General features: G+C 38.1%; 1 protein-coding gene across 1 annotated transcript; it reads right to left on the bottom strand.

The window, feature by feature from the left end:
* Positions 1-72,785: 72,785 nt before the first annotated feature.
* LOC104029296 (leucine zipper protein 2) lies at positions 72,786-189,929 on the bottom strand. Its single transcript, XM_075712385.1, has 12 exons — positions 189,768-189,929; positions 187,005-187,118; positions 185,425-185,495; positions 184,491-184,572; positions 177,755-177,817; positions 143,773-143,835; positions 139,312-139,374; positions 118,586-118,660; positions 114,379-114,543; positions 85,584-85,670; positions 73,569-73,646; positions 72,786-72,890 (listed from the first exon to the last, which is right to left on the bottom strand). Exons 1-12 carry the CDS (start codon positions 189,927-189,929, stop codon positions 72,786-72,788), a joined length of 1,128 nt encoding a protein of 375 aa, XP_075568500.1.
* Between the last annotated feature and the right edge of the window lie 98,429 nt (positions 189,930-288,358).

The following is a 288,358-nucleotide window of genomic DNA, read 5'->3' as shown; positions in this document are numbered from 1 at the left end:
AAGTCATGAGCCACCAGCTTCCTTAGGAGAATGCTGTGGGAGACGGTGTCAAAGGGTTTACTGAAGTCCAGGTAAATGACATCCACAGCCTTTCCATCATCCACCAGGCAGGTCACCAGGTCATAGAAGGAGATCAGGTTGGTCAAGCAGGACCTGCCCTTCATAAACCCATGCTGGCTGGGCCTGATCCCCTGGTTGTCCTGCACACGCCTGTTGAGTGTACTCAAGATGAACTGCTCCATAATCTTCCCTGGCACTGAGGTCAGGCTGACAGGCCTGTAGTTCCCCAGATCCTCCTTCCGGCCCTTCTTGTAGATGGGCGTCACATTGGCAAGCCTCCAGTCATCAGGGACCTCCCCTGTTAACCAGGACTGCTGATAGATGATGGTGAGTGGCTTGGCAAGCTCCTCTGCCAGCTCCCTCAGTACTCTTGGGCGGATCCCATCCAGCCCCATAGACTTGTGAGTGTCCAGGTGGCATACCAGGTCATTAACTGCTTCCTCCTGGATTATGGGGGCTTCATTCTGCTCCCCATCCCTGTCTTCCAGCTCAGGGGGCTAAATACCCTGGGGATAATTGGTCTGGCTATTAAAGACAGAGGCAAAGAAGGCATTAAGTACCTCAGCCTTTTCCTCAACCTTGCCATTCTCGAATCTTTAACTAAGTTGCTATCTTGATTGTGACAAATTCCATCAAATCACTGTTTCAAATTGGCTGATGCTTAAGTGCTGTTAAGAATTACACAACCTAATACTGTGATCCATCTCAAAAATAATAAATCTTAAACCAAAGCTGTGTAAAAAATCATATTCGTGACAAATTGGCATAGTCGGCAGGATCCACAAATCTGTATTTGCAACACTATTCCAGTCATTCCCTAACCATCCAACAAGAAGATTTTTGAACTTTATGGCATGTTACGACACCTTTCTCCATATACTACTGTATTTTGTAGTCACCCTTACTTAGAGATAAAGAAGTGAACCAGATTAACGCCAAGGAAACCAGTGGCAAAGTCCAAGACCAAAATTCATCTTAGTTACGAGGCAGTTACTTGTCTCAAATTTCCTCTACAATGCTTGACAGACTAAGTCCTTAGAGACTTACGCATGTGCATTTTTTTCCGGTAATGAGCTACTTCAACATAGATTCTAGTAAAACCAAGTTTAAACTCAATGCATTATTATAATTATTAATTTTACCTAAAAATTTGTAAATGTAGATTTGGAAATTTAAGTACCGTTAAAGATATTGATGTGTACAATGAGTTGCTTTAGAGTTTGAAGATACCTTTGTGATAGTTCAGACCTCACCCACACTAGTGTCAGACTAATGCACGCATAATCCAACCCAACCTCTCTAGTGATTTAATCAATCCAGAGCAACTCAGTTATTTACAGACAGAAATGTAGATGAGCAGCAGGTTCACCAAGACTAGTCTGTCATTTTTAAAATCATACTGTCAATGAAACTGAGACTTGATTAAATTTAATATGGAAAAGTTCTACTTGTTTGCATTTCATAGAAATTCCAAGATAGAAGGATCAAATCAGTCATCCGGATTCACATTTATTCATGTGTACAAGCCTGGCAAGAGCTCCAAGGATAAACAATAGGGTTTTCATGAATTGCAAGTCTTCTACCAGTCTGGCATTTTAACAGTTCTGGGCAAGAGATGTTTTGTTAGGATACCTATACATGCACCTCAAAAAACTAGAAGCTCAGACAGTATAAAAAAGCTCCAATGAAACATGATAAAGCAAACTTTTACCTGAAGCCTTTTTCTTTCATGAAAAGAAGTATCATAATAAAACCATGTAAGAACTTCACCTGAATTTTTTTGAGATTATACACAAGAATTTTCTTTTGATTCAGTAAATGACCTCCTCACAAGCAAAGCAAAGCATCAGGAATAATTTTATTTTTATAATCTCATTTATAATAGAAAAATACTTCCTCATTATAATTCTTATTTTATGTATGCAAGATGTTATATTTGAGAAAATATACAGCTGCCTAGATTCATTAAAAAAATTCTAGAAAGACCAGCTGTTAAGGAATTTGACATGTAGAAATATACTAAGTACTCCCTAGGCAACAGGAAATTGAGCAAAATCCTCAAATCATTTATCCGTTACTTCTAAAAAGCAAGATATCATGCTTTGTAAGATGCAATACTTTTTTCTTATGGACAATTACAGTAAATATTACTCAAAACACTAACAGTCATGCAACTTTTATTGTAAATCAGGATATTCTTGCAAGATTCAGACTTGTATTTACTGTCAGATTACTAGAAGTCACTTTTAATCTTTTAAAAATTCACGTTAAATCTTCTAGATGCACAGTATTTCCTCAGTGCCAAACAACTATGAGCATGTTTAGTGTATGAATTATAGACTCAGTGAATTAATTTGAACTAGACACTAGGTGTCTGACTCGCTTCATGATAGGATATGCTTGTTACTAAACAGAAAGGAAATCGGAATGATCAGAGAGCAATCTACCCCAAAAGAAAACTTTTTTTTTTCATATATATATAAACATACAAAATGTGGCTTTATCTCTTAGTAACAGCAAAGCCTGCAGTACATGTGTCTGAATCCTTTTGGACAACACAAAGGAGATGGGGAAAGAAACCACGTAATTTTGTGGCTCAGCTCTTTACAACACTAGTCACAGCTGCCCCTCTACAGAGAGCTTAGTGCTAGCCAAAAGTAAATGTCAGTCAGGCCTGGCATTTCAGGGATGTTCTCACAAGTCCTAAAGCATAGGAATAGCTTTAGGAATAGGTTTGTAACCCTTACAGACCCGCGAGTCCACATGTGTTGCTTGCCCGCAGCCCCCTCCTGTGAGTACTGGTACCTGGCCCTGGGAAGCAGGCACAGGCAGGGGCTGGGGAACATCACCGGAGCGTGCATGGACACAGGAGACAGGTCTAGGCAGCACCTCCCGGAGCTCACAGCAGAGCTGTAGCTGTAGAACAAAGTTCTATCTTGAAAAGAGACGGCAGGACCTGCGTGTCCCAGGGTTTCCCTGGGCCTGGTGCTGCTTCACCTTTCTCTCAGCTTGAAAGGATGCTGTAGCAGCCACTTTGGACAGGCAGCTAGAGCTCAATAGTTTCATGTAAAGGTGTGAGGGAAAGATCAAAAGCCTCAGAACAACTGCCAGATCACATTTATTTCCTCCTCCCCACACATACTTTTTTTTTTTTTTCTTTTTAAATACTAACCTCAAGAATTACAATAATGGTAAAATTCTTTTGAAGTTGAAAAGTGAAAGTGATTAGAGTAACACATTTTCAACACTGCCTTTAGGTATCAGACACTGATTTTCTGAAGTCTGGTCAAAACCCCCTCACTTTGCCCTTATACTCTATAGTCCCTATGGTTTTGACGAACAACCCTTTGACTGCAGGCACAGATCCCACGCTGAAAAAAAATAAGGCCAGATTCCTTCATTCTCACTCATATTCAACAGAATATTAGGGGATATTAAAAATTAATTACAGAAGAAAATCAAGCTAACAATTGAGGGTGTGGTCTTATCGGGAAATCACCATCTTGATTGCTCCCTATCATACAATACTTTTTGCTCTCATAAGGGAGATAAATTCTCTTATCTTAGAAGAAAAAAAGATGCCTTGAATACAAGCAAAATCAAACAGCAAGACACACAGATGTAGAAGTTCAGTGTACCCGAGATCTTTATTAAGCAAAGGAGATACAAGATAAATTTTAATGATGTACAAGTCTTCAGAAAATAAGAGAAAAAGGTAAGCTTTTCAGAAAGCACAAAGATGCCTACAAATGCATCAACCCTCATTGTCAAAGTTAGTGAAGGTAACAACATTTTTCATGAAGGAGAGCTATAGAGGAAGAGAAGGTTATAAAGCAAAAAAAGGTATTATGTGCTGAAGTTAGGGTTATTCATTTGCCTGAGAAAGGAAAAAGCTTTCAGGAACACAAAACTGAATAGCTTAGGAGGGAAAGAATCAAAACAAACCTAACTGCTATGAATCATGTCATATTTATTGAAAACTGCCCAAGGCATTCCATATATGCCTAGGTAACCTAGCTGACTCCCATTCAGTGATAACAGCCTCCAAGGCAATCACAGACTTGAAATAGACTTCAAAAGCCTGTCCAATGCCTAAGGAACTTAAGTTTCAGTTTTTGAGACTTAGATGCCTAAGTTGCCTCCCAAGAGAATCATTGCTACTGTTGAAAACTGTGTTTCAGAGCTACATCTTTATCTCTGCAGCCAAGGGAACAGAAAGTGGAGTTTGACAGGTTAGCGTTGGCAAACGGGGATGTTACAAACCACCCAGGTCATCAACGCTAGTCCCCTGTGGTCACGGGCAGACATTCAATTCCCAGTTTTCAAAGAAAAGCAGGGTAAAATAATAATTAAGGAACCATATATTATAACACATATCAAAGGATAATAAGCCCTTCTTGACACCTATGAGGCAAAAGATAGTCATAGGATTACCTGGTGCAAGCAAGCGTAGCCTGACCCTTTCATATTTGAAGATATCAGGGAATCATATTAAAATTTTATTTTCTCCAGAAATTCACCTATTCTGTTTTTTTCCATGAAGTTACCTAGCTCTTTCTCTACATAACTTGTACTCTGCTTCCGGTCCCACCTGAAATGTATTATTCAGCTACTTGTAAATTTAGAAGAGTTCCAGATGGTATGATGACCAACTTCAGAGTATTTACTTTTACGGCACTAGTCTTCCTTAGCATAAGAAGAATTACTTATAGTATACATATTCTTAATTAGCTTGCAAAACAATCTTCAAGACAAATAGTCAACTACTTTCCTTTTATGTTTTTTCCAATCCCTTACACCGGTAGTTTCACTTTGTATACAATTATCTTGAAAAATTAAAACCAGGCTGTACACCATGTTTCAAACCAAATCCTGCATATTCTCAAACAGCAGCACTAACACTTCCCTCTTTTTGACAGAAATGCCTTGCCCGATGTCCTCTAAAATCACATTAGTGTTTTTTCACAGCTCCATCATATTAACAGCTGAAACTTATCCTTCAATTAGCTTCATTCCAATTCCTATTAGTCTGGTGACAAAGTCACACAATGTGAGATGATTAGTTCCTCCTCAGCACTATAAATATTCCCAACATGTATTTTGTCTACAGACTTCATGTGCACATACCTGTTTCCTTCTCTCAGGTCACTAATGAACATTGCCATTCCCAACATTAAGTAATGAAGAATATCACTGATGATTTCTCTCATGGTTTTAGTGTAACCTGCTGTAGTTTCTTGCCCAACCGTATCTTTACTCTATATTAATCCCCATTATCTCCACTTTGAACGATAATTTCATATATGGAATGGCATCAAATTTTCTTGAATTGCAACACTGCATTTCTTGCATATGAGAATGGAGATATAAAAAACCCCAAGGTAGTCACTGTTTTCCTTTTATTAAAACTGGGCTATAATTTAATCCCACTTTCTGTTCATTTCCACACGTGTAACAACTCTTTGCTTCAAAACGCATTCTGATTTTCATACAGCATTAAATAGGATTGCTTCTCCCTTCTCTTCCCCCATTCGTGGAACGTGGTTACAAGGTTATATATTATCTAGCCAGAGTACAGAGTCCAATTCTACAGATTAACTAGAAATCTTTTCTTTTAGATTTGTGACACTATGAATTTTTGTTCTATGAGAATAAATAAGACCTCCCGATATCATCACAGTATGGTGACTACGCCCCATACTGCCAAGCTGTAGACCTGCATTGTGTTTGTGTTAGCAAGAATTACCTTGCCAAAAACCAAATTACCTGCTTCTGCTGGGCCAGGTAGGCGGTGAAGCCAGGCTACCCTGTAGCTGTTGCCCTGGGAGGTCTGGACCCTCCTCTAACCCTCTGCCCTGGGGTGAGCATCCTCCCAGGGGATAGGGAGCAGAAGGAGGAGCAGCAGCACAACCACTGCTAAGTAATGGATTATTGCGGAACCGCAGACACATACCTCTGCTTGCTTATGGTAACCTTTAGTCTGATGCTAGCTGTGGACTCACTTAAGCATACTGCCACAATAAGCACAGAAGATACAAGTAAGGTTTTGGGGGGACAGAGCTGCAGGCCACCAAGCCCTCACCATTTTCTTCCCCTCTCTGTAGGAAGAGTGTTTTCCTCCAAGGCAGAACAGGACAGAGAAGGACTAGGCATGTGTGCTGGAAAACTGGAAACAATACTTTAACTGCTTATTTAAATAGCAAGTGACCTGGGGAACAATCTACTGAATGACAGAGTTTTTAAATTTATTTTTTTTTTTTGAGACTCTACAAAAAACCCACAGATTTGCTTTTTCCAGAGCTGAGTTTAATATGAGGAATATCACAATATTGGATCAAGAGGGAGAAATACAGAAGAAAAGAAAAATTTGAAACCAAAAGCAGTTATATGGGTAGATCTACCCCAACTATATTTACTGAAAGTTTTGCATTACTTTTTGATGACTAGCAAATCGGCAAAATCCCATTTGTTCAATCTGCTGAAGTTCATATAGTTGCCGCAATACAAGAGTTAACATTCAAACTCTTTTGCCTTCCTTAATAAACAACAAAAAGAACCTTGATAGGAAAGAATCTTCTACCGCTGTCTTGCCCCTTCCACCCACCCAAGAAAAGTAATTATTAACAATGAAAAGTTGTAGAAAGTGTTGTTTTGGGGAAGGGGGGGTGGAGTTTTGGGGGTTTTTGTTTGGTTTTGGTTTTTTTTTGTTTTTTGGTTGTTTTTTTTTTTTGTTTTTTTTTTTTTTTTTACACAGTAAGGTAGAAGTCTAGCTTTTAGTGAAAGAACCCTAAGATAATCATCATTTATAAAGTATCTGCATTTTTCAGGCGTTACTTCATTATCTATACCAATACATTCAATTTTGGCAGTTTCTGGGACTTCATAAATTTTGAACATATTGTCAAAAATGACAGGCATGATTTCCCTCTGAAAGGAAAAAAATCCAATACTAAAGAATTTGAGGAATTTTACTTATTCTTGATCTGTAAAATCTTTAAATGGATGGTTGTATTCAAATATGCATTTGTGTTAAACACGTGCTTAAGCATTGTTCTAGTTTCCCTCTAACAGTAATAAAAGGAAAAAAAAAATCAGCAAGATTTGTACATTTGAAGGCAGAAAAGAGAACAACTTCTTGAACATGTTTGTGAATCAAGAATACTCCTCTTTACTGTATTTTTCTAAAAAAATTCTACAAGACAATATGTTGGTTTATGGTGTCTATTTTTGCTCTAGAATATGCTACATTCTTGTTTAAGGAGGCTGTGGAGCATATCAGTGACTATCAGCTTAGGTAGCAACTTCCAGTGCAAAGAAACACAGTGAAGCATCTTCAAAGAAATTTGATAATTCCATTCTGTTTAGTCCTTAAAAAAAATGAACGATAAAGTCAGCCTGCAAATTTTTCACAAGCAGCCATCGTTGCTGGAGATATACAAACCACATGGAAAATTAATAAGGTAGGTCTTAGTCCAAAGTTAGCCTTGTTGTTTTATCTGGTCATTTAAGCAATCAAAACAGATTGTCATGCTGCCAGCTTCTCCCCCCCCACCCCCCCTTTTTTTTTTATTTTCCACTTTGTAGATATTTTTTGTTTAATTATTTTTTTCCCCTCTTTTAGAAGAAGTTAAATTGTTCATCTTTAACCAATTGCTTCACAAATATCTTTTACTATCTGTCACCATTATTTACCATTTTCAGTAAGTCTGAGATGTTTCACATAGAAAACAGAGGGCAGAACAACTCCATTTTCTAAATTTGAACTTAAAAATAGTTAATACTTCAAAAACATTTTGAATAGCTTGTCACTTGTGACTCATCTGAATCTATAAAACTGCCATGATTTTATGCTAAAATTATAAGTGTGGTGTTTCTAATACCAGTGCGGGGTGGGGGGAGTGGGGAAAATCATCCTGATTCATCCAAATCATCCTGACTCATCCTAATGGACAATGACTACTTGTATGAAAATAGTAGGAGTTATTGCCTATGCAGCCATTAACATTTACTACTACTGATCACTGTGTTAACATACTGATTATATACCCAGAAGTTTTTGTGTATATATATGTTGTGTATATACATATATTTTGTATATATATATGTGTATATATATACACTCTAGTATTTGACCACTACATTTTTTTCCTAAAACTAATCCTTAGGTTACTTAGCTCATAGCATACAAAAGCTTTGTTGTTATTTCCTCATTAACAATTAGAGTACTTTTTTTTTTTTAAGCTGCAGAGTTAATTTTTTACACTGAAGAAAGGTATATACCAAAAGGGACAGAAAGAATGCATACATAAACATACTACACTCTTTCTACAAGAGCGGTAGAAAAAAATAAATATTAATATTAAAGATTTTTCAAATCCTTTATGTCACTTTAGTAGTTTAATTTGCTCTGAATTCTGGTCATAACTGAATATACTGATTATTCTGACTCTTAAAATTCAAGAGTAAGAAACATCGAGGACTAAGACATGGGGTTTTTTAATAATCAAAATTATTTGTACATTGTGCAAGCTAATAAGCAAAGGTAGAAAATCCATTTCACTTTTCCTTATTTTATTTATGAGCAACACCAATCACAACGAAGTCTAAGTATATGATTGCATTCTGTTCCCCTTCCTACTATATCTTCTGTTTCCTTCAAAGCTTGATAAAGTCAATCCACTGCTACTAGTATGTGCTACATACTCAGGATCAGAAGATTCTGCAAACTTCCTCTGCAGTTAATTGTCATCGTGTAAATCTGCATTTCATTCAAATCTTATCTTTCCTGAAAAGTGATTTAAATTAAGGCATTTGATCATATAACAGCAAATTAGAAACCTAAAAAAAATGAATCAAAGCCAGAGGAATGTCCAATTTCTGGCTCCCTATGATGGCTGCATCACTGAAACAGGCTGCCACATTTTGACTGGGAAGTACACAGGAGGGAACTGGAGATGACCTTGGTTACAATTTTAGAAAGTTAAGTAAAAGTGATAAGCAAATGTCTCAAGTTGTTTCAGTTCACCGATATCTATACTCAAAGTATACTCAGATGAAGATATTTCTTGGAAAGAAAACTGAAACTAGTTTCCACTGGTTTCCATTTCTCTACAGATGGGATGATTCTTTCACCTAAACAATTTCATTTTGCCTGCATCATTTCCCAGTACAATATAAGCACAGAAAGTCACAGAAGAAAAGCATCTTTTAATTTATATTACACATTCTTTAATTTGTTCTTGTTTGAAGTGTACCAAGAGGGTATATTTAGCATACCGATATGCCTAGATTTCATGCCTCTCATTCCACACACCAGTTTACACAATTTAACATATTCTATTTTTCCTCAGTAGTATCCACCTCAGCATAATTACCTCGGACTACAGATTTTTCTTAGGCAGTGCAATCGCTTCATTAAGAGTCTGACAACCATCTTTAGTAATATTCAAGGAATATTCTCCTTCCCAACATCTCTTAAAGTAACATTAAACACCCCAGCAGGATATCGTCTTCATTTGAACAGGCTTGCTGCTACTTTGGTCTCCACTCTGACTGACATACTTCAGTTCTTTCTCATCTTAACTGCTGTCACAAATATTCAGTGAAGACTTTTAACAAGGTTCTCGCCCCCACCTCTCTTACTCACTCTGACTTTGGTTTTTTCATAGCCTCTCCCTTGTTATTCCTTTATCATTATCATCATGGTCTTGTCATAAAATCTTATTCACATTTCTTTTATTAACAAGTAACTTTACAGTTTTATTTTAGAATTCTTTTTCTTCATTAGTCATTCAATGAAAATAAATCTGATACATTTACAAGTATTTCTGGAGGTTCTGTTAGCTCAGAACAATGCACAAGACAACCCTTGCTTTAGCGAGCCTGTCAATCATTTTGTATTACACTCATCACCATGGTATCTAAAGGCTTCCTTTTACACACCAACTGTAAACATTATGGATGTACCAAGAGACAAAGAGGTATCACTGAAATTGTTTTGACAGAAAAATGAATACTGAAGCTCAACATTTTTTTACCACAAAGACTTTATTTTGTGAAAACACTCCATCAATATTTTCTGAAAATGGAAAATTTTTTTGCAAGTGCTATTTATCAGTCTTAGTTCAGTGTATTAAGGTCCCTATCATCCTCTTAGGGACAGATTCCCCATGCAAAATATTTACTTTTTGTGTAGCAGGGCTTGACAGTCCCATGCAAAGATAATAGTGCACTCCAAGACAAAATAAATACTTGATTCTTACTAGAAAAAAATAGTAGTTTCAGCAAGAACATAGATACCTACTTTTTAGAGAGTACTGAGCAAAATGGTAGCTCTTAATTATATTTAAAGTTATAATTATACTCCAAGTCCTAATAGACCTCTCACAAGTTTTGATGACAGATTCCACTGGGAGAATCCAGAGTACAATTCTCAGTAAACTCACTAAGACGAGAAAAAACTGTTTCATAATTCTCATAGACAGGTTATCTTGTATACTATTGATTAGCCTATATCACATTTTTCAAGTTATTAAAATGATGGATTCATCAAGAAATCACTATGATTTTTGTTACAGAAGTCATCATCTGGTGGCATGCTTTTCTCTCCTAAGATGGTCACACAACTGTGTCTCAGGGGACATCTAAACCCTTAGAAGAGTAAGCCCATGTCAAAGGGAGATCTCTTGGAAGACATATATACATAAGAATCAAAGTACCTATCTTTCAGGTACCTTTAACCCTCTCTGTTGCCTCAAAGCCTATATAGTCCTTCTCCTACTTAATTATTTTAGAAAATAATGACAACAGACAATAAAAAAAAATCCCAGGAACCCTGATTTAGACTTCTCACTCTAGATTCAATACACAAAAGCAATTAACTGTCTCAGATTCAATATCCTAGAGCCAATTTGATGCCCTAGTGCTAAATATTCCTCATGAAGTTATATGCCTACATCTTCTTTCAATAACCTTTTTTGGGGGAGGGGTGGTGGTGGGTGGGTATCAAACTAAGAACTGGATAAAGGTTATACCATTTTTCCTCTTTTAATAACCTTGCCTAGAGGAAGGACACATGTCACCAAGCAGTTAGACATAACCAGGCAGCTCTACCTTTTCTATTACAACAGTTTATGGTGGCACACAGGAGTGGCTGTAGTCTTGCAATAGGGTATAGGATGCTGGTGCCGCACTGAATGCCCAAGCCCCACATCCTGCTCATTCTCCTTATCCCCATCAATCAGCTGGGAGAGGGTCTGTAGCAGAGTCCTGTGCCCTCCTCCCAGCACATCCCACTTCTCCCAGGTCCTGTCCAGTGCCAAGGCACAGCTGCAGCACTGGTGTTACCTTGCCCCCATTTTGCACTTGGGGGACAAAGTGGCTCTGAGAAGTCTCCTCCCTACCCCAGACTGCCAGTCTTCAGCTGTCAGTTTGGGATAACTTGCTTTCACTGAATCAGAATGGTTGATGCTGGAAGGTACCTCTGGAGGTTGTCCAGTCCAACCTCCCCACTCAGGCAGGGCCACCTAGAGCCCGTTGCCCAGCACAATGTCCAGGCAGCTCTTAAATATCTCCAAAGATGGAGAATCCACAACCTCTCTGGGTAAATCTGTTTAATTCCCTTTGTGCTCCCATTTCAACCATGCCACAGTGATGCAGCCATACACAAAACAATATCAACTATTCATTAATTGAGTAAATAAGCTAGGGATTTGTGAGTAACAGCACCACCTTTTTATGGTGTGGTCAAAAATATGTGATACAAAAACCCCATACTACCTTAGCAAGTACTCTATGCATGGGACTGCTAGACTGCAACAAAACAAAGCTATTTTAGCTGTGAGAGCAATTTGTTGCTTTATACACTCAAAGCTGAATATAATTATCTCATAAATAACTAAAATGAACCAAGCAGCAGTGACAGGCTGGAGAGCAAGATTTGTGTTTTTCAAAATGTTGGTATTGAATGCAGAACTTAAAGACATTTACTTTCTTTTGGCACATTAGTTTATCCTGCTGGCATTTTGCACACTTCACTGCAGACCTCCTGCCCAGGCACACTCTCCTTTCAAAGAATTCTGTTCTGTAACCAGAGGTGATTTCTGGCTTATGGAACTGATGACTTCTTTTGGGTTTGCTTTAGAAGTGCTCATGTATGCTTTTTTAGCTCTAATGTGTTTCACATGAGATAGCGTTCATAGTGTTCTCAAGTGTGTATATTTGCTACACTATTTATAATTCTTCATAAGACAGAGTCTCTACATTTTAATTTCTTTACAAAAGGAAAAATGTTTTTGACTTATGGAATTAATTTCTTCCTTACAATAGTAAAAAAGCAGTATCCTAACAACTACACAAAACCATGGCTTTGTTTTTGCAGTAAATTCTTTTTAATCTGTCCTAAACCAGGCATCTCTGGAGGAAAACATTCAAGTAAATACGCAAAGACCCTCTCCCGGCTGATTGATGGGGATAAGGAGAATGAGCAGGATGTGGGGCTTGGGCATGCAGTGCAGCACCAGCATCCTATACCCTATTGCAAGACTACAACCACTCCTGCGTGCCACCGTAAACTGTTGTGATAGAAAAGGCACAGCTGCCTGGTTATGTCATATTGCAAATTCATCTTACTTCTTTCTGTTCTTAACTATTACTGAATTCACATAACTACCTCCAGGTGCAAGATGCTTACTGTGTTTTTATACAGATACACCAGATATTAAAGTTGAGAATTTGCTTAGACAAACTCACAAAACAAGAAAATTAAAATGAATTCACAGGGACAGATGATATTGATTCTACCACAACAGCAATGTCTGACTGCTTTTCCAGGTATGGTCTGTAACATAGGAGCAGAAAACCTGTCAGGACAGAATCGCTGCAACTGAACTACAGCTTTGCTTTTGAATTTCAGAGAACTAAAATCCCCCAAACCATGCAAAAGTAACATGTGAATTATGAGCATTTTTCTCATTTTGCTCCATCTTAAATTAAGGAGCAAATTTTCACAAATTTAAGATGTGCAGCAGCTGTCACTAGACCGTGGTTGCCAGATAAGCATCTAAGTGAAGAGGTTAGGTCCCCAGATGGGAGACAGGAGCAGTTTTGAAAATCTGGTTCAAATATTGGATGGTGACTCCTATCAAATACCTGTGCAACAAGTAGAGATTTAGATGACAGTATACAGATTTTAATTCCATGCAATTATTTGCTGGTACCAGTGGGAGAAGAGTCTTGCAAGTAACAGTTAACAAGATCAAGATGAAAAGTGTTCAAAGGGGTAAGGAAAAGGGTGGAAAAAATAAAGCATTTAGGAGTTGAATGGAGAGAAGGGAGACTACTGCGGCAGATAATATCAGTCTTCATTTGAATGAAAACATTGGGGTGAAATCAGTACTGGCAGTGGTTGTAATAGCTTGTCCCATCATGCACTTTCAGTATAAGCACTCATTTACAACCAGTTTAAGATATTATCTCATTATCTAGAATATCTTTGTATCATTCTGTCAGATTAATCCTCCTTGAAAATATTAAAAAAAATGAGAAAAGCCAAGTGTTAGCAATAGTAATAAAAGCCAGATATAAATGCAGCAGTTTCCTATTTTTCAGAAGTTTCTTTAATGTCAGGATTCTCTGGATTTTGCCCATTGCACAGATGGAGAGAACGCCGCGCTCACTTTTCATACAATTGCTTAGTATTGTCGCCAGTGGGCTCAGCATCCTGGCCTGTACCTTTCTCCTCTGAGGTACAGTACTCAGCTACACCAGCATAAGAGAAAACATTTCTCTTTTTCTTCTCCATTATCAACAAGAAAAATAAACTGCTAAGTAGTAATTCAATAAAGTTTGTTGAACTGTTTCTCTTCAAAACATTTAAGAAATTTATAAACCCACCAACAACTTAAAACTTCCATTATATAAAACCAATATTGAAGGTGATTTTAGTTATATTGTTACCTCTGTAGGCAAGCATTCATTTGTGCATTACTCAATTTCTATACTTAGTGCAACAGTCAACATGGAATCAAGAATTCATTTGTGCCGCCTTTTTTATGCGCTAAACAAGCTAGGAGATGCTATTACAGTCCAAATGTTAAATCACTTCTGCTGTTTAAACACCTATCCAATATTCTCAGAAGCCTGTTGAAAATCTTCCCTTTAAAACTTCAATTACTGTAGCAAACTCGGAATAGTAATTCTGCTTGAGTAAGGGCTGGGCAGATAATTAGGAATAACATCCAAAGACCCATATACAAAACTGTTACATCTATTTTCTTAGAGAACAAAACATGAATTTCATGGCAGAATTATGTAACATAGGCTTAAACTCCCTCCCCCCCCCCCCCAGTAAAATTGCGTAAGACTCAATCTTATTTCTAGTAAAAAAAGTGTAGCTCCCACCATTTTAAGTGATTTCAGAATTAGTCTTACAGTGATTTCACACTTCCACCAGCATTTTTTAGAATGAGTTTATAATTTTCTTCCCAAGCAAGCTGTCATCCCACTTATCCATAGCCAGTATATGCTTGGAGTTTCTTGATAGCTTTCTTACAGTTTTGGTAAATGGTGTTTAGTTTTTGTTTAGTTTGGTTTTTAAAATGCCCTTAGAAGGCATAGTACTTGAGACAGGAAGGCAGGGAAGACAGCTACACCTGGCAGAGTCAGCAGCTGTGTGGGTCAGTGGGTCTGACCATGCATTCTGCACTGCAGCTCTCCCTCTCCACTGAGTGGATGGATGTTAGCATGCCATTTGTTTAAAAAAAAAAAAGGAACATTGGTACTTTACTTCAGGTTATTCTTTGATCTGCAACTCTTTTCTGAAGCATAACCAATTGCTCTTTACACCTGTTCTGCACAGAGGAATGAAATTTTAATTTGAGTCAAAGACTTTTAGATACAGGTTCTAGTGAGAAACTGGGACTGCAGTCAGATTTCTGTGGCTTCCCTCAGTACCAGCACAAGCATCCAGAAAAGATAATCTTGTGACAACAGTTTTTAAAGAAAATTTTAGCGCTTGACATCCTGCAGTAAATTATAAAAGTGAAGGGAGCTATTTTTTCCACTAAATCTTCAACACTTCCATTATATACTTTCCTCCCTGTGCACTATTACGCAAGAAGAGATGAAATCTTGGAGGCAAAAAAGTTGCATAGGCTGAATACTACTTTTTCAAACTCCCATAGACTTGATCCTACAGAGGCTTTCTCTTCTTGCTTGTTTCACTGTTTTTCTGCAAGTTATTTGACACAAAATATTTGTGGTCTGACTCTTCCTCAACACCTGAGCAGCACCAAATTCCTGACCAGCATTCACTCATAGTTTGGTCTGAAACTTCATAAAGAATCAGTGATGCAAACTCCCTACCACGTCTGACCTGTAGGTATTTGGGCTAAAAGTAAAATAGAAGTAATTTCAGACATGTTTCTTTTGGTATATATTTGGGAAAAAATACAGCAAGATGTGTATCTGTAACACCAGTTGACATACAAGAACAACGTGTCAGGTCATTTCCACTTACCATAAACAATTTCCTGTGCCCCTCTCATGCCCTCCTTTCTTTTATTGCTGGTACTGAAAAAAATCAGATCGTGCATACTCTGTTTTTGCTGTAGTACTTTATTCTTAAAATTAATAAAATATCAGAAGTACAACTGGGATAAATATTTGGCAAATTATTTATTCATTGGAAGTAAAAAAGACATTTCTTAAACAGCCAAAGATACTAGTGGATTTGTGTTGCGTTTGCCAAGTAGTTTTACCTTGGGAAAAAGACAACAACATTTTAAAGTTTTATTTGCTTTTAAAAAAGAAAAAAAAAAAATCTGTGACAGTGATTCAAGCATGATGATAAGAAATCATCTTGTCCAGATTTGTCATCGTCTTGTCCAGATACCTATAAAACCCTGCATCCATAGCCAGAGAAAAAGCAAAGACAGAGTCGGCACATGCTGCTAGTTTGCCCAGAGAGTCAGAATCCAAATTCCCTGGTTATTACAGGTAGGAAGTTCTGGAGCCTCAGACCAACAAAGAAGGGACCAATAAAACCCCATTCCCAGATTCCCATGTTTAAGAAGGCTGATAGCTCTTGGGTGCAATGCTATTCAGTTTCTGGTTTGAGTTGGATACATGCCTTAACAGCCACTGTGGCTTTTTGACTTGAAGGCAGAATTAAGACACTTCTCACATCTCAACCATGTGTCTGAATAAGTTGGATTCTGCCCAGGTACTTCCCTGAGCACTTGAACGTGTAGGTCCAAACCTCAATAAATAGTTGGGTATTCTGAAGGAAGACTGTTCTGAGACCTACAGAGAAGGCAAATATGCTAAGTCCTTTCATGTGTTCCATTGGTATAATAAAAACAAATTTACTGAAGAAAAACATTCAAATCTCCAACAGAACAACTTCAAGAGTGAAAGAAGGAATAAACATAATATTGTTTTGCTAATTGAAGTTAAATATTTACACAGGCCTTATGTCTCAAATTAAAATTTTGAGAGCCTGAACTTGCCAAGGGCTTGGACAATACAGGTGGATATCTTCCAGAAAATACAGGGATAATACAACAAATACTTCAGGATGCTATGAGCATAGAGCTCTGTGCATAGAGCCAAATCCAGGTTTGAGCGCAACCCTTTAGGGATGCTGAGAGGCCATCCCTCATACTGCCTCAAACGCCAAATCCCCTCTGCTTTAGGGAGAGGTATAGCTGAACATGCATGATTAATATGTTAATTTTGCTAAAACTTTGCCAGCTTTGAGGAAGTCCACAAAGTCTTAACTAAAAAAAGAAGCCAGGGAAAAAAGAGACAACTCGCCCACAACATCAAGCAATTTATTACATGAGCACAAACAGGAACAACCTAATGACAGGTGACAGATCCTATCAGTAGGAAGTGTATATATCACTGCCATCCTCTGATGTGAACAGCAGCATTGGAAAACAGAGGTTCAAGATCACAAGGTAGGCTTTTCTTGTTCTCAAAAAAAAAAAAAAGTATTTCACCATTTCCCATAGGTCATTCACATATGAGAAGTGTTTGTGCACATCTATTGTGGGAAGGAAGTTTAAAGGAAGTTGTAGAAAGCAAGTTCATGCAAAACTCTAGAGATCTGGAAAAGCATCAACTGTTTTGTGAATGTTTATACTAAGTTTGAAATTTGATGTTAAGTCATTTGAATGTGCTTGACAAAAATCAATTTACCATGACTAATACTGATATTACATCTTGGCTGAAATTACTTTATAGCCAAACACAATGAAAGCTAAAGGTGCTTAGCAATATAAAATATTCAAACTTCATTGTAAGTGTTCAACTCCTAGAGCATAAATGTGCCTTTAATGCCAGTAAATTATAGTCCAAACAAATGCTTAAGTTTTTTTCAAGCTCATGGGCCGCTATTGTATTAAGACACAGAAGGATGAAATCTTCAGATTTACAGTTCTTGCAGAAAGAGTAGACCAGGATCTTATAGAAAAGGTCTAGAGGGTACACACCACCAGTTCAGCAGCTCATGGATCCCACTCCCAAAGGAATGCACATTATTGGTGTGCTGGTGACACGTCTCAACCAGGTAATGACCAGGAACCATTTCCCATTTCAAGAGGAATGACCATTTCAGAAGGCCCATCTGAGGACCAGCATGCCTCCAGGTGCACTGTGTCTCAGCTCAACCAAACTCCCCAAAGCTGTCTGGGGAGGAACTGGACTGAAGAGAAGCAGGCACAGGGGGAAAAGAAAAAAACCCAAAGATCATAATACTTCTGAACCCCTGTTGAATTTTAAATACCTTTGGGAAGCAATTGATCTGAAATATCTGCCCAGACTCACTGCTGCATATACACAGTGTTATTACACATTGCCCTTAGAAATGAAATCTTCAAGTCCTCCCTTATAAAAAGCTTCAGCTAGCTTCAAAAATGCTGAGGAGTTACACCCCTCAACACTAACAACACTTGTGTTAGACCTCCTGGCTAGAAGAGAAATCCTGTTTTGAAGCCGTCTAAAAAAAGCAAGCTAGGAATGTCAAAAGTCCTGAAGGCTTTGAATACATCCATGTTTAAATACTTGTTTTCATCCTGTATGGTATGGTTATGGGAATTAGGTGCTGGAACATTCATTTTCAAAAGAGTTGTATTGACGTTGTTGTCACTGTTTATAAGCCCTCACATGAGTTTATGCATTAAAGCAAAGGTCTAATTGATTAGGTGAATAGCTGCTAATTACAGGGTGGTATTATGAGCTGTATGTGCAACTCAGAGAAGCCAAGGGAAGGCAAAATAACAACATTTAAGGAAACTGAGAAAGGCCATCACACATAGTATAAGAGGAAGAAAGCATCCCTCCAGCAGTAGAGGGGTGAGCAGAGAATCCATCTGGCTGCAGACTGCCATCTCAGGCTGCTCGTTTCACCCCATCAGTTATTGCCACGTTGACAAGGGAGGCCATTAGCTGTGTATCAGCTTGTCCATCTCCCATTTTACCTGAGGTAGGATCACCAGCTCAGAACTGCAGGCAGAGATTGGGAGCTCATTGTGAAAAATCAAAGTGAGCAGACCGGAGAGCACAAGGCTCTGTCGTCAAGATCTAACTTGGAGATGAAGAGAAAGAAGAGCGGGGAGGAAAGGGTAGGAAAAGCAAAAGGTAGATGGGGCAATAATGGGCAGAAATCAGCTGGGTAACAAGTATCTGGATTATAAGATTAACATTAAGAAATAATTCATAGGCATCAGAAGGAAGAAGCATTACATAAAGGCTACAAGAATCTGCTAAAGCCACCTGCCTACCACATTTTTTCAACTGCCAGTATTCTAGAGCTCAAATCACCTTAACAATCGTTTTACCCTGCTGAGAACCACTGTTTCCATTTTGTGGTTTTGTTTTTAATGATGGTGGAATCAATGGGATCGAATTTAACAACAGAAATTACCTTGAGATACCTAATATAGGTCAATATCATAGGTTATCATTTACCTAACAATTGACTAATGAGAACGTTTTTAATCAGTTTATAATTCTTCAAATACAGCACTGTCTGACAATGGAAAAAAAAAATAATGAAAGAAGGATAAATTGCCTTCCTCTAAGACAAATAAAACATAGTAGTGTTCCTTCTGTTACAATAGCAAGTAACATAGGCAGTTTAATTGTTTGGACATAGCTTTATAATTTGAATATTAACATTTGATATTTCTGCTCCCTCCAGAAAGTGGGCTTCCTTGTTTTATTTAAGATTTGGAAAAGGGAGCAGAACAGGGGATAAAGATTAAAAAGGAGAAAGAAACAGACTAGGAAAAGAGAGGGAACAAGAGCAAGACAAGTCTGCCAAAAGGGATGTGTAGCACACAGTGTCTTTATACAACCAGCACTTACGGAAAGCAACTCTTCTCACTCACTCTCACTGCGGGTGTATCTGCAGTTGTATTGCTCATACCTCATTAGCCCCCAAGCAATTGAGTGCAATTCCTCCAAAACACATTGGGCCAGACTAAGATTGTTCTCAAAAGCTTTTACTATGCTTTTTACCTAATTGGACCACAACTGCTGTAAAGCCCATAACACTGGAAGTACAATGTCAATTCAGCCAAGGCCCCAGTGCTGACATTAACCATTTTATGCATAAGAGTTGACTGTGAGAAGAATAATGATTTCAAAAATAACTTTCCAGTATGAAACATGGAGTCATTACTGCAAGAGTCATTTGGCAGTCTGCATCTTCGTTATCTACAACCACCCCACACAATACACTTATCCTTGGAAGACAGCTAGATCTTTTGAGAAGCATTTGTCAAGAATTTTTCTCAATTCTATCAACTGACAAAAAAGTGGTCACTGAGCAGTAAACAAGATATGAGTGTTAATATTTAGTATTTCATCCTGGCATTAATATACCTGGGAAGTATAGATACAATCATAATTAACAAAAATAAAAAACCTCTCCTGCCTTTGCAACAGTAAGGAAGAGAAGAATTTGAATCTTGAATTGTCCTTAGCCCTCACAGACTATTTTATGTTTTTTCTCCTCCACTGTAGCATCAATACTTTATGGAAGAGATGCTATATTTTTTCATTGATCTTAACTGTTTCTCCAGACTCTGTAGCACTCTTATCAGTGTGCACTACAATACATACAGAATATTGAAATACAGTTTGCCTGATGTTTTAATAAAACTTTCAAATTCATATCTAAACATCACAGATTCAATTTGACATAATTTAATTTTCTTTACAGAGATTTGAAAACATTGTGTTAATTATTCTAACCCTTAAAGATACTGCAGATAGGGCTGACAAGTCAAGCTTTTAAGTCAATGACCATATTGCAGGCAGACTTTTTGCTCCTCCTTCCCTCCCTGCAGAAGCAGCTGTAAAATTATTGCGTTTAAAACCATCAAGCTCAGCTCTTGTTCCAAGTGAAACATCTAATTTTTCACCTTTCTTATATCATGACCAAAACAGAGAATGGTATATCCTAAAACACCCAGTTGTGAGTAATAACCATGAGTAGCCTGTGCATCAGTACAAAAGGAAGCAACAAAAATGCTTGGAGAACAAAACACTTTCAGTTTGTGGAAGAGATGCTTAACTACACACTGCTCGTTCAGTCTGATATTCACAGCCTTGAACGTGCACTTAAGTGTTTGAATCAATCTTTCACTCAAGACCTAAGGTCCTGTCTTCCTTTTCAGATGTGGTTAGAGGATGAAAGGCTGGTCATCTCTTACCTGCTCATTCAGTATTTAAAGTGCCTGTCAAGAGAGCAGCTGTTTTAGGATTTGTGTGTTTTCAACCTGAAAAAAAGAAATTAGAACTACCCAGACTGAAAGCAAAATAAGAAACTCTGCTTCTTCCAGTGCAGCCAGGCAAAAAACAAACCGTGAACAATTAAATTAAGCTGAACTCAGAGAAAGCACAACTGTGGCCATGATACTAAAGAACTCGTTTAGGGTGAAGTGAGGCTTAGGTCTCAACACACACACACCCCAAAAATGTACAAATACTCCTAAAATCCTTAAGTCTTTGAGTGTCAGGACTTACAGAGGGTTAAGGACAGAGTGAGTGAAAAAGAGCTAGCGAAGCTCATCAGTCTAAACACAAGCTGGTTTTTTTGCCTTTTCTACATTCTATTGGCAAGCACAGCAATAAAAAAAAAAAAACACACACACATTTCAGGAATAAATGGATGACCATCTGTCAGTAAGAACTAGATGACATGGTAGCACCTGGAACCAGACACTAGCCATACAGCATGATTCAAAAACAGCCTGGTGAACACAGAGGTGGCTTTCTTGGACATAATAATTAGTTTGTGTTGTTTTGAACAAGTACTGTTGTTTTTCATTCTTGTGCATTTAAGAGATGATGCTGAGGTTTATATAAAGCATGTGTACAACTACAAAATTTTCACTGGGGAAAAAGGCTCAAAAGTGCTGAAAGCTCAAGATGTCCAATGGAAAAAAAAAAGCTTAAATCACTTAATGTTGAGTTTTTGACCAATGGTGTTTCAGTTTGACTTTATGTTGATTTGACCATAAATATTACTCATACTGCTCCAAATTGAATTTGAAATTGGGAGTGCTCTGTTAACAGATCCTGTATGTCACAGGCATATAACCTTACTGCATGAACTACAGAAAATTAATACATCACATATGAATTTGACTATACTGTTACAGTTAACACAACATGACAGCCAAGGCAGTACCCCACAAGCCAAAACCCCAGGGCAGTGCTCTGTAGATACTAATAAACAAGACCAATATAAGACAAAGTGAGGGGAATTTGTACCATTGACAGTAGAGAAAGCCCCATTGATCTTCATCCCTATATATAACATGAAAAGGATTACTACAGTGCATGCCGTTTCAGTGAGAGTTAGCATAAGACATTTCTGTGTTTCACCTGCAAAGTGCAAGTGTTCATCTGAACAGAATTTAAAGGAAAGATAATTGGTTTTGTTATCACCAGTTTACTAGCTGAGTTCATTATTGTCATTGTTAGGCAGAACTCTCTTCAGAGTCCTACTTATAACAACAGAAACCATAAGACAAATAGACTCATTTCACTTTTAAAGATGAAAACTGAGAAAAGAAAGAATTCTAGAGTAATCAGCCTACATTCCCAAGTGAACTAGTACAGATTTCCCCAGCTTGCAGATACAACTGAAGGTTCTTCAAATGAATTATGATCTCTCAAAATAAAGAGCTAGGATCAAGCAGAACTGCTATCTCAATACATCTACTACAAGTATAAAACATGCATTGTAGAAAAGGAAACCATTTCTTATTTACATCAGTGGCTGCTGTAGTTCCAACTCACCAGTTAGACCCATCTCCCCTCTGTTACTCAAAACATTCTAATCTTCTGTACTGCTACATCAATATTGACACAACGGGTAATGCCCCTAGAACAATGCCTTCCACCATTTGTATTGGACTTTTCCCTTCCATCATGTTTTACTGTACATTGGTTACCTCCCACTGAAGCCTGTTTTCTTGTTTTCTCCAGGAGGATTTACTTTACCCACTCAGAGTATTCTCCCCCACAATTATCATTGCCTCATGCTGGCTTGACATTCAGACTTTCAGCAATTGCTCTTAATGAGAGAGATTAAATTGCAGTTCATTAAATAAGTTCATTTTATCCTAGTTGCACATGTCTAATCAGCTTGCATCTTGATGAGACTTATGCATATGTGTGTACACAAAAGCCATCACACCTATATAGAAAGTGTTTTCTTTCACATATTCCTTAAATCCTCAAGAACCTAAGCCACTCTGTTAGAAAAGTATTTAAATATTTTAAAAGTCTGTCATTTCTAAGGTTATTTTTAGTTTCTTTTTTTCCTGTTAAGACCACAGTGACTTCTTGTTCAGGTTTCTTTTTTTAAAAAAAACTTAGTAGTTATATGCAAAAGAAGAATACGTGGTTCCCTTTCCTGAACAGCATCAATTCTGATAATACAAGACAGGTTTCCTTAATATAGCTGCTCACAGGGCAGCAAGAAAAACTATTTTAGGCAGAAATGAGTCGCATTTCAATTGTACAGCTTTTTATGCCTGAAAAATATACCAATTAGAATACAGATAATTATTGTGGCACAGAAATTTTTTTTTCCCAGAAGACAGATGGTAAGAAATCAGTGAAAAATATTGGATGCTTAGCTAGAATTACAATGTTTTGTGAGAATGCACTATGATATCTTTCCTATTTATTTTCCAAAGATCTAAATAGTTTTGGTGTATCCTATGTTAGCTCCTATGGATAGGAAGTAATGTTGTGCAGGTTGCATCAAGACGATAGAGGGCTTGTTCTTTTAAATGCTTAATTAAAAATAGGTTTCTTTAGTATAAGGCAGCACAGGAAGTAGTAAGAAGTTCAAAACTTGAACTTTATTATCTCACTATCTAAAAGGAAAAAAATCAGAAAGTTTAAGAGTAAAACGTGGTTTATTGCACTCCATTTCTTTCTCCCTGATCTGACTGTTACCCATATGCCCCTGTGAACTCTAACTCATATCATACACCTTTTGAGATTTTTCCCTTTAATCTGTCCAACAATTACCATTTGGCATTGTGAGTGAGGAACACCTAGGGAATACATTTTTATTCTCAATATCCCCAAATGCCTGGAAATAGGAAGCAGCCAAAACCTGTTCAGGTTACAGTCTGTACTTTGATTACACATATCCAATTTTTATCTCTAGATTAAGAGGAAAATTTCATTATTGCTTGTTTTGGGTGAGCCCTCATCTTACAGGGGAAGAACATACCACAAAAAAATTAAATTTAACATATAGATAGTGATGCCATAAAGTAACATCAAAATAACCAGGGTAAATTAATCACTAAAGTAAACAACAACTTGATGCTTTCCAGATATATAGGTCTTATCTGTGACCTGAAGAAACACTGTCAAAAGAAATATAAAGCTTTATAGTCTCAAAAATCTGTAGTCTTCAAATAAAATCTGCAATTAGTATAGAGAGTTAGGGGTGCTCCCCCCTCCCCCTTTTTTACATTATGTTAATCAATGTCCCAAATACAAGCTCAATACTGTTTCCTGACTGGGAACTGGACTCTGACCTCAGCTTGTTTTGTGTGTTACACTAATGTCATTTGACCGAAATCATGGTAGCTGTATTTTAGGAGGTGCTTTATTGTACTGATGAAAAGCTGAAAATATTTTAATTATATATATCTTGCACAATTTTTTAGTACTATTAAGGTTCTAATATAATGAATGTAATGAGTTCTGGGTTTAGATACTAGACTAATGAGAAGCAAGAGGAGCAACTGGGTTGCTATTCAAACTTTAGCCCATTTATTTAAACTCTAGGTTGTTTTCAAGCAAGATAATGCCTCAGAAGATGATTAAGTGTTACTCCTACTGAATTGTTCTCTACCCTTACAGTCTACAGTGCTTACGAACTCCATTATTGTCATAAATATCTCAGGTATACAAATCTAGTCATTTGCATTTAAGAATACAATTTACTTGGTTAGTTATTTTCTGCTCATTCAACCCAAAGACACTGGGATGAACAAAGTTCTTAAAATGCCTGCTAAGCATTTAACCTCACTTCTTTCCTTCTCATGCCAGTGAGCAGAATTGCTTTCATTTATTACAAATATTTTATAAAACATGTTAGTACACTGTTTTTCTGCAAGACTTCAGCCTGAGAAAACATGTTGTTGCAGTGCCAGTGTTGCAGTAACTTCTCCATATTAAAAAATGGACCTTCTTTCAGTTCATTATTAAAAACTCATTCCTTGTAGCTTAAAGCATTCACCGCTTCCAACCTGCACTTGCTTTTCAGATGGTTTTACAGGTACTATTGGAACCTGTTCTCAGTATGAAATGAGTAGTATCTTGCAGTTCTCCATTTTAAATGGCATTATAGATAATTTTAAGGCCACGCCCCCCATTTTTAAGATGGTACTGAATTTTGTGTGGCTTCTCATTTTGTGTTGCCTGTGCGCTTCACAGGCAAACCCCTGGTCCTTCACCCATTTCATCCATTAACAATAACATTCAATGGAAGCAGATCCAGGACAGACCCCTGCAGAACACCACTCTTGCTTGAAGGTGACCCACTTCACAAATACTCTGCACCACAAAGCCAGCTGTTTTGTCAGTCATGCTGCAATAGTTTCATTAGCACCACGCTATCCCCCCGTTGTTGAGGCTTAGCTTAGAAGAATCATCACAGAAATAACAGCTTCTCTGAAGGGAAAGCTTAAGATCCACTGTCCTGTGGGGGTAAACTTTACATATTTTTGTAAAGCTAGTCCTCATCTTTCTGGTGAAGAATAATATGGATAAATATTTGTAGCAAAGGGCAGAGGAAGAGCTTCAAGAAACTGGTACAGCCACAACCTTCTCCAATTACTTGTTCACAGCAGGGTCTTATTTTTGGTTTTGCCACCACACATAACTATTTTAATGAATTGAGAAAGTTTCTTTTAAGTAGTCAGAGCTTATATACTTAGCTTTTTACCCTCCACCTCTGGTACTGGTTTAAAAATACAGTAATGTGATTAAAGCACTTATGTAGGAAAACAATCTAGTAAGTGCTCTACAAGTCGTCTTTGGAAAACTGAATGTCAGTCACATCTGACTAATTTGCCAAAACCAGCATTAGAGAAGAGGAAAGCTTACGTGAACCTTTGTCTATGAAAATTGCTGCTGCACAAAAATATTTCTCACACAGGATTTTAAAGACGTTTCCAGATTTAGAAGAAACAAACCACAACACAGATCATCTAATTTATGGAGTGCTTGATCTCCTGCTGAGAAAAAGCAAAAAACATTTTGCCAAATATTCATTTAGCAGCTACCTGCAGGAGAAGAAAGTGAACCAAATTGTTAACACCAAGACAGTCACCTTGACACAGTTCCTGTGAAATCAGAGTAATAGGGCTGATTTTGGGGAGGGAAGGAGAGGGTATTAAAAAATTGAGAGAAGCAAAATAATTCAGACCCCCATATTCCTCAAAAGTCTGCTTTGTCTTTGCAAGGGAACTATGCCACAGGGTTCTGACAATCAGGTACATTTTAGGCAGATTACTCAGACTTAACATTCACAGTCCTCACTTCTTTCAAATGTTTTAAGGGGGAAGAATAAAAGCATGTCATAACCCTAGTCCAGAGCATGTGATATTTATGATGCGCTTAGGATAACGAAATGGATTGAATGGACCTTCTGAATGCATATATAAAGCAAGGTCTGTGTTGAGGCAGGCAGAAGCTTTCACACGTCAGCTTGGTCACCAGACTATCACTAGTGTGGTCCTCCCTTTCCGGAATAAATGAAGAAATGGCAAGATAGTTCACTCTGCTTTTCTTCCCCCCACTAAGGTGGGACAGCAAAGTTCCTTTTTTCTACTCCAAGAAGCTTCTTCACTCCTAAATACTTATGCCTTGTCCTCTGCATCTACTGGTTAAGAGTGAAAGCAAATCAAATATGCTTATAGGAAATCATCTCACCCAGGTATTCTTTAAAAACATAAAAAACTCACATAGTTATATAGCCAGAGAACAGCTCCAAGTAAAATATTGCTTCAGTATGAACTTTTTCCGGGAGCAGAATAACACAATAATTTTTTCTTTTTTTTTTTTTTAACATTTTTCATAAAACTGGATCAGTCAACATTACTGCCACCTCTCAGACACCTCATTCTTGGAGTATTCATGACTTGAATTGCTAAATCCAAGTTCCCCATTCATAATGAATAATACCATACTGCAGTACAATAAGATTTATCCTAAACATACTTACACTTTTTTTAGTGATGTTTTGTTGAAGAAACTGGTGTATCAGAAGAGATTCTCCTCTCAGACTGATGATTAACACTAAATGTTCACAGCAGCTCTACAGCTGTTTAATGACTTGTCAAAACATCAACTTTATATATACTTTCAGACAATTAAAACAAGCTTTTCAGTTGCTGCCCATTTACAAAGCCAGGTTGAAAAGAGCAAGGAACGTACCAGGTACCAAGTCACTCAGTTGTATCTTGCAAAATTAGGCTTTTTTAAGAACTATTTTTTCAGTAAGTGACACAAAACAATGAATAACCACATAGTTCAATATCAGGAAGTTTTCCTTAAATCATGTTGGCTGTCATACTAAGATAATGATGAAACACCATAACTGACTGAGGAAATTTTAAGATTTTTTTTTTTTTTCAGGTCTTTCAGGGTACTTCATTCTGTGGATGAATATAAAACCAAGGAAAAAGCAGCTTTTAGGAGGTAGGCCACATGAAAATGTATTTAAATCCAGTCTTTTCAAGTGTTCATCTGGTTGCAAAGAATCTACTATGAATAGCCGTAGATCTTTTTTTAAAATTATTTTAAAAAAAAAAAGGATTTTTCAATTTCCAAGGAACAAAAATCAAGTTTTAGAAAGAAAATACTAAATCTAGTGAAGTGTGAGGTTTTGTTGTTTTTTCTTTCAAACTGCTTAGAACATAATGAAATAATTCCCCAAAAAGTCTAATTCTCAGGATCTACATTATAATGAACCCTAAATTGGTGCTTCAAAGCACTGCACTTTGTGTCAGCATTGTAATTTTCCACTGCAAACCAAAATCCAATTTCTAGAAACAGCTACTCATTAAGTTGCAGAGATCAGTTAAAGCTCTCTGAAATTCATTTTGACAAATACAAACAGGATTTCCCCAAGACACTTTAGCAACTATATACTTCTCCATGCCATAATTGCAAAGCAGACATGCATTTTATAAACCCATTTGAGGAGAAAGGAGGATATGTTCTACATCTCAGTCCCACATCAAAAATAAAAAGGAATATAAACGGCTTTCACTTTTATAGTTGGTCCAAACTTTGTGGATACAAAATAAAGAATTAGCCCAGAGGCCTTTCAGAATTCAAGGGTATTTTTCCTCCCACACAGTTCCAGCTACAAAACAGAATCTCAAGTTTGAAATAAAATCCAAACTAGAGATTGTTTTTTCTTTACTGCAGAGTATTGATTTGAGAAAGAAAAGTGACTGTCAAGTAACATTTTTTTCCCCCTCAAATTTAGTGTTTGAATTTTAAAAGTCAGTATGAAAAATACAGCCTGAGCGTTGGGGATAGTAATGCTCATGTCTCTGTAGGCAAATAACAGTTTCCTATTAACTCCCCCCTTAAAAAAAGAAGGAACAAAATCAGTATTCATAGGCCTTAGGGATCATCTCTGATTTTTTCCAGTTATTCTAGACTACAGGATAATTTATGTTGGAAAGCATCCTAAGGTGTCACTTCTGGTGTGACATCCAGCGCTTGTTCAAGCAGTTGCCTAAGTTTTGAATAACTCCAAGGACGGTGTTATTCAGCCTCTCTGGGCAGCCTGTTCTGGCATTTCATCACCCTCATAGTTACGAGAGCCTTATATACCTCACAGCAATTTCCCATTTTCTAAATCATATCCTTGTCCCTCATGACAGTACAGTGCATTAGACAATGCTAAGGTCACTCCTTACACTTCTCTTTCTGAGGCTGAAGCTGCCTGGCTTTCTCAGCCTCTCCTCATGTGTAACTTGCTCCAGTCCCCTGAGTATCTTGATGGCCCACCATCGGACTTGCTCCAATATGTCAATCACTCACTGGGGAGCCCAAAACTGGGCACAGTATTCCTGGTGCTGTTTCAGAACTGCTGAACATACAAGAAGAATTGCACCCCTGCCATCTACCCTGGCTAACATAGCGCAATAGGCGACCAGCCTTCCTCCCTGCAACGGTGTGTTGTTGACTCCTGTTTCACTTGTTCACCATGACTCCCAACCCCTTTTCTACAGCTAAACTGCTTCCTACCCAGACAGTACATTGCTTATCATTACATGGGGTTATATCACTCCACATGGACTGACCTTTGTTGAACTTTATGAGGTTCATGTCAGCCCATTTCTCCAACCTGCCAGGGTTCCTCTGACCAGCAGACCTCATTTTGACTAGCGGACCTGAACTTTGACCACCCTCCCTCCGTTCACTGTCTCCAAACTTGCTGGTTTTAAGGTTACTGAGCAACACTGACCCCAGTACAGGTACCAGAAAAGCGGCACTAGTAACTAGCTACTACTTGGACTTTCCACCACTGAGGACCACCTGTTGGAGCCTGACAGTCAAGCCAACTTACTACCCATCCTGTAGTCTGCCTATCCAGCCTGCGTCTCACCACTCTGGCTATTAGGATTCTGTAGGAGACCCTGTCAAAGGCATTGCAAAGGCAAGGTGAACAACATCCACAGGTCTCATATCAGACTGGGCATGTACAATTTGCCCTCAGTAAATCCAAGGGCAACCGTCCAACTGTCCTGTTCCCAGTTAACATTCCTGCCATGCATGGGCTTGAAATGGCTTCCAGTAGCATTTTCCAGCTAGAGACAGTATGAAACCTAAGCCCCAAGAAATGCAAAAGAGTCATCTCGGTCCTTTCTGTGTAGCATGAGAGGAAACTAATGTTAAATAAAACTGACACTTTAGGAAAATTAAGTTAACAGATAGCTTTAATACCCCTTCACAAGGTAAGGAGAATAATCATTGAATAAACTGGTACAAAACAAATGAATACTTCTCCTAATATTTTTAAGGAGTTCCTTTCCTGAATGTAAAGTAGGATAAGAAAAACTACAGATGACAACAGTGAAAGATAAGGAAAGATAGAAAGAAAAATTGAAGCTACAGACACAATTAAAACTCATATGTTAAACAGACAAGAACAAGATCCCCACAGAAGTAATATACTATTTCCAATCTTACAGTAAAAGTGTTTACCTCTAATAAATTAGAATTTTAGAGATTTGAACCTTGAATACCTTAAACAATCTTTATCCTTGGAAGTGGGACAACACATCACAGTTGCTTTATTTAATAGTTTAGTTCATTATACATTGCTGCAGATTCTGTTCTATTAAAAGGATAACAAGGAAACAACAAAGGAAAACAAAGGCAGATGTAAAATGTTTTCAGTCTGTCATCTAGTGTTAACTAAAGCCACCTGGAGGAAAACTGAGCAGTACACCACTCCATCTGTGAGAACTACTGAGAATTCAGGTAGTGAAAAACCTCTTCTAAAAACAATGTGGCAGGGAACCTGTATCACAACTGCATATTAAATAGCTAAAACTACAGTAATTTTGTACTTTTACATCAGAAAAAGCATAAAAATTAAGAGCAGAATTGGTCAGATGTTTTCCACATGAATTATTACACAACCAAAATAAAGATTTTTTTTTTTCACTGTCACTGTAGATGAATAAAATCACAATCCATCATTTGGCTGAGGCTTATTTAGAATGATTCATTTAGTTCGACTTGCAAAACATTTCATTTTATAAACTTTTATTATAGTATTAACCTGCTGTCTTGCACAAGATGTAATCCAGTCCCTATGCACCTCCTGTGAGACAGGCTATTCCACTCTCTCTCCTGAGCAAATTGCAGATTTCCATCTTCCCAAGAAGTACACTTCATTGTAGGCTTATCAGGAAGACAATCTAACCCTACAGAAGAATGAAAAGTGCTGGATTCTCTAACTCCACCCTAACGAAGGACACTTGAACACTTAAGTGGCTTGATGTCTTGTGTCCATTCAATGAAACATTGTTTGGCTTTCAATCCAAAGTTATGAAGAGGCTTTTACTCTTTTGAATTAAATTTATTGGTGGAAGACCACCTGAGACCAGGCTTAACCTTAGTTTAGATAGTAATGCTACCTTCAATGTGATTGGTACACAACTTAATTCATTAATTCTCACCCACTCCCTAATTAACCTGTCTGGGTAAGCTGATTTGTCTATCTCTGATATAAAAACAGGGATTTGAAAAATACGAAGATAAAAATGTTATCTCAAGACATCCACTAATTCCTGTTTCTAGTTGGGATGCAAGTCTGAAATAGCTTTTCCCCTCTGTGTGCAGGCCCAGACTGATAATATGTCTGAGACGTATGAAATAAATTTTTACATTTATAAAAGTATAGTGAATTTTTAATACTGATCGGAGACTTCTGAACACGCAGTGGTTTTACTTATTGCCAGTATGAACCAAATAAAATTCAGAAGGTATGCCTCTGCTTTTGGAATTTAGTAGTATATTGTCAATAAAACTAACAAGGTGAAAAGTGGAGGTATAGAAAAGAGGATAATCAGCCAGCTAGTTTAGTTCACCTAAACAGACAGCAACATGAATGAAGACTGGCATACTCTTTAACACAAAATAAAGTGCGCGACACCTTCTGAAAAGTAGCACTAATGCCACTCATGAATGGAAAACCACTGACCCCCTCCAAAACTCAGACCCACACTGACAGAGCCTGACATTGCTACTTGACAGAGCAGTCACATACCCCAGTAAGAGTGAGCACAAAGTATTACATGATGAGAAACAAGCTCCATGACAAATCAGAAATAAATCAACTTTAAAAAAGGTAATGAGATTCATCCACAGTTTCTGCTCCAGACGCCCTGCAAATTTTAGTGAAAATGCACTCTAAGATCTATAATGCAAATTCTCTTATCTTCTCCCTCTGAACATTAAAAAAAATGGAAATACTGTTTATTTGGTGATTTCAGATAGTCAATTTATAAGGAATAAGGGAAATACTCCAATAGCACAAGAGCGGCATCAAAATTTGCTAACAGGTGTGTTTAAAGCTTCTGGGTGCTATAATGACAAAGACCTGGCACCTGGAACAGTCAAGGCTATAAAATTAAGATTTTGCACAGAAACATTTGCATTTGCCAGCAAAGGCAAATACTCCTCTCGAGTAAGAGGAAAATTGGAGCTGATCAAAGCATGGTTTGGATTTGGGGGGCAGGGGGGGTGTTGCATTTTGAGGGGTTTTTTTTTTGTTTGGTTTGGTTGGGGTTTTTTTTAATAGAACAAAGGAATTATTCTGATGTTTGCTAGATAGGACTCATAACTGCTAAGAATTCACTCTGGACTAGGAGAGTGTGCTTGTAGCCTGAAAACACAGACTTCTTTAGATGAATATCACACTTTTCCACCTGCTGTTTGGATACACTCTGTCAGTCACATACCCAGGCCTGCAGTAGAACATCCCAGGCCACCTGCCTGGGATGATACTCATTCTAATTCAGTATAGACAGCATTTCCTATCCCAAAAGCATTTCATGCTATTACAATTTTAATTGCAACACTTAATAAATGTAAAAACACTCTTCTAGATTCTGTTATTGTATATATAAATGCTGCTGCCCATCAGAAGACAGTAGCTGATGTATTTTTAAATGTAATATCTTGATTGACAGGCACTAGCAGAGACGCACAGCAAAATTTATGCAGCAATCATTAATAGAAATCCACACAAATTTTCAAGATAACACAGGATGAGGCAAAATGATTTTAAAGAGGAAACCAAACAGAAAACATTAATTCACTTAACGCAATGAAATACCACTGCTTTCTATTCTTGGAAGATAATGAACGTGAAAGGCTATCCATACAAAGTTTTGAAGGGTAAGGCAAATATATATTTTTGCATGACATCTTGTATTGGGTTTGCATGGCAAGGTTTTGGGAGCGGGGCGGCTACAGGGGTGGCTTCTGTGAGGAGCTGCTGGCAGCTTCCCCCGTGTCCCACAGAGCCAGTGCCAGCCGGCTCCAAGATGGACCCGGCGCTGGCCAAGGCCGAGCCCAGCAGCGACGGTGGCAGCGCCTCTGGGCTAGCAGATTGAAGAAGGGGAAACAGAAACAAGCAGGGCCCCAAAGTGCAGCCGGAGAGAGGAGTGAGAAGATGCGAGAGGAAGGGCTCTGCAGCCGCCCAGGTCCGTGCGGGAGGAGGGCAGGAGGGGCTCCAGGCACGGAGCAGAGATTCCCCTGCAGCCCCTGGTGCAGCCCCTGCTGAGGCAGCTGTGCCCCTGCAGCCATGCAGGCCCCCGGGGGAGCAGAGATCCCCCTGCCCCCGGGGAGGAGCCCACGCCGGAGCAGGGGGATGTGCCCCAAGGAGGCTGGGAGCCCGGGGGAAGCCCGCGCTGGAGCAGGCTCCTGGCAGGGCCTGTGGAGCCGTGGGGAGAGAGGAGCCCAGGCTGGAGCAGGTTTGCTGGCAGGAGCTGTGACCCCGCGGGGGACCCACGCTGGAGCAGGCTGCTCCTGAAGGGCTGCACCCCGTGGAGGGGACCCACGCTGGAGCAGTTGGGGAAGAGCTGCAGCCCGTGGGAAGGAGCCACGCTGGAGCAGTGCCTGGAGGACTGTCTGCCGTGGGAGGGACCCCACGCTGGAGCAGGGGCAGAGGGTGAGGAGTCCTGCCCTGAGGAGGAAGGAGCGGCAGAGACAGCGTGGGATGAGCTGACCCCGACCCCCATGCCCCGTCCCCCTGCGCTGCTCGGGGGAGCAGGGGGAGAAAATCGGGAGTGAAGTTGAGCCCGGGAAGAAGGGAGGGGTGGGGGGAAGGTGGTCTTTGTTAAGATTTGGTTTTATTTCTTATTACCCTACTCATTTTTGATTGGTAATAAATAAAACTGATTTTCCCCAAGTTGAGCCTGTTTTGCCCATGATGGTAGTTGCCGAGTGGTGTCTCCATGCTCTTACCTCAACCCACCAGCCTTTTATTATATTCCTCTCTCCCCTGTCCAGTTGAGTAATAGAGCTGCTTTGGTGGGCACCTGGCATCCACCTATATAGTGTCTTGCTTCAAAATACAACTTCGTTGCACAAGCTACGCGTCTGTAATGTTCATGCATGGTTTGCTTTTCATGTTAATCAAATTTCACTATCTTTACTATCACAGCTACCAGTTAAAAAGCAGAGGAAAAAAATGGTGTTTAGGAAAGGTGTTGCAGCACAGCCTGGTGATAGATTGTGATCAGTTTTATTACTATTTCCTCATCTGCATTTTGAATGCTATTGAGAACAAGATCCACCTCGATTAATTTAGACATAGAACACCCTAATTTTCCAGCCTCTGTGGTGTAAGTCTTTTTTTCCTCTAGCGGTTTTTACTACCTACCTATCTCCTAACTTGAAGGCTTTTTTTAAACAAGAAGGGGGGGGGGAGTGGGGGAAGAAAGAAAGGTGTCTCCCTCCCTTCCTTTGTCCCTTCTTTGTACAAGAAAAGCAATTTATTCACTACAAGATTTTCCTGAAACAAGTGAAGCTCACATATCAACAGCAAGGAGATCTGGGGGAAGGCAGCAGAGGAACATAGCAAAGAAAACATGTAAAGCCAAGCACCAGGGACATTAAGGAGAACAAGGCAAGCCAGGCTCTGTGGAATGAGCAGACAGGAATTGGACACAACTGAACTAACAGAAAGCAGCAAAGGCCCCCAGGAAACAGGAGAGCCAACTTCTTTCCAGGACCAGGGGAACACAACACATTTTTACAACAGGAGAAATGCTAGAAACAACTCCCATTACCATCACCAGGCTTAGTTTGGTGTACCTGTTTGCAGATGAGCAGCCAAAATGAGCCTTTGCAGAAGCACGCTCCTCATCAGTCCAGGACAAAGAAAACCTGAAACACTGAACCGAAGAAGCTATTTCTGAAAGCAGAGCCAAAACTCCAGACTCCCAACAGAGGCTCAGCTGCCTGCCACTCCCCAGCCAAACTGGAGCTGTGCCCCAGCCTCTGGCTTTCACGGGCAGAGGGCAACACAGGTGGTGGCACTTTGCATCGGGGGTGGTGGCAGGGAGCATTGCACCCACCTGGATAGCACAGCTCCAGGTGATAATCAGCATGCACTCAGCCTGGTTTCATGCTGCTGAAGAGGATGAAAATGTAAAAATATAAGATGCTCCCATCTAGGCTTGTGCTTTGTCCCCAGCACAGGAGATATCTGGCGGTGCTCAGGTGTTTGTGCAGCACAGGTGGATGTGGCCCCTCTGCCATCCCTTTTCCCCCTGTGCCTTCACGATCACTGTACAGGGACATGGGAGAGCGCACCCCGATGTCCCTTTTCAGTATCTCTCAATAACCTCTTTTTTTGACCCTGCTGACACTGCCTACCTCCACAGCAGCCTCCCAGGGCAAACAACTACTGAAGTTTGTTAAACACCGTATACTTCCTTTCACTTGTTTTAAACCGAGCCACTGTGATTTGGTGAATATCAGTGCCACATTCACCATCTCCACTGCCACCAGGGCTTCGTGAACTCGCCCCCCCCGCCCCGACCCCAGCCTTCCCCGCTGCTCACCAGGAATCCTGAGCTTTCAGGCTCTCTTCCCCAGGCAGCTGCTCTGTCCCTGAAATCACATCACCGACCCTTTTCTGGCTCCGTGGGGACCTTCCTGAGGTGAGAAGACCCAAGCTCCTTGCTGCATCCAAGTCATGAGCACATCAAGGCTTTATATAGCAGCAAAATGATAACTTCTCTCTCATTTTTCATAGCCTTTCTGCCGGCATCCAACATCTTGATAAGGAAAATATCTAATAAAATATTGTCTTCTAGATGTGGGACAGTTAATATTTCTTGGGTTTTGACTGAAAATGTGTTGTTTGCATGTCATTCTGCTCTGCTCCCTCACATGCAGTGTGACTGGCTTGTGTTTAGAGCTGTGTAGCACAGGTATTCAGGTGCTGCTTTATTGATTTATAAGATAAATTTCTGGTACCCCAAATGATTAGAAATATTTTTATTTCCCCATATGTTAACCTGTTAACATCAATATTGTAATTTTTAATATTAACCTAAATTCTAACTACTTTCCAAGACTACGCATGATGGAAACGTCTAACCTTTTGAAGAGCAAAACTGAAGACACAGCTGGAGATCCAGTTCAGCCTGGCCTAGTATACAAAGTATTCCTCTGAAGTGGGAGAGAAAGGATTCAAGGCAACATTCTGTGCTGGCCAGAATGGGAGGCTGAATCCAGATCCTCCTATGTCAATCCCAGAGCTCTCATATCTTTGGGCCATAACACACACCTTTCTTTAAATCAGGGGTCACATATGCCAGCAGAAGGGACAGAAAAAATAAGTACAATTTGCACAGCAAGCCTGCTTATGTCATACTTCCACAACCAGTGAGACTGGTACAGTACAATCCAAGTGCCTCAACCTTCTCAGAAAAATCCAGGTTGTCATAAAGAATTTATTGTCAGGATGTGGTATGGAGCCTTGGATGCACGTGACTCCAAGCAATAAACCTGTTAAACCAAAACACTGGAAAGGAAAGGAAGGACTTTGCTAACTAGTAACAGGTACATGCTGTTTACCTGCAGAGAAATGAATAAGAATACGTTGATTTAAATTCCCACGTTGTTTGTGGGAGCGGGCACTCGCAGAATGCCTTTTCCCAGGCTGTGTGCCAGAACACACAAACCATATAGAAATTTTGCTCACTTGTGATCACAAACAAGCAAAAAAACCTAGCCCCACTACAATGTGTGCCTCCTGATGCATTTACATTGTGTATTAATTCATTTGATGCAATGGCAAGAAGTCTTCTCTTTCTCACCTGTCATGTAAGACCAGTGCGTGGTGTAATTAAAATTAAAGAGAACACGTGGCTCTTCTCTTTTTTCTTTTTTTCTTTTTTTTTCCCATTTGACTTGCACTCATATGTTTAGTTTCCAATATTTTTCTACATTTCAACAAGCCAGTAGTTTTAATAAGATTTTAAAGTCTGCTATCAGCAGGAAAAATATCAGAAAGATGTAGTGAGTCCATTTTCATGAGCTAGTCACTTACGACAAAATTACATGTATGATGCCACATGTGAGGTCGACGTCCCCAGGTAAATATCAATCAGCTGACTGTACTGGGCCCAATACAGGATGTGTTGCTTTTACACGTACTGAGACTAAGCAAAAAACCCACTGTGGTTAAGGTTTCCTGGCAGTCTTTCAGGATGTCAGTATTTTAGCTTTCTACGAGCTGAAAATCTCACAGTCTATACACCAAGTCATTACTTGGCTCCTTCAGATTTTCCCAGAGCTTGTATTTCGTAGCCCCTAGGAACTGCGAGCCTTCGTATCATGATAGCGTATATATTTTTAAAACAATCTATCCCATTTGATCTTAGCTATACCTTTGAACTTCCTACTCCTAAAAGAGAGTTTTCACATCCTGAAGTTGCTATGAAATCTTTTAATAAATTAACCGCACCGAAGTGGGGTGGGTTTTTTTAGTCTTTTAAATAACAGTTACAAGTCAAAGTTAATAATTTAATTTTAACCTACAAAGCTGATAGAAGAACTGTGTTACTTTTCAGGGATTTTTTGGTCTGAGAAGTGCTATATTATGCTGTGTTTTATTTCTTCCCTCCCTTCTCAAGAGTTTATTCTAATTCACCAAGTGGTGAAGATAATTAAAATGTATTTGCAGAACAGGCTTTAGAGAGGAGATCTATGATGAATTTTTCATAGTAGAACTTTGCTTGGGCCTTGATGCCTTCTCAGCTGCTTATGGCTAAAAATAGGAAAGCACGGTTCAGTTTCTTTTGTGATGTTAAGATGTCACTGTTTTAAAATTATGTGATTATCAGTCGTGAAAGTCTGGAATCAGCATCACTAAGGCCTGAAGAGACAGGTTCTGAACAAAACTACAAATGGCAATGAAATCACAATTAAGCTTAATGATAGATGGTGTAAAATTGTATCTTAAACCAGCTTGGCTTTTTCACTGAAAAGTGGGGTTTTTTTTGGTCAAGTATTGTGAAATAAAGGAGAAAAAAGATACAGATCTGTTCTTCCTGCTGAGAGCAGGCTTCTCAGTCTGATAAATCTTTTCTTAGGATGTTTTTGTTCAGCATCTCTCTTGCTTAAGAGTTAATGCTGTAGAAATACAGATAACAACACTCAAATGTAACTGGATTTTTTGACAAATTTAAAGTTGTAAGTGAAAAGTGGAAGTATTATAAAACAGTTTGAGAGTAATATTTGTCCTTTCTGGGATGGCCACAGTGGACAAGAATTAGGGCAGTGCTCTGCTCTAAATGGAGAAGGTAGTCCCCCAAATCCCCAGGGATATCCATATATGTATAACTGCCTTCAAAAATTGAGACAATTACACTTCTCTAATTGGTCCACACTAATCTCACATTACAGTAAACCAGGTGTTTTCTATTCCAATTCTTTTCTATACATATAATTTCTTTACCTAAAATATTCTTGAAGGAATACCTGTCCTTGTGTAATGGATGTATAACAATTCCTGCAGTTTTAATGTAATTAAATAATTACTCATTCTGTGGAATCACTGGTTTTTTAGTCACTGGAGATGCAGATTCTAAAAGAAGATACTTTCCAAGAAAAAATAGTGGATAAACTAGCATGGTTATAGAAGAGATTGCTGATAAAAACATCACTATATGCATTTGACAGAGGTAAGTAGATTTTGACAGCACTACCCGATTCACCACTAAAGGAAATTTAAATAAACTTCCCCTAGGTTCAGATGTCACTCACTGGAAGGACACATTCATAAATAAACAGAAATTTATTACGCTTTTCTATCTTGTGGTCTGTTTTTAGGATGTGTCAAAAACACAATTTGGAAGAGGAATATTATTATGAGAGAGTCCTTCACCAAGAAAAAATATATTGCTTGTCAAAACTCTTGTTAAAGCTTAAAAAAACAACCCTTAAAATTTTTAAACAGAGAGTGAAAAATATGTATATAAAGTTCTCCTATAATTTTGAAATCACAATCTCAGGAAAAGAATCTATGAAAAGAAAAATTAAACAATAACCTTAAGACATCCATTGTTTAAGTGTTCTGGTTCTTAAATTATTCAGTTTACAACACATATGATTTGTAGAAATTGATGCTGCATTGTTAAATTAGACCATAAATGTGGTAAGGCAGATATATTAAATCATAATAAACTCTCAGACAGAAGTGCTGAAATTTATTAGGTTAGTAAAATAACCAGATGGATACACAGATTTTCACTTTAATAGCTTTCCATCCACTGTTATTGTGGGTATTTTCTAGCCTAGGCTAAGTTACATTTCAGTTCTACCTCCTTTTTAACCTGGTTCTTAAACTTTATTTTGCTCTTCCCTTTGGATCACAGTTTTATATTTTTTTTATATCAATTAAGTGTGGTTTCATAAGCATCCATGATTTTTTAAATAAAACAAGTTCATGTAAATTTAGCATACATTCTTCCAGTTTTTCTAAAGGACACGTGTAAGTAAACAGCTTAAAAGAAGTAGCTGCAACCATTTTTGACTGTGTATCAAGCATGGCTTATTTTACACAACTGTGGCATCTAAGCCATTTGGAGGATTAAGATACAAAGACTGTCAAGACAAAAAAATACAATTTTCATTTTGCTGTGTTCCATGGGTAATGAGCTGCCGCCTTCTTCAGAAGTAATTTCTTCTCTGAAATGCAACAGGCTTGCAAACAACATCAACTGTAGTGACAAAGTGTATGGCTAAACAAAAAGCAAAATACTGTAGTCACACCGCAAGACAAAAAGAACTACCAACGCAATTTTTATTAGCTAATGTTACAATAATGCTCTACAGTAGAGTATGTGGGTTCTCATTAGAGCGATAAAAGCTTGTCTGCAGAATATAAATTCACAGGTACGTCTGTAACTTAGCCATAACTGTAAATCTAGCTGCACCCCACCATCAGCTATAACTTCCTGCCAGCTGTTCCCTCTCACAGAATACAATTTTATTTTCCAAGAAAAAGCAAGACTTCTTTACTTCTTCACCTGCTCACTTTTCTCCATCCTTAGCAGCTGCCCTGAATGCAGGCTGGTAGTACGCAAAGGAGTTGCTCTCTGCAACTACCTGAAAGGAGGTTGTAGTGAGGGGGGTGTTGGTCTCTTCTCCCAAGTAGTTAGTGATAGGACGAGAGGAAATGGGCTCAAGGTGTGCCAGGGCAGGTTTAGGTTGGATATTGGGAAAAATTTCTTCACAGAATGGGTAGTCAAGCATTGGAAGAGGCTGCCCAGAGAGGTGGTGGAGTCACCATCCCTGGAAGTGTTCAAAAAACGGGTAGATGTGGCACTTTGGGACATGGTTTAGTCTAGTCTACCCTTGATTGGTTTAGTGTGGACTTGGTAGTGTAGGTTACTGGTTGGACTGGATGATCTTAAAGGTCTTTTCCAACCTAAACGATTCTATGATTCTATGAAAATATGTTGGGCTACTGCTCACATATTTAAAACGAAGGTCACAATTGCCTGTATATGCAATTCCTAGAATTCTTATAAAAACTATCTACATATATTGGATCCAGCATGAATTGCCAAAGAAGATAATGTAGATAATTAAAAGGTATATTTTTTCAGTTTAAACTGCATCCACAGCTGCTTGCAATTTGATTATTATAGATGAGTTTTATGGCTCACACCAGATCAGTTGCCTTCATAGCACTGCCTTGCAATATCAATAAATAAAAAGAAAATACTACATATTCTCAAGTGGCGCTTCAAGGTAAAATTAATGACAAATATATGCATTTCCTTTGTTATGAATAACTTAATCAGCATATCAAATCACTGTAAAACTTATTTATGTGTCAGGAACAAAATTGCTTTCCATCTCCTGTTGACTGCAACCTTAATTGAGACTGGAGATGGAATAGAAATATTTTATTAAATAGCCTATCATATAGAAAATTACAGTTTAGCGTTGTATTTGATGTGTAAAGCCCTGGTTGATGTGTCTTGTTTAAGCACTAGTGACTTATAAACACATTGAAGACTGCAGCTGGTATTACTTCTTCATTTAAAGAACCACTGATGTAAACATTTTGTTCTCAGCTTGTTCTTTCTGTGTTCTGTTGGCACTTGCTGAGCCAGTGCCAATCACAAGTTTTAGAAGCCAACACTGCTCTATACTTCCCAGGAAAAACAATCTTCATATTTTATTTCTTAATTTAATAAATAAGCCACTACACTTTCTTGCTGGTTTGGTTACTTTTGTGTGCATTTTGCCCCTTCAGTGCGTGCTTAGTGTGATGGATACCACAGGAAAACCCCTGCAGATGGAAATCGTGTGTTTATACACAGAGCAGTTAGAACACAATCCATCTCCTTTATATCCTTATTTTTATTATGTCCAGGAGAAATAAAAGCCGTAAGAGTGAGGAAATATTGTAAGTGCTTTTGTTCTGTACAACTCGAGGGAGCAGGGGAGTCGTGGGCACCCCAAACTGTGAGCTGGCCAGGCTTGTGTCGCTCAAGGGAGATGTCCTACGACAAGGAATCAAGAATCTCACTCTCTCCACATAAAATAAGGTATCAGTAAACCAAATTACTTCTATGCCTAATTTCTGATCACTTTGCCCACTTGTACTGCAGCGTAGAGATGTCAGGTAGTTGTGACTGCTTTGAAGTCTTGGCTGTTTTGGATATTTAAGATGAACGCTCATCTTGGATATTTTGGAAATTAGACTTACAGTTGCTTGTTCTTTGAAATGTGACTTTGGAGGTTGCTACCAGACTATTTTCTTAGAGCCAGTGGCTTTTTGCTCCAGAATTATTCAGCCACCTGAAGCTGGGGCCCTGGCTGGAGGCTGCTGCCAGCATGGCCCAGCGCAGGAGGGCAATGCACGAGAACACAAGGCTGTGTGCACCCTGACCCTTGTCCTGTGCCCTCAGCAGCACTTGGGGCCAGGGTGCTGTGGAAAATGGCAGGTTTCAGGACAGAGGTTTTGCTTATGAGACATCAGTCTCGTTGGCCTGTGTACAGCCCCAAGGCTATCTTTCATGAACGTGTATGCAGCATGCTCAGCCTGTGCTGGCAGGAGAAAAATTCTCAGGGCTGGAGTTCAGCAAGCAATTTTGTTCATTAAGAAATGATTTTTTTTTTTTTTTCCTCCACTGTTCCTCAAGGACCAAGGATTCATTTACAGGAGCGTATTTTCCATGGCTAGTATGAAAATTTCTTTTCAATCCCCATATTGAAATGTAAATTCTTTACACACAAAATGAATCTGTGGGAGGTTTGACTGGTAAAAGAAATGGTCCCAGATGACCTGTGAGACACATGACAATTACATCTACTGTGATTTAAGGAGATTTGGGGGATTATATTCTGAAACCTGAGACCTTTAGAAAGGAGTTTTTGTATTCATCTGCTCTTGCAGTACCTGATCTTACTGTCCCTGTTTCTTCTCCAGTTTAGTAGAGGTTTCACCCTCCAGAATTGATCACATTCTGCTGGTGGCTTATTGTTTTGCCTGTTACTTGTGTGTCTAGACTCCATCTTGAATAGCTTGAATTCATCCTGTCCAAACCCATGTTGTGGGGCAGATGACCTCTGAAGGCAAGTGGGCTCTGTCCCCCTCCCACCATCCATTGGGAGCGTGTGACCAAGTGCTTTTACCAAAAGCAGCTCCTCAAAGATTTTCTTCTTCAGCCAATGGAGGAGTTGTTCTTGACTGCATTAGCTTTAGCTGTTTGCAGAGGAGAAGGAGGGGAAGACAAGCAGAGACATCTCACAGCCTCAACTGCAAAACACTGTACCTGTCGCTCCTGACCAGGACACAAAGCTGCTGAATCCCAGAAGTCCCAAATGTTTCCTATCACCTGTGGAGGGGGCTAGTTCCCTAGCAGCAAAATCAGGTGTGTCAACCGCCCTCTATTAGCTACCTCACTCAAGAATTGTCTCTTTCCCCTACCTTGAGTATAGAAACTACCTCCGTCCCCCTTCTGGGAGTTTCTGCTTTTTCTTTTTTTCCTGCCCCCCACTCCATCACTGGAAAAGATATTGCTAAGCAAACATTTCTGCTGCTTTTCTGCCTAATCATTTCCAGCTTTTCTAAGTAAGTATCAAACAAATAGCGCTAACTCATTCTTTAATGTACTTTCTCCAGTCCCAAGCAGCCATCTCAGCAAAGCCCCAAGTAATTTTTGTTTTGCTTCAAAGCAGGACTTCCAGTGATTTGCTTCCAATTCATATCAAGCACTGATGAGAAGCCTCCCCGATGATATTAGCTCTTTTTTAGTCTCTACTGGCACCTTCCCTCCTCCTAATCAGGTCACTTGGGACAAACATGGTTCTTTATGGGCTGGTTGGCTCAGGTAGTAAATAAATGCAGATCTGATGTAAACTGTGAAACCAATTAAAACTGTAGTGATTTACAGCATTCAGGTTTCCGATGCAGTAAGCCCAAGCATAAGTCTGGATGATGATTTCCAAATGCAATAAAAGTCTCTGCTAGAGAAAAGTATTTGCCAAAGAACAGCAGTGTTGATAGCAGAAGGAGGTCACGCTTCACCACCCTGATTAACTTGTAAAACCTGTCTCTGGCCTTTCGCTTATTGACTGTTTGCATTATCTCAATTAGAGCTAAGCTTTCTGGGTCAAGAGGACGGGTCCTAATTCCAAACATATAAATGTCACTATAGCACCAGGTGCAGTATAATATGAAAAGTACCAACAGTGCTAGGAGAAATATCAGAGAAAAAGATTCCCTCTCCAAGGGTATTCCTCCTTTGATCCTGTGTCCCCAAACACTCATCAGTTGCCACACTTTTATATATTTAACACCACATACTGAAAATCTGGCGGAGGTTGCTGTGCTCTTTTTAATATTAGCTTTTTTTGCACAGCTTTCAGGGTAGGATCCGCAAGGTTTAGACATGTACACAGTGTGTCTCTCAGGTCTGATGCTTGCTCATGTCTGGCATCCCAGACAATTTTGCTTAAATCAACTGAGCATCCTGTGGACACAATTTTCACACCCAACCTAGCAAAAGCTGGCACTTAGGTGAGAGAGTATCAGTCATGGTGTGCATAGTGCCAGGCTAAGCACAGCCAGAAAGAAACAGAAAACATAAATGATGCTAAAATAAAGACAGAAACAGTGACTTTAACATTTTTGGGATGATTCTGAGGCAATCATGTCTCTGCAGGCAAGCTCCTCCTGCTGTTATTTCACTTCTGTACGCAGACGTGCTCACCGGGGCAAAAACTACTCCATCATGTCACAGGCACAGCTCTTCCTCAGGAAGAGTATGCAGAAAATTATTTATACTCATGCACAGGGCAAGATACTGTCAAGAGAACAATATCTGTTTCCTCTGAAAAACGTTCTGTCCATGTTGGTACTGTCAGAGATGTTGAATGAGGAACATGGTTCATATGCTTATCAATAACAGATGTTAAAGCCACACTTTTGGAGTCTAATCCCAATTCCAGTAAAATCCATGAGGGTTTCAGTGGATGTAAATCAAGAAAAATAAGCTGAGAGTATATATATATATATATCTCACAGTTGTTTTGGAGCATTAAACTAACAATGCAAATCTTTTATGCAGATCCGTTCATGTATTTAAGCATGCACATAAACAGACATAAAGGACATGCAACAACTCCTTGGTTAAGCAGCATATTTTTATTTTAAGTCTGTTAAATGCTTTTTATTCATTAATGAGATGTAAGAATACAAAAGTTAGATAAAAATTTACAACCTTCTATTCCACCCTAATAAATCGCCTTCTTTTTTAGTCTGTCATCCCTTTGATGACATCATTGACTTCTTAAACACATAAATATGCTGTAAGAACACCTGGGATTTGGACAACACATTGCCTCAGATGTTTTTTTTATTACCACTGTCACCTATGAAAGAGTAAAAAGAAAAAAAAGAGATAAACTGGTAGTGAGGACAATGTGACATCGCTTTATCATGTTTATAGACTTTGTCTCTGATGGATTCACAGTGTCTCCACTGTGATTATAGTAATTGATATTGGGTGTACACTGCAGGATAAACAACAGGGACTCATAAAAAGTAACCTGACCATGAAACACAATTCTGTTACCTCTTCTCTTTTTCCTGCTTTGCAGTTTCCACTCTCAAGGAGAAAAATTTGCAGTAGTGATACATAAACTTTATACCTTAAGGCCTAAGCAACTGCCCAAGACTGCAAAATGATTCTGAAAAGCAGAAAAAATAGCACGGATCACACAAATCTTTTATCTGTGGTATCTTTCTGCTGCTCAGCCCTAACTGTCCATTTACACAGAGGATGAATTGCCATCTGTTATTCTTGTCCTTTTGACATCAGTGAAATACAAAGCAGACTAGACCATATATTCAGACTGCCAATAGCACTTGTTAGAGAGCATGCGATTACACATTTACATGACGTGCTTCTTAACATTACAGAGGTACACGTGGACACATGACACAGGGAGAAAGCCCTCATTTTGTGTTGTGCTGCACAGAGCTGGGACGTGGCCACAAGCACCTTCTGACGCTGCCATCCTTTCTTGGCCGGTACAGCTGCCTGGATGGTGATTGCTGGTGATGGGCAGCCAAGAGCAGTCACCTCCTGCACGGTCACAGGCTGCTGTGGAGGAGGGCATCCGTCCACCCCCTCGACAGCAGCATGCTCAGTTAAGCTGTGATAGTGATAATGGAGGAGGAAGAGAATTGGATACTTATATTGAACATGGGGAACAACAGACTAGTTTGACGTGTAGAGTGGTTCCCTTCAACACAAAATCACTGAGAAATATCAGAAAGACCTTTCTCAATTGCATTTTTCCCTATTTGCAGGTACTTGCACCAGTCAAAAGCCCATCTTTGTCAAGGAAAAGACTTCTGCTTTCATCTGTTGCCTTCAGAAATAATTTGCTCTAGTATGAATAAATGATGTGTTTTCCAGGAGCTGAAACATTTTGTGGTCCGTTTAGCACACAGAGAACAGTGCTCTGCTGTGGGATATGTGCTGACAAGACACTCAGTTACCTGACCCATCCGTAAATGGAGGACCTTCATTATGCATCGTATCAACAGCTCTGTGCAAAAGCAAGACCTTTACACTAGATATAAGGATGATTAAGTCATATTCAGGAATAGTAATACATAAAAGTGATGTACCAACGTTCACTGTTTGAGCATCATTTAGAGAGAAAAATAATAGGTGTGATATCGGGGAAAGGTCAAGAAGCAGTTTAGGTTTAAGATTTAATGAAAACCCATTCACATTCCACAGAAGGCTATAAGCTGTATTATTTTCTGGAACTCAAAAGTAATATCAGTCAGTTGGCCTTTTGCAAATCAGGGGTTATAAAGTACTATATAAACCAGCTGAGACCTCCTTTTAAATGTCATACTGAAATCCGCATGTGATCAGCATGGTAGGAGTAAAATTAAGAGTACAGTAGGTGAAATTAGATGCTTTGTCTTGTTAACAGCTGCTTGCATAATGGTCTGCTGATTTAAAGGCATCTGTTCTTCTGCAGCCCGTCATCTACCACTAATACCCACTGTATTAGAAATCAAGCCTCCTTTGTATACACAGTTTGTGTCCCCCTCATTTTTGTTGCTTATTTCAGTGTTGCTATCTGATGTACTAGAGAAAACACATTGAAATTCTGATCACATACACTGGAACAACATGAAGCAACAACCATTTTTCACTTTCCGATCAGTGGAGTCTAATGTGTCTTTGCATCTAAATAAACTATTTGCATGATAAGCAGACATCTGTATGAAATTGTTAGCATCCACTTAGCTAATATCCTTCTTCTATGGTATTTCAAATGCTGAATCTTCTGTTTCATTTTATAAAGACCAAGCTGGTGCAATAGATCTGTTAAAAATGGATTTTTATGAATATTCATCCTATTTGGACAAAGAAAACCCAAAAACCCAAACCCAAACAAACCCTGAATGGAAAAGTGCTTAGTTTGTATTTAAAAGATTATGTAAATGCTCTCAGTTCATACTGCATATTTTTATCCGACTTTCAATTCCCTTCTCATTGCTGTATATCTTAGAATTGTTAAACAGTTTATTGTTATGTTTTTGTTTGATCATGTTCTGCTAGCTGACAGCTCCTGGTTAATTTATTTGGTGTCAGCCAGAGTTAGGGTCCCAGCTCACCAAGAGTCCGTCCTGAGCCCTTCAGGTCTTATTCTGGTGAGTAGAAATCACCTGGACAAAGACTTGAATTAACAGGGAGCTCAAAAGAGCTCCAGCCACTGACTTGTATTTAATCCTTAGAGGAAATGTGCTCCTCTCTAGCACGTCTGCATTTCAAATCTTTGCATTCAAAACTTTAATTAACCTTGATAGGAGCTTAATGGCTGAATCTCTACATGCTGAGATTAGAGGGTAACAACAGGCAGTTGCTCCAGTTTTCTGAGGAGAGCAAACACCGTAGCTTTCACTTGAAATGCAGCCCTTGAAAGCAGTGACAGCACACACTGCAGACTGCATATGCTGCAGGCCCAATTTTCCATAATTTCATCTCTGAGATAACTGACATAAAAGTCAGGACATATCACAGATAAAAAAAAAGTACAATAGCCATTATCAACAATGAAAATGCTTTTCTGCTTGTTATTCAGAAGGAGACATACTAAAATGAATAAACATATTTTCCCATTGGTGACATGGTAAAAAATAACAAACGTGAGGTATGGAGGCATCTCTTTTTTCCCATCAACTGTGTTATTGCTGAAGCGTCACTTGGCTCCAGGACTTTCCCCGCTGACATTTGAAAAGCTGCCTTTCAGTGGGCAAGTGTTGGGTAGGTAAGAGGAAGGCAGCGACGTACCCTGCCGCTGGGAATTTCCAACCTCCACGGCAGTGCACAGGCATCGAATTTTGAAAAGGGTAAATTCACTAAAACCAGCATGAGCATCATTTTCTTGCTTGTTTGAAGCAGTTTGCAATTGATTCTCTAACAGGTTTACACTATATATCAAATTTTCACATTTTCTCTTTCTGATGTAATGACCTTCCTTTTTTTTCTGATTTTAACCTCACTGCTGCACTGTGTTCTCCAACATGATTTAAATAAAGTGGATATCTGTACATTACCTTTGAGATGAAGGCCAGAGTCTGACACTGACTTCCCTTCTCTAGGACGGGCTGATTCAACATGAAAAAGGGTGGTGAGATGTCATTGTTCCACTGAAAGCTAATCTTCCTCATGTCCCTTGCCTTGTACACGACCCAGTTAAAATACAAAACCAATTTACTTCTTGACAAAAGCAGAGCAAATATCTGAAACATTTGATTTAAAGTTTTCCTAAGGCCAGGATCAGACATTCAGCATCACAGATTTTATCTCCTGCTGGACCTGTGGTTCTGCATGCAAATGTCAGAAAGCAATTTCCTTTCATTCATAAACCAAGAGTTGTTGTATTCTACAGAAGTTAGAGTCCAGCAGCTTATGAGGGAGGATAATTCAATTTTCCTGTTTACCGCACATTCATCAGCAATGTCCAGTGCCTCCCCTACTCCAACACAACTTCACCAGAGAATTGTGTTTTCATATATGTAAATCCAAGTTTTCTACCAAAAAAAATCTGGACAGTGTTTTGGTGAATTTGGATGGTCTTCCTCTGATCACCATAAAGGGCAGGCCGATGTTCAGTCAGGATGTGAGACGATTTTTTTTTTTAACATATTGAACAGCTCATTCTTCCCCCCACCTTCCTTCAAGCTCTAATTAGTTTCACTTCAGCTTCAAAAAGAAATAGTAATTCAAGAATGTTCTTGTTGTCCACCTTAGTACGCTCAGTGGTACTTGCTAACAATTTCTTACACAGGCATGCAAATCAAAATTTATGAAACGGTGTCTTGTAACTCAAACATGAAAGACTGATGTGTGGATTTACATCACAGGTAAAATCTGCTCAGTTTCTGTAGTTTAAACTAGGTCAATATTGAAGCAGTTTATTAATGACATAATTAACCACTAAATATTTGCAATCCATATCAGCAACACGATAGATAATCCACAACGCTAGACGTTTATAGAAAATTTATATGCACCTGCCAGTTTCTCAGTGCCCCTCAGCACCTCATCTGAGAGGCTGTGCTGGCACATGTGCCCCAGAACCTGGGGGGTTACCAGCAAACCCTGGCAGCAACACCGGGTCCCTTGGGCTGCAGATGGGGGATGTGGCATTGCACGTGCCCGCCCTGCTGCCAACAGCCCCCCGACCCACACCCACACCTCTCCTTTCTGTCAAACTCAGCAAACTGCAATTCCCTTATGCCCATTTAACCTGGCTGACATTCATCATCTTCTTTTTAAAGGATGACTTTTGGGCAAATGCTTTCCCAGCCAGCTGGCTGTCCCGTTCATGGTCCTCTCTTAGCAGCAGTTGGAACCCAGGAATATTTGCTGGGGAGGGGTGGTGTGAGAACTCCTGCAGATTTACCAGGTTAGTTTTATAATATAGTTTATTTTTTATAATCTAGTTTATTTTTTAGGCTAGTTTTACAATTTTCTGTAAATAAAGTTTGAATTAAAATGTTCTTCAGCTCCTGAGCGATGCTGTGTAAAGATTGTAGGGCAGACTCTAATAGGGAAAGACTGAATCTACTCAACCAAAAAAAATTCATGAGCAATTCCACAAGCTGTTCTCCAGAGGAAGAACACATGAGCAAAATGCACTGGACAGTGCTGCAAAGCAGAGTACAATACATAGAGTCAAGTGCCACATCTGCAGTTAGGGTGTCTTCCAGAACAATTTTGCCTCGAGAGCCTCCAGCTAGTGACACAATTTATCACCAACCGTCTACTGAAAAGGACAGCTGTACGTATTTCCTGGTTTTAAGTATTCTCTGCTCTACCAAGACCTGATAGAAGTTTATGCCCTGGATCAGGCACCAAAACGAATAGCAGTGTGGGGGGGGTTCTTTTCTTCTCTTTCCTTGTATTTCAAGGAAAGGGTCTACCTGGATCTGCATAAATCTGCTTTCAAGGCATGTCTGTACGACCTTGTTCTGGTCACATCTGAGTATTTTGTCTATTCACATGGTATAGTCTTTGAAAAAGAGAGCCGCTTCTCCTTTCCTTTCTTTCCTATTTTCAGTTTGCACTTATTTAATGAGACAGAACAAGGTGGACCATAAGGCGCTACATCTTTATGTCATGCATCTCTGGGCAGTGCTGGAGGCCCTACACATGAAACATCATTTTGGGGTTTGTGCATTCATTGGAAAAGCCAAGAGGTACACATATGATAAACAGTTTAGATTTACACAGAATTTATACGTGAGTTTTCATCCCATGGGCAGAGGGAACAGCACATGGCAGGCAGTGGAAATTGTTAGACAGTCACTAGGGGAAAAGAAATCTCCTCCTTGCTTTCATAAACATATTGTGAATATCCTTTTACCTCAATTATCTTTTACGCCTCCTCCAAATACATATTTTTTTCCCCAATATCCTCTATATCCATTTTCTGCCTCTTCTCAAGCTCCTTTCTATTTCTTCCTCTTTTTCTGTTGCCTTTCCTCCCTGGTCCGAAATTTTAGTCTCACTCTATCTGCCTTTGAAGTCAGCAGCTCACAGCTCTGAACTCCTTAGACTAGCTTAGCCTAGCTGACTTTTAAAAAGTGCCCAGAAATAAAAGTCTGAGAATCATAAGAGGTCATATAATTGACTGTTTCAAACCTTTGCCTGACTCTAGTAACACAAGGCATCTTTGAAGTCTTGCAAATAACCCATCTCACCCCTTCTCTTTCTAGAACGAACATACATGGCAAATATCCAGTTACTTTTAGGTCTTCAGAAACCTGCTCCCTCCTCTCCCCTCTCTCTTTTTTCAGTGAAGTAGCAGTTTCCCAGGCAAAATCTTCAAAATGACAGTCAGCATCTCCGTACACCAAGAGGAGCGCCGATGTGTCCCTGCCAAGGAGCTCTGCTCTGCCCCTGGGAACCCACACACTTCTGGCTCCCCGGGGCCAGAATCATCCCCTCACATTGATCATTTACGATTTTCCACCAGGATCAAAAAATTCAGTTTTGGATAGAAATTAAATAAGCGTAAAGCACTGGCATCGTCAGAAATGGGAAACAGGGAAAAATATGCGACTTTGACGGTGGGAAAGAGTCAGCTTGCCTGCAGTTCTGAGCAGTGACGTGAGATGGTTTGTTTTCCTCTGCTCTTCCTCCTCCACCTCTGTCTCGGGCACACCCCTGAAGGCAGCAATACTTACGCTCCTGGGGGAACCTGCCATTAACAATTACTCTTACCTCTGGCAAATGATCCAGCTTGACATAGCTTGACCACCTCTGCAGTAGGAAATACAGCACTGCACGTACACTCTTTAAATGCTGGATTAGGTTTAAACTGTTAAAAAACTTCAGTTATTTCAGTGAAATTTGGTGGGGCATTACAGTCAATAAGCAAAGGGATATTTTTCATTTCTATGTTATGGAAGAAGCACACACAGTTTTGGTGATATTTACCTCTTATGTTAAGGCTGAAGATTAGCCCATGGAGCATGTTGATCGCTGCAGCGACAGCTAGTACCTTCAAAATACTGGTACAGTAAACTGGTATGGCCCAGCCCAGGTCAGCTGTTGAAAATAAACGTTTAAAACATACCTGGCATGATATAATTAGTTTGCATATTTAAATAGTCAAATAGAACTGTAACGTAGTATAAACTACGATGGAAATTGTCTCATTCACAAATAAAACTCTTGCTAAAAAACATGACTTTCCTCCTTTCAAAGAAGATGCATACAAATTCCTGAGCAAGACACTTATGTTTTTCCATAGCAACTTGTTTCTTGCCACAGTTGTAAGTGATGTGCTTACGAGTGTTGAATGTTCATTACAGACCATAACATGATTAAAATTAGAGCTTCTAGTTTATCAAAAGCAAATAAAATAAACCCCAAGTTTCCAAAAATGAATCAATATTTAATTAATCAGTTTTAAACTGGAATTTAATCTGAACTATATGCAACTATTTTGAAAAGAAACAGTGTCTATGCAGATTTAAGTTCAGAGAAGCCTCATGGCTGCATATGTTGAACGAGCACACTTTTCTATCATTAGGTCTTTGTATATCTCCATGCTGTCCACATACACATTTTGAAAGCACTCCATATGTTTTCCAATTTGTTTTTAAGACTTTCCAGTGAGATATAATTCTAAATGAAACCACTAAAAAACTAGTAATTACTAAGTTTGTTTCACAAGGTTTTCACACTCTAACAAACATAGCACACTTTTCATATTAACTTTGCAGTCCGAAATCAGTTTGTAATTTGCTGTATATAATCATATTCAATGTTTGACTGCAGAAGAACTTTGTACAACAGTTCCTGCAATTTATATAAAGTTTTGCTAATTCCCATCTAAAGATAGAACCATCAAAACCAATTTCTGCCTTGCACCAGGGTGAGATACAAATTACACTGAAATCAGTGGGGAGGGATAGGAACATGAGTATAATGAAACAGAAGAGTTTCGCTACATGTGGAGAATATGAGAAATATCTGTGATGAAAGCAGATGACTTGACACAGGTGGTCTGTTTGTATTAATGACATTCCAGAGACTGATGTCCTAGTAAGGAACTAGGACATTTAATGTAGGTTACTAGAGATTTCTGGATTGATTTCTAGGACAAATTAACTGTCAAAAGTTGTTTCTGTTTGTTGTCTCAGATTATTTGGAGAGAGTACACCAAGAAAAAAAAAAATCAGACAAACAATGACCTTTAGGTTTGCAGAGCATTCAGAACCTGAGTTTGAAACAGGGATGTTCAGACCTAAGGAACTGCGATGAGAGACCTGCCGGGGTATGGAGAGGTGGGGGCACCCAGGACGGGGAGCAGGGCTGGACTGCCAGCAGGTACCTGCACCTAAAAGCTGCTGATGCTGGCTGGCTGGATTTAGATATCACATCATGTCTCACATTAAAAAAGGATGTTCTGCAAGCTTGAAAACATATATTGGCTGCTGAAAGGGTAACTCCAATTAGAATGCAACCTCCCTTTAGGTGGAGGATTCCCTTTATAAAAAATGAGCTTTGTGCCAGGCTTCTAGAGTTTCACCACAGCTCCCCTCTGCCTCACGCCCATCTTTTCCTATGAAAAGACACTGTTTTTCAGCACTTAGCACCTCACGTCCACACAGTCCCTTCCACCACCCCATCTGAAGGCACCTTCCAGCTTCTTAATACTTATTGTGGGTCATGAGTGTGCAATACAGCTAAGAAAGGGGGAACAGTGCACACAGCAATAGTTTGGGTTTTGGTCACTACCCCACAGTGAGCCCTATACTATATACACACCTCTCTCTATATAGTTGATCGACCTCTCTCTCTATAGTTGATCCTTTCATACTGATTTGTGCATCTACATCATGTGCTCACAAAAGGCTGGGCTGCCTTGGGGAACAAATCCCTCTGAAAACCCCTTTTCCTGTTCTTCATTTAGCAGATGCCTTGCAGTTTAATATGTCTTTCACAACATTTCTGGTCTGTTACAGTGCTCTGCAAGTCACACAGAAGACAATAATCCTTAGTCACATACAGCTCATCAGGCCCAGAGCTGCTAGTATGCTGCTTGTAGCTTTGCACAGAGGCTGCACAGACCATTTGAATTTCTGGCTCACTCCACCTCTCTCCTTTCACTCGAGTCCAACTGTACAAAGGTTGATGTGAGCTTACCTCAGGTGTTTGTGAAGGCATGCAGAATATATTTGGGTTTGCTCTGAGGAATAATTTAATTCCATGAAGTTACTTCTGATCATGATCAATCATATCAAAATTGGTCCATTGTGTTTTGGGTCAGCTTTTCTCACCTGTGGTATTTTCTGCTTCTCTGAATCATTTTCAGTTGCATAATTCTCACCCACTTTCATGCATGGGGATACAAGTTACTCTAGTGGATACTGTCCGTTAGTTTAGCTATGTGCATCTTAAGTTAAAATACCAGTCCTGACTTAACAGAATCTTTACTTTGTATGCTACTCAGCAGCAACAGAAGGTAGGTTATTTATTTCAGATTCTCATTGAAACAGCTGCAGCCGTTTCAGTGGAAACCTCTACTGAATAAGACCTGAAGCTGGATCATTTCTTTATTACTCAAGTTAGACTACTTGTTCTGCACCATTGTTTGTCAGATCAAAAGACCTCTTTTGAAGGCAGAGAGAACAATAGTGCATTTTACAGTCAAACTGTGTGTTGCTTTATAAAACGTGTAAGTTAAAAGGAAATAGTTCCATAATAAAAAAAAATTTGATCACCTTTACCAAAGCCTTTGTAATACTATGAAAGTAGAAGTACTTTAGATGTCTTAAAATGAGGGTTCAACCAAAATAACCTAACGCTACCTGTCTTCATTCCTTCCCTTTTGTTAGGTTGCAAAATCATTTTCACTAAGCACATTTTGCAAATTAAAGTTCTTCCAGAAGGTGATAAGAGGCAGGCCTATGCTAATAATTTTAATACATCATAAACCTTCATGTAACTGGATGAAGAATTTGCAGAATATGAAAATGTACAGAGTGTTAAAAAGCAAGCAGCTATGAAATATAAACAATAGCTGTGCATGCAGCCCCATGCAGCCCTTAAATTTTGCACAATGGTTTTCATACAACTCACACTCCCCTTTATGTTATTCCTAAAGACAACATTTGAACGAAAAATAGCTCTTGTTCAACACCGGTTCATTCCATTTCAAAATAAGAAATGTTATTTCACGTCTCTTTAAAGCTCTAAAGCAGGCTATTATAATGCTGATGGCATGCCAAATTTGACAGGATCGAACCTACTCATAAACTAATTTAATTGGCTGGCAAAGATAAGTCAAGGACATAAAAATATTTCTTTTTTAATGACCACAAATATTGCTTAATTGTAGATGCAAATCTTAAAAACATAACCTACATCCAGCTGACAACATTCACAGCTTAACTCTCTCATTAAACAGAAAGATTTACTTCACTGGATGGAGGAAAGATCCTTGGAATCCCAGAGAATTTTCAGAAGTCTGATTTAAGTTTCACCATTTACGTTTTTGTCCTCTATTACTTTCTGAAGAACATAGCAAGACTCCTACTGCAGGAGCCAACTGATATGTCTCATTAGGTACATCTACATCAGCATTTCAGTTCACATCAAGACTACGCTGTTAATGAGTATCTCTGAATCACCTGCCCTCATGCTGCGTAGTTTACATAGCAGTGACATCTCCAAACACAACAGCTGGATTCATTTTGGATTAAACTAAATCATGATATTTCTCCAAAGAAGGCACCTACTGTGCCCCAACTGCTGATGGGAATTCACTCCATAGGATCAAGTAAAGATAATTCAAAATACGGTCCCTGAAATCCATTGAGAGTGGGTGAAGTCATGCCAATGTTGGCATAGTAATCTGTACTCTTGCCTTTGACAGGTGCTTGTACCAGGGCTTCAGAGGGTGTGTAAGGAATTTCACACTGGAATTTCACAGGAATGATCCACACAAAGTCTCTCATTGTAGATATGGACCCGCCTGTGACTGTGACATTCCCTAACATCAACTTCTACACCCAAGTGCACTGCACCCATTAATGGACAGGGCAGGGAGAGGAGAGGGTGCCACTACGTGCCTTTTTCCAGCATTACTATACCCCACAATTTTGGGTGAAATTGGTAAAATTTTTGCATGGAAAAAGAAGGAGGAATAGTAATTCCAAGTTTTACCAACTCTCTGACCCAAGAAAAGTGCCCGTAGGAGCTCATGGTTACAGAGGATAAGCAATGAATGAGCTGTATGTTTCCTAGCTGAAGGTACTGGAATCCATAACGCACAGAGCATAAGACAAGAGCTGGCCGTGGGAGGTATATTTAGACAAGTTTGAAGCAAAGAATTTAGTGTATAATTTAGAACAAGACAATTAGAAAGTACAACAAAGCTTGGAAATTGGGAAGAATTTGTAAGGTAATGTAAATATTCATTATTTTCCTTTGATGATTAACTTCTTGCAAAAGCTGACTGTGAATACCAAGGCATCTGCACAAATGTGAAAAATATAGTGCGGTTTCCCCACCTCCCCCCGAAACACTGAGTCATTAATAGACCATAACAATTTGATAATAAGCCAGTGAAATGTAAGATAAAAAAAATTCCTCCTCTTCCTTTGCTCATTGATGACTATAAATTTTCTCAGACAAAAAAAAAATTACGTAGTGAATAAAAATCTGTAATAACATGGTAGCTGACAAGTAAATGTACATCCTCTAGTTTTAAAATGCAATTTAATAAAAAGAAAAAAAATGCTCGGAGAGACTTAATTGCCATTTGAACTACACTATTAACATTTAACATGTAATTGATTTGACAGTATAGTGTATAGGCCATTCTCTGAAATTCTTTCCTTAGGACTCTCCCATGGTTATGAATTTTGATCTGCAGATCATACTCCAAACTGCTTGATGTCCATGTTTACATTACCAAAGAAAAGACTCTGTAAAAGGTGGCAGAATGATTAGGGCCGAGATGGTAAGGACAGCAGGGTGAGAGATGAGGGGTTTGAACTAAAACATCTGACTTTCCGGGCCACTGAAGTAAAAACAATCCATGATGCAACTGATCCCCAGCTCTCACCTTCTTTGCTCTTGTTAGAAATATCAAATGGAAGCAAAATATTGCCTTCATATTTCCAACTTGATTTCATCCTGGCAAGAGAAACCCAAAAACTTTTATTTCAGGTCAACTGACATAAAGAAATATTCAAACAAATTATGGCAATGTTGCCAGCCAAAAACTTTATTTCAGGTCAAAACCAAACTGATATAAAGAAATACTAAATTATGGCAAAGTTACCAGAATATTCAAAGGTGCCTAACTGTAGTGGAAGCATCCAAACAACAGATGTATTTTTGAAATAATGTACAAATATTTTTCCCCCATGTAAGAAATCACTTTCTACTGCAAGCTTTCAAGTCTGTCTATTTGGTTTTGGATTATCAAAAGAAAAACATTTCTGCTTCTTATGTGTATATTTTAGACCTCCACATGCCTTCTCTCCTCTTCTCTGTATGTTCCTTTCCCTTTCCACCCCTAGAACTCAGCTCAAAAGAACGAACAAATTATTCATTATAACATCAAACCCAAGAAAGCCTGGTTGCCTTGGGGTCTGAATTTGAAAGGTGGTTGACCTTTGAGTACAAAAAGGTGCAAACTCCCATTTAACCTCTTCTTCTTTTGGGGCACTTAGAAGAATTCTGCAGACATTTTGGGGGAAAGAGGCACATCAAGGCCCTCTGAACAGTTTTAGACTTTCTCTTTTGTATCAGCTAATTATTTTCTAACACTTACAGAAGCTTGGAATATCTGAGTCCTTGACTCCTCCAGCAGATTTGGCTGAAATGGGCCAAAAGGACCAAAAATGTCTTCAGCAGATATATATACAGAGACAAAAAAGCATACTTCACAAGAACCAGCTAAACGGAACCTGGCAACTGAATACTTCTTGCCTATCTTACTTAAACTTTTTTAGAAAAGTAAGAAAAATAAATGCTTTCATGTTTTTAAGTGCTTTAGCTGAAAAGTAAAAATGTTGAAAAAACCCTCTAATTTCTTCACTTCCCCTTTTTTTTAATCTTAAGAAATTACCAAGTAACAAAGGTAAACTCAAAGCAAGCAGCTTTGCACTACCTATGATCTCATAAAACAGAAGAACAAATGTTTAATGAAATGCAAACACAGACACTTTAAAATTTAAAACTTAAACAAATAAATTAAATATGCTTAAAGTCTATATGTGAGGTACAAATGTTTAGTGGAATTGAACCAAGATTTATTCTGGTATTTACAAACAGATATTCTTTTGCATTCAATTAAACTGCTAAGTAAAATCAAAATACTCATAGTTATAATAGAAAATCCTCTTTCCCCCTAAGAATTTAGTTCAAATTTTTGTTGATTTCTGTTGATACTAGGCAACCAAGAGCTTAGGAAATAGTATTAACTCTTATTTCAACGTTCAAGCAAATCTTTGACAACTGGTACCAGAGGATTATCTAAAAATGTAGGAATTCCAACAGAGAAATACTATCTAAAAATCTGTTGCCCTGTTCTTTGAAGCATCTGATTGTGATCTTTTGTCAGCAACAGTAGTTGGGGATAATAAAGGATGCTGAAAAGATAATCCATAATAGCTCTCTGTTCCTTCAAATTTCATTTCCCTCCCTGCAGTGGGTCCATAACCTTACAAAAATCGAAGGTATCTTTACAGAATTCCTTGCCCTGCCAGTCTGGCCAAGACATTAATTGTTGCGAAATGTTTGATACGTGCATTGGGAAATCATATAGAATATCTCCACAGCTGTGCATGTTCTCTCTGACAACATGCTGTCGTCCTTTTGTTAATATTTGTACTATAGAAATACAGCTATTTTTAGATCTAGAGCTTGGAGGAAAACAGGGATAAATACAACAATGTAACGCTTATTTCCCAATATATAATCAAGATGGGCTGTTATTATAATTGTCACAGATTCTCTTTAAAAACATTTCACGTTCAGTCCCAAGCACTATAGACTCTGAAGTACTGACAGGATAAAACTTCATTATTAACGTTGCATAAATCCCATGTAAACCAAGACAAGTTCAGCCCTCCTAACATGCCATTTGAGGAATAGAAAAAACAAATTCCAGGTCCTTTAGCTGCCACAAAACATAAAAGTTGTCGTATCAGAAGGGGAAGAGTGCATGAATTACCACTTAGCCTGTATACTCCTCAACTGCATGACTTCCTCCTCGCTGGTATGTGCAATACATGGCAATTTCCCATTCTTTCCCCATTCCTTTGCTTAATTAACATGAAAAAGATGTTCCTTTCCATTATTTAAGAATATTCTTTGCTTCTATAGATGAGACTGTAATTAACGAGCCTGCAAGAAAGGAGAAAAACAAGAAACACGAGTCCTAAATTAATGACATATCACAGATATTATGGATTAGAGCTGTTCAACCTTGCCAGCCAGAACAATAGCAGGGAGACAATGTCTGCTTTCTTCTGCTCTGCATTAAAACCATTTTTAATTAAAAGAAACAGACTGAGTGGAGAGAAAGGCTTTATTATTCCCTCTCCAGTAACCTATGATTTTGGGTTTTTTTTCCTTTTTCTGCTCAAGATGACACGAAGGATGCTTGCCTAGCAATGCAATCAGAGGTGACAGGAGAAAGTTGGCACTCAAAATTACCAGGTTTGACTTATTAATACATTTTATTGTAACAACAGTCACAAGCTGCCTTTCACACCGTTGTCTTAACCCCCCAAAAACACATGGCTGGTTTCACAGGTACTCTATCCTCTTCCCCAGTGCGGGGCTGGTGAAAAGCAGAAGAAAGCCGGCACCCCGTGCGTGCTGGGCGTCAGCATCCCACCAGCTGAGCCATCCTTTAATTCAGAGAGATACATGCTAGGACAGCAACCAATTTAAAACAGCTCTTCCCAACTACAACACACGATGAACGTTAAAGAGAGAAGCAGGGTGTGCCTAAAACCACTTTGAAAAATGACAGTGGAGCTGCTTCTGATGTACGTATGTACTGGCAAGTGACAGTGTGAATCAGCTTGTGGTTCTTCTGCGGATTCAGAAACATGAAAAAAGAATAAAATAGGTTCTTCAAAGATGCAGAATGAATATGAAGAGATACATTGCCCGTACTTCGACACCTGGTTTTAATGTCTTATTGAACAGTAAGTATCAGACTAGAAAACTGGGGCATTCTTTTTACCATGCAGAGATTTTTTTTTTTTGCTTTGACTTTTTTCTTGTCTTGTCTATATTCTGCCCTTGTGCAGCATGCTCCCTGAGACTTACGTCTTTACTGTACAACTGAGAAGAGTCTATTACTTTAACAAAGCTGGTGAAGGGTCTGGAGCACAGGTCTCATGACGAGCAGCTGAGGGAACTGGGATTGTTTAGCCTGGAGAAGAGGAGGCTGAGGGGAGACCTTATCGCTCTCTACAACTACCTGAAAGGAGGGTGTAGTGAGGTGGGTGTTGGTCTCTTCTCCCAAGTAGTTAGCAATAGGATGAGAGGAAATGGGCTCAAGTTGCATCAGGGAAGGTTTAGATTGGATATTAGGAAAAATTTCTTCACGGAAAGGGTGGTCAAGCATTGGAACAGGCTGCCCAGAGAGGTGGTGGAGTCACCATCCCTGGAAGTGTTCAAAAAATGGGTAGACGTGGTACTTTGGGATGTGGTTTAGTGGACATGGTGGTGTTGGGTTGATGGTTGGACTGACGGTCTTAGAGGTCCCTTCCAACCTTAATGTTTCCTAGTTTTACTTTCATTAAAAAATAATCCAGCCACCAAGCCAGGAAACACAAAATTAATTATTACTCTATGCTTAATTGCTTTAGTGGTGGGCTTGGTAGTGTTAGGTTAATGGTTGGACTTGATGATCTTAATGAAAGGTCTTTTCCAACCTAAAAAATTCTATGATTCTGTGATACTACGGCAGGTCAAATCTATTGCTTTCTGACCAACATATCCCAAGCGCAACCTGCTCAGGACATTTTGTAAGGCTTCCAACTCTCATAGCTGAAGACAGTTACATTCCCTGGAAAAAAAACCCCAAACCACACAAGGGGATTCCTCTCTCAAACCCACCATACTGTGGGGTTTTTGGTTTTCTCCTCCCCCCGCCCCCTTCTTTAAATACTTAAGAAAAAAGGATCAGGAAAAAAAAACCCAAGTGTCCTCCTTTTTCCTTTTTATTTGGACTTCACAAGACTGCTGAGAGGTCTAATTTTGTCTATAGACATTGCAACACACATGCAATGTCTATAAACATGCAATCTTGCAAAACATATTTCACAGATTCTGTTTGGGACAGCCATTTTGTATTTTGCTTTGGTACTACCCCCAGCAAAATAAATCTCCAGTATATGACTAAGGCTCGTGCATCCTACAGTGGGAAATCAGAAATATTGGCTATGGAAGTGCACTGGCTGTCCATTAGCATCTCTCTATATATGCACACCCATAGCAACATGCTCCCAGCCTTGCATGAGTAGCATTTTACGTGTTTTGAAGCTTGGTTCTCTTGATTTCAGCTAAGCTCTCACAAAAAGGAGGCAGAGTAACACACGTCACGTAAGTTTTGGTGCATTTGAGCTTTACCCTTTTGGAAGAAGAAAATATTTTAATTTTGAAGTGAATCCAAGACCTCTTACTGATAAGGGTGTAGCCAACAGGAGAGGTCCAAGCCTGCAAAACTGGAAGACCAGGATACTTCTGATGAGTATCAGAGCACAGCATAGGGATGTTTTCACAGATTAAAGGTTGGGTCTGAATATTTCACTGCATGAGAACCTAGGAAAGGGAATAATAGTGTCAGCAAAAAAATTATTACTAGAGAAAAGCCTTCAAGTGCTCCTGTAATAGTTGTTGATTGAATTCACAGCCTGGCAAGACCATTTTCTACTGTGGTTGTCTGGCTGGTTGGCTGTTTTCATCTGAGATCACTAAGATATGCTTATCATGTAAAATATTTCCCATCCCACTTTAAAAGCTGATTTTTGAGAGATAACAATCTTATCAGTTGGCCTATGATCCCCTGTTTAAGTCTGTGTCATTACACTGCTTGCAGCCTCTCTACTGTATGAAGCATGGAAGGGTTGGTGGGTGAGCGTGTGCACTCGACTTAATGTACTTATGAATTAAAAATAGACTGCTAAGTATAAAAGAAATATTTATTAACTTGTATGTATCTATACTTATGTTTCAAAGTTCTTTTCCATAGTCCTTCTAACTTCATGGAATATGGTAAATAGATTAACACTGGAAGATGTAATATACAAAACCCCCTTCTTTGGCACCATGAATTAATCTGTCCTTGCAGGTGTCTAATTATAGGAGTAGTTAAAACTTTCATGCTTTTTTGCTTGCTATAAAAACTATGTCCTATCTGACTCCCAAGTGAAAAAACCACTTCACAAATTTAAAAGAAAGTGTTCTTGTTACATTAAGAACTGCATATTCTGAAAAGTGTTGAACTGCCACCGACACCATTACCAACTGCTACGAAGAGAGCAACACACATGCGTTTACCTCGTTGCCATGATGTAGCATTCTCCTTTCCTGGCTGCATGCTACAAGGACTAGACCCATATCAATTGACAAAACAAATACTTTTTCTCTAAAGTCACTGTCAGAATTATTTTTCTTCCTTTCAGTTGTGAAAATAAAAGGCAAAACAACTCCATAAAATGAATCCAAACTCATTATTTTGCAATTCAGTCATTAAAAAAGAATAGGATCACTGAGTCATTGCCTACATCTTCTCTCCTTTGCTGTTCTTCATCCAGCATTTACAATTTGGATCTGTGAGAGTTTTGCAAACCCAGGGAAATAAAAAGATTTTCTCAGCCATTTTTTTGGTTTTGCTCTGGCAGGCTTTTCTGAGTTGGTGAATTATTTTTCTCTACATAATAATTCAAACCAGTATGTTTCCCGGAGGATGTTCATTCCTTTTTTTAAGCACATTTTTTCCTAGTTAAAATGGTATTTGAAAGAAGGAGAAGAAAATGAGGAAAGGAATGAGACAGATGTATCAATCACTGAATAGTTTTAAAGAGCACTGACTGCATTATTTCTAACAAATACATTATGTCCTGATTCAGAAATAATAAGAAATTAGATCTCACATATTATGTATGAAATAAATCCAGCTTCAACCTCCTTTTTGATCACCCAGGTCCATCAGGAGATGAGGAGGATGGAAAGGCGTAAGAAAGCACCTTCAGAGTACTGCAGGATGCAAATGCAGAGCAACACACAAGCTAAAAAAATCAGGCTTATTTCAACAGACTGTATAATACAGAGCTGTCATATGTGCACCAAGGACTGGCAATGAAAAATTCATTTCTGATGCAGTATCATTCACTCCATCAAAGCCAGTCCTATGATATCAAGGTTATTATACCCTGGGAACAAGACCCAGCTGGCACCACTAAATTTAGCTGAACATTGGGCCATGTGGGAATTTCTTACAGATGGCAGTCATCTCATCTGCACTGCAAAAGGTAAAAGCAATGTAATTTCATTACTTGCAGTGAGCCTTTGCCTGTCACATCTGTAGAGCAATGACACCACAAGAAGATTTTTTTTAAAGTGTTAGATTTTGCTCAAATAACATGTAATGGCTTCACCCTGCATGTGAATAACCTAAGAAATGGGCCAGTTTATCAGCAGCTAAAGCCCATATAGTTGAGTGTGATAACCCTGTAGAAGTAATGGATGTTTTATTATTAGCAATCACAAATGTTATCAGAACTCTAAAGCCATTATTTAGCTTAGCGCTGTTCATCGATTAAGAAGCACTTTTAATTAAAACTACCAAAATTCTAGTCTCCTTCATTAGTGACATAATGGAATGAAGATGAAAAGGGGTCAGTTTGGGGATTATTTTGTGAGTATTAATTAATTCTATTAATCAACATTACTTAACAAATTCTGTCTTGGAAATGATAGTTAATAGAGAAATATAGCCAAAGTGGGAATCTCATGTTTGTTTGCTTTTAAATTTAGAAGCCTAAATTAAACACCTGGTAAACAGGACACCAATTCTACCTGCCAAATTCACATTGAATTTTTGAGTTAGTTGGTGTTCAGATTTTAAATTCTGCCGCTCGCATTAGTAAGACATGGAAAAATACCCACCCAGGAAATCCTGCTCTGCCTTCGATGACCCACAATGAAGAGAAACAGAGAAATGAGGAAGGGTTCCAAGTATGTACAGATCTCCAAAATCAAAGACCTCTCTTACTCAGGGATATAAACATCTAAGATGTTTAAATGTTTTTTTTTTTTTTAATTCTGTAAGCCCATACATATTAATCTGTAACAGTAAACCCCCATTTTTTTAATGTTAGATTAATATGCATTGTATGGTTTTAAAATAGTTTGAAATTGCATTTATATGATCTAGTTTTGTTCAGTTTCACCCACATGTAATGTAGGAGCAGAGCTAACATGAATGTTTGTGAGGTGAGATACTTCTTTTTGAAATGAAGTGTATACATATGTATATATGTGTGGGCATATATAAACACACACACACAAGGCAGAGGAATTTCCCTTCTGTTTTCTAAAGGTTTTTGAAAAATGCCAGCTTTCTTGAGGGCTCCTCTCCAAAGTGACAGAGGAGCGTGCTCTTCCAAATTATCCAAATCTTCCCGAAGTTTGTACTGAAATCAGAGAATTGGGAATCTTTTTCTTTGGGGAAAAAAGTATCATACCACCAAATCCATGATAACTGGCATTATGAACACTATTTGCTTTAAAGGTACTGCTTGCTCTTAAAAAGTAAGTTTTCTTCATTTTCATTACAACTCTGAAAAACTGTAAGACTGTAAACTGCTACCAACTTATTCTGGGCATGACTAAAAACATGCAAAAATCTGCAAACTATCTTTCAGTTTGAAAAACTACCACTCTGCCTAGTAGCTATCTTAATTAGTAACCATTAGATGAATCTTAATTCATTTTTCTGTACATAAAATCAAAATCTCAGTGGTGAATTTCAAAGCAGTGGAAACACTGTTCTTCATTTCTTCCCTGGGGCTCTGCAATAGCTACAACAGTGATCCTACATTTAAAATTCTTTTTCATAGTGGAAGTATTATTTCAGAGGATGCTTGCAGATCAATTCCTGGTTTGTGTTCTGTACTGTTTACTCTGACCAAGCAGAGTTTAAATGTAATGTGCAAGAAAGAGATGTATTTACTCATTCACTCATGTAAATGAAAGAAATTATGAAACAAGCTGACATGCCAAATGTTGGGCTTTACTTGTCCTCACAGTTAGCAGCTTTGAAATAGTTCTGAACCAGTCTTAGCATTAGTTTTCTCAAATAATAAGGGATAAATAGCCCATGTATATGTTTTTTGCTGTTTTATTTAACAGCTGCATTTAAACTCATTTTTTATATCTCTATCTACGTATCTATATAATATACATATCATTAGATACATACAGATACAAATATATAAAGAATTCTTTATGCTACACACTATATAAGAATACATTATGTATACTGTAATAGAATATACTGCCTATAATATAAATTATGGGTGGGCATGTTATGTATTATTATAAATATGTAACTTTTATATATAATCTAAATTATGGATGTTATAGAAATAGTATGTATTATAGTATATATGATTACTATATACTAATATATAATGTATAATATAATTTTTTCTTGGGTATATAGTATGTATATGTTAATGCTAATTCTAATGTTTGTACTTCCCTTCAGATCATCACAGAACATTTGTTCCCAGAAGCTTCATTGAAATTATATGGTTAAGAAGGGCCCAGGGATCCTAAAACAATCTTGAATTTTAAACCCTACTTTATGTGGGTCCTATTTCAATCAGTAATCAACTCTTTCCTTGACATCAGTAAGTCTAGATTTTGTTGGCAGGGGGGTTGCTTTGTTTAATTTCAGTGTATTTTTAATTTTTTATTCTTTTAGATGATCTATTCCACTTCATTTCTCAAAAATTCACTAGCTTGAACGTCAACCGAGTCTGTGAAGAATTGTGAATCTGTAAAACCAAGAGTAAGTCAATAATACTGTTTAAACAGCATGTTTTCCCATATCACAGGGAAGATGTAAATAAGTTCTCCTTGTTTAATAAGCACTAAAGAAAGTGCAGTGAACGCTTTTTGTTAGCTTTGCCAAGGCTTACAATTCTGAAACAGGCAGTTACGCTTGGTGTAATTTTAAAGGCTTTTATAGAAAAGAACAACAGGGAAACTACCGCTTACCACATCCAATTCTGTTTAACGTCTTTAATTACAAAACAAGTGCCATAGCAGTATTTGCTCAGAAGTGTGCCTGCCACGGCACCCAAGATAACACTGGGGTTCAACAACAGCTCGACGCAATACCTCAGCCAGGACGTCAGATGCTCCTCCAGCACCATCTGTGCCAAATCAGCTGTCCAAGTTCAGTGGCCTGAGGAATAGGAATAAACGTACCTACAGAAAATGTCTCTTGTCAATGGGACGTGACCGCTGTATTGTGTTAGCACCTACTGTAGCAGGATTTAATAGGAACATAATCCTTGAAACCAACACTTCAGCCGACAGGTTGGCAGTAGAAAAGACAGAAAGATGGGAAGAAGAAAATGAGAGGATATTATCTGATGCATAAAATGAAATCCTTCTGAACGTTACATCACGTTATGCTACAGGTCAATATTTGACAAAGACAGATGTTTAGCCAAGTGTTTCTTGATACGCCAAAATATCAGCACAGTAATCAACAGTATTCCTATTAAGTTACAGCTACAAAGCGAGACATATACGTGACAAATATCCGGGTTTCCATGTGTTTGCTAACTATTACACAGTTTTAGTTAAATACTCTCTAATTGAGCATTGTATAGAGCAAGGCAGTGTGTTTGCAACATGCATGCATATACACCTATGTGCAACATTATAGCTAGGACATTGCTCACCTGCTTCCAGGTGCACCGGTGACCTGGCGGGACTGCGGGACTGAAACAGCAGACCGGATATTAACTTAACCTCCAGTCCTTCAGAGTGGAAGAACTGCCTGGTTTAGGAGCATTCAATGCTTCCAATTATAAGGCCCTGTTCTTAGAAGCTCCCACCTTTAATTATTTGAATTGTTATTTCCATTTTGGACTTCCACCCCAGGTACAACGTTTCCTTTAATTTGAGCCAAAACAATTTAACTCATGTGCAATGTAAGCTCAGGGAAAACAGACTTTCCCCCCCGCCCCCGCCCCGGAATTAAAAATAATAAAAAAAATTCTAATGACCTTTCAGTTCTATACCTTAGTAATGACTGGAAACATATCAAGGATATACGTTTTGTCACAGGAATGTTGTTGGGGTTTTTTTCTTGCCGTATCTGCAAGACTGGAAAATTTATACTTTGAAATCCGTGGCTGGTGGGATCAAAGTCTGCCAAAGTGGATTTTGTCTGTGTTCACCTTTTGTGATGCCACCGTAGATTACGCAGAGTTAAAACAATTTACTGAAATAAAGGCTGCCCTGGTTTTCCTAGAGGAGAAAGGAGCTTGGCGACGCTTCAGCAGTGCCAGCTGGGGGAAAGCAAGAGAAGAAAGAGAGAGCTAGTGAGCTTGCAGTCGATCTGCAGGGCAGCCAAGGAAAAGCCTCTGCAACTCACAGGCAGCAGCCCACAGCATGGCTCCTGGATGACAGAAGACTTTTCTGGGGGAGCTGCAGAGGACGGCTGTCCAGATTTCCACGTTGCCCACATACCAATGGAACAGTGATGGGCTGAGGACAAGTGCAAGGAGAAGACACAGCAGCAGCAAACCTACTTGTTTTCAAACTCTTTCTCGTTGTGTCTTATTCAGGGGATAGGATTTTCTGTATTTTCTGTATGTTTTGCTAATTTTGGTCAATGGTTTCTTCTGACCACCTGTGAAGTGTCCCACATGTGTACATAATCGGCAGGCTTTCCCCCCCACCCCACCCAACCACCACGCACATTTTTTGACAATGATTTCAAATGAACAGTCACTTCTGTTCACTTCCATTTAGTTCAACATAGTTTGGTCACTACGTACCAATACATAATTCTATTCTCTTGCAATTAGCGCTAATTACAATACACAAATGTATAAAATTGAAATATTAATCATGATAAAGTACAAAGAGATCACTACTTCATTGCTGTAGTACAAAGCTGAATGTGCTGTGGAAAAATAAAATTCTCATCTTTCTGACTTCTCTGAATCAGTGTATCAAGAATTTTGGGGCACTTGTTTACTCTGCAAATAAGGTGAAAACATTGAAGTAACTCTCTAATATTACTGTACTTGAAAATAACCTAGGGAAATTTAAGGAAAAATATTTTCAGTTAGAGAACACAGTTAATGACTGTCAGGAAAGTTTTGTTGGTCTGATAATTTACACACGTGATTTACTTTAGGCATGAGTTGTTTCCTGAATTAAGGCAAAAAATTATGAAGTTAAAATATTACAGTAAAATCAAGTTAGTGTTTTATAGATCATTAATTTGTATCGTCTTGACTCACAGCACCATTAAGAATATTTCGGAAGAACAAGTTAGTGGTCTCTGGGTATGTCTAATATTTAAGGTTTGTTTGGAGTTTTTTTAACTGTTCATTTAAATAAATCAATAATTCTTGCATAGCAGTGTATTTTAATATATATTTAATCACAAGTGTGCTAACTGCAGTTGACTGCTTTGTCAACTTTCAAAAGAAACACTAAATGTAAAATAAAATGGCAACTACCAAGTAGGATTGCAAATGCAGGTTTTGCTATCTATTTTCATCATGAAATGGTTTTCTTCTGCATTTTTAAGTGGAGCCAAAATGGGAATTTTTCTTATAGACACCTTGTCAACATACATAGAAAAATGAATGCTCAAAATACATAAAATAGAAGACAGACAAATAAAATAGGTATTTCTAGCTATTACTAACTGGTTTTGAGATTTTTCCAGAAATCCACCCATTTCTGGAGCTTCCCTTTAAGAAATCAAGTTTGAATTTTTTTTCAACAAGCAAAGAAAATGTCCTAATATTTCATATGCTTCTATAACACTTTTCAATCTGAGGATCTGACTTTAAAAAAATTTAAGTAAACTATCTTATCCCATATTGATATATTCACATTATAGAAAGTAGCATATTATATCATCTGTACTGAAGTACTTAGGGAAGTGAGAAACAGCTTTCTCAAAGCCACAAGGTCAGGCAGAGACCCAGAACTCAATGTATCTTAAGTTTAATGTCCTAAGACTCAGTGAGAGTATCCTCTGTTCTTATTGAAAGAAATTGTTTAAATGGAAAAGTCAGTCCTTCTGACCACTTTGTAACATATGCACTTGAACTGGACTGCCATTGTAATTTTTGGCTTTTCATAACCCATTGTTTCTGAAAAAAATATTACAAACTTCACAGGTTATTGGGTAACTGAATGAAAAACACCCTATCTATACAAAATGCAGTATGAAAGGTCAACAATGGGCTGGATTTCACTATCTTAATGCTTAAGCAGGGAAGGACAAAGACTTATTTTTATGAATCGTGATGGTTAAAACAGAAATCAAACCTAATGAAATTAACTCAAGCAAAATGATCTACCATGTTCTACTGCAGAAAATGATCCATTTTAAAGACAAATAGGCTTAAACAGTTTTACAGTTTTTCAACAAGAAAATTAGAGGAATTTAATGCTCTATTTTTGTAAATGGGCATTGCCTTGATCTTTGTCATTTTGGTAAAGTGAACACCTCTTAGTTACAAATTTTATAATGCAAAGTAAGATCTCACCACGGATGAAATTTCACTCCAGAATTTTTAATTTACATACTCACTCATACATGTATATGCATAGTTACATGTAAATTTATGTATAGACGTATATGCACGTATGCTTACAAATACATATGCATATAGATATGGACGGAGAGAAAGAGATTAATTCAGAGAAGCCTGTTATGCAAAAGGAGAATTGGAGTGGAGGTTTAAAGTTTGAAACAATCTAAAATCCATCTCATTCTCTTACAAAAGAGAGTATGTCTGGCCTGCCCTTAAACTGGAAATTAAACTGCTTTTAACTGCTAACTTCGGAATGTCAAATAGAAAAGCACTTTGTCTCCTTATGTGTAATCTTTATTTGCAAAGAGAAGGATGTGGTCCATGACCTGGTTGCCAGGCAACTGCAAGGAATTACAAAACATTTTCTTAAGATGTGCTGCCCTGTGGTATGATGAGTCCGCACAGGGAAACAGACCCAGTGACATGGTTCTCTCTGAACCTGATCATAAAAGAGTCTTAGAGTATTCTAGAGAGATGAAGTAAGAGTGACTGTGACTTAAATTTTATAAACTCAAGTTCCTTTATGACCATGTTCTTTATAATGTTGAGTAATTACAAATCGGAGGAAATAGCAAGGTCTGTTTAGCTTCATCCTAGCACTGGGATGTGAAACTACTCACTCTCATGGCTGAAATGAAAGAATGGTTACTGAGCCGCTGAGGGAAAGTATACACACCTTCGCTAGTGACAAGCAATGTTAATGCTTGGAAGCATTATTGTGAGGTGTTTTTTTCTTTCTTTTCAAAATCTTCGACTTTTACCACACAAACTCATACATTCCAATGACGTCTCTAAAACATTTTTGTCCCTTTTTTCCATGTATAAATTGAAAAGAAGTTTCCTCTCAAACTGAAAAGATATTAATGTTTTTGAACTGTGGTTCTCTGAGATACAGCCATCAAGGATAGATTTCAATTTAGATGTGTACCAACCTCTCGATACAAGACTAGAATCTTCAGAATAGCAGTATTTGTTAAGCCATACCTACAAAATATATCAGATATACCTACACCATACACAGATAGAAGATTAATTTATCTATCAATATTTTTCTTAATTCTGTATCTTTATGTGGATTACTCTAAAAATAGTAGGTATGAAGATAAGCAGGGATTCCCCCAGCCATCACCTTCAAGAAGTGAAATTGCTAATCACACTGAGAATGAGTGGCAATCAATGTCCCATCTGAAGGTAGTCAAGTAATCCTTAGACCAGACATAATTGATTTCTACAGCTTTAATCAAAGCAAGAGGATTAATTCTCCCCACCAACATGGCTTTATTCAGTTCTGTCTCACCTGATCTTCACTGTCACCTAGGAAAAGGGACATACAAAAGTGAAAGCATACATGCATGCAAACATACCCCAGATCACGGTCCCATGGCTAGAGGAAATCTTCTAACAACAAACCCTTTGGAAATAAACAAACAAACAAAAAAAAAAACCTCACACCACCACACCCGCCCCAATATTTTGTGTTGTTTTTCTGATGGTAAACAGGTTTATTACATTAATTATCTGGTGGTGAAATACCAATTAAATGATGCACATTCCCAGAAAGCAGAGGGCTGCTCAACCATTCACTGGTTTCATGTATGTTAAAAAAAAATTTAAAAAAGCAAGCTAGATTGTTGCTGACTTATAAGGTACAGTTTTTTCGTGTTGTGGACACCAACCCCAAGCCATCCCTTGACAGAGCGGTAATAAGCAGTTGTAACAACAGTAGATATGCTGTCAGCATTGCTGAATTCTTTAGAAAGGTGAAACGAATGCCAGGTAGGACAGCTTACCTCATTCCTCTGGGACACGTACATGAAGATCCATGTCCTTTCTAGACAGATGATTGAAAGTGTTTCAGTGACCTTTTCAGCCCATACCTCAGATATTTCAGTTAAGGTGTGTCATATGCAAAGAAATGTTGGTTTTGATGTAACTAGAAATTAGCGCCAGCTGTAGATATGACAGGATCACAAGACTCTTGCTCACTGAAAATTCTGAAATACAGCAGACTGTCTTCAGCGAGGTTTGTTGTGGCTATGACTGAAATGCAGTAAGTGCCTGCTATGTAGCCCACATTTGCCTGAAACAAATTCATATTGTATTTGATAGGTATGATTTGACGATGATTGATTTTAGGATCAGATGTGAAAAGCCACATCTCTTTCCTGATTAGTTTTGTGGCCAGGATTTCACTTCTTTTGACACTTAACATAGATCATCTTTTCTTTGATAATAGTGTGACTTTGTTGAGCAGTACTTTGCCATCATTTGGTCAGCTCATGAGTTTCTTTTCTTTTCAAAATTGTTGTAATTTCTCCAGACAGAGAAACCTATCATTCTTCAATATCTACCTGTGAGTAGAGGACCATATACAAGGCAGCAGGGTGAAATATTATTCACACCAGCAAGGAACAGACAGCTTTGTATGAAACTGTTGAAGGACAGATGAAATCTTAAAAGCTAAAACTGAAGCAGAGCATGCCACTAAATGAAATAAAAGATTTTTTAAACTGATTCAAAAGCAAGGAAAAGCAAACTAATATAAGTAAACTAGTGAAAGTTGTAATGTTCTGCTGTGCGTAGTAAGAGGAAGGTGGGAGTTTGCAAGTTACAACTGCTTAAAACGCTTCATGCAAGAGGAAAGCATAAAAGCATTGCATCAGGCAATTAACTGTTCCTAAGGCACTAGTTCTTGAAAGAGCTGCATCTCAACAAGATGAGGCATATGAATTCCTAAATTAGACCAATAATGACATACACAGAAAGAAGCAAAAGCATTCTCTCTTCCTTCTCCTCCTTTCCTTTCTACTTTCTTGTCATAGAGTATGTGACCCATGAGAAACTGGAAGAGCCCTAGGAGTCACAGAGCTTACCCCAACCAAAATGGTCCTCTCTGCTGTAGTGACCAAGGGCCACCTGGAGTGAACAAAGTGGGGTTTTACCATTTCAAGTATATTTATTCTGTTGAGATCAGCACAAATATAAGGGATGGAACTGACTTCCCATGACCGGTACCCAAGCTATAGAATTTTAACTCAGTTCCACCTGCAAAAATTTTTGCTTGAATCCTAAAAGCCACGACCCTATCTCTATCCCTTTAACTCTGCATTTTTGTCAATGCTTCAGTGCTCAAAAATGGACTAGTTGTGATAGCAGTTAGAAAAAAAACCCAACCAACCAAACACCTTTTATTGTTTAAGTAAGCACATTTTAAATGGTATTACTGAAAGGTAATGGACCCCTATTGTTCCGTTTTTACAGTTGCTCTTATGAGTTGGATTGTACTTCAACTATGTTTACACAGATTTTTTTTTTCTGCACATTAACTGCCCCTTAATTCTTAGCTTGATTTAAAACCTAATCTGCCATAAAGATACACGAGATAGAACAGACTGAGAAAATACTTGAGAATAGCTGTTGTTTACAAAGAAACTAATTTATAGTATGCAGTTACTGATCAGGTAGAACAAGAGTTCGAAAACCAGACTGTATTACAAAGCATTTCTTCAACCATCCATTTTGGATTATTGCTGAAAGGTACTAATTGGTCTATTCTAGACTAATTTACAAACATTCATAAAATAGTGAAAAATGCATGCTTTAGAAACCTGGTACATTTCATGCCTCTGGACTAAAAAGAATATGAAGACGGAAGCAAGTGATGGGCATTTTAAATGTAGATTAGCAGTGCTTAGAGTTTTTTTTCTTTTGTACTAACAGACTCTTCAAATTTTTTCTCGTTTCTTTCAGGTGATTTGTTATCTTCAGGTTTAGTCCACGGAGGGCTGTGCAACTTCTGTTGAAGGTGAAAATAGCATCAGTGTAAGCACTGCATACATGATATGCACGTACATAAGCAAATAAAAAATTATGTTAAAAATCCATGGCAATAGTGCACACAGAGCTGTACTTCTGTTAAACTGATATATCAGTCTTAAACTACTATAAGAGAATATAATATTCATCAACTATGTCTAGAAAAGGATTCTGATCTCTACTAAAGGAACAACCTCTGACAGTGCAAAACCATGCAAGTCTGATGCTGCTTTATAATCATAGTGATTTTCATCTTTTTCTCTTCGTCTATCAAATGAAGAGCTCAAGTGTACAAGTTGCTTAAGACTTTTCCATTGGTAACATGGCTGAATACAGCTTCACATAATCGCAGATATATAATTATATTGGAAATCTCTCCCTTCTCCTGTTGCCAGTGCCGTGGACATCATGTTATCAAATTAAGTCATTTGACTACTAGGATGTCCAGTTCTTCAAGTATTAAATAGTTTTGCAAATTGTTACCAACCAGAAGCCATTTTGAACAGATGAACTGCAACGAGGTACAGTCAAAATCTGAACTGAGTAAGCAGTTCTGTTTCAAAGGCATTACTGTAGAGTGCGTAAATACACTTCAAGTAATTGCATGCTTTACAAGACCTTTTAATAAAAACCCAAGAATTCCTCAGAAATAGAATACCTGAAAGCTTGTCTCTGTTTCTGCTGTCTTCAAATGAGATGTTGAATTATTGCGATTCCCCAAACACGTCTTGCCAACCTGTCAATACAGATGTCAGAGATAATGACTTTGTATTTTTTCCTAAAATAGTCGTGGTTTTCCTAAAAAAAACCCAAATCCCATAGTGGTTTTTTTTTAGCCTAGTTGATGAAATGGAACAAACCGAAGTTATCACAGCTAAGTGAATCCCATACTCCCATCAGCCCTGTAATAGTCTAATGTGCCTGTAAATTTAACAACTTAACACTTACCAAGCTTTTTTTTTTTTCCCTCATCACAAATAGTGAAGTTTATTCCTACAGTGGTCCCATGGAACAGATAAGTAATTATAATTGTCTGTTACGGGTGAGGAAATACTAAGAAACAGATGAAAACTAGCATTACAGTTAGGACTTCTCTATTACAATTTCCTTGTCTAAACTGCTAGATCTCTTATGTATAATAATCCCTGAGTGGGGATAATAATAATTCCCTGAATGGGGAATTCAAATGACTCTAAAGGTACGGAAAAGCTTGTTAGATTCATCGCTGTCATTTTATTCCAGCAATAATGTCATTTTCTTTGCCAATATGCTTTTTAATATGAGGGAAAACAGAGTTGAACAGCATAAATAAAATTAATTACACAGTAGACTTTCGAACCAAAGAGATCTCGTGTTACGAGTCTTAAGGAGAGATTTACCCAGCACTGCAATTTCTGCTGTAATTAAATTAAAGTCCCTTCAGGAGTGGGATTAATGATGCCATAGGTGAAGAAATAAAATGTGGAATACAGGAAAATATTGATAATCTTTGGTCATTACTTTAAAATGTGTTCACATTGGAATTTCTCTACTTGTTTTGCTATTAAAACTGATACATTTAAATGGAGTGAAAATAAATGAGGGATTTTTTCAAGTTTTAAGTCATCCAGACTCTTTCCAAAATAACAGTAATTTTGTTTATTTTAAACTTTAACATAACTCTTCCTCTGAAATGTTTCCTGCTTAGCATAAGCCCTTTTAGATTTTTGAAACTAAGTCAAGCCTAGATAGAATATTTTTTACACATCAGACATAATCCAAAATATTAATGAAAAAGGTAAAAAAATCATTAGTATATGGATATGAGCTTTGCTCATAGGAATATGAATGTACACATGCCTTGTAGAAGAAACTCCCAATAATACCCACTACAAGGGTTGCTAGCATTTCTGCAATTTTTTTTTTTTTATATTATGGTTGATAACATTGGCCTAGGATACAATAAGCTATTTGCGTCTAGGAGAGCAAAGGAATCATGAACAAAAAGAGGAAAAAAAAATCTCTAAATGGTATGTTTTGAGGTACTTTTTAGACAGATTTTCTTAAGAAAATGGAAAGTAAATCTGAATTCATCATATAGCCACATAAATTGCAACACGATAAAAATTACCTCACTCAGCAGAGAAAACTGAAAATAAACACCCTAACATGCAAAGTAAGTATCAAGAAATTTTATACAAATCCTTTCAGTAGAAATGACATTAGACTGGAATTAATTAAAAAGCAGAGATTGACAAGGGGGAAGAAAATTAATTAAGTTTTTGCACTTGAGAAATTCTGACAGTCCCTTGCCTGTAACTAAGTTGATCAATGAACAGGTGTGAGTACGAAAATGAAACATGTTACTAAGAAAACTACTTGGAGAGGAGACGGCTGCCTCCCTCCTGAAAGCTTCTGGAGAGACAGTGGTACTGCCAGGGATTTTATAGTACTTCAGGGGGGTCTGAGTCATGTTTAAGCTACTGAAGGGAGCCTCTGAGATGGTGCAATTGAAGTGACTGATGGTGGGGACTCTTTTGCAAATTTTTCCCACTATACACAATAGCTAATAAAAGTCGGATTAATATTGCATTATAGGGAATAATCAGGGTACTACTGATTAAAAAAAAAAATCTATTGATAAAGCACCTGCTCCTCCTTTTATGAAAAAAAAAATGAAATAACAACAGATGGTTAATGTTCTAGATAAAGACTAAAGAGTGAGATGACAATGAGTAGAAACTTTTAACAGACTTTTAATACTTCAGAAGCTTAAAAGTGTGGTCCTGGCAGAACTTGTATTTAATATATTTACTAGTGAGCTAGACCAAAAAAGTGTTTTCAGTTTAGTCGTATTCAGAAAAATTTGAGGGTTTCAGAGACTTCTAGGTGAGAAGCTTGAGGACAGAAGATGTTACAGGTCAAAACAAAAGAACAGCATTGCAGGTTGTGTAATGAAGAGGGTAGAAATAATGCTAATGAAATATAAAATCATTTACAAATCCATAATTTACTCTAACTGTATATACCAAAAAATTTCAGGTAACTTATTTCACTAAGACAATACATACAAGATAGGAATCCAAAAATATTAATTGAAATTAACAAAAATATAGGTCCACCATTTAAGACATATACACAAGAAGAAAAAAAAAAATTGCTTTAGAGAAAATAAAAACTAATGATAAAAACAATGCTTTGTAAGTGACTAATCTTTCATACTCTTTTCATAGACCTGATAACAAAGGCCATCCTTGTAGGAGAACAGAAGTGAAGATTTATGTCTGCAGTATTTCATATTTGCTCACTCACAGCTATTCTCCTTTTTAGGAACACACCATATGGATTACTGCTGGACAAAGATAGTAGAATAGGACATTTTTCTAAACAAAGCAACCCCTATGTCTTTACGTTGTTAAAGCATAAAGCATTCATTATTGATTCCTTGTCACAGTGAAACCTTGTATATCATTAACAAATAAATTACAGATCGAACAACGGCAATGACTTTCAACATGCCATCAGTCAACAGCAATTCAATAGCCAGAATTGTAACCAGTCACTGTGGATGAGCTATGCATGTCCACTGCCTCGCGGCTTTAAGCCAGTTCAGTTCCGAAACCTGAGACAGATGGATAAAACAGCATCTGCTGCTATAAAACTGGGTTTAACACAACCTAAACTGAATCCCTGACATATACACCCTCACAAATATATACCAACACATACACCTGTGCGTATATTCATGTGCTTATATACATACATACTCACACAGGTGTGCGTGTGTATATGTGCAGTATATGTATATATAAACACATAAATATACAAACATACACACATCGCCTTTCCCTCAGCTAAAGACCACCTCAGACAAATGGGGAAATATAAAACCAATGCACCAGAACACCTTTCACAGATGTGAGTGACATACAGACCAAAAAAAGCCAAATATTAAACTTTTTGGGTTTTTTGCTAATTCCCTCTACACCAAGTGGTGGAAAGATTGTTTTGTTTGCTCTTCTGTGCAAGTCCGTCTGTCTGTCAAATTAATTCCTGCGAGAGGTACACTAATTACAAAAATACAGAATAATAGCTTGACATGGTGGAAACTAGCAAAAAGCATAAATAATTGTTTCGGAAAATAAAGGGGTTGAAATGTTGTCAGCATGCTTTTTCTATTTTATGAAGATGAGATTTTAGAAGTGCCTGTGGGAAAAGATACTGGCATTTTGCCAAGATTTGAATCAAGATTTCAGCACATCAGGGGCGCGAGGGTGAACTCGTACCTGTGCGTTTCTCCCCCAAGAGTGGGCATTCCTGCTGCCCTGTTTGGAGCCGTGAGGATGAGGAAGGGGAGAGGAATGGGAAGATGCCAGCTGTGAAAGCCTCTATGCAGGACACTTATGTTTCCAGCTCACGCACAAACCCTCTAATGCCACGGAATGGAGCAGAGCACACTCCTGCCCCTCGTAACCCATCATCTTCACTCCTTGCACCACCAACATATGCCTGTGCAGAGACACATATACCTGCGCAAAAAGCAGCTTTCCCCATTTCTCTCAGAGATCAATTGCTTTTCTTCCAATGAACGAACATTTTTTGGAAAGATTATCACAAGAAAAGCTAATAAAATGCTAAGACTATAAAAAAGACTAAAAACATCCAAGTAGAAACAACATCCAGAAGGTAAAAAAAAAAAAGGCAGCAAGTCCCAGAAAAAAGGTCTCAAGTGAGTCCTGTTAGTTTAGTGCAACTCCATTGGCTCCTCTTGTACCATCATAACAAAGCAGGTTGTAATTTAAAATCTTGTCAGCAATACTTCAAGGATGCTCTGGTTTTCATGCCAAGTGCAACACGACATTTCACAATATGGACTGTTCCCCACTTTCTGTTGTGCAGAAAGCTGTATGGAGAAGAGTGGGAACATCGCACAGAGGATGAGAGTTTTGTCTGCACATAATCACTATTGGTCACAGGTAAGTTTTAAATCTGTGCTGGCTTCATGGCAGGGCAGGGAACAGGCACTACTGCTCTGTCACCATCTAAACAAGTCCCAGGTAACAGCAGGCAATGCAGTCTCATAACTCAATCTGTTTACTGATTTAAAGTTTGGAATAAATATGAAATATTTTTTTGCCTGTCCCCCTCTTCTTAGTGCTTCCAGAGAAGTTCAGCCAGGTTTTTAAGCTACATACCAAAAATTTTTTAAAAAAAGAAAAATTTCTAATACCCAGGGGACAATGAAGGCACCATATCTAGATGACTACCCTTTGTCCCTCAGCTAATGTCCTTCCTGGGATCCAGAAGTGTAGTATGTGGCTCTAGGGTCAACATAATAATACTACTTAATAATGTTGGTTATTTTCTTGTTTGTGCCTGAAGCGACAGGTGGATAAAGAATACAAATCAAAAGGCAGAGGACATGGCAGAGGTGGGCAAGACTAAATACCTAGGAAGCTATAAAGTAAGAAGATAACACACATACTTTGATCTAGCTGAAAAATACTGGGTGACCAAGATCTTGCAATAGTTTAAAAGTGCAAATTATTGTTAGTGTGGTGAAAAGATGTCTTACAGCAAACTTTTCATACAAGATTATAAAAAAAATCAGCATACTGTTTTGCATTTATGAAACCGACAGCAAAAAAGCTAATAGTATTCTCAAATTCCAGCTTCATTACCTAAGCTTATTCCCTGCCATTGGCATTCAGAACAAAATGGGTAGTTTATCCTTAACTACGTTGTGTGATTTCTTCTGCCTTCCTTTATGGAGCCTGAGGTCGGCAGTTTCAAGGAGAACGGGGATGGCAGATTAACTCCTGGTCTCATTCAGAAGCACAATTCCCATGTTCCCTGTATCAATATACTACTGCAATTCCAAATATTTCACAAAAAGTGGTGTACGGGAGTTTGAAACACAATGCAAGCTAAATGCATTTTTACACTAAATTCTCAATTCTCCAATTTCTCATTATACTTTAAACTGATGTTTTAGAGATTCAATTAGTATTTGCTCTATTCATTAGCCACAAACAATGCTTACCTCACCAGGCTGGAAGGAGGATTTGGACTATTTGACTGTTTTCCTCACCCAGAAAAGCTTAACATTTATTAAAGCTTTAACCGCAACCATTACATTTTTAAGTTCATCAAAGATGAAGAGGGATTCTGCTATGGATATTTTCTTCAGTTCCTAAAGACTTCTCAAGCAAGTACATTTTATCCTAGCTTCATTAGCATGTGCCCACACAAGCACCCCCCTTTTTCTAGATTCAGGAAGCAAACCTTCAATATTTATAACCACAGCCAGCATTTAACCAAGTACACGGTTATTAAGTAAATGATGACTAGTCCTTGAAGTAGTTTTATGACTCAGAGCAGTGAAACAAGACAGAAAGATGGATTTCTCTGAAGCTTAGAGTCCTGCCTTCTCTCTTTTTTCCCCCTTCCCTAATATTTCCTTATTTTAATAAAAACTATAATAATTTAATGTATTGTATCTAACCATTAGTGACAGATCCCAGAATTTCACCCATGAATGAATTAATTTTACAGAATAATCTCTATATTTTATGTGTGGAAGCATTCTTTATCTTGCCATTAAGTTGCTCTCACTGATATTTCCACTATGTCTGCCATGTGTTTTGTAATTATGGGCATTATCTGTAAGACCAACATCGTATTCATTAAATTACATACACTGTATTTTTATCATAAAACATCAAGAAGGATCTAATGTTTGAATACTCAACTTCAAAAGCCCTAGCACAGAGCAGTCAGAATTCCAAGTAGTGAAAGCTCAACCCTTCCCAAAGAAAAGACTTCAGGAAAAAGAAATTCTGGAAACTTTTATTCAAGTGTGTTTGACAGTTGGCCATGCCATTTCACTGTTTTCACTGTTACTAACTCTTTTCAAATTGCATAGTTTCTTCTTAACATCTCCTTAAAATTCAGTTTGGCCAACATTTACAATTTTTATGACTAAGCACAACAGAAATCTTATTATGATATTCTCCTACAGGGTAGAGAAACAGATACACCAAATTTAGTGATGCTGAATGCTTGTTACTTGCTCTACATAAACTTTAAGAAACACATTAACGATCTATTTGTATGATTTGCGAAGATCTACTGTGTTTGTAAAATAAAATTTTCATAGAACAAGTGCATTTTGCCTTAAGCGATACATTTTGTGCATACAAGAGGAAAAAAAATATCTAGAACAGTGAGAAATTCAACAAGATAGGAAAATTGAGGTGGGGCATATGTCTTGAAGTACTGTGCCGCCTTTATCAGTTTAGTGTGCAGTTTGATTAACAAAGTAGCTTTGTGTGAAATTCTGGTTAGAAAACATGCAGCTTGATCAGTAAAGTACACAACATTTCAGAAGTTACAGTATTCACTTCACCTAGTGAATTATACAGCAGAGCTGGAGAGATTCACAGCTGGATGCATAAATTACAAAGGTGGATCAGCCAAGTGTGCATCTTCATTTAAAAAGCATTTTCAAAAAGCCAGTTAAAACCCAGCATGTCTCTTGGCTATCAAACGATGCAATTTGATCTGCAAACTGTTGAACAATGTAACTAGAAGGGTATTCCACTGCATCAACACAGCGAATAAGAACTGGCTTTATTACTCAAATAATCATCCAACATATCACAAATGGACAGGAAATCAAGAAGTTTAAATGAGTGATATTATATCCAGCATTTACAGTAAGAAAATAATTCCACCGCTGCTAAAGGGTCTCATACAGATTTAGTAGACCAAATATTGCAGCTTCTGCATTCCTTCGCATCCCTGCAGACTTCCTTTTGGCTTCAGTGGGCACTAAAGCACATATGCAGGGTGTTTGTAGAGTACAATGGAGGAGAAAGTACTGAGCTAGTTCTGAAGAAACTAAACCAGGTATGGGAGAAAAGGATGGTACGGTTAGGTCAACTGACAAGCTAGATATCTTAGTTGTCGTTAGCCAAATTAGGCCCACAGTTTATTCAAGGACATGTTTTATCAGATTTTCTCATGATTTTGTTACAGATCTGTGTTTCAATCTCCTTTGACCCTCACTGTTTAGAAGAAAGATATGGAGCAAGATGTACAGTACAGTGTGCGTATACGTTTTCATAAGACACCTCTGCAGTTTTTCATATCCTTCTCTTATTTTAGAGCACAGTGTACTGACTGGATGGTTAAACTGAGATGGTGTATCTTCTTACGACCTTCATAGTCCACATTTAGGGAACAGAATTACTGAATTCACTTTAAGAATTTTATCAGGTGGAAGTTTTGTTATAACGATGATTTCTTTTTTCTCTCATTACTCCCTTGGGAAAGCAATGGGAGAGTACAATGCGATCAAAGCTCTACAATTGAAACTGATAGAGAAAAATGAAGCAAAATGATGTTGTTGCTTAGGAACATGTACAAGTTTTGCTCCAATACTCAGTGTCCTTTGTCACTGAATGATTAATGAACATGCAGCATTTGTTTACTGCAGGAAATTAAGGCAGTAAATAAAAGCACTATCACTTTTATTTATCAGAGAAGACTCTACAAGGACAAAGAGCAAGAAATCTAAGATGAGAACACAGAACAAAGAACCACTTCATAAGTTGTTTGATGTTTTAGCACTACCAAACAGGTTGTTTTAAATGACATGTTAAATGGCCATAACAATTATTTGATATGAAAAAGGGACAAAGTACATTCTGGTGTAAAAGCCAAAAAAAGCTCCCAAAAGCTTTTGGGAAGAGGGAAAAGGGAAATGGCAGATGGAAAAGAGCTCTGCAGAACTCTAGTTCTGCACAGAGACTTTCAGGAATCAGTCATAGGGAAAACATCTCCGAACAAGACTAAGAAAAAATAGTATTGACAAGATTCCTCTAATAAAATAATAATAATGGAAACTTTTAAAAGAAAAATGAAGTTATGATTGTTTTGGTCTTTGAGAAATTTCAGATGATTTCAAGTAATAAAGACGTTGTGTTACAGGATATCCTACTTCCTTCTGGCTGCTACAGGTCCCACGTCAAATTTCATGACATCAAAGGTGTTAGCAGTATCTAATTTCAAAATCAGCTAATATAATTTGGCCCGCCTGTATCCCATTTGTAAACAATATTTCATTTGTATTCATTCCAATGTAAACTAATTTAATTGTTATGAACACGCATAAAGCCATAAAGAAAACAAATTTAAGAGAGAAAGAGATGCTTAGCTATACAGACTACAAAATATTGATTGAGACCAGCAACTAGCAATTTCCCTTTATTTCTTGCCTTAAAAACTGAAACATTGCCTGTTCTTCTCTAGTCAGTCTTTACTACAGTAATTCTTCCAAAACATAAATCACATTTTATTTATCAGAGAGACAATCAGAGGATCTTTGCAAAGCTCTGTGAAAGCGTTGCTGAAATATTAGGTTTCTAAGCACCATCTTAGTTTTAAGCATATCCATTAAGGTCCTGGTCTTTTATCTTGGCATCAACCTTCATTTGTTTTTTCTTAAACAAATGGCACATGAGAACCTGTCATCCAGCCTATACTTCCCTCATTTGGAGTTTAGGAGCTGTAAAAACTTCCGATAAAAACACACACAAACACACACAAATAAATGATGATAAAAGTATGAGAAAAACACGAGTATATTCCCAAGTCTGGAATTTTCTCAAAGTGATAGTGTTCACAGGTACAAATCACGCCTTTGTACTATTGAAGTAATATGAACCTTTAGGAAAATAAATTGCTTCTAGTTCTTTCAGGATTTAAGGTTGTATCTCTAAAGTCATCATATAAGGGTTAATTGTGGAAAGAGACATTTTTATTTTGTTTCTCAAAACTAATTTGAATTCTTCCTTGTCTCTAAAAAAATATCTGTTAACATAAGATATAAAAAAAAAATAATAAAAGGTAGGAAGAGGTTGCTAGCCCAATGTCATCATCTGCACTGTTATTATGCCCCATGCAGTCCACGTTCAGATGGACAGTGCGTGTAAGAGAAAGAAAGAAAAAGTTTCAGCTTAAACAAGAACAAGGAAAATTACTTCATTCATCACTGTGAGCAACCCACAGGACAAAAAGTGGTCAAGGTAGGTCCTGAGACTTGTAAAATAGTTGGAACAGTTTGTGAAAAATGTATTTCAATGCTTTAGTTCTCTTTGAAAATTTTACTGCCTTTCTTTAATAAATCTTTGGGTTTACAAGAAAACTTTCCTATTTTCATAATTGAAGTTTGTGTGGTATTTAAAGTGAAATCACGGGTTTTGACAAACTGGGATGTTTTATTCTCCCATGATGGGCTCCAAATGAGCTTTTATATTAACAAAAAGCAAACCGAGCAATTTTTATTTCCAAGTGAACTTGGAAATAAATAATAAAAAAACCCAACCTTAAAAGTCCCACTTAATGTAAAGAGAACATGTCTTCCTGTTTCTACGTTTTTTAATTACATTGGAGATTCTGTTTCTGACTGGGATAAATACCACAATATTTACGGCTTCCTTGCTTGGAGGGGTGGCTGTCCTGACAATCTTTGTTGTAACTTGGCTCCCAAAGCCATTTCTTCAACAGACACTCCAAGTGTTCACGGTGCAGTGAAATCTTTGTGTGTTGATTTTTTAAAAAAGTGAACAGAATGGAACTATGAATATTACATAATACCCATTTTTCAGTTGGAAAATGAATTTCTAGCAGCAACATGTTTAAAAGCAACATAAGACTGATAAAACTGTTGCCTGCTTAATTTTCCAGTAAGGAACATTATCTAGCAAGGCACAGTGAATCGGAACACCCCCTGTGGTATGCTTTCTCTAATTTTACTACTTTTTCCTCCATACAGGAGGTTTTGTCAAATACAGACTTAACAAACCTTAAAGATTTAAAATTTAAAGGAAATGAGAGTCTTATAGAATATAGAATTGGTCTTAAAATATGATAATTGAGAGATTAAATGATATAAAACTTAATCCTATTACTCAAATTTATAGATATATAGCCTAATTTCTTTTTCTTTGAATTATAATGCTACTTAGACAAAGGCAGGGAACAGGGTTAGATTTTAATTTAACTTGAATCATGAAAAATAGTTTGACTCCTCAAGACTTCTAACTCCAAAAAGAGTAGTCTTCTGCTTTCTCAGACAAATTTTTCATACCAAGCAGCATACCATGCTGACTAAATGGCTAAATATACTAGTTGCTAGAAGCACAAAAAGCCACCACCCCCCCCAATCAAAACAACTAAATCCTTGATTTTATGGAAAAGTGCATCTTTTAGGTGTCTTTCACCGCATTACTTGATACAGAAATCAAATACTCTCTTGATTTGTGAAATGTATTAAGAACTTTTTTTTCCTCTCTGCTTTAATATATTCACTTCTGTAAAAAATAGCTGCTTGAACCTCTTTCCACAAATATTCAGCCTAAATAAATTCAGCCTCTACCTAAAGTAACCTGTATTCCATCAAACTCTCCATAACTTTCAGCGGTGATAACCAACCTTTAGTCATAATCTAAACGGAGTTCACTCCGACTTCAGAATTTTACATCTTATTCTTTCTTCTCCTTCTTCAATTTTTATTAATAAGAAATGAACTTTCCTTCATCTTTAGACGTTAAGAAAGGTGCAACGGCAAATTATCCACTCTTGTCCCGGATACACAATTTCTCCTTGTCTCTGTGCCCCTCCAGAGAATGCGGCAGAGGGGAAGTCACTTACAATTGAATAAATTTGAAACGTATTTGTAACACATGGATAGCACATACAGCATTTTACAATTTGTTGGACACTGAGTTATCTCAGATTTGTTTTCCAAACTTTTCTTCACATTGCTATGATCGCTAGCAGCAAGCTACCCAGTTACCTCCATAGGAGTTTGTTATATTTGGAGGTAGGTAATGGGTTTAGTAGTTCATTCAAGAGCCGCTGTATATAGGCTTTTTCCTGCCATCTTCTATATTTCATCTGTGAATTAGTCAAGGTAACACTATACTTTTTTTTTTTTTTTTTAATACTATACTCAACAAATTTTGTGTGTCTCATTCTTTCTGGTTTTTCCTGTTTCACTTGTATTATAATTGAGCCACAATACACGCATCTGGGATTTCTGTTAATAGCTCCCACCATGCTGTTTGAATGAGAGTTTCGCCTCAGTAAAAGCAACAGATTTAGCTTTCTGTCAGACGTGTCATAAGAAAAACACAGCTTGCGGCTCTCCTAGACTGGCAGTGGACGAGATTACATACTTTCAGCTATTACACTGTCACCTCTTAGATCTTCCCGAAGGTTTTGTTTTATCAAATGAAGCATCTGTGACAGCTGTGCCTGATTATTAGTGGAAATGTTATGTAAACAAGGTTCTGCATCTCGCTGTAATGCAGCAGGTCTTCAACCAGGAACAAACTAATTCTTGAAACGATTAAACATCAAATCATATCTTTTCCACTGCTCTTCTTCCCAGAACAGCTCTACAAGTTCTAGTAAGTAGTCTCTAAAAGAAACCCAGAGAGTATACCTGCATAGATTGACAGTGAAGAGCATTTGCTCCTCAGCACTTTAATGCAGAATATAGCTGGCTTATAAAATATATGTACCAGCTTGACTAGGAAAAGTAAGTCACATCGATAATTGCCTAAGGCATTACTGTTTTCATATAATCTAGATTAGACCTGATTTCTAGGTGGGCTAGGCTTACATCTTGAGAATCGCAATCCTGGATGCTCTGATTTTCTTCCTTTCTTGAGGCCATGTGAAGATTCTCTTTCTCTGATGAGGCATTTCGCTGGACATGGGAAATAAAAAAAAGAAAGGAAAATAAACAGTTAATATAGATAACATTTCAGAAAAGTCACATTTGAAAAATCAGGATAATGACAAGAAACCAAGAGGTCAGATATTGCAAACTGTTAACTAATATAGACACTGCATTTTCAGCAAATTTTGTAAAGGGGATGTTTTGATATTCATTCTCATTAAAGCACTCCCTTGTAAAGGATTACTTCCATAGAAGTAATCAAGACTTTCTACCTGAAAACTGACCACACAAAAGTGACTTGATGGTATATTTTTTTGTACGTTACGCAAAATCAAATGAAGCACAAATGACGCTACATTTTCTTTTGGAAAAAAAAAACATTTGGATGTGGGGGTAAAGGAGGAAAAAAAGCATTTTTAAAACTCCTATTTCTCTGACTCTTGTGGATTCTGGGAAAGATTTAGGCCCTGAGCTGAAGTCATTTATGAACTGCTTTAGCTTCCTTCAGCTCTCTGCAGTCTCTCTCTGCTGGGACCTCACGTCACTGCGAGCTGGCAAAACGTGTTCCATTTCATGCCTCTCACTTAGCTCCTTACACTCAAAATGGACTGCTAGACGGAGCAGTTACTCTACAATCCAGGCTGTCACTTTATATAAGCAGTGAATATAATCCTTCCGCTAAGATATCAGCTGGTTTAGGCATGTTTTTCCATATTTCCTGCAACTTTTAAGATTCAAAGGGACATGAACAGGAAGAATATGCACCGCTTTTTTATATAGAGCTTGCACTGTATTTACACCTCAGTATTTTTTAATTTAGCTTGATAACTTCACAATTTTGCGGCCTTAAATACTAGACCATGGCATAACGTGACAAGGAATTATTTCAAAAAGAAATGATCCATAAAATCTGGAAAATGTATTAAATAAACTAATAATAAATAAGTTAACTGGATATCCCGATGCATGTGTCATTGCCTGCACACCACCACTGCATACTCTGCTGAGACATGAAGTAACTAAAACAGCTGGATGCACCATAATTTGCTGATATTCATGAGATGATCATTATGATCACCTTGTTATTCTTAGTTCTGCAGAATTATTTGTTTAAAAAACATCCATCTTCCAGTGTCCAATTCAAAGTCCACTGAAATTCATCGAAGGAATGTAAATTATCTAAGATTTGTTAAGTGTTTCCAAAATATACCTTTGCGGGAAAAAAAAACCCAAAACAAACCAACAACCCCCCAACCCAAATCAAAACGTAATGACCTATTCTTACTCTGATACAATATATTCCCAGAAAATAATCAAATTAAAAAAACCAGCATTGATGACCCTCTCTTTTTGTTATGTTTCAGATCATGAAGCGTTTGTAACTGTCCTCAGGTATTTGGCTTCCATCAAATTGTCTGCAAGACATCCTGAAACTCTTCAGGGGGATGGGGACAGGGAGCAAATGAAACTAATTTCTCTGCAAAGAAAAGTTAGAACTTCAGACACCAGTTTTGAAAGCTTGAACCATCCTTTCCTCATGCCACTTACAGTGCACTGAATTACTAACGAATACAAAGTTTTCAAAAATGACGGAGAACAAGAGAAAACAAACCTGGCTGGTTACTATTTGCAATATAGTCTCTGTTTAACAGCTCTTGAGTGAGGAACTGGTAATTTTATTGAGCGATTGACTACCAGAAGAAGCGATGAGGAGGTGAACAGATTAAAAAGACCAATATAAATAATTGTTTTGTTAAATAATGAATGCCATTTCATACTTGTATTGAGTGATTTGCCTGTTTGGACTGAAAGAATTATTACAGTTCTGCAAACTTAAATTTCTTCCCATTGAATAAGAGAGGCATATGTACAGTGAATGACAGTACACACATTCACCTGATTTCTTCACAACTTGAACCAGTAAATCCGCATGGGATGCTAGGGAAATCAGCCAGCTTGAAGCCCTATTAACTCAGGAGAATAAATGTCTGTGCATAGTGCCTCCAGTTTCAGAATTTGATTCATGCTCAAGAGGGTACCTTAGCAAATTATACACAGAGCATATACACCCAATTTCTTGGCATGTTGTACTCATTTCTACACAACAAGGGGAAGTTTGGGATATTTAGGTGAGGCTGTCATCAAGAAAACACCTTCCCAGTGTCACGTTTTCAAAGGCTTACAGCATTTCCTTCCTCTAGGAAAATGGAAAGCAGGAAAATTTCCAATTCTCATCCTCTTCAATATTCAAAACAGTGAAATGCAGTATTCTATCCTAGAAGTCTTCCCCTTTTTTCTCTCCCAAAACAAAATACAACATTTTTCGAGGTGTTTCAGTTTTCATATGATTGCCTTAACCAGTAGGACCAGATTCTGTAACAGCCTTTAAAAATCACTTGCCACAGCTGCACTGCTCGGACTCCAGCCAAGGTAGGGAGCAGCGACGGGTCTGCTTCATTCCCTCTCTGGTTTCCAATTGACAAACATCGCATCACTTCAGCTGTTGCACAACCATCATCTCCAATAATTTTTCATATTGTTACCCTAAGCTGACATTGATGTGCATGTCTTGGGTTCTAGTTTAAAATGCCACCGCACTTCTTGGAGCGGCCAAAAGAGGACAGCAGAACAGAGTGCAAGAAGGTGTCTTGCCAGGCCCTGGCTGGGTCCTGTAGATTCAAGTTCTGCCCTTCAGCCAGAATGCCACAGGGCTTTCTTGCATCTTATGTAGGTACTTTTATTTTATAACATTTTGGTACTAAGACTGACTTATTACATGGGGAAAAAAAAAATCAAAATAAAAATATTTTTGAAGGCTTATCTGTTTGCTGATGATGTAGGAGTCTTTGAGATAGACTCTGCAAACAAGATCCTTTGTTATTAAATTAATCTCTCCTAATAAAAATGAATATGCTACTATTTGTCTGAATGAAGCATATTTACTAGACTGACAGCTTACCTAATAAAAATGCCAACAAGTGTTCCAGAGTGAATCAGTTTGAAAGCAGTTTCTGAACTACTTCCCAATTTGCTTAAAGCTTTCTGAACCCCCCTCCAAGCTTTTCAATACAGGAGCTCGCATGCAAACATTTTTTCAAAGATCATCACTACTTTCATGTTTTTTTCTTTGAAATAATTTAGAAATTACAGCATCTTCCTGGTGATACCTTACAAGCTTGACTGAAAACCAAGCTTCGCATTTCAGATAGTTGAAATAAGCAAAATTGTTTACAATGCATTTAACATATATGCTTGCAGATGAAACTAAACTCCGTTGGTGCACGCTTTGCTTGCAGCAAAACTTCCAGAATACTTATGACAGAGAAGCAAGCCAAATTCATTATTTCTTTGAGTTCTCTTCCAAAGTCTACAATGGAATAAATAACAAGAAACCAATTCTACTTCATGCCTTTGAAATTTCCTTCAGTTATGCTTTATATATTTTTCATTTCTAACATCATACAAATTTTCTTCGCAAAGCGTGCATTGTTATTCTAATATACTCAACTGCTAAATAAAATTGCAAAGCTAGGGCAACTGAATTCCATCTTTCATAATGTCTCTGACTTCGAGTAGTTCAATTTTTTGAACAAGTTTATGCAGTTCAATTCTTTCCTATATTAGAAATAGTCTTATCAGATCTTTCTTCTTCCCACATGGCTTTTTGGCATGACTGCACAACTCTTACTCTCTCTGGTCAGCATTTGTTCACGTGAGATGCCAGAGTGCTACTGTCAGGATGTCTTGCCAGATGACCTGCCAAGACAAATATGGGTTCCATCAACGCATTTATTTCCTGTTACTTACGCTCTCACAGATTACTCTTTGCTACACTAAGGGTTTCTAGTGATATTCAATTTCCATGTTAAAAAAAAAAATATTTAAGGATACTCGTACCAATCTAACAAGAAGATTGTTTCTGTCAGAGTGCAAGTTCATGATACCCAAGGACCAAAAGAACCCCACAGTTCTACGACAGCCATGATGATTTTTCTCTAATGATGGGCAATGTCCTGATATGCATATTCATAGCCTCTTTTGATAAACTATAAATGCAGAAATCGTTGGAGTTTGCTCAGAAACACATCTTTTGCTATTGAAGGCTTCACTGGCCCAATCTACCAACACTGAAAAACTACCTACAGCAAAGGCTCGCTAGCCTGACTTTGGCGTGCCTGCTGCGCCTGGCGGCACTTTGTGACATTTGCCTGGCCAATCTCAGAGACCCCCCTGGGCTGGGGATTGCTTCTATTCACCTCCCTCCAGTCAGGTTACTAAACAGATGGTCTGCAAAGCAGGTACAAACAAGAAACAACCAAGGCTTGAGTCATCCCCGCTTCTCAGCACACTCAAACAGTTTGTGTTCTTCTGGGAGATGTCTTATTCCTTTGGGATGGAAATTGCTTATTGTCGTGTCTAGGAAATCCAAAATTGCTCAAGGATTTGTAGCACTTACTGTGAAAAACTAGAGCAGTTTTGTCTGTAGCAGCTGGATGAAGTTGTCAGAGCTTTTCTGGGCAAGGTGCATAGCACAAGAGCCAGAAATATTTCCTTTCCAAAGCCAGTTCTGTCTGACTGCTCCTGGAAACCAGGGAATTTGTCTGCATATCACAAGTGCACACAGGCCAACTGCCACATAACGCCTCACATATTTATTTCTGTCAAGAAAAAGGTGTCAATCCCATCACCTTTTCCTTCCCCCGGCTCTTTTTTGAGTAGCACCATTTGCAATTAGAGAAGTTCACAGTTGCTTTTTGGATTGTATGATAAACTTTTGACTCGCTCTCCTAGCCCTACAAATTTCAGACATTTTAAAGTAATTGAGTATTTATTACAACTTTCCTCAACAGAAATCACAGATAAATATGTATTAATATCCACATATAGTATAAAGGAAATCATTGTATCGCATTTCATTATATACTGACTTTAAGATCTTCCACAGCTTAACTCACATGCAGAAATAAATGAGAAGCCCAATTCTACTAACAGTAATCACCCTATATATTTCTGTGACAGTGATGGTCATTGTACACGTATATATATATTTTTGTCTGTGTATACAGTAGAGGTAACCAGTTTTTTTCTATTGCACAGTCAATATTATTCAACAGTAAGTGGGAGAGATATAGTTCAGTTTTTATTTCTATTTAATGCACATCTACAGAGTTACATTCATACAGGGCAACTCTTCTCAAAGGACTGCAAATCCTACAATTTATCATATCTTTAAACTTCTAGATGCTGTTTCTTAAGTAAACAGAATTGCCCTTGATTATTTTTTTTTTTATTTGCACTATATTCAAGTATCTTTAAGGTGGAAAATAGCTGCTTACTGGTATACATTATGCCAACACTGAGCACTGAGCACAACAGTCAGTTTTGCAAGGAATCTAGGACAACCTCACTCCCATTAACAGTGAAAATTTTTAGGACATCTTTAACATGGATAACAAAAGACCACATTTTCTTTTCTTCACATTTCACATTCATTTGTGTTGGTTGTAACGGAATTTCTCTGAGATGAACATTCACAATAACCTCAAATGGCTGAACATCCATCAGAGGGAAAGGACTTGTTCTTTCAAATTGATCATTTGGGATGATAGATGATATATTTAGATGTTAATTTCCTGAATAATCCTTTTCATAACATACTATGAGTGCAGAATTTTCCCTCACACATGCAGCCGCCTCCCAGCAGTATATTATGCTGGACATAATATGGACATTAATGTTTTTAAATTTTTTTGTTAAGTGTTCTGGGGTCCCTCTTCTCTTGAAAAAAACCTACTCTAAAAGGAAAAAAAAAAAATCAAAAAAGTGTCATTTGTCAAGAGCTAGGGAAGATATCTTAAAGTTTTCAAGTGCTGTTGGTAGTATTTCCTAATACATAATTCTTCCAGTTAAAGTCAATCTCCTTGGGAAAAAACTAGTACTAACCACCTCAGACCAGTGGAGATCATCTCTAACTGGAATATCCTTCCTCCATGAGAGCCAGTACAGTGTTCCTGAACTCCAGAGAGCTGGAGGATGATAGTCTACTGTCAGAGGCCAGAACAAAGCACCCTTTCCACGGGAGTCCAGCACGATGTGTAGCAAACTCACAAACGTGCCTGAAGATAAGAAAGAAGCACAGAAACAGAAGATGAAAATAATAATAGCTCACCTTCCTCTGGCAATATACAAAATGTATTTGCATTTACAGTATGGAGTGGAACTCCATGAACTATGCTCAGGCATTTAGCATTTAAGTTGTTACCCAGATGCCTCCAAGACAGCTTCAAGGGGCTGGTAAACGAGGCAGGACTTGCGGGAGAGCAGTGCCCTTTACAGAAACAGCTGGAGAACTATTCTAGAGCATCTATAAACAGGGAGTGGATGCCAATTCAAAGCAATTGCCAAAATACCTGGCTATGCACAAACAAAAAGAAGCCACATCTGTTTATCATTGTGCTCTGAATTCTGCTGGTTTTTTCTAATACAGCTTATTCTGAAAGTGTTGCATATTGCAGATAATTTAAATGCATGTTTTCTAGTAGAACCTTAAACTAACATTTTCAGTTGCCTCACTTCTTTCTAACAACTGTAGTTCCTTATTTATATTTCCACACAGTTGGGGGGGGGAACCCTCATGAGAATGTATATAATCAGTTTTCTCAGGATCAATAAGACGACCTCTGTAATGATTCATTCTACCTCAGTTTTCAACACAGAGTCAAAATGATGTATTTACTTATATTTAACTGCAAAAAAGATAGAGGATATCTAAGTCACCTGCTTCGAGAATATTAAGCAAAAGTAAACAAAACAAAATTCTGATAAGATTATATGAGGGAACATGCTAAAATTATCTAAATTAATTAAACCCAAAACTTAGAAATACTTTTTCCTTGTACTGACCTAGTGAAACCGATAAATAATAATCTACATTAAGCTGAGGACAAAACATCACCATCTCCTTGTCACATAGCAGAAGTGTATGTTTATATGAAACATATGAGACAATGAAAAACTAGAATTATTGGAGACAGCAGTTAGGTAGGCTGTTCAGGAAAATTAAACATTAAAGAGAACCCCATATGTCACACAATTTTGGAACCTAGTGAGGCTAAACATTTACAGTCCAAATTATATTTTAATCAATAATGACCACCATAAAAGAATTAAGTAGTTCTGAGTAGTGCTTAGTGCACATATACCCCACATGCGTGCATATATAATTATATATAATTTATAATATCTAATATATAGCATGATATATAATCTGATATAAATATTAATTTAGATATGATTGTGTGTGTGTGTATGTGTGTGCACAAGTGTGGGAGAAGAAAGAGATAGCACAAGATTGAGATTAAATATCACCAGTCTAATTACAAAATTCATTTTTTAATCAGGTCATGCTAATGTCCTGGTTCCTATTCTTCCTAACTGACAAGATAACAAGAAAATTCAATAAATTATGATATTAAAAGTATGTTTCCAGTATTTAAGGAAAAAAAAAATCCGATTTTTTTAAGTCCCACAAGGTGACAATTTCACGAGAGTTAGTTATGGGTTTGTTCTTTTTTTAATGTATTTTCCCATTTTCTTCCAGAAGACACAGTTAACGTTGAACAAACTGTTATTACGCTTGCCAGTGTTTAGATCTGAATGTCACTGCAAGGTCTCTAGAGCATGCATTAGTCTTCTGTGTTGGGTTTGGGGTTTTTTTGACAGTGCCCATTTTATATTTTCAAATACTCTGTGGTTAACAGAGCAGACGTTCACTTGCACAGAGGACAGTAAGGAAGCAAACTCCTGGTGGGTTTTTTTTTTTATTTTTAACAGGATTTGAATGGCCTTTATGACTTAGAATATTTCCTAATAATAATAATACCAGTAGCGAGGAAAAAACTACTTGTAGATGGCTCATGATGCCTTACAGGAAAAAACAGAAAAATTAATCAAATAAACTATTCACTGTGAAGTACCTGTTCCGTTCTACAGCTGTACATGTCTTGAATAGCCTATGCAGTAGTTTCCAAAGTAAATGTTTATAATGCCCAGGCTGTCAAGTGCTCTAAATAGAAACAGAGAAAAGAATGATAATTCTACTCCTGTCTTTGCAAAGGGTGGAATGATAGGACTGAGGCCAATACTTTTTCAGTTTGTATAAATGTGTAATAATCTGAGAGCGGAGCGTTAAAAGCTACTTGATTACCCACAAGGTTTTTAGTCTTTACTGGTTCACTGTAGCAATTCTATGTTCTCTTGTTTTATGCTTCACTCTTCTATTACTAGAATCTTTTGTATGAAAAAAAGTTAGAAAGTTAAACCAATAAAGGTATTTTAACCATCAATAAAATGGTGTATTGCAGTTTACATCTCTAAAGCTGTGAATACCTCCATATACCACCTTCCCCCAAAACATTGTTGGTTCTAAACAGCTTATGCCTAGACTAATTTTACTTCTCTTTCACATTAATAGGGTGGAGAAAATCACAACCAGCCGAAGAACAGCCCGAAGTCTAGAATTAATCAGACAGCATTTCCTTAAGGCTTTTACAGCTATGGAAATCTTTAATCACTCCCATTAGATCTACATAAGACCTAATAATAACCCAGCAAAATTTCAGTTTGGGTACATTCTGACAAGCTAAATTTGTTCTATAAGATCATCCTGGATGCCGCATTTTTCTAGCTTGCATTTTTTCAGTGTGTCTCCCTATGACTTAAAACCAAACTAAACAAACAAACAAACAAAATCACTTAAAGTGCAGCTTGATTGCAGTGATAAAAGAACTAACCTGTATTAGTCTGAAATGTATTAATAGTTTACTATGGAGGATATTCAAGCACATTCTGTGTACACAGCAGTTCTTCTACTGCCATACACTTTTGGGTGATGAGAACTTGTGCAGTTACAAGAAAGATTCTTAATAAAAAGACATTTGTAATTTTCTGCAGATAACAGGACTGAGATCTGCAACTAAATGCATGCAGAAGTCTTCTGTAATGTAAGAAAAACTATTGAATTGTGAGGACAGATGGCATTCCAACATTACTTGAAATGGCACTGCATTGTACTAACACCACAAAAACCAGCTATTCAACTTCGAGGGTCACTGAACACTAACATTTTCCAAATGAGTCCCAATTACAAAAGCACCTGTGCCCAGTAATTTTATGCTAATCCAATGAAAAGTGCAACATATTTAGCATCATGAGTCTACATAATTTCTCATTTATTACCTGTAGTAATTTAGCCTATTGTTTATCCGCTCTGTTTTAGTAGACGACATCATTGCAAAGTGAATTTAAAGGACACTTGGCTTACATTCTGCCAAAACCAAACCAGTCTGTCTGCTAAAAATATCCAAACTTGTTATTCGTATAGCAAACTTGAACAAAGTACGCTAACATAAATAGCAGGCTAAAATTTGTACAAATGTAAGAATCTGTAAAATGAGCCCGTGAAAATGGAAATTACATCTTGTCAGTGAAAAGCAATACAAGATTTCAGTATTATCATCAGCAAGGGACACTGCATTCCGTAAGAGAAACCAGTGAAATTGGTAAAATATTTTCTTTATATGATTATCTGTTGGGATTTTATTTGTAACTGGGTAGGTGTTCCCACAGCTGCCTACAGCTTCTGTCTCACTTTAATCATTTGGCTGATATGTAAAGAGGAGAAAAATACCTTTTGAAAAACATCTCCTATTTTATGAGTGCATACCAATGTATGAAAGTTTGCACCTTAAAGAACAAAAACTAAATTCCACTTCATATAATCCAGTTAGGAAATTTAACAAGTCCTATTAGACCTCCTCTACTCCATCTGTAGGTGTAGCTTTTGTTAATCCTGACTTTTATAGGTGAGAGAAATGCTCTATACAATTTGCTCTCTTTGAAGTCAACTGGGCTAATGATACAAACATTTTCTGAAGCCTAGTGCTGCCTCTAATGATGTAGTGAAGTGTGAGCTGCATACATATTACATATTTTGAGGACAGCTGACTGCTGTGGGAGAGCGGTTGAGAACACGCTGGGGGTATGGTCCTGCAAACCCCTCGGCACCACCACAGCAATTTCAGTGCAAGCTGAGCAGGCTCAGTGCCTTACAAAACAGGGTGGATTCCTATAAGACACCCCTTGCCTCCACTCTTTTTAATCCCCAAATGCAGCCTGTTTTTATGACCCTTCTGTTCTGAGATTTCCCTTAGATTTATTCCCTATCCTGTCACAGATTTTCAAGAGAACGTTTGTGTAGTACTACAGGATTTCAGTCCTCAGTTCAGATCTCATGCCACTACAGTTAGGTCACTGGGTTACCATAAAGTTATGCTGCAGACATTTTTAAAATTCATCTGATAGTGTGTTGTTAAGGTCCACAGGCAGCCTTTGCATAAATATCTCAAGAGAAGTGGACCCTAAAACCTTTATTTATATCATGTAGGCATGTATATGTCATTGAATATATTTAAGAGCATAAAAATATCATTGCTAAACTGCTTTCAAGGCACTTTATTGCACCCAGTACACCTAAACCTGTATTTCCTAGATAAAAGGAAAGTAGAATAACTTCCAAAATGGCCAAGGAAAGAATTATGTTTATTACTGAAGGCTCTGTGTAGTTGGCCTAGAAATATGACTGCATTTGCCACGTAGCACATCAAGTCTTTCTTGAATTATTGTGCTGTTAGAGGACTTAGTAATAGACTTCTGACATCTGTATCATTAATTATTTGTATTTCAATTATAAAGTTTTAATTTATTGTTTCTCTAAGTCAAGCAAAAAATTTGGGGGCAATGTGAGAAATAACTGGGTTTGGACATAGTTAAAGCTATGTTGACTTTTTATACCCTGTAATTATTCAAAGGGATTCCACAGTTCTGTGGAATATTATCTATGCTACAGACCTGATACAAAGCACTTGGATATCAAAATTTTTCTAACAATTTTTTAAAAGGCAGGATTAGCTTTACTATGTTTTGCTGCCTTACACTAACAAAAGTGTCCTTCAAGTCTTATTTCTGAGTACATTTTTGAAATCCAAGAAAGAGAGAGTAAACTGCAGCATGACTGTCTGGCAACGTATTACATGAAATTTTTTTCCAGGAGATCTTTCTACGTATAAACAACAGATTTTAAAATATTTTTCCCCAGCGCACCTTGAAGACAATAGTCCTGAGTATGTAACTTGAGACTGCAGAATCCCCTACAGCTCCTCTCAGTACGGCCAGAACACTCACTCCATTTCTGGATATTATACTTGCCACCTACTTGTACAGTCACCTGCAAAGACCAACCCAGATTCATAAGCAGTTTAGCAGTCAGAGTAGCTGAAGGATGACAGAGAGATACAGAGCACTATCTGACTGACCTATGCAAATCAGAGCCTTAGAGTAGCTGAAAATTCATCACCTAGATAGTGCTGCTCATTAAAAAACAAAACCAAACAAACCCCACCCCCCCAAAAACCCAAACCACCCCCCTCAACCCCAGAAATTAAGGACAAGATGTTAGAAAGCATATAAGGAAAAAGGCAACCAGTATAATATTAAAAAAAGGAAAGAGGCATTAGAGACAAATGATAAGTAAAAAAGAGCAAATATAGTATATTTTGATAATGTGTCTGCATGTCGCTAACAACAACCAATAGAGTTATTCACATGAGGTTGTCTTCATCTCATCTGCCTATTTTTAATTCTTGCTTGTCACATCATAAATTGAAAGTTATTTGGAACAACAAAAAAGTGTGGACCTGATAACACACAGCACGCTCAAAATAGCTCTCCTACCATGTTTTGCAGTAGACAGTGCCCCTTATTTCATAGATGAGAAAACAGAAGTACCGCATGGCAAACTGCAGGATCACTTAATTAGTGGAAATAATAGGAGTAGAACTTCCATTCAGTTGCCCGTGCTGCATTTTGCACAGCTTACCCACGCAGGGACAATAAGTGAAATAACAGTCCATCAAAATTAAGAATATTGTGGTAAAATACAGAAATAATTCCATCTCCGAACAAATACAATTATTCTTTTAGGCCCTAAACATGTGAAGTGAGTGAATACATTTTAGGCTTCCTGAGACTTCACATGCATTTAAAATCTAAAGATGGGAACACATATAAATCAGGATGGCAAGTAAACTGCAGTTTACGTTCTGCATAGGAATACCAAAACTTTAGAAATATGCAGTATTTAAAAGTTGAAAAATTTAAAATATCCAACTGCAGAGCAGAGGTTGCATATCGTTTGTACAAGTACCATACTGCACAGCAGGGTGGGTCTGGACTTTCATTTGTATTATGTGCTAAGATATCTACTGCATCAGTATTCCACATTTCTCTAGAGCTCCTAGCACTTTGAGAAAAAAAACCAACCACCAAAACTTCATCAATAAATAATACATACATTTTAATCTCTAAACGATGTATCTGGAGACAAGCTGGTTTTTTAATGTCTTCCTAATAGAGATTTATGCTTGCTTGCTGCGACTGGAGATCTCAGATCAGCCTGTGTGATATAGTACGCTGAATATACTGTAAATATCTAGGCACAATGTTATTGTTTGAGGATGAAGGGTCACCCTGACCAAGTTTAATTGCTTTTGGCACTTATGTAACCACTTGACTGCCTTTCAACAGAATTTTTATGCAAGTCAGTAACTTTTTTTTGTAGATTACTTCAGACAAAAGCTAGCTGATGTGCTTCTGCTATTTTTGGCTCTAAATTCACCTTGAAACAATTTTAAGCAATCTTAAAATCATGCATTTGAGATTTTGGGTTTTCACTTTTTCCTCCCACTTGATTTGCAGTGGGAGTTAGACATTAACCTTTTCTTTCTGTCTTTGCAGTTCTCTAGGCCAGTGCTCTGCCACATCATGACAGAACCACGAAGGAAGATGAACCATGGAATCACCAATTCGCATGTATTTTTTTCAAACGTCCCATAATTTGGAACTACAGCTGTGCTAAACTTCATGATGATCCAAACTAGGATATTACATTCACAACTGGAAATTGAGAGGAAGGCAGTTGGTGCCCTCAAGGTTAACATCTGCACAACTGAGCTCAAGTTCTAGCCCAAGTACTGAGCTAGACATACTCCAGCTCAGAGTACTGCTCCGTACTCTGGTGTCTGTAACTTACCGGACAGCAGATGATGCCAAGATGTAATTAATTAATTTGTAAGGTACTCTATAGTCACTGTATCATCCTGCATGCCTTTGGTATTCATTCAATAGTACAGCAATTTAAAATGAATAAACAACAGAAAACAATTGGCTAAACTCTGCAAAAACTGATGAGTGTGACATGCTACCAAAGATACTAAATATCTCCTTTCCAACTTTCAAAAGGAAACAACAGCAATGATGAAGTCATCTTGCGTACAGACAAATCAAGTGTTGCTTCTTCTGTACCCACACTTTCAGCTGATCAGTGTCAGAAGTGTAACAGTTCTTCCACTCTGCTCCCAGTGAGACCTAAACCTGCACAATGACTTGAGAGTTGGTAGAATCATGTGGTATTTCGACTCAGATCCTTAGTATTAATAAAGAAATAACCAGAGAAAGACTGATATGAATCAGCATAGATATAGAAACAAATCAGCTGAGAATCTGGACTATGTTTCTGTAATATGTGCTATCAAGAAAGGACTATGTTCAAGGACTGTGCAGTTCTAATGCATCTTCAGAATGAGTCTAAAATCAGAAAATTATCCAAAACCACAATATAAGACCCAATCAATTGTAGCTATTCTAAAACAACTGGAAATCTCACTGAATTTTTAAAATAAAGGAATAAAATGTCAGAAAGGGAAAAATTCCGAGTGGATAGAACACACCTGTAGTTTTGATTGCATACAAGATGCTTCCACATGCTGTCAGACTACTTCTGGTTTTAGTGTAAATTATTCAAAGAATCCCTTACATTCAAAGGGCTGTGGAGTACACGGAAAAGGAACATCGCAAATTGTGTTCTCAACAAGAAAAAAAATCATGAGGGCTGTAATCAATTTTCAACACGTTTCCTTAGTAAATAATGAGCACAAGGACCAAGACTTGGACTTCTAAAAACATGTAATAGTCATATATACCCATCCTCCATGGGAAAACTTGTGAGTGAAGAGTAGCATTCTCAAAGCTTAAGAATAGGTATGGTGGATTTTGGTTACACTTCTTTTAGTAGGGACAGCATTTACAGATGTGTATGGATATGGTGCAAAACATCAGAATCCTGTGTTGTGAAACTAGATTTAATCCAAAAGGTTTTCTTATTTCTTCATACTGGTGCCATACACTCTAAGACACAAAAAACAGAGGGACACTGGTTGAAGAAACCGCATTGGAAAGGTATGCGATACACCTGCAAGTGTCTACTTCAGCACTTCACGAATATTCTGCCAGTATTTTGCAGAATAAAACTGCTAAATATAAGAAAGGACTACCTTCAATTTTTATTTTCCTACCCTTGTAAGAACAGGGGGGCAGGTTTCCTTTGGTTATTGGCCCTCCCTTAGAAGCCCTGAATGGCAGGAGCAAGGACACAACGTACAGCACAAAGCAGGAGAGAACAGCTCTTTCTCTCTACAGATAATACACCCATGCTGGATCAGTGACAACTTAGGCCAAGTTGTCAGCCAGTACAAGTGCGCTGCCTGACAGTCATGAAGGATTTACTCCTTATCCTATTCACATTGCTTCAGTGATGAGTTATTCTATAGCTCCACATTGATTGTTTCATATGCAAAAGAGTTTACAATAAACCCAAGCTTTCATATAAGCTTTCTTCCGAATTATGCAATTCTTAGCCATCTGAATTCAAAGGCACCCTTAAAGCTAAAAGGTTTCTCTCCCAGCGTTACATTATCAAGATTATTTCACTTCTTTCCACACTTCTACATGGGCTTTTTTTTTTTTCTTCCCCATAATTCCCTGAATCACCCATCCTTTTTTCATTCAACGCAGGCTCTCACAGTAAGCCAAGATCAAGCAAATTTTATATTTGGAGATGTGTCAGATGAAATACAATCTGTTCATCTGTTTGTATTTAGCACTTTTTTGTTGTGACTAGACTATCTGCTAAATATGAATGTAGATTTTCTTCAGGTAACTGAATAAATTTGAGCAACTGCCTGTATAAGCAATGACAATCCCATCAGAAAATACATTTTGTTGCTCTTCTGTGCTGGATTCAATGAGCAGCTAAGAGAATTCTGACCCAGAGATGAGGCATCTCATTGACATTCGTTGATTAAAACAGTTTCACAATATGAGTATTAGTAACAATGACCAAATAAATTTTCCTCTTATTAACTTTTTCTGCCAGATAAACTATGAACAAAAACTCATGACAAGTTTGTTGTTGGCCGTGGGACAGATTTTCTTTGGTCTCTGCGTGAATCACTGATGTTGCTTACTGTAGAGGCACAGAAGAACCCGCTTGTATACAAGCACAGCAGAATGGATTGTGAACCTTCAGTGGTTATTGGAAGGCAGACTATTTGATCAGAAAAGAGAAAATAATATAAAATCACTATAGGTGCATATAGTAATAAACTTATCTCTGTATAAACACATGTGTAAATGTTGGCATTTTCATTCTAATTGTACTTGATTGGTGACAGATCTGGGTAACTCCAACAGACAATCTTTACTTTGGACCAAGAATATGACCTTGCAATACAAAAATAAAGAATCAGCAGTCTGTTCAAAGCCCAAATAATTTCAGTTTAACCTAGTGTTTGATATTTCAATTACAGACATTCCTTCATGGCAGAATTTGTGACAAGAAGTTGTAGTAGAAATCCTGTATTTTCAAGAATAAACAGGAAAGAAATATAGTAAGTACTTCTGGACTTCATATCACGAGATACAGTTTAGCACAGGTGATAAATAAAAAGTTCAAATCATTAAATGAGCCCATGCTTCATGCACTTAAAGTATTGTCACCGTAAAATGGAGTCAAGCAACTAAAGAATTTAGGCAAAAATCTTTTAAGTATTCCACAGATGTTTAGAGATGGGGATGAGTGTTGAGGTTGTAGATGCACTTTGCAGCTACGTTTTAATTTGAGTTCTTTAAAGAGAGTAGAAGCACTAACAACAATGTCGGCAATACCAGGGGCAGAGGAGGCAATGGCAACAGGGGAAACAGGGAAAAGATGTTATACTGTTGTTTTTTGCGTTATAACTCCCAGGTCTGCTTGACACGTATGCTTCTATCAAAGAATGTGCATTTTAGAAATACATTGAGTTTTTTATTGCACTGTTTAATTAAAATATAGGGAAGCTTTCCTATGTAGAAAGGAATTCATCCCTTTATTGCCTGTGAGCTATTTAGTTGTACTTACAGGCATCGTTTATTACCTGTTCCTGGCACATGGGGCCGTATGTCCCTCACGGGTCTGCTGATATTACAAACATTCATCTACATTCTTGTTGAGAGCTTTTCTAATCAAGTAGCTAACTACTGGAAAAATCCTTAAAAAACCCAAACAAGCCAAGAATGAGCAAAGGCTGCAGAATCTGCCTACAAAGCAAGGAGAATCAGAAAATACTGAGTGCCATGTCGCTGGGGGTAGGCAGTTTGCTTTAAACCAGCGAGGCTGCTAGCTCTTCTTCAGCTGTTTCTGCTGTCTGTTCTATGAGCTGAAGCTGGACTGTGCTGGATGCTCAGGACAGCTAAATTAAAGACAGCTGGGGTTATTGTTTGTACTTTATTACTGTAATGGGAACAAATTTATGAAAAGAAAAACAAAAATTGTAAGCTCCTTCCTGTTCTCTACAGTTATGCCAGTATACTAAGAATTACATACTTCGGCCCCCTTCTACTCAATATTTGAAGGGTACTAAAACTGCAGAAAATTCATTCCTGCTAGAATGCCATCACGTATTTCCAAACTGACTGTTACACGGTCATGTTAGTATTAGGATGCCTAAATAAACAGCGTAGCAGTACTTGTACGTAAATTCAGCCATGACAAATGCCATTATCTGTACCTTATAGCACTTCTGTTCTGGAGGGTAAGAAAGTGTATTTTCTGACTAATTATAAATATCCAAGATGTATATTTGTATTCCCATAAATACAAAGTGTTTATAAAACCATTCTACAAAATACACATAATCACCTAGGACTCCTAGGAACCTCTGCATAAAGTGATTGGTGAAATATTAAGCAGGTAGTTGTCATTATAAAATCTGAAATGAAAAAAGAAAATTAAAAAAGGACTATAATTAGAAGAGCTTAAGTTTTGACATCCCTACTTTTCAAAGCTTTCCATAATTTTTGATGCTTTGCCTAATGATTCCTATAGCAAATAATTTAGAATAATGAAAGGTAGCCTAAATCCAAATTTCATCAAGATGGTGGCCATCTTCATAGTAGAGACCAAGCAGGATTTACAAGGGAAAGAGGCAGCTGCTGGATATACCGTTTAATAATGCATGGATTTGTTTCCACATCGTTTCTTTAATCGCATTTTTTCCTAGTAACTTTTGTCTAAGTAGTATGTCATGTGCTTAGCTGTGTCCTTTTTCTTCACCATTTTGGGCTGCTGCCTAGATTACATGCCAGTATGTAATTTGCCAGGGCTGCACTGGAGTCGCTCATGATATATTGGCTTGACAGGGAAAGACGTTTTCATGCAGGCTCTTAAAACTACAAAATGCATCATTCCATGTATTTGGAAAAAGCTTAACTCACATTAGTCCAATTTAAATAATAAATAATAATGGACTGGACAGCAAAGTCCTAGAGCCTCCAGTGGCATTTTCCTCAGAGCAGCAGAATGCTTCTAGGAGCATTCAGCAATGATGATACAATATGTCAGATGCTGAATTATTGAGTAATGAAATTTACTGTCCTGCTCTAGATTTTGTCTGTTCAGCTCTTTTATCTAATATCTAAAAACCAAAATACACTTAAGGGTAATAGAGAATAAGGGGCAATTATAATTCTTCCTAGCTGAACTATGGATTACAGAAGGAGCGGGAGAGTTACCTAGGTTTTTTCTTCTAATGAATGTCCATGTAAGAACAGGCAGAATCTGGACTTCAGTTACACTGGATCACAATAAGACAGGAAAGAAGGTCTGAGTTGTGTTTATAACTCCTTTTTGCTGAATTTCTGGTATTGAAGACATGGATGAAAGCATTATTAGGGAGTTTTTATACAATCGGTAAACTGGTAGAATAAAATCTTCAAGCTATACATCAACATTTTTATAGAAAACCATTGTGGCAAATATTATGCCAGGTGAGACCAGATGTCCCCAAGGGTTTCTTCTGTCCTTAGTGTGTATGACAATACAATAAATTCACAGTGTAAAGAAACTTTCACTGATGCCAAAATATTACTCCAACATGGTATCAGAGACTGGGGGTAGACAGCAGAAGTCTATTTTTTGAGTGGCCTAGTTACTCATGAACACTTATGTCTAATGCTGGAATGCAACTAGCTCACTTGATACAGATCATTTTACTTCAAATTTCTTCTAATAAGCATTTGTTTAGCAGTAACTCTATATGTCTATTGTAAATGTCTTTGTAGCTAAAACAACAAGAAAAGGAAATAGAATTAAGTTTGATAAATAGAAGGTTTTGTTGGATCATCACACATATAGTGTTATTAGAGAAAAAACTTGTTAATATGTTTATACAAGTCAAGTACCTATATTACATTATATCTAAACCTACAATCTCACATTCACTTAATAATAGCTAAATTTTACCATCATTTTTTCTTATAGAGCAGGCAAGTTCAAATACCTATGATTTTGTAGTATGCAAAGTTCAAGGATGGCCAGAGAGATGGGTATATACTCAAGGGTACACCTACATATAAATATACTTTCTACCTCTCTTCATTCTTCCACCATTTCTAAAGTTTTAAAACAGGCTATCCTTCACTACAGAGGAGAAAATAAAAAACCTTTCTTTTATGAAACTGTTAAGATACTTAAGCAGATTAAGGTGGGTTTTTTTTGATGTTATAATACTTAAGAAACTGAAACAACCAAATAAACACATTCCTTCAATAACAGTCTTGATTTTCTTACAGCCATCACAAAGGAAAAAGCAATTAGCTGTGGGATAATGAACATTGTATAACACTTCTTACACTTCAGAGCAGCAATAATACACACTTTCAGAATATGTTTTATAGGCAATTACAGTCTTCCCAGATGAACAAAAAGCAGCTACTGAAGTTACAGTCACAGACATGAACATCTGTATTTTCAGGAAGACAAAGCCAAAGATGCCCAACCCGGGAAGAGTTACAGACCCCAGGAGGATGAACTCGGTGAAGCTGGAACCCTTCTGAACCATGAGCTGAGTTTCATAAATGAGGTCACTTGGAGAAATGCTTTTCCTTTTGAGACTTTGACTTTTCTCCCCAAGCGTGCCTTAAAAGACGTTTTCTTACTGATTTAAGAAAAAGTAGGAATCCTGGTAGAGGAAGCTGTTCCAAAATAAACTGTTTGCTTCCAGTTATCTGTTTAAGTCCCTTCTTATAAATACAGTTGTTCTTACTAAAAAATACGTGACAATACGATTATTATCATAACCACAGTTCCATCAACAGAGATGAGGACTATTATTTTTCAAAAGATACGAGAAATAGGATTCCATAAATAATCTGTAAACTACCTCAAAATATTTAGCAATAAAAAAGATTTGATAGCCATTTATTATTTGACTCCATTTTTCATGCCTTCAAACACTGAATTTAAGCACCATGTATTTAACTTTGGGATTATATTTAAGGATTTGAACAAATATAGGCTTGATACTAAAATTGTTTTTGTTTTAACTGAATGTCTGCTTTTCCATCATATGAGACCACATTGCTTCAGACTATGTTTTCTCATTGACAATAAAATACCATTTTATTTTTTATTTTACATTTTATTTATTATTATTTTAACATAAACTAATAAATGTAGAATAAAGGGGAGCTTAACAGTTCTGGAAGATGATGAGACTACAGGTGTAGGCCAGTAGGTGATTTCCGAAATTACTCAAGACTAAATGGAACTTGAATGCCTTGGGTTTATCACTAGTCCATTATGCATTTCTTACGCTTTATGATTCCACACAATGTTTTTAATCAAATTGCTAGAAAATTCCTACTAATGGCCAAAATGTGCAGTCAATCAGTATTTTCTTTGTGAATAATTTCCAAATCACGTCTTTGCTCAAATCAAAGAAAAAGATCACTTATCTCTAAGGTTTCCCTTCTGGCTCCAAAAGTGATATCTATATCCACTATATACATATCAAGTGAAACTTTGTAACAGTACATTAATAATACATATTGTACGCAGGATACCTGCATTAATAATTTTCAAATGAATCTTTAGTATATCTTTGGGTAGCAACATTCCCTTAGGAGTACTTGCACAATTATATTCAAGTTTGTAAGCCACTTAAAATGATGAATTAGATTCTCCACACATTTCGTGTCTTCTTTTACATGTAACATCAGTAGAAAAAAAGTGCTAATACTAACAAATCTTAAAATAGGTTTACTAATGTGCAACTGCAAAGGCACATAAATTCAGTTTCGTTTTCATTGCTCACATCCGCATATTTTTTAACAGAACATGTAACAAACATGTCAGCTAGGAAAGTCACAAGATAAAACAATGTGTTACTATTTTTCTGCTAAACACAACTTTAACTAAAATTAGAAATACTGTACATTTCCCCGATCATCTCCACTGTCACGGGGGGAGTGGGAGGTGGGGGTGAAGAAACATTTAAAAAAACCATCACTTGATATGAGATATCAGTAGGTGAGGAAAGATATCTCTAAAATAATAACATCTGACAAGTAATTAAGGGGATCTTCTCTTTCAGACAAGTAAGCTTGTCCAGAAAGCTGCTGAATATCACAGCAAGCCTGAGGCTGCTCCAGCATGGGGGCCTGGTTTTAGGCTGAAGGAGACTTTCAGAAGATGGATGTAAGCTGCGATGTGCTAATCCCCAGGTCCATGCAAGCCCATTAGCCATACCTAACAATAGGGTTTTTTGACGTGATTTAAAACATCCCTTAAGACATTTAAATTTGATATACTCATATCCCTTTTCAACCACTGTAACCCACAGTATTTTTGAGACATATTATGCACTAGGTTGTGGGAGACTTTATAGAAACATCTGGTAAGTAAAGACACTAATTAAAAAAGAGAGTATTTGGAGTGAGACTTTGGAGTATTTTTCATACACAGGCACACTGACCTGCAGTTAACAGCCAAAAAAAGTGCAGTAATAAATGGTTACCAGTTACCTCTTCAGCCCATTAGCCCATTGCTAATGTCAGAGTTGAACCCTACGGTAATGGGCCAGTCCAGCTACTTACACTCTGTAACAAAGAGGAGTGAGGTCAAATAGTTAATGAAATGAAGATAATTATAAAGATAGTGTCACTAAAACTTGAAGGAGAATGATATTGTTTTCAGGTTATGGACTAAATAAGAGATGCCAGGTGCTTTTTTTCCAATTTCCCTTGATGATACTCAGTTGAAAAAACCTCTGAAACTGATTTACTATCAAGATAATGTGCTAATAATGAAGACCTCTTTAAAGTAAGTAATAAAAGCAAAGAGCTTCAGCTTTCAATTTAATGATCTCTGGTGTTAAATGTTTTCCAGCATGTAATAAAATTTTATTAAAAATTAGTCACTGAAGAAAAAGGGGCAGAAAAAGTTCTGTGGAAGCCTTCTGAGGCAACAGCAAAACCAGACTCGATCTGAAGGAAATTCTGGAAATAAAAGATATGAGGAAGAGTTGGCATAATCTTATGAATCATCATTAACAATAATACAAAACTATGGTTGGCTTCTAGTTGATCTTAATGAGAGTAAAAGTCTGTAAGCCCAAAGAGAGCTACAAAAAGCAGAACAGGAGAGACTTACATGAAGAAATAAGTCATGCTAGTCATGCTTCTGCAATTAAATTACCTTTTATCTTTTTAAAAACAAATTTCTTACTACATTAGCCTTACAGGTACTCATAGTACCTGAGATTTCTATGGTAAGTACCTTAGAAGCAGACACATGTTCCTTACTCTCTTTGAAATTAAACTCTAAAACAATGGATACTGTCATTTTTCAATGCTATTTTATTCCCATAATGTTTATGCATTAGGAAAGGGTTATATGATTGTATGTCATTACTGTGTATTACAAAATGTGGCTGAGTCTGCATTTAGTAATTGCCTTTTTCTTTTCTTAATTACGGTTTTCCAATCCCTGTGCTGAATGCAATGATCTACAGGTCACTGAAACTGCAGGTGTCAGTGAGATCTCATTAACTCTGGCAGAAGCAAAGTTTGAGGCAACAAAAGTAGAAAAGCACTGAGGTACCACAGAGGCAGACTTCCTAAGGCTTTAATGGAGCACAAATCTATTCACTGCCCTCAATGCTCTTGCTGTCTACTTAGACCTGACCACAGTTATTGTGTTTTTTGCCCTCAGGGTCAATCTCGGTTTCCTCTGATAAAGTTGTGAGGATACACACCTTTCCCCCCCCCTCCCCCCCCAATTGTGAGCACACAATTAATTTCCAAATAACTCCAAGCACACCATGCTGTATCTGTTTGGGTTTGTATTCTCCTGGAGTTCAATTAAATGAAAAGTTCTGCTCTATGTGTTTTTCACAACTACATAGAATTTTCATTTACCATCACAGGGAACAAAACAGACTTAATTTTTTGTTTAAAACCCATCATTGTTTCAAGTCTAACCTTATATTTTACCATCTTCCAGAAACAGACCCTTTCACAAAGCTGCCTCAGACAACACTGAACGCACTGCTCTCTGAGATCTGAATGCTTATTTTATAGGAAAAGAAACAGCTTAGTGAAATTTATTATTGTTAAGTTTAAGGAAGGAATAGATGTCAGAAGGGAATACTTAGCTAGACAGAATGATGCTGAAAAGTTGTAAGGTAGGAGAAATGAGGAGTAGTTAGCAACAAAGAACAGGAGAATGAGAGAAAGAAGGGAAATAGAGGAAAAAATCTGACTAGTAGAGCCTTCCTCTGCCCTCATGGTCTGAAATACCAGACAGATGAAGAGAATGATTCAGGCAACAACGAGGAATTACGTAGCAATGGAAAACTGGAAAAGAAGAGTCACAAATATTTTACATTTTAAAGCTTTGTTCTTTTCAAGTCCACAAAACAGAGACTGTGTTACCAAAAGGCGTATACATATTGTGAATTTCAGATATCCAATTCATTTCACTAACATCTTTTTAAATTCAGCCTAGCATCTTCTATTTTTCAGAAGTCCATTTGCCCATCTTCCAGTCTCTGGGGCGGGGTTATTACACACAAGATTTGGGGTGCTTACTGACATAATGCCGTATCAGTTTGAAATATAATGCCTAAAGAGAAATAACTTCTAAGTTGTGTTTTCATCATGTTATGCAGAGGTCACCCTGAGTAAAGATAATCAGACACATTAGAAAAGCTTTCACCATCTTAATCTTTCCTATAAGGAAAAAAAATAAGTCCATAATCATACTTGTGTTGTTTCATAGGTTCTTGAGCAAAGGATTTGCAATTACTTTGTTCAAAGCATCAGAACCTTCATTTATACTGGAATATTATGATAAAGTATATGAACAGTAATAGATCTGATTTTAGAAAACAGAAATTATTTCCTTAAGTAATTTATCCTGATTTAGGTTTCTTTCTTGACCTACAAAGGGAAAGAGATGAGATGATATATTGCTACATTCACCTAGTTAATTTTTCATTAATCTGAAGCTATTCTGTTAGTTTTCTAGGATCTACAAAAACACTCTTAAAAGACAGTTAAAAAAAAAAAAAACTTTGTTCAGTCTTCATGAATATGGATTGGGTCCAGCCTACACATCCTAAACATTTCTTCATTCCTTCAAGGTGTGTATGTATAATTTGAAGAAATGTACACATATAACTATAATGGTTTTCAAATTTCTAGTCAATTCTATAATTACAATATCCTACAGTATTATCAGTAATATGATAATAATTGTATAACCAATATTTAGTACAAATCATTATTATATTATTATTTTACATAAATATTTATGTCAATTATTTCTACTTTTGTAGAATGAAATGGATAAGGTTTAGAGCCTAAGATATATTCTGGCTTCCCAGGTAAATCATAGATCCTTTATAAATAGGTTTTTAAAAAAATTTCAAAACCCCTGATTAGTGAAGAAGCTAAGACTCTTGACACAACGACCATTGTATTTTTTCAGCAGCCTTGCTCTGTGTCTGTAGGAGATGCTCAGAATAACTGTGAGCTTAAATGTAACCTAAATACATTATTTCTGTACCAACAGAGAAAACTCAGCCTCTTAATTTCCTATATGGCCATTTCAAAATGCTTTTCAGAGTCTGCTTTGTTTCTTGACCAACTTTCCAGACTTGTATCTTCTTTGAACAGTCTCACAAGCTCTCCTCATTCCTGCTCCAACAAGAACACTTCCTTAGGGTTAACAAAGATACAAAGTTCCCCAAGCTTACTTTGATGGGGAATGAATGAAGTACTTACTTCCAAATAGGAAGGAGATAAAAAGGAGAGGAGGATGGCCCACAGTACTTTAACTTTTCTGAATTTTTACACTGATCAATGTACGCTGGAGTCCACAATACTCACAATATACGCGAGGCAGAGGCAATGGCTCCTTGCAGCAGTTTTTACCACAAAAGCGATGCATTTTTCTTGTGAGATCTTTAAATCTTTTAAAAATGGAGCGGCAGTTCCCCTTTCAGTCTGCACTATACATTTCTACAAAAGGATAGTTCTCATTCTTATTCAGCCTGTATTTCCTCCACCAAGACGAGGACACTGAAGTGGCATTCATAGGTGGTCTTTCCACCTACGCTACATACAATATGGGAGGGAGCGTTGTTCTTCACAGTTTGAAATTCATGTGTATTTCCACTCTTAAAATAGTGCAGTTCACAAAATACACAAACCACAGGGCATTTATAATGAAGGAATTCATTTGGGAAATGCATGAGACAATGCTTTTGCATTAGGCAAAAACGCTATGGAGCAAACTAGTCACTATTATTCTGGTATCTGTATCACCATATTCCCCATCATTTGTGTACTCAACCTCGCTACTGGCAACAGACTTTTCCTCTGTTTCACTTCTGATTTTGATTTGCCATTAATTTTCCACAGTGTTACTAAAACTTATTTTGTTGCATTTGGAGCACAGGTATCTTTACACTGCATACCCAAAGACATTGGAATGATAGCTATTATTACATATATATTTTTTTAAATAGGGTATAATGTTAATCTTTTTCAGAAAGAGGAATTAAAACAAATGGAGTAAGAATGCATTCCATCTACTAACTCCATAGAAATTCACAGATTTTTCTGTTATGCTGAGATACAGTAAGTGCAGAAAATGCCTCAATAGGAAGTCAGTACTAGTGCTCTGATTCACGGCTTATACCAGCCCACACTTCCCACAGCAAGTAGCCTAGTAAATGTTACAGTTTCCATCCATTAACAATACTCTTTAAGTACCCAGGTCCTTAGGCACTCATCTGGAGATTAAAAAAAGAAAGTGGCGTTTCAGTCCTTCTCCTTTCTCTTCATTTTTCTCTTTCCTCATCACCTCTGTAATGGGAATGAGGCAAGGAAATTGCTACAACAAAAGCCAGATCTGACAGCTCTCAACTAGCTTGGAAGCATTTTCCACTGGCAGAACACAGTATGACTATTGCTGTGACATTACAGTGCAAAAGAAACTGTATAATAAAAATAATTGTCAACAATCCAGAAAGTTAAAGACCTCATAGCTCAGGATTAATGATCAGCCCTCTGGTTATGCTTGGTTTTAGTTGTCAGTGTCATTGAAGTTGTACGAACAAAGCCCTAAATCCATTTGTAATGGTCAATGCTTTCAGCACCAGTATGGTGTTATGACAGGTACATGACATGTAAAATGGTTTTGGTCTGAACTATTAGTGCCAATTCAAATGGTAAATTCTGTATTTTATGTTCTTGTAAATTGTAAATATTAACTCATCCAAGACGTGACAAAATGCACCTCAGACTGATACTGCTTTTCACCACTTTAAGGGAACTTTCTATGATTTAAATGTAAGAATTTCCTATTATTACCCACTCTTCCAAATTACGGAGCTATCCAGAACAACTTTTTTGCACTGATTCAGGCACTTCTACGCGCTGATTTGCACTGATTTTTTAAACCTGATTTATGCTTCTTTTACATCACATTCTCTAGAAAGACCAAAATACGACACCAGGAAATCAGTTTTTAAATGAACCTTCCCAAGAAATTTGGCAATTTGCTTTCCTAATTATCCTTTCTACACCATGTTCTTGTGCTAAATATCTTCCCTAACAAGCACTCAGGTATTATGGTTACCAATTATGAATACAAACAGACAACCTATTTATTTGCACCTTTTTTTTTTTTTAAGCAGGGAGCACCCCAATCCCAGGGATGATTGTCCCCAAGTGACAGAGGTATCATACAGTGTATGATGTACTCTTCAATGCATTTAAAATAAGTTTGACATTTTTAGAAAGCAATTTTTAGGATGGATGACAGTATCTTTGAAATAAGATATTTACCAGACAAATCATCATTTCTTTCCTGAAGGCGAAACTGCTGCTTATCAGACATGACAAGATGCGTAAGTGCTGCTCATCTGAAGTTCCCATTTTTACATACAAAAACATATTTAAGTAATCACACACATTTATATTCACCTAAAAAGACTAGCCTGCTATATCAAAAAGTTTATGCAAATCTAATAATAAAAAAAAAAAGCTATCCATCTGTAGTTAGAGTTAGCTGGTTTGTAAGAGGACGAAAAAGCCAAAGAAAAGATACATAAGAATGGATGTCATTATAAAAAAAAGCCTTCTATAATACAGCTTAAGTGCAGAGGGTATAATTCTGGACTGACTATGATTCTTTGACAACCTATTTCACAGTAGCAGATTTCAGTGGTTTTATAATCACAGATAATGCACAGATTTATAATAATGAGATGTCAGTGTGTGGAAGAACAGGATTGCAGACCGTTATTTTCTCAGACGTTTTCGTGGCATATGCCAAGTGCAGAGAAATGTGAGCAATGTCTATTAAAGAGGCAGTATAACTTATTCAAGCACTTTTGGATACAGAGGACTAAGTGCTGGTTCTCAAAAGGCTGGAGCACGGAAATACTGACACATTTTACAAACAGGAACATTAAACACAAAATCTGTATGATCACGGAAAAAAAAAGGAAGAGTATGCTGTGTTTCAGTCAAATGTCAAAAATCTAATTCTGATCTCTACACCGTATTCCCATTTCCTTCGTTGCACTACAGTAATACCCATAAAACCAAGGACACCTCAAACGCTTCAAAGGCTCTGACCCTATACCAATCTTAAACACAGGCACAGAGGTTTGTCGGGCCGTATCCTTCAGTACACCTCTGCTTTCATGACAGAGGCACAAACACTTACAACCTGAAGAGGACAATGAGAACAAGCCAGGCAATTCTACAGCCACATTAATTAGGAAAAATGCGCTCCTGAGATCCCAGAAGCTCAGTCTGCATGACCTACAAAGAAGAGTCCACTCTCCTGCAGAACATAGAACCAGCGATCTTAATCTAAATGAGCACTAATATCCCCATGTGCTGCTATTAATTAGCACGGTGCTTTGTTTCCAGAGGTAATAATTTTAGGGAATGAAGGTTTCTTCCTATAAAACAGTTATTAAGGAACCAACAATCATTATTGTAAGAGTAGCAATGTGAGATCCAGTTTTATAATTATATTCTGCTTTCTGAAATTATATTTCAATTTTAATTACATACAGAAAGATTACTAATTTTTGGCTTCAGCCTCTCTACTAACAGTGAATATCAACAGCTGCCGTATAAAAATTACAAGCCGGCTATGAGTTAGCAATTCCTATTTATATTTCAGGAAAGAGTTCTGCAATATAAGGAGGACATTAAAGTCTCCTTCAGTCATGCTTCTGTAAAACTTCCTTTTTAATTGAAAGCACAGATTTCTTCTAGATCTATTGAATCAGTTGAATACATGAGCAAAATGCAACCCTGGAGATGAAAATTACCAGGACAGTTGTTAATCACTGTAAATCCTGACTGTATTAAAATGCTTGAATCTACAGAATCAAAACATTTTTCATCAATTTTTTTTCTCATGCTTTCTCCTAAACTGCCCTTCCCATCTTGCATGATTGGAATATTCCCTATGGCCTATCACCAATTCCATAGTTCTTTTGGCAAATTTGGGTGTCCCAGGCTATTTTATGGTTTTGTATCACTCTTTTTCACTAAAAAAACCACAATAAGCAAAAACTGTCTTACTGTTTTATTACCACAAACTCACTATCAGTGCCTGACAGGTAAATAATCCTATGAATTAGCACCCTCGCTTATTTTAGATGCAAATCCATCTTCCTTGTAGATTGGTTATGCAGACATGGTCCATTTAGCAAGTGATAAGACAAAATTTTGTTCCTCAGCAAAAAAAGTAGCTGCTTCCCAACTTTCAAAAAAATTTATTGACATCACAAACAGGCTTAGAATTATCCTCAAAATTCATCCTAATCTTTCAATGAATTTAAAATCCTCCTTAGTTCCAGTTTAATGCTCTTACAGGACAAACTTTCAAAGATGTTTAAAAAAATAAAAACTGAGAGAGAAACCATACCTTGGTGCTTGCCATTTGAAATGGAACTTTTGAGCCCTTTGTAACTGGGGATGTCAGCTTCTCAGCCGGTTTTGAAGGCATTAGATTCGTAGCGGGAGGCTGATTGTGCAGAACAGAAGACAGGCAAAGCTGCACGGTCTCCTTTAGAGCTTTCAGCTGTGACTCCTGGGGAAAATAAGAAATCATCAGTTCTCTAAGATGTGTTCTTATGGACAAAATTGCTTGCTTTCTCTCTCTGCATTAAACCAAACATTTATGAGCAGCTGCTGTTTTTTCTTATTAATGGAAGACATTAAGGCACTTTAAAGCAGGGGTTTTTTTTATACGATTAGGTTACTGTGCATTACACACCAATCTGCTTAGAAAGTCATTGCACTCTTCCCTTTCCTCCATGCAGTTTTATCTACGTTGATTATTGCAAATAATTAAATATTATTTAATCTCAGAAGAAACAAAAATACAATACAGTGTTCAGACTTCTACATATAATAGGAGAAGGAGATATTCACAAGTATTGCAGAGACACAAACTTCGCAAGCAATTTTGTTTATAATGTTCAGAACAATTAGTGTATCTCCACAGGTTACAAAGTTTTCTTTTAATCCAACAGAAAGATAACCTCCCTCGTGAACATACATGCACACATTATGCTGTTGCACTGTACAGTAAATAAACCATAGAACTTTCCAGCTGTTAGGAATATGATTGTTCAGATTCATTACTGTCCATGAAGCCGAATGAAAACTTTTAGTGGTGAAGTGCTTGCAACTCATGTTAGGACACTGCTATGTTACTCACAGAAATACAGATAGATGTATTAATGAAAATAGCAGTCTGTCACTGAAATAAGCTGAGACAGTAAGAACAGTGAGATAACTATGGCACTGAGGAAATCTCATTTTAAATCTTTGCTCCACTACAGCAAGTCATTTACAAGTCAAACGTTAGATATTGAGGTAACTTCCTTATACTCGTTTCAGATCAAGTTAGGCAGCATTTGACCTTAAAAAAATAATCTTGCTCTTATTCTTTAAGAATGTGCCTATAAATACAGGCTACATAAGCACATTTTGACCTTCGAAGATTTTTTTTTGAAGATCCACAAATCAAGGATTGTGAAGTATACCATGCAAAAGTTAATGGAAAATATATGTATATGTAACATATTACACACTACATACTATGTATGTGAAAGATTATCTACACAATATAAAAATATTTCACAGTTATATGAATCCTAAGCAATGGTATTCAGTATACACCACCTTATTTTAGTTTATTCGCTGAACAAGTGTTTTTTAGAACCTGACAAATATTCCGTGTTTTACGTCAGATAACACACTTCCACTGAACTGAAACCAGGGAATATATCTCATAACTGGGCAAATCTGAATGTTTCTTTAAAAATAAACAAACAAAACCAGTTAGTAGGGTACATTTCAATGGTAAGGTCAAAGACAACCATAAAAAGACAATTAATGCACAGCACAATAAGGAAAAATCAAAGGAATAGGAGATGGAATGGAGTTTGTTTTGTTTGCAAACAGACAAAATTGAATGTCTTTCCCTTAAGCCGTGTTCAGTGGAGTGCTAGATTATCATTAAAGAGGACAGCACTTTGTATGAATAACTACTTAGGAAAATGTATGAACCTCGAATCAGACTGATATGTCACCGACCTAATGGCAGTGTATAAGGGAAAGGATTACTTTATCCATCTGACTCAGGGATCTTCTAATTTCTAATTGACAACAGAAGATCTTAGCATACTTCTTTTCATGTAATATGTCTTTTCCCCTACCTTTTCAAGAAGTCACTGCACAAAGAACATAAATCACCATTTGACATAGTCAAAATAAGCTGACTCCAAACTGGCAGAGGTAGCAGACTGTCTAATTTTGCTTGAAGACACAGACTCGGCCATTATAGCACTATATGACCCTAGTGCTCCCTGCAAATCACGCTGATCTGAAACCACACTCCTCCTGTCTGGAAATTCCTCTGGATAATTTCTCATCCTCTCATCTCCCAGCCCTGCCATCCCCTGCTTGTCCTGCCTTGGCTACGGGCAGCCATCTTGCCATTCCAAAGGTAAAAGCAGAATAGGTTATTTTGTTTTCATCCTGTGGGTAGCAAAATTCAATTTTGACTTTGCTGATAGGAGATGTATAAATGGGCAGCACAAGAGTACAACTTAAGGAAACACTATTGGAACCAGGGATGTAGTTTGACGAAGTTCTCAATAACCTTGCATAGATGTAATTGTGGTTAAAATAGGCTGCTTGCTGGTCAAAATACATGTGTGAACATATGACACATCTTCAGGTTTCACAGATCTGTTTATACTCTTGTCATGTGGTTGGATTCAATATAGAGTGATTTGGGCTGCGGTAATGCAAAATCTGTCAGTCTTCCAAGGGTCTATCATGGGAACTACAAAAGTGCTGTAGTGTGAACAGACTTAGGAGAGACACTAAGTCCACTGTCAGCACAAGCTAATATTTAATAGGAAAGACTGATACCCTCCCAAAAGAAAGATACAAATTAATGCCTATTTATAGGCACAGTTTGAGATTTGATCACTCATTTATTCATTTCAAATACAGGCCATGTTCCAAAAATGCACATTGCTTTACACATTGCTTCCATTCCTTCAGCTGACACTATGTGTGCTAACATTGTCAAAACAGTTAAGGTCAAGTCTTCACTGAAGACGTGGACAGACCATTGGCCATCTCTAACTCTTTTCAGTTCATGGTTCATACAGAAAAGCTCTTAACCAGGGGAAAAACGTACCTACAACTTAAAGGGTCTTATTACTCTGCAGTTAGAACTAGTCCAACACGGGTATTTCTAGTCTCATAAAACTGTCTCACAATTCTCACTGGCATGAACTTTGTCTTTTTCTTTCATTTGCACTGTTTTTTTTGCTCCTGCTTGCCGTTTCCACTGCATTTTTATAGCATGTAAGCAATGATGCCATCCAAAGACTCTCTCAATGATGATTTGCAAGATGACGACACTGGGCTTCTGCTAAGCCTATGGAACCATAACTAAGCCCTGAATTAAAATTCTGTAATATTTAATAGGAAAGAAACAGAGGGTCAGAGAAGTCAGTTGGGTATGCTGCAAATTCTCTTTTAATTTGCTGACCAAATCCCTTAATAGCATTCTCATTAAAAGTTCCTGATGTCAAATGTTCTTTGCTTTCTCCTCCACAACTGTCTGCATTATAATGAATAACTGCCTTTAGAAGATATTTACTGCAAGCTTTGCTCTCTTGCCATTGCCACAGACAGTATACTGGCACTAGTGAGAGACCACATCTGAGTATTATACATGCAAAAGAGGAACACGGTTAATTTTTAATTAATACGTGTAACAGTTCAGTTCAGTGTACTAACAAGAAACGCGTGATATATTACCAGAGACACAGGTTTGGATAATGCTATTGTAAGCACTGCTTATATAGATGACACTTTGCAATGCTGGATGCAAATCCTCAGTCAAGAGGATGATTTCAGTGATTGCAATATTAAAGATTAAATGAAAATGCTTTAGTGCAAGGGGCATACTTTTTTTTTGATGTCTACTGGAACCTCAAAATACTAGAAAACCAAACCAAAAAAGTAGTCTTTGATAGCGTATTGAAGTTTTTTCCTTTCTGATAAACGGCTTCCCTATTGCATGGTATTTTCTTCCCAGCTACCCTAAATCTAGAATAAAGTTCCCCTGTTGCACAGCTGACAGGAGTGAACGTGTCCTGATTTGCCCCTGTCCTGAGGGGGCACCTCTGCCCACAGAAGAGTTAGCTCTGTCACATCAGTCCCACCCTAACAAGAGACTGACCCATTTCTCTACTGCATCCTACTTGGAACTACAACTAAATCTCAGATAAAAATCATTATCAGTTACAGACATATTCTCCTTAGTGTACGTTTGCACATAAAGAATTGTAACATTTGGCTTTCTGCGGGTTTTTGAGGTGTTTCTTTCTGATTTGATTGCCCTCCTTTTAAAAATAACTTTGCAGCTGTACTTAACTTCATGCATCATAATTAGTTCCACTGACTTCAGCAACGTTACACCCAGGTACATGCAATTAAGTATGCATCTAAATCTTTGAAAGACTTCCATTTGTTTTTGTCAAATTACACTGAAACATTCACAGCTGATAAACATGCTTACATTACATTACACTTCTTACTTTGTCAAGGGCTGCCTTTTCCAATTCATCTTTTGCAACTGCTAGTTTTTGCTCCAGATCTGTTAGCTGTTGTGCCTGTGGGAATAAAGAAGAAAAAGCTGATGCAATCTACAATGCATTTTTTCCCATAATTTTTTATGCAATGCCTGTGAGAGACGAAAGGATATAAATTTTACAAGTAATATATATGAATTGGGTCAGAATTGCTTGCAAGATGGCCAGGCCCCAAGGGATTTTTTTTTCCCTGAGAAAAAGTGTATTTTTATGTGGGAACTGGGCTCAAATCTGCTCTGTTTATGTGAATGCAAGTTTACTCTAATTTCAATGTCAGCAGCAAAAGTTATTCCATACTATAAAGTATTTAGAATCATGCCATAATATCCTTCTAGAAAATTCAAAGTATTCCAACGGTTTTTATTATTTTGTTTATTTATCTGACTTCTGTTTGTAATTTGAAACACTATTTTGTAGTTTTAAACATTGAGATGCTAACATTAACGTAACTTGGCACAAACAGAGAAATTAGAAAACACCCGAACGTTCATGCATGCATGTAGAGACGTTATGAAATGCTACTATCTGCTGGTATACAAGGGGTTAGCTCCAGATTTGTTTCTCCATCTCCTTCCCTGGAGATATAAAAGGAAAACTCACAAGAATAGCTAGTTATGCAACTACAGAGTGAGAAAGCATTTGGGGAGATTTGCATTTGAAGTCAGGGTCAGGCAAGCAGTCTGCACCCATTGTGGAAGGAGGGTTGGCGTTTTATACGACATAACATTATTCTCCTGCATAGTCCTTCAGGAGGATATCTGGCTTTTTACAATGTATATGCAATGTATTGAGTGCAAGGTTCACGAGATTATTTACTGAGGATTTAAAAGCAAGACAATGATTTTCTCTCCCCTTTCCTAGGAGCTAGAGATACTCAGACTGCCCACTTTAGGGAAATATATTCTCTGCAAAAACTTTCCATTTTAGGGAAGTAGGAGCTTCTGGATTCCTGCAGTTCTCAGCCCTGTCATTAATAGCACATTACTGTGCAACCAAAAGGAATAAGCTACAGTTTTCTTTTACTGTTGTATTTGCAAAAACTGCCCAGTAGTTGTTTTCCCTGTTTATGAAGGGAACCACAGAGAAAGACACTGGACTAACCAGTGGTCCTTTCTCTCTGAAATTCTGATTAGATAATGCACAGAATGATTGGTTCAAGTTCGCATTTCTCAGTTGAAGAGCAACACATATTAATTTTGACCCAATATTTACAAGCACCCTTTCCTTCAGCACCACCCCACGCTCACCAGGTTTCTGAAATTCATCCCCAGCCAGATACTATTTGCTTGCCAGACTTTTCATGACTGCTGACTGTAGCATAGCACAACATAAATGCTGTTTAGCATAAACCCCACAAAACATGGTTAACATGGTCTCTGTTTTGGGACGACAGTACTGCCAGCATGCATCATAGCTGATGTGTACTAGCTTAGGCAAGCCAGCAGTCCTCAGCAGATACCTCAAGTGATGTTTATTAGCATTAGGCATAGACTGTACTGGCTGATAAAATGACAAAAGCCTGGCATTTTCAGTGCCCTGCTCATGTAAAGAACTACTTAGTCGCATTTTAAAACAGGACTAGGCATTTATCTGTGGATTTATCAGAGCAGCCACAGTTTCATTAGTCAAAACCATGTACGATTAGGCAATCTTGCTTCAAAGCAGAAGTCAACTGCTCGCTCAGAGGCAGGGAAGTCTCTTGTGAATGCAGTCCCCAATTTCCACTGCGTTACGTTGCTTACACCTGATAGCAGTCACTGTCACACAGAACACACAGATTGGACCACTGGTTCAGTTCCTCAGTCTGTCAACAGAGCATCCAGTACAGAAAGAATCCTTTCATTTCATTAAAATTTAACAAAATTTAACTTGACTTACCACTGGCTTATTAGAGAAAAAAACTTAACTAACATATGAGAATTTTTTTACAGTTCAGTAACATTTGCATTTGTTCCTAAATATAGCACATAATCACTCACAATAAACATGGTCCCAAGTCCATGTTTGAAAGACTGAATATTAAGCTGACGCAGAGACAGTTCTCATTAGATACTAGAACTAGACTAAGTAATTTCTCACGTCATTAACATTTTAATTATTGCTACTCATTAAAATATTTTTAGACTACAGTTATACAAATTAATACTTTTTCAATTAATGAGAACCAAGATTTGAAAAACATATAATTAAGTCATTTGAACTGCCGTTAAAAAGGAAATTATACAAAATAACGTTTACATGATAAATGAGAGGCCAGGACGGCATCTCTGATGGCGTGCATTGCTAAAGGATTAGAATCACACGGAAGATGATGGATTGCCACATGGTGCGGGCCAGACAAGTAGGCAACTTCTCCATTCAGCACCATCTGTGTTACAGTTTAAATCGGCGGAATACCAGAGCTAAAGCTATGAATTTCAGGATGTCCGGTTTTCTTCAACACATGCATTATGTAGGCATCTGAAAATCTGGGTGGTTGACAGGGAAGCAGGTAACAGTGGTTACAGGTGACTGCTGCTTCTTTCCTTGCAGGGGAATGTCTGGCCCTATATTAACACATTGTACTCAATGAAACGCGAATTAGAGGAAAAGTGTTTAATTTCTTTAATTGCTGCCTGCCATTAGAAAGAATTAATATATTGTAACAATACTGCTCATGTCAAGGAAAATATTTTCAGTTAATGGTTAAAAGGTTTTCTTCCCAAGGACAGGCTCTTATGTTTTATTAAAGTCTTTCTGAATGCATCATTTATCAAGTCTTACTCTTATTTTTGGTAATATTGTCATATTTTGATGGACTTTTTCTGTAAATTTCATGTATATTGATTTTATTTCATAGATTACTGAGCCAATAGGCCAGTGATATCAATCCAACTGACATCAAGTGAGAATAAAATCCTGGCATTATAAATGCATTTTTGATGAACCACTCACTTGAAGGTAGTGATATTTATTTACAACTTAGTCCCAAAACTGCAAAATAATCAATTTTTTTTTCCTGAAAATTTTTATCCATCAAGGTTAAATTCATATTGCAACAGTTTCACTGCTGTTTTAATTTAGAAGTTTTTTTAGGGAGCTTAATGCAATTAATGTGGCTTGGATACCGAATAAAGAAAAAGGACAAAATACCAGTAGGACTATACAAAGCCAATTTTGATAAGGAGTAAAGTGCCTTTAAAAAGCATAGTCTAGAAAAACTTAAAAATAGTAAGTTTCTCTTAGGCAATCTCTTGTAGATTCTCTTCTAGAATCAGGTCTTACAGAGGAAACAGTGAGATAAATCATTTTTTCATCCTCTGAAAGAGTGCACTGAGCAATTACTGCCAGTGAAGTACACTTTTCTAACTCACGTAAATGAATATACTTATCTTTACTCACTGTGAATCGTATTATACTAAATGCCCATATTTAAATTCTTCCAGCCATAAATATAAAAACCAAAAAGACTAGTCTGATTTCAAGTACATAGAGAGAAACCCAAATTGACACAGAATTTTTTTATAATGAGTAATTCAGACCAGAAAGAATTCCTGCATATAAATCACAGAATCATAGAATCATTTAGGTTGGAAAAGACCTTTAAGATCATCCAGTCCAACCATTAACATAACATTACCAAGTCCACCACTAAACCAATTAAGGGGAGAGTAGCAATTTCATGTTTCCTGGCTTGGTGGCTGGACTATTGCTAATGAAAGTAAAAACTATGAATCAGTAAGATTGGGAAGGATCTCTAAGATCATCAAGTCCAAGCAACAACCACACACCACCATGCCCACTAAACCATGTCCCAGAATGCCACATCTACCCATTTTTTGAACACTTCCAGGGATGGTGACTCCACCACCTCTCTGGGAAGCCTCTTCCAATGCTTGACTACCCTTTCCCTGAAGAAATTTTTCCTAATATCCAATCTAAACCTCCCCTGATGCAGCTTAAGCCCATTTCCTCTTGTCCTATCACTAACTACTTGGGAGAAGAGACCAACAGCCACCTCACTACACCCTCCTTTCAGGTAGTTGTAGAGAGTGATAACGTCTCCCCTCAGCCTCCTCTTCTCTAGGCTAAACAACCCCAGTTCCCTCAGCCGCTCCTCATAAGACCTGTGCTCCAGACCCTTCACCAGCTTCGCTGCCCTTCTCTGGACATGCTCCAGCACCTCAATGTCTTTCTTGTAGTGAGGGGCCCAAAACTGGACACACTATTCCAGGTGCGGCCTCACCAGTGCTGAGTACAGGGGGACAATCACCTCCCTGCTCCTGCTGGCCACACTATTCCTGATACAAGCCAGGATGCTGTTGGCCTTCTTGGCCACCTGGGCACACTGCTGGCTCATGTTCAGATGGCTGTCTACCAACACCCCCAGGTCCTTTTCGGCCAGGCAGCTTTCCAGCCACTCGTCCCCAAGCCTGTAGCGTTGCATGGGGTTGTTGTGACCCAAGTGCAGGACCCAGCACTTGGCCTTGTTAAACCTCATACAGCTGGCCTCGGCCCATCGGTCCAGCCTGTCCAGGTCCCTCTGCAGGGCCATCCTACCCTCCAGCAGATCGACACTCCCACCCAGTTTGGTGTAATCTGCAAACTTACTGAGGGTGCACTCAATCCTCTCATCCAGATCATTGATAAAGATATTAAACAAGGCTGGCCCCAAAACAGAGCCCTGGGGAACACCGCTTGTGACTGGTCACCAGCTGGACTTAACTCCATTCACCACAACTCCCTGGGCTCGGCCAGCCAAAAATAAAGTGAAGGCAATGACTACATGTCTTTGGGATGACATTCAAGGATTCTTGAATTTTTAAGAATTTATAAATATCATATCAATATAATATAGGTAGTTGAGATGTTCATGTGCCTCAAAGTCACACAGAAGCAACAAAGCTGGGGGGAAGAGAAGTTTTGTAATCTGAAAATCAGTGGGTAGAAGCTTTACACTTCTCACTTCCTTAGTCACATTAGAAGGAAAAAAAGCATTCACTAATGGTCTTTTGTGTACCTTTGGAGAAGTTATAACTTTTGTTTGTTCTAAAAAATTTATCCTTTCAATGATTCTTCTTGGGGCAAACATACCCACGTAAATACAATCAATAAATTACCGTTGGACTATGTATTGCTGATAACAATGTGGTACTTCAGAAATAAGCTCCAAATACAACTCTTTTAGGTGTTCTTATTGGTATTTTACTCTGAAAAGGGAGATCTGAACTTTCTTCCCAAACCTGAATAGTCCACAGGCTTTTCCACAGACATTTGCTCCTCCATGTCCTCCCATTTCTTCTCAGGAGTCAGATAAAACCTAAAGCTTCTTACCCATGAGGTGAGTCACTAGACTTTTCCTGAAGGCACAAGGCAGCAAAACCAGGCTATGATCCTATTTCCATGCACAATGACTTGTTGGGGAAAAAAAAAAAAAAAATCCTATTTCCTCCTGAGAAGTCCCAGAAACAGGACTCCTTAGTATGATCAAACGCTGTCTGTGCTGTCTGGGTCAGAGGGAGGACAGAGGCAGTGGTACCCACCTTAACATTCCAGTCTTATTTGATCCCACATCTATTCCACGTTAATAGTGGGATATGAATTCCACCCCCAGAATAATTAAGGGTCAAGTTTCAGGTCAGGTGGGTGATGGGGCTGCATGGCTGTATAGCTATTACAAATACTGTACCCTCATTAGTGCAGCCAAAAAATGTTTTTTTAAAAGGCCTTTTAGCATTTCTTTCCCAGAAACTTTATACAGTATGTCAGTGTGGAAGATAAGATAAATGGTGATGGCTTTTTTTGTTGTTGTAGTTTGGTTCTTTGGTGGGTTTGGGGGAGGGGGTGGTGGTGCTTTTTGCTTTTTTAAAAAAAAACTTGTAACTGCTTAAAATAGTCAGGAAAAAGAATTACTCTATTCCCTTTCTTTTCCTTATACAAAACCTCAAAGGGTTTTTTCGCCAGAAAAGGCTACATTATGGCTTCACATTAGAAGGATTACTCACACGTGCAGAGATAAGCATAGCCGTGATGGGGTTTTCTTCACTTCAAGACATGATAAATTGGGATTTCATTTGGTTATTACACAACTTTTAAAGACATTGTATTTCATAACAACGATTGCTGTTTATCAAGGACAAAATAGTCACACATTCTGCTTAATCAGAAAACATGATTGACTAAGTGATCTTTAATCATGTGTTAAATAGATCAGATATTCTGAACTGGTTTTTTTCCCCCATAGGCCTTAAATAAATGTTTAAGAAAAAAGATAAAATATTTACTATACAACTTTTTATTTTTAAAATTATTATATTTTCTAACTAGGACAACTTTTTAATTGGAAACCACTTAACTAGAAATTTGAATAAACTATCTGGTAAACAGTATTCTACCGTGCTTACTCTGTAAGCATTATTTGTATCTTAGAAAAACAGAGACTTATGTTTCTAAATTGTACTGTTTACTGTAGCACAAGGTGTTAAATGTAAGAGAGACTAACACTTTTTGGCAGCTATTCCATTTAATCAGACGTGCAGCAAAAACTAGACATTCAGCAACATCTGAATTATATTTCAAGCACTTACAACAAGAAGAAATGTCAGTTAAAACCATCTTTTCTCCAAAGTCTCACAGCTTGTACATTTTGTTAATGCTCATTACCGCCACAATGCTTTTATCTCTCATTTATGACTGTTCTGGATGTGCATTAAAAAAAGGAAATACGACCTTTGTGCTTTTTTATTACCTGAAATTTCACTTTTCCTTCCCCAACCCTCAAGCTTTTCCTTCACATGAAACTCATTACAATGGAAGCCAAATAGCAGTTCACTAGGGTTTAAGTAAAGTACTCAACCTCTAACTAAAGGAAAATAACTGTTTCTCTGCAGAAACACGCTCAGGCAATGTGTACAAAGAGAACAGCCGCATCACCCACCTTTGTGCCTGGTCTGCCTTTTTATGTCCGTCCCTTAGGGCATTTTCCTCACTTCAGATCAGGCCAGAGCACCTTAGGTTTTAGCACCAGTTGCTATTTCCGATGGATAACCAATCTGCGTGATTACAACCACCTGCTGCTCTTTCTTTTCTAAGTCAGTCTTATTTAAACAACTGTATTGCTTATGTTACCACACTGAGGGGGTAAGTGTTGTAACATTCATGTTAGGCATACCAGAATGCTCTACACCTCTGTCAGTAGCGTGTTGGAAACACTTACTTCCTCTTTTCTTGAGGGATGATTAGTTCACACCTTGCCCAAATTTTTTCCTAAGATCTGACCATTCCAGTCAGGAGCATAATTCAGCCAGGAAAACACAAAACAAAGAAAACAGAACTAGTATATCTGGCAATATCACTTAACTTAAAAGTGTTTGTCAAGAGATGACTATCTTAAAACTTCCAATTTTGAAAACATTGCCTTATGTTCAGCTGATGAATAAAGTAAAACCTAAAATATCCAACACATAGAGTATTCATTAACACCAGTATATTCATTATTGCAAAATGGCTCCAAATCAGCCAACAATGAGTAATACAGAAATCTCAAAAACCCTTCCAAAATGCAGATTAAATTTATTGTATTTATTTTGGAAATGTCATGTTGCAGGTCACCTTGTAGATGGCTCTGAATTTGCTGTCAGCAATATCCCAGAAAACAGGAACAAGCAAGGGGGTGACTAAGTGATACAGAGCTATCCTTTCAAATAATTTTTATTTCTGTCTGATTTGGAACAAAGGCTGAGGTATTCAAAATTGCCTCTGCTAGGAAGCACACCCAATTTGGGACATAGACATCAATGTGCTCCAGATGCTGATTGCCTGGAGCCAGGTGATCTCCCAAGCAATCACCCCAGCGTGGTTCACGGAGGAGCCCCAGGGCCAGGAGAGCAGCTGGTTCTAGATTTCAGCATGTGCCAGGTGCCACCATGGACCTGGTGCCCAAGGCACCACCTTGGCTGCTCCTCCAGCCTCTCTGCTTCCAGGGAAAGCCAACGCGCATGGGCACTGTGGCGTACGCCTGCTCTTCATTCTCACAATTTGCCATGTTTGTATCCGATCATTCTCTCTCTTACTGCACAGAGGCTGACAGCACATCGTGTCCCGATATCCTCAGCATAAAATGTCTCCAGTTCTAATATTTCAGAAAAAGATATTTTTCTTGGCAATTTCTACAGCACCTACCACTGCAGAAGCTTAAACATTGAGGAAAAATGATGATGCCAAAACAGTTGCTCTCAAAGTGTACTTCTGGCATCGGCATTCCTCATACAACATCTTGCCCCCTTTTGACATGTAACACACGTGGATCCATGTCCATAGTTTTCATAGGAAACATTCCCTCTTTTTCTTTTACATGTTTACACGAGATGAGGCTTTGACTCATCTTTCAGCTTCTTATATGTCTTTCCCTCAGTCCTATTCTTTTCTCTGATCTCCGGGCAGTTTGGAATTTTTCAATACTTTACGTAAAAAAGTTTTTAAATTTTTCAACCCTACTGGGCACACTCAAAATCTTTATTATAAATAAACCATTTGGAAAATGTCAGTCAAAGTCCCAGTCAATTTCAATTTGATATCAATAGCAAACCTCTCCTCATTTTAGCGGGAGCTGGAGGAGGTCTGTAAGCCGATAGAATAGCTGTACGCTGCCAGTTAAACATGGAGCTGCTGCTGCTAGATTTAAGCGACCTTCTCTCACGCTGGCTATTGACTAGCCTTGTCTCACACAGTAACTCAGACCAGTTATTTAAGACTGCATACCGTCTAATGCAAGGCCATATCCTTAAGACCACATCCTCAGGGCCTTACAGAAACTTAAAATTGGATTTTTCAGTTCATTAAGAAAGTTACAACATTTTTTCATGCTCAAAACTGTGTTGTAAAAAATGTACTGACAATAAACTAATAGACCTGAATTACTAAACAATATTCATATTTTGCACATCTGTAATTGCCAAAATTGCATGAAACCATCAAAAAAATAGTAGAGGGAGATTTCTTTCAATAAGGATATCAATGAATTATGTTAATACATAATCCAATGTCCTTACTGGGAAATATATATGATGACATCCCTCCACCTTCTTGTATGTCACTTATCTCTTTATATGAAAAAAATTCCCATGTCTGCAAATAGCTTGTAGGTATATTTCAGCAGCCAATTCTCTCTAGATCTTCAGGCCCCTCCTGTGATGGTAACATAATGTGCTAACAATAAGACATTATTAATGATTATAAAACATCATCACAACAATATACAAAATGCTAGAACATGGCATTGGAAATTAAAATAGGCACCAGCAAAAAGATGCCAAGGTAAACAGTGACATCTACTTCCTAAGCAAAACACACATCATCTAGATAAGACTTTCTACATACAGTTTTGTCAATGTTGTGAAAATACCACCATTCGGGGGGGCAGGGCAGGGGGGAACCTACTACAAAAGAAATCAAACTAAAAAAAAATAAACCAACAAGAAGTACTCACCATACAGTGGTAAAAGACCATGTAACAGAAGATGAGGAATGGTCCCTATGCTAACTATGTTATCTCAAGAAGATAGCTATCTGAAAAGTAATTATGCCATCTACCAACCAAACATCAACCACAGATATTTATGCAACAGCCCTAACGTATTTTACAAAAATCAACTGAGCAAATTTCAATTTCCTATCTCTCCCAGGCGCCTCAGCTTCTACTGAGAAAAACAACCCAATAACATCCTGTCTCAAAGCATTTTTCTACATCCAATAAGTAGCCAGATCTAATCACAAACAATTGATAACCTGAAAACCAAAATTACACATCCAACAGCAGACAGCATCCAAATACATATCTAAAAGTGTACAAACATATTGACTTGATCAAGGAAAAAAAAAAAAAAAATCCCAAAGTGAATAATCAACAAAAGCATTATAAAAACAAACAAACAAAAAAAGCATCATAAGCCTTCTCACTTGGAAAGAAAAAACAAAATCTAGCAGTTTCAAAGACTGAACTACCACATGAAGCAAGAGCTATAGGGATCCTAAACCATGAAGACTAAGTCCAACACTCATTATACTACACAGCAGAAATACCTCAAGGAAGATCCCACAGTCTCTTGCCTTAGGACTTAAAGAAAACATCAATTCTCACTCATGACAGTAACCCATAAAACCCTGCACAGCCTACCCCCATCAGTCATCCACCTCAGGATTCTACTTGCCAGATTCATCAGGAAAAACACCTGGCGCAAAGTTCATATTTGATTGTATTATTCTCAAAACAGCAAAAACTGAATTCTGTAAAATTATTGCATTCTAGAAATCCACAGATAAATAGAATGATACTCATATAACACCTTCTACCAGGAATAAAATCTACACTGTAATTCCATTCCCTCAGCCATCAATGCAATTGCTTTGAGGAATATACTTACAATTTTCTTCCTGCCATCCTGATGACTTTCAACAAGGATACTCCTTGAAGAAAACACACCTATTTTCAAGCAAGTCATCAAAGTAATAGCAGTACATGATCACACTGCAACATGAAAATTCAGCTCTCCCTAGCAATGTGCTCCTGGCTGTCATGTATCACCAGATCCAGCAACTTCTGTGAAAGAGCATTAATTACTGATTAAGCTATTAAACATATAACTTTACTGATTTTGTAATTACCTTGTATTGCAAATGCTTTGAAAGAAAAATGTCATCAATCTTTCCATCTGGCTTTGCACAAACCAAAGTATACAAATGAAACCAGAGCATGAAATGCAAACCACTCTGTAAGTTCCGGGTTTGTAGACAACCCCATCTGCATGTATAACCACCAGTCACTGGATCTATTACTCACAAATGTTTAGTAATATTAACAGAAACATGATAATTCCTGAGCTAAAGATGAAGAAAAGCATTTTCCAATACTTGCAGCCATGATGCTGTCTCCTACACTCACAGACCTTTCTACAAAAGAACAAATCATAGTTTGAAATAATTCCTCAAAATAATACTACTGAGGTAATCTCTCAAGGCCTGGGGCAAATTCCACATGATATCTTTGATGCAAATTATTATTTAAGCCTTTCTTCCCAAAATTATTTAATTTTTTTTTTTTTTGTGGGTTGATATATGATTCATTTCCACCACCACCTCCACCCCTTTTCAGCCAAATTTAAATGATATGGTACGCAGTACCTCTTTTTTTAAACTTTTAGACAAACAGTTCTAGACAAAACATCATTTTTCTCTCTACTATGACTCTGTCCAATTACAGATTTATAAGAGTTTTCACTTCATTGTTTTCTGTTAGTCATGTTGATGCATCATCGCTTTTATTACTTTAGGAAGTGGCATTAGGCTCTAAGCTCCTTACAGACTCAACAAAGTGGATGAAGAACATGAAGACTGGAGAAGGATGTGCCTGATACTCATCTTCAGAAAGAGAGAAATTTAAGAGGTCATGACTTATAGATCCATTAGTACAACATTCATTTTTGGAAAAGTGCTGAAAAGAATAATCAGATTACCTCTCTAGGGGACAGAGATTTATTTGGTATATAAATCATTCATGAACTGAAAAGTGAACTAAACATATACTCATTAAATATTCTGGTGACATCAAACCAGAACTCTGTGTGTCATAGAAGATGGGATTTATTTAAATTTACCCTGACCAAATGGGAAAACCAGGATGACATTCACTAAAGACAAGTATAAGATGCTAAATATGGACAGGAATAATCAATAAAACAAATATAGAATATAGAACAGTAGGGATGAATGACTCAGGATGACACCTCCACTGAATATGCCACATTTTTGTAGAAAAGGCAAAGGACCCTGTGGGTACAGACTACAAAAATCCTTTTGCTCTGTTCAGCATGGGTAAAATGTCCAGCTGGACTTCAATGTCCATTTTAAGGCACTGCAAATGGACACAGACCAAAGAAAACAAGTTCAGATGTGACTAACATGAAGCATTAATGGTATGCAAACATATACTGAGAAGCAAGATTGGAAAAAAATTCTACATTGGTTAATCTAAAAAAAGAACACTGTGAGAGACACAGGATCATAATCTCAAAATATGCAAAATATTGTTTTAAAGGAAGGGGTTTTTAAAAACAAACAAAAAAATCAACTCTCTAAGTCTATGTGAGATAGCATGATAACTACTTGGCTTCAATTTCAGTAAGGAAGATTCAAGACATACAAGAAAACATTTTCTATTACTAAGGCTAATAGACTAGAATAGACCAAAGCAGCAGAAATACATAGAGTTTGAACTGCTGCACGTTTCTAAAAAAAAAAAAATGAGCACTGTGAAAGAATAACACGTATATAATTGAACCTTCCGTGGAGTCAGAGAATATGGAACATCCTTTCTATTTTCCATAGTCTCCTAAGAAAACAGGTTTTGCCAAAACTGAAGCAGTGCCGATGGGATTGCCACACATATATAAGAATTTTTGATCTCAGTAAATATTAAGTAACCTTTCTAATTTATGTATTTAAAAGGAAAAGTCCATAAGAATATTTTCAGACTTTTCATTTCATCATCTATCAGACTCTGCTTGTATTGTGGGTGCTTTTCATCTTCATCCTTTGTAAGAAAAGGAAAGGCATGTAGAAAAAATAAACTCAATCCAAAGAAAAATTACCTCTTTTGTGCTAACAAAATCATCAAAGAATAATATACAAGCCACAGTAGAGCAATGAGATTAAATTTATCAAATATAAAACATTAAATAAATAAAAATATAGCTAAAAGGAGGTTCAGTTTGCTACTTTCATTCATTGTGCCATTTCTGGCAAAGTCCAGGGAGACTTTTTAGAGAACATTTTCCTATCTAAAGTCTTTGATAGTTATTCTCTCAAAATTATATGCTTAAAAATGCTATACAGTAAATGTGTAATAACCAGTAAGTCTCCTCTTCCAGATTCTATTCAGTTGTTATGCAACATGCTGAATGACTTCAGCTGTGGCTTATAGAACTTCTTATCCCTAATAAAGTCACCAGTTTAAGATCTCTGGGAAAAAAAAAGAAAAAAAAAAACCAAACCAAAAACCCTCTAATATTTGCTTTACATTTATGTTTATAACTGATATTTTATACTAGCTTTTTGTTGTTGTTTTGTTTTTCCTAAGCAGCATTGCTAAATTTCCCAAGGCAGGCTGCAGAAGATCCAGATGCTGAGGAAACACATTGGATGGATAAACACACTAAGGGCTAGAGAACCTGGCTGAAAGCGAGATGAGGAGCAGCACTCTCTTAGGGAAGTTGATGTGACAGGCCCATAGGAAACTGTCCTCAGTTTTCTCTTATCATCTCCTTTTAACATTGAGCTACAGAAGTTACATTTAGCATTACAGGGCAATGTAAAAGCAACAACAAAGATAAGAGCATTCTTTTTGGGCTAAATAAATCGATGTATAAACAAAGTTTAAGGAAAACAATGTTGCTTTTTTGGAAAGCTTTCTTCAAGGAAAGAAGTTGTTTTATGGTACTTTGAAAATAATAAAAAATCCCTTAAAATGTGTAAAACGGACTAATTTTTCAAACATGCAAGGTCAGATGAGTTCTGCAGTTGATAACAATTTTAATACAAGCAGGTGCAAATCATGGGTGAAGTGTACTTTTATGGAACGGCTGGATTTGGGTCAAGCCTGACTGCCAACTGCATGCAAATAGATAGAATTGCATGGGAAAACGCCAAACTTTTGCATCTTCATACATGTGCAAGCACACAAAGCATTTCTGTAAAAAGTTATCAAAAATTTAAAGTTATGTAATCAAGTATTTCAACCCCAGACAACAAGGTCATTTATATTTTAATGTTTAACACAAGTTCTCTGCTAAGTCAGATCTTCAGTGGTTTTGTGGTGGTTTTTTGTTTGTTTGCTTTTCTTTAATCATTTCACCTCTTTCTTTGTAGGGAATGCAGAATCTCATAGTCTGCATCACAGAAATAAGTACTTTGCAACTCTGGGAAATAGGTTCACTGTGGCATGTAATTAACTACTGCTAATAAGGAGGAAAACATATGGTGGCATCAATTTCACTTTAGAGGGAGGAATGGTATAAATATTTACCACATCCAGTCAGTACGATGTGAAAACAATTCCACATAATTTTGCTTTTCTTTGACTCTATTTACAATATCAAATGCATGGTTTAAAATTATTTTCTCACATCCAAATAATGAATTGATTGGTGTAGCACTATGTATTTCAAACAATTTGGAAAATGGTTTTAACTATAAATGTCAGACTTTTAAGTACATGTTCACTTAGGTAAGTCGTTAAAAAACATCCTTTGCCCCTTACATATGAAGTCAACTCAGGCGTTTCCCAGAAAGACTTACTTACTTGAAACATGTCCTTGAAAGAAAAGATCCCATTATTTTGAAACCTGCCTTCTCTTTCTTATAGAAGTCTGTGTAAGCAGTTGTAAGACAAGCCTAAATTGGAGATGGTGATATGGTACTGCTTAGTCCTTTAGAGGTACTGAGCACTCAGTACCCGAAACACTATTTAGGAGCATAAAAGAGAACTGGAGGTAAATTACAATCTTGCTCTTAATTTGTGATACTGCATTTCACAGAAACATGTGGGTTCAAGAGTACCACCACAGAAACAAACTAGACACTGTGAGGACCAGCAGAGGTTGTCAAGCACTGGGAGTGAGGTTATCCTCTTCCCTCCCTCCTTCCTCCCTCTCTCCTACCTTATTCCTCTCTCCCAGTCACTCCCACAAACCTCCCGACCTGCCTTCTCCTTTCCCTCTCTATTTGAGCGCCTCCGTCTTTGCTGCTTCCTGATGCCCCTCTCCTCCCAGCCTTGCATTTGTCTTATCACAGAATCATAGAATTGTTTAGGTTGGAAAAGACCTTTAAGATCATCCAGTCCAACCATTCACCTAACACTACCAAGTCCACCACTAAACCAATTAAGGGGAGAGTAGCAATTTCATGTTTCCTGGCTTGGTGGTTGGATTATTTTTTAATGAAAGTAAAAACTAGGAATCATTAAGGTTGCAAAGGACCTCTAAGACCATCAGTCCAATCATCAACCCAACACCACCATGCCCACTAAACCATGTCCCAAAGTGCCACATCTACTCATTCTTTGAACACCTCCAAGGATGGTGACTCCCCCACCTCTCTAGGAAGCCTGTTCCAATGCTTGACTACCCTTTCCATGAAGAAATTTTTCCTAATATCCAATGTAAATCTCCCCTGGCGCAGCTTGAGCCCATTTCCTCTTGTCCTATCACTAACTACATGGGAGAAGAGACCAACACCCACCTCACTACAACCTCCTTTCAGGTAGTTGTAGAGAGCGATAAGGTCTCCCCTCAGCCTCCTCTTCTCCAGGCTAAACAACCCCAGTTCCCTCAGCCGCTCCTCATAAGACCTCTGCTCCAGACCCTTCACCAGCTTCGTTGCCCTTCTCTGGACACGCTTCAGCAACTCAATGTCCTTCTTGTAGTGAGGGGCCCAAAACTGGACCAAGTGCAGGACCCGGCACTTGGCCTTGTTAAACCTCATACAATTGGCCACGGCCCATCAGTCCAGCCTGTCCAGGTCCCTCTGCAGGGCCATCCTACCCTCCAGCAGATCGACGCTCCCACCCAGTTTGGTGTCACCTGCAAACTTACTGAGGGTGCTCTCAATCCCCTCATCCAGATCATTGATAAAGATATTGAACAAGGCTGGCCCCAAAACAGAGCCCTGGGGAACACCACTTGTGACCGGCCGCCAACTGGACTTAACTCTATTTACCACAACTCTCTGGGCTCGGCCACCCAACCAGTTTTTTATCCCGCATAGAATGCTTTGGGTTGGAAGGGACCTTTAGAGGTCACCCAGCCCAACCCCCTGCAGTGAGCAGGGACAGCTTTAACTGGACCAGGTTGCTCAGAGCCCCGTCCAACCTGGCCTTGAATGTTGCCAGGGATGGGGCCTCCACCACCTCTCTGGGCAACCTGTTCAAGTGCCTGACCACCCTCATCGTCTTATGTCTAGTCTAAATCTATTCTTTTTAGTTTAAATCCATTATTCCTTGTCCTGTCACAACAGGCCTTGCTAAGAAGATTGCCCCCATCCTTCCTCTAGTCCCCCTTTAAGTACTGAAAGGGTCTTCTCAGACATCCTCTAGCTTGACGCCATTGCCTGGGCACCTGCTGGTGCTAAACATGTGGAGAGGTTTAAGGAACCCCACAGGACCACAGCCACGCAGTTCAGCAGTGTAAATGCCCACCTTGACAGCTACGCTTCAGTAACTGGCCACAACCATGTACCCGACTGGAGCAAACTGTGGTTTGCTCTTCAGAGGAAAGTGCATAATTATAAACCATCCAGCTCATGATAAGACCATGTACAGAATACTTATTAGCAATTATCTAATTCATTGTAAGGCTGATGCTATTTACTTGCTTATTTAAATTTAAATTATACTAGGGAACAATGATTAAGTACATTGGTATGCTAGGCTTAGTTAGCTGTTGCTCACATTTGAACTTTTTTTGGTTTTTAGGACTATTAATATATTGTGTCTCAGAATTTAAATGACAAAAGGGAAAACAGATTAAGCAGTAGATGAAATTCATACTTCTGCAACTCTGAAGCAGAATCCTTAGAAATTCATCACAAAAAAGTAAACAAAAATATACTCAAGCCGTAACAGTGAAGAATTCTCACATTGTATATTTAAAAGAATGAAGATTTCAAAAATAAAAGATACTGTCTAAACTGACAGAGAAAGTTATTGCTGAATTTATTTTTCTTCATCTCGTATTCCTATCAGACACACACATGTGTTGCTTTCCATGAACAAAAAACCAAATTCAAAATTATTTTTAATTCTTTTCTAATTTAGTAAAACGTGACAACTTCTAGGACAGTATAGCCAGCCAAATGATGGGAAGACAGTTAATGCGATTTAAGTAATTTGAAAACAAGTGGTTATGAATGCCTGAAACAAATGTAGACCTCGATTTAGCAAAGGATTTAAACTTAAGAGTACTTCACTGAATCAGGGTTTTAGGACCATAATTAAATTATTGTAATTAAGATTGGACTCATTCAGAACTAGTAAGTACCTACTTACAAAGGCAGCTATAAAATTGAGAAGCTTGAGTGAAATTTTTTATTAATCATTCCTTATTTTTATCATTATAATCAAAAGCAAATTTCAACTTTTGTCAACTCTTTATGGATACTACACTGCATGGTTGAAGGGACTGAACTGACAAAGAGACAAGAGCTCAAATTGTAATCTCAGTAGAGATACTGACAACCTCTATGGCCTTGAGTGCATCACTTAATTTTTGTGACTCTCACTTCTTATCTGTCCTATGGTATTATATCACATATATATATATAGAGAGAGAAAAATATAGATACACATACACACATGCCACATAATTAATCAGCTAGATTACAAAACACTTTGAAAACGTAAGAGTAACTACATGACAAATATGATGAACTCACGTTTTATTTAATACCACTTGTTAAGTTACTGTCACATATTGTTAAAAGTAGAAATAATTTGCAGTTCACTAGAGTATTAAAGGAGAAAACTATCTTTTTCCCTCCGTCTTCCTCTCCTATTTAATCCCCACAGCTCTAGTCAGTACACAGTCATTGACAGTAATAGTTACCAGAATTTAAAAACTAGTTTCTTGATGTAATCAACAAAAAGTGAAAAAAAAACCCCTACTTACTTCACATATATCTTCACAATTAATTCCACCACAGAAAGCAATAGTTTAATGGGCATGGACAGAAGCATTCCCTCATGCTCTTTAGAAATCTCATCGCCTGAAGTTTACATCCTTCAGGTGAACTGCTATGAGAAGCTTGCAACGTTCAGAGCTATACAGAGAACAGAATTCCCTAAGGTCCTCATCAAGGCACACAGAAAACGTAAGTTTATGGCGTAGGAGAGCAGTGGAAGGGGGAAAGGGTAGAAGCCCTGTAACGTGACAGTAACTAGCAGCCAGGAGACTATCTCACACACACACCATTCATGCTCTCTGCTGGCAGAAGACTATCTGTCCACTGTTTTGATCTTTTATCAGAAAGAATCAGAGCATCACAAAACAGCTTCAACAGCAAGGATAACATGAAATCTGTTTAGTTTTTAGTCTCAAAGCAACCAGAAATGGAATACCACCTGTTCTTGCCCGAACCTAGCAGCCTCTCTCTGATCAGACAGATATTTAAAAACCTTTCTGCCCTATACCAAATGGCTTCTACTCTATTCACTATGTCTGTCTTCGGACCTGAAACACACATAAAACAGCACACTGAACCACATCTCACATGATTACTTAGGAGGGTAGCATAAGTTTGCTGTTCTATTTTCCTCATAAGTCAGATTTCCTTTAGTCAGGAAAAAGACTGACAAATAAACCTGACAAAAATATTTCTGACTACACATAAAGGATATATCAAATCAGCAAATCAGACAGTCAATCACATACAGAATTGCACATGGTCAAGAGATGTTTCAGGTATTTGCACATGTAGTTCCCAGTACGTGGGACTTTGGAATTCATTTCACAATTCATTATCATCACCCATCTAAATTTCTCAACACGTTTTTAATTACATTAGTTCATAATTCCCCTAAAAGGCAGGTAACATTTTCACTATTTTGCAACTAAGTGCATTCAGAGCAGAACTCACCCTACGTAACTTGGGACCTACATCACCTACATCTGAGCTGGTGGCCCTAGTATTCCTTCATAATCAAGAACTATGTCTATTCAGTGTAGGTCAGGGAGTTTAAGGCATAATTCATGTGGTCAAAGGTAGACATAGTCTTTAGGATAAGATGCATTTCACAGACTCCCGCAGCAGTACTGAGTAACTCTCCAAGGATTAGAAATGAAATCTACAGTGCAGACATCCACAGCCAGTCAGATGAGAGCACTTCTGTTCCCATTCACACTAGGTGCACTGCGTCCACTGTAACACAAGTAAACTCCCCTCCACCACAAACCCCTGACCTTTACACCTATACCTTAACCACTAAATTGTCATTCCTGAGGAAGAGTCGTCTAAAAAGTTTACTGAACTAGGATCAAGGGAAGGTGGGTGTCATTATATGTATGCCAGTGACCTGCCAGACAGTCTTTCCCATTTGTTCACTTCATGCTCATGTTCTCCTTCTCCGCTCCTCTACGCTGTTTGCAGGTGGGCAGCTTTAGGGTAGGAGTGTTCCCTTGCTAAGCATTACTACACGACCTAAAAATTCAGATCCATTTTCAGGATCACTGCATATTAGCATAATGAAAACAACAAGTATATAGTAGTACTGAACAATCCTTCTCCTTCAGCCAAAGAAAACAAGCTTTCACACCCAGGCAAGTTTAGAAACTATAATCTTTTCCTCTGTTCAAACTCTCAATTATAGCTAAACCAAATTTGAAGAAAAAATGTGTTATTTCTGTTAACGCTGGCTGGTATTAAAATTTAACTGCCCTGATGTATAAAATGCCTAGGTTTTATCTCTAAATCTATTCCCCTGGTTTGGGTCTTATGATGACTAGAAAGAAATGTGCCTGAAAAACCTTCGAATCAATCTGCACATGAAAAAAAAAGGAAAAGAAAAAATCATCACACAAATCACACTGCGTATTTTAAATGGCCTACATTATCCCATCTTTACAGTGCTATGCATACAATAGAAAGACAGTAGAGAGAGTTAAATACTTCCAGAAGGCAATTTGGACCTCATATTGAGATGAATTACTTTGTAAGTCATTCTAGCTCTAGTCACTTTGAAGATGACTACTTATCTTCATCCTTTATGCCAGGAATAAAAGCACTACTCAATTAGCAGCCTTCAGTCAGGTGACCTGAATCTCTCTCCTCCTTCTGTAACAGGGATTAACTTCTCCCTGCATTAACAAGGACTCGATGCCCTTCAGCAAAATGTCTGTATGTTTTGTCTTCAAACCCCGGCCCCCTTTTTTTTTAAATGCACTAGCTAGACAGGCTATTCATTTGGATTGTATAAGACACAGACATTTCATTTTTTTTTCTAGAAGCTTCAGTTTTGTTAAAAATGTTTCAGCCTAGAACAGGAATTTGGATGCAGGGACCTAAGGAACGTTCCATTGCTCAAGCTTATCACAAACACAAAGATTTGTTTCAAGTGTTAACAATGATTGACATTGCCATGGAAGACTGCTAATCAAAAAAAAAAACCCCAAGAACAACCTGCAAAACATTCTATTGTTGTTAGAAAGATGAAAAATATGTTACAGAATCTATGGAATAGGGCAACAGGTTTTGGTCACCAGCAGGAAACTAGAACATTGCTTTAGGTGAGTGTGTGAATACAGATATTCATAAATAAAATACTTTCCACTGCCTTTATCTATTTAAAAACAAAGACACCAGACAACTTTCTAGGCTTTGAATCTTCTCTTCCTTGCCCCAGAAAGCAATTTAATAAAAAGCACTGTCCCTCTTAGAGTGGTCTGCAAAAAAAAAAAGGAACCAAAATAGATGGTATTTTTAGATATTGCATTATGGTATTATGTCTGTCTGTGGTGTTTGGAGCTCTTTTTGCTATGGTGGGAAGGAAATAATTCTTTAGAACTAGAGTAATAAAGGCATCTATCATACTCCTACATCAATACTATATGAAGTCTAATACTTTAGGCTAACTATAGTGAAATAAAACTTACCTTAAAAATCAAATCCTTTTTCCCATAACGAAGCTCTTTCAGCTGGGCTTGGATCTTTTTTGACTGAAAGTAAGGATAATAAAATCAGAGTTGTTTTTTTTTAATTTTAAATATTTACTTTTAAGAGGAAAAAAAACAAGTAGTGAGTTCTGACAACAGCAGAAATTAGATCAGCTTTAAAATGCAGAAAAATAACCAAAATAAAAGTTAATTGCTTTTCCAGGTTAGCATGTCTAAACCAGGCAAAAGTATCAAAGAAAATGTAAAATGGCACTCACCTAAAGCACATACGTGAATTATCATAGAATCACAGAAGCATTTAGGTTGGAAAAGACCTTTAAGATCATCCAGTCCAACCATTCACCTAACACTACCAAGTCCACCACTAAACCAATTAAGGGGAGACTAATAATTAATTTCATGTTTCCTGGCTTGGTGGCTGGATTATTGCTAATGAAAGTAAAAACTAGGAATCATTAAGGTTGGAAAGGATCTCTAAGATCAGTCCAAGCAACAACCACACACCACCATGCCCACTAAACCATGTCCCAAAGTGCCACATCTACCCGTTTTTTGAACGCCTCCAGGGATGGTGACTCCCCCACCTCTCTAGGAAGCCTGTTCCAATGCTTGACTACCCTTTCCCTGAAGAAATTTTTCCTAATATCCAATCTAAACCTCCCCTGATGCAGCTTAAGCCCATTTCCTCTTGTCCTATCACTAACTACTTGGGAGAAGAGACCAACACCCACCTCACTACAACCTCCTTTCAGGTAGTTGTAGAGAGTGATAACGTCTCCCCTCAGCCTCCTCTTCTCCAGGCTAAACAATCCCAGTTCCCTCAGCCGCTCCTCATAAGGCCTGTGCTCCAGACCCTTCACCAGCTTCGCTGCCCTTCTCTGGACACGCTCCAGCACCTCAATGTCTTTCTTGTAGTGAGGGGCCCAAAACTGGACACACTATTCCAGGTGCAGCCTCACCAGTGCTGAGTACAGGGGGACAATCACCTCCCTGCTCCTGCTGGCCACACTATTCCTGATACAAGCCAGGATGCTGTTGGCCTTCTTGGCCACCTGGGCACACTGCTGGCTCATGTTCAGCCGGCTGTCCACCAACACCCCCAGGTCCTTTTCGGCCAGGCAGCTTTCCAGCCACTCTTCCCCAAGCCTGTAGCGTTGCATGGGGTTGTTGTGACCCAAGTGCAGGACCCGGCACTTGGCCTTGTTAAAAGTCGTACAGTTGGCCTCAGCCCATCGATCCAGCCTGTCCAGGTCCCTCTGCAGGGCCATCCTACCCTCCAGCAGATCGACACTCCCACCCAGTTTGGTGTCATCTGCAAACTTACTGAGGGTGCACTCAGTCCCCTCATCCAGATCATTGATAAAGATATTAAACAATACTTGGTGTGCATAGCTGTTTGGCTTACACATGTTAGACATGAGATTTTATTAAGACTTTCCATGAAGCATAACTGAAGGCATCACCTTCAAAGTAAAGAATCTTCTTTTTTTAGAGCGAAAAAGTTTCCACAGTGGTGCATAGGTTCTTCTTTGTAATGGCCAGGTTGTTCCAAATAGTATCCAAATGAACTAGGTTCTCAGTTTGTGACCATGTCCTCTAAAAGAGGCACAGTTATGCTGATTTATATCAGCTTAGACTGATACTAAATATCCCTAAATTTATCCTTAAAACAATTCTAAGTAATAATCTCTACATTCTTTTATTTATTTAAACAAAATATAATAGAAATAGGGTTTTTTAATACTACACCCAAATATTTCACCCTTATTTAAGAATTCTGTCAAAATAATGATTTCTATTTAACAAAATCCACAGTCTCAACTGATATTCAGTAAGTTTTCTCGCATTAGTTAATACCAAATGTTTAGAACTCCTTGGAATGAATTAGAAGCCTATTCCACATTTACTGAAACAGCACATCCATAAACACAACATACTGCAGACAGTAGTTTATCTTTCGTAAACTGGAGCTTTTAGAATTATTTGATGTCTTTCCAATTGGTGCAAATTCAGTGACAGACTTTTGGGAAGGATGAATTAATATAAAGATAAAATTTTAGAACTTGCTTTAAATATTTAAGAAGTAAGGCCAAACTGGCTATTGTATTCCATAAAATCTGAAACAAATAGCCAAGATCAGTTCAGTTCACTTCTTTCTTCTGTAACTATATCTGCTGTTATTTCATCTACACAGCAGAACGTGCCAATTGCCTACATTCAGGAGCCCTGTCCTCTGATCTGGACAATGCAATAGGTAGAGCTTTGGAATATATTCCACATTAGCTAAAGACCAATGAGAAAACCTTAACCAACTTTAATTGTTCTAGGAGTTCTGCTTAAGAAAGTGTACAGTCTCTGCGACATGCAAGGTATCCAAAATGGCTATAGAAGAATCTAAGTTACAATTAAGGTATCATTTGCTAAATCACAAACCTGTGATGAAATTAAGAGTTCTGGTGATAAATGCATTCAGTGCATAATATAAGTGACTCAAAAGCACGTATATGACCCGTAATGCTTTGTGATAAAATTTGGTTTTGTGGTTTTTCTGCGATTCTAGGGAGAGGACATACAAAACCTTGTAGTGCAGTCAGCCAGATAGGATCATCATTAGACACAGGCTGATAACAATCTTTAAACCAAAGCATCTGGCAATATTTCCCTGGCACCTGCCCCTTTCTGTTTCCTGGGAAGCCCAAGGTTTGCACCATCCTGCCTTCCTCTCTCCAGGGCTCTGAATTCCTGGAGAAGAAAAGCCAGCAATGTAAACTGTGTAGGATCACAAGCATGCTCCCATCTATGCAACCAGACAAGAAGGAATCACAGGGCTCACCAAAACTGTTTGCATGCAGCCTGAGAGTGCAGAACGAAGGAGGAACTTCCTAGTAGGCAATTCTATCCATGAAGGGCATTTGGTCTAATAACTAAAAGGATACTGATTTCACACAGTTGTTGTGCTTGGTGAGCATAGTACTTAATTAAAGAGCAGAAAACACACTGCGTTTCTCTGGCTGACACCACCTAGCTGGCAAAACAACAACAAAAAAAGGATGCTCCTGTAGCATCTTTGCTTGTCCTAATGGTACTAACCCACTTAAAAGCCACAAATTTGCCAGGATGATTCACAAAGTTTGAGATTCTTAAGGTTTAAAATACGCTCTCAATCTGCTGCCTTGAGAGTTAGCTCGCTTATGTTTAGTTTTCTGAAATTCTCTGACAGCAAGGCTTGTCACACTACACTAAATTTAATTTAATCTTGGGCTTCACCCTTAAAGACATTTATGTTGCAAATAATAAAGGAGACATAATCAGGGAAAAGAACTTCAAGTTAATTATGAAACATTCAAGATGTTATGCAGCTAGGAAAAACAAACTTGAAAAAGAGGGGAAAACAGAAAGCTATGTTGCACACACTGCCAATTTTTTAGCAGTAAACAAGGGAAGAAAATTGCATTCATATACTCTGGCATGTTTGAAAGCAACAACAGTGATACAGGAAGATAACAGATTTTGACAAGCTAGCAAAAAAACCCAAACCCAAACCCTTGTTATTTCCTGCCATTGAGGATTTCTCAGAAACGGTGGTTGCAGATATTCAGTTGGGCTAAATAGCTAATATAACTAGAAATCACTACTTCGACCTCGTAAGTTTTGACCTCTGAGTTAAAAAGCAGAGTCTTTAATGAAGAAAACATGTTCAACCATGATTATGAAGATTTTAGTCAAGAAGAAAAGTGCTACGCTTCTGTTTCATTCTGGCAAGGTGGAGTGACTTTCGCAGAAGTTATATATGCGAAAAAGCATGACTAAAGTCATGTAAATGAGTAAATCACATTCATATATAGCAATATCCTCTTTCATGAAAAGTTAAATAGCTAAAGGTACTGCTCACATGAATGCAGTTATTTGTACATTTACGTATTTGCGAAAAAATAGGGCTTTTAAATCATCAACTACCTTTGCTAGCTCACTCTTCAGTAGAGGGGAGATTTGTTTCCCTCTATTTTATAAAATGACCATTTTTTCCTTGAAGTAATGAAACATTCTAGGAATCAATAATGAAAATCTTTCCTGTCTCTATAAATCAATTTTAAAAAGGCATTTAGCTATCCCTGTCTTATTCTAGGCATGGAGATCAAGGAAAGGAAATCAGTTCTATGTATGTTATAGATGTATTATATACATCTACAGAGCTATATATACTTCTCATGAGCATGCCCAAACTTTTTTTTTTTTTTTTGTCTAAAACTTGAGTTTGCAGCTTGCTTTCTAATACATTTGAGCTGCTTCTAGTGAAGTCACAGTAATAAGTTGAGATGAGAGCGCTTTAGGAACACTCACCATATACACATAATGTATAACCTATACCAAAACCTCAGCAGAAAAGACTTTGACGCAAGCTTCTTTAGGTATGTTAGAATAGAGAGGAACCTTGCTTACCTCTTCTGCATGAATACCACAAAGCTTGTTTCCTGACAGAAGCTTGTTTTTGAGGCTTTTGTTCTGAGAGGAAAAAAAAAATAGAGTTTTATTACTGAGAGTTACTGAAATATTAAGGGACCCTTTAAATATCTGATCATACTAGTTTTATTTTATACATGGGTAACACCTTCAAGTCACCAGCAAAGACACAGATAAGAAGACAAGATAGACGCATCATGGCACAATATCCCTTCTTACAGAATTCTAAAAGGCTGTGACTTTGCATTAAAACTTGCTTTCACAGGAACAGGATTGCACATAGAAAACTCCCAAAACACTCTAGCAACTGAAAGCAATTTAGATTGGATACACTGAGGTAAAAAAGGAAAGAAAAACCCCTCTACTCCTTACCTGGTGTCAGCTGCATAGCTCACTATCATTTTCAGTAAATCATTATAACAACTGCATAATAGGGCCAAGATCTCATCACTCAAACTTGATGATCAAATTCATCAGGTCTTTTTGCTAAAGTTCATAATTAAAAACTGCAAGTAATCAAAAATTTTAGAAGGTTAGCTACCTGTTAGCATTTTGCCAACTCAATATGCTTTTTCATGCAGGAGCTTGCAATGTATTTCTCACTTTCAGGGAAAATAATAAACCTTGATAAAAGAAATTTTCAATAGACTGGTAATTCTTTCTGTACTCCTCACTCATATTACCCCATAATTGGCAGTCAAGGGTAAAGACTTCTCTGCAGTGTGGACATCTTTCAAAACTGTTCAGAAACATAAGTATTTGATAAGCAGATCTTCAAGTGCTGGACATAACATGCTTACGCTAAAAAGAAATGAAAAGAACACCAAACCCAACTTCTCCTTAGTAATGAACTGTAAACCTACCTACAGAAACCTAGCCCACCACATTTCAGGAATGTATATTTATTACTGAATAGCAATAGCTTTCTTGAATATTCTGCACAAGAACAATCTGGCATTAGAGAAAAAAAGGGTAATTCCATCCAGGACATCAGTTCAAATTTAGGTCCACATCCCACTGAAACACTGGAAGCTTTATTTCCACAATCAGAAGCTCGGAGTTTTTCTTGACTTTATTGAAGTGAATGCAAAGAAACTAAACTTCCATTTGAAACCTCCTTTGCACAATTCCGAAATAAGGAGAAAATATGACATCATTTCACACGTTCACTGTTGCTATCTATCGTGCACCAATACACACCACTGCAGAAACAACAAATCTTTTCCAGCTGTTTGACATGGGTCCCCACAGTTCCGTAACGCAACAAAAAGGAACTGGGATGTTACTTTGGATGCGACAACCCAAATTCTGCCTCACAAAATGTGATTTGCAAAGGACTGCGTGTGGGGAGGGAGAACAAATGTTGTTCTCTAAGTCTTACAGTAGATTACTTTTTGTTCTTTATTTGAAAAGCTCATCACAGAGCAGCACTGTATTGTACTAACCAGTGCAGAAACACAGAACAAGACAACTGGCTCTGCACAAAGGGAATTGGATAGCAGATACAAGATGAACAAATATAAACCAAAAAAGAAACCAAAGAGACGAAGCACACCCAGCACATCTATTGCTCACCAGGGGTGCATCTAAAGAGCTATGTTGTATCGTGATCACACAGTAGGTGTGACTGGTTTCACATAAAAGATCAGCATCACTTCTTGTAGTGATGGCCAAACAGATGTGCCAAAGGCGCTGCTTTATTAGGGAATTGCACTTAATTAACTCGGGAAGTCAGTCATCACTTTGTTTTGATTAACTAGCTTCATCATCCTCCAGTCCCCCTACAGCCTGGTGATGGTTGGATTAAGTAACAGATTCTATCCATATTTCAGAACCAAAGTAATGAGTTGTAATCATTTTTAGTCATTTATCTTCCTTTCACCAAGCACAAGCTACTATAAGAAACACTTACATTAATACATTAACAGTTTGCAAGTAACTTCTACACATGCTGTTTTGAGAAGGCCCTGCAGTAACCCAGAACATGAAGAACTGAATGCCTACCACCTCGAAAGGACACACATTGTATTAGATGGTTGTCACAATTTCCACATTTTGTTCCAAAGCAGCCTGGCAAAAGAACATAGTTCAAAAACAAAACTTGATGTTAGGAGATGGACTCCATTTTGGAGATTTAGCTAGGTTTAACAGGATTTACCAATACTGTCTCATTATCCAGTCTACTAGCAACAAAAAACCCCAGGGTTACCAGAATGTAGGCAAAACAGTCACGATTTAATCTGCACTTAATGTTTTTAGAAAAGAGAGCAAGCATTAAAGGTTACAATTATCAAGAGCATAATAAATAGGAACTTGTCAGAAGGAGATGACAACTTCTTGCTTACAATTTGAGTGTTTATGTTACTTAGCAAATCACATGTTGCTGTCAAATGTAGCTTTGCATCCTGATTAATAGTGAATAATTTTCTATAGCAGCATGTGAAGCATACCAGTAACAACACGTGAAGTATAATAGAGCCTGATTTGATCGGGATTCTGAATTAAATGTTTTAAAATGAAGAGTCTGATCAGGTACATATTCTGTAAGTTTGCTAGAAAGGGGCTATTCAAGATCAGATCAATTAACCAATGAGATTTTTAGGATACAAATGCTTGTTGAGTCAGGACAGAAGTTCTGACTTCTAAGTCTTAGATAAGGAGTCAAGATGATGCTTCTTATTTTCCTATCAAGCATCCTTCAAAGAACAAATAAGTTTAACTAGAATTCTGCACAGTTTTTATTTCAAACGTTTTATTTGTTATGAAGTACTTGAATGGAAAAGGTCTTGGAGATTTCAAGTTTAAAAACTAATACAAGTTTAAGGAATGAATTAAGTATCTGTAAACATGTCTTTAACAGCCTCTTTTAAAATTATATCGAATAACAATTTTAGTTAGACATGGCCTTTTTGATTTAGAGAAAGAATACCATTGTATTCAAACTGAATAGGTATTTTAATGTATTTGAACATCTCAGAAAACTTATAGCACAAACTGTTAGCTGGAGTAATCATATCATTAAGCCAAGTTACTGTAGTATCTAATTCTTAATTTACTAAATCTTTTAATTTATTTGCACCAGTAGTTTCAGTGCATCCCTAAATTCAGGTGCAGGAAACTGCTGTCAGTGTTTGCCACGTGTGCAGGAATCCCGTTGTTGCCTCCCATGCAGTCGATTCTTACTGTCCTGGTACCTACACTCAAGAAGTATTATCACAGGCGAGTACAGTGTCTATCAGTGTCCTCCAACAAAGTGAGAACTCTTAATGACAACTTGTCACTTTTGTTAACATATTCTTCACAGAGCTTCCATACTGAAAATAAAAAGCTTTCTGCTTCATTCCTAAATAGATTTGTCAGTCAGTCCCTGGGCTTTTTTTTTTTTTTTCCTGTCCTCTTAAACTGACATAACATTTGCATATTTTGTTTGAGTTCTGATTTTATTTTCAGTATGTGAGACCAGGCTTAACAGAAGCTGAATTCACTATATGAATATTGACAGTAACCCTATATTTAGGTTGCCTAAAGATCTCCCACTGATATAAAAGCACACAGAAGAAGCTGCAGCATCACAGCTGCTTCGCTAGTGTACCTTTGGAACCTGCAAGGAAAAAAACCCTTGCTCGCTGGCTAGAGGGTTATATATTCCTTTCTATTCCTAACTTTTGAAAATAATCCCTTCACTTCTGTCATTTATTCTCCTGAATCAAAGGCTGGTAGCCAGCCAAAATAATCGCCAAACATCTGAAGAGACGCGCCTATACATTACTACAAAAGCAGCAATCCCTACCGCGACAGACTGAGCACATCACCTCTCCAGAGAAGGGGGAGAGAGGGAAGAAAAATACAGAGATATGACTACCTTAGCATTCTTAGAAAACAATAACCATGATGCCAATGTTTTTTTCTTTTCATATTGTTCGAGAATTTTACTAACTTTTATCTCAACAAAATCCAAGTCTCCTTCCCTCTCCTATCCCCTTCTCGCTACAATATCAATGCATAATGGCTGAAAGGTGTGTCGGGGGGGTTTTAGTAAATTTTTTTTTTTAATTCCCATCTCCCTATTGGAAAACTTGGACAAAGCCTTAAAAAGAAAAGCACAAACTATATACTTAAAAGCTCAATAGAAGTACTTTCTTCAGCTGCAGTTTTAGTTCCTTCCTTTACTGCAAACTCAATTTTATTAAAATCATTAGTTGTATAGCTACATATTGTATTTTTTATAATACCCCCTCCTCATTTAGCGTGTACAATAAACACCTCATGAAGCAAGAGTCATGGTTTACAGGCATTGTTAAATGTGACAAACTACCCCTGGGTCCAGTTTAAAGGAGTTTATCATCATTGCAAATCTAAAGTTATGGGGATTAACATTTACCTGATGTATCATATATTCTACTTACAGGAGGGTAAAATTATGCCACTGATGTAAAAGACACAGATTTTTCTTGAAGTTAGGTTATCTTGACCTCTTGCCACACACATGAGCGCTTCAATACTCTTACACTTACGTTTCATAACTTGAAACACCAGTATTACTTCTTTGACCCAGCACAAAGATCTCAACCCAGGATGAGCAAACGATGCAATGCAGACATCATCAGTACAGAGCAAGTTTAGTTTGCCTGCTAGCCTTTGAAAGCATGAGGACACAAAGTATGTTCAAGGCAAGAAAATCACTTTCTCTCTCAGAAAATTATTCCCAGCAATCAACTTCAATTCAGACGTTTTATTTGAGGTCTGACAGCACTTGTTTGTTGTATACAAGATAAATTTGGCTCTGCCTCCCCTTGATGAATAGCACAAATCAAACCATGCTGAGCCCCTGCTGATCACTGGAACATTTCTCTCTTGTGGGCATCCTATTAAAAAAACAAACAAACAAACAAACCCAAACCCAAGAACAACAAAAAAACCTGAACTCTGCTCAGCAGGAGTGTCAGGGCCAATTGCCAAGATGAACTGCTTCCCACCTCCTGTTAATCCAAATAGGTTTGCTTTGCCCTTAGGAGCGAAATCAGAAGACAGCAACAGACCAAAATCAAATATCTGGACTTATCTGTTATCACAATGTATTGCTACCCATTTTGCTTTGGATATTAGCTTTGTATTTCATGATGATGAAAAATATTTTATATCGCATGAAACAGTGCAACTGCTTTAATCCCAGCAGGGTTGGCTCAGCCCTTCATCTTTCTGAGACAGATAAATTGAGTTTCCTGCACTCTACTGTGTGAGGTTTTTCAGATAAGACCTGAAGAAGTGCAGTTCTACCTTTCCTTTATGGCCAGTGAAGACATTGTGACTTTTTGTAAGATGAGGAGTTTGCCTTGATATTCTTGAGGATGTTTGAGTGTCTTTTCCCCCCAGTTTTTCCATGCTCAAGTGTGCCAAACAGCTGAAGGACTCTGCCCCATCAGTGTATTTTAGTACGGATGACGCATATATGAACTGCACATTTTTCAGATCTGTCTGGATCTAAACTCAGAAGGCACCATTGTCCTTCTAGCTCTGACTTCCTGGGAAAAGCCCACTTTCACCACGGCCAGGCTTCAGCCTTTCCGTGCCCAGAAATGCCTCCTGACACCTCTGCCTGCACTGTATTTAGGAGGCAAATGCAACACCCAGAAGCTGAGAGCCGAACGGGGTAAGCCCGGCAAACACGTCACATTGCTGCTGCTACACGCTTACATATATTTGGACTTCCAATGTCCTGTTTTGTTGGTTTGTTTTTTTTTTTTTTTTTTTTCCTGTAACCTGTCCCCCTGTCTTACACTCTTATATTACAGATAAAGGCACAAAAGAGCAAGCTTCCCCAAACAAATGGTACACATTTTTTTTTCCTCCGCATATCTATCCCTTTTAATACTAGAGGATGCTATTTTTTCCTCCTGAATTTCAGGTAGTCCAGCTGAGCTGAAGGAGTCGATAAGCAACACACAAAAATCTTTTATTTGAGCTTTTAGCAAGACTTTTGTGTTGGGTGCCACAAGTCACAGGTTCAACTATTTAGAAGCACGCTATTTCCATGAATCCCCAGGCACGCAGGGGAAGCCCAGACACCAACACAGTCTCCTAGTGAACTGAGCACACACTTTTGTTGTTTAATTGAGAAGCGCTGGGTCCACAACTTCTTCCAAACATTAACCTGGAATAGCCTGTGCTCCAGGGAAGCACACAGAGAAAAGAAAGGGTAGAGTCAGGAAATATACCCAGGCACATAGAGCTCCCTCCTGAGAAAAATCGGTTATTTTAGTATCCCATCTTTGTGCATATATGACAATTATGCACAGTGATAGCCCAACTTTATACAAAAGTCTTCGCTCTAGCAAATAAGCAGTTCCTTATGTCTGAGGCACAGTAAGTATATCCTGCAGTTGTGCCCCATATAATCCCATTGTGTAAAACTGAAATGCAACACCACTATCTTCTATCTACTTTATCGGCTCTCTAACATTCGCCAGATGAAAACGCCAGTAACTTCAGGCAACTGCTTCCATATGCACCACTGCTACTCAAGTCCTGCCTTACGTGAAGTTTCTTACGGGTAGCCTCTACTATTGGTGTGTATCACCTCCAAATCTCTCCATTAAGGAAGTTTTGTTTGTTTCGCACTAGTGAAGCAGCATGAGGCTGTCTGAAGGCATCTCTTAACCATGGCTACAACCATGCCCTTGCTGCATCACAAAACAGTTGCTGTAACAATGACAGCACAATGTTAAATGAACCAGAGTAAGAAGATACAGAATAACAATAATAAAAAGTATACAGTTTGAATATTTGGCTTTTCTTTTTCAATCTCTTTTTCTTTAAATGTAAACATGAGAAGATAAATATACATATATACATTTAAAGTCATAACCAGCTAACACATTGCAGCATCTTGGATTGGATCCAGCATAGACAGCAACTTTTTGGTCACATTCCCACCTGATTGTGCAAAAAAACTGGGAAGTATAACATAGAAAAAAAAATGTAACAAAAAAAAAAAATGTTGAGATTTGACTCCATCCTAACTGTGGAACAGATCAGTGTATAAATGTGAGCCTGCCTACCACCCAAAAGCAAACAGCAGCTTAGAGGCGGTTAGAAGTTTCTCTGTATCTAAAAAATGCATTTCATCAGTTGCTTTACAATATTGTTATGCAAATAGAGAGTAACTCATCTTCGATCTAGCCTTCCTCACCCACGTGCTCTTTCCTCAGAATCTTTTCATGTATTTCAACTTTTTAATGTTTCCACACAAAAAGTCTAAACACTGGCTTCTCCATAAAAGTTCATCCCTACAAAAATTAATGGTTTAAGTGGGATTTGTGTCTCTAAAGTGCATATCATTGATAGACTGCATTGCAAATGATTATTTAATGACCTAATAGGAAGGTTTAATTCACAGCCTAGTTGCCATGAGCATTAGTATCTGCATCGCCCAGTTGCCTAGATAACTAGTCACCCATAGATCTGTAGCTTTTCTTATGTCTGAGACTTCATTCAGGACACAGGGAAGCACAGGAGTATCAGGCTATTGTGACACTATTCTCCCCTGCCCAAGATGAGTGTTTAAGTTCTCTTCAAAGGCTGCTGGATTTAAGATGTTCTCCCTTGTTATTAACTGACAAACTATTAGCATTCTGAGCAGGATTAGAAAACTGCTGCTGTGTTTTAAAACTTTAATATTTTTACAGAATGAGTTAAGATGCTGATTTTCCATAGCTGTTTTTATATTAAAAATGTGTGATGGGATCTAAGGAATCAAGTCACTTTACGGCTCAATCATTCATGATTGTTATTAGAAATACTTGTGCTCTGAATGCAAGAGAAATTCATAACGTGGTTACTCAGTCACCAGCTATCTTAAAATAGACAGTCTCTGGGACTAGCTCTTCTTCAGGCAAAAAAGTGGTTGAAAAGCTCTTTAAAATTCTGATCAAAGACATTGCTTTTAGTAATGATTACTATATTTAAACTACTTGCACTACACTTAAAGATGTGGGGTTTGTTTTTCATCCCTTTTAGCCTGTATTTTGAATTGCATGTCTCCAAGTCAAAACAGGCTTTGCTCTACAGCTCTCACCTAAGGTGAGATTTATTTGCTGTCCAGTCCTCACAATCAGAATCACTTCAAGAACAATGCCTACTGAGAACACTGCAATTCATTCATGGTGAACAGTCATTTGGGAGCTATCCTCATTCCTTCTGTTTGCCAGGTGGAGTTTAGAGTCTTCTCTATGACCTGTAAGCAGCTTGTCTCTCCCTGCTATCACTGCCATGTACCAATAAAATAAAATAAAAGCATAGAATCATAGCATATCTTGAGTTGGAAGGGACCCATAAGCATCACTGCAGCACTACCTAACACTAAACCATATGACTAAGAGCATCATCCAGATGCTCCTTGACATCTGCCCACTTCCCTGGGGAGTCTGTTCCAGTGACCGACCACCCTCTCAGTGAAGAACCTTTTCCTGATGTCCAATCTGAACTTCCTCTGACGCAGCTTCATTCCATTTTCACGTGTAAATAAAATGCAAATAAAATACAATAATTAAAAAGAAGACAGCACTGGAGACAGATCTGCATTGTAAAAGGAAGACTATAGTACACTGATACTTCTCTAGTACTTGGGAACTTGCTTCACTCTTCCTTAATCCAAAGCTTTTCTTTCTATCTGAAATAACTGAAATTTCGCAACTTTTCACACTTGCTAAAACATGCCCCTGAATATAGTTCAGTGGGGAAAAAAAAAATCTCTCAATCTCTCATCACTCAGAAGCAGTGGATTTCTATGTTACAGAAAAGAATCAGTGTACTGGACCAGGTATTCAGTTTTTTCCAGAGTGATTTTGGCTTTTGATTTGCAAGGGGTCTCAGACATTTATTTTCCTTCTCTCTGAATAAAGATAGCTCATTATGGGAAAATAATACACAAAAATATTTATTGGACTGTTTTACTTTTCAATTACACCCATCCGTCATTTCAACAGGACTTTGTTATGGAAAAGCAAATGCCATTTCTAATTCTTTCCGTGTCAGATATTCTAATGAAAAACACAGCAGCATATTAAATACAGAATCTCATTTTACAGAATTTATATCTGAAATGAAGCATAATTGCTTATGCCACACAAGATTATCTAGAGAAAAAACCTGACAATTCTTTGATCTTTCCCTTTGGTAGATGTGGCTTAGTGCCCTGGGGATGGTTTGTGGGATCAATAAAGCAGAACACCTAGTTAGGTAGATGTTCGCCTGAAGCGCCTTCTTTTCATTTGTTTGACATTTTTGAACAGAATGGTGAAAAGAAGCTGGTGCTGCTGCAAGCTGCAGGTTAGGCTTAAAAAAAAAAAAAAAAACAAAACAAACTCAGTGAGAGCTCTGTTAAGGTAAGGTGACAGAACTTAAGAGAGCATTCTGAATGTGACCAGACATGTAAATAAAAATAATCTAAATATAAAATGCATTTCTGACTTTCAAAAACCCAAGCTCCTCTACCACTAGAAGAGGGAAGGGTCACACTGGTATACTGGTTACATTCTGCTCTACAACTTCACTTCTGCTGTACCAGCCACAGGGGATGAAATGCTGCATTAAGCATATTTTAGATCCTTGCACATTTGCATCCCAGAATTGTCAACATCTGTCTTAAAACATAAATGGCATAGTTATGAAAGGAGAAGGGCAGGAGATGACTAAGGAATACATTTATGCTGCTCTCTATGGAGTCACATCACTCAGGTTCACTTTAATATTAATAGGCTCTGTCTCCTGAATTTTCTCAGTAGCAGTGCACTGAGTATTTGTTGTTACAGAACTTTTTGGCCAATACATATAATTTTTAAAAGAAGTTTTGCACGTATGAGCTACAGACATCTAAAATATACATCAGCTGTTTTGAAGAAGCTACTGCAATATCTTTCAATCAGGAAATAGATATCCCTGAGGCAGTTTTACTGGACTGGTTCACATATTAAATGTATTTCCACCATGCTGTGCTTATTCAGTATACTGAGAGATAAGTACCTACATAGCAGGTACTAGATAACACCTGCTTCTTGCTTCTGTCCTGGTATGCTCTTTCCCCACTTGTAGAATACAAAGTGATTTCCAGAAATATAATAATTTCCATGGTAGGATATTTCAGCACTGTCTAAAATATTATTTTTAATTCAGAAATTCTACGCAGGCACTATCATCACTGCTACAAGGTTTGGAAGGTGAGACTTCTGTAAGGGTAGAGTTCACATCAGGAGGCAATACAATGCTGGCTCCATCTTTGTAACAGATGAAGTAGAAATGAGTTCACATTCTCTTACACCTGGTTAAGCAAATCATGGTAGCAATTTACCACACTCAGCATGTGTAGCAAAACCACAAGCCACATCTATGTATCTTCAAAACAGCAGAAGCGTAACATAAACACCATCCACTGCCCGACTATATCAGGTGCAGGCAGCAACACAAGCTCTACCTATGTTTGAAACTGGCAGGACACGAGATATCTTCAGCCTTGAAGTGGGCCACCTGCATTCGCAGGGAGACTGTGCCGTCTATAAGCAGCATGGAGTAAATCAGTAAATAGCTCACTTAATGCAAACGCAGGCACAGGACAGTTTGCATAGGCAGTCAGGGGTGTTCTTACTCTACTGGCACAGAACTCTAATCCAATCACCATTAATCTTTAATTATTTCCTCAAAGCCATGCAGCAAGATGAAGAGAAGTCAGGAGCAGGATCTAATTCAGAGGACCTGACTGACATTTTTTGAGCCATCAACACTATTTCTTCAGGAATCATTGACCTACCCATGACAGTGAACTTACCTTTTTATGCCAGGATCCCTCCTCTTGGGAAGGGAGGAGGAAAGTAATATATTCTAAGCTTAAACTGAGCTATTTTTCCACATTATTGAAAAGTGTTTCCCCCTATTCAAGGTCAGTACAGCAATATAAGATACAGATATTTTGTATTGGGCTGCTAAGGGTTCTTACAAAAAAATTAAAAAAGGCTCCGAGTACAGCTTAAACTTCTTTGGTTTCTGAGAGTAAATAACTTTTATCTATAAACTAACTAAATATTTTCAGGAAAAAAAAATTCAGAAAAAAATTATTTTCAGAAAAAAATAATTAAAAAATTTATAAAAATAAAATTTTTTTAATAAAAATAAAATAATATTTCAGCGAAAAACTCCAGAAGTTAAAAACCATCATAAACAAAGTCAAAGACAACATTTCTTAGTACTTATAAGAAAGCCCAATCAATCAAGAGGACATGGGACATCCTTCCTCTTTAGACATCTGGAATAGAAGGTGATCTGCCTGGTCATCTGCTAATCAATTCCTATTTCTGACAGGAATATCTCCTTTTCATTAATACTGCCATGAATACGGACTTAAGCGAATATCTCAAAGTCAAGGGAGGGTTACTGTGAGACTTGGGGTCATGCCCTAAAATGGTAACAATTTAATATTATAAAATAAACGTTTTCTTAGGACAATGCTAATACAACAGTATGTTATGTGACAATGCAAAGTTCACTGAAATTATTTCCACAAAACAAATTATTCCCACAAAACATGTTTCCTTGTAGATAAACTATCACTTTTTTTTTTCATGTTGATGACTCATTTCAGTATTGATGTTCAGCAAAGGTCAAAGGGAATTTGTTGATCATTTACCTCAGACATTATATAATTAAACGATAGAGATTGTACTGTGTAACTGTGAAATTACACAAACTGCAATTCTGAATTATATTAAAAAGGACAAAGCCCCAAATATTTAAAGTATCAAAGCACACATGTTGTTTTCCACTCTGAGTCTCTGCCCAACAGGCTATAACATTTGCCAAAGGCATACCTCCCAAATTTGGCAGTGAACTGTGCCTACAAAAGAAAAGCACATGCTTCCTTTTTCAGAAAAATCCATTATTAGTACTTTGCTATATCTTTTGATATACACTGAAAAGTAAGGCAGTATTCAAAAGAAGTCTTTTCATCTTTAACCAGACTTAGTCTTTACTGTTATCTCCTGGCATCCCGCTTTTGTGCACATTCCAAATGTCATCTATTATTGATAATGTTCTCTAAACAGCTGGATTGATGCGCAAGCTGCAAAAAGTAATTTGCCTCAAAGTACTGGGACCATTTACTGCATTTAAATGTCAAAAAAAAATTTCTATAATTCTTGATTAACTTGGCAATTTGTTTCATATTGTTTCTGCAACAAAACAAGTTTCAGACTGCTTGATACCAAAACTTCCTCTAAACCTATACTCATAAATTAGGTCATAATCCATTCAGTTCAAGTTACTATTAGCATTATTTGTCAGAACTTCAGACATGAGTCCAGCTATTTTGCGATGCTTAGCATGTTGAATTGGTATCTGTAAACCAGCATCTTGCCTTTCTTTGCCATACTTTCACCTTCCTAAAGCAGAGGAGAAATGGCAGAATATATTTCACTCTGATCTATTTTAACTGCCCTTTGATCATCTTCGATGAGTCTTGATAAGACCAAAACCCTTAAATTTTTAGGGAAATTTCCAAAATAAAAATACAATGTTTCATCCAGTCTACTAGACTAGCTTTACTTTGGTGACATGTCCAGTGTAAATGTGCACATTGCATTTTGTAAACAGTAATGTGTGTAGTTACATTGCAAAAGGTGTAATAAAGACAAACAATGAATGAGAAGAAAGAACAAGCCTGTGATATCAACAATAAACTGTATGCATTCAGCTCCATACATACACAGGAGAGGCTAGGTGGGAAAAGCTTTGCCTACCTTAACCTCACAGATGATGTGTTAGTCATCTGACAGATGCAAAGATCTGTACAGTCAAAATGTGTCAAGACAAAACTTGTTTTTAAATAGAAAGCAAACATAGCCATGACTAATCTGAAGTTGAATCTGCAATCTTGCCATTACGTGGTTATGTTGTACAGGTCATATAAATCAGACGTCATTTCCAGGCTATAATTTCAACAACGGAAGATGCAGACATTTCAGATGGGAGCCACCACTTAGTCAAATAGACTGCTGAACATTCCTGGATACTTTATCTACCAGTGATGGCCCATATACGCAGCTGCTCATGGTGGCCATGAAAAGGAGTCTAGATTTTCCCGAGACTACTGGGTTTTCTCCCCCTTGCTTCAGATATCCAAGTGAAAGCCATTTGGAAAGCATGGCAAGACCTAATAACAGGGAACAGAACATGCATGTCAATGGAAATTGCAGGATTTACTGAGTGTTCACCTCCTGACAACAGCCAGTATCTCTAAAGTAGGACGAAGGAATTATTTCTGAATGAAAAGACCTTGTTTTCAAGGCCTGACTTTGAAAGCTGTGTTAGCAAAGTATTTTAAATCTTCTCTGAATAAGTTGGAAAGGAACTGCATGATTTTACATCTGTCCTTGAATGGCATCACAAGTTAAAATATTTAGCACACAAAGCACACTTTGGTAAACAATACAGCCAGTAAAATGACGCTATGCTCTTACCTTCTGGGCTAGAGACTGTTCTGTCTTTTAAGCACAGGAGAGTGATTTGCAGATGGAAACTTTCTGTAAGTCTGTTTTTCCTTACTTTAATCATTGCAAAAATATCAGTATCAACTGTCAATACATTATCACTCAAAATTGTATTTACCTCAATAGTTTGATAAATGGTATTTACAAAATCTGTTTGGCTGTGTTTTCTGTAGCTTAAGTGCAGTCTCTGCACATTGGCAAAGTATTTTGAGGACTGGAAACACCTTTTACGAGAAACAGAGACTTGCCATTTTCTAGATTTATGAAGTTTGTTATTTTGCCGGATAGAATATAGGCATCTTAATCATAATAGCAATTATTTTGATCTGATTCAGCTAAACCTTCACAGGACCTCTCATGCTAAAAATAGAACCAAAAAAACAATCTGTGGAGTAAGAAAGAAATAACTCTTCACTTCTCCCATCTCAACACCAAAGGCACTAAAATATTCAGAGGACTATGAATGTGCATAAGGAATGTTTATGTTCCTGCTTGAGATTATCATGATGCAAAATATTTTGCTGAATGTGATAACTGATGCATAAAATTACATCAGAATTAATGTCTGGTTGTGCTTTCTCTGGATTCCTTCTAGCTTCAGAACTAAGATGGGAAAACAGTACCTGCTGATGGATTGGAAAAATTGAAGAAAGTTTATGCATCTGGAGAACTATCACATGCTTTAAAAACCTCATCTGGTTGGGACCAAAATTTTGCACATCCCGAAATAAAAAGAGGAAGGCAAATCCAGCCTACGAAAGACCAGGAAAACCAGAAAATAACCAGGAACACCTGAAGAGACAAAGCCAGATAGTCTACCCTTTGAGGACTGCATCAGTACGTGCAAGGTCAGTCACAAGTTGAACACATGCCCTGCCCCCAGACATCAGTTAGCAGTGCTGGCTAACCACATCAAGTGCACGCTGACACGATAAGTGACGACAAAGCTATGCATAAACCAGAAAAAAACTGTAAGACCAAAAGGAGGGGAAACAATTAATTTGTCTGTCTGGTGATTTAAGAAGACTATACACCAGGTCCATCATTCCTGTGTAGAGCCCTGAATGAACGAACACTGAAATTTTCATGCAGCTGCATGAAATTTATGACTCAGCCTGAGATTTCAACTCTGGGCGCTGGCAAATGCAGCTTTAACCACAGAGAACATTGTTGTAGCACTCCCCAAACATCAAAGGCTTCACAATCCTAAAGGGGTCTGCTATCTCAATAAAGTACCAGGAAATGCAGCAAAGCAAAACAAGTGACAAATACGCATTATTTTTTCCTACAATACATTAAGAAAACCCATGCACACACACAGAAGCAAAAGATATGAACGATACCTCCTCTACAAAGGCAGGGAGGGGTAAATGATGTAGAACAGCCCAGTACTGTGTACTGCTCCCATTAGAGGAAAAGGCTTACACAGAAAGCAAAAGGCCAGGTGTGTCAGCTACGTGCTCATTAGGTGCTGTCCTGGTTTCGGCTGAGATAAAGTTCATTTTCTTCCTAGTAGCAGGCACAGTGCTGTGTTTTGGATTTAGGATGAGAAGAATGCAGATAACACACTGGTGTTTTAGTTGTTGCCAAGTACTGCTTATGCTAGTCAAGGACTTTTCAGCTTCCCATGCTCTGCCAGGTGCACAAGAACGTGGGAGGGGGCACAGCCAGAATAGTTGATCCAAACTGCCCAAAGGGCTATTCCATACCATATGGCGTCATGCTCAGTATAGAAACTGGGGGGGGTTGGCTGGGGGGCAGCGATCGCTGCTGGGGAACTGCCTGGGTATCGGTCGGCGGGTGGTGAGCAATTGCATTGTGCATCACTTGCTTTGGATATTATTATTACTGTTATCATTATTATATTGTTATTATTATCATTACTGTTTTACTTTATTTCAATTATTAAACTGTTCTTATCTCAACCCAGGAGTGTTTCTCACTCTTACTCCTCCATCCCATCGGGGCAGGGGGAGTGAGCGAGTGGCTGCGTGGTGCTTAGTTGCTGGCTGGGGTTAAACCAGGACAGGTGCAGATTCTGGAGTGACATGAAAACAGCAAAATAAGCTAGTAAGATTCAAGAAAAAACTGTAAGCACAAACACAGTGCAAGAGATCCATATTTTCTTCAATATGAATCCAAATAGCTGCTGTAAAGTCAGGTAGCTTAACTGAAATTACTTAACTGAATTACACTGATTTAATGCTAAGCCAGTGTCAGACAACAGGTCTTATTGGTGTTTGTGTTTTTCAACATTGTATAAAATCCAAGTTGCAAACAAGTCACACGCAAAGAGCTGTAACCACACAGGTAAATACTTTAAATACATAAATGCTTGTTCATCTCCTCTCTCTCCCTCTGCTCTCTAGTCCTTCAATCCACAGTATTAAAACCTCACATGACTGACACGGTGCTCCTGGGCAGGTCTCAGCCTTGCCAGCATTCAGCAGTTCAGCAGCTCAGCTTTACCTCACAGACTCACAAAATGAGAGCCGTCGTGATGCATCTCACTGAGATTGTGGAAGAGCTAAGCTTGGCTTCTTTCTTAATGAGTGCAGATCCAATAGCCACATGGCCATCTTTCCAAAGGAGTGCTCTAATCCTGGAATTTTTGATATTTTAGGGTCACAGAAGGAAAAGTACAGAAGTTTTAATCCCCTCTATAAAAGTTTTTCTGTTCTGCACAAAATACATAGACATTCAGGACACTTATTCCTAAGAGAGTACCCACAAAAATCTGTGCAGGATTAATTTTTCTTTTTTAATTCAACCATATTTTATATTTCAATACTTATTAGATTTTTCCTTTTTATTTTAGTTGAAACTAGGTGTTAATAGGTTTGGACAAGAAAGCAAACTTGACAGTGAGCACATTTCATATTAATACTTGTCTTGGAAAAGAAAGGATGTAAAAATGTAATTTACCCAATCCGATGTTATCAAATAGAATATTGGTCTGTCAGTCATAGGCAGGCAATCTAAGTAATGCATCTGCCCAGCAAATTTAATAACTTTTACGCTCATATACTTTTCAGAACTATCTTAGAGATCTGGCTCTAGGTCACAGAAGGTGTACTTCTCATGAATGCGCCCTAAAGCCACAGCTGACTACACATACTATTTAAAAGTGGTATATTTTTATCTGCAAAATATATTTCAATATTTCTGAATGCAGCTGGATTTTCAGAGGAGCAATCTTTTAATGAACCTGCAGCTCAGCAGCTGCATGTCTTGGAATACATAATTATTTCTCAAAATCCAAATCCCACATAGATGATAATGCTGTGTCATTCCAAATTCCCACAAGTTGAGCATTTAAATTCATAGATTCATAGGCTCATATTTCTGGCAAATACGAGTAACAATGCTTTGAAATACTAACAGCCAAGACATGACATAATCATGATGTAGACTTCAAATCTGCCAAGCCAGGCAGGTATGTGGTCCTATTCCCAATTATACTTATTATATTTAACACAACTGACAATATCTCATTTTACATTATTTAAGAAGAACTGGTCCTACTGATTGTTCTTTGGAATAATTGCTTAACCAGAGAAATAAGGTATTTGGCAAGTAAGGAAAGGGGAAAATAAAGCACAGAACAATCAGCATCTTGATTAGGGGCTAGTGAAGAAGAATAGCCAACCGAGCTATCATCACCCACACTGCAGCAAAGGCATCCATCTCAGAGGTGATACCCGATACCACGGCTTAACCAGGTAAGAGAATCATCAAACATTTGTGCACTTTAGGGATCCTGATGCAAAGCTCAACAGATGAAACTGAATCAATCTAACCATCCAAATCCTTCACAAACTTCTCTTGGGACTTTAAGATGGCTGAATCACCTCTGCTGAGGCCTGAAAGTAGAAGTGTTATAGAGCTGCAGATCTGATTATTGGTTTATTAAAATTAACAGGTACAAATACAGTTTTTACACTGATAGTTGTAAAATAAGAAGCACAGTTCCTGTGATTATTAAAAAATAAAACCAACCAACCAAAGACAGCAGAAGCTAAACATTTACTTTAGGAATCACAAATAAATGCATTCCTGTGCTTAAAAAACTTTCCTTAAGATTTCTACAAAAAAAAAAGGCTGCAGCCCCTATAAAAGACATACATTTCTCACGCTAAGCCACGTACCAAACAGCAGTAGTCTCTTTCTTTTAAGCAAATGGTCTTAAATTCTCTCCATAAATACAGAGTTCTCCTTATAAGCCTGCAAAGACTTACAGTACTTCTCATTACAGTGCGGAGTGTCCTGTGTGGCTCCTGCACTCACCTTTGCAAGTAAGAGAGTTACAGCATGAAAAACACAGAACACTATTTTAAAGTCAACCTTCACTGAATGGACAAAGTAATATCACTTAGGCTGTATTAAAAATGTACGAAATCTGAACTGGATTTAGAAATATACACTTTAAAGCATCACTAACAATGATTGAAGAAAAACCCCAAAGGTCAGGGCACAGCTACATATTAATTTCCTTCCTTTTAACACCTAGGATCATAGCATCATAGAATCGTTTAGGTTGGAAAAGACCTTTAGGATCATCCAGTCCAACCATTCACCTAACACTACCAAGTCCACCACTAAACCAAGTAAGGGGAGAGTAGCAATTTCATGTTTCCTGGCTTGCTGGTTGGATTATTTTTTAATGAAAGTAAAAACTAGGAATCATTAAGGTTGCAAAGGACCTCTAAGATCATCAGTCCAATCATCAACCCAACACCACCATGCCCACTAAACCATGTCCCAAAGTGCCACATCTACTCATTCTTTGAACACCTCCAGGGATGGTGACTCCACCACCTCTCTGGGCAGCCTCTTCCAATGCTTGACTACCCTTTCCATGAAGAAATTTCTCCTAATATCCAATCTAAACCTCGCCTGATGCAGCTTGAGCCCATTTCCTCTCATCCTATGGCTAAGTACTTGGGAGAAGAGACCAACACCCACCTCACTACAACCTCCTTTCAGGGAGTTGTAGAGAGCGATAAGGTCTCCCCTCAACCTCCTCTTCTCCAGGCTAAACAACCCCAGTTCCCTCAGCCGCTCCTCATAAGGCCTGTGCTCCAGACCCTTCACCAGCTTCATTGCCCTTCTCTGGACACGCTCCAGCACCTCAATGTCTTTCTTGCACTGAGGAGTACGTACTCAATGTACTTTCTTGTACTTGCAGGATTACTTCTAGTTACATTAGAAAGACCAGAATGACTAAAGGAAAATCAATAATTTTCCAAAGGAAAAAATGTGGGCTGTTTAATGATTTAAAATAATTAACTTAAAATTACTGATTTCTACATCATTCATTGATCTTAAACCACAGTAACTATTGGGTATTATTTTACAACAATTTTAAAGAATGCACAGCAACCACGCAATCTGTAGTACACGAAGTGCTTGTCCTGGTTTCGGCTGGGATAGAGTTAATTTTCTTCCTAGTAGCAGGCATAGTGCTGTGTTTTGGATTTAGGATGAGAAGAATGCTGATAACACACTGGTGTTTTAGTTGTTGCCAAGTACTGCTTATGCTAGTCAAGGACTTTTCAGCTTCCCATGCTCTGCCAGGTGCACAAGAAACTGGGAGGGGGCACAGCCAGAATAGTTGATCCAAACTGACCAAAGGGCTATTCCATACCATATGGCGTCATGCTCAGTATAGAAACTGGGGGGGGGTTGGCCGGGGGGCAGCGATCGCTGCTCGGGAACTGTCTGGGTATCGGTCAGCGGGTGGTGAGCAATTGCATTGTGCATCACTTGCTTTGTATTTTTATTATTATCATTATTATTATTATTATTATTTTCCCTTCCTTTTCTGTTGTATTAAACTGTCTTAATCCACGAATTTTACTTTTTGTTTCCGATTCTCTCCCCCATCCCACTGGGGAGGGGGAGAGTGAGCAAACAGCTCTCTGGTGTTTGGCTGCCTGCTGGGTTAAACCACAACAGCTCCCCAGCTGATTGTTTTCTACACTGTACTCGCTCCGTGCGGAGGATGTAAGTCATAGTAAGCAATGCAGTGCAGATAAGATTACTATGAACTGCACATACACTCTTGCCCCTTTCAAACATAAGTAAGTCAGGGCTTTACCCAAATGATAAAGAGCTGGCAACAGTCACTGGAAATCTGCATGAATGAAGAGAAAAATATTTACAATGTGTTTCTCACCTAAGCAAGTGTTTTGGTGAAATGCAATGCCATAATACTCCTTCTAATTCAGCTGTGCATATTTTAGCAATCAAACTAGATCTGCTTTTGCTTGTTGCAACAATAGAAAGTTCAAGAAATTTTTTTTTCTCCTTTTTGCAGCCACAGAAAAACAGTCACCCTCTGACCCAGAATAGGATGCAATTAACTATAATCACATGGGCCAATTCAGTGAGCCAATTCTGGTGTGCTGTTGAAATGATGCTTAAAGGAGCAGCATGAAGCTTAAAAAAAAAAATTCAGATTCTGTAGTGTATACCAAGGAGGCATACTATATAAGTAGGGGGACTTTGCAGAAGTAGCTCATGAAGAGTATTGAATCGCTGCATCTTTTTATCTGTCTCGGCAGTTCTGGGTTTGACTGGTTCTTTGCTATGTCATATTTACGTTTTTGCTAAAAATAATGTGCTCTTCACAATGAATTTCCATGCCACATATTATCTTCTTGTAAAATTAAAATAAGGTGACAGCATTGTAAAAAAGAACACAAAAAAATGGATTTCATAACAAGAATTAATTGCTGCCCCATCCGGCATCTTAGTGAATCCCCATCTTGATTCAACAAGACAGACATCACTATAGGAAGGAAGCACTGGTAAACAGCAGGTTACACCTTTTACCCCAAACTAATCATCATCCATTGAACAGCTACAGGATACGTATTTCATGCCTGGGTGCTAGTATTTCCTTGACCTAGTTAGGTCCATTTTTTGGCAAATGAAGGAGGAAGTCCTAGCCCTCAGGTTCCAGATCTTTGCTTCTTTTCTCCTAAGACTTAAGAGTTCATCAGCATAGAACCTACAGTTTAAATGTTAGGTGCCTAGCATCAGCCAAACCAAATACACTAAAGCTCATGGTTGTAACACTCAAACACACAGCAAGAAAAGATTTTTTTAAAAGCACCAATCATTCTGTTGGGAGTTCAGGGAGGAAAAAAAAAAGTCCATTAAATTTCATCTGCCTACAGACTATGCAGCAGAGAAAATGAGAAATTTACAGCATGGCAAGCATTTGATTTAATAGAGACAATACATGGGAATTACCTCAGAAACTTAATGAGGTTCATCTGGCCTCTGTGACTACTGAAGCGGTGCAGCAGCGTACGAGCAGAGACACTGACTGACTGTCCATCTACTCCTACTCATTCATTTAGGCCAAGTTGAAGCCATAGCTAGCCATCAAGCGAAGCATCATCACGTGTCTCCTGGGAATTTTGTTTTACACAAGCCTTTCACTACCTCTACTATCCAATATTTTTTGCTATCCATGTACATCAATTTAAATGGAAAACAGTTTCTTATCAGAAATTGGAAATTAAGAAAAGATAATCCTACCACCTGCATTCACCCCAACAGGAAAACATCCTTGTTATCATCATTTTTTCTACCATCTTGCTTGTTACGAAATACGGCCTTTAAAACACAAGTAAACAGCCAAAAAGAACACATATCCAAACAGAAGGAAGTTGTTAATGGCTATTCTATTTCTGAGGAAGATGTTTCACTTTTTGGCTTTTTATTGTATCGGGGGACTCTTCTACATAGAAAAAACTTCCCAAATCCCTTTTCATGCATCCCAGCGGCACCACACCCAAAGCCATACAGCTGAAGCATACCTGCCCACCGTTGCACAGCACATCCCAAGGTCTTCCACTGACATGTTATTTTACTGTGCAAGTAGAACTCTGTCCCAGTAACCTGTTTCGCAGTATGGGCCCTGGCATAAAATTGTTCATGTTTAAAGGCACTTGTTCTTGCAGAATCCCAGCCGTCCACTGACAAAATTAAGGATGGCAGGTGGATACCATTTTAATAAAGACAAAAGGGATGCATTTCCATAGATGAGTACTTGAGACAATTGCTGAGTCTAATCTTGAAAACGTGGATTTTCTAGCTCAGTGCTATCCTGAAGTACTTTAAATTTAAGATCAAATTATCTCCTTCAGTAAATGAGCAAACTCCACTGAAATCATCTGAAAAATAATCTTACATAAGGACCAAAAACTCTGCTGCAAACAGAATAATTTAAGAGTGACATGAAAAGATCTGAAGTTCTGATACAAGAAATAAGATCAGCAAATCAATACTAGAAAGAGAAAATTTTCCTGGGCACATCCCAAGAAACTGAGCCATTACCATTTTCAGTGAATCGACTGCTGGCATTTTGGTATCTTTAAGCTATTTTTTTAACATTGCATTATGTTCTTGTACACACATAATTACGAATTGAATCTACATGTAAAGAATGTTTCAGACTTAAATGTACACACAAATACATACATACAAATCTACGCACAAACACACACACACAACCAGGAAGTGGACCTCTGACACAAAGACAAAATTTATAGTCTGAAATAGAATAAATATTTTAAATTTGAAAGAAAGTAATCACAGTACATGAAAGGGCAGCACAGCCTGTGGATGAACCATAAGAATCTGACATTTTTACAAATTTTTTTTTTTTAAGCCATGCAGACCTTTCCTGAGTTCATATATGTATTTGATAAAACAAAACACTATTCAGAGATCCTTATTCACAAAAGAAAATTAAGACAACACCTTCTAGAATACTTTAAGTAGACTCTGCTTGATAAAGCCCTTATAATTTCACCTAAGAAACATTCCCACATCTATTAAACAATGCATGTTTTACACTGTTTACAAGACAGAGATCATTAAAAAAGAGGAATAATTCAAGCACTATTGGTTGTTTAAAACATTTTCAGTGGTAAAAATTGTGAAATCAAATTCTGAAGAACAGGAGATTCATTACATGGGAAAGCTTTTCTAGGTAAACTTGACAAATGGGCAAAATTATTGGGACAGATACAGCAAAAGCACTTCAAGGCAGTCTAATGAAAACTGGATTTTTCAATTATAGCTTAGCTATATAAGTACTTAAACGACAACTAAATAAAATCAATGCAACTCACTCAAGTTATTATGCCTAAAATTAGTGACAAGTCAATTGATCTGTTTAATATTTCCTTCTCCAGTAACATCTAGAGCCCCAAATGTGGTTGAACAGAATTCAAAAGGGAGCGTCGGAGAGAAGACTCTAAGAACTAAGTGGTTTAAAATGTTTCTGGATAACAGAAAACTGGTAGTTTCGGCCCAGAATAACAAAATTTCTACATTTAAGACTGTCTTGGGTTTGACTGGCAAGGTTTCGGTAGCGGGGTGGCTACAGGGGTGGCTTCTGGTGGTGGTGTTGGTTGGTGGTTGGCATGGTGCTGTTGGGTTGATGGTTGGACTGATGATCTTAAAGGTCCTTTCCAATCTTACTGATTCCTAGTTTTTACTTTCATTAAAAAATAATCCAGCCACCAAGCCAGGAAACATGAAATTGCTACACTCCCCTTAATTGGTTTAGTGGTGGAGTTGGTAGTGTTAGGTTAATGGGAGGACTGGATGACCTTAAAGGTCTTTTCCAACCTAAATGATTCTATGATTCTGTGAGGAGCTGCTGGCAGCTTCCCCCGTGTCCCACAGAGCCAGTGCCAGCCGGCTCCAAGATGGACCCGGCGCTGGCCAAGGCCGAGCCCAGCAGCGACGGTGGCAGCGCCTCTGGGCTAGCAGATCGAAGAAGGGGAAACAGAAACAAGCAGGGCCCCAAAGTGCAGCCGGAGAGAGGAGTGAGAAGATGCGAGAGGAAGGGCTCTGCAGCCGCCCAGGTCCGTGCGGGAGGAGGGCAGGAGGGGCTCCAGGCACGGAGCAGAGATTCCCCTGCAGCCCCTGGTGCAGCCCCTGCTGAGGCAGCTGTGCCCCTGCAGCCATGCAGGCCCCCGGGGGAGCAGAGATCCCCCTGCCCCCGGGGAGGAGCCCACGCCGGAGCAGGGGGATGTGCCCCAAGGAGGCTGGGAGCCCGGGGGAAGCCCGCGCTGGAGCAGGCTCCTGGCAGGGCCTGTGGAGCCGTGGGGAGAGAGGAGCCCAGGCTGGAGCAGGTTTGCTGGCAGGAGCTGTGACCCCGCGGGGGACCCACGCTGGAGCAGGCTGCTCCTGAAGGGCTGCACCCCGTGGAGGGGACCCACGCTGGAGCAGTTGGGGAAGAGCTGCAGCCCGTGGGAAGGAGCCACGCTGGAGCAGTGCCTGGAGGACTGTCTGCCGTGGGAGGGACCCCACGCTGGAGCAGGGGCAGAGGGTGAGGAGTCCTGCCCTGAGGAGGAAGGAGCGGCAGAGACAGCGTGGGATGAGCTGACCCCGACCCCCATGCCCCGTCCCCCTGCGCTGCTCGGGGGAGCAGGGGGAGAAAATCGGGAGTGAAGTTGAGCCCGGGAAGAAGGGAGGGGTGGGGGGAAGGTGTTTCGAGATTTGGGTTTATTTCTCATTACCCTCCACATGTTCTCACTCCTCTCTCCTACTCAGTTTTGATTGGTAGTAAATTAAACTGATTTTCCCCAAGTTGAGCCTGTTTTGCCTGTGATGGTCATTGCTGAGTGATCTCTCCCCGTCTTTATCTTGACCCACGAGCTTTTTTGTTATATTTTCTCTCCCCGTCCAGAAGGGGAGCGATAGAGCAGCTTTGGTGGGCACCTGGCACCAGCCAGGGTCAAACCTCCACAACAACTCGGTATGAGGTTGACTGGACACTGAGTGTGAACTATTTGCTATCACTAGAGTAATATATAGTGAATTGCTGCAGTGATTTTATAGGAAGAGGCCAGTCAAATTTGAGTGTTTTGTTCCCACTGCACGGCACAATCAATGTTTTCACATTCTGAAGGCAAGCAATTCCCTAGCAAGGCTGCGATACTCATTAGGAAAAGTGATACATAAGTATTTGAGTTGAACAAACTTTGAACTTCCTTCCTAAAGCAGCTGAATTTTTTTGCAGGGGCAAAAATGTCTCCATCTGAAAATATTCCAGGGTTTTAGGCTGAAGCAGATGCAAAGCAGAGGAGAATCAATTCTTATTGCTGTCAAGAAAAAACAGTTTCATGTGATTCTGCTTCTTTCAGAACACCACGGTGGGGTCACATTACAGCCAAACAATTTGTACAGACACCTTAGCTCACGTAGTAACATGACCAACAACTTAGGAATTTTATGTGAGGCTTTTTTCTAGAATAATTCTAGCATGAATTTTAATTAAGTGTCTTATTATTTTTATCTTTTTATCCTCTTTCAATATCCTTACATAATTGGAATTATCATTCCTAATATTGTATTTAGTTTGATCGAATTAGAAGATGATGAATCTCAGTAGAGAACTATAGCCTTTATAAAAGTCACAGGCTATCAACCCTGTCAAAAAATACTTCACCATATAAAGCTGACATTTTCCAGCTACACTTCATCTTGATTAAGATTAAAAAATAGAAAACAACAGCAGCCAGTTTAATTTAAGCCTCTAAATAGCAAAAGATATTTTTTAAAATCACTTTCCACTCCTACTGAACTTAGCGAATAAACATCTGTATTCAACAGTATGATCCTAAAGAAAACGCAAACACTCCGAGCATTCTCCCTTGAAATCAATGGAAGTTTTGCATGGTGTACCATAATATGACCAATTTGGGGTTCACCAGTGTTTTTTCTCTACATTCGTATTGACTTTCATTGAAATCTAGTTCTAACGACAAGAGCCATGTCCCTGCCAACTAATCTAGTAGTCTGAGCTTCACAGCCACTGGAGAGCTCTCAGCCCAGGACAGGAGCATTCCAGGTACAACATAACTTTATCAAGCAACTTTTTAAATTAATAAGCCAAGTGCATTTTCATGTCACATATACCTTTATAAATTCTTATGCTATTAAGTACTGTGTGGGGTTTTCAGAGGCAAAGAATACTCTGATACTGAATTTGGATGACTCTGAGCTCCCCAAGGGTGATCCCTCTTTTTTGATCCTAAGTGACAAACTTCAGTAATTGCTAGCATTATTTGTACTGAAGAAATCAACAGCTCACCTTCTCTTTGTTTATGAACCACAAAAATGTGATTATTAAATGCTCTTTTATTATTTCATCTAAGGATAAAAAGCAATAGTGTCTACCCAAGATTTTGCAGTATCGATTTACATTCTTTTTTTCACCACATATACCATAGTTATTTCCTTTTAATGGTCTTTCCACTAGGCAGTTTTAACATCTTGGAACTAAAAGCAAACTTTTCCACTTGTCTGCATAACATGCATAAATCAGATCAGCACTTTTCTTTTCCTGTTTGGCAAAATTTAAACTAGCTTCAGGGAAAGTTTTACATTAATTACAAAATTTCATCTACACTTAAAGTTCTCTGGAGCTTGGCTCTGAGCCACCTTTCCCTTGAGATCTGTATTGCTGGAAAACACTGATTTGGGTAACACTACGATTCACAAAAGTCTCTGTGCAAGTTCAAAGATCAAAGATTTTAATTAGGTTTCATGCTGCCCCTGTTGCCTCTTGAAGCTGCAACAGATGTCATGGAGAGTTGTGTGTGCAAAGGACAGAACACAGCTCTTTTAAACGGCACTTTTCAAGAAAATCTATTGTACTTCATGTTTTGCTGCTTTTTTGAAATAAGATGCTGTGAAGGAACCACTAGGACTTTCTATTCTTAACTCTTAGTTTCAAATGTACTGGTCATATTTGCATAAAAATAAAATGAAATGGATCATCAGAGAACTCTAGCACCTCCCTTATCCCAAAGGCCTATGCAATCTGATCTTTGAAATGCTTATGGAAGTTTACCTTATGCACTACCACATTACCTAACAGCAGTATCCAGGAGCACTAATTACCAGTAGCAATTTCCTATGAAAGGAAATGAAGGCACAGATTAGAAATTACTCTTTCTTTTCTCCACAGATGATATTTTGCTACAAATGACAATTGAAAAAGACTAAGCTTCAGGGATAAAAAGCCTGTTACACAGATTTGAGACTTGATGGGTAAGAAAAATAAAGAATTCAGACCCATTTTGGGACTTTGGACTTAACGAAGGAGGATGTCAGAAACAAGAATTTGATAAAGTGTCCTGGGCAGCATGGGAAAACTGAGTAAAGACACCAGAATAACCTCAGCAAAATTACAAAAGAACACTGTCATGATTTTCAACATTGTGGTTAATTGAAAAGGTGACAGACAAACAATGTCGGGCAAAATCCAAGCAGTTTTCTAAACATTGTGGCTAAGTACGGGTTGAAAAGAGACCCCTAATAGATATAAATCCCACTTTTAATCTTCTCATTCATTAAGGATATATTTTACCTCAACATTCTTATTTGAACATCTAGCTCCTTCACTTTCTAGTAGTTCATGGCTGTAAATCAGGTTCTTTAAACCCTGGCTCTAGATTTAAAGAATGAATGAAGAATCCAAAATTCTGGTGGTCCCTAGAAGACAGGGGTCCAGACATAGCAGATCCATCATATTCCTTTAATTGATGCTATGATTCTAATTATCACTCAACAGCAACTGAGAAAATGCGTCCTAACTCCTGGGTCTACAAGATCAGGAAAACAAAACTTTTAACAACAAAAGCGTACTCTAACATTCACTACAGTTGCTACTGTGTCACCATAAATATATCTCCCTGATAATCCTGATGCAGTAAGACTTTTTTCCGTATGATCTCATACACTGTTCCCCAAGATCCATTTTCAACTGATTAAACCGTGTTTCCACCTTTTCCTTATCACTTTCAGTAAAAAACCTCACAGAACAATTTTAAGCAAATTATTCTTTAAAGTAGGACTTTTTTTACTTCAAAAAAAGGCATAACCAATCAATAAACAACACTGAATTCAAAGCCCTTTAGCAGAATGACATCTAAAGCTGCTCCTGTACTCTTCCTGCTCATTCCTCTTTCCCTGGGCAGCGTCCCTGCCTCTGTCACTTGTGGATGTTTTCCTCTGAATTGTAGAACCAATGAAGTACCCAAAGAGGGAACAGGACTTTACCTAATTTTATTCTCAGGAGGACAGGCTTTTATACTTTAAAAAAATAGTTAGTTTTATCTGCAGAGTATGGAGAGTGAACAACTACAATGTCCTCCTTTACAGAGTAGTATCAGCATACAGTCTCAAAGCCTTAAAATTTCACTTCTGCTTCACTAAGGGAGGTTTCTTCCCCCCCACCATAATTCAATGCAATTCGATTGAATTCACCCTGCAGGGCATGAAATTCCCAATAGATCAGGTGAGACTTCAAATTGCTGTGACTTTACCTTTTATTAGAGCAGCTAAGCACAGAGAGATTGGAGAAAATCCTGTTTTAGGATGATTTACTCGACCCTAAAGCTATAACCACAATTTATAGATGAATAGAGCAAAAGTATTGTTTACAAGGTAGTTATTTAAAACTGTGCTTCTTAGCAAAAAGAACACATACTAGTAAGAGCTATAGTCAAATTCATTTTTCGCTCCTGGTTTACTTTGTATTGCCTGTACTACTATACATGTTTTATGTAATTCATGTTTTTCAAAGTTCTGCCACAGCCTAAACAGCAAAGAAATATACTGCCTGATAGAAAACACTGGATTAACTTTATAAATACAAGGGATTGTTGTAAATCTATAAAGATACTAACATACCTTAACGTAGATATACACAGAGATATTGTAAAATGCTTTGCCCAAAGATAATACGACAAGCTAGACAGTCATTTCTTATCTAATAAAATGTAATTAAATGTGAGGCAACTATAGCATCCATGTGACAAAGTTAAATAACGTTTCACTACCCTTTAGTAGAGAATATACACCATTTATTAACTTTAGGGAAAAACTCTATTAATTTTAGGGAAAACTCCTGACTCGTTTATCTCAAGGAAATCACATATAAGTGTACATCAGCTAGGACACTTACCTTTACCTGAAGATGGCTTTTACTGGTGTGCCAGTAGGAAATTAATGACAAACTTAACAAAATGCACAACACACATCAATGCAGAAAAGATACTCATTTAAGAAATGAATCCGTCATATATATGCATATTCAGAGTTGCACCCAAAATGATTGGTTCTGAATGCCAAATAGCAATTGTTAAGAACCATGATTTTTCTGATACAAACAAGTGTTAACACAGCATCCTCCTTTAGCTTCATTTTTAGAGCCATTTTGGCATCATTTTCCACAACTGATATATGACTGACATAGTAGAAGTGAGCTGCTCACTCCGCAACAGGCCATCTCCAAAAGTGAATGTTTTTGAAGTATTTTATACATATTCTATATTAGTCTACATTTTTGCCAAGTTTCTTAGCTCCACCAATACTTCTGAATTTCCAAACCTCTTGTTTTCTTTGTCAATAATAGAAACTCCTCAAAATAAGAGCTTATCTGTTTACATGTCAATCTTTTATTAGACCACATTAACACAATCCACACTATGTTACAGCTGGAAGCCTGACAGATTTTTTCTGGTGTTGCAGGAAGCACTTAGAGACCTCTAAAAAAGCCAGGATTTTCAGACACATAATCCCTATGCGGCTCTATCTGGCGCTTTTTTCCCTCCACACCAGGGACTATTTTTGTTGTTAACTGTTTTTTTCCAAAACCTCGAATAGCCTGAAAATTGCCTTTCAGTACAATGTCCTCTCCTTATACGCTACATCACAGCTGCTGCATTCAGTTGGAAGGCTGTTGTTGTCTATTCCTATCTCTGAATTGCAAAGTTGAATGGCAGTAGGACATGCGCTGAAAGAACAGTACTAAATAGGAAATTATGTTTACAGTCATGGAAGAGGCTGAGACTGCAAAATTCACAATTTGTCAATACAACCTGAGGGTGAATGTGATATTTGAAAGGACAAAAGTAGCTATGAAAGGAATTCCATTTTCATTATCTGTCTTTATATATCTGTATGCAGATAGCACTTTTTGAAAATACATATAAAATGTATCAATTACTTAAATATATAGCATATCCAATCTTACAAACAGGATTTTTAAAAGTATACTGTATATTCAGCGATTGGAGGCAGAACCTAGAAAACATGTTTCCTCAAAATCTTACCATTTAAATTCAGTCAAATCTTTGTCAAAAAATGAAGCCCTTACTGAAACCCCCAGAAACAATTACTGAAATTCCAGAAAAAATGGTATTAGCGGACTTACTTTTAGGGAACTGGCTAACATAGTACAAAAGTTTAATAGAAAGCAGTTAGGTAGGTATAGCTACTGGTTCCTTTCCCACACAGTAGCTGATGCACAGAAGGACTAAGCAATACTCTGAAATCAGATTTCTCTCAAGGCAAGTTTAGCTGACTGTGCCAAGAAGAGAATGCTGGAGCTTGTGATTTCCGGGGCACACTAGGACCACATTGGTTCTTTAATCACAAGTACCATTCTGTGTTTCCTCCTAAAAGAAGTGCAAAATAAACAGTGCCCCCAATCTTTTCCCACAGCTCTTGGAACATCTTGTAAGTTGACAACATAAAAAACTGGAAATATTTCAGGTAATTTGATTTAATTAGAAACAAACAAAAAGCAGATCGCTTGTGCAGAATTTTCCAGTATTTATCTATGTGAATGTGTTTGGACAGGGGAGTAATAAAAGAATGGCAGAAACATCACCTGAATGCAAGCACTGTCAAGTACTTACATCAAAGTTTTTCCTGCTTGCTTTTTCTTTTTTAGCTGCATATCATTGCTGCTCTTAAGTATATAGGTGTGCAAAACCCTTGTATTTTGGGGAGGAGGGCATTTGGGTGGGTGCAGGGTGGGGGGAGGACACAGGCCTTTATCACTTCTCATGCAATTTTGAAAACCTACAAGACCAAATCTTTATTGCATTTTTTCTACACCTCTTTTCCTCTTTGCTGCATATGATATTAAGTCTCTCTCCCTTAGTTATGTCTCTGTTATTATACTCGTTCTGGAAGATTTAATGCTTTTATTCCCACATCAAATTTGAAACATTTGTAGAAAGTATTGGAAGATTCTGTAGTTCCATTTAGAGCATCTATACATTAATTCACTAATTCCCTAGAGAAGAATGTGGCTTTTTTCTTCTCCTCAGTAAAACTCCCTCCCCCTTTTAATTTTATCACCTAAAAGAGATGAATAATACAAATCAGATGGATCTTTTTTAATAATTCCAGGAACATTTGAATGATAGTTAAATCCTATGCAATTTGGATATGTAGACGAGGAAGGAGAAGCAGGTGGACTAGATTAGAACACACATCACTGAAGGCCTCAGGAAACCAGAAATTTGTTTTATTTGCTTGATGTGTTCTACTTCCCATCTAAACCAATATCTCTAGTTTAATCATTGCTCTACCTCTAAGGTTAATAATCGTTTTTCAATATGCTATTTCTTTTTTGCTTTTTGAGAAGACTTCATCACAGATGACCCAAATAACATTTATACAGGACTCTAGAAACTCTTCACTCGGTGACTCACACAACCCCTATCCATCTTCTCTACTGTTTTGTAGTCAAAGTACTTCCCTTAAAAGTCAGACAGAACCACAAACAGATGTGGCAGGATAGTGGAGATACATATCAAAAGTACTCCTTAAATATTTATGATCTTATAAATGTCAGCCACTCGGTTTACATTTTTACTTTTATAAGTAAAATTTCATAGTTTTGTACATTTTATATAAAAAAGTTTATACTTTTATACTTTTTCCCCTGTGTGTTTATCTATTGTCTAAGGATTTGCCAAGATATTAAAAGGAAATTATAATCTTTTTCATTCTTCATATGTCATAGACACCCCAACCAGACTGAAGCTTCATTTAGCACCAGACATTTGCAATGTGACTGAAAGAAGCTACACAGCACATGAGTGCAGCCAGCCCTGCGGCCCCCGAGAAAAGACACGATTCCGGTTTGTTCTCAAGGGTATCCTTGGGTTGAGTTCAAGAGGAACTAACGGCAGACTGTTTGCAACTGCTAACAAAGTGCAATAACAGGCACTACTGTGGCAGGACAGCAAAACACACATAAATTCAACACACAGACATCAATCTCATGAAAGAGTACTACTTATAAATAAGGTAAATAGTAAAAAATTCTGAAAGGAACTGCTGAATGACCAAAAAACATACAAACTGCCTAGAAGCTGTTAAAAAATTCTGTATTAGAAGCCCCTAAAACCTTGAATGACGCTATAACGCTAAGAAGGCTACACAGGGAGCAACTCAGAATTTAGAAAAACTTGCTGACGGGAGAAGAACAGGAAACAACATTAAAAAAAAATTAAGTTAAACATAAACAGTGAAGTAAGAGGGAAATTGACGGTGTAAGAAGTTGTGGAGGTATCCGATATCAAAAAAGGATTTAGAGAAATTAATGGACAGCAGGTTCATAAACGTACGCTACAGGGCATAGGCAGGGATACATCTTCTAACATCCCAAAGCCAGTGATTGCCGATGCTGATGCTGTGGGAGGCGAGGCAGGCTCATGTGCTCTGCCCTAATAGCATTTGCTATTGCCATTGTCACAGACAAGATACTGAGACTGATGGACCATTGAGCGTTTCTCATGTTCTTGTAATTCAAAAGATGGGAGGAGTCACACTACCGTGCCACACCCAGAGTGCCAACCACCAGATCATGTTGACTTTCGGGGTTTGCCACCAGCCTGAATTTATTTCTGATGTACCTTCGCTGATCTCAGGTACCCCAGAATTTCACCTGACTTCCCTTTTTTTTTTTTTCCCCTAAGAGGAAGAGAGAAACACAGATGTAAAATCTGTGTGAACTGGTACACATGTGGGTATCCAAGTCAACATATCTATATTTTGAATCAAGGGAATGTTGAGCATTCTTAATTGCCCATTCATTTTAGGTAGTGATGGAGATGTTTAGTCACTCTGCAGACTGCCACACAATTGGAAACATAAAATTGTAGGTATGCAAATTAAATGTTTCTCTGAAAGGCCCCGTGATAGGCCTAAAATGCCTGCAACATTGGTACATCCAGTTTACCCAGTCAGTACTGGGTCTTCAGACAGGAGAGTATCGGGAAATAAAATGTTGCTGAATCACTCCATCTTAAAATTGAGAAACAAATACTTTTGATGCCAAAAAGAAAGATTCCTTTAAAGCAGATTTCCTAAAATGTGCTATAAATACACTAAATATTACAGAAGTCTACTGACCTACCTAAGAAAATCATTAGCAGTCAAATGGTTTGAATGTTGAGTAACGAAGTATTTATTTGTATGCAATAAGACACGGGATTTTTTATGGCTGGTCAATAGGAGCGGACTGATGTGATTTATTAGAATTAACAGGCTCAATTGCAAAGCATCCAATCATCACAGGTGGGAAAAGAAAGCAAGGCGGTTGTGACTGTAAAGACAACTGAGAATGTGGCTTAAATAACATGAACAACTGAAATAGCCAATATTTGCTTTGTGAGTTAAAAAGTAATGTCCACTTTTTTCAGGCTGACCTGATACATACACTCTCATAGACCAAAGACATCAAAGATGACTGTTTAAATAAGTGCATTAAGGAGATCAAGTTTTCATACACAAACTCAGAATAGTTCAGAAGAGCAAAATGTAAGAATTGAACAGAACAGATAAAGACAAGAAGCCTGGCTGGTAAGAGGAAAAGAGATCATCTGAATAAAACATTTTCAAGTGCAAAGTTCTTTGCAAAATGAAGCAATGGAAAGGGAAACTATATCCCGATTTAGACAAAATTGTTTGGTGAGAAAAAGAGGAAAAAAATATGATGCAGCTCAAATGTTTTAAGTTTCTATTCCAAGATCAAATTTCAAAATAAATTCAGTTTAATACTAACAAAAATTAAATAAAACATGTTTTATGTTTTATTTGGGATTTTGGGATCAATTTGGGATTATTATTCATAACATATGAAGTTCAAGAAAACATTTTGGAATGTGGGGTTTTTAACATTTTTTGAAGAATCTCAATTCTGAGATTGTATTTCCTTTCTCCTCCTCTTGCTGTTTATTTTTAAAGCAGGTAATAACATTGTGGATAAAGTTTCACTGTGTATCAATAATCTGTAGAACTGAATTAAATATTCCTTTCTGAAAAAGGACAACTCATAAGTACAGCAAAAGTTACAGCGGTGTACCATGGACCTATGCACCAGTAGCAAGGAGCCAACAGTTGCATTCAATAAAATACTATTTCTAAATGCACATCCTCCTTTCTGTTTGCTTTTGTGTTTAGAGTATTTCACTGAAGCTTTATCTTTTTCTAGTACAACAACATGTGTTTTAAATATGAAACCAAACCATACTCTCTTTCACTGTAAATTCTGAATGGAAGTGACAATCAAATGTTCCTCTTACCTCGTTTTGGAGGTCACGGATCATTTTGCTCTTCCTTTCCATTTCAGTTTTCAGGAAGTTAATCTACAAGTTTAAAGAAATGTTGAGTGTCAGTTGTTGAAATATACCTAAATATCAGTTTAACCGTTAATTACATTTTTACTCTACTCTCAGCTTTGGGAGGCGGGGCGGGGGGGAACCCCCAAAACCAAATCACCTTACAACCTTGCATCTGTTTCTAGCAACAAGTTATCTTAGAAAATTTCTGCTATATACCAAATTGGTATAGGCCACAGTTAAGAATTTGCTAAATCTAGAAACATTTAGCATTATACTTACTAGAAAACTTATAATCAAGAGAAGATCACTGTACATAAATAGGCTTACTTTACTTTTGCATCAGTAGATAGCGTTTATTTTTTGCAATAACATTTCACGTGATCTTCAGAGAACTAAGGATTTTTACACAATATTAACCCGTTTTATGATCTAAAAATTATTTAACCCTCTAAGAACACATCATCTATCATAGGAGGTTTCTAACACAGTTATTTGATTTCAATGCTACAGTACTGGTCCTAATGAGATAAATGGCTTGATTTTGATCAGACTCACCTGTGGAATAAAGTGTATGACATGTGAAAGCATTCAGATCTGGTCTTTAGTTCCTATTTAATTCAATGACTTGCCTTGGCAAGTAGATACTCCAGTCTTAGTTTTAAGACTGAATTTAATCAAACACAGTTTAAAAGATTGTTTTTACAAATCAGTCTAAGTTTCTTTCAGGATTGAGCCTTCCTCCTGGCTTATGAAACATAATAGGAGAAAAGAGGATGTAAACAACTAGGATTAAAAGAACACATTCCTTTCACTTTGAAAAAGGATGCTCTTGGATACCTTAATTAGCAAAATACTCATCCCTATATACCCAATGCCCCACGCTGCGTTCTCTCCCCCATTGATACAAAAGCCTACATACGTTCATGGGAAACTACAGTTCATCTGACATTGCAGCAAACTTGTTAATAAAAGCAAAGCCTCTGCAAGAAAACAGGATTAGATTATAGAGACATTGACCTAGAGACAAATGGTTTGGATGTCAAGCAGATAAAAAATGACAGCGAATCTTCATGGTGACACTGTTCTTAGAATCATGTCCACACTCAAGTAGACAGATATCAGTAATTTAAAAACCATCACCAGACTTGACATCACTCTCATCTGTATCAAAAGAGAAGTCAGAGAACACTATCGTCACTTAAGAGAGAGAAGTAGGTAGGGGATTCATGAGACCAGTGCCAACTGACATGCATAAATGTTAATTCCTTTGCAAACTCTTCCAAAATTTTGTCTAAGTGGTTTGGTTGTGGAAATACTAACTACACACCCAGCTACCACTGAGGGTGATGTTTTAACAGGAGATGAGTAGATGAGTATATTCAGCACTTGCCTAGCAATCACGTCCACAAACGGTGAAATCTACTCCATGTTTATTGTAAAATAAATATGAAGATTTTGCACAACAATAAATAAAGGTCACAATCAAAATACAAGATCAGGATTAAGTGGGGGAGGGCAGGGGGGACTATTCTCATGGTGGGTTTTGATTTTTCAGCTGTTCAAAAGATTTGCTAGCTACCATTAAATACTGATAAAAGTAACATACTGACCTCCATTAAAGAGTGTTCCCTTTCTTAGTCCTGGCTCTCAAGAGAATATTAATATTTCTTCAAAGCATTTCACTTCTAAATCTGAATATATATGAAATAATTAAAGAGATATGATACCAAAATTATTGTCTGTGCGCTCTCTATACATAGCCTGTAAGTATCAGCTTGGATCTTCTAGTAGAGAGATATTTAAGACACCACAGTACTGTCAATTTAACCAGCAATCTATGTTAGTTCAGCCAGTATTTTTTGTTAATTACTACTCACATACACATGCGTCTGAAATCACTGATATGGACATCTTAAATAGTGCAAACTTACTGGTTTAGCTTATCTGAATAATTAAAAAAAAATTAAGTCCCTTTCTTTTTTTAAAAATAATACCAGTATTAATTAAAAGTCATTCATTTTTGCTTTCATATTATGACAGCATTTTTAAAGCGCTTCTACTAAATCTCTAACAGCTGAAGAGCCACTTAGTCATAAATTATAGCTATAGAGAGCTACATAGGAGGGATTTATATGGCTTGGCTACTGGAACTAATAAAGAGACAACCATTTAAGTGCATCTATGCCTCTAATTTCATGCTTTAAGGCAGAGTGGTCTGTATCAGACCATTTGCATGATGCTTTTAGTCAGTCCCAAGGACAAGGCATAATACCATTTTCCAGAAGAGATGTAAAAATTCTACTTTCAGTCACCAAATCCTGGTAGCGCAATAGACAAGAATGGACATTTATACCCAGCTCTAAATTAAAAGGCTCAGAAACCAAAAAATCAAAACTAAGAAACTTTCTACATCTCTTCCTCCTTTCTACCGACTCTTTTGTTCTTGTTTGACATTCACCTCTTTCCAAATGTTGGCTGCCTTTAATTACTATCTAGCTGTAATTATGAAAATACATAATGAAAATATATTGTTCTAAGGCTGAACTTTGCAATATTAAGCAGCGACAATGCTTCTGTCTCCTGGAGACAGACATCCAAGGTACTCAGAGCTTTGTGTGTTTCAGAGCTCATTATGTTTATTAAAGGCAACAGCTTCCATCCAGTGGCTTTTACTCACAGCAGTTTGTGACCTTGAAATGTTCAAATTAAATTTTCCCCCATTGAAATACAGAATGCTTTAGCAGATGGCAGTGATCTAATTCTAAGAGTCAGACAATAGTTAGTTATTCACCACAGACGAAGGATGGAAGAATACCAATATAGCATCATTACCACACAGCCAAAGCTCAGCTGTATCCTTATTTGCTTACCTCCAGACTTCTTGTATCTTGCTCAGGACTAAGACATGAGCAATTAATATCGAATTGGAATACATTCATTAACACCTAACTATTTTGGCAGTATCCGGAAAACCTAATGTACTCAATATTAATTTTCATGGTCTAAGTTTCAAGTTATAGTGTAGGAGTTGACTCCAAAAGCCAGAGAGAACTGGTTAGGCTATTACCTAAAACAGAGGAAATATTCTTACCTTGGGAAAAAAGTGCTCTACAAAGTGTTAAATACTTCTAAATGCAAACCTAAATATATTTTTACCTACTGGGATTTCTTAGATAAATGTAACTTTTAAGCTGTAAGTTTTTTTTTAATAAATAAAACAGATTTTTGTCAAAGAGATATTTAGGACTTTAGGACCTGTCATAAGGGCTGTTACTAAACAGAATAAATATTTTTGAAGTGAAATGAACATCTGATCTTTTTGTTAAAAATACTGCAGGCATGAGTTTGTAATGGTTCTTAAGATTCTCGTTTGGTGGTGGATGTCTCTGAATTAAATTCCCCACACCCTGTTAGTCTTTCATTACGAAGAAAAACCCTACTGATTTCAAAATAACCATATTGTTTACTGTTATAAGTCATGCATAATGTGTTACTTATTTCTCATATTTCCTAGTGAACACTGAGCAACTGGGAAAAAGGAGTTTACACAGACGTATTTTCTCCTTTATTTTGACAGACTGTACTATAATCGTATTGTCAAACAATTCAATCACCATGTTAGCATGACATAAAATACCAACAGGAACAAGGTGTAAAATGCAGACTAAGCTTAGTCTATTTAGTCAAACTATTTTTGAATATTTCCCTGTTTCCTTCTTCACTCTCTCCTTCATCTAGAGCTATCCAGCTCTTTTTATACACTTTAATTGCAGTTAATGGGAAACAACTTTACAAACCTCAAGGTCACTTCCTAAAAAAATAACTATTTCTTAAGATACAAACAGTTAGCATGAAGTACAGTTAAGTGTTGTATACCTAAACCCAGTATGGTGCTTCTGACTAACAAGCTTTCTCTATTTAAGAAATGTGGTTTTGATGTACAAATAATCCATAGTTCTAGTGTGAGATGGTCTGTAGAGAAGCTCCCTCACAACCAAAGGCTTTTGGGAAGACTCTATTTGACCTTGAACTTTGCAACATAGGACTACTCTAAAATTTAAACCATCCTTATCATAACTAGTCTTCTTCTGCACGTTTTACTATCCCAGATAGAGCAGCTGAAACAAGACACGTAAATTTATCTGAGGTCTGCCATATATTTTCTAGAAAAGACCTATCCCAAGACAGACTGCTGCTGTTCTTCATATGTTAGTGCTACAAGATGCAGAAGACAAAGGACCCCAGAAAGGGAGTGTTCACTCCTGCTAAGGGCCCCGGGTCAGTCCTCACTGTGATTAGTACTGTAAAGGACAGCAATGTCGTTACACCTTATTTTTGCTTCCTCAAGCCTGAGCTGCTGCTTCTACCCTCAGAAAATTGTTACTCCTAGCAGCAGCTCCACTGGCTGCTCTCTGAGAGACTGTACCCACCAACACTTCAGCAGATCCTCAGAATGGCGACTTCTTAGCTGCCTACCATTCTTGGCTTCCCTAGTCTTAAAGGGCCAAAAAAATGGATAAGCATGCACAATAACATCGATAACATTCTTCTGAGGAGTCACTTGTGCAACTGATAGCGACGAGCCTTGCCATACATTGCACAAGACGTGGATGCAAAGTGTAATGTATTGCTGTGGCGTCTCCTTTGCTCTTTTGGTTTGGTCAGAGTCCTTAAGTACTTTCCAGGTTATTTTTCATGTAATTTGACTTAATTCTTATAAATTCTTACTTACACTTTTGCATTTACCTAATAAAGAACACCTTCAGGCAGGTGTTCCCTGTTGAATATATACAGCCAATTAAAATACAATAAGCATTGTACCATGCCTCCTTGGCAAGTGCAGAGAAGAAATATGTATTTCCAACCCCCCTACAGTGTTTTATTCATGTGGCTTTCAGAAATGTAATTCTATTCTTATTTACTCTGATGAAAATCAAGATTTACTTCACCAAATCCTGTAGAATAAAATGTGCTTAAATTGAATTAGAAACAAGACTCACAATTCATTAAATCAGAATTAAATTCAAGCTCCCATCCTCTAGCTAGGCTTGCCTCAGTACCTAGACCTTCTTTCATAGCATTCATATTGCTTTCACAAAAATGTGAAACACATGGAGAAAGCAGGTTTAAATTAACCCTGTGTGACAGTAATAACATTTATTTCCATTTCTATTGCAGCTTTCATCTGAGGATCCTGAAGCACTTTTTGAATATTCATTCAATCTCACTGTATTGGTGAGCTTTCCTATGTACATTGTACCCTGAGGCATAAAGAAATAAATGTCACAAACCAAGGGCACAGTTCTGCTTTCCTTAAATCAGCGGCAAATTTAATATTTTATTGCTGGCAAATTTTAGAATACAGCTTAAGAATTCAGTTTCTCTAACCAGCTGACAACACTCCAAACCAAGTTCTGTTATAAACTCAGGGGGAGGTTCCTGGTTTCTGCACTAGGTAGTATTTTTGCTTACAGTTAGCAGTAGATTTTGTTTGACTTGTGTAGAACAAATCTTGTGCCCTTCCTCAATGTTAGGGTGTGGACTGAATTTACACAAGGCGCTGCTGCTCAAGTTAAAAAAAAGTGCTGTATCACAAAGAACAACAGACCCAATAATCCATTTACTACATCTGAGATTTAGCTAACCCACAGCTTAATTAGTCTTGAATATCAAAATCTAATACAGAGATTAAATAACAAAACATGTTTTCTGCCTTTAATTTGTAGGACTAGAATTTGTTGTGCTGATAAAGCTAGTAGGAATGTGTCCGTGCACCTGGAAAAAGACAGCTTTCAACCACCATGTTCTGAGCACTTAGCAGTGAAGACTAGGTTCTCATTTGTTCTTATTTCGGGACACTATATCTTGCATCAGAACATAACCATGTTAAACAGTGCAGATATTTTATAAATCCTTCTAGCAGCTTGTTTTCAAGTCTAGAGTTAGAACCACAGAACACCTAAGGTTCAAAGGGACCTCTGGAGATTATCTAGTCAACTTATGCTCAGTGGTATTCATGTTATAGGACTACTACTAACCAACATAGGAAAAATTTCCTTTTTACGTCTTAGAATTAAACAGAAAACATGATTCTGCTTTTGTTTTTTTCTGCAATAGCAAAATGTGGCTATTTATGCCCCACAGTATTACAGTGCTACACAAAAATCCAACCAATTGTACAATTTATCCAGAAAGAGAATTTCATTAAAGCATGAAATCTTACTAGGACTTAATACCTTCCTATAAGGATAATTAGATCTACTATAGTCAAAATCGGACACTACTATGATTTTATGATTCTATTTTGTTGCTGAAAATTGGTAGTGATTCCAAAAAAGCCAGTGGACGTATGAAAGTGTATGTTGGTATAGGTGAGACATGAGGGTCCATAAAGATTACTTCATCAGGGAAAGGACTTAGGTCCAAGTGTCCAGGCCCAAATCTCCTAAAGTGTATACACACACCTAAGTCCCACAGAAATCAGTGAAGACAGGGATCTTAGTGCTTTTGAACATACAAACTTTTTTCTGAAAGCTTGTTCTTTCTTCTGAAGCTTGTAGAGTACTAACATATACTTGAAATCCAAGTTTTTTACATGCAGTTATTTGAGCTAATGACAAATAGTCAAGGCAGAAGGATTAAAAAAAGACAGAAGAAACAAACAAAAATAAGAAAAGAAGGATGAGGAATCACTCACAGTAGCCTGCTGCTTTTCTGCTTTCTCAGTTGCCTCATTAAGCTGTTTTTGAAAGGCCTCCTGGAGAGATTTCATTTCTTCCCTAGTTTTTTGAAAACACAGAACACAGACTTCATCACAAGTGTCCATTAAGAAATAATTCTTCAGATTCAAGAAAAGGCACCTTTAATTATTTAGAGTAACAGACAGATGTCCTGCGTCTATGAGTCTTGCTAATAAAATCATAAAGAGCCCATGAACTACAGTGCCAACACGAGACAAAAATTATCTGCGATGGAAATTGCCCACCTTTTACATCTACTGAGTAGCCTGCTGTGCAAAACATCTGCCAGTGTATAATTTCTAGCAAAAAGGATTGGCACCAGAAGAGCGAGGAAAGTGGGCTACTGAAAACACACCAAAATGGAACCACACTATTATCAATAAGAACTAGTTTATACCTGCCTTTAAATAAGTAAATAAATAAATAATGCTCTGATAAAAGTCAGTCTTCACCTGGCTCTTTCTGGAGACAAGCAACACAAAATTCAGTAGAAGATCCTGGCATACAACTGGACAAGAACAAAACCCAAGAGGATAATGGTTTGGATTGGGTTCTATTTGAATCAAAAGCCCCCTCTGTGTTCCTGACGCAGTCAGATAACTTCTTCAAATTGTGAGAATTGCAGCAGGCTGAGATCCTCTACTGGCCACCTATTTCTACCCCACAGCATATGACAGCGTTGGAGCTCTGGCTCTCCAATATCAGCTAAAAGGTCATTTGTTTCAAAAACTTCCTAAAATAACATTCCCTGCTATTTTACTGTTCCAATCAGCAGACTCTGGAAAACAGACAGTAGTGTTCATAGATTAAAGTAAAAGGAAAGATGGAATTTCCGAGTCTGACAGCTTTCAGTCTGGAAATCGAAAGAGAAGGGAGGAGGTGGGGTCTTACCTTTGCTTTTGGCCCAGCTCCAGAAGTTTCTGCACATCGTTTTTGGCTGATGCTTCATCATTTTTCAAAGACTGATAGCAAAGGAAGAAATCTATTACCAAAGAGATCTTTAATGTTATTCATCTGTGAAATGATTAATTTGGTCCTCTTTCATAAAACGCTCCCGGTGAATTACAGATATTACCACTTGCGAGAAAACAGAGGAATAGCCTGACTTTTCTTTTACCATAACTCAGCACAGCTAACTGTATACAGATGTTTTTCAAATATTAAATGAGAGCTGATCAAATAAGCAGATTTAGAAACAAACAAATGACTAAAAGCATTAGGACTGTATGACAAAGTTAAGTGTGTATCTTAGATGTGTATCTTAGAGATGTGTATCATCTCTAAGATGATAATACTACAGCTCTTTGCCTATATCTGGATCTCTGCAGTGTTAAGCCTAAAATAACTCATAATTTTGCTGAGTACTACCTTCAGCCGTGCTGCATAAGAAATCCCATTCTCAAATAACTGTTTTACAACCAGCACCACATTTCTCTAAAAATAAAACACCTACAATAATAAAGAATGCTACAGCACTCAAAAAAAAAAAAAAGAGAGAGAGAGAGAGGAGAAAAGGTTCAGAAGGGCACAGTTCATATTAATTAGAACTGGTTCACATGAATGAGAACCAGGGAGGTCTGAAATATAAGACAATATAATCATATGACACAGTACTGAGACACAGTACCAGCATTCTCCTGTGAACAGATATAGGGATGCTACTCCTTATCTTTTTCCCATCCAGCTTACATCAATACGATGATAAAAATACAACGGCAGGACAAGAGCATCCTTTAAAATGGCATGACATACAGAAACAAATCTCAGCTGATAATGAGTCTGAATGTTTTTACCAGACCAAGAGGCCATATCTGGAAAAAACTCTGAAGTTAACATCTGGTGATTTCAGGACCTGAAATTCAAAGCAGGACTTTTAATCTACTTTTTGCTCTGAGGAGCTAATTTGATTCCAGAGTTAATCTGACTACTGCGCTTTCAGCCTACCCATGATACCCAAAAGTTAAATGCAGAGGTGTCTCAGCTCTAGCTGCGGGCTCATCTAGCACAATTTGTCAGCTAAACTTGTAAAGTAATGCCCTGCGGTAAATCCAGTCACCCTGTGGAGATTGGCACATCAGGTAGGTAAAATGAGCAGCTAAACTAAGCTGAGTGTATGTAACTCATCAGCAAAGATGCAACCTGCACCAGCAAAGCAAATCCTTTCTACTAGCTGCCAGGACAAACGTGTGGTAACTCCATTAAGACAGCTTATTCTTTTTCCTTCCCTTCCTTTTTTGTTCTGCTATGCTTTATTTTCATATGTTCTTTTTTTGAGTAAGTGGACAAAGGGCCCAACTCATTAAGATTACATTTTCCACAAAAACATCAGTTTATGTTAAGTACAAGATCAACAAAATAATAATTATTCACAAATTAAAAAAAAAACCCAACCATATTTTTTGTAATAAATAGATATCAATATGAAAAAAACCAAGGTAATTAATCCTACAGAAACCAAGACATAACCTAACCTGGAGGTTTACTTTAATTCCTTCAAGTTCTTTAGAAGTCTTTGACAGTTGACGAAGGATATTGCTCCTTTCCTTAAAGACTTCTTTCAGCTGTCTTTCCAGTTCTTCATAGCCCTGTCTAAAACAGAAAATAAAAGCATAAGATCTTCTCAAAACATTACTCAATGCATTTGAAAACAGTCTTAGTTCATCCAAACTGAATTAATTCCAGCACTCTTTATAGATTCCAAACTGGAGTGTGTACCCCTGTTTCACCTATCACTTGATTTCTCCCAACATAGATAAATAGATATTTTATATGTCAAAATTATGTGCTGCATCTGAGTATGCAAATTATCAGGCTGAGACACTGTGGATTGTGTACTGTCTGTGATGAACAGGAGACAGAAAGGATGTATTTAACATGAGTGATGGTACAGAGCGTGAGATTTTTCTTATTTAAAAGATATTCCATGCAAGAAACCAAGCAAAACTTTGAAAGCGTTTTCTGACACCCGGTTATTTGAAGGAAGGATGATTCAGATCTATTTTAACTTTGTGAAATTTATTTCACTCCACAATTTCCCCCCACTTAAACCTCCTTACAGTATAAACTAAAACTGACAAATACGCCAAGGCGATTCAAACCTAATTATGAATTAATGGATAAGACAAAATATTCTATCCTTTTCAAAATGGTATGTAACTATACATTTTAAAGTTTCTATAAAATCCACAGTGAAATAAATTCAATGCATATTGTTTTAGGTTGAATGAAATACAGATCCAACTCTCATACCCCACTTCAGAAAAAAGCAAACATTACAGTTAATTCTGAAACAACATACTTTTTCACTTAAAATTGTCATTTTGAGGAAGACTGATCAGTGAATTGAAACATCCATTCCCTTCTACAACATAAGTTTAGTTTAATTTTATTTTTTTCCTCCTGCTGTACCTCTGGTTCTAAGCAGGGGGGAAGAACCTCAACTCTGCAACACATCAGTACTATTTTATTATCGGATCCAAGACCTTGAAGTTAAAAGGAATCTTAACACTTATTTAATGGATTTTAAATACACACTTTAGTAAAGAAACTCAGTAAAGCAAATTAAATATGCTATCTAATATCAGCCCTATCTATTTCACCAATAGACAGCTCATGAAATATGATAGGTTTACGAAAAAAGCAAATTATTCTACAATAAATGATACTCTGGATACCTAGAAGAGGTGAAAGTGAATAAAATGTCTCTTTCATTAACACAAGACTTTAGGCAAAGAATCTTAACATTATATTGAAGTTTTAGCAATAATTATATTCAGCTTTAACATAATGTTGCAAATTAAAAAGTGCAGAGTTCTTCGAGTTTGCACCTCTAATGAAACACAAAACATCTCAAATTTCTGCTTGTTGCTGCAAAATAAGAACCGAGATGTTTTGGTCAGCAACGTAGCACTTTCAGTGAAGATCTTCAGCACAATTGCTAGGTCAACGGTTTCATTCTAGAGTATAAGTTCTCTTTTAGAGAAAAGTTGAAAAGGAAGAGAGAAGAGAGATTCCCCACCCACCCCCAATACCAGAAAATGTTAAGTTTTCCCAGGATGCTAAAATAAAAACTACAATCTTTCTAATGCATTCCATAGCTGGTAGATAAAAAGCTCAGCTGTCAGTAAAGTATTTTATTCCCTTTATAAATTTAGCTTTTTCTTTAAATTTGTACATCAACTTTATTTCAAGAAACTGTGGTTTCAGACCATTTCGATTATGTTCATCTAGCAGGGGAAAGGAAAAACTGCAGATCTAGTGGGGGAACAAGAAGTGCCTCTGAGAACAACTGTAAGAGACACCGGGTAAAGTCAGTGTAAGGAGGTAACGCCAGGACTCAGCTATGAGTACCTACTCATAAGTAATCTGGTTATCCTTGGTATGGATAACTAATGTTATCAAAAATAAATTACCTCAAACAGAGGTCACATAGTCAAACTCATCATGGGTTTACAGGAAAATCCATATGCCAAGATTTTGAACCTTCCAGAACTTAGCATTATTAGCATCACTGTAAAAGAGCTGGCTCACCTCAGCGGTAGTAACATCATTATGTGTAATCAGCCTGACAAGCTTCTGAGAATACTCCCATTTTAATTTGCTGATGAACAGAGGTCAAGGAGGAATTTCCTCCTGCTAAAAGTAATCAGGTACTTTCAGTAAGGTCATCACTTCCATTCCTCTTCAAGCATCACAAAAATCGTGTTAGACTTGATGGTCTCTTTTGCCATTGAAATGTCGTGCTTTTGTTTAAAGTTAAACCCTGCCTTGAAAAAAATTACCTGCAAGTGGTAACACTGTCTTAACGATCAGTTTAAAGTAACACCCCCCACCCATTCCACTTTATCTTGAGCATTTAAAGGCCGTCTGGCCCAAGCAGCCAATTACGCTGCCCCATGGGTATTCACTTGGCGCAGGTTTCACTCTGTTGTCTTGTAAATACTGATACATATCAATTTGCATAAACTAGAACATTTCCCAAATTTTAAAATTAAGTTTAATATAAACTATGCTTGCACTTATATTTTCCTTCATACTATATCTTATGACACACTAGGCAGGGAGAAGGAGACAAAAAGCCAACAACTTAGCACAGGGAATTACAAAACAAACTAAACCCTCTGAACTGTTAGAAGATCATTTTTAAAAGGAAAGAAAAGTGAGGATACATGACATACCTATCAGATCTATTAATTATTAGATCCTCAAAGGTTTTAAATTCTGGACAATATTACCTCTGATATCAAGCTTTGACTCTTAGCATTGTGTCCAGAAACAGTGCCCGGGTATTTGAAGACAGTAAAATTCGACTCTGCACCTGTGTGATAGCCAGCAAACCCTCGGACTAGCCCACCTGTTTTGGTGACCTCAGCTTCTACATTGTAAACTTGTGCCATTTAGACCAACGAAGTGCAATTCAAGTGAAAAAAGGTAAATCGGTAAATACAGTGGTCTAATCACAAATCACTTAGATTATTCAAGATCTCTCATATTCTCCCACAAGACTGAACATACTTCACTTTCACACGTCTTTAATATTAACAAGTTTCTCAGGACTGGGTTGAAGGAAAGATCCACAGTCAACTGTTCTTCTTATTCTTCCCTTTGGCAAAAATTTGCGAGACCCAAACATTTGATAAGCATTCTTTGGAAGGTTTCACACAAATATATACAATATAATTGTAAGTGTGGATAGATAGGCCATTCTAGAAGTAGTAAAATCACTTTTCTACACCAGCATGCCCACAGTCTGCAGCTGTTTTATTATATTAAAAGAATAGTGGGTTTTTTTCTGAAGCTTACGTTAGATAAAATATTATTTCCATCATGACATAGTAGTCTTTCTTTTGTATGTGAAAACATAAATCACAAAATAATCACAAATACAGATTTTTGTCCTGATGAACATCAACAAACTCCTCTGAATTCGATTATTTGTCTAATTAAGAAAAAATAGCAAGATGTAAAGCAATTGGATCAGATAGCAACAAGACTTCATCAGCATAATTCCTCTGAATTCAGAGAAGATTTAAATTGAAAGAACACCTAATCTATATCTAGGAACTTAAATGAAACATAGGCCTCTTTAAGAAGGATGGCATCATCCCTCACCACGTGGGAGAAAGGAAAAGAAGAAACTTCAGTATGAAAACAGTGAAATGTTAAACCTAATGACAAATTATGTGGGCATGGAGGAGAGTGGACTCTTGCAGCCAGAAAAATAAGCTCTAAACTGAACAATATGCTTATGCTGAACTTGGGTGCCGGTTTTGTACTACGGTACAATTCTGGAAGAAGTTGACCCAGTGACTGTGACATGTCACCACTGTACCACCCTGCCATAAACACCATGAAGCCCCAGTGACTTTCTGAAATCTTCTAATCCTTAAAAACTGTCAGGGTTCTTCACCCATTTTGCAGTATAATTGTATGTGGTTAAAACCATTCCTAGGAAAATCCACTAAGTAATTATACACAGATTAAATCTGTTCTCTGAATATTAGGTTACACCAGTTACACCATTCTGCAAAATAAAGTGTCATTATCAGCATATCCACCTGGTATTAAAATGAGTATGTACCATTTTAGCACATGAATGTGCTTTTACAAATGTTCATTTGAAACAGAACAATTTAGCAATGCTCTGCATGTTAAGGTCATCTGTAGTACTCTAATTGCAAGTTTTTTCGCTTTTACCATCAGTCTATTGATGCAGTGTCAGTGCAAATTCCAATATCATTCGTTTTCAGGTAATGATACTCACTTACAGTTTTAAGCTTAGTCAGCTGTTTTCACTATTCTATTATTCTTACTGACATGGTTTAATAGATTATAGAAAACATTTCAACAGATTCTAATTTTCACTATGCAACAGAGACAAATGACTAGTAACTAGAAAGACCTGCGCCCCAGAGATCACTCCACCTCTGACTGTTATTTCCTTAAATATTAGAAGTTAAGCTTTTAGTCTTCAAAATAAGGATTGAGTTTATTTCTCACTGAATAATATGTACTATGTCAGGACAAAGTGAAATTGATTTTGTTTTCGTACTGGGTTTACAAAGCCTGTCTTTGAAATAAAACTTTTATAAAGATTTCAATTATTTATGGTACATAAACGTCCCTCACTGAAAAAAACACAACTCTTAAAACAAAAGAGAAAATTGAAATACAGTCTACAGTTTAAGACAAACTTGGATAGATGTCTCTTTAAGTTATGTGTTTTGTATTTGGGTATTATTTAAACACTGTATTTCAGACTGGGGCGGGGGGGAGGAAGGACGAAGAATGAACACAAAAACTTGGGGAATTAGGGTGAGCCACGGAAAATTTTTATTTATCTGACTTTCATAATTTGTGCAAAATATTTGCTTGGAATATTTCACCCTGCTGTGGTTTAACCTGGCAGGGCTAAACACCACACAGCCATTCACTCACTCTCCCCCTCCCCAGTAGGATGGGGGAGAGAAACGGGAAAAAAAAAAAAAAAAAAAGTAAAATTCATGGGTTGAGATAAGAACAGTTTAATAGGACAAAAAAAGGAAGGGAAAAAATAATAATAATAATAAAAAAAAATACAAAATAAGTGATGCACAATGCAATTGCTCACCACCCACCAACCGATACCCAGACAGTCCCCGAGCAGCGATCGCTGCTCCCCGGCCAACCCCCCCCAGTTTCTATACTGAGCATGACGTCATATGGTATGGAATAGCCCTTTGGGCAGTTTGGGTCAGCTGTCCTGGCTGTGCCCCCTCCCAGTTTCTTGTGCCCCTGGCAGAGCATGGGAAGCTGAAAAGTCCTTGACTGGCATAAGCAGTACGTAGCAACAACTAAAACATCAGTGTGTTATCAGCATTCTTCTCCTACTAAATCCAAAACACAGCACTATGCCTGCTACTAGGAAGAAAATTAACTCTATCCCAGCTGAAACCAGGACACACCCATACCTACTTAAAATAATGTATGATCCTGTTGTCCAGGCTTGATTTATTAACAGTTCAAATAAAAATCGTATTGTCAGTACTTACATGACTATAGCAGGTTATGACCACTTAAGCAGACTTAAATGCCTGACCTATTCTAACTTTAATAACCCACAAAATGGTAGCAGTGCTGGTGCATTTTATTTGGTTTCTCCACAGCTAGCAGCTAGAGAATCAGGCCCTTTGTATTTATTTCCTATACTTTTTAATGCACTTAATCTAGCATCTTTTTGGCAGACTCTTGGCTGTGTAGAATCAATGACTCATCAGGGAAAAGATGCAACTGTCAGTTCCCATCAATGAGTAAAGGAGCAGAAGGAGATTTCTGAAAACTTGCAGCTGGCGTAGACACCTGGCCCCAGGAAATGACACAGCAAGTTGAATCATCATTTATAACGTGCTACTGAAAAGAATGACCCAAAGAAAAAAAAAAAAAAAACCTTGTATTCGTCCACTGAAAAGTGCACAGGCCACAAAAGCAAAGAGTTATCATCATGAGGAAGGACTGTACAAAACCCTGTGGTTGACCCCACAGAAAAATAACCCCTCCTCCCAAACATACAAATAGGTATGCTGAGCCTTTTTTCTTCTTCAAGATATCACTCAGTAGGCACTTTACCTAGAGCAATGAATACTCACTGGATTTATACAGTTGTAATATAGAGCAGACATCTTCTGAAAAGGAAGTTATTAAACTCTTTACAACTATTCAAATATAGACTGCATAAATATGGACTTGTCCTCTATGTAGAGTTCACTTTCACATCAGTTCTACAGGATCTGGTCTTTAATAGGAAATCCATTCACACCAAACCCATTCTTTTTCTGATGGCTAACATTGCCCTTTTCAGTTCTGATATTCTTCATCATTTATGCCCATAACACTGCCTCTGGTCTGATTTTCTACTGCATAGCTAAAACATTTCACTATGACCTCAACGTTATTACCCTTAAATACAGCACTGTTACACTAGTCTCCTCAGATAACCAGCAATGTTTTCTTCCAACACCTCTTACAATAGAGTCAGGTTAACATTTCTGTCTCAGCTGGCTGTAAAATTTAATCTCACAGATGTTTTGGAATTTTACATTTAATTCTGCTGTTTAATAAAAAAAGAACCCACCAATATCATGACATCTATAGGAAATTTCACTCTCTCTTTCTGTCTAAGCTCTTATCTCAGTTGACATAAAATTGAAATATTTCTACTTTACCTGGCAAAACTGTCAGTGGGTATCCTCTGAAAGTCTATTTCACTGTTTAGTAACTCAGTTTAGTGAAGTTCACTGATCAGCTATAATCAAGTTTTAGAAATAGAACTTGTAAAACTTTTTTTTTAATTAACCCAGAGGCAGCAAGATGAGAAATTAGTCCTAGATCATTTGATTCTACATACATGCACACGCACAATACATACGTATATAAACGTGCACACAAATGAGATGTATAAACCTAGGGCTAATGCACTTCTAGGCAAAGACGTGCCACAGGAGTTTCTTTTTAAAATCAAGATGGAATCCTATAATCAAGCTAGGAACATGCATAGTGAGATCAGCTGGCGTATGATCTGGATTTGCTAAAGTGCACTCAACATTTCTACTAGCTGTTAAAGGACAAACAACACAGTATAAGGTTAGCTAGTTAAATTAACTTCCCCTACCCTATTTTTAAAAATAAATGTGACTTGTCTTAATGATAAGCTATCCACTTTGTGTCATGTAGCACTTCTCAAAAATCTAATACTACTAAGTTAGATTTGTTGCATTAATAAACCATACCATGATTTTTTAAAATATGAGTAAACCATTTTTCAAATTAGCATCTTAAGAAGCCAGGATAAGGGTGACATTGGTAGTTAACGGACTCATGTGCTTGACTAAACCTTCATTTACCACCAAGATCCTAAGTTCCTCACCAGTTGCTACTCAGCACCACAAGCACCTAAGCATCTTCTGTGTTACTAGAAATTAAATTCTGACACTTCTGAATTGCCCAGAGACACAAAGAAAAGAACAAGGAGGCCTTGAATCCATGGTCTGGTGACCAAGCATGTATCTGGTTTATGGAAAACACAAGTTAAATGTCAATCTTGAGTATTTATTAGGGCAGGAGAAAAGCCAAAGCAATGAGCAGTGTGAAAATTAGTGTTCTGCACTTACAGAGACCTGGGAGGGCCTGGAAGTTGTATTGATAACATAAACTGTAATAAGAAAATAGTTGTGATTTCTGCTAAGGGAATCTAAAGTCCCTTCACTGAATTGAATGCCACAAAGATTCCCAAACAAGGCAGCCCACACCGGCTGCCTCTGCGGTCCTTCAACACCAAGGGCGTCCCATTTGCACAGCTTATTCACAAAAGTTAACTCCAGCCCTACGTGGGCTAATCCCTTTATATTCTGTGATATTTGAAGGAGAGGCACAACCCCTTCAGACAGGGAACACAGCGACTCGGGACCGAATGGGTCTCTAGCAAGATTTGTCTCTCCCACTGACTGTAGAGGAAGCCTAGCGATAAGCATTATCAGGGTAATGTTTTCTGTGAAAGACTGAAGATGGAACAAAGCTGCTGAATATAACAACTGAATTCAGCCGGTACAGTGGTAATTGCACAAATACCCAGATCACAACAGTAAACCAACAAACATAGCCGTTGTACTGACAGTAGAGTAGTGATACCGATAAAGACTGGCAGACTGCCCGCTCACACCAGGGCTGCCAACATGGGCTCACTCAACATGGGCTCACTCATGTCAAGCAGCCTCCGCTGCCAAAGCCTAGTGATCTGTTAGAAAGGCATCACCTTTAAACATAACTTTAGTTACAGATTTTCAAAATCCTTACTCTGCTTAAGGATTTAGAGAAGATGTATCTGCACCTCCATTGCTAGTCCATCTGTCTTCCATGTTTGAGATAGCAGGTATTAACAAAATAATTGGGTTACTAGCAACAGATATAAATATATGTGTTAAATAAATTTCCTTGCTATTTTAATTCCTACCATTACAAAATATGATTATATTAGGCTTGTTATGTGCAACAAATTTCCCAATTTTTTTCCAAATATTCCCAATTTCCAAATTATTTTTTTCAATTCCACAGTTTCCAAATATTTAAAGTTGCCAATACATCCTAACATCTACATTAGTTCTGCTCAAATGTGAATAAAACAGTCTGTACAGTATAATTCTTCCTCTCTTCTTTCACATGCTCTGGTGCTAATGTGATTCAACCTACATCATTACAAAAAATAAATATTAATATTTTTCAACTGAAGAAATGAAAAAACCTTCCATTTGATTAAAATTGTTCCAGACATTCTTACACAAATACAGAAATTCAAGAAGAAAAACTTCATTGACTGTTCTATTGTCTTCTCCTGCTGAGACCTTACTGTTCTCTGCTGTACAGCTTATAGTGTTTCAGCTCTTTAAATTTCACAATGGCTCAAAGCCTTGGAACTTCTGCCACCACCTCTGGGAGGTATTTCCACAACCTACCAAAATTAGAATAATAAAAAAAATCCTAACTTCCTACCTTTAAGCTTCTATTTTCCCTTTTAAAAATTTTTTCTCTGAATCATTGAAACTCTTGCCAACGAATCTGTCTCGTCTCCTTTTCATCCTTCATGGTGCTATGAATTAAAATATGCGAGGCACATAAAGAGTAAGGACAACCTCATCATTGGAAAGGCATCAAATGTAAACAACTTATTTTCTTACTCTGTTTTGTAGGCAAGTCATATGGCTAGCTTAATACTTATATTTTTGTTTATGCACGTTGACATCTGAGATTAAGGAATATCACTGGTACCAGAGTGCTGTCTGCTACTGAACGTGGCTGACCTGGAATGACTCAACATATTCAGTTATAATCAGAGAATGGTAGGTCTGCGTATCTTTTGCTTTGCAGGTGAATATTTCTTAATTTTCATTCAATTTTCAAATCAATCAGGACATGGCACTTTAAAATAATAGTTCAATACATGAATATATCACTTACCCCCTATTACAAGAAGATATTAATTAATAATTGTATATTGATTATGTGATTCCCAAATGATAGGGTATGAAGTGTGCTGTATTGTGGATGTCCCAAAAAAAATAAAAAGCATCAGGAGGATGAGATGAACTTCTTGCATAATTGGTGCTACTAAATGAACAGGATAAAATAAAGGATAAAAGTAGCATAGATATTATCAACATTGCTGGCAAATCCAAAAAAAAGGCATCATAGGACACCACTGAGCCCAAGTTTCTGAGGACTGTGTCTCATTACCTGATGGTAAGCACTATGTTAAATTGGTGTCTTACTAGCTTAGAGTGGTGGCAGAGCAAGCATGAGTCTGTCTGAAACAGACAGTATCGATAACCTGATGAAAACAACTTTTTCTGTATAGAAATTTTTACAAAAGCCACATAATATAAGAAATACATAAAAGTTCTTATCCTGTCTCCCAGACATCAGTAGAAAATTTGTCAGTTTTAGTTGACTCTTCTGACATCGCATCCTCGGTCTTACAATATGGCAGGTCCTGCTTGACCAACCTGATCTCCTCCTATGACCTGGTGACCCACTTAGTGGATGAGGGAAAGGCTGAGGATGTCATCTACCTGGACTTCAGCAAAGCTTTTGACACCATCTCCCACACCATTCTCCTAGGGAAGCTGGCAGCTCATGGCCTAGGCAGGTGTACTCTTCGCTGGGTAAAAAACTGGTTGGGTGGCCGAGCCCAGAGAATTGTGGTAAATGGAGTTAAATCCAGGTGGCGACCCGTCACAGGCGGTGTTCCCCAGGGCTCCGTTTTTGGACCAGTCTTGTTTAATATCTTTAATATCAACGATCTGGATGAGGGGATCGAGTGTACCCTCAGGAAGTTTGCAGATGACACCAAGTTGGGTGCGAGTATTGATCTGCTCGAGGGAAGAAAGGCTCTACAGAGGTATCTGGACAGGCTGGACCAATGGGCTGAGGCCAACGGTATGAGGCTCAACAAGGCCAAGTGCCGGGTCCTGCACTTGGGTCACAACAACCCCATGCAACGCTACAGGCTTGGGGAGGAGTGGCTGGAAAGCTGCCTGGCCGAAAAGGACCTGGGGGTGTTGGTCGAGAGCCATCTGAACATGAGCCAGCAGTGTGCCCAGGTGGCCAAGAAGGCCAACAGCATCCTGGCTTGTATCAGGAATGCTGTGGCCAGCAGCAGCAGGGAGGTGATTGTCCCCCTGTACTCGGCAATGGGGAGGCCGCACCTGGAATACTGTGTCCAGTTTTGGGCCCCTCAATACAAGAAAGACATTGAGGTGCTGGAGCGTGTCCAGAGAGGGGCAGCGAAGCTGGTGAAGGGTCTGGAGCACAGGCCTTATGAGGAGCGGCTGAGGGAACTGGGGGTGTTTAGCTTAAAGAAGAGGAGGCTGAGGGGAGACCTTATCGCTCTCTACAACTACCTGAAAGGAGGGTGTAGTGAGGTGGGTGTTGGTCTCTTCTCCCAAGTAGTTAGCAATAGGACAAGAGGAAATGGGCTCAAGCTGTGCCAGGGGAGGTTTAGATTGGATATTAGGAAAAATTTCTTCATGGAAAGGGTAGTCAAGCATTGGAACAGGCTGCCCAGAGAGGTGGTGGAGTCACCATCCCTGGAGGTGTTCAAAGAATGAGTAGATGTGGCACTTTGGGACATGGTTTAGTGGGCATGGTGGTGTTGGGTTGATGATTGGACTGATGATCTTAGAGGTCCTTTGCAACCTTAATGATTCCTAGTTTTTACTTTCATTAAAAAATAATCCAGCCACCAAGCCAGGAAACATGAAATTAATTATTAGTCTCCCCTTACTTGGTTTAGTGGTGGACTTGGTAGTGTTAGGTGAATGGTTGGACTGGATGATCTTAAAGGTCTTTTCCAATCTAAACAATTCTATTATTCTATGAATATTAAAGCTTCATGCAGGGGAATACCAGAATCTGTCTTAGAGTCTTGGTAAACTTGTCAAAACTATCTGGCAGTAGCTTGCCTGTAGTAAACCTCCTCTTTTTCTTTTTTTAATCCATCTGCTGCATAATTATAGAAAAGAAAAAAACCTGCATATCCCTTCAGAAGACTACTTTTTAAAAGAAACACAGTAGGAATATTCTGTTCTACCTAGCAGAAGGATTTCAAGATCTTTGTTTTACTCAATCTGGCATGAAATGAGGAAAGTGAAACCCAAGCTCCTTATAATGCATGTCACCTGCTCAAGCAATTCTGCCAGCAGGTATGTCCTTGCACCTGCTCTTCACCCCTTTATAGTGGCATTAGAACAATAAGCAGAATAGACAGAAGCAATTGGATAGTTCATTTTCTGTCAGAAAGGACAACTTTGAACAGTTTACCATTAAATTTGTCTTTATGGTATCAAACCACCTTTAACTTTGTTCACTCCACTGTGAAAACAGATTATCTGAAGATACTGTTATCTTGTGCTTGTACAAAACACAGGACCATGCATGCTGCAACTCATTTTTTTAGGATCTTTAATAAATTCAAAAAGAATTTAAATAACTCTTTGTTACTTTTTTGTTTGTATTGACACGATGATGCTGTTCCACTGACACATCCAGGATGTCTCTTTCACTTCTGATTACATAACTTATAAAAAATGTTCTCCACATCTTGAACTGTGTCCTCACTAAACTTCAAACACTTGCTTAAAATACTCAAAAAGCCTAAAAAATGCTCTTCTGGATAAAAATTCATGTTCTTATAAGCTGTACTTAAGTGGAGGCCCCTAGTCTATTGAGAATAGTTGAATTTGGTTTTGTTGCTACCGTATTAGGCATTTTTCTTGAATTGTACAGATGTACTGCACTTCTATTTTAACTACAATTAAATAGTATCCCCAAAATGCATTGCTTGTTAGGGTCATATATTGACAAACCAACCAAAACTATTATTGTCACTTTAGCCATCATGTCACTTCATTTGTATTTCTCAATGTGAAATGATCATCAAGTAAAAAGTAAAAAGACAGTCAAGCTGAAGAGAAAAATAGAGCTGTATCTGCTAAGTATCAAGGTATGGTCCCATAGGAGAGAATATGGGTTGTACAAAGACAGAAACAGGACGAAAGTCATCAAGTGGAAAAGAAGATATAGAAGCAGCAGAAAATAAGTATGAAGTTCTGAAGAGCAAACTGAAATCTAAATGAGAGTCAGAAATATCTGAACAGCTCAAAAGAATTGGCAAGTCCTGGCTAAGCAATTTAAGAGGGCTAAATAAAGAACTTAAGGTCCACTGCTGTGTGTCTGACTCCTTAACAACAAAATACTGCTTTCAGCACAATTTACATCAGGGAAATCTGGAGTAACAAAATGTAAAACAACTAGTGAATACAAATTATGAGGAAGAGACACAAGTACCTGGCAAGAAAGAGAACTGGCAATTTCAAAAAGATATTAACTTCCGAAACATTAGAGAGAAACGATGAAAACAAGAAAAAGAAATTAGGTAGATTTTAAAGAACAAGAAATGCAAAGTAAATTAAAGAGACACAAAAGCAAAATTATTTCTCTAACACTTGCCAAAATATTGCAAATTTGTATAACAGAGATATAGTCCTCTCAAATTCAACCATATAAAGTTATCCAGAAACAGCTGTATGCAGGAAACATTGCAATGTATCATAGTATCTATCTACTTTGTGGCTCTCCGTTTAACAGATGACATACAGAGCTATGTATATTATTTCAATACTTCTTTATCCTGTGAAATGCTTCTGTTTCCCTCAAAAAGGTACTGAAACTCAAGTTTAAAAAAAAAAAAGTGATACATAAAAAGTTAAGTAACAGCTGCTATTACCATTGGACCAATACCTAAAAGCATATTGATTTTTTCTCTTTATAAAGTCTGTATGAAGTTAGTCTTCATACAATTAAGTTTAATAAAATGTAATTGTCTAATAAAAACTGCCTGTGATATTCATAGCTTGACAATTCATCAGTAACATATCTGAAAAAAACAGAATAATGGATGAATGGATAGACTCCAGTGGAAAACATGACAGAATAGATCAGCAAAACGGGCATGCTTTACTTTTTAACATTAGGTTTATTTATATATTTTCTTCTAAGACAAATTTGTATTTCCAAATACTTGCATATAAAATTTTATGTTTATAATAGAAATTTCTGGTTAGTAGGAATTACACTTATTAATCACCATGTTGTCCATCCATTCTGCAACTTATCTTACCAGTGCATAGGACTTTTGGCTCAATTCTTAATGAAATCTTTGGTGGTTTTCACTTAATGTTTCTATTTCAGAAAACACTTAAGGTCTATGACAAAACATTCAGGCCATTTGCTCCCTTCTTTCCATCAGTGTTCCTACCATGTTTACTTGTTCAGTGCCTAAAACACTTCATAACCGCAAGTTTTTTTTGTTTGTTTTCACCTCGGATTTTCTGTAGCATCTATCACATCCGTATCTGAATGATCCAGAATCATGACTGGATCTTTTTTTTTTTTTTCATTGAAGTAAATATCCTTAGTGAACAGACAAGGATGTCATGAGGGGAAAAGGTACACCAGGTAACGAGACACTGCTACCCTCAATTTGTTAAGTGGACCAAGCAAGGGACCATCTGCATCAGGACAAGCTTCATGCTCACAGCCACACCTCCACCCTCCCCATACAGCTGCCCAAGACGCACCCCAGCTGCCACTCCAATGAGTCGGCGCAGTGGTGCCTGGAGGAAAACACAGCACTTTCTCCAAAGGGTCTCAGTGCTGTGCATTGGGTGGCAGATGGGCACCAACACATGATGGTTCCTCCCCTCCTTTTTACATTGCCTCCCCCCCAGTCTCTGCTACTGGCTGGTTTTATAACCAGGTGTCAGTACAAGCCTACAATCAAATCAGCCCTCCATGATACCGTGGGTGTAGCTTCCAGCAGTTTCAGGTATTATTCTGCTGTTATTTTTTGATCCACAGACCACAGCAAAGCTCATCACACTCAGTTCCTGTTTGCCTTGTCCTGTTTGCCAGGGCTCACGACGCTCAGTTACTCAACTCTTGATCCAGACAAGGTCATGATGCTCCTGTGATAAGGAGGAAGGAAAAACTAAAGACAAACTAGAGGGGAATGCCAATACTTTCAGTTGGACACGGATTCCATAGCAGCTTCATCTTTAAATGACTTGGAACAGCCAAAAAATATCACTAACTTTACAACTTTTCCCTTTGCTTTTTAGACACTCTGTGGCAACTACAGATATCTGAGAGTTTTTTCAAAGGTCACAGCGTAACATAACAGAAAGCATTATCAACTGCAAATATAAATGTTTCTATGCCTTCCCACTATAATCATTTTAATTCATTGAAAATACTTATTTTCTGAATACATCATAATGAGAATTATATGGGGACGGAAGAAACAGCTAAATTTACCACATACAGAATGCAAATCAAGTGCTAAAGAACAATGTTCTTATCAAGTTTCATGCAAATTTGTGTTTGCTGTTGAGAAAATCCTTCTGGATTGCTGAAATGCAGCTATGTTAGTAAGCAGATATAAAAAGCAAACGCTGAAAACAAATGCCCACCTCACTTCCTACAGACTTTTCTTTTCTCAGACACTAACTCTTCCCTCAGCATATGCCTCCATCAGCAGCCAGCACCTGGTATGTCATGTCTTCTAGATGGAACAAAATGTCTTAACTTCACTCCAAAGTTTTTATTTTTATCAGGTTTCCAGTGATACAAGCACTTCTTCAGCTGCATCAAGAACTATGTGAACTAAACCTGCTCAGAGAATATCTAATTGACATAGAACAGTACATTTGTTTTTTCCTCTCATTCCATATCTGCTTTGAATGACACCTCCATTGCAGATTTAGTGGAAGACAATGCTACATAGCTAACTTCTTCATCAATATGCTTTGTGAGATCAAAAGTTTCTTTTCAAGAATGGCATGTGAACATGCCTGAAATCCGCCATATATGCAAACCAAGGAGGATGGTTCAATATATTGGGTCTCATCTCTGTCCTAAAAAAATAAGAGCTTCCTTCACTCTGTATTCAGCCCATTTTTACTAGATCAGAACTGAGCCAGACATAACTACATGAAATTGTCTATACTTGTAATTTTTCTTAGCATGACTGTCACAAATTTTTCTAAATTTTGCATTGTCTTTTGTGATCCCCATTCAAGTGATCTCCAAAACAACTATATGAAAATTGGAAGAACAGGCTGTAGCACTACTATAACCATGCTGTGATCACGTAAATTCATACATCTCCTGCTGGAGAGATTTCCCAAGTTATCAGCATAGTAATACATGTATGCTGACCACCTGCTACCCTACAAATAGTACTGCATAATTTAAATTTTCCTAAATGTCTAAAGTATCAGACGTCATCATTTTATTCAGATGATTATTTGTTTTCACATAAAAAATTAATATAATAAAAAGTAAAGAGTTCCATTCAAAAACTGTTCAGAAATTAAATTAAAATTTGAACAATTCTAGGCACAACTTAAAAATAATCCTAATTCCTTACCCAAGAAAAATAAAGATAATAGAAATATCTAAGACAGCTAGTCTGCATATATTCTCATCTCTCTGAAAACTGTGCTCCTGTGCAGTAAGTGTGCAAGGATTTACCTACATTATGAAAAAAGGTGAAGGTCAAACTGCACTTAAAATATCTCTCATCAGTTGAGTAACTTAAATAACTTACATCGATTAGTTTGAACCTATACTCAACTTCTCTCTGACAATAGCTTAGTCTTGAGGGAGCTAAAAGCATTAATTGCTTTTCTGGAAACACCGAGAACTTAAAACAACTGAGCATTTTGCTGTTGCTGGACCTTAGATAATGCAGACAGGGTCTTGGGGAAGATCCTGTCCTCCAGTCTAAGTACTTGGTTTGAAAAGCCTTTCCTACTGTGCTGGAAGTATCGCTGAAGAGCAGCCTGACTGTGAGAAACAATCCAAGCTTTAGCAGAGATTAGTTACAAATTCCCACAATCAAAGTGAACAGGAGTTAGTCTTTGAGGAGGCTGTAAAGGAGACACTTCTATTTACCACTACACATTCCAAGAAGGTTAGAAAATTAGCATAACCTACATAACCCAACAGCAATTTAAAGGGTTTATTGATTTAGCTTGTACCTGAACTGTAGAATGGTTTTCTCAAGGGGAATTACAATATGAGATCACTTATCAAGGACAAGTCCACTCTGAAAAAGTGATGTATTTTGCCTTGTAGTATTTATACCCAGATGTTTAACTAAAGCAAATATGCATGAAGGATTTTAATTATACTGAATTACGGTATTATTAGATATGAGAAACGATTAGTTGCTTACAGGGTGAGAGTTGTATTTAACATACCCATTTTAGGATTTGTGCTGACTACAAAATCTGGGGTATTGACTTTCTGATAATTCTATCCTCGTTTGCTCCCTCCCCCAGTGAATGGTTTACTATTCTGAAAAAAAAAAAAAACCCAAAGAAATCAGAAAGCAACAGCTGCGTTTTCAGACCAATCACTACTTCCACCTGGTGCACTTTCTTACATGACACCAAGATGGGGAAAAAAGCCTTTGTACGTACAAGCATACATATTCATATCTAAAACGGTACCGAGCCAAAATACAAGGTATTTTCTTCTATATTTCTTTTTCTTGAGGACCAAATTGAAAATACTTGAAATCTTAAAAAAATATCTTTTTTAGTTATATGTGCTTTTCATTACCATAGGAAGACTCCTGTATTTATTTCAGTAACTTCAGAGAAGCAGAGGTGATGTAGAGCCTTGATGATATATTTATACACTCCCAGTTGGGAGAATCTAGAAAAAAATGCCTGCACATACAAAATTACACATTCCTATATAGCTCAGAAACCAAAAGTGATATTTGTGATAAAAGACTTTGGGTATTCATACTCCAAGCTCCCAAACTTCACACATCCATTTATGCTACAAGCCACACCCAGCACAATTGTGCCCTCATATATGTGCAGAAATGCTGGAGTTAGGAGGCATGAACTCAAAAGCATTATTAAGATGAAAACTTAAAGAATCCCATTCTTACAGGCTTGCTCAAAGCCCAACACATCTTTCACCTGTGTTTTTTGTTCCCTGTTCTTGTTGCAAGACTTGGCACATATCCACATTTTTCAGGAAGTAATCATCGTGCTTCATGTAAGAGCTTATTTATGGCATGCAGTTCAATTACTGAGACTGTTATTAAGATCAAATAACCAAAGCACAACAGTAGCAAAAAGAGGTGGCAGACCATCTCAGACCAGCAGGACTATTCTCTGGACTAACAGAGATTAATTTTATTTGCATACAGTGCATCCTTACCCGTATGTCAGGTTTTCAAAGACTATGCAAATGTGAAAATAGGAAAGGGAGTTGCAGCACATTAATTACAGCAAAGAGGTCAACTTATCTGTTACGTCAACAGAGTGGTTGACATTGACCTCAGTGGAAGCTGCATTAGCAGCTATATAATGATCTATGTCTTTCTGTTTGGATGAATACTTATGTGTCAATAATTTGTGTTCACTTAGTATTAAAAGTGGCTATAAATTAATACTGAAAGTAAGGCTTTAAAGTCAAAGTTGGTTGGACAACACACCCTCATAAATAACCATTTTGTGGCAATCATTGTAATGGAAACTCTTTGATATGAGTCAAGAGCTTCCATTCTGATAGGAAAAATCCCAGATAATTCAGCACATTAAGAGCAATTGGATTCTAAGTATTTAACGGAGTTCTACAAAAATTATGCTATGTATAAAACCCTGTGTTTTTCCAGCAACAAACCGTCCAGTAACAAAATTAGATAAACCAGAGTTTATATAGACATTTTTTGACTTTAAAGAACAGTACCTTTTGAAATCTACTTCAGTGAAACAGATCCAAATGTTTGGTAGCATAACATCCAGTGTTTACAATACAAACCCAGCAGCAAACTCCCAAGAATTGTGTAGCCATTACACAACTCTGTGATTGCTGTTTATCGAATCATAGAATCATTTAGGTTGGAAAAGACCTTTAAGATCATCCAGTCCAACCATTCACCTAACACTACCAAGTCCACCACTAAACCAAGTAAGGGGAGGGTAGCAATTTCGTGTTTCCTGGCTTGGTGGCTGGATTATTGTTAATGAAAGTGAAAACTAGGAATCAGTAAGGTTGGAAAGGATTTCTAAGATCATCAGTCCAATCATCAACCCAACACCACCATGCCCACTAAACCATGTCCCAAAGTGCCACGTCTGCCCATTTTTTGAACACCTCCAGGGATGGTGACTCCACCACCTCTCTGGGCAGCCTCTTCCAATGCTTGAATACCCTTTCCATGAAGAGATTTCTCCTAATATCCAACCTAAACCTCCCCTGGTGCAGCTTGAGCCCATTTCCTCTTGTCCTATCGCTAACTACTTGGGAGAAGAGACCAACACCCACCTCACTACACCCTCCTTTCAGGGAGTTGTAGAGAGCGATAAGGTCTCCCCTCAGCCTCCTCTTCTCTAGGCTAAACAACCCCAGTTCCCTCAGCCACTCCTCATAAGGCCTGTGCTCCAGACCCTTCACCAACTTCGTTGCCCTTCTCTGAACATGCTCCAGCACCTCAAGGTCCTTCTTGTATTGGGGGGCCCAAAACTGGACACAGTATTCCAGGTGCGGCCTCACCAGTGCTGAGTACAGGGGGACAATCACCTCCCTGCTCCTGCTGGCCACACCATTCCTGATACAAGCCCGGATGCTGTTGGCCTTCTTGGCCACCTGGGCACACTGCTGGCTCATGTTCATGTTCATATCTTACTGTCTTTTGTTTTTATTATAAATAAAACTTGGGAATTCTTATGTTTACACTTCTTTTGTGATTAATTTTATGAAGGGAAGGGAAAAAAACAGTAGCAATTTAAATATTCACTTTTTTCCTCATGGCACTTCATAACATGATATAGTCATTAGGTGTGCTGCCTCCCATCAGCTACACAGGTTTGTCTTTATGAACACAAAATATGACAGCATTTTGCTTGCTTTCCTTACACAGCCTATAAACTAATGCACATTAGCCTAAACCGCAATGTCCTTTCTTAAAGGGACAACTATTAATTTCTAACTATTTGTATCTGAAGTAGTCTTATTGTTACTAAAGCCATCCTCACTATTATTAGAGCTGTGTGTGCATACACAAACCAGGAACTGATGCAACATTCTGTGGTGTTTTTAGAAATTTTCCAAAGAGAACTATATACTGCACTCAATACATCATCTTCTGAAGGTAGCTGGATTTTTACTTCAAGCTGGAAAAATAGGAGAAGAAGGAGAGCACAATACTAAATGACACAGTTTTAGTAATTTCAAAACTGTTTTAACTTGATCTGATTTATGAAGTGGCTCTTGCTGAAAGGAAAAAGGAGCAACGAATCTACAGGACAAAGGAGGAAGAGCTATATCCCTCATATTCAACAGCCCAGCTATTAGTATGTAGGAGAGTTTGGTTCATACTTTCAACTACTTTAGCTTTTATCTCTGACAACAATGTAAAGCAACCAGGTTTTAAAGCACTTAGAGGTGACACAGCAGTTCCTGCTGATGACGTTCACACTTCATACAGAATTATATATTCATCACAGTAGCAGTACAACAAGCCCATCCCTCATGTGAATGCTTCTTCCAAAAAGAAAAAAAGAAAAACATTCTCAATGTATTAGCCTATTTTATACAAAGTAAAACAGCTCTAAATGAATGGCATTGATGGGTACTTCACCTTCTCACCTTTTGGAGTAACTAATTAGCTTCATATTTTATATATCAAACTTCAAAGGTAGTACAAATCCACAGCCTGTATAACACAGAGAACACTCCAAGGATTTGGAGAGGGGGAGATTAGGAAAAAAGAAATACATTTTTTTTGAATGTTGTTGTTGTTTGGCAACTGAATCAAAAATAATTATTCATTCTACCTCACCACTTTTAACCCATATTCAAAAGTTTATGTTTAAAAATATTTGATGTTTAATACAGCTTATTGGTTCTTAAAAAACCTAACCCTAGAAAGGAGGCAGAGTTTCCTTTATGACTCTTAAGATTGTTTGCTTTGTTTTGACATATTCATTTCATTGCATGCAGTAACACCAAGAGTCCAATGTACCTTTAGGATAAGCAAAATGAATGTCACTTTTTGGTTGATAAGTAACTGGGCTCAACTACCTTTCTCCCTGTAGGCAACCAAGACTGGGAAAAAAGCATTATGAAATCAACAGCCAGCTCACAACAGATCCTGCACAATACTTCTGAGGAAAGGCGAAAAAAGTCTTAGCTTCCTAAAACCACATTTGTTAAAATGCCAGTTAGTATTGGTATGCGTGGCCCCGCTATGACTGCTTTGAGAAACAAGTGTAGTATTAATATTAATTCTTCCTCAGGACCCTCACCAGGCACACCACTAGGAGAATGATAGTTTTGGCATTTTACGCTAGTGTTTTACAGCAGCCCTAAGGCGAGACCAGCCACTAGCATAATACAGCACAGTTCTGTTGAAGGCAACACATTTGGCACGCAGCACATCTGCTCGTCTGCAGTCACATATTTAGTTTGACAAAGTACTTTGTTGTAGATAAGTCATTTTTTAGGTTCTTTTCAAATGAGTTCACCTTTGCTGCTTAGCTATAGAAGACTATGCAGGAGAAAGGACAGGTGGACTGGAAGCAGTCAATTATTTTGTGTTTGCAGCCTGATGTCTGTCTATGCTTCCGAGCCTGAAGCGAGAATTCTTCCTTAACTGCAGCTGATTTCTTGGTACACACTGCTTTTATGGGGTCACTTGCAAAGATTTCTTATTACCCATCATTACTATGACAAACCTTTGCAAAACCATCAAATAGCGATAACAAATTTAAAAGAAAAATTAATTTGATAAAAATTATTTTTCTGTCCATCTTCAACTTTTTTTTTTTTAAATTATTATTTTTTTCCCAACTTTCGGAGGCACTGAAGAGCTCTATACTGAAGATGTCCAGGCATGCATTTACCCCTGACAGAAAAGGGGATTGTGAGAATGAACCAAATTCAAACCAGTATTCTTTATGTCTGGATTTCAATTGTGGGACACCTCCAGCTTCTGCTAAGCTTCCCAGTGAAATACATTTCTCTCCACATCAGGAAATAAAGTGTTTAGGCTCAAAAGGCACTATTCTATACTCAGATCTACAAATGAGAAAGCAAATTGCTCTGTTTCATTAACAGCTACAGGAGAGCAGTACCTAAAGCTGATGTCTATCATAAAGTCTGCAATCTGGATTTTGGTACAGTTCAGAACTGGCCATAAAATTGTAACCTTCACCACCTGCAAAAGATTCTGAATGAGTCCTTCACATGTGTTTTCTTAGATAGCTCCTCCAATATAATTAATACAGCATATAGATTTCTTTGGGGAAGGAAGGGCTGACACTGGTTGTCATAAGCACTCCGCTCCCAGCAATATACTAACATTTTTAAATAAAGATTGCACAAAAGGGATTTGCTATTATCAAATTTTCATAGCTTAACACTTTCAAGGTACCTTCGGCTAGTATCACACATCCAAGAATCAGAGAAGGGGTGCAGGAGAGTGTCTTGCTTTTAAACAGAGGACAGCTGTTAAGGAGTTAATTTCTATTTTAGCTTCATGTGTATTTTTTTCCAAGCCTTATAACCTTTGCTTTAGTGCTGTATTCAGAAAGCTTATATACTTCCCGGAGAGATCTTTGAATAGTTCCCTACTGCCAGTTTCCAAGGATATAATAAAATTCTCATCCATTATCATTCACATTAGAGTGAGTTTTTAAAGTCCAGTATTAAATTCATATAGCCTAGTCTAAGTATTTTCATGCTACTATTTTTAATGTAGCCAAACTGAAGAAATCATGATCACTGGACCCTAGGGGTTCAAGAGCTGATGTCTAATTCATCATTTTGTACTGCATAGTCTGAAATAACCTGTGAAGCTCAGGCTCTTCAGCAAACATGGTTCAGAGGAAAGAAAGAGAAGGAAAAAACAGTACTCGTACAGTTCTTTTTTTGGTGGGGGGAGGCAGGGCGCTGTTTTTTAAATTGTTCTTAGCAAAAACCAATCTAGTTGTCTAGTTAACTGAAACTCTCCCTGACAACTGCAATATCCTCCTCTACGTATTTAAGCTTTGCCTTGTAAAGCCTGTTTACAACTTACGCTTAAACTATCTTTGGCAAAGCTGGCTATTTACCTCATGGAATGTAGGTTTTTAATTAGAACAGCATAAAAAATATTTACATTAAACAGACAAAACTGAGCGGAAAAAAGAAGCATCTGGATCTGATGGCTTTAACGGCGAAATCTTAACACAGAATATCTTTCACAGAAATTGCTTTTGTTTAATGAAACAATCTCAAAGAGCAAGCTTCCTTTGCTCTGTCATATGTAGATATCCAGTGCAAGACAGAGCCTATCCCTGGTCCCATAACCCTAGTTAAGCTTACAATATCTATTTTTTTCCTGAAAAATTTAACCCACAAGACCTCCACAGTAGTCCAAATCCAGTGAAGCAGCCGGTGCCAAGTTAAGTCCACCCACGGTGCTTTCCTATCCTCCTCTTTTCAAATGTTTTCTCTGAAAGTTGAAAACTGCCAAGTGGTAGGGAAAGCATCATATTTAAAGTACACGGAAGGATGATACACACAGAAAGCAGAATTCTAAGGCCTGGGGGCCTTTTCTGCAGCTACTCTTTACACACCAGTGGAGCAGAACTGTGAGTACCCAGGCAAATCCCTGATTGTAAATACTATGGAAGAAATAGAAGAATGAACCCCCATTTAAAAAACAATGTCATGCCTGGCTCTCTTTGCCAAACATGGTCCATTTTACTTTTATAATCCCCAGAGTGCAATGCTGCTGTCAATCCTAAAGATATATTTAAAGACTGACAGACAATCTAGTATTATGCTAAGCAGGTTTTCTGCACCTTCTTTTTGTTGTACTCAGTTCATACATGTGCTCTGCTGTCCACAGGCCACTCATGAAGGTACGTAACACTACTGAGGAACGTATATAGAAATTAGTTGTCCTCGGGGTTCCAGCAGCTGAACAGAAAATACAAATGCACTCTACCCAGGAATTTATTATCATGAGCTTTATGCTGAAAGGCTCAAAGGCTAATTTTTGATGCCATAAACTGTTATTTGATGATCCAGATGCTGGTTGTCTAATATTTTGCACATAAACTTATTCCAGACTTTCTCAGCCAGCAGGCTCCAGGTGGTCAAGCAGCTTGTCTCCTAAGGTACAAGCAGACCATTTCTATTACTGTTATAATTAGTACTCCAGGTACACTGGGCAAACATAGATCGACATCCAATACGAATTGTATGAGCAATTTAAACCTCAAGGAACTTATTTTTATGTTCTATACAGCAATTAGCTTGAAAACAGACTATGTTATCATTTCCATGGTAATGAATCATACCTGCAGAGAAATATCAAATATAACCAAGGAAACTAATATGATACTATGCAAGTTATGAATCTATAAGCCTGGTTTAAGATCAAGTGATTATGGTGGGGACAAAGGTATGAAATATAAATCCATATCATTCTCAATGTCTTTTTTTTTTAAACTTAGAAAACTGTAGATTGGCAGCAGGAAGAAATGTAGGCAGTATTATTTCAGTCTCTAAAAACAATAGTACAACCTGTTTGTTTCCAAATAAAAATGAAGCAAGATCTAACAAAGACAACAGCAAGCACCACTAAAATGACAGTCATAGTCAGCACTTGCACTGATCAAGGAAAACACAAATTTTAATGAAATATAGCAGATTTCTAAGGCATACCTAAACTCTGAACTAAGGAGAGAGTAGGTTTGTCAGTTACTCTGTTACAGATCTGTAACCTGTAACAAACCCCATCTCCATCCCCGAATTGACTTAGAAGCATTTATTTAAAGTACCATCTATCTTCTAATCTAATCTTTATTTTCTACTCCATACTGAATACACATAGTACTTATTAACTGGAAAGAGGAGCAGCATCTGCCAGGTAATCAAATAAAAGAAATAAAACTAAAATAAGGCAGAAGCAGGAACAGAATAACAGGTTTAACACCTAGTTAAAAGGAAAAATGTTTAATCTCCCCCCAAAATCTTCCAATTTATTGCAGTCTCCCAACTAAAGAATATTTTTTAAGTAGAGTACAAATATCCCCCTTATTTATAGTACTTTCATCATTGTATTTGAGCAAGATACAGAGGAAACCCTTGTTTATTAAAACACCAGAGGAGACTACTGGCAGTGTTACAGCAAACTCTGTTCAAGGGCACTCTGCTGCCTGCTGTCAGGCTTTCCTTGCTCACCCTCCAACCTGTAATGAGGCACTAAAATTCATACAGCAGGCATTCACATGCCAAAAAAGGGATGGAAAATCGAAAATAGAGAAACACTAGACTGAAAAAACAAAACAAAACAACCCCCCACCACCACCGAAACCCACAACACAGAGCACATTGAGGTTTGATCAGTTAGCTCAAGAAGTTCATTAGAATTAGATGAAGCAACCCAACTTGTTAATTTTTCCCCTTTCACCTACTGAAAATGTTTTTGTTTAAAAATTCTGCCCAAAACACTAATAATTTATTTTTGTAACATTTATCACTCTAAAATCAATTGGATGCTTATAATACCCGTATGACGTCACTTATATTCCTGGTTTCTCTCAATTAAACAGTGAAGGGAAACAGCTGTCTTTGAGAAGACTGAGAACAAAGTTGCAAGGTCAATAAGTATTTGCTCCATTTATCCATTTTTGAGCAGGCATGATTTGATCAGCTAATTTTTTATTTTATTTTTTTAACCTCAGTAAGTTGCCAGAATGGTAATTATTTGTGAGCTACATTCAAGTACAGAAGAACTGACGTGCCACTGGAAATGACAAAATATCGCATTCTTATAGCAAGCTGTAAAGGAAAAACTCTGTCCTTATTCTGCTCTGCTCTATGCTAGAATGAAATAAGTGACTACTAAGTTAGTGAATGTGCAGCAGAATTAAACTGATGTATGAGATAACCAAGACTAGACCATATACAAGACTGACATCTAGTTTTTGTAGATGCGATCATCAAGCCTACCAAATCACCACAGGGAAGTTTAATCTACAAACCTATGTAAACCAGCACACATTTGCTCTGACAGCTAAAATTGTTAGCTGCTTTAAAAAAAAAAGAAAAAAAAAAGTCATCATGCTAAGCCTCAATACATAAGAACCAGTCTTGTAACACCTTTCACTATCCTTTTACATAAATTTAAGAACCAAAGACACTCCAGTAATATTTCATCATCACTAATTTGTCATATTGCATTTCTCCATTGCCCTTCTTGGCATGAGTAATATCAATATCAGATGTATACGAACAGTAACTTTTTCCTATACAACTTTCTTTCCAGATTTCTGCAACAGTAAAAGGAGGTTAAGGGGCTGAACATAGAGTTCAACAGCAATACCTTTTCTGAAAATAGCTGTAAAGTTAGGAGCTATAAAACTGACCTGGACATACTGTACAAATTATTAAAGAATCTGGCTAAAAAAAAAAAAATCCCAAAGAAAACTGACTTTCACACAGCACTTGGCCCCTGAAAATTGAAGTCTCTCTGGATGATTCAAGAACACACTGAAGCAGAGACACTCTCAACTTGAATAATGAAAACATTTTCAGAAGTACTGAAGTTCACATATGTTGATTCTCACTTATGAATATAACATTTGGATATGCATAAAACAGTTGCAGTTTTTCTGTTAGTCAAATCAACAGGATACTCTACTTATGTATATTCTGGCTTTCCACAGAAGAATCTTGTTTCAAGTACTCAGTCCATCTCATTAATTTTCATTTTTTAGAGTACGCTGACATCCTGAATTCAACATGACTGCCTATTGCCAACCTCTAGGAAGGGTGTTCTGCAGGATGGCATGGGAGAAATACATACACTAATAAATAATTGTTTACCTAACTTTGAAATTCTGAATTAGCAACAAGTTTTCAGACTCAGGTTTAGCTGTAAAATATGAGCAAGAATTGTTCTGTCATTGGTGGTCTTCAATTCTGAGAAGCCCATAATGTGTTCACTAAATAGCAAGTTACATGTGTCTTTTTTCTTCCCCCCTCTAAAGTTCCATTTGTCTTGCAGACTTCTGCGCTCATCACTGCCACATAAAGGAACAGCATCTTTCACCATTACTTAATAGCATTTATCCAGTCTAGTACAGAAACAAAACAAGACAAAATCAACCAAAAATCATCAATCAGAAATGTTAACAAAAAGACTTCATTTTTCTTGAACAAGCCTTTAGAAAGGCTGCCCTCACACTCAGCCATTACCTGTTAGGGTTGCATAAAAGGCAAGCACTTCACAACAGGGACTATCATCTATGTCTCTAAAACACCTGGAACCATGCTACCACTGTTAACAAAGGTCAGCGTGACATAAATGTCAGTTTATAATATTATAAATATACCTTAATTCTGATTGGAATCGCTTGTCTTACACATGGTGGATACTAAAGCTTGTTGATACCAAGCGTTGACTGAGTTCACCACCACCAAAACTTCACCTAAGTTTTATATATATAGCTGTGACTTACCTTCACCGAATTTCATATGGCTACTAAGACTGAGAAACATTCAGGCACTGCTATGTATTTATGACAGATATATTTTTGCTGGAACACACTTTGTTTCTTATAAAATGTGAAAGTGAAACATATTTTCTGGAAATGTTTTCCCAACAGAAAAACAAAAACATAAGGTGATGACACTAAAATTTATTGAGTATCAAGTACATAATAAAAACAATTAATAAGCTTGTTTTCTGCCAAAGAATCTCAGAAAATTGTTGTATGCTATAAAATCCTATGATCCCCCAGAGTCACTAAAATAGACCTGCCTCCAGCTTTTAAGCCCCAGCATGACCCTACAGTCACACCAGTGTTCCCTTTGAATGCTGCAGTCCCACTTCTAAGCCCTCTTTGAAAGTCAGTAACAAAAAAACTATATTGGGAAAGATTTTGAAGGGTTTAAAGATCAAACTCTGTTTCAATGAGTAATCACTCAAAACCATGAATAAACTTCAACATGGCACTAAAAAAATGAAGATAGTCAACTTCACAAGCCAAAGAACTGGCCTCAAACAATATCTGGAAGTGAACACAAAAAATGTTTCTAAATGTTCCATAAATAGTGGATGACAAGGTTTTTCTTATAAAGACATATATAAAGAAAATCCAACTTTTCTTATTTTTATTCTAAACTGGCTCACCCATTCATCAGCTAGTACATTTTCTGAACTTTTAATGCATGATATTTCACATAGCCTCTTTAAAAGCACTAATGTATCCTGTAAGTCCTAATTTTTTCCCTACCAGGGAACACACACATATATATGTGCATGTGTATGCATATACATACAGATAAAACCACACAAATAACTGCATGTACATATACATTTATGTCAAAGGATTTTTAAGTATTTTTGAAGTGTCATCATTGCTATCACATGCTTCCCATCCAACTGTCTTAAATATTTTTCTTGTCTCTGCATTGATTTTTAGGTACATTATGGAATCCCTCAGAGCTTTTTGCATTTTTACTAAATCAGTTTTTATAAAGTTCTGATGGTTTCAGTTACTACCCTGCTACTTACCTCATGAGTATTCGCAGTTCATATTTTGCTGACAGAAATACAAGTCCTGGATTTTAAACACTCAATCTGCACTTAGAAAAGAAAAAACACTACAGGATTTGAGGAAGCATTTCATAGACTTTAAAGTAGAACCAAGTCAAAGTAAAAACAGTTTAGCTGTGTGCCTGCAGATTTCAGAAAAATTAGTTCCCTGTCTTCTGCCAGAGAAGAGCAGGCACTGCTAACAGTTTTTCTGTAACCCTATTATTCCTGTACATCTATTTACAGTTTGGAAAAAAAAAAAAAGAGAGAGAGAGAGAGAGAGAGAGAAACTACCATATTGGCAGTTTCAGGCAAGCAACCACTCAGCATTTGCTTATGTTAAACAGTCATTTCTATATGCCTATTTACCTTTTCAGATATATATGAACCTCCTCATGCACAAGAAAATGCTCTCACAAGCCCTGATGACTCACTCCTTCCTTGAAAACACAATTTTCAAAATACTGCCTTGTTTATGAAATTTCTAGGAAGGGCAGAAATAAGCAACGGACCAGATTTTCAACTGACATTCTCTATTTAAGTGAAATCTGTTTCTTAACATTTGCCTTAAAAGATGTAGTAAACACCAAAAAAGCATCTAGACTGAGTATAGCAAATATAATTTTACTTAGAAAAATAAATGTTTTGATAGACATGAATCTGACTGACTTTCCTATTAGCTACAAATACTGCTTTCAGCTGTTGTTTGCAATTCTGAAATGAAAGACAAATTTCTGCTAACAGCCTCCCTTTCAATGAAAAAAAAATTTGGAAAAAAAATCCAGTGTTTTTATTGACCCACCATTACTGAAACAAGACTTATCATTATGCAAGAATAAAAATGCATGCACAGTGTAAAAATATTACATACATTGAATAGAAAAAATTGAATTACACAAATTTTTTTTGTACTTTTGAGCATCACTTCACACATTTGTGTTTCATCATGGAAATTAAGGACTTCCAGAAAGGTGACTTGACTGAAAAAGACATTGATTTCAATGGCATTTGTCATTTATCATTTAACTGGACTAGGATCTTGGATTTAAACTCAAGAATTTTCCTTTTAAATCTGGTTTCATTATATAGTAGTTTTTTGACAGCTGCCCTTTATATTGAATGTTTTTGTACACGTATAAACATATCACCTCTTTCAAGAATCACATTAGAAGTCAAATGTTTTACATCTCATGAGTTTTCTTCAGGTTAAATAAATAAATTGAATCAGAAATTGAACTGAAAGCTTGACCTTGAAGTTGGCTTTTCATTTCTACAGCTCTCAAAGGTACAACAATACCTAGTAAGGTTCTCCAAAAGATAAAATCCTTCTATATTTAAGAAGGAAATTAAGATTCCTCTTGATTTCCCCCCTCTCCACCATTTATTCCACCAGCATATGTCAGCAAGATCATCTTTGACTTACTCATTTACGATAGTTACAATATGTAAATGACTGCTTATTCTACATACTTCACCTGCCTTCAAAATGAAAGCTAGAGAAAATGATAGCATTGTTTGAGGCTGGTTCAGCATGCTTTAAGAAAAAAGTGTGTAATGTTTTACAGAGTGGAAGAGGGATCTTTCACTCAGTACTTTGCAAGCTTCTATTTTCATCATATTCTTTCTCTCCCATTTTATGATGTTCCTGAAACTTCAATGAATGGCAAAGTACAGATAAATAAATGGACCAGAACATCTGAATTCAAAATCATAGTGATTATTACAATTATTTTATTCTACATATCTGTACAGATACTCCTTCCTCTGAAGTAGCCACAACTGAGAACATAGGACTAGATGCATCTCTGCATCATTACAGGATGGCAATTTCTACCTTCTCATGTTAATAAGAGTTCAGAAGCATCTGGGACTTCTGGCCAGAATTTTAGAAGAGATTGCAAGGTGACACTTGAGCAGATGCTCAGATCCATAATTGTTTTGTATTTGTGATATGTATATTCACTTACTGATGATCAGCTCTAGATTGAGGGTGTAATTATTCCACTGATTAAAAATTAAAACAGCAATTAAAAATTAGAAATTAACATTTCCTAATATGTCAATACATAACACTCGTTATCAGTGTCACTGCAGTCATAACCTAGCAATAGCTGCAGCAAGTGCAGAAGAGGTCAAGAACTTATAAAATATGCCTAGCTATTTTTTCAAAGAACAACTGATTTACTGGCATCTGATTTAATTTCTTGCTTATACTGAGTTAAGAATTGAAGTGCACTCCTTAATACATGCATTCCCTAAAGAAAGCACTATAAATTATCAACAAGGTATCCAAAAGTAATTGAGATACCAGGATAATAATCATAATATATTTTTTCAAATAAATAATCTTAAATTCAATGATGTGTAATCATATACTGATGATTTTCAGATGAAGAGGTGGTTAGAAACACCAGAACAAACGTTGGATAGGATCATCTTTGATTCTCTACAAAAAGAGCTGAAAATAGGAAGCACTATCACAAGACCTAGTAGAGCACACATGCCTCAGAGTATGAAGGCAAGTACTTCAGGATTCACAGCTACCAGTTAAGTGTCTTACAGGACCCTCTTGAGGAGGTAATCATAACTGACAGTCATCAGATGCTGTATTAAAAGATACACCTCTGGCAAGTGCAGCATAAAACACATGCTTATTAATAATATTAAATCCCATTTTAGTCGTGAATTTCAGCCCTTTGCAGGAATCATTTTTCACTCACTAGGAGGAATACTGGTCAGCAACTATATGGCAGTTATAACAAGAAAATGGATAGAAATTAATTATTTTGAAGAAATATCTTAGAAAACATTTGAAATGCTTTCTAAACACATTTCATATAATGCAAGAATCACCAAAATTTATTATATATAAAAAGAATCTAGGAATTCACCCATCATGCTTAACATTGGAAATAATGTAATATAACTTCCAACTTTCACAATTCCTGACTTCTTCTAAGACTTGCTGATAACATTTGTACCGTTTTACTAAAGGAGCTGATTTGCAGAACTGGCAGTTAAGGTTAACTCAAAGCAAATGTCACCAGTTCTGCAAAGGTATCTATGCTGAAGAACCCAGGCCTGTGTGTCTGAATGCAGAAATAGCCTCTTCAGGATTTGACAGCAACACTATAGATTAATAATCTCATAGCATATTCAAATTATCCTCAACAAAAGCAATGGAAAACAAATACGTGAAAATGAAACACAACAATTTTAGGACTTCCTTTCTTTTATGAAAGAAGGTTGAAACGTAGCCAAGTGGTAAGCAGTTTTGTAGAACAAGACCTGGGAGTGCTAACAGCCACCGAGTCATCAACGAGCCAGCAACGTGCCCTTGAGGCAAAGGTGGCTAACAGTATCCTGGGCTGCATTAGGAAGAACGTCACCAGCAGGATGATGCTACTCAGCGCTGGTGAGATGCAGCTGGAGTGCTGGGTCCAGTTCTGGGCTCCCCAGTACAGGAGTGACATGGACATACTAGAGAACATCCAGGGAAGGGATCCACTGGATTGGAGCAGCGAACACAGCCGGAGAAGCTGAGAGAGCTGGGACTGCCTAGCCTGGAGAAGGCTCTCCAATGTGTGTAGGGTGACGGAAGGGTGTAAAGACGACCAAGCCACACTTTTCTCATCGGTATCCCAGTGACAGGATAAGTGGCAACAGGCACAGATTGAAATACAGGAAATTCCAACTGAACATAAGTAAAAGCTTTTTAATTGAGAGAGAGATCAGGTTGCCAGAGAGCTTGTGGAGTTTCCGTCCTTGGAGATATTCAAACTGGCCCTGAGCAGCCTGTTCCAGCTGGCCTTGCTTTGAGCAGGAGCTTGGACTAAGGCCATCAGCAGAGGTCCCTTCCAACCTCAGCCACTCTGTGGTTCTGTAAATACTCCCAAGGAAATAAAGAATTCATTAGCTTTCATAAGATTTTATAGAATTCATCACAGCATCTCATCAGACAAATTCAAGAAAGGATTTCCTTCTGCCATCCATCCGGGTTTTCCCACATACATGCAGAGTTTGAAGTAGTGCTCACAGAACACGTACCCTCCTCCGGAAGTTTCAATGCCCAGAGCCTTACTTTGAGGGTTCCCACACTCATTTCATTTTTATGCATTGTTTCACTAAGCAGATATACTTTCACAAAAGGCAAATAAAAAAAGGCTTAAGATACTTTATTAAAATTGTATTTCTACTCCAGTAGGAAATCAGTTTCTTACACAACTTACTTGGATGGAATTTATGGACAAGATCTACACTTGATTTTCACTTGTATTAAAAAAAAAAAAAAAACAACCCACCCAAACCCTAAACCAAAAACCAAAAAGCCAAGAGCCAAGATATGAAGCACAAAATACTGACAGAGAAAACAATTAGATACTTGAGGAAGTAAAGAAAAAGGGTAAAGTTCTTGCTTGCTAATTTATTATTTCTTTTTATCTCTACAGAAACAGACACTTTCCTGACCTAAAGGAAAAAGTAATTTTGCAGAGAAAGCTGAACAAATCCTTGGCATTTTTCCCAATTTGGAGAGGGGAAAAAAAAAAAAAAGACACTTTCTTGAGTATGACAATTTAGTTAATAAAGAATACATTAATCTTCCTGAAACACTTGGCAGAAGGAAAAATATACAGAAATGCCAGTCCTTGGTCATTTGAAAGTGATTTTCCATCAATGACTGACTTCACTGCAAATATCAACCATGTTCATCTAATTGCCTACAGTTATCATGTATAATACACACACTGTGTTTTAAATCAATATACTAATTTATTCCGTATTATTCAAACAATGACAATATCATTTCTTTCTTCATGATACAGTTACAATAATTACTGCATTTACATAATTCTTCAGAGAAATTGTCCTAGCGCACTACATTTTCACCTATTTAAATGGATCACTGACTTTCGGGAAGTTAGAAATTTCCTGTATGTTTCAATTGACTTTGCTTGCTCCCCAGATAAAAGTGCCACCAGATACTTTAAGGCAACTTTAATAGAGGTCTGCTTTGGCTCAGTATGCCTCTTTGAAAAAGGGTCTAAGGAAAGCACGCTGTTCACGGCAAATATCACCCCCACTATTCAAACCCTTCAAGCAAGCTAAGCAAAGCTCTGTTTGCAAGTCAGAGGTTTTGTGCTGGACCCAGTCCTTCTCCAGATGCATACTACTCCTTATTCTCTGTAATAGAAATTAAAAAATAATATGACTATGAGGCAGAAAGACTTCTTTACACAGAGCATTTGCAACTCTTTATAATAGTCTCATAAATCCTCAAAGAATTCTAATGTGTGTGGAGAAACAAATTGCAGATACATGTAACTAGAGTTACTGATTTTAATTTCTTCAAGTTTCTCTCCCCTCTTTAGGCTTTTAGAAGTGTGATTTATGAAGTTGCACTTGACATTTCAGATTTGATCGGAGAGGGGAATTCATATTTTACAAGTTTTAAAGGAATCGCTACAGACAAGTGTAAGAGAAAGGCCTATGAAAAACTTTTAACAACATTACTACTGTTCAGCCAAGCTCTGTATCATGAAAACCTGAACTGAGATTAAGAACAATCAAAAACCCTTTCAGTAACAAAACTATTTGTCCAAAACAGTTAAAGACATTTAAGGAAAGAGAATAGAGGGACTGAACCAAAACCTGGAACTAAACTAAGAGACCCCAAAAAAGTGTGTGTGTGTGTGGGGGGGGGGGGGGGTTGGATTTGGATGTTTTTAAAGCAAGACTGTAACATAGATATCTCTAAATATTTTTTTTTCCTAGAGATAATAGTCTACATCCTCACACACATTTCAGTACAGCCATCCAACCTAATACTCCCCACAAGTGTCAGAAAATAGAATATATAGGACAACTTTCACATGATTCCAATATTTTTTGACACGTTGGCAAGTGACAACCTTCATGGACCAAGCCTTACACCACACAACCAACGATACTACTTTACACTGCTACTACTTCCTCCTCTTAGGGAAGCAAAGGTGTGCTAATTATATCTGGAGCTATTTATAAACCATGATCCTTTCCTAGAATGCTCATCAAGCACATTACTAAGCTGTAGCACGCTCTCAAGCTCTGTGCCAAGGTTATATTCAAGCTGGTGCCTCTTACCCAGGAAACAACCAAAGTCAATCAGAACATCCTGACACCCTGAAAGTCAATGATCCATTTTAAGCAAATAAAAATCTAGTGTGGTTTGACAAACAAAAGAGTTGTATGAATTCAGACTAATGGTTACTGCAACTGTATTATAAATGAAGAAAGGATACTTTTATTATTTCAAAAAATACCTAAATGGCTAGAAGGCAAAATGCATTGAGAATTTCACTCATTTGATTATCTTAGAGCTTGTATATACCTAAACGCACACATTTCCACATATAGCTCCTACAGCCTGGGAGCTTGTTTCTAGTTTCCTAGTCTTGTCCCACTCGCTCTGAAAAATAGACACTCTCTAAAAATATGATGCAGATGATTCCTCAGGAAGTGTCTGCTATTTTTTGTTAAATGGCAGATGGCCCTCAATGTCTTAATGATATTGCTTTCATAACTAAGTCCTCTGCTGAGTTAAACTTCTTTTACTATTATACTGAAATGCGACAAATACATAGTAGAATATCTTTAGAGTGAAAGTTTCATCAACTTCCTTTTTTCTGTCTCCTGTTAAGAACTTAGGTTTTTTTCTTGGTTTTAAACAATCATTACCAAATATCATCACAATGAATACCCATAAAGGTTGTAAGCTTTAGAGCTTCTCAAGTCCCTATAGTTTCCACATTTACAAGGACTGCTAACATGCACTTAAGCCCTTGCTGCTCCTCCATTTTTAATGGAGTATTTTATACTTTTCCCAGATAAACAAATCTAAGAGTTCGTAACGTTCACCTTTTCATCAATTAAGAAGTACTGTGTATTAGGCACAAGTCCATATTCTTCCAGCAATTTGGATGTCAACAGTAGACGTATTTCCTGCTGTATTTAACATTTTATTTAAAATGCAGCTAGTTCATCCATTAGCTAGCATTTCATTATTTACATTACATAAATGCAGTCAGCATAAAGCCACATCTGCTTTGAGAGTTAATCATTGTGGCTCATATCTCACTTCTGTACCATGAACTGCCACAGCACAAAACCAGTTGCATCATTTACTAGTTGGCATTATTCATTCCTTAATGCTGCTTCTGAAATCAGCAACAATACATTTTTGAACACACGCTGGATAAAGCAAACACAGAAAAATAGTTGCCTGAAGTAAGAATGCTTTGATAGTTTTCCTATTAACATTCAAGAAGAGTTTAAGCTATATCCTTTGTTATTAATTAAGATATTTCAGTCACACAGTAGACTAGCCAGAGTTTCAGCCCTCACTGGGTTACTTTTCTGACTTTAGCAGGCACTCGATCAGACTTTAACCTTGCTAAGCTCATTATGATCTTCTTAATACGTGCCACCCTGTGAACAGCATATGGTATCGCTTGTAACGCTATAAGTTAAAGATATGTCAGAACGCTTGATAACATCACACAAACTGCTTCTCAAAATATAAAATTGGTATGTAACAAGCCCAGAGAATGCTACAGTCCAGACATTTATTTAAATTCCTTATAAATCCAAGTAATTATATTACCATTCTTGTTGATTATTTTCTATCTGTGACATCAGCCCTTTAGGTTAGATGCATTCACCCAAGTTCATGAAAATGAACAACCTTTTAAAAATTAACCCTTACTTTTCCATTTTTAAAAAAAGTAGGTGAAACAATCTTTAACTCTTGTGAGAGCAAATTCCTATAGGAACAGTATTACTCTAAGCAGTTACACCTTGTGACTCCTATTTTAAATATCTTAGTGCTGTAATATTAACAGTGATAGTGACACAACATCATTAGGGGGCATAGTCAGTGCTATATAAGAACAAACAGGCTCAAAATCGGTTTCCTTCCAGTTTCAAGAGAGGCATCAACTTATTTGTACAATGCAAAAGTAGTGAAAACATTTGACACTACCAGGAAATAAGGTTATGCTCTGAGGAATTTCCATCAAAAGCTGTTACAGGCATAAGTGAATAGTGACTCTGTAGGCTTATGTTAAGATTGAAATTATGTTCTTCCCATTTTAATAAAAGTAAGTTCAATGGGTCAACAGAAGAACAAAGATGTAAGTAATGGCACAGATAAAACTTCAAGAATAGAACGGAATTAAATCCTTGTGTTTCATAATGGCATTCCCAAAAAGCCATAAAACCCTAGATTTCGCTGCTGTGGACTTCCATGTATTAAAAAGTACATGAATCATCCCATATACATGACTGAAGAACCAGCATTAGACCATATTTGCCAACACTTTAAATACAAACTGCAGCAAAGAAAATACATATAAAAACATATGTAATCAAGTCACATATATATATTTTTAATCCTAAATATAATTTACATTAAAAAGAAAATACAAATGTTCCAGGTTTGTGACTTCAGTAATGATTAAACAATTCTGGCTTTCACACAATATTTGTTTAAAAAAAAAAAAAAAATCTCTGTTAAAAAAAACTGCTATATGTAACACTTAAATGAAATAAAATGAAAGTACATTAAATAATGTTTTCCTGCTACTAGTTTAATGCACTTGACAGCCTAAGGTAACAGATCCCCTTTTTTGTAAATCTTTTAATCGTGTAAATGACAATGCTATCACAACAGTATTCTGCTGCAGCTTCCCAACAGAAGCATAGCTTTTATGAAAATATCGCGAAGTATCACAAGTACTGGATTTTTTTTTGTTTAAATTTTCCTTGTTTTTAAACCGAGCATCCATTTAAAAGCAAGCATTAAATTCTAAAGCTCTGGTTACTGTGAAATCCCGCGAACTGAATACGTTTGCTATCTCTAGACACGCAAGAGATCTCTGTACGGAATTACTCTCATCACTTCAGGAAAGACCTATAGCGAGCTGTTCGGTGATCGTACCATAAAAATATCTAGATTAATGTCTACATCTCTGAATTTCTGTAACTTAAGGTCTAACTCTGCATCTAGTCATGCCAGATTTATGTCAGGTTGTACATGATACGATTTCAGAAGTACTAATGTAATCAATTACTGCTCTGACACATCCTAGTCTTCTCGTGTTGGTCTCGACAGAACTTCAATAACAGTACGGCAAAATACCATCTTACAGACAAGTGTTTTCACTTCTAGTGACATGCCTACCCTGAATATTAATTGGAAGTTACTCTTAATAAAAATAAGTCTATTGGCCAAAAGAGGAATTGGCCTGCATGTTACTTGCACAGTGATGGGCATCTGAGAGACAGAATAATGAAAACCCTGCCATGTGAAAAGCTCTTGTTAAGGCTTTTTAAATTAAAAGCTGGATATTGAGTTTGTAGCATGAGGATGCACGTATACAAACGTCCTTCAGTCAATGATGGTGGTTGCATATTTTCATATTATTTTTAAAAGGAAATAAAAATAGCACTATCTAGGAGTACGTGCAATAGAAGGTAGTACAGTGGAATTCAAACACACTGATACATTTTACAAACAACTAAAGTCAGAATATTTGTGGTTATACGAAATAAATAAAACCGAGACATAATGCTGTCTTGTCTTTTTCAGTTTCAGGATGATACTGAAAATATCATTACTCTTTCTATATGCAAAAAAAGAAAACATGCCCACTGAATTATCTTTTTGGTTTTTTTTTAAAAAAAAGAGAAAAGAAAAGAAAAAAGCTTCCCAGGTTTATTTAACTTTTTAATCATAAACTCAGAACTTTATAACAATATTTATTAAATTCCTGTTGAAATTAATATACATATAGGAAAATAAAAACTTTGTCAAATTATCACCTGGAAAAACAGGAGAGATCTCTGATATTCTTTATCTGTCAGATAAAGATCTTCTACACCCAAGTTAATGAACAGCGACAATATATAGAAAATGCCATTCTTTCAACTGGAAGAAAATGACATAACTGGCAATATCTTGCAACTATTTTTAGATCACACATATACATGAGCTGCATAGTTGCAGCAACAATCCATGACCCAGTATCAAAACTATAGGTCAAAGTTGTAAAGTACCAGATGTTTGACACACAAATAAGTACACTTAAATACTTTGATACACTCCTGACCACTCTATAACTAAAAGATAAAGAACAGTGAGTCTGTAAGTAAGTATAGAAATAATCTCCACAAAACCAGACCTCTTTACTTCTCAGAAGCTATAAAAATTCAACCTCATCTTTGGTTAGGATTGCTATTTAAAAGACAGACAGTGAGTTAATACAGATACGGCAACACAGATGGAGCAGTACAGCAATACCAAAGAGCAGTGGAGCAGGGTAAAAACAGACACACACACATTGCGCTCCACTCTAGAGAACAAATTTGAGGGGTCCTTGTGGGTTTTGGGGGTGTGAAACCTATCTTCCTATGCAAGCACGTATCTCTCATCGATGCAGAAATTTGAAGGTAATGCCTCGGGAAACAAATATTTCATTTGCCATCCTGTTCATCTGGTTGATCAGCATTTCCAAGAGTTTGCAGTAGAAAAGAGAAACAATAACAGATCCACTAGAGTGGAAAAGAACTGCAAGTCCCTTTAACAGCCTTTAGTCATTAAATATCTTGGAACTTTAAAAGTGTTGGGTTTATGACTACAAAATAAAGTTTGTCTCAAAAATAGCCGTCTTCAACATTTAGCCATTCCAGAAAATACGCAAGACAGAAAACTAGGATAAGAAAATAAATCAAAAAAGCGATGTTCCTAATTCAAATGGAAAGCTTTGAGCATATTCCGTAGTGCTGTGTTTTTATTTTCACTCTCAGTGAACACTCGCATCTCAGAGCTTGCTTCCAAGAAACTTTTCCACAGAAGAGGACGAAAAAGCAAAACACTGGAAGTAAACTGACTCATAATGAATTTTTTTTCACATATCACTGAAAATTGGTAGGCATTTTAAGTTTGCTTAAATGCTTCATGAAAGGCTTTTTGGTTTATAATAATTTTCTCCCACTCTGAAGGCATAGAGCCTAAACGTGAACTTTAACAGAAGGCATGCTTGCTCATACTTTTCAAAGCTAAGTGACAGGAATGCACAGCAACATGCATTTTATCTTCTGAACAGACTTGGAAAAGTTCCTTGGGTGTGGGTGTGAAATGGCTTAGGTGTGTTTTGCAGATAGACACCTCTTCTGCAGAACTGGGATCCCATATAGGAAACAGAAAAGGTTATGAAAAGGTCTCAGTAAATCACTGGGAAATAAATGAGAAGGAAGACAATCTCCACTGTCCTCTTCCTTGTACAATCTTTTACACACAATAAAGCCCATTAGTCACAGACATAACAAAGCCTTTCGTCTTCCACACGTTCACTTTGTCTTGAATTCTTCCCTCATTTTAATGAAGGTAATGCAATGAAAATAAAAAAAAGCATTCAGCATAAAATCAAAGATCCAGGTTTTCCAAGTAATTCAAGATACGGACATTTTCTCTCCGTGGTATTCTCACCTCATTGCATCGTATAAGTGAAAAACCTCTTTCCTGAAGTACTGGTTCTTTTCCTATAGAACTTTCTTTATCATTACTCCTTCCAACGCACACCAACATAAAAAAACTCCTTAAAAAAAAGAAAGTTATTACAATAATCTATCATCCAGATAAGATCTTCACTTAAAATTTCTTATCTGAGGAGCTCATACCTACTATTTTATCTCAGATTAGAAACATAGAAAGAATAATGTTTGTCCAAGCATAGCAGCTTTGCCTTTCTTCCAACATATGAGCTATCAACCTTACATATGACCTATGGAGTAGTTTCTGGCTGTTCTTTTTTTTTAAGCCTTTTCATGTAATATTAATTCAAGCAGGGCCTTGGAGCAACACACAGCAGCAGAGTTGCTATAGATGATGGACGTTTTTCTCCGATTCATTTAAAACTAAAACAATAACTGCAGTCGCCTCCAGAAAACAACTTCTGAAGTATAATACCAGCATCAACAGATAAAATGAGACATCTCATTCACTCTGCTGCTCTCAACTATCTCAGAATTAATAGTTCTGGGTGACTAGCTAAATGAGCTAACAGGAGAATAGAGCTTACAAGAAAAAAAACCAAACCCTCATTTCCCAAAGCAAGGAAGCCACGCATATTAAATGTTAATCTCACCTGAATGAAGCTTTTCATTTTGATCAAAAATACTGAAGTAAAATTTTGAGCATTTCTGATGCAGCATTTCATGACACTTCTTAGTTCAATTAGTCTAGTTTGATTTATTGTCACTCCAGAAATGGTGATAAAGCTAAAACAGAAATACTGAGCTGCCCAGTGTAGGCAAATCCTAGGTTTTAAACACACTTTTTGATCTACATGAGTGATAAATGTTCATATGTTTTAGAGCCAAATGAACAAAATGAGGGAGGGACGTTTGATTTTTTTCATGCTCTCACGCTTAATAATTACTCTTGTGTGCAGTTTCCGGCAAATTTAAGTGGTTTGTGTTTGATTGACATGAATAAATATACTGAAGGTAGGAGGCACCTCAACGTTCTTCTCAAACTCAGACAGGGTATCCCCCCCAATAATAATGGTTCCTGTAAGAGTCAATATGCAAGTACACACATACACATTACCAGTTACTTTATAATAAAGAAACAGTTTGATTATATTGCTCTGGAATGGGATTGTCCAAGCCTTTTGAGCTATGGGCTGGGTGCCTGCTCAGGTACCCGTCTGTAAACCAGTAATAGATTCCCACAAGCCCCCGGACACAGACCACGTGGTACCCAGGTGTGCCAAAATAGAGCCCTGGTGCCAAGAATACAAAGCACGGTATTAGATGGTAACATGACCTACATGCCCCTGGAGAAGTAAAGCAATTTTTACTGGAGAAAAGATTGAGAGGTAAAGAAACAGTAGGAAGACTTACAGAGAGAACGAAAGAAGAAAAGCTGCTGCATAAGCCAAAACAAAGGCATCAAAGTTATTTCTATTTCTACACAACTAATTACAGTGGAAATAGGCATGAACAGCAGACTACTTTAGTTTGCTGATTTCTGCCATAGATAATAAACTATGTGAAAAAACACATAAAGGAGGAGAAGCACAGAAGAAAAGTAGCTCAGAAAAGGTCCTGAGCACCCTGAAAATTCTGAAGATTATTCTTTCTTCCAGGCAGGAAGGTGCAGCACTGTTCTCTCTTACTAATCGCACCCCATTTTTTTGGTTGGCTACCAAACCAGATTATGATGATACAAATATAACTCACCTCAAATGAAACAGGAAAAAAATATAGGAACAGAAGAATGATTTTAAAAGGCAAAATCTTCATGAAAAATGTGTTTAAAAATAAAGACAGAGAAAAAAAGATGGAACAAAACCTAAAGAAGTGTCTCTGTTAGTATACTACTTTGGCAACTTGCTGTTCTATAGCAGCTGCTCTATCAGTGATGGTAACTCGCACCTAGCCTTTACCCCAACATGACATGTTGCCATTAACATTTCCAAGCTCTTCAAGTAAAAGTGCAGATAATAAAAATCTGATTACTTCTGGTATCATATAAGGTCAGTCAACAGTGTACAAGGGTTAAGAATGGGAAAATGTGCTCAGAAGTGTTGGCTCATTTGATGTACTTGGGCTCTAGGTACTACTAGAAAACTCCCCCAAAACACATGAAACTCCAGGAGATCCAGAGTCTTTTCATCCTCAGAAGCCACTTCGATGGAACAGGTCTACCTCCCTCTACACAAAGGTATCCCTAAAACACTTTGCACCATGAAAGCTACAACTTCAGATATCTCCCTTAATGTTTTCCCAGTGCCATTTATCACAAGCAGAAAAAACTTAATATGGTGTCAGAGTGTTGTAAACTTAACATTACACTCTAACCTACATTTCACTGCAATATTTAAGGAACTTTTTTTACCTGAACTGTTTGGAAAAATTGTAATATCATCTAAGTATAACCTTCTTCGAAGAGATGGAAAAGTAACATAATTATGCAATACCTAGGTCATTCTGAAAATTATAAATTAATTTAAAATAGTAATAATGAATAATTAAAATACATTAAGTGTATAAAGTACAAAGGAAGATCAGTTTTAAAACCTTTTGAGAAAATTAATGCCTTTTCTTCAGTTACATTAATGTAATTTAGAGGAGCAAAGGGTTGTGCTTTTCATGGATTGATTCATTTAAATGGGAAGTTACAGTCTAGGGAAATTTCAAATCAAATTCTACCAACAGAGCTCGACCTCACCTCTATTACCAGCCATATAAATGAGAGCAGAATTTCCTTTCTCTGCTAGAGAACAGCAACAGAAACACCATGTAAAATATGAAATCAACTTCTTCAATCATGAGCATACATTAAACCACTGTAGCTAAACCAAACAAGCAGAGGAAAACACACATACATACTACTTCTCAATAATAAAGTGTAAGATTACAGGTTGAAAATAGTTCTTGACCCAGCGTGACTGGCCAATAAACCCCTACAATGAGAGAAGGCCCAGAGGAGATGGGCAAGGGCGATGCCCCCGTGAAGCTCAGGGAGCAGTACAGGCTATGACTGAGCACAGCCGTTGCACAGAGAGCTGACTATCACAGCACCAAGGGGCCCAGAGGGTGGTTCTTCTGTTTGAGGTAAACAGCTATCAACAGTTGAGTGGATCAACTGACTGTATCACGGCTGAGTGGATAACTGGTGGTATAAATGTTTCTCCCCGAGTTCGTTAGAAGTGTGTGAATGCCTGAGTTAGCCAGACCAGCACAAGGGGAGCAAATCTGTGGCCCAGCCCAACACAGAGTATAAAAACTGAGCGACTAACAAGAATTTCAAAGAGAGCAATGGACTTGAGCTGGCTTCAACCCACATATTGCTTCCCGGTGACGGGATGGCCAGCATCATGACAGTGACCATGTTACAGAGACTGGTAATAGAGATTACATTGGTGTTGTGATTAACCTGTATATTGCAATCACTATATTTTGCCAAGTATAACTTATATTGTGATTTCTGTATATTGCTGGATCATTCTGCCAAATCAAAAATCCTGTGTAACGTCAAATATCTTCACCTAAGTAAATCTGATATTAAACAGTATACCCTCTGCATGTGGAGTATCTAGAACAACCTGGTCAGAGTATCAGACTCTGGCACCCAGAGATCCATCAAAACTGGTATTTCTACAATGAGAGCACAAACTCAGTTGCCCTCCACAGGGCGGCCAGCAGGCTGCTAGTCCTTGAGGGCAGGAGCACGGCAAGTAACACGTAATGCACAAGACTTCAAAAGATTTGCCTAGTTCCTTACAGCCAGATGAGCTCTGAATACAGACCTTGTACAACAGTATGCAGCACCATGCCAATATAAGGACTGAGGTTTCTAAAGCACGGCACACTAGTCAGCAGCCTTGCCCCTCAAACAAGTTCCAAAGTTCCCCTAGAAATCTCAGCACTATTTTATCACATAGCAAAAATGTGCATTAATTCTCCCGCAAGTTCTCTAGATTATCTCCTTCTGGGTTTATTGTTTTGACACTACACTGGATCTTGTTTTGTGGATATATCCTAGTTCTTGAAAGCTACCGTTTTAAGAAATGAGGAAAAGAATGACAAAGATGTTACCAGGGTGCAGTTCAGGAGAGTAAAATGATTTTCAGTCTCATTAAAACAGTTTCAAATTACAGTAGTAATAGCCAAAACTTTCCATTTGGTAAATGTTTGCTCAGCTATATGACCACAGCTGGTACCTGCAATTTTGTCCTACCTAGTAGATACAAACACATGATCAGGAAGATTGCGTTATTCTCAGCACTCTTGCCAATCAGCACCTAAGCATACCACGCTAACTGCTTTTTCCAGGATATTTTTACTGCCTCAATAGCTTCATACTTAGAGCATGACCTCGATTCAGAACCAGCTCCTCAGTTCCCTTCTCCTTGTTCTAATATCTGAGAAGAAATTGAAAAGCTAAGCAAGTGAGAGAAATAGCTGATCATCATTGGCCACTTACTGTCTTTCGTTGTGTGTTGTGGGTTTGGTTTTGGTTTGTTTGGTTTTTTAAAACACAAGTAGCAGGATTCAGACTTCCAATTGCTTTTCCATTAAATTAATACAAATAAGAAGTTTTATACAGGAAAGACATTCCAGCAATGTCATAAATTTTCCTGGACCTATTAAAAAATTCTTAAACGCTTCCTTATCGTTAGAGCTGTGCTGACTTTCTTTTGCATGAACAGTTCCAGGAAGCCTTTGCTGTTATCCAGAATCATTTGTATAAAAGCACAGATAAAACATCCCTAGATATCTAACATCATTTGTACTTCTCTTACTTTCTGTGGTACACTGCCTCTTTGTAAGTGATTCTTACATCACTTATGTAAATTATCCCCCCGCCTCCAAGAAAAGAGCAGGAATTGATTTTTGGCACAATATTACCATCCTGCTAGCTGCTATGCCTCTTTTCCTTCTTTCTGTCATTTCTCTTCAGAGTAGACATATGAAAAAGCTGCTACTTTGTGTTTGCACAGTAGTTAGCACAAATGGGACTTCATTCTGACTTTGCTCTGGTCATTATTTTAAGAAGTAAGATAAAAACATTATTACTAAGATAAAAACATTATCACCACATATAGGAGCATACCCTATCAAACCACTCTAATAACAACTGACATATCTCAGTGTATGCACAACGCTCTGAGTGGCAACGCAGGCTGTTGCCACTGATTCAGTGAAAAAGGGATGGTACTAGAGCTTCCTAGTCCGTCGCTTCCCTTTCGTGTGCGTACTATGAGCATGACGGATCAATAGCCAAAAAGTCACTTATGGTACTTCCAGCCATTATCTTCTTGTTTTAGCGATGACTTTGTAATAAAGTTTCAGCAATTTCAGCAATGCATGATACAAATTACTAGATGGGCTTTTTTTTTTTCTTCTTTTTTTCTTTGAGACTAGAAAAGAAACTGCTTAAGAGTGAACTTCAGCTGAAGAATTTGCAAGCAACAAACATTTTGAGAAAAATATTAAACCCAGTCATTTGTATTAATTGAATGAACAACAGAATATGGTCAATGCTTTTAGTTTAGCATGCAAGCCTACTACAGGAGAGAGCATACCTTCCTACCCACCTCAAGATTAGTCTCACAATCAATATTTGGGACTTCCCCCCCTCATTTATTTGTCAGCATCCAACAGCTTTCTTCCTCTACAACTGTAGCTGCTGCACACTGAGCATTGCTGAACAGAGACCAAACTCTGTCTGAGCTCTTCTGAAAAACTGACTGAGAAATCTTAACTGCGTGGAAAAAACCGGGAAAGCTGGCATTGGTGACTAAATTGTATCATTTTCTCATCCAAGTGATATATAAAAAAAATATTTTAACCAGCAAACTGTGATGACTTGAAGCAAATCCACAGGCTTCTCCTATATAGTTACTATCTAAAGAGCACTGGAAATAAGAGATGCCTCAGCATGTGCTCTGCATTCTGAGGAGAACAGAGGGGACTGGAAGTTCCCTGTGTCCTCCCTGCACTCAATGCAAATTCTGTACAGTCAGGCCACCACTGCGCTCAGAACTGAATGGGATTCATTTTCATTATGTAAGAGCTAGTTACCTTCTGATTCCCAAGCATTTCTTTTTCCTATTTTCTTTTTCACAACTGTGAACCGCAGAAGAGCAAGTTTACTCAGAAGCTAGTGTTTTTAATCTCGGGAAAATGCCATTTTTCTGTGAGTCTTGGTTTCAGAATTTTGCTTTCTTTTTTTGCCTGATGGTACGCCAGTGAATGAAACATGGAAAAGTGAGAGTAAATTCAAGGAGGAAAAGGAAATAATGGTGCCCTCTGAACAGGACAATGGATCTGCATTTCAGAGAAACGGCTCTGATGCCTGGGCTATTTTCACTCAACACTTCGACCCCATGTATTTATTTCAGATTGCCCAAGATGGTCTTTCACTGTGGTTCCAGAACACCCACCAGAACTTCAAGTTTTGCTGAAGTACGTACTGCTTTATATTCAGCTTGGATTTCATGCATTCCAAGTAGTTAATTCCAGGGGAAAAGCGTTTCTTCTCCTAAATGCTAACTTTTGTATACTTTTGTGAAGTTTTTATCTTTCAAGAAAACATGAAAGCAGTTCCTCCCCAGCATGCTTGAGTATCCATCTCCTTTTTGAAGGACTGCACTGAGATGCAGTAAGAAGTCTTCTGTTAGTGTAGAAGCATCTCATTCATCTATTAGCACTAAAAAAAAAAAAAAAAAAGCTGAGCTTTGGAAAAAAGGCTTAGGTTGTCTAAAAAGATTTCATATCAAACCACAAAAAAGTGGCCTTGAAGAGTACTACTGTTCTGTGAAAAAAAGGACTTATATTAACAAAAAAAAGTCTCAGAGCTCTTTTTATTTTATTTTAACAAAAGGAAAGGAGTGTATATTTGGCTGAAGAAAGGTGGACATGTTTTAATTATTCTGTTATGCAACAATTTGGGGGATTTTGTTCATTTTCTGGTACTGGGAATAGAATGAAGCGAGCTACATTGATGAGAATATTATAGTTTGGATCTTCTAATTAAAAAAAAAGACAGGAAATCACTGGTTTTTACAATAAAGCTTGAAACTAGGTGTTCAATGAAGATGACATCTGATCTCATGCTATACAAGTGGGATCAAGAATTTAAACAGCCCTGGTAGCTTTAAGGTATCTATAAGAAGGACCAATAACTTCAGATAATGATTAAAGTCAATAAAGGAAGAACACAGGATTAAAGTCTTAAGAAGTTGCACCTACAGTACTTCAATTACTAAAAATCACTGTTTAGTCTACTATTTCTCTTCCCCATCCACCCATGCTATTGGGTAAAACCATTAAGTTCCAGAAAAAGGAAGAATCTTAAGTATTTTGCAAATTGTTAAAATCCTCAGTTGTGATAAACAGATATGAGACAAGCGACAGAAAGAAACTGGGGCGGGTGAGATGGGGAGAGAAAAGATACGCCTGAAATACATGTCTGTAAAAGGCGAGAAAGAAGTTTCTAAACAGGGCCTCATTACTCTTCAGAAAAGTGTTGAGCTCCTGTTTGTTTTCCCCAAATTCATATGAATAAGCTATTTTGAAGGCATTGCTTAATATTAGCAGCATATTCATGCATCCAAGAGCTACCGTTCCACTCCTCTGCCAAAAGAAAAGTTTTTAAAAATAGGAAATAGCTATGGAAGGGGACAAAGATCATGGAAACTCACGAGGAAACATCACTCACCATATAGGGAACCCTAGATTTAAAACAACCCCAAGCCAGAGAAATAAACCCTAAATGAGGAAATCTTCTGTTTACCTGAGTGATGCAGTGAAATGTGAGATGACAGGAAACCTTAGGAGTGGTATTTCATTTGATTTAGATTCTCACTACTGATTCACAGGCAAGCTCCTGGTTTGATTTGTATACACCCAGTGAAAGCAAAGAAACCTGAGCAAGTACAGCTGTATGAGCTACACAAATTATCTCATTTCTTCACATCTGTATACACTTAGCCTATTTCTTCACATTTCAGACAAATACAGATAGTCATCCTTTATGGAAATTAAAAACAAAACAAAACAAAACAACTTTTGTTACAAGGGTACCTGCCGTTTTTACACTAGAGTGGATTTATTTTGACTGCAAACCACATAGTGTTCCAATCCCCAATTAAACAATTCACACAAAATCTCAGATCACCAAAATAATAAGCATATGGTTAATCTGTTGGAATATCCCAGTTTAAGACATGCTTAGTTGTGCTCTTCCAAATATGAGGGCTCTTTGCATGTAAGAAGCTTGCCTTAATTCACATCTCCCACGTAGCACGTCCCGGTAATTCTGACTGACCTAATGTTAGGAAAACATGCTGAAAAAAGACAGGCTACATCAGATAGAGGATGTGTAACTCTCACAGTCAGAGGAAATGTGGTTCTGTTCCCATCTCTTTCTGTTATTTTCTATGAGTTATTTTCTTTTACTTATCTCCTTCCCTACCATTCACAAACACATGGGAGTATTTACAAAATCTAACTTACTGAGACAAACTTATGGGCTGGATTATTTCAGATGTTCACTTAAACTGGAACATCAAAGTGGAACTTGGAAAAGCTACACTATATTATCAAAATAAGTTTGATATGTTGTCTTTCCATGAACAAATATAATTACATGCAACACAAGGGCTTTGCAGTTTGTCTTCTTTTAGAGGTAGTATTGGGAGCAAGTTTCTCAAATTAGTTCCATTGAAATCGATAGAAGCTTAAAACTACAGATTTACTTTAATATTAAAGCAACACTAACCTTTCCAACATTACAAATAATCTACATTTTAAAATGGACATTTTCTCATCTGAACTATATGTGGACATAAATGACTTATACACTCTATGCCTGAAGAGGAGAAGAAAAGGAACTCCAGAAAAGCAACACAATTAGTTTGCTTTGCACACTTTAGCCATGATAGATTCAAGTCACTCAATAGGTAGCAAAAAAAAAAACCCAAAAAGCAACAAAACCCCACCTATGGAGGAATGTGCAAAGATTGGAATAAAGAGAAAGAAGTCAATAGGCCAGCAAATACCATTTCCAGTCTGCCAGGGAATTTGCCTGGGGCAGAGTAAAGCACCAACACCGCTGAATATTGTGCAGGAACATTAATCCACCCCATGAACGTGCACTTTGTAGTCCCTACTTGTTACAGTGGGGGCCCAGAGGGTCTTGCTGATTAAGTCAAGGCAGGCTTTCAGAAAATGGGACTTCTGCTATGTTGGGGAAGTAGCATCCCAGGAAAGGACTTCTGTCCCCTCATAAATTTATCATTCAGTGCAGCAATATGAAGAACTTGGTATCGTCAAGCTGGAAGAGCAGCAACCAAGAGGAAGCACCTACAACTGACTCCCGTATTCCAGAACACTAAACACATCCTGATGAGAATTTTGAAAAGAGGAATCAAAATATTCCCATTTTTACTTGTCACAAAGAAATGAGCAAGCTAGTTAAATAATTTTAGCCCACAGAAGGAAAAAAAAAAAGTTTTTTTCTTTATCACTAAGGTAATAAATCATTGCATATGGAAAAAATAGTGCCATTATTAGTAAGCGGTAATATATCGATGAATGTATTTTGCTAGCGAATCCTTTTCAATTAATAAATATCCAAGAAATAGTACAATTTAGTATGGGAAGTCAAATTAGGAAAGCTCATTAAAATCTGTAAATCTGCTACAGACACCTAGTGTTGAATAATTCATCAACCGTTTAACACATTTACTAAAAAAACATGTAAAATACTTTTATCACTGGCCTAATTCTAATTTTTTGTTTTGTGAAGGGATTCTTTTTTCCTAGCACTAGTCTGAAAGTTTAATTGCAAATTGATTAACATGGAGCTTTGCTAATTAAATCAGCTGAAGGAGATTTAGGCTGACACTGTGCTAGGTGCTCAAATTAAGGGACTGTCCCATTGCATTAAATATAGGGCATTTATCATAGATAAACTAACAGGCTGTTAATTTGAGCTGACAGATAATGGAGGAGGAAAATGAATCTTTACAGTATTGTGTGTAACAGATACACAGGTCTTTTACTACTAATGTAGCTTTACAGGTTTCTGAACAATTAGAAAGGGTTTTAATAATGTTGCTTTCAGTTTGAAATGAGAAGAATAAAATCCCTCAACTAGTACTTTGCTTATAAGACAGTATCAGTCCAAAGATCTGCAGGTATTTCAGTGTTGATAGGCTGGCTGTTAGTAAGAAACCTTAGAAAAATCCATTTAAGTTTAGAAACGTTTTACTGCAGAGTGTTAATAAAACTAAAGAAATTGCCTGTATAGTATCTAAATGAAACCTTATCTCTAAATGAATCATTATTATCTAGGCATTACCATCTAGATGGTGGTATTCAGTTAGTGTAAAGTGTACAAGTTGCACAAACTCAGTTTTCAGCTTTCAAAGTTTCTTGACACTGCCAAATGCCCATATAAAATCATAGAATCGTTTAGGTTGGTAAAGACCTTTAAGATCATCCAGTCCAACCATTAACCTAACACTACCAAGTCCACCACTAAACCAATTGAGGGGAGAGTAGCAATTTCATGTTTCCTGGCTTGGTGGCTGGATTTTTTATAATAGAAGTAAAAACTAGGAATCATTAAGGTTGGAAAGGACCCCTAAGATCATCAGTCCAATCATCTACCCAACACCACCATGCCTACTAAACCATATCCCAAAGTGCCCATTTTTTGAACACTCCCAGGGATGGTGACTCCACGTGGTCTTAAGCCCATTTCCTCTCATCCTATCACTAACTACATGGGAGAAGAGACCAACACCCACCTCACTACAACCTCCTTTCAGGTAGTTGTAGAGAGCGATAAGGTCTCCCCTCAGCCTCCTCTTCTCCAGGCTAAACAACCCCAGCTCCCTCAGCCGCTCCTCATAAGGCCTGTGCTCCAGACCCTTCACCAGCTTCGTTGCCCTTCTCTGAACATGCTCCAGCACCTCAAGGTCCTTCTTGTATTGGGGGGCCCAAAACTGGACACACTATTCCAGGTGAAGCCTCACCAGTGCCGAGTACAGGGGGACAATCACCTCCCTGCTCCTGCTGGCCACAGCATTCCTGATACAAGCCAGGATGCTGTTGGCCTTCTTGGCCACCTGGGCACACTGCTGGCTCATGTTCAGCCGGCTGTCGACCAACACCCCCAGGTCCTTTTCGGCCAGGCAGCTTTCCAGCCACTCTTCCCCAAGCCTGTAGCGTTGCATGGGGTTGTTGTGACCCAAGTGCAGGACCCAGCACTTGGCCTTGTTGAACCTCATACAGTTGGCCTCGGCCCATCGATCCAGCCTGTCCAGGTCCCTCTGAGGTCCTTCCTACCCTTGAGCAGATCAACACTCACACCCAGTTTGGTGTCATCTGCAAACTTACTGAGGGTGCACTCAGTCCCCTCATCCAGATCATTGATAAAGATATTAAACATGGCTGGCCCCAAAACAGAGCCCTGGGCAACACCGCTCATGACGGGCCGCCAACTGGACTTAACTCCATTTACCACAACTCTCTGGGCTCAGCCACCCAGCCAGTTTCTCACCCAGCAAAGAGTAAGCCCGTCCAAGCCATGAGCTGCCAGCTTCCTTAGGAGAATGCTATGGGAGACGGTGTCAAAGGCTTTACTGAAGTCCAGGTAGATGACATCCACAGCCTTTCCATCATCCACCAGGTGGGTCACCAGGTCATAAAAGGAGATCAGGTTGGTCAAGCAGGACCTGCCTTTCATGAACCCATGCTGGCTGGGCCCGATCCCCAGGCTGATCTGCGCATGCCTGTTGAGTGTACTTAATATGAACCTCTCCATAATCTTTCCTGGCACCGAGGTCAGGCTGACAGGCCTGTAGTTCCCCAGATCCTCCTTCCGGCCCTTCTTGTAGATGGGCGTCACATTGGCAAGCCTTCAGTCATCAGGGACCTCCCCTGTTAACCAGGACTGCTGATAGATGATGGTGAGTGGCTTGGCAAGCTCCTCTGCCAGCTCCCTCAGTACTCTTGGGTGGATCCCATCCAGCCCCATAGACTTGTGAGTGTCCAGGTGGCATAGCAGGTCATTAACTGCTTCCTCCTGGATTATGGGGGCTCCAGTCTGCTCCCCATCCCTGTCTTCCAGCTCAGGGGGCTGAGTACCCTGGGGATGACTGGTCTGGCTATTAAAGACAGAGGCAAAGAAGGCATTAAGTACCTCAGCTTTTTCCTCATCCTCGGTGACAATGTTCGCCCCCACATCCAGCAAAGGATGGAGATTCTCCTTGGCTCTCCTTTTATTGTTGATATACTTATAAAAACATTTTTTATTATCTTTTACAACAGTGGCCAGACTGAGTTCTAGCTGGGCTTTTGCTTTTCTAATTTCCTCCCTGCATGACCTAATAAGACCCCTGTACTCTTCCTGAGTTGCCTGCCCCTTCTTCCAAAGGTGATAAACTCTCCTTTTTTCCCCCTGAGTCCCAGCAAAAGCTCCCTGTTCAGCCGGTCATCTTCCCTGCCGGTTGGTCTTAACGCCACATGTGGACAGCCTGCTCCTGCGCCCTTAAGACTTCCTTCTTGAAGAAGGCCCAGCCTTCCTGGACCCCTTTGCCCTTCAGGACTGCCTCCCAAGGGACTTTTCCAACCAGCATCCTGAACAGGCCAAAGTCTGCCCTCCAGAAGTCCATGGTAACAGTTTTGCTGCCCCTCCTCTTTACGTCACCAAGAATTGAAAACTCTATCGTATCATGGTTGCTAAGCCCAAGACGGCCTCTGACCACGACATCTCCCACGAGTCCTTCTCTGTTTGTAAACACAGGTCAAGTGAGGCACCTCCCCTGTATCAGGAAGTTATCCTCCACACACTCTAGGAACTTCCTAGACTGTTGCCTCTCTGCTGTGTTGTGTTTCCAGATATCATTCTGGTTTCAAAATTATCAATATGAAAAATTATCAAGTCAATAAATAACACAGGTCTAGAAATTCTACTTAGATTTCTCCACTGGAGCTCCAAATCCCACATAAAGAGATATCCAGGAAAGTAAACTGCTTCATCAGTGCAGACTGCCCAACGGCCATTACTGTAGTCGAGCAGAGTCACCAGAGCAGCTCATGACCATCAGGAAACCAGCCCAACAACAGTTTAGCTATGGCCACATGCAAGCTGTAGCTAACAGCACAGACCTGGTTTCAGACCAAAGTCAAACGTGCACAGATACACAAAGGGGTAACTTCGGAAGACTCAGCCAGCATCAGGCATCGTACTGCTGTGCACAGAGATCCCACATAAGAACATGGCAGCAGTTACAGAAAGGAGGAATGTAATACTACACACGAGTATGCCCCAGTAGCTGAAACACACTGAAAGTATCTTGAAAGTTTTTGCCTCTCTCAGTTCAAATAAAATACATCACAACATGCAGCACTGGAAATATATTTGGAATTTTTTTGCTAGCTCCATACGTGGAACTTAATGTCAAGTTGGCTACCTTAGAGAATTAAAGACAACAGGAAGGAGCATCTTTTCCTTTCTTTTTTCCCCTGTGGTAAGTTTAAGACAGGCTGCCACCACGTGACCGCTCTCCTCCTTCAGCACCAGTGATGATGTACGATCAGTCACATAGAGATGATCAGTGTTCAGATAAAGCTTCAGCAAGATCACTTCCTTGATATGCCTCATAAGCAAGTACACTAATGCATATATAAGGAAATGCACATCTGAAAACAGGAGAAGCATGACATGATGACACTATTTTGATATCAGATTAAGTGCTGGCTGCTCACAAAATTGCTGACTCAAAGGAGTAGCATTGCTACTACCTAAGTAATTTCAATCAAAATAGCTGTCCTTTCACTTGAGAAATCAATCCCTCCTCTCACCAAAAAAAAAAAAAAAAAAACCCCAACAAAAAGTCAGGTAAAAACAAGAGCAGTCAATTTAGAGTATATGAAAAATAGTCAAGTTTTTCTGTAATAAAATCTCTCACTCTCCTTCCAAATGACTGGACAAAAAAGGAGAACAAAAACCGAACAGTGCTCTTACATTGACAGTAGATATTAGTAAGGATATTAATATCATATAATTAAGACTAAGAATTAGTTAAGAATCTCTAGCTGACACAAATAATATTTAATCATTAAATTTTGCCTGGTTTATGATACTGATGCCAAATGTAATCTCATACACTTTTGCACAATCAGCTGCGTATGTAGTCAATACAGAAAGCCTACATGCTTCCAAATTAGTAAAGTTCCACAGTTAAAGTTTAATTTTTTGTAAAGTATCTCCTAATTTCCACATGAGGTGCTCCCAATATACTCCAAAGAGAGTCATCAGCAGAAGGTAAAATAATTGCATGTTTGTGAGCATGAAAAAAAGTTATTTGACGAAGAATGCACTATAGATTTTCAAGAAAGGTCAGAGATCTTTTCAAGACCAGACTCACGATTAAAATCAAAATTACATTATTGGGCTAAACTTAAGAATTCATGCCTCATGAAACTCTACTACCCAGGGATGAACTGCTGCTTGCCTAGTTTTCAGGTTTATACTTACACTGTTGCCTTGGTGAATTGATTTACCTTGCAATAATTATTCATTATTATTGCCATCAGCTGGACAATACTTCAAAGTCATCCTCACTAATGAAAATATCTTCCAATCAGATCAGTCCTCCAACTCCTTTTAAAATAAACTAAATCAATACCTGTTAAATGTTAACTGCATATGAACTTGCTTACTACCTTTCTCCTACGCATCACCTCTACATGAAACTACAAAATTACTAAGATTTTGTGGGCTTTATGCAAACTTGTTACAAGACAAGAGTGATTCCAGATTTCAAATGGAGTATGGGCAAAACACTAGGCATTGGGAAAATGCCGTTAGCCTGGAAAATCTCGCAAAGTTTCCTCTCCCTTTTACGCTTCCCACAAAACAAATTATCATGCATCATAGACAGTTGGACAGGGTGTCCATCCCTCCTCTTAGAACAGCTTTTAGAGGATGCTAAGGCATTCCTGTAAGAACAGATCCTCAAACATGCCTTGAAATTAAATAAATTGGACCTTTGGAAGAGATCCAGCATTTATAGAAATAGTCCACAAGTTCTTATTTGCTTACTCTCCATAAGCAGCATTTTGCAGCAGGCATGTACAAAGATAAGACAAACCATTATAATTTGCAGAAGTGATTAAAATGTTATTGTTGGATTTCACCTAGTAAGTGATGTTTTTCAGAGACTAATAAGCATTTGTTCAAAAATGAAGGCTTGAACCTTTTTCAAAGTTGCCATTACGTGTGCTAAAATTGCCACTGTGCCTGTATGTCATTCTTCTGCTGGAAATTTAGAGAAAATTTCTGCCTTGAAGAAATCTTAAAGGGTTATCATGCCATAAACAATCACTAACCTTTCCAAAATACACTGTGGTGGGTTGGCCCTGGCTGGATGCCAGGAGCCCACCAAAGCCGCTCTATTGCTCCCCTTCTCAACTGGACAGGGGAGAGAAAAACATAATGAAAGGCTCGTGGGTCGAGATAAGGACAGGGAGATCACTCAGCAATGACCATCATGGGCAAAACAGACTCAACTTGGGGAAAATCAGTTTTATTTATTACCATCAAAACTGAGTAGGAGAGAGGAGTGAGAACATGTGGAGGGTAATGAGAAATAAACCCAAATCTCGAAACACCTTCCCCCCACCCCTCCCTTCTTCCCGGGCTCAACTTCACTCCCGATTTTCTCCCCCTGCTCCCCCGAGCAGCGCAGGGGGACGGGGCATGGGGGTCGGGGTCAGCTCATCCCACGCTGTCTCTGCCGCTCCTTCCTCCTCAGGGCAGGACTCCTCACCCTCTGCCCCTGCTCCAGCGTGGGGTCCCTCCCACGGCAGACAGTCCTCCAGGCACTGCTCCAGCGTGGCTCCTTCCCACGGGCTGCAGCTCTTCCCCAACTGCTCCAGCGTGGGTCCCCTCCACGGGGTGCAGCCCTTCAGGAGCAGCCTGCTCCAGCGTGGGTCCCCCGCGGGGTCACAGCTCCTGCCAGCAAACCTGCTCCAGCCTGGGCTCCTCTCTCCCCACGGCTCCACAGGCCCTGCCAGGAGCCTGCTCCAGCGCGGGCTTCCCCCGGGCTCCCAGCCTCCTTGGGGCACATCCCCCTGCTCCGGCGTGGGCTCCTCCCCGGGGGCAGGGGGATCTCTGCTCCCCCGGGGGCCTGCATGGCTGCAGGGGCACAGCTGCCTCAGCAGGGGCTGCACCAGGGGCTGCAGGGGAATCTCTGCTCCGTGCCTGGAGCCCCTCCTGCCCTCCTCCCGCACGGACCTGGGCGGCTGCAGAGCCCTTCCTCTCGCATCTTCTCACTCCTCTCTCCGGCTGCACTTTGGGGCCCTGCTTGTTTCTGTTTCCCCTTCTTCAATCTGCTAGCCCAGAGGCGCTGCCACCGTCGCTGCTGGGCTCGGCCTTGGCCAGCGCCGGGTCCATCTTGGAGCCGGCTGGCACTGGCTCTGTGGGACACGGGGGAAGCTGCCAGCAGCTCCTCACAGAAGCCACCCCTGTAGCCACCCCGCTCCCAAAACCTTGCCATGCAGACCCCATACAACATACACGCACAAAGACCAGGGTTTGACAAAATCTCATGTGGGGCACCCTCACCCATGACGGCAAAAGAGCAAACAAGAAAAAAACCAAACAAACCAAAACAAACCCATGCACAATTCAAGTCTTCAGACTGTAGGGATGACCCACTGCAGTATTTACTTGGTAGTTTGGTATAAATTCGCTGACACTATTTATGCTTTTCATAGTTATTCAGAACCATACATTTATGCTTACATTTTTATCTTTCTCTTTCCACAATACCAATTTTCCTGATCCTTTGTGATTATTAGTAGGACAGACTTCTCTTTTCACTTTTTTTTTCTCTCTCCCCATGTTACTCACTTTAAATATTCTTAAACAAAAATAAAGACACTGATAATACTAGTGTACTACTAACTTTTGATCAAACTCAATTCTATTATCCTTCAGAAAGAAAAGAAAAAAGCAATATACTTTTAAATCCAGATCGTCTGACTTTCAGCAAGTGACAACCTTTCAGGAATTTCACATTATTATCCCTAACTAAAATATATGACCTCCATTAAATAATACGTATGACAAAGAGCTGTAGCTCCCTTTAATTCTTTTACAGTAATAAACTGATGCCTTCTCTCTTCCATTGGAAGTTGTTGGTATATTGTAAGAATTGGAATTTCTCTTTAGGCCCCTCTTTCAGATGGCTAACGCAGTTTAACTCCCGCATTTGTCACTTTTGGCAGTGTGTCCTGGATGCACTATTGTGACATTGTCATGACTTTCTTAGGTAGCTTTTTTCTTAAAAGCCCATCATGCTCGTTAATTGTGTATTGTTCATGAAACACTGCATTCTGAGCTCTCATCTTAATTTCTTCTTTTTCTTTCTTCACCTCTGCTACTCAGAGCTCCGGTCTTACCTTCCAAACTTTATTGAAGCTTTCTGTGTTTCAGGCCTGTGGACTCAGGATGCAGTTGTGTAACTTCTACTTGCATCAGCAAACCACCACCATTTCAGATAAACTCACTGACTCTGCATCACTACCAATTCAGCATTATGAGCTAGTTAATGTGGGATTTTTTGAAGCTATTTCTCGTCACACTAAATTTGGGTTTTGTCTGGGTTTTTTTTATTTTAAAATCTATGCTGGATAAAAACATACAGCAGCCTCAGCCGCCTGTTAAGATCATCTTGCTCATGAATGACAAAATCTTTTCCTTGTGTTGCACAGGTTTCGTGCTTTAACTAGATTCACCTGCAGTTTTCTGTCACCTAAGTGACAGGTAGCACGGACTGACACTCTTCACCAACATGTTGTATTTTGATTGCGGTTGTTATTTCCCTCTGCTCTCACTCAAGAACATCAAGAACAAAGTGACCAAAGACTTCGCAGTCTTGGTGTGCTCATGCAGAAGGCGTCTAATGATATCCTGCAGAGAGACACAATACGCATCAGAGAACGCCTCAGAGTAAACAAGAACTTGCTGTCACTCACCAATTGCTTTTTCTAAGGAATTTTTGCATGAATAATTTGAGGCAGGAAGTATAGAGTGTGTAGTAGAATAAACAGGAAATAGGACAGACCTTGAGTTTAAGAAGACTTTACAGTATAATTCTACATTATTATACACTTGTAGAACTAAACCTATTTTTATAACTGTGACCGGATCAGTGTTATTCTGCTATTTGGGAAACAGCATTACATGTAGTAACACTCAAACATTTAGCTCCTGGAAAAACAGGGGTGGAACTTAATCGGGACAAATCCATAAAGAAGTCACAGTAATTTGTAAGCTATGTAAAGTCTATTCAAACTTGTTACTAAGGAAATACCATGGCTAACTACTTCACACTACTATTATTGCATTAGTCTTACCAACCAAACATTTCATATTTACTTCTAGCAAGTGCTTCAGTCGAAGGGTTCTCAAGATACTCTGTTGAAGCCCTATATAGCATGACAACATTCAGTGTCTCCTGAAAACACATTCTGAGTTTTAATCTCTTTTAATGAGTTTGTGTTTCATAAAGCTGAGAAAAAGGAGCACTTATAACTACAGCTGAGCTTGTCTAGTCTATGATTTAAGATAAGCGAAGTTTATATTGTTCCAAAAGTTAAGCAAAATCTAATTGGACAAATGCAGCACAATCATCAATGGAATAAGGTGTCCCATTGATAAATGTATTGTTATTTCCAAGCCTTAGAGATTAAAGCTATTAATTTCTGATTTTGTTTTTCCTATAATCAAGGTTTGCAGATAAACAGGTGGAAGAGAACTATTTCTAATACACACAGTAAAAGCAAGATAAAGGCTTCATTATCACTCGTTGTTAAGAACTAACAGCTCAGGTATTCTTTCTGCTTTACCATCCAAATTCAGTTATTATTATAGTCTATTATTTATTTGTGCAACAGTAGTGCCCAGAGGACTGAAATACTGACACTGATATTGAGGTCCTTATGTGAAAGGCACAATCCAAATACTACAAAAACTAACTATTTCTGCCCTACGTTGCTTAACAGACAAATCACAAATTACAAGTGGGGCAAGAGAGGCATACAGAAGCACAGTAACTTGCTCAAGGTCAGACAGCAGGTCCATAGTAAAGCTAAGAATAGGAATCAGGTCTCTGTACCAACTGGAGTACCTGATTTACTCAAATAAGCTGATCAAGCGTGATAAAAAGGATATGTCATTTTTACAATGACATTATTGGTAAGTAGATAAACAGTTCTACAGTATGTTTATGATTAGTAATCATTCTTCTTTCTGCAAACTTTGAAAGCTGATAGCACCATGACAGCTCCACTAGATAAGAAGTCTTCTCTTTCATAAAACAGGTACAAAAATTACAGTTCTGTTGCATATGAAAGGCCATTGACGTCTAAAATAATTTCATTGAGGAAGACTACTGATTTGTAAACATGGCCCCCAAAAACCATGCGTAGTTCTTGCTGAATGGCACTCCTTAATTCTCAGGCTTTATATCTTCCTGTATACTAGTATTATAAGGGACACCGCTTTAATAAACTAACATTTCTAGTACTTTTCAGTAGAGGATATTACCTGACTGTAACAGCAATTCAAAACATAAAAAGTTCCTGCATTTTTATTAGGTGTCAGTTTAAAAAACAAACAAACGAACCAAAACCCAACAACAACAACAAACCCCAATCCTTGTAAACCACAGCCATGAGAAATAACTGTGAACCCTCAATCGCAAATTATTAATTGTCAAACGACTGGAATATTCTCATTTAAAATTATCAGACTGGAACAGATTTTCTACAGACACTTCCAGGTTTACAGCTCCACATGGAAATTCTAATTTGCATTATAGCTACATGCACATTTTATGTTATGGTTTTATCATACCGCTGTGGAGCATATTCCACCTCAAAATATAGCGTCTTGCACTTCCCTTCTGTTTTCAAAAAAGGTTGCCCCCAATTGCTCTTAATTAGAGGATTTAAACCTACAAAATACTTTATTCTTTCCTACACAGTGTACATAACATACAGCTACAACTGAAGTTCTATCCCAAAGTAATATTCCCAAAGTAATATTGGGAGTGCTGGAAATGCGGGGTGGTCTCTTCTCTGTTAGTAGTCTTCAAAGAAAGTGTCTTGCTAAGAAAGCCAGTACTGCACTGTGTACCAAATTTTTTATTTGGAGGGTTTGTATGAATTAGACCTTAGTGTTATAAAGGGAATTAAACTGTCCTCCTTGAGTGCATGTCAACTATAAACAAAAACTACATAATTATTTATAAAAGTCAAGTTCCATGTACAGCTATTCTTTTCTCTCTCTCTCAACCCCACATATTGCTACCACTATTTATGGAAATCTTGCATGCTGTTATACCCAGGATCAAGGTTCTCCCAGATGCTGTACTAGTACCTAAGAATGTTGCTACTCCACTGAGATCACAAGCTAAACAGAAGAACAAATTACCTCAGTTGCACAGCTGTACTACCTACGTGAAAGCTAACATCCATATTAATAGTTACTGAGGTTTCATCCAAGACAGGAAAGTTGAGACAAATAAGGAGAAAGGAAATAAAGATAATCTGGGCAAGCTTTCTGGAAGGCCAGATTACCTACATTGCTTTTCTATTAGAAGATATTCAGGTGCAATTAGTGTCCTGGTTTCGGCTGGGATAGAGTTAATTTTCTTCCTAGTAGCAGGCACAGTGCTGTGTTTTGGATTTAGTAGGAGAAGAATGCTGATAACACGTGGATGTTTTAGTTGTTGCTGAGTACTGCTTATGCCAGTCAAGGACTTTTCAGCTTCCCATGCTCTGCCAGGGGCACAAGAAACTGGGAGGGGGCACAGCCAGGATAGTTGATCCAAACTGCCCAAAGGGCTATTCCATACCATATGGCGTCATGCTCAGTATAGAAACTGGGGGGGGGGTTGGCTGGGGGGCAGCGATCGCTGCTTGGGAACTGTCTGGGTATCAGTCGGCGGGTGGTGAGCAGTTGCATTGTGCATCACTTGCTTTGGATATTGTTATTGTTATTATTATATTGTTATTATTATCATTACTATTTTACTTTATTTCAATTATTAAACTGTTCTTATCTCAAGCCAGGAGTGTTTCTCACTCTTACTCCTCCGATTCTCTCCGCATCCCATCAGGGCAGGGGGAGTGAGCGAGCGGCTGCGTGGTGCTGAGCTGCTGGCTGGGGCTAAACCACGACAATTGGGTATTGTGTCTCAGCCAGCACAGCTGCTTGCTCAGTATAGTTTTACGGGTGTAAGGTACTTAGAGAAATCCTCTACACTAGTATAAAACTGTAATTTATGTATGACACAGCCAACTTCATATTTAAGAAGACACATTTCTATACTGGGGTAAACTGTACCTTTACAAGTCTCAGTATCTACCCAAAAAGAGATTGTGTGGTCCAACTATACTGATACCTAAACGCCTTTTGTGCAGATATGGTTTGAGCTTTTATGAGTAGTGGCTATATGATCTAGGAGTAATGGAGGTCCTGACAACCTCTTTAGAGTCATCTCAAAACAGACTGAAATTTTGAGCACTTCTGAGAATGTTCTTTCCTAGCCCTTGTTTGATTTATAGCACTACCTACCTGTACAGTTCTGTGAATCTATTCCCCCTACAAAGGTTAAAACATAAAATGAAAACTGGATGTGCAAACATTATGTATAGGTTTTTACACTACATTCTCTTAGCTGCGATTTGTACTTCTAAAGGCATTCCTCTCTCTGTTCCACTGAGCCTGGAATAAAAATATTACAAGTCCTATTCCACTGTTTCTTCACATGGTACTTCATGTCTATAACGCAGGTACTGGATAAAGAGGTGTAGATCCCTGTAGATGAAGACAATTCCACTGACATCAGTAAGAGCAAACTTGAGCAAAAGGAAGTAGAATCAGACCATTTTTTATTTCCTATTTTATTCTACCAAGGAAAGTATTCTCTCTTCTGCTCAATTACAGGTTCACGTTTGCTAATCACACCACACAGATTTCCCACTACAACTGATGAAATAACAGATTGTCTTTTCCTTTGAGAATGACTGCCAGAGAACAAGAAGTTTTAAAAAACTAAATGGCATACAAACCCAGTGTAGATGTCTTTAAAGTAAAAAAAAAAAAAAAACAAAACAAAACCCCTTGGTATCAACTCACACAACTAGTGTTTTTGTTTAAGTTTATAGTTTTCTTCTACTGTTCTTGTTTTGTCCGCTTTCCTAAACAGCACATGATTTAGGAACCTACTTGATTATGCCAAATACTAGCGTTATTCATTCCTTCCTACAGAGCAGCACTGAATAGGCAGGCTGCTTGTGTGGATTTTTCTACCATTTGCTTGCCCATTTCAGTGATACTCACTTTCCTGTGTTCCAGAGAGTCATTTGAATGCAAAGCACTTTCACTTCTCTATGTAGCATTGTTAGAATCAGGATGCAATTTTATTTATTAAAACACAGAGTATAATTCCTGTAACCCCTAGCAACCTCTATCAGCATGAAGACAAAATAAACACCATTTGAGATGTACTAGTGGACAAACAGGCTGGGATTTTTGTGTGTGTTTATAATACGCGTTTGCTTACAGCTGCACAATCTCACTACATATGCGCTTTAAAGTTACAAGGTATTTCTACTCCTCCACCTCCCTATAGAAATAGCTAGCATAGGGGTTTTCTTGTCTAGCCACGTAGCAGGCCATCCACACCCTGTTCTTTCCTGACAAATCGTGCTCAGCCCAGTTTAAAGGTCTGCTCACATTGGTACACAAAGAGAAAACCTGTGCAGCTACTGCAGAGATATAAAATAATTCCGCCAAAAGATCTGCCATACTTCTATATTTTGTGTGTCTGTATTTAGCTCCACAGGGTCACACAATCTGAACATCTTGGTCCCCAAAATGGGGATAGAGTGGCTCACCAGGCAAGCATTTGCACATCGCTTACTTTGAAATCTTCACCGTTCACTACACTCTTCCACCCTCATGCAGGAAGCAAAAGCGTGAGCACGGGGAATTCCACAAGCAGATAGGGCCTTGTGTCATTTTTCTAATGATTTCTCCCATCAGTACACGCTTCTCATTTGCAACTTTCTACCATCAGAAAACTTGGTAACACATTAAAAACCCTCCTTACTGACAAAGCAATATAATTTACTATTAAAATGAACCATAGAACCCATAAAGAGCTGGAAACCAATACACATACACGGAATCAAAAACTCATCTAGTAAATATATATATGTATGTGGTCCTAATTAAACTGCTCAATATGCTAATACCAGTACTAAAGTACAGTCATGATATCTGACACCTTCTGGGTGGGGGGAGAAAAAAAAATTAACACTTAGTAAGGTATATAAAAGATGCCTTTCCAAAAGATGAGATGTTTGAAATCACCAGTTGGACCACAATATTTTTAATACTGCACTTGAAAAGCAAGCTTGTATCTTAAAATTAAGAAGCAAGTTTAGTTAGCATCTCAAAATACTCCAGGAGAGAAAATCTCGTTTTTATGAATCCCTCTGCTCGATTTTTTGGGGTTTTGGGTGGGGTTTTGTGTGGTTTTGTTTTGTTGTTGGTTTCTCCCTACCTTAACAGTTTATGAACGATTGCTCAAGGGTCAAACATGCCCTCACTGTAGATCTCTAGATTAGAAAGGAACTTGTACTTTTCAGAAGTTCTAACTGAAAGCTGTGCTAGACAAAAAAAAAAAAAAAAAAAAAAAAAGTTACTGTTTTACCTCAGACTGAATCACAAAATCCTGGCTGTTTTCCAGATTCCAGACTGGCTGCAGCTTCTAGATAAGCTGGCTGAATGGCTAGAATAAATGCTTTCTGTACTGTACAGACCTGTGACCCAGAGCACGTTGCTCCAACCTACAAATATACCTTTCCCAATTGCGCATTGAAGAGAAAGGGGAAAAAGAGACAGAAGGTGTTTGTGCATCAAGTAAGTATATTTTCTGATTTGAGAGATACCAGAAAAAGTGGTATTCAACTATAAATACTTAATATTATATATAAATGCCTAAAAAACTATTTACACCTTTCAGGAAATTTTTTAGAACATAATCCATTTGCGCATCAAAGCCTAAAAATCACTTTAGAAGTACATTGCTAGAATACATAGCATGCTTTAATTATTTTTTTTTTCTTTTCCTAAGTGACAAGTACTCTACTTCAAAAACCTCTGGGTCCAGTTACCATATGCACTTAAATCAGAGCAAATCCAGTCAATTCTATGTATAGAATCAAATTGTTACCAAATCTCTGTATTTCCAACAAAGATCATTTTCCAGTTTCTTACAAATACAGAGTGACTAATCCTGAGCTTTCAAACTTGTTTTCAGTCATGGACGTCTAGTTACAGAAAGTAAAAGCTGAATCATAACATTTACCTGCACTATAAGGTTACAGAACTTATAGGTACAAAATTTCTGCTTGAAGAGCAACGATCAGAATAAAGAGGGGGTTTTGCATATTTACATGAATCAGATGTCTAACGAGCTTTCTGCATTAGCTGAGGTTCACAGAGTGAGGATTTCGGAATGCAACTTGACATGAAGCAGGCATTCGACAATTAAATGAATAGATTTGGTGTTATGTTTTTACTTTGCATTAATCACTTTTCTAAGTATAAATATTTGTATTGGGTTTGCGTGGCAAGGTTTTGGTAGCGAGGGGGCTACAGGGGTGGCTTCTGTGAGGAGCTGCTGGCAGCTTCCCCCGTGTCCCACAGAGCCAGTGCCAGCCGGCTCCAAGATGGACCCGGCGCTGGCCAAGGCCGAGCCCAGCAGCGACGGTGGCAGCGCCTCTGGGCTAGCAGATCGAAGAAGGGGAAACAGAAACAAGCAGGGCCCCAAAGTGCAGCCGGAGAGAGGAGTGAGAAGATGCGAGAGGAAGGGCTCTGCAGCCGCCCAGGTCCGTGCGGGAGGAGGGCAGGAGGGGCTCCAGGCACGGAGCAGAGATTCCCCTGCAGCCCCTGGTGCAGCCCCTGCTGAGGCAGCTGTGCCCCTGCAGCCATGCAGGCCCCCGGGGGAGCAGAGATCCCCCTGCCCCCGGGGAGGAGCCCACGCCGGAGCAGGGGGATGTGCCCCAAGGAGGCTGGGAGCCCGGGGGAAGCCCGCGCTGGAGCAGGCTCCTGGCAGGGCCTGTGGAGCCGTGGGGAGAGAGGAGCCCAGGCTGGAGCAGGTTTGCTGGCAGGAGCTGTGACCCCGCGGGGGACCCACGCTGGAGCAGGCTGCTCCTGAAGGGCTGCACCCCGTGGAGGGGACCCACGCTGGAGCAGTTGGGGAAGAGCTGCAGCCCGTGGGAAGGAGCCACGCTGGAGCAGTGCCTGGAGGACTGTCTGCCGTGGGAGGGACCCCACGCTGGAGCAGGGGCAGAGGGTGAGGAGTCCTGCCCTGAGGAGGAAGGAGCGGCAGAGACAGCGTGGGATGAGCTGACCCCGACCCCCATGCCCCGTCCCCCTGCGCTGCTCGGGGGAGCAGGGGGAGAAAATCGGGAGTGAAGTTGAGCCCGGGAAGAAGGGAGGGGTGGGGGGAAGGTGTTTCGAGATTTGGGTTTATTTCTCATTACCCTCCACATGTTCTCACTCCTCTCTCCTACTCAGTTTTGATTGGTAGTAAATTAAACTGATTTTCCCCAAGTTGAGCCTGTTTTGCCCATGGTGGCAATTGCTGAGTGATCTCCCTGTCCTTATCTCAACCCACGAGCTTTTTTGTTATATTTTCTCTCCCGTGTCCAGTTGAGAAGGGGAGCGATAGAGCAGCTTTGGTGGGCACCTGGCACCAGCCAGGGTCAACCCACCCCAACACTCAACTAATTACTATGTTCTACAGTACACATTCTCAATCTAAATACTTTTGGCTTCATTTGCTGATTTCTTTTGTCAAAAATCTCAAGCACACACTGAATTTTAAACATCAGTGTTTTTCCACTTTTTGGTGTCATAATCGAACAAAACATTCAAGGTGAATGTCTCTAATTTAGCATGTCTCTGACCAATACATTAACATTTGTGGTCATTACTTATGCCATCTGGCTTGATGTGCTCATTAATAAATGAAAAAAATTCTGTTGCATTATTGATTTTAGATAGTTGATAACTTTCTTCTCCCTGCAACTGTCAATGTCATAGCTTTATACTACATATTTTTTGTACTTCATAGAGAGTCATTGCCAAATATTGCCACATAATCTTATTCTTATATTTTCCAACATACTTGTTAGACTTTAATACAGAATTTACACTATTCAAGAGTTTAGAAAGTATTCTACTCTATTTCATCAAGACTTCCTGCTGTCAACAGCAACAACTGTGGAAGAAGTTACTTCTACTTTGATTGCTGCACTGTCACTTATAATTAACCACTTTTACTATGCTTTAGCATTTTTTCTAGCACCAGGGGATACATTACTCATATAACATATAATCTACCTAAATACCCTTCAGCTGGTAAAACTGAGGAAGAAAGCTTACAATGTGCATATTTCCTGGGATGGTTTGGTGATATCCATTGGTTTTGGCAGTACCATTCCATATTTTAAATATTTCTAACTGCTTCACAATGTAGTTTCAACAAATCAACACCAGGAAACTGAACTGGCTTGGCCAGGACAAGAAGTGCTTGGAAATAGCTTTTTACTGCTCAAAGTAATGCATGCTTCATCTTGAGACTCAGGACCTAGTTGGTACTCTTCTGCTGCCTGCACTGACGATCTTCATGTCTCCTCATTCTGCCTTAATCTCTTGACCATGTGCACTGGTTGTGGATAGTGCCAAGATAAATCCCTGCAAACACACACCAGCTCTGACTGATGTGGTGACACCTTTGGCTTGACAATGAGTTTTCTTCTGGAAAAGCGTAAGTGGTTGCTTTTTTTTCTTTTTTTTTTTCCCCCTGGGACTCAACACACTTCACTGGCTTCCACAATGAAATTTGTACTCAGTGTCAATTTTCAAACAAAAAAATCCAAGGTCTTTCTCATTTCAGGTTTTAAATTTTGATTTGGCATTTATTTCTAGTAATGTAAAAAAGCATTGCACCAGCTGTTATGGGTAGCGTGAAATAAGTTTCTGGAGGCTTGATGTTTTAATTTCTCACATATGTATACAATATACATATACAAAGTAAACCACCTGTTGTATGGCTTTGAGTACTTCCCTAAGAAAGCATAAATAATTTTATTCCCTGCTAACATTGATTATAAAAAAAGTAAAACTTCACTTTTCATGTTTAACCAACATCACCTTGGGTTCCAAAACTGGATTTTTGAATGAGTTTGAGTTGAGTATAAAATAAGGTCTAAATTTTAAGTCTCAATATAGCGTTGAACAATAATTCCACCTACTCGGCAAACTATTTTTATGAAGGTCTTTAAAACACACATTTGTATGGAAAATATTATAGGCCTCATTTTTAAAACAAACTGCTCGCATAATTGTGAGCTTTATGCAAGGTCGGTAATTGTGCTTTCTTACTTCATTATTTATAAAGAGAATGACTGACCATCCTGCTCAAGTGCACTACATTCTCACTATTACTTCAATCCAAATGTATTCTGAAAGTACTGGCAATGGATTCTGGACCAGAAACTACTTCAGAAAACTGGAGTAGAATATAGAGATTTCAGATTAAACCCGAACCAAAGAGCAACTTGATTCTAGTTCTGCAATTAGCCTACTATCTTTCAGGTACGTTTACAGGTCAATTTTCAACTGGCCTGCTAAGCTCACATTTTACCTCTGTAACACAAATGTCCTCTCCCCTGTGAAGCACTTTGGCTTGTTTATTAACACTGTTGGACCCTCAAGCATTTTTCAGAAACAGAGTCTAAAGGATTGAAAAAAAGAGCAGAAATAAAAAAAAAAAAACAACCCAAAAGATCATAGAAAAAAAAAAACAAACCACAATGCAGAATTGGTAATAAATCCCGCAGTTTGAATTCTTGTTTTGTGTACTATTTGATATTTTTCCGTACTGTATTATCCTCTCAAAAGATTAAAATGCCTACAGTCCTTTTTGCAGTTAATTTTATCCAGGGTGGTTTTCTGAAAGGAAGTACAGAAGAAGAGCATACAGAATGAAACAGGTGAAAACAAAACTTGCTGGCTGGCCTTCTATTATTTCTCATATATGAATTTGAAAGCCTAAGCACATTTTACATTAATAGAGTATTCTTACAGTAAAATTAAAGCTAATGTGGAAGACATAAACAAGATGAAATGGCACATGGAAAGCCAAAGAAACAGCAGGTACCACCAGAGAATGACAGCAGATGTACTGCTGAACACTTCCAGTAATTCCAGTGTACCAAACCAGCACAAGTACCTGAACTTTTTCAATTCAATTTTCTAGCATAATTTCACCAAATTAAAAGAATCAAGTTGCTTAAGCTTTCAGTGAGGGCCCTAAATACACTCAGCCCCGAACATACTTTCCGAGAACTATATTGCTTCCAGAAACCACTTTTATTAATACCTTTGAAGAAAAGGAGGGGAGGGGGGGAAAAAAAAAAAAAAAAAAAATCAGCTTTCAAGGATCATTATCTTTGTTAGCCATTCATTGTGTAAGAATTCCTTAACAAAAACCCTCCAGACAGCAAGCCCTCCCTCCACACAGCAAAACAGCTCCCTCCAAACAAACCCAAAAAAGCCAGAAACAACACAACCCTGTCCAAAGGAAAAAAACAACCAACCAACCAACCACTCACTGGCAAACCTGACAAAAAGACCCCTACCCACCCACCAGAGAATAAGCTTAATAAGCTTCTGCCAAGTTTTGGGTGGTGGCGGTGGGTTTTTTTTATTCTGAAGTGAATGCATTTTCATCCCAAGAAAGTTCATTAACCCAGCAAAAATGCACTTCTTTTGTCTAGAAAAAAGTATCTTAATAGGAACTAGGAAACACTTCTGTGAAAAGAAGCAAGACTTATTCAACCAAATGACTAAGCACTAAGTAGAAAAGAGGAAAGCGTCTTGGAAAAAGCTGTTTATCTACATCATGACCCTCTCGTGCCAAGTCAGAATCCCCATTTAAACTTTTATTACCTTCATAGCATATATCTGGAAACAGTTAATATGATAATAGAGCCCTTTTTCTTGCCCTCTCTCCTCCAAAACTGGTTGATTATTTAAGAAACATAGGAAAAGAAGAATATGATGCACGTTATTTGCAAGAGTCAACTTTGATGGGAAAAGGGTTAGAGCTGACCCAGTTTTGCAATGAAGGAGAGCAGCACTGATACACTTCTATACCATGGCAACCATAATCTGCATTACCTACTTACAAAAAAAACCCACAAAGAATACCAAGTACCCATTGAAAGTTAATACTCTTATTAATATATGATTAATAGAAATGCTTTCTAATGCATACAAAACTTCTGCGCATCTACCCTTGCTTTCAGGTCAATCTCTCTACTCCCATTACAGATAAGAGCATTAACAAAACCTTACAAGGGGAGCTAATCAATACAGTTATCAACTGTTCAAATAGTTCAAACATTTTTTTTTTTTAAATTCTCAACACAAATGTTTCAATATGGACACTTTCAAAGACAAAATTAGAGATAAATTTTTATTCCAAAGCAGAGGAAAAATTAATAAGCCCCCCTCAGAAGTGATTATTAAAAGCAGTGGCCAAACCCACTGTGGAGCAGAAAGAGCAACATTTTGATTCGAGACAAGCGAGGTACTGACCAAAATAACCAAGCATCCAACAGCAACAAATAGAACTTCAAATCTTTATGTAGTCTTCATATTTTCTCTCTTCAACTTTTATGTACTCTCTATAATTTCTCTTCAAGAATTTGCATATCTTTAATCCTTTCTCCTCTAGATATAAATACGTTTAGCAAAACATGTTCCTAGAAATGACAAAAATCATCTGTTGTTATATTGCCTCTGACACAGAGGCTTGCAAGATGGGAGTCCACTATGAAAACAGTATGGGGGAGAGGGAAAAAAAACCCAAACAAACCACAACTTCCCGAGTAATTTGTTTTCATAAATAAGGGTCTACCTGTTTAAATCAAATTTCAAAGTAAGGCATACTCTCATGGTATCCTTCAAACACTATAATCTTGATAATTGCTTAACAATCGAAATTTATTAAACAAAAATTGCCTGATACACACACATTTAAGTCTAGCAAGTTGCTTCTGCTTGATGCTGAAGAGGCAGGCAATGTAACTGCTTAGTCAATACCAAATATAGTATGGCAACGATGCAACTTTAAACCTGAGGATTAGTTTATCCTTGTACACATAAGCCAAAATCATTATGTTCTGAATTAAATGGCACAATGATAAATACATATTAATTTTCTGAAGATTTTTTTTCTCCCTGGTTCTTGGGTGGTTAACAGTTTTAGTAGGAAATCAACATTAAATAAAGTGGAGCATTTAGTCATGTTCATTTGCAACCCTCATATACGATTTATGTGTCCTACCGGTACTCACAGTACATAATACTAGGAGGTGAGAGGCAGTACAGAACAGGGCTTAAGGAAGGTGCCCCAACTACTGAACGAGGCAGATGTTTACGGTAAAGCTATAGTACAAATTCCAATGCATGTTTATGTGCGAATGGATCTACATAAAGCTTTTCTAGATAGAACTTAATAAAATCTAGATCTTAAAATCTTAAATATCTTTAAAAAATGCGCACTCTTTTCATAATTTTCTGATTCTCAGATAATATTGAAACTATTCCTAAAGCATCCTTAATGCAAGGAGTCTTATGAAGCATAAGGAATGTATTTTTGCACTTTGCTATTTTATACCTTTTATTAGTTCTATTTACTTTTAGCAGTGTGGAGGAACTACATGTGCACATCACATAACATTTCTATACAATATCATGAATAGAACAAGAGTGAAACAAAATTCAAAGTCTACGCTGAAATAGTATTAGAAAAAAGTTCTAATTAATTTCATCTCCACTACAGCATATCAAGTTATAAGTCACCTAAGACTGTATAGATAGCTTGTAACTTTATGATTCTGGAATTATGGTTTACAAGACATCTTTGACATTAAAAACCCTGAAGGATGCTAATTCATGCCACAGTTTCTACAGAAGGAAGCCTCTTACTCTAGGTAAGATTCCGAATTGACTATTCGAGGCCAAGCCCAGGAAAAGAAATAAAACATTTAATTGATGTTTTATGATTAATCATTTTGATTAATGATTCTATGAATTGTCTTTATCAAAACCATTCAATCTGTCAGTTGCCCTTCTGTGGTTTCTATGTGCTTGTCTACATATAACTCTGCTCCTGCCTGGACTTCTGTCCTACAGGCGTTATGAGCCCTTCAACGGAGCTGACTAGGATTGTAAAAGTAGATTTTCCTTATTATGCTTAACTAGTGAATAACTTAACAGAGGCATCGCAAGTGAAGCAGACAACTGGCAGAAGAGGAAAAGTCAGGTTTTTAGGACAAAGAAAAGAAATATGCAGTGAAATAACAAGGGTCTGAACAAACCTTTATCTGATGTGAAAAGTAGCAGCAACAGAAGACCATGATCAGAGATCAGCAGCACACAAGCAGCAGTACCTCTCTGAGCTATTACAGAATCCTGTCAATACTCACATCATGAGAATATCTGTCATAGTTTGGAATACAGGAAATGGACTTACATCTATACATATAGTATTTTTTAACTATTATTCTGTTCTTATGTGGAAAAAAAGCAATTTAATCATTCCTGTTATCCATAAAAGTTCATTTGCTTTGTTTCACGCTTGTATATACGCTAAAGTCCGCAATATAAAATTTGAACCCTGTTACAGAAATGTGGTTGACCCACATAAATGATTTGAAAGAGTCCTACCCTCCCTTGTTAGTTCTCTTCCACGCACTAGTGGAGTCTCCAGCCTAGTTCAGATCGCTTGGGATCCCCAAGTAATACACGCTTCCACAGTAACAACCTACAGTGCTGTCCAGAGCCTCCACAGTCCTGTACACTCCAGCCATCTCCCACTTTTACCTTCTCCTTCACCGTTGCAGGCACATGAGAGGACCCTCAGGGAGAGCTGAAAGCTTGTTTCCACTATGTCCATGTATTTCTCAGAGACAGTAAGACCCATTTATTTAACACACCACCATCTCTCCACCTTTTTCCATGCAGTAAATGCACAAGTGCATTTACAGTTCAGACAAGAGAAAATCATTCAATGTTAGGGCTTCTTTCCTTCTGACCACATTAGAATAATTCTTACTCTTATTCTCTGCTGCAAATGCTCATGGAGAGCACATTTTATATTTACTTCCTCTGTGAATTTTGTTTTACGTAAGCAATAGTACTAGTTAAAAAAAAAAAAAAAAACAAAAAACAAAACAATAAGGAGGAGATCATCAATGACTGTGACCAAGGAAAATTAAATTAACAATTCGCAGAATGATGTGCGTGTTTTAGGGGCTGTGTCCATCCATAAATGAAACCATATGGAGTAAAAATCATGTTGCAAATATCCGTATTTACAATTTCTTGCTGATGTGAAGGAGGAGTATTTTTATTTGATACATTTCAGGTGCCAGTCAAGTTCTCCTATTGGGAGCTGAAATCAAGTTAGATCTTCCTCCCACTGCTCCCCAAAGCCTATTACGAATCTTGTACAGAAATGTGAGAGGCCAAATCGGTCTCAGTGACATGATTTGAACACCTTTGATCACAGTATGCGTGACTTCGCAATTACAGTTCAGAATAAGTTCTTTCAAATGCTTCAACTGTCAGTGGAAGAGGCCACAGAGAATAACACGCTGAAAGAAAAGAGAATACAATCCTTTCTCCTTTAACTGTATGAGCCAGTAAAGCTGTTACATGTGACTAAATTCCTAAAGAGCAGACACGGCAAACTGTGGTTAGGTCCCAAACAGAAAGTTTATTTTTACGGTTATTTATCACTCACTAAAATTAGTCTTCCTTGAGGTTAGTGTTTTTCAGTAGATAAAACCAAGCAAACCGTCACTGGTATGGGATGTTACTATAACTCTCTACCTGTTTTCTAAAGCTACAATAATAGGGTTTCATAGAAGTATGAAAGGCAATGAAATTGGGTTTATTATTTGTTTTACTTGCTAGTGTTCCTGACAATCATTAAAGAGTAACCCTTTTAGAACAGTCATCTGGTATACTTGTATCCAACAGATTATTTTTAAAAAGAACCATGCCCATTTTAAAGATATAGAAACAATCTATACTAGCTTTAATTGTTTTGTATTACCTAATTCACTAGACAGCCACATTAGACTATTTGTGCTAGACATACTTCAATGTTCTGACCAGCACAGAAAAGCCACCTACGCTATTTGGGAAAAGATAACTATTAATTTCAGTTGGTCGAAACAATTTTTTTTCTAAAATGAGAATGCAGTTTCTGAAAAGGAGAAAACAAATCGATTTCTTTTTAATCAATAATATAGGTGGATACAATAGATTTAGGCACACACTTTTAAGATACCAAGTAAAAATAACAACATAGAGTATTCTGCTATACTGTGTATTCTATCAAAAAAGAAACAACAATCAAATACTGTTCCTTGCCATGAATTCTTAACTTGAAGTCCTACCTCAATTTGACTTCAATTTTATAGCCAAACCCCTGCCCAGTTATCAGCTGGGTATCTTTGTGACCGAATAGGTTTGTCTGTAACACATATGATATTGTACAAGATCATTTAAGTCCACACTGAAATGGAAAGCAGCAAAAAAGTCTGATTCATACAAGTCCTTTAAATAGTAAATATATATTTCTACTGAACAAATATAACTCATCAATCTAATGGCACATTACTCAAGAAAATACATTTTCCTTAATGTTTTTTTCAAGCCAAATTTAACTACAGCTCTGACACATCTGGAAAGAGAGATGAAAATAGCTTTGATGTGACATGAGAAAGTAACAGAGAGGGAACAAATGACTCATATTTAGTCATTCCTTTGTTTCCATTGGATGGACACCCATGTCATGATTTTAAGTTCATAAGAAAAGGAATTATTCCACTCATTAGAAAAAATTTTCCAATTACTTGCACTGCACATAGTAAATCCAAAGCTAATTTGCTAACATCAAAGATCATTAACCATACGCCAAGTCCAAAACCAAAGGGCTCCTAATTAATGTTGAAAACCTGAGAAAGCAGGTCTGAGCTACTCTTCTGTATGATAGCAGCCTGAAAATTCACAGTGCATAATTCTGCTTTTGTCACTCAGTTTTTCCATTTACTTGTTGTAGGAGAAGCCATTTAATGTGCACTGTTGCGTATGCAATATTAATAGTAATTGAACTTGAAAATATATCCTTTCTGACTGCTGGCTATTTTGCTGGGATGTGTCTGCATTAAAATTAACCAGGAGAGTGGGCAATTTAAAAATTGTTGGATTCCTGAGTTTAAAAGGCAGACTTTTCCATGGTGAACTCACTTAAAAGGCTTAGCCCACCCTCATTACTGCATGAATTCTGTGCAGGTTAAATGCACAGCACAAGTACTAGTTTGACTGATTTGCTATTTTTTTTCCTCTAGTTGATCTCTGTAGCAATTTCACAGGTCAAATTCTATATTGTTAATGAAAAATTTTACAGGCTATATGCATAAGATAGACAATTAAATCTGCAGACTTTGTTAGTATGTTGTCAATTGTTTATTTTTTTTTCTTTCAAGCAGTAAGGTCTCTCATCTAACACTGATTTATGAAGTATATTTACTGTTATTTTTTTAAAGAAATAACTTTGTAAAAGATTTGTAACCAAACTACAACAAGGTAGAGATTACATGTATAAAAGACTAAAGTGGATTTTGTACTTCCATCAGAAGGAGATATGTATTAAGTCATAAAGGCTACACTATGGGACCATCAACCATTTGGTTAGCTTCATAGCATCAAATCAAAGTAAAAAAGAATTACGTTTTTTAAGCTGTAAGCATTCTAAATCACACTTTACAAACATATTTCACATCATTCTACAGCACACAGAACTACAGGTGATATGAGAGTTTTTGATCTTCCCCCTATGGAACCAGAATAAATACCAGTTTCCAAAGAGTTTGCTAGACAGATTTTATCATTTAAAAGATACAGAGAAGGAGAGATACTTCCTACGATCATTTTATTGTCAGAAAACTGAGTAACAGAGCAGCTAATTTGCCCACAGTCATAGACAGAATCTCTTAAAAAGGAAAAATTACATTTCGTTGGGATTTTTAGCAGAGGATTGCTCAGATAAGCCTGGAAACAATCTCAGGTTGCTACATACTACAGACAGAACAGACAAAGGAGTTAGGATAACTTTCTCCAGTTCAGGAACATCATGATTTTCTCAATGAGTAAAAATAAGTATTTATTTCAGCAGATCTGATCTCTGCCTGCTCAGAAACTGCATAAAAGTAGTAGCCAAAAAAACCAGCAAGAATCCAAATAGCCAAATTCCTCTTGATGCCATCATCTTCAGAAAACACCTTATGAGCTAGATGCAAGAGGGGACACTGAGGGTCACTACCAATCTTTGAGGTAAGTCTACTCTTGTTTAAGGTACAAGTAATTCAAGCAACTTGAATTACAAGTAAGACCTGCCATATCTCACTTTTTGAGTCAGTTGGATGATACTCTGTCTCAATCAGACATGTTCACACTTTGTAGGTAACACTCGGACCTCACATCAAGAGTTACCAAGGCTGATGGCACCTTTCTAATGTTTGCACTCAAGGGTCCCCGGGCTGCTTGAACTACCAATATTGAATAAAGAAATTTTTTTATTTTTCATTTTCACTAGGAGTTGTTGCAAATATTCTTCAGTTTGAACTCTGTTACCATAACTGGGATTATCCTAACTGTGCTAGGACTCTTACATGTGATAAAGTGTACATTTCAACATTCCTCATGACTTGCATCAGAATGCAGTTAAACATCAATTTGCATAGTGGTGCTTCTACTTCATACCTATATGCTTGCTTTTCTGTTAATATGAAACATAACCATACTTTGCTGTTTTTGAAAGCACATTTTATTTGAACTTGCACATATTTATTTGAACTTGCACATATTTATTTGAACTTTCCCTTAGAGATTACGTATGTATAAAACACCAACTTCCTAGAACATCCAGATGTTAACTCAGAACAGAGAAGTTGATGGAGAAGTCTAATTTCACTGTCTGAAATGTAACTCAATCACAGAAGCTGAAACCTTGTTTTCTCTTCAGTAAAACAAGAAACAAGCTTCTAATTTTGCTTTTACTCTCAAGTGTTGTCAGGAAGGATTCATCCAATAGATGTTTATACACAGTTCTTGATAATAGGAACAAGTTCTGATTTCAGTCAAGTAAATGACATGGTTTCTTTCTGATTTCAAGCAAGACCAAAATTCAGTCCACAAAATATATAACCAAAGTATTACTGTAATAGTGTAGTTTCATTAGTTTTGTTGGTTTTACTTATACACATATGGGGGCTTATATCAGAGGCTCAAGAGTCTCTCTAAAAACTATTACTTTGCCAGATTCAAAACATTACTTGTTACTGCTCTTCCAAAGCTTTCAGTTTGTTTGGTTTTTTGGTTTTGTTTTGGTTTTTTTTCTTCCCAGGAAATAGTGTGCCCACTATTACCAAGTCAAGTAATCATGCAACAGAAAAGAAACAAGTGATGAAGTCTTAAAAATTGTACCAATATGATGGTTTAATACTTCATGATCTTCTGTTTCTGTAGTAACAACATAAATGTTTCACCATAGGGCCTATAAACAGAAAATTAAAAGATGTACAACTGTAACACCTCACTTTAAAAGTACAAATAGATCATATTTAACAAACTAAGAGGAACAAAGCCATGTTCAGTCCAGGATCAGGTCCCACCTTTTCCTAGGCTTTCCTAACCACATTTATTTTATACTTCCAATTTTCCATCACATAATTATTTGAGACCATCTCTTGTTTAATGAAATATTGAATTGTTAGCAATTGAGTACAGTAGCTTGACAAGAAGGTGGTTTGTGGTTTTTTTTTTTTAATAATAGGCTCATAACAGCTTAAAGGAAATATGATTTTGAACTACAAAACTCCAGGGATAATTTTGAAATAATGTAAGAAGCAGCTACATTACCAAACTCTACAAATACACCAGCTAAGTAAAAGTAATTACATAATTTTCATTCACAACAGGATTCTTTCTAACACAATATTTGGTCCTGAAAATTATATGCTTAATCTAAAAGGTCTCTAAGTGCCAACTGATGAGTTGCAGAAAATTTACATGATGACACCGCATGTTAATTGACACAAAATTGCTTCCTTTGTAAGAAATATTTACCATGTTTTTTCATTAAAGAATTCAACTGTAACCTACTACCACTAAATTTCATCAGAAACTATGTTTCACTAAAACATACTGTGCATTAGTGTTTTATAAAGGCACGTATTAGACCATTTCAATCCACCGATCTAAACTGGAGGCTGCAGGAATGAACTAGTGAACAATCAAACATTTGTCACTGATTAGAAGAGGGGGGCACCCGTCCTTTCTGGGTTTTACACCAGGCTGCCAGTCACTGTATGTCATTGTGCCTTAGCTTCCTATTGAATCTCCAAAAAGAAATACCTCAAGAGAAAAAAATCCTTAGAGCTGAAAGAAAAACACCATTTCTTTTTTTTATGTAAATTAGCAGCTATTCCATTATCGCCTACTTGGAAAAGCTAGCTATTGATTTTTCACTTAAAAAAACCTCTGGTTACTCAGAGTTAGACATCATAACCCTGTAACATAAATTATGATCCAAAGGTACAAATACTACGCTATCTTGTGTATATATATAAAATGACATAAAGAGACAAAAATGAGGTAAGCACTATATATTTCAAAGAGCCACATAATTTAAATCTAAAGTCTACTAATGTTCGTCAGCAAGAACAAGGGCAATTCAAAACATATTTCAGTGCTCTCCTACAATAGTTCTTTGTAACTCAAAGGAAACACTCCTTGAGGAATGCTGTTTTTAAGGAATAGCTAATGACTGTATTCATATTACATTTTATACTCACAAAATAAAAGATTCTTAATACTGTTAAAATTTCTACATTACTAATATGAATTCCACCCTACCCCATCCCCCCACTCCCCCCGCCCCCCCCGAATAAGTTTTAACTAATCAGTATTTAAAAATTATTGGAGACCACAGTTTGGTTTCACTGTCTACAATTTTTTACTGTATATGACAGAAGTATTAACTTCAATGTGCTCAGCCCTTCAGGAGGAAAGCCCATGAAAAGCACCAGGTATCTGATTGTACTTCCATCAGCATCAACAGCAACACTTTCCATTATTTCAGCTGAGCATAGTTAGGGCATTGTAGAGATGGAGAAACAGGTTTTCTTGGAAATATTCCTACAAAGACACATCAGTACCTGAAAGGCACCATATCAGCCATACCATTTCCCCTACAAAACTCTCCAAAAAACGCTGACTTAACTGGTGCAAAGGCTTTCTGAAATGGACTGCACCCATGGTAAAACTATGTCCTTCAACTATAGCACAGGCTTTCATGACAAAGTAACTGAAGTATAACAGCTTCTTTACCGTTTTGTCACAGTGGGATTCTGACTGAGTTGGATTTTTGGGGGGCGAGGGGTGCAAGGGTAGAGGGGGACTGCAGCTGGACTGCGTTTTGACTTTAGCATGATGCTGAGGAACATAATAGGCAGGCAAATGCACACCGACCGCCTTTAACAAAGCAAGTAACTTCTTCCTAGTTTCACCCAGGCAGGCGTTACTTGCACAGTACTGCCAGCTGTTGAAAATGTCATCGAGTAACAAATACCCAAAATGATATTTTGTGTAGGTTTGATTCAAGATCCATTTAAAATGCAGCATCTCTCTGCTCCTCAGTTAATTTCTGCAGATCATATCTCCCTAATGTTTTTCTCTCAAGACAAGGGCATAATTTTCTTTTTTTTCTGCTCCTAAATAGCGTAACTTTTTGATGCCTTGCCCTCTAGAAGTTTTGCTCATTATCCTTCAAACCACAACTCTAACGAAACTGCTCAGATTATTATGTCAGCATTTACCAAAAAAAAAAACATTTAGAAAGGTCATTTCCTAAATCCAGTGGAGCAGTCCAAGAAGAAAACAAGGATTCTTTTTCATCAGCATGTCCCTCTCAGCATTTTTATGATAGAGTCCATCATTTCCATCACATATTCTGCTCATCCAAAACCTTTCTCCCTCATCCTCTTTCCATAAGTTCCTTTGGAGGGAAAAATAGCAGCATGACATAAAATGCCGTAAGGATATCAGGGATTCTAGTGCAGACAGACAAACTTAAGACCATCTGACAAGTTGGAGCACAACAAAACAAATGTGTGGGTACAAGACCCAGTTCCCTTGGATCAGTTGTATTTGCACGACTCTGATCCTGTATTGAAATCCATCTAGACAATGCTCTGTAGCTAAGGCAAGTACATTTCTGACCTAATATTTCAACACTAGTAAGGTAAAGTATAAGAAAGTAGTAAACTGGCTCTTCTGCCATTTTACTGGAAAACTCAAGGCATTTATATTCCTTCACTATTTGAATTAGAGAAACACATGCATATGACTTCATGTTTCAGTTCTTCCTCTTATTTCTACAACTATTCCTATGAATTTTACAGTCAGTCTCAAAGAAAACTCCAATACTATAACTCAGTCTTTTACAAAGTCACTTGTTTCCAGAACTCTTGTTTTTCAGTCAAGCAATGTTCCTCTTCATCCTTCACTACTTATCAGTTCTTCCAGGAGTGCTACTGCATTTTGTCTCTGTTACCTGTTGGAAATAATTCCACTGCGTGACAACAGCTGTATTTCTACAAGTTACATTTGCAGCACCGCTTCCTTCTCCAGGCAGCATCTGTGCAGGTCTTTCACGCCCACTGTGAGAATCTCCAAATGCACAGGTCCTAGACGTGCTACTTCTCTTCAGAGCTGCATAAACCATCAAGCTTAAACCATGGGAGAGCAACAAACAAGACACATTCCTCTGCATCCCCATTGTTTCAGTTGTGCTTCGTTTACCAAGTTCTTCAACAATTCATGCTTCAGCTCATGCAGGAATTGAAATCCAAAGTTACAGTCTTGCCTTCAGAGAAAAACATTTGTTTCTCTCTTACTGCAGTGTGTCCAGCATGTGTTAGTCATCTAGTGAAACCATGTGAATCTTTCCTGACGCTAGTATTCAATACATATGACATCACGGGGTATCATAGCACTGCTAGAGAAATAAACAGGATTTCAATCTCAGTCTTTCTCACTCCATTACCTGCCTTCTCTCCTCCTCTTTCCTGAAGCTGAACTGATTTTCTATCCCTATTCCTTTCATCCTATAAAGAAAGCTAAACCAGAAATATTTTCAATTCAGTTGCCAGAATGTAAGATAATTTAATGATGCAGTTCTTTCCCCGTACATTTCCAGGACCCATGGACTTGAAGTGTACAATACTGCCTAGTACATGGGGGGGGAGGGAGGGTACACACAAAAAAAAAAAAAAAACCAACCCATTAACCCATTAAAAAAACCTTTCCTCCTAGCCAAAGCTAGGTTCAAAGGCAAAGGCATGCACACTGAATCCAGTCCAGAGCTGGACAAGGACTGCAAGGTAGCTTAAAGGTAGTACTGCACTACTGTTGCACTGTAGCGTTTTTATTATATACTATGTCTCAACTACCTCCATCCTACCTTGCATTTCCCCTCAAGCACTGCATTTTATATCTGCATTCCACTACACCAATATAGCTGTATACACTCTGACACTGCTAGGGGAAACCTGAGAATTGTTATTTTCACATGGCAACACAAAGCCATGTTTTTAGTTAGAAGAGTATGCTCTCTTTCCTGATGCTCAAAGGGCAGTCACGGTAACAATTAAAAGTACATCAGACTAAAAACTAAAAAATAAAAAGGTGGCGCAAGCCAATGGATAACAACACCTATAAGCTTATGCACGCACAATTCACTCAAAGAAACACATGCTATTAGCTCCTTGAAGCAGGAACTAAGTGAATACAAAGGGAAAAAGATAGCAAGCCTAAAAGATACGAGTCTTAAGAGAGATCTTACCGGTCACCAGAGTATGGGGCTAAAACAGAGCTTCACTTCTAGCTTCAGACCATGTTCAATACAGAGCCCTACAGCCCTGCTAGGTTAGTTGCTTGCTTCAGTAGCAGCAAACACTAGGCATTCCATACAACATGTAAAGTTAGTTCAGAAAACACTGAAGACTATGTTTTAGTGCTCCATATATTAAAAACAGCAACAGCAATAACAGATTATCTCCTTTTATGACCTGGTGACCCGCCTGGTAGATGATGGAAAGGCTGTGGATGTCATTTACCTGGACTTTAGCAGAGCTTTTGACACCGTCTCCCACAGCATTCTCCTAAGGAAGCTGGCAGCTCATGGCTTGGACGGCCGTAGCCTTCGCTGGGTAAAAAACTGGTTGGGTGGCCGAGCCCAGAGAGTTGTGGTAAATGGAGTTAAGACCAGTTGTCAGCCGGTCATGAGCGGTCATGAAAGGAGGGTGTAGTGAGGTGGGTGTTGGTCTCTTCTCCCAAGTAGTTAGCAATAGGACGAGAGGAAATGGACTCAAGCTGTGCCAGGGGAGGTTTAGATTGGATATTAGGAAAAATTTCTTCATGGAAAGGGTAGTCAAGCATTGGAACAGGCTGCCCAGAGAGGTGGTGGAGTCACGATCCCTGGAAGTGTTCAAAAAATGGGCAGATGTGGCACTTTGGGACGTGGTTTAGTCTAGTCTACCCTTGATTGGTTTAGTGTGGACTTGGTAGTGTAGGTTAATGGTTGGACTGGATGATCTTAAAGGTCTTTTCCAACCTAAACGATTCTATGATTATAAAGTAAATTACTCTTTATTTCAGAGTCTTCATACCATTTGCTGGAATAGATAGAAATGGATTTCTACCCAAATCACCTTAACGTTGTCAAGATACATACGTGCTCCTAGTGCGCTCCGCCATCTTCACCACTATTTTAGCATCAGGGAATAATACCAACAGCCTAATCACGTTTCCAGATTTTGCACATACTTAAGCAGGTAAAGGAAAAAAAGCATCACTCACAAAAGTAGACTCAGCTACTACAGTTTACTTAAACTAACAGCCTATTCTCAGCGTAAATTTTCTCTACTACTGAAAGATAATGAGCGATTAGAAAGAGATGTATTAGATATCATTATATCCCACATAAACACCTTATTTTCTCTTCTCCATCTCCATGTCTTCTGCCTGCTGCAGAAGAAATATGGAACCTTTTGGAAGTAGCTGTGCAGGTGAGTAAGAAAAGGCAGGTAGGCACTAGACTGATCGATATCACACAAAGTGGATACAGACTGGAAGGGTGGAAAACTGCACACAGGCTAGAACATATTCCTGCATGAGGAGCCTGGAGGGAGCTCCGTTTTATATGCTGCAGTTGTCTCAAAGGGGCTAGTTTAGCTTTGGAAACAAGAGGTCATCTAACATTATTATTTTTCATGTTTGACGTTAAACACTGGCTGTTCTTACACAGCTCAGCCTAAGAATCAAGTCTTAAATACCGATTTGGATCAAAATGTTGAAAGTGCTAATTGAACTGGCAAAGATACAATGCTCACAATTAAAAGATGTCTCCATTTGGTTAGTGGCCAGATCCATAGCTAGAATAAAGTTGCAGATGCCAGCTGATGATCTGAGCCAGTTCCACTCTGAAACACAGTACTTCATTTCTTTCTTGTAACATTGGAAGGGACTACATCGATTCTTACATTGCAGTGTAGTCACTGACCTCAGATAGTGGCTCTTAAATGGGGAGTATTGTTTTCTTCTTTTCTCTGTGGCACAGATCCAGCCACAATTTAAACATTAAAATATCCAGACTCCGTTCTTAACAGAGCCATCCTTCAGCTATGATATACAACTCTTCCTGTTGACATTCAATGTCCAATTACTTACAGATACACACTTTATTCTTTTGAGTTGCCTATTGAATTCTAAGATAAATTGAAGTACAGCCATGCCTGCATTCTTCACTTTTGCACATTAGAAGGCACATTATTAAGTTGATCGGTACTAATTTGATGAGCACTGGAACATTTTCTCAATCATTGTTTTCACTATTCATGTTATGCAGAGGACTAGCAATATCCTATGAACAACTCTCAGTAGCAAACATTAAGAAAAACAAAAGGAAAACAAATTTTAAAGCACCAAAGGCTTAAAATATTCAAGTGACAAACAAACTAGAGTTGTTAAAGATGTATCTGGGACACCGTAGATTTCATAGGTGTCTCACAACTACTATAAAACCCATTCAACACCCATTAAAGGCAAACATTTCAGATAGTCATAAATATCATTCAGAAAATAAAAAGAAACCCCATAAACTTGAAAGCAGAATGCCTTTTATTTCACAGAATGAGATGGCTCTCAGAGAAAGATAAAAGGAAGTCAGAGTGCTTAGTATACCTGAGCACCCTTGTGAGTTTGGCAGCAAGAAGCCATAAAGTTGGGACAGTGAGAACACACAGTTAATTCCTCTACTTTTTATTCAAATAGAAAGTTATAAAACTGCTGAAGAACAGTATCCTTCAGGATACTAAACATGTCAAAAGTAAAAGAGGAAGTGGGCAAAGCCTGAAAGATTACTCCCATACCACAAGTGACAATCACTCTGATCTGTATCAAGAGTCTGCCCTTTCTCCCCATAGCCCCAGAATCACAGAATAGAATCATAGAATGCTTTGGGTGGGAAGGGACCTTTAGAGATCATCTAGCCCAACCCCCTGCAGTGAGCAGGGACAGCTTTAACCAGATCAGGTTGCTCAGAGCCCCATCCAACCTGACCTTGAATGTTGCCAGGGATGGGGCCTCTACCACCTCTCCGGGCAACCCAATCAAGTAAACAGGATGCATGAACTTTTTCCATAGGTCCTGAACCAAGAACAGCAGAGGAAATATACTAGCACGTTGTAAAACAAGAAGAAAAAAGGAGACAGACCTGTATATTATGTATTCCACCTTTACTGTGGTTACATAGACTTTAAAGTGAGTTGTAAATCAGGTGCACATGAGCAAAAAAAGGCTTTAAAGAAAGAAATAAAAACTAGGATTCACTGTATGTCAGTATTTCAAGGATCTAAATCATGAAGCAAATTTAAGTAAAACCTCACACTTATGTTCTCCTAGTGGGGGATAATTGAAAACAACAAGAATTAACAAGCCAACCATCTTTCGCACAAGAAGCCGTAACCCAATGAGATTTTCTATTTTAGTGAAATCAGAGCTAATTATCAAAGGCCGAATTGAAAAATAATCTGTAACCATCTTGCCTCTAAATAAGAGAAGAATTCTCTATCCAAAAAACCTTGGAGTGTTGTCTTGGTTCTGTCTTTGCTAAACTGAGTGCCAGTTTGTTACTCTTTCTTGTTCTCTTTCCATACATGCTAGGAGGACGCCCTTGGAGCTTTATATTATTCTAAGAATCACAGTGATTCAGTGAACTCAGCGGATGGTACAATGACTCCAAAGGTGTCACATGGGTGTTTTTGTTAGTAATTACTGAGGGTGATCAAATAATTGATTTAAAGCTACAGTCTGTTACAAGTTTTACTCTGGTGGAATCTTTCCAAGCCAGTTAATATTCCCAGGGCTACATGTCTGCTGAACAAGACAAACTTCTATGACCTTAACCCGCAGTAGTTTGAAACCAGGTATCAAACTCAGCCTTACACACACTATAATACAGGCACTTCAGCTGCTCAAAGTGGTTTCTGTGTATAAAAGGAAGTCCTTTACTCAGTAGCACAAAAATAGTACTTCAAACCAGGAGCGGGCAAAGGACTGGTGTGGTGTGAGGGTCTATAAATGGATTCACTTAAGGCTGAAAGTTTATTTACTCTGAAATCGATTTCACTGAAGTATCCCATGGTCACATGGGAAGAGGTCTATAGTTGTGAACACAGTGGTCTTGCGAACACAGCCTGAACTTTTAAATGTCTAAGCAATTGTTAAGCAGACAAAAATTAAGGGTGAGGCAGAACACATCTCTAACGCTGTAATATCCATTTAAGTAATCACTTCATTTTTAAAGTGTTTGTGAGTTGGTGGTGGGTTTTTTGTTTTGGTTTTGTTGTTTGGGGTTTTTTTAAAGATTAATCTTTAAAAGATTGCACCTCGATGTTCACTATGGAGACATATATATCTTTTCATATATTACTGAAAGAGTTATTTTCGTCCATTATTCCTGTTTCAACATCTGGAAGACAACTGAACCTCCAAAACTAACCTCCACTCCCTATACACATAGAATCATAGAATGATCCTAGGTTGTATCAACAAACATTCATTATACAGGTTTAACTAGGGAGAATTTCAGTTCAGTTTAGCCAGAAACGTACCAAACCCACCAATTCATTTGGTTTTATACCATTCATTTTTTCCAATACTCCAAATGAAGCTGTAATGGAAATCCGGATCTTCTGAGTATTTTAAGAAACAGGTATTTACATGAGCTTATTAAGAATGATCCTTGGACTAGTGCCAAGCTGAAAACCTGAACCAAATGAAGCAGTAGTGAACCTAACCATGTCCAAAAACACCCATAGCTGCTTTTTCTGAAGGCAGGACTTCATCCATTTTTCCACTTGAATCAAGTTTTATATCTTAATTCCCCCACAGGCTTTTGAAGGAAGAGAATAAAGGAAAGCAAACAGAAAAAGAAATCTTCCCACTTTTCTCCTCCACACAAATAAAAATTTGAAGCCTAACACAGACCACTTCATCAATTCCAAACTGTCTCAATTGAAAATGATGCTGCAAGGCATAGCAATGATGGTAAAAGAAGGAACACTGTTCTTTGCTCCAGTCACCTGTCTTGCAGAAGTTAGTACTGCTATTGTTTGATACAGTTGTATAGATCAATATCTTCTAATCCCAGTGGTTTCTGCAAGTATACATCCTAAATATTGACTGAAAGCTTCCATTACTTTCTTCGTTTGAGGAACAGTGTGCTGTAAAATGGGTTCAAAGGCTAAAGTACTGGAACAAGAAAATAATCATTAAAACATCCATTCACAGACAGTGTTATATCCTCAGTCATTGTAAATCAGCATAAATACAAACATATTAATCATAGGAGATTACTATTTCTACAAGTATAGTATGATTACAGTATGGTAAGAGCAGCAGCTCTCAAGAAAGTAAATAAGTAGTGAAATGCATATTGATTAAATGTAGAGTTACCAGTTTATAACAACTGATATGTATCCAAAGGGAACAGATTGCCTTAATTTTATCAACAATTTTTTCCCATAACATCATTGCCTTGTCATTTATGTAGTTCTGAATCTATGATCACAGATCACTTTTTTAATGCCTTGTCATCTCTGTATGTAAAAATTGTATGAAGACTGACATTTTCATTCATTATCAAAGGTAATACAGAATAACACGTTGAATCCCAGCTACCCCAAGTAGTGTAAGCATGATTTTTCTTTTTAATCTTTTGCCTCAGTTTATTTCTTTTTATTATTACTCAAGAGCAGATGCAGGATTCTGCTCATCTCACCTATTGGTCCAATGATGCTTGAAATCCAATTTTACAAGCCTAGTCGTATTCAAAAGTGCAACTAACATTTTTAGCATGGATTTAGAGGTTATATGAAACACTGCCAGTTCATAAAAGGATTTAAGGCCTGAAAAGATCCAGATCTTTCTCTAAAGTAGATCTGGAGGGGTATCTGGCATGCAAACTTTGCAAAAGCTTCAGAGCCAGTTAAGAAGAGCGTATGCAAAAGCACCGGGTGTTTCACATACACAAGGGAGATGCTTGGAACAGCTGTCAGAATGCATCAGATGCTGCTGCAGCAGGCGATTACACTGCTAACCCAGCCTAGGAAAAACCCACCAAGATAACAGGTCGCTGAGTAAGCACTGAACACACCACCAGTTTCTCAAGTTAGTTCTTCAGTAGTGTCAGACCTATGCCATAATGGCAGCAACGAATGGGCATTAGCAACATAAATATAATATTCTGTTGAAAAACAAGGAATCGACAGAAAGTTTTTATCTTTTTTTACACTGAAGTGCAAGACTGCCCAACCGAAAGACTGCAAAAGTGGAAGCTACCACAATAATTCCAGATTAACGTATATGCCAGAAACAGTGCTTGTCTCAGAATAATTTCTTGCATTTGAAGGAAGTGGCAGGATATAAAAAATTAAAGCCTAATGTTATCTGTAGAAATAATTTGATATTTTTATCTGCAAAAAGTGTATCCAAATTTGATGCCTTAGCTGTTGAAAAAAAAAAAAAATTCAGCTGTTTTGAAGCATTTCATTCTGTACAAGCAGAAGCATACATATCTATTCAAGCCACTGAGAAAAGACAGCCAAAAATCAATTTTTCATACTTCATTATGTGTCTACAACTAGAAATCCTTTACACAGATGTACATACGCTGTACATATTTATGTATTTTCCCTTGAGCAAAAGAGATCTTTTTACATTAAAAAAAAAATACACTATGGAATTGGATTCAATTTTGCAGTCTTTAGTTTCTTTTTATCAGCACCCACAATAATGTTTTGGCACCTACTCCAGATGAGGACACTTTCCCACTGCCACTCTTTTTCATTTAATTAACAAAAACCAGGTAAGTATTCTCTCCATCCTCATTAGTGTGTGGTAAGTAATGAGCACTAAGGAGATTTCCCCTCCCACACACACACTATCTATAAAACAGTGTTATCCGTAGAACACCGAAAGATTTACCTTTAAGTTAGCATTAGGTGTACATCATTTATGAGGTTTAAAGTATATGAAGCACAGGTATCTGTAGCACAAGAGGAATCTGCTCTATTGCCATAAAATTCAGGTGAAAGGGCTAGCTTTTTACTGCTTTCTTATTAGGACACTTTTAAGCCATATTTTTAAATCATTTTAAAGAATTAAACCTACACCAACACCGTAATTTCTAAGTCATGAGCAGTTGCAAGCAGAGCAGAACAAGTCTCCTTCCCTCCAATATTTTCTCACACTTTACATACAGAGCATTTTTTTTTTTTATCTTTGTATAGAAAGAGAAGCACCTGGATGTAGCTAGCCTCTGGCAGGATACAGGTAAAAAGAGTATCTCCAGAATAGTATCAATATGCCAACTTATTCATTTGCCACTTAATGTCCCTTTTTATCTATCTCCTTCTAAGAGATACAAAAATTAGTCTGTTTTCCCATCATCTTCCTCTGATATCATATCACATCCTATTAGGTCACAGAATAGCTACGGCAATTTCTCAGTTCTGACTTTCTATAGTGAAACTTCCCAACAGTTTCCCTGCAAATCAGGTGGTTGTGGGGATTGCTCGGACACATATGTTTGTTTCCAGTTTAGTCACCAACTGAATTGGTGAAAACACATCTACTTATTTCTCCAGATGGGTGCTTGCAAATATTCACAAGAACAAAGATTCTGTTACCTGTCTGAATAGTCACCTTCAGGAATGGCTCGTGCTACCTTAAGGATCATTTCATTCCCTAGAACGTGGAAGGATTTCAGGCAGAAGAAATTACTCCATCCTGCTTCTTCCAATGTTTTTTTCACCTTCCTCTGGTAGCAACCACTCTCGTCAACAGCACGTTGTTCTACAGGTTTAATCCAGTGCGATCAAAACTTCATGTTCCAGAAGTGACTAAATGTGATTGGGAAAAGTTTTCCATTACACATAAAAGTACCATTTTAACATGTGATATAATCGTGAAGCTTAAGCAGCGAAGAAACATATGATGTCCCTACGGTAAAGAAGAGTGAACGCTGTAATGTTTAATCCTGACTGCACTATCAACTTTTGTACATTACCTATTTGATGGAAATGGGTTAAGCCTTTCAGATTACATTTGATAAACCAGTGATGGGGGATTCATCTCATACAAAGGCAACAGATATTCCTTAAACACTTAGCTTGGGTATATGTGTCCTGTATTTCTTCCTAGCTATTTCAGAAGCTATTTAAATTTTGTCAGCCTAGGTACCTATGAAACAGGCAATACCACGTACTATCACATTAAAACAGATAGAAATGCAAGGTTTTCCGAGTCCATCTGAAGAACTGATTCGTATTTCTTTAAAACAGATTCTACTATTTAGTTTTTACAGTAATTTAATTCTTTCTGCTGCCAGGAACAGACAACAATCTTCCCTTGAGCCAAAAAGAGCTCCAGCTGAGTAGAAATTAGGGAAGGAACTCGGATGTTTGAAACAGGGACAGAGAGAGGTATGAGTTAAAGAAAAATATTAAATTAAATGTCTGCTTTCATAAGCTTTCCTGAGCCAAATACAGCATATCTGTGTATACTGAACAGCAGATTGTTGTTTTACAAGTAAATAAAAAAGCAACTGCAGAGAAGTCTCTATTCACTATCTGTGCACTTAAGGAGTGTATTTTTTTTCATACATCATTCATGTATGAATGCAGAGATTTCACAGAAAGCAGTATTTGAGACTGATTTTTCAGCAAATTAAATAGCACAGGCTGCACTGAATGCAAAGTTAGAGATGCTTAATGAGGGAAACAGAAGGGAAGCAGCAACGCTGCTGTGGGTTCTGACCCCCCCTCGCCCCATTGTCATCTAGGCACCATGGTTACAGATTCGTTTCCCAAGCCTTAGCATTTGCATTAAGCCAAATAACCTTATTCCTCAACTGAGAGTGAAACAAAGCAAGCTGCAAGGCTAGACTTTCTAAAAGAGGTCAGGATGGATTGCTAACAATCACGACTGTTCGGTATCCCCCATACATATCAGCAGCTAAACAGCAGTCTAATTTTCAAAGCATATAGCTCTCACTTATGTTCAGATTTTCGCAAGGTTAGTGCAGCCAACATGCTGTCCCCTTTTGAAATTCAGAAGGCATCAGATTAAACTCATTCGGCTCACTTAAAGAAAATCCACTGCAGATTATAGGTGTTAAGCCTTTCTAAAATGTCTGGTCCCTTGGCAAACCTTGGCTCCCTGCATGGAAGGAAGAAGAAAACAAAACAAACCCAACAAAAAAGCCACAGTGCCTATTTTCAGAGGAGCACATGCCAGGAACTTGTGTAGTCTCTGTAGAATAGAGGGGTAGATCTGCGGTGGGACTGATGGACTCTGCCAGTCACTAATAAGTAGTAAGAATACAATGGCTGTGTTGCATATTTTGGCACAGAAAATAAGAATTAATCATCAACTGATCAGTTTCAGCAAAGCAGCTCAAAGGTTCAGCTACTTACTACACACAGTTGTTTGATTTGCACCCTGGCTGAGCTTCACCCCTTCCTGAAAAATATTTCTTTACAAAAAAGCTGTAAGCGAAGCAGTAACAAAATTGATTTTATTTCTCCATTTTCAAGAGAGACATTCTCTCTTTGCACATTGAGCACACATTTCATTACACTGCATCAGGAGGAAGAAACTTCCTCAACAATCTAATGCCACACAGAGCACAGCTGCTTTTCAGTCTTGTCAGTTCAATTTTTCCGCACTTTTTTTTCTTTTCTCTTCCACATTTCAGTGAAATCTCACTTTTTTTTTCCTTGTTTGCTGCCACCGGCTAGTCTGAAACAAACACATCACTGCAAAATGACTCAGACATGATGAAGATGGCATACATCAGGTGGACAAAGTGTATTACTGCGGTTATTGTCACTCTAGGTCCCCTGGTTCGCCACACTATTCTGAGGTACAAAGTCACAGCTCCTACTTCTGTAGTCATTCACATCAACAAAGTCACAGAAACACCTGAAAAGCAGTATCGAGAATCCAGCAACGATATGGTACTAGTAAACAACCACGTTTTGTTCACCACTTACAGCACTAGGTAACTTGTCTTCGCCCCCGCCATTACCAAACCAAGTTTCATAAAGACCCCTAACAGCTACTGAAAACACGTTAAAGGGTTAAATTATAGTGAAATTACAAAGACAGCATCCTGTCATAAACCTCTGTTTGCCTGTCCTTTCATAGAAGGTGTTTTGATGCTCTCTAGGTAAGAAGACAGCAGCAAACCCAGTGATAACACACATTGTTGGGTAGAAGTGTGGTGGCCTGGAAGAAGTTCATATGGAGAAGTTAGAAGGATGTTCTGCTGCAGCTCCATCTCCAGCTACAAGGGAAAGGTGTTAGTTCTGCAATTAGATGGGATTCAGCAAATACACACCTGGTTTCAAGTGTGCAGTCTGTCCAACAGTGGGTAAATCTGTTTTTTAACCAGCTTCCACTTTCCTACTCGGCAAATGAGGAGCAAACCTACCTATTTCCCACAAGGAAATTGTGACCATAAATTGAAAAAATATGAGCATTCATAAATGACAACAATAAGAATATGTAAGTGGCTGGAAAAATCAATAATTTGGGTGAAATACACCAGCTGGCAGTGTACTAGCCTTATCTTCCTCAGAGAGCACATGGAGACAAAACACGCCAGAATTTCTGACATTTCTCTACTCCTTTCCATAGAAGCTATCAATCAATATCGACAAGTAAGATATTAATTCCATACACACCTATTTCTTCAGCTTGAAAGGGTCATACACATTGATTTCTCTCATGATTCACCAAAGTATTGTTTGTTTCAACAAATACAGCAGAGATTTCAGAGGGAACACTACAAAAAGCATTGCTAAGATAATACACAGTAAAAGTAAAGATTAATAAACACGGGAGTGATATGGAGTAAGGGGTGAGATGAGTAAGTAATAGCACAAGAAGGAAAGGGAGAAAAAATCTGTAGTGGCACACAAAAACTGGTATGTGATGCAATGTCATATTTATTCTTCAGCATTTCTAAAAGGTACTTGCCACTCCGATGTGTTTGAAATAGCAAACATAACAATACACATCTTAAACCTTTGCACAATATTAAGATTGAAGGATGGTATGAAATATCTTTATCTTTCTGACAAACATATTACTTGTCTTGGATACAAAGAATATTTACAGATCTGACCCTTACAAGACAGCTGGCGCATCCATTCTGCAAAACTAGACAATGAGAAGAACACTGGTTTTGACAAGTGGTATATACGAGATTTATTTGTCTGCAGAGTGGTACATCATAGGGATTACTAGCTGTGAACAGGTTTCTGTTAAATATAGAAAATAATCAAATCCACAATCTCACAGAAAGAGGGATTACAAGTTTAGGTTAAGATATCCATATATTCTGCCCTAGCTATAAATTAACAAATGAGAAAGAAACAGGAAAACGTCAGCATTATAATTTTTCTAAACACAAAGAATACATTAAAATGTCAAAAGTAACTCCACAGCAAGTCTCCAGGGCAGAAATGCATTATACATAGCATAACAAGCAGAATTCCAATGGTTCTGTTTCATTAAGACTGAATTCTAGAGATCCTCAAGATTTACCTGAGATCACATGGAACTTCAAGAATATTTTAACCATAGATTAGATCAAATCTAAAACAAGTCTTCCTGAAGGTTACAAAAGTTTTTAGCAGCATCCTTTCTTCCCCTCCCCTCATTTTTTTTTTCTTCTTCCTTTCAGATTCCAGAAATTGGAAACACAAATGACAAAGCATCACAAAAGAATCTATTTTTAGTATTTCTGGCCAAACTGAGAAAGACTTTCTTTCTGGATTTCTAATTTAGGTTGTTGAGCTTAAATTTGAGGAGCACTTAAAAGTTTTAGCCCAGATAAGATAACATAGCAAGCATACCACTTCCAAGGGCATCATCCTTCACCAAAAATTAGCCCTATCAAAACAGCAGAAAATCCCTCAGAATTTAAAACTTTTGACAAAAAAAATTATCTTCCCTCCCAAGTCCAAGACAAACAGGTAGAATAAATGTGTGGCTGCCCTGTTGTAGAAGGACTGCAAACATGGAGAAGCAAGTCCGTTAGGTGAGGCTAGCGTTAAGAACATATGTGCATATACGCAGACATATTCTTACGTGCATATATAGTGCAGTTCAAGTACAGGGACTCCCAAAACAGCTTTAAGCAATCTCATTCTGATGCCAAAGCAGTCCACCTACAGCAGGTTCTTGTTTACTTTTCTATACAAAATAGAGGTAACCTACCTACCTTGTTTAAAAGCTACCTTGAAAATCTCTGCACTACAGCACAGCCTGCAGATTCAACCTGGCTGCGTACTCTACGGCAGTATGGCTGGTGACTGCACTTGTGCCAAGATAAGGGTCTCTCATGTTGCCATTGCCAGTTTTTTAGTCCAGCATCTGCACCCCTGAGGCCATGGGCTTCGTTCAGAGGGGAGAAGGAGAAGCAGATGTAGCTCCTCCTGCCTACACATCTGGTGGTTTTTTTGGTTGGTTGGTTGGTTTGTTGGGGTTTTTTTTGTTGGGTTTGGGTTTTTTGTTTTTCTTTGGGGGAGTGCTGGTTGTTTTGTTCTTTTTAAATGTATCACTAGAGCTCAAAACTTTCCTTCCCAGAAGAAGGAAAAGGCTTTGTTTCACCAAGTAGCTTCCAGTTTGCTGTATTAGGCACTTGCTTATAAGTCATCAAAAAAAAGCCATCAAGCTAAACACATTCCTTGAAATAATGGAGTTGTGCCACTGGTAAATTTGTCCCATTATGTTTAAACACAGTCCACAACAAAGCGCATGCCTCTTCAGGTATAGTAAGGTCACAAGTCATATGCTAAATGCCACTTCTGTACCTCAAACCTAAGTCCTTACAAGCCATTAACCAAACATGCATCATCATCATCCACACTGATAGAAATCAGAAGGCTTTCATGGCCCAGAAAACTCAGACAGCAAAAGTAAATGTGAAAGGAATTCTAAGCAGGAGACAAATGATAGTTAATGCCCCTGCATTTCTGGAAGAATTCAGAAAGCACAATATTAAGACAGTCTGTTATCCACCAAACTTACAGCAAAAATCCATCCTCTTTTGTGCTAAAGAAGTAGTCTACTACTGCACCTTCAATCACGGGCAAAAGGAAGGGCACTGCTGGACCTCAGCCTGAGATCTCAAAAGTGAGAATCACTTTTGGCTACCTGCTGGAGCGTGTAACAATGGTGTGGCTACAGGCGAGGGTAAGAACACAGCGAGCCTCGTTCTTCCACCTCGAAATCTAGGAAGGGGCAGGGCTCCCGCCACCATCATATCAGTCTAAATGAAAAACAGTTCTTTTCAATATCATTATAGCCCAAACAGCGTTTCTAAGATGGGGAAGAGCTTAAGAACTAGAAACAAGTATTTTCAACGTTTCCTGCCCCCCACGTATAATAATGTCAAAGATGTTCCCCTTTATCTTTCCTCAAGTCTTAGACCGAGTCCTTCACACACCTTCATCTGAGAGGATGGAAAGATACTAGCATTTTCATATTCCTTAAGAAATAATTACAAACCCAACAAACGTAAGAAAACAGTCGACCTTGAAAATACGTCCAGGAAAAAAGTAAGCATTTAAGTCAGGTTCTCATATTTAATTAGGTAAGTGAATTCATTATATTTCTAGCACTTCCAACAATAGACGTATACCAGATCAAAACCCACACCTTCATTAAGCAACATCCACCTACCAGAAAGGAGCACACTACTTTTATCCTGCTATAAAACACAGAGGTGGCATTCTTCTGAAGCCACTGAATTACCGATAGCTTTGTAACATCAGAGTAGTAAGATTGCCAGTGAACTGCACTTTAGAAAAAAAGACCACCAGCCATTTCTCTGCCATTAAAATAAGTTCTGCCTTTTACAGCCCTGTTGTTTGTATATCCATTTAATGAGTTGCTGTAGTAGTAATATTATTGTTATTAAAGCGCATCTTGTTGGGTTTATGGTCCTGTTCTCAGCTATAAAGCATTCTACTTCAATCAAATTATTCAATGTCTTGCATCTCTGTCACATTTCATGTGTGGACAGAAAGGAATTTGCTGTCATAGGAAGAAAGGGAACTTTGTTTCACATCAAGCTTCTTCTACGGAGCCACATTTTTGTCATTTGAACAAAAAAATTTTGCGAGTGAGCAGAGATTAAAGTATCCAGCTGTTCAATAGCAACGTTGCAGTAATATTGAGAAAACTCCCCTTTTGGCTAAAAGCAGGCAAGCGTCATTAGACAAGCTAATCTGGACCGCGGATCTTAGCATTCCCTTCTACAAAGAGTTTTCCAGTCAGAACGTTTAGGTGTCTGGTGCCACAAAAGCGTGCAGGTGGCTGCAGAATCAGACCCTGAGCCTATTATACACTATGTGCACTGAGCACTCAGTACAGTGGGACTCATTTCTGAAGTTGTATGAAAAAACTACGCTGTCCTCAGCATAGTATAAAAAAAGTAACACGTACACAACCATCACATTAGATCTGCCAAAACCTAGATGTCCAAGGAAATAAAAAAGTGGACAGGAATACACAAACTTCAGAATAGTTTTACCAAGTTAAATTCACCTTCAAAAATTTGTTTCCCTTAACTTTTTATGAGCCTGATTTTAGAACAGTAATTTTCATTTATTCCATCAAAACATACATAGTTAACTGGATGGGCAAATATCCCTCAATCTTGTTACCTCTTTGGCACTACAATCAACTGAAAATATGATTGAATAATTGCGTTTCAAAGCCGCACTAAAACTGAGTTTAAGTAATGTAGAAAAGATCGTTCATTTAAAAAACATGAACTTTCTGTAATGTCATAGGCATCTGGTTCATGCCTATGGTTTTAGACCATGCTGAAGTTAGCCGCATACAGTTCTGAAAATCAAAAGTTAATAACGAATGTAATCTTAAAAGCGATAGCTGTGTGTTTTCTTCTTTTTAACTAGACTATAAAATAAGAAAACTCGACATGCTGTGTTAACATAGTTGAACTCATCAATTCATATTTGTTTACAATTAGGCTTGGAGACATGCTGAGGTCTTCCAAAACTATCACCATGACATTATGCAAAGAAGATGGCATCACCACATGACAAGGAACAACAAGCAGCAGCTGTCCACCTCTGCAGCAAGTGCTGTGCTCCCCGATTTCAGCACCAATGTATGAAACGGAGATACTGTGCTTCTGTACAAACTTTAAAAAAAAAAAAAAAAAATCCTCACGATGGAAAACTTTCTGTCCTGCAAGGCTGATCCTTTACCTTAGCTAAGCAATTTCACACAGCAGGATATTAGACCCTGCTTTTTGCGAACACAACTACTCCTGCAAGCCTACTCTGTTTGGGTCCAACCAATGAATTAACCATATGTTTACAAGAAATACTAACTGCCACAGACAGAACTGCCTTCTGCTGAAGGAGATTAAAGCATAATCTCTTTCCAGTAGATGGCATATTGATAGCACTGTATCATTTTTTAAACTTCCATCACATGCCGTTGAAAAATTAATCTATGTTCTACACGGCCAGTTAAAAATCAAGTGACTGAAAGCAACTGCTGAACAGAGTAGTCCAGGACTCTTATAAATATCTGACTCTACAGTAGAGTTTCAGTCTCCTTTTTGACAGGTTGACCAATCTGGTATCAAAAGCAAAACTACACTTCGCAACAGATACTGTATTTGGGTGGAATTTCAACTGGAATTTCTCTCACACTGATCATTTTCATCCCTGAATTACGTAAGAACATAAAATCATCATGTGCCACAAAATTATACTCTTATGAAAGTATAGCCACTACTCATACTGTTCATAATTAGTATTCACATACCAACTTCAACTTCTTCATATTCTTTCCATCTATTTTTTTGAAACGTAGGGAGAGACTTGAATTTTTTTTACAGTTATCAAGAATAAGCCACAGTTCATTTTTCATACAGATAATATTTTCTCAAGAAGATGAGGCACCTGCTTTTAGGGCTTCACACTAGATACCTTGTCCCAGTTTAGACCTCTGAATGTTCAAGTAGTTTATAAGACACTTCGTAAAAACCATAAAATATGAAAATGTAGAATAGTTTTCCACACCTCTTTTCACTACAGTTTAACCTGCACAAGCTCACGCAAGATACAAACCTGCATCTGCAAAAGCTGGCTTGGCGCTTCCTCCCCTTCTTAACTCTCGCATAATTTATCAAAGAATGTATCATAATAATGAGTGTAAAATTATTAATCCGAACTGACAAGAATTTTCACACTTGACTGCTAGTGAATGTTTCCTTAGACCACTGATTAACTCAGAAGGGATAATTACTGAAACACAATTTATTACAATTTTCCTCCAAGTTTTATACTTCAAAGAGCATCGGAGTGGTTCGTATGGACTAGCACTGTAGAGTCCCTACATCAGAAGTGTTACCAAAAAGAAAAAAGTACCCCTCCCTCACCAATAACAACCTCCTCCAAAGGAGTAATTAAAGCATTTTGATATTGCCGATTTCTCCCTGCGTTTGGGCCTTTTCCCAGTCAGAGATTTTCACAGTTATGTGCCTGAGTATGTACTGAGATGTGCTCCTGCTGTACCTGACTTTGAGCACTTAGCAGGCACACACTTTTTTTTTAAGTCCCAGTGAACAATAAGGCTTAAAACATACAGCACTTCTGCAAAAAGCTGCTCCGATGCTGATTTTACAGGTAGAGACTAAGAATAAGAGAAAAGACACATTTCCCTGATATATGCATAGACATTTATCCTGTGATAACAAGCATTACAGACTTATTACTAAGTACCCTATATAAACTTCAAACACAGCAGAGAAATACCACAGTCAAAATTTAGGCTTGATTTTCTGATAAGGAACTGGAAGTGAAGAAGCCTGAACTGAGAGCAGTGTCATTATAACAGATCTGCTCTGTGCCCAGCATTAACTTCCCATCTGTGTACATCAAGACAAGGGGATGGAGCATCTCAGCTTTATCTTGTCTTTCCTGAACATGTTATGTCTACAGCATGGAGAATGTACTATCTCTGAGCAACTGAGCGGTACGCATTATCTTATCAGAACACTGCATGGTCAGAACCGGTTTTATTTTTAAGCTGCAACAGATTTTGTTCATATTTTCCTCAGTGATTTATTGTACCTGCACAGAAAGGAATGCTTCTAGATCGCAGCAACTTTTTAACACGTTTCCTGGCATTGAGATAACGCTGCAACATCTCACCTGCATTTCACAGTAAAAAAAGGTAAGCCCGAGGTCTATGTTCAGATATAGAAACCTAAACTGAGATGAGATTGTTCAAGTGATTATTTTTTGCACTCTGTAAGGGAAAACGTTAACATGTTTCAGCTGTTTGGCTTCCTTATTTCCAATGAGGTAGAGTCTACCTGCTATTACTGCTGTCTACAGAAAGCTTGTATTTGTTACCGGCTCGCTACATCACATGAGCTGTGGGTCAACTTAAGCAGGAGCAGCTCTTCTACATCATAAAAAAAGCCTAGGAAGACCCCGACAAGACTCAGTATCTTTCCGAGGATCAGGAGGGGGAGGGGGCGAGATAAGAATCAGAGAAGATATCCGCTCTAAACTTACTAGCCCAATAAAGGCTGAAATCTGTGTTATTTCTCTTGAGAGCACCGAATCCAAAAAAAAAAAAAAAAAAAAGGCAAACGGCAAACAAAACAGGAGAACTCTAAGCAAAATAGCTCTCGGTACTCACCTAGCGCTGAAGACCAGCGCAGGGAAGAGCGGCAGCAAGTAACAGGCAGGGACGAATTTCATCCTGGGGCTCCTCTGCTCGGCTCCCGTCCTCACCCTCCTCTTCCCAGCCACTGTGCCCGCTCTTCGGCTCTTCCCCCGCCAGCTCCCGAGCCTCGCCCGGCCCGGAGGCTGCCCGCCCTGCTGCGGGAGGGTCCCAGCCCCGCCGGCGCAGGCGGACCGACGGACCCGCACACCGACAGACCGACGGACCGAGCGGGATGGGAGCTCCGGAGTGATGTCACGAGGCGCAGCGAGCTGCCGCCGCCGCTGCCGGCCCACGGCCCCGCCGCCGGCCAGAGCCGGCACGGCGGAGCGGGGGCCCGGGGGTGCGGCTGGGACCCGAGGGTGTGCGGGACCCGGGGGGTGCTGCTGGGCTGGGGCCCGGGGGGTGGTGGGGGGTGGTGCTGGGCTGGGGCCCGGGGGGCGGTGCTGGGACCCCGAGGGTGGTGCTGGGCTGGGACTCGGGGGGTGGTGCTGGGACCCCGAGGGTCTGTGGGACTCGGGGGGTGGTGCTGGGCTGGGACTCAGGTGGTGGTGCTGGGACCCCGAGGGTGGTGCTGGGCTGGGGCCCGGGGGGTGGTGCTGGGACCCCGAGGGTGGTGCTGGGCTGGGGCCCGGGGGGTGGTGCTGGGACCCCGAGGGTGGCGCTGGGCTGGGACTCGGGGGGTGGTGCTGGGACCCCGAGGGTCTGTGGGACTCGGGGGGTGGTGCTGGGCTGGGACTCAGGTGGTGGTGCTGGGACCCCGAGGGTGGTGCTGGGCTGGGGCCCGGGGGGTGGTGCTGGGACCCCGAGGGTGGTGCTGGGCTGGGACTCGGGGGGTGGTGCTGGGACCCCGAGGGTCTGTGGGACTCGGGGGGTGGTGCTGGGCTGGGACTCAGGTGGTGGTGCTGGGACCCCGAGGGTGGTGCTGGGACCCCGAGGGTCTGTGGGACTCGGGGGGTGGTGCTGGGACCCCGAGGGTGGTGCTGGGCTGGGGCCCGGGGGGTGGTGCTGGGACCCCGAGGGTGGTGCTGGGCTGGGACTCGGGGGGTGGTGCTGGGACCCCGAGGGTGGTGCTGGGCTGGGGCCCGGGGGGTGGTGCTGGGACCCCGAGGGTGGTGCTGGGCTGGGGCCCGGGGGGTGGTGCTGGGCTGGGACTCGGGGGGTGGTGCTGGGACCCCGAGGGTCTGTGGGACTCGGGGGGTGGTGCTGGGCTGGGACTCAGGTGGTGGTGCTGGGACCCCGAGGGTGGTGCTGGGACCCCGAGGGTCTGTGGGACTCGGGGGGTGGTGCTGGGCTGGGACTCAGGTGGTGGTGCTGGGACCCCGAGGGTGGTGCTGGGCTGGGGCCCGGGGGGTGGTGCTGGGCTGGGGCCCGGGGGGTGGTGCTGGGACCCCGAGGGTGGTGCTGGGCTGGGGCCCGGGGGGCGGTGCTGGGACCCCGAGGGTGGTGCTGGGCTGGGGCCCGGGGGGCGGTGCTGGGACCCCGAGGGTGGTGCTGGGCTGGGGCCCGGGGGGTGGTGCTGGGACCCCGAGGGTGGTGCTGGGCTGGGGCCCGGGGGGTGGTGCTGGGACCCCGAGGGTGGTGCTGGGCTGGGGCCCGGGGGGTGGTGCTGGGACCCCGAGGGTGGTGCTGGGCTGGGACTCGCCGCCGAAGTGGAGGGGAGGGGGTGGGCACAGGGTGCCTGGCACTGCGCTCTGAGGTTACAGCAGAAGGTAGCTGAGAAATTCTTCCTGGAAGGGGAAAAAAAAAAACCCACCCAAAAAAACCCGACAATGAAAACACCACCAATATTTTATAAGTGACCTTATTTGGATCTAGACAAGATTGGTGATACAGAGGCAGGAATTGGTTCAGGTGGCTGTCAAGTGGCAGATCAGCCTGCCGCTACATCTGGAAAGGTATCATTTCTGCAAAGCAAGAATTCACAAGTTACTATTTCAATTAGGTATTCTTCACCCCAGTCCCAGATCAAGTTGAAGGCAAGAGCAGAAAGAGCTTCCAAAATGGTGTTTGGAAACATTGATGTCTTTTCCAAAAGCCCTTCATCACCTGAAGCAACTGATAAGACCTTCAGAGCCATTAAGACTGTTTTCCCCGCTTTCCATGTTTGTATTTCACCTGATCTTAATCTTGATTTAAATGAGTCAGTGCTGGTTAAAGATGTTTTCAGACTCTTAAGTATTCCCTACCTTGCCAGAAGCAAAGCTCATCTGATGGCAAATCATATGAAACCATAATATTTAAACAAGAATCATTTTTCTATGCAATACCAAAAAAACCCCTCAAACCATCCCCCCCAAAAGAAACCAACCAACCAACCACCAAAAACCCACAAATTTGTCTCCAAGTGAATGACGTGTGATCATTACAAGAAGCAGTTCTGGTCATCTATGTGCTCGTCTGGTCACATGAAAGGCATCCAGAAACTACATTATACATCACATGCATAAAATAGAAGTTTCCATAGTTTAAGCTGGTGTGTCATGGCATTCAACTATTTATTGAGGAGAACTTTGGATTCCATCAAAGCAAATAGAAATTCACTATTTGAAAAGAATGGAAACCTTTTGAAATTAGTATTGTCCCTTAATAAGACTTTCACATGGCATACAAATAGAATTAATGAATTACATTATTTGTTACATTCTTCAGTAACAAAGCGAGAAGGAGGGGAGAGAAAAGAAGAAAAAGAAAAGGCAATGTACATAGCCAGAAAGGACTAAAAGAATGTATTTCTAACTCTTCTTCCTTGTGTCCCAACTCCAGTATTTTTTTTTCAGCACACCTGGCAGCCAGTTCTATTCAACCACATTAATTTAAATCAGCATTTATTGTTATTTTGATGCTACATACCAGCATGAAAGAAACAGTCATGTTACCATGGATACTTATGA

This window comes from Pelecanus crispus, chromosome 6 (assembly GCF_030463565.1).
Source record: "Pelecanus crispus isolate bPelCri1 chromosome 6, bPelCri1.pri, whole genome shotgun sequence".
Classification (NCBI taxonomy): Eukaryota; Metazoa; Chordata; class Aves; order Pelecaniformes; family Pelecanidae; genus Pelecanus; species Pelecanus crispus.
This window is presented reverse-complemented; position numbering and strand designations above follow the sequence as displayed.

Bases quoted from the DNA above. Each gene is read 5' to 3' on its own strand.
- LOC104029296 (XM_075712385.1), bottom strand. From the start codon at position 189,929: ATGGCACAAGTTTACAATGTAGAAGCTGAGGTCACCAAAACAGGTGGG. The intron at 187,119-189,767 runs GTAATATTGTCC...TGTTTTAGACAG, and splicing joins GTCAAAGCTTGATATCAGAG to GGCTATGAAGAACTGGAAAG. The intron at 139,375-143,772 runs GTAAGCAAGGTT...CCTTACTTTCAG, and splicing joins GTGGTATTCATGCAGAAGAG to TCAAAAAAGATCCAAGCCCA.